The sequence below is a fragment of the Haemorhous mexicanus genome, chromosome 11 (genome assembly GCF_027477595.1).
Source record: "Haemorhous mexicanus isolate bHaeMex1 chromosome 11, bHaeMex1.pri, whole genome shotgun sequence".
NCBI classification, from domain to species: Eukaryota; Metazoa; Chordata; class Aves; order Passeriformes; family Fringillidae; genus Haemorhous; species Haemorhous mexicanus.
The window spans coordinates 14,537,823-14,826,180 of record NC_082351.1 but is presented as its reverse complement, the minus strand read 5'-3'; the positions used below and the strand labels follow the sequence as shown (position 1 = coordinate 14,826,180).

Below are 288,358 nucleotides of genomic sequence, written 5' to 3'. Positions count from 1 at the left end.
ATAAAAAGTAAAAAAAAAAGTTAAAAGGAAGCTCTGGAAGGGGGAACAACCTTTAAATTAATTTAATTTTCAATCTGGACAGATATCTTGAAGATCTCAGTAGTTGTTGCATCAAGCTGAGATCTTTCACCTTCCCAGGGCAAGTGTTACCTTGTCAGAATGAGATGTTTCTAGAATCTGAGTGCCTGCCAGTAATAGGGCTGTGGACCATGTCGGGCTTTTTTTTTCTTTTTTAAAGTCTCTTTTATTTCTAATATAATTATCTGCATTTCACAAATTATCTCTGAGGCTGCTGCTGTAGTTTTGTGTTACTGGGCTACACCCTGTGTATGCTATTTTGGCTGCTACTCGCCAAGGTATAAGTCTGCTCTCTTTACCACAGAGGGATTTCTTGACAGTGAGGGTCAAGTAGAATTGAGTTGGGTCAAAACTCACCAGGTAGATGCCAGGTATTATTTAGAACATCATACCTGGTGTTTTGTTGGCATTTGGGCATGGTAGAGACATTGGCATTAGTCCTTGTATGTGCTAAGGACATATGGCTGCCCTGAGAATAAATGAGTATCTTAATGAGCAGAGTTTGTCTGCTCACCTAAACATAAGACTGAATGGATGTTCAGTGCATCTGGCTTTGTACAAGGCTGAGGCTACAACTGCTCTCTCATTAGGCTTCAGCTCTTTGGATATACCCTTGGCTACTGTGAGCTTTCTCTTCTCCAGAATTATTTTGGTGATGTGAGAAGGGGTGAGCAAGAGGACTTGACCTGTGCTTTTGTGACACTCTTTTCCAAAACATCATCTCTTTTTTAGATCCCAGATTGCTTTTCAATGCACAACCTTTATTCAGACTTCAATCTACCACTTCTTGTTGACTGTTTCCCCCTGTTTTTCTAGCCTCAAAATTTTAGATTATTTTAAGTACAAGTGTCTGTTAGAAATGCACATTACTCTTTTTCATTTATTAGTTCCTATGAGGTCTTGCTGTTAACTGCAAGCCAAAAAATTTAGCCTTGGACAAGCAAAAAGAGCTTTGTAAGGAGTAGCTGGGGTAGCTGGTGGGGACCACTGTAGTCACAATACTCCCAAACAAAGTTGACTTCTGCTCTCTGAGATAAACCACAATATAACTTTCTATGTTAGGCCAAATTTGTAAGCTAGAACAAATTTTTTTATTAGTTCAAAGGTTTGTCTGCTATTGGCTTTTTCTGAATTGTTGTAGTGAAAAAATGTAATGGGGAAAATAAGCTGATAATTATAGGCTGAATACATTCTCTCAAAATCTGAGAATTAATAAATCCAGGAAAAAAGAGTAGAGCAAAATAAGATTTGCAATATCTTATAATAACCCACTGGCTTGGTGATGTGAATGGGATACTGCAAAGGAAGATATTTAACAGTGAGCTCTTACATGCTTGATAGGGCATTGGCACCAGTCATGCTCTGTCTTGTGTGCTGCTGCTTGTGGGCCAGCAGTGTTTCCTAAATGAAAACCTACATATGTTAGAAAAGGTCACAAATGTCCTGGATTTTGCTAAGTTCTCTGGTTTGAAAGAAAAACCGTGGAAAAATTCATGACATCTGAAATGGTGCAATTTTTAAAGGATGCTCCACTAGCTCCCTGATGAACAGCCAAAGTGAAGTCCCTCCTGGTGCTGGCAGGTGAAAGTGAGCAGGATGAACCCTGATTAATGTAAATGAGCTTTGAGCCACCTTGTTCTCATGCTCTGTGTCATCCTGAGGCTTTTGGATTGTGGACTAGAGGGGCTACCATGGCTCTCCTGAGCTCAGAGCATGTGGATGGGACTGTGCTGTCACACAGGCTGCAGTGGGCCCCTCTGTGTTTGAAAGCAGGTTTTCCTCCCCATCAATACCAGCACAGACTCATGAGCTGGCACTATTAGCATGTGTGTTTTCCCCTCACACAGTGCAAGAATAATTATCCTCTCTCAGCAGTGTGACTGTTTCTGTTCCCTCTGATTTATGGAGGCAAAGAACTCATTTGAGAGGATGAGTCAGAAGTAATGGAACTCCAGGGGGCTGTATTTCATGGCTTCTTCTCTCTTTATTTTTGCCCTGTACTGCACCTCATGGTTACCAGTTCTTTGGCATTTCAGGGAACATTCAATAAAGCTGAGGAATGAGCTCAGGTCTTGGTTGATGTTTAGAAACCAATCTGATTCTGTAAATCAAGAATGTAACAAAGTGATAATCTTTCAAGCTTTGTAATATTATAATGAATATATTATGATTCATAGCTGGCTATTCCCAAATACTTGGCACCTATAAAATGCAGGATGGGTGTAAAAGCTGCTCTGCAGGGAATTCCACATGCAGCTGCTGCTGGAGGGGGTTTGGTGCTGGAGAGTTGCAGGGGCTGGTGCTGGGTTTAGCTGCAGAACATGAATTAAAGAGAATTGCTAGGTATAACTGAAGATCCTGGAGAGACAGAGTACAGGGAAAGCTTTAGGGAAGTGCTTGTGCTTCTGCAGAGGAAACCAAAGTCATGTGTGTCAGTTTGTGTGCGGGTATGACGCTGGTGCTTGAGTCACGCAGAGAGATCCCAGGCAATCAGGGATTGATGGCATGGCCTGGGTAAAGGTGGGATACAGAGCCTTCACTTGCTGAACTGATGTAAGCAGTAGATGGGCAGCAGATGTATTGTGCATGTTATTGGTAAAGGTCTGTGGGCTTGACCTCTGCATGATGTTTTGAGAAGGTTTTTGAGTCCCACAGTGGTTGAGGCAGCATGAAAGATCTGCTGTGGTCTGAGCTGCTGGCTGACCAGCTGGCAGCAAAAATGAAGTTTTTGTCACCCACTTGAAATAATTCCAGTCCTGTTGTGGTGGTGAGTGAGGCACTGGAGTTCACAGGGACCTCAATCTCACAGACAGGATTTGAGCTGAGGAGCCAAATAATCCTCCCCTACCCTTCTAGAAAGGCGTGGCAATTAGTTATTCTGGGATCCTTGGGTAGTGCAATTCAAATTGGGATATCTGCTTTTTTTGCTGGTTTGATTTCTCCTTCTTGTGCATGTATTTTTTTTTTTAAGTTGAAAATTTTTCCTGCAGAAGTGCTCTGGTGACAGCAAAGAGTGAGATGGCTCATGAGGTGCTCTATCCCCCTGTGATTTTGCTTGATGCCTTTGCCATTGGCTGAAAAAGCTGCCAAATTCAGTTGCTGGCTTCTCCCAACTTGGGACTGACTGATAAACTTCTGTACAAGCTGCAGTGACTGATGACTCTGCTTTTGCATTTCCATTTCTATTTACAGTTTAATTTATCTCTCTCTCTGCCAAGTGCTTCTTGAGAACACTTCAGTGGCTTTTTCCTTCAAGTGTAGCAAAACCAAACAAAAGAGCCTGATGTTTCTTTGCTGGACTGAATAAGTCACTGTTATGATTGATAATGGTGAAACTGGTTTATAATTTATATAAACAGTGATGTACATCATTAAAAACAAAGCAGGCAAACTCCAAGTCTGCTGTGGATCTGATTGCTTTGAACAGCAGATGATCTCTGGGGAGCTCAGAGTGGGAGTTCTAGTTCCTAGTGCTCTTTGAAGCATTGTAAGAAGTAATCAGGAAAACTGAGGTGATGGATCAACAATTCATTGGTTTATATATGCCTCTGATGGGTGGAATTGTCTGTTGCAAATGGGCTTTGCTAGCTTTTAGGCAGCAATCCCTTGGTTGTTCCCCTCTGCCTATTTCTGCTAAACAGAAAGCACTGTCTCAGAATTAATCCCATTAGTTAATTACAGTCTTCTTTTCTCTGTAGCTTCTTTAGTCTGCATATCCAAACTGTGAATGGTGGCATGGGTGGCATAGTATTTGGTTTTTTCCTGTGCTGTGGTCAACTCAGATTTGGGGTGTGAATTCTTTTGGGGATTAAACTGAAAACAGAACTGTTGTGGACTCTTCAGCATTTTTCTCAGGTGCGCATACTTGTGCTGTTTGTCTGCAAGAAGAGTTTTAGGAAAGATTTGAAAATGCAATGAAAATCTGGTTACAGCTAAACCTAAGGAACATGCAAGCCAGGACTTGAGGAAAGTTTTCAGGTGAAGATGCCAGCCTCTCTAGGATACATTTTGCAAACTGGATTTTCCTGGAAATGTCCTTAAGGTTTGTCATGCCCACGTGCTCTGTCTCTGATGAGCATCTGAGCAATGTAATGCATCCAGGTGCTCACTGTGGCAAAGCCATTCTTACAGGTGAAGGTGGTGCCTGATGCTTTTCCCTCAGGGCAATGAAAACCTTGATCTGTCTGTCCACTTACCTGATGGCCTTTCAATCTGACCTTTAAAACCGTGCAGTGTCCTGCCATGTACACCTTTCATGGATAAAAAAAGTTGTTTCTCTGTTGCAGGTAAAGCTGGTGGTGACTTACCTGTAGTCATGCTAAGTGCTGGGGAGAGATTGAAACCCAAATTCTCTGACCTTTGGGCTATCCTTCATCTCTGAGCTGAATTGCTCCACGGACAGTTTTGTAAATGCATTCCTCCCCCACAGACAAAAATACATTCCCATTTCTCTCTGTCACTTTGCAGCTGGTGTAGTCAAGGCACCAGGATCATAGAATATCTCAAATTGGAAGGGACCCATAAGGATCATCAAGTCCAACTCCCTGCTCCTCACATCCAACAATCACTGTATTAATCAGAGCTTATTTTGTACTTTGCTGCTTTGAACACAAATATCTCCAAATGGCTTCAAGATGGCATGGTTGAGTAGTCATGTGAAACAACTCCAGCCCTCCAAAAAATCCAAAACACAGGTGGCTGCTAAAAATGATGTTGCCTGGAAAAGTCTTGTGCTTGATTTACTAAAAACAGTTACTGCTATCAGACATCTCTGTGGCTTATGTCAAGGGATTTTGAAGGTGAGTAGTAGATTGCAAGTAAGAGATTATTTTCTTATTGCAGGAAAGTAAGGTTGGTCCCAAGCTACTGGTAGATCATCTTGGTTAGCAAGAGGAGTAGAGGAGGAACAGCAGAAGATATGGAAACCGTGTTTGCTGTATCACAGCCTGGAAGGCAGTGTTGTAATTCAAATGGCTGAGTGTAAGATACCAGATTGCTTTAAATGTGCTGCAATCCTGCGGCGTCAAGAGTTTGATGTGTCCCCAGGGGTTTAGCAATGAACAGTCCCACCTCTGTGCCAGACTTTGGAATCACAAGGTATGCAGAAACTTCTCCTCCACAAATCCACAGGGACAGGCTGGGTCCTTCAAGTAAATGGATTGCTTTCAGCGTTCAGGGAAAGGCTCGTGCTGTGTTTGATGGCACTGCTGGATAGAAGTGTTCTCACTGCCGTTGGCGCTGCCTCGTTAATGCCGCATCGCTCCCCTGCCACAGGGATTTGAGGATGATTTAAGTGCCTTTGCATTGTCTATTTGGAGAAGGGGTGAGAATTGCAAGGGAAGCTCTGTCAGATGTATGGAACCCGTGGAAAACAGGCTGGAATGGTGTGGTAGGAGGATGCTGGAGGGGGGAATGGGTATTGAGGGACTGGTAGTGTGGCCAGGGCTAATCAGCTGCCAGGGCTGCAGGCAGGACAGGCAGCTTCCTTGCCTGTGAGATGTGCTGTTCTGGGAGATGCTGCTGGACCATGGAGACATTCCAGTGCAAGGCTTCAGCTTTTGTTGATACTGACTGGAATCTGTCTTGTCCAAATTTGTGTGTCTGCACTGACAGCAAAGAGCTGGGGTCTTTCCACTGTCACAGTGGGGACAAGGAGCTGGAGAGCTCTGGCCTCCTTGCCCCAGGTAGGGATGAAAGAAAAGGGTAAAGGGGCCTCTGTCTATGCTTTGGGGGCAAAGCCTGTGGGAGCAGTCTCCTGTCAGTGAGGAACACTGAATCCTGCTGCTTTCTTAGCAATGGAGGGCACACTTATGCTTTTCCAGGAGCACAATACCATATGGGAGAAATTTTCTCCCTGACAAAGCCTCTTCTGAAATTAGAATGCCTTGTCACTAATGAGTGCATCAAAGAATGTCAGGGGGCACATGAAAGCAGCACAGCATTTTTGAACCCCTGCATTACTATGTAGGGTAAAAGGTCTTTTAAGCTTAATTTAATGTCCTTTTGCTGATAAAGATACAGGCTATGGATGCAAATACTCTTTCATCTGATGATACCTGGAGGTGAATGAGTTCTAGATTTTACCTGGAGGATATTTTAATATCCTCCAGGTAAAACACATTCATTTACTATGTGTTTTAATTTGTTATGCTAAGTAATTGAAAATATTTTGCAAGGTTTATTGTGGTGCAACCACACAATGGTTACATCTCCTTCTTCCCTTCTTGCCATTTTACATCACCCTTTCCTCATTATTTTACATGCAAAATGAATTTAAACAGTTGAGTGGGCAGCTGCTAAACCGGGGAGGCTCCAAATGATCTTCTTCCAGGGAAAAATCTGAAAGAAACACTTGGGGCTTTTTTTGTCCCAGAATTTTAGGTGGAAAAAGACTTGAAGATACAGTTACTATAGCTGTGGCTATATATAATCCTTGTGGCTTAGAGCCTTATATTGATATTTTTTATCAGGAATGCTGGAATTATTTTTTCCCCCTTCCCTCTGTCTTGAAAACAGAATTTTCATTGGTGGGAGGAATAGGTTTAGGGCTGTTCATTCCAGTGCAAACTGAAACTGGGAGCCTTCACAGCATGTTAGGAGTTGAAGTGCCAAGGCAGGAGGTGCAGTCCCCTCTGGGAAGAGAGTACTCGTGGAGGGCACAGAGCTGGATTTGTGTGTCCCTTGTGATTCTCTCCTGCCAGCTCCAAGCCAGGCACAGGGAGGACCTGACCCTGCTCATGCCCCATCTCCAGCAAGCATCCAACCCACTGAGTGGTAGAGGTGCTCTATTATTTTGATGAGCAATTGCCTTTTGACCTGGGAAAGCGTTCTGCAGACGAATCAGAGCCCATCAGCTTGATGTGAATCAGCAGCTCTGGCAGAGATCACTGAGTGTTACTTTGCAGCCGTGCTTTGCCGTGCGAGGTCGTGGATGGTGATTTTAATGAGTAGCCCTGAATGAGAGGAGCATTTCTTGCAGTTGACAGGAACCCCCAGGGCTGAGCTCACTAGCCACCCAATCCCAAACCCTGGCTCAGCCTGTCCCCCACCATCCTTGGATGGGCAATATTTCCCTGAGGCTGCTCATGGTCTCCGAGGAGCCACTTGTCCATCCTTTCCTCTCATTTTCCTGCTGATCATACCTTTCATGGTGGTGTCTGTGTTTGTCCCCTGACACCCTGTCTCAAGCAGGATTGCTTTGGGTTTAGTTACTCAGCAGAGCTGGTGTTTCCTTAGAAGGATTCCCAATGGTTTGCTTCCAGCCTGGTATCTCTTTCCTTTTTATTATTCAAACTGAAATAAATAAATACATGAAAAATGTGTTACTTTAATTGCTATCAGAATATATTTGTTTTTCCCTTAGGAACAGAAATAAGCAACCAAAATGTCATCTATAATTTTTTTCCATGCATTTCACTGAGACCCAGAATAGTCCTGTAGACCACTCCCCGTTCAAGCTCGGTCCAACTTTTTCCAATAGCATCTAATGGGATTTCTGCCCCTTTTCCCTCCCTGAGGGCAGTGACTACCCTTCTCTTTATACTCCAAACCAGCAGCTATTCTGGGCTAGATCATGGGGATAGATATTATAGACCAGCACTGTACATGGGCTATTGAGTGTTGTTTCATAGATAGAGTGGTGGGAAACTCATGTTTCCTCTGTCTTGTCCTCTATCCCCTTCACTAATTATTTATCAGCACTATCACAGCCGTGTCTGGAGGCCTCTGATCAGGTTTCCACTTTGCTAAGCATGGCTCAGAGAATTCCTTTGGGATGATAAATCAGGCATATGAGGAAGAAGAGGGCAGCTGTGGCTGAAGGGTCAGAAAGATGAGGTACACGATGCCAGAGTAAGGAGCTGCTAAACACAGCATGTTTCTGGTGGCATCAGCTTCTTTTTTGTCATGTTTGTGATAAAGATCTTTTGCTAAATGGATCACTGAAGAGAGAGCCACAGAGTTTAATCTGATGATGCATTCTGATTACCTAGACTTGCACTTGTAGGGCTTTATTTGCTGACAAGTGTGTTCATGGCAGTGTGCACAACCTCTGTGGTTGTGGGTGCTTATATCTCTGTGCACCTGTACTGCAGCAGGATGGCTGTCCTGCTGTTATCTGGATGTTTGGAAGGATTGGTGCAGAGGGAAAAGGAAGACACCTCGCTTGAATTAATATCTTAATATCTACAACACCTAATTTTATTTTTGCATTTTCAATTAAGTGTCGTTTCGTTGTATTGCTGTAACTCCCTCTGCTGGTTAATTTCACAGTTTAGCCATCTGTTTTGCCTGATTTTACATATAGATGTAGCAGGATTATGTATTGGAGACTGCCTTGGATAGAAAAGGTGAGGAGTTTGTACCCTGTTGGGGTGATGTATTTGCTGCCTGTTTTTGCTGTGCAGGTTTGCCTCTCTCTGCAGCTGAGTAAACCCATTCCTCTGATCACTTGTCCTCTGACTCACAGCTACTGAGTGAGTCTGTAGCAATTCAAATCCCCATCAGAAGGTTTGAGTCTTTGCTGCCCTGCTGGACTGCAGCTGATGGATCTGTGGCCAGAGATGCTGGCTGGGGCCATGCCTAGGAACGTGTTGTTCCCTCCTCCGCAAGCACCACTGTAAAAGGAGATGCCAGGTACAATGGGAACACTGTGCCATGGAGATTCCCAGGAGTTCTCTGACACAGCTAGCAGTTATTAATGCCATGCTGAAGCTGAGACTGGCAGCTGTGCTGGGCAGAAATATCTCACCTGGAAGAGACAAAGGTGACTGGGAATTTTGGTCTCTGCACTGCTGGGCTGCAGCTGAGTGTCCTGTGTGGGAGCATCACCTGCCTTTGTGGGCATGGCTGCTCTCTGCTCAGACAGACAGCTCTACCTCCTGGCTCCCTGCTTCACTTGCCCATAGGGAAACACTTTGTCTTTTTTTTGACAACTGCTCATTTCCCTGTCTGTAAGGCATTTTAACACACTGGCCTGTCTGTGCTGCATTGACACAAAACTACAGAAAAATTGCCTTTGCCAATGCCATACAAGAAACACAAAAGAATTGCTTAATGAATATCATCTCAACTGCAGAATAAGTGTTATGTTCTTGCAAAGATGTCAGTTATTTTCATATTTTTATATATAAATGTACGTGTCTTTTAAGGAATTTTGGGACACAAATAATGAAGTGTTCCCCTTTTGCCAGCATAACAGAAGAGACAGATACTATCTCTTTGTTCTCTGGATATTATTCCTTGCTGCTTTGTATTGACTTTAATTAAATTCTGGACATCTAATACTTAGAGTTGATGAATTATATTTAAAACTACCTGCTAGCTAGAAGTATAGTTGAGAGAGTGATGAAATGCTCAGGAGCCATTGGGCAGAGTCCTTTTCTCCCTATCTGGCTCCTAGGAGTTCACCTTGATTTAGTGCAGAAGTGCCAAAGGTGCCACAAATCTGTGGCCAGGAAGTTGAGATGTGGGTGGTTTGGATCAGATTTAAGGCTGGACCCACATACATACTGGTGTATTTCTCCTGTTTAAAAATTGAATTTGAGGTTGGCTCCTCTTTGCTTCTGGTTTTCTCTGTGCTAATGTAACAGGCGAACTTGTGTGTATGCCAAGTCAATATGAGACTGGGGGGAAAAAAACTTCAGCCTTTCAACACTGGCTGAGTTACCCCAGGTTTGCTTTACTTTGAGAAAAGGATGGGATTGGGTGTTTCCTTGTGTAACTAATGGGTGTACTGAGCTGAACTCTGCATTTCCTTACACATGTCCAACATGTCAAGAAGTCTAACTTGGGATGTGTGTTCTGTGGGCTAGAGCAGAGTGTGGGGATCCCCTGCCACCCCCAGTCCAGGAAGCAGTGTGGTCATGTCCAGGCATGCAGAAAGCATCCTCTCAGGGAACAGCTGGGCTTAATTTCCTTTTTTCTGTTCAGCTTTGGGTTGTTGAAGAGGCCTAAGTAAGGCAACTTGGGGAGGTGGAGATGAGCTGATGCAGGAAGGAGAGGTAGCTCAAGAAGGGAAGCCAAGAAGTGGAGATGAGGAACAAAGAGCTGGGGAAAGGGAGGCAGTAACTGTCTCACCTGGTCAGGGCTGAGCTGAAATCCTCCTCAAAAGTTCCATTCCCTTGTGTGTCACATAAGGGGGGAGTTACAGAGAAGAGGTTGGGCAAGGCAGTTTCCTTTTCACGTTTGTAAGAACATCAAATCCGCTGAGCAAAGCTGGATCTGTAAAGTTGCAAAACCAGCCTGAATGGATGAGTGTGATCCATTACTTCTCGCAGGGCTGAGGTGCTGTAAGGGTACCATAGGGGACAGCAGGGGTCAATCTTGCTGGAAGGGTTAATCCTCCCTGGAGCTGCTGCAGGCAGAGTGAAGTTCCCTTGGAGACCTGGGAGACCAGCACTAAGCTGAGCTGGAGGAGATAAAGTGCTGTAGTAGTGGCAAAGCTGTGGTGCCTCAGCACCCTGCCTGAGGGGATTATGACTGCAGAGAGCCTCTGTGGAAATCAGGAGCTTGGGCAGTGCAGGTGGGTGCCAAAGGTGCTGCAGACCCAGCTGGAGTACTCGTGTCCCTTGTGCTCAAGCACTTGTTGGGTGCCACAAGGAGGAAGATTCATCGTGACCTGACTGTGGTGCTGGGAGGAGATCAGTGGGCTCCTCACCTAGCTTGCTGGACATGCATCCCATGTTCCCAGCTGTGCCGGTTGCCTGTGCTTTATCTGGTGGGGAATTTCTGGCTCTGGAAAAACTAGTGATGGAGGAGCTGCATCTCCTTGGTAAAGAGCAGATAAATGCACCAATACTGTGCTTGGAAGCTTTCCCAGAGAGTTTTGACACATGTTAAAAGCTGGTGTTTGAGAACTGGACCTGAGGGATCTGCTTGCATTGCACTTGCTGTGATTTGTTGTGGCTAGGAAAAAAATCAAAACTGCAGAACTAGGGAATGTATTACAGTAATTAACTGTGGCCTGAAGAAAGTGAGGGACATCCTGGACACAGAGGAAATTAAATGGAAAGTGGTATTGACCTTATGTGGGATGGAATTGCAAAGAGTTCTGTTTGCTGGGTGGAAATTAATTATTGGATTTTGTCTAAAGCAGAGCTTATGTAAGAGGCATGTCTGTCTTCCAAACTTTGCCACCTAACTCTTTGCTTCTCTGCTCATTAAAGAGGTACATGTGACAGTTCAAGCCATCTCAGTGGGGCTGGGTTGCTGAGGCTGCTGCTGATGTTCTCATTCAGGGATGTTTCAGTGTTAGACAAAAATTTTAGTTGACTGGGGGTGAATCAAATCTGTCTGCCTGTCTCTCAAAATGCAAACCCCTGCAAGCCATCCACATGCTGGTGGTGGGATGTTGCCTTGAACAGGGATGACTTGGCAGAATGAGGGTGAAGATGATGTTGAGCTATCTCCCAATTCTTCCAGGGTTGTGGGATTGCCTCTGCCCTTGCCTGGCAGCCAAGGAAAGCAGCTGCCTTGGCCAGTACTGCCCACGCTTTGGCTTTCCTGAGCTGGCAACCTGGGCATGTCCAGGATGGGGCATCCCAGTGGCAGGCATGAGGATTTTGTTGACAGCAGCTGACACTGCATTGGTGACTACTCATCTGCAAGAGAGATTCAGAAGTAAAGGATTTGGGCTGTTACAGCAGGGATATTATTACTTCTATATTTTTGTGTGTATCCCACAGAAGACCAGACTGTAGACCAAGACTGGTAGGTGCTTGTCAGACACAGAAACAGTGTTTAATTCATTGATTGTTTTGCCAGAACCTTGACAGTTGTGCTTTTTCCTTTTTCATTTTCCCACATGCAGAGAGCAGCTCCAATATTTTTCTCTTTATGTTGACCTTTGTTTGAAATAAAAGCAAAAGAAAATTGTAGAAAGCCCCAGTGAGAAAGCCAGGAATCAGTCTTCTTTCATGTACTGCATGGCTTCTATCTCATAGAAAGGCCATGTGTCTCATTCAAGCATTTTCATCAAAATTCATTTTCTAGGAGAAATGATTGTTCAAAGGAAGCAAAACATTACTGAAAATACTTGCTATTTCAGTTTTCAGATTTTGCTGGAAGACATTTTTGTTGCTCATTCCTGTTTTTAGGAAATCTGTGGAAAATGTCAAACATTCCAGACTTTGATTTTTATAGTAGAATATGCCCATCCTTTTTCTAGTTGTTCCTTATCAGTGTCTAGAGAAACTCACTTTTTATATGAACAGGCAAAAATAATAATATAGATGGGTTTTTTTAAATAGGCAATTCTGCTGAAAAGCAAAGCAAAATCAGAGGAAGGAAGCAAAGCCCTGCCTCTGTTCAATGTCCAGCAGTGCAAGTCCTACCTGTGAGATTGTTCTGTCCCTGAAAGAAGACAGAAGAAAACTAGAGCTGCCCTGAAGCACTGCAAGAACATATTTAGGTGGAAATAATAATGATGCAATTATTTTTCCCATAAAAACAGCATTTAATTGAAGATTTAGTCCTTGCAAAAAGAAAAACAATAATGATTTATAAAACCAATTAAAATATCTGAATTGCAAAATTACTTTGGGGATTAGTGGTGGGAGATTCCTTTACTGCTGCTGTTATTATGGAAGCTTACTATGTTTTATTTTTAATGAAGAGAATGTTCAAAATGTATCATCAACAAAGACCACATTCTCCTAAAACAGTGTTTTTCATTGGATCTGCAGAGTTTTGTTGCTGAGGTTGAGGGATAGGGTAGCAGTATGTGCAAGATGCTGCTGAATCCTTGATCTCCTTGTGCTCTTTAGATTTTTAATTTTGTGTGTCCATAAAATTTATGGAAATAGGCTTTTATATCTAGCTGTACTCAAAGAGAGTATTGGGATGTCTTGCCAGTGTGTTTCAATCTCTTTTACCCTTTACTGGAGCAACCCAGCTGCAGACTTTCCTTTTTGTGGCTGAAGGAGTGGAACAGGGGTAGGGTAACCTTCCACTTGTTTGGGGACTGTTATGCTTAGAGTCCTTCAATTTATTTCCAGATACAGTTCAATGGGCAGCTGAGACATGACCTGCTCAATGCACCTGCTCAGTGACTGTGGTTCCTTTTTGTTGGTTACCCCTGTTCAGCCTCTCCTGGTCTTTTCATGGGGAGAAGCTAAGCAGTGGGAATAGGATGTCAGTGCTAGACAAAGGGTTATCTTCTGCATGATTCCCAAGGGATCAGAGGACAGAGGCAGGTCACTTGTTTAACCTTGCACAGGGTAGAGCAAAGATTGAACAGATCTCAGATCAGCTGTTGCAACCAATGTCCACAATGTCCACACCAAGAGCTAAATCCTACTCTGTGCCTGATTTATCAGTGTGTTCTGAATAGAGCCTGGTGATGGATGTGAAGGGGACCTCCCATGGAAGCACAGTTGCAGTTCCAGCTCAGTTCTCCTCAAAGGGCTCTGGGGTCTGACCACTTGGGATGGCGTGCCAGGGAGGCAGAGCCTTGCAAGCATCGCCTCAGGCTCGGCACAATTAACAGCAAAGTGTGACCCTCTCGAACAGATCTGCAGGGACTGGAGGAGAGGCTTGTCACAGATTTTGACAGTCCTTTAATGGAAGGTCACACATTTCTTAATGCCCACATGTGCTCGCTGAGCTGGTGAGCCCCTGCCCTGCTATGCCCTGGACCACTGCTGCCCTGCTGAGTGCCAGGGGCACACCTGCAGAGGTGAGAGGGACCTCAGACAGATAGCTGGTGTCTGGCATCACCTGGGGTGCCATCCTTGAGCTGCCAGCCTGTGGTGTTTGGGAGAGGGCTGACAGAATTCCCCTGTGCTGCTGCTAAGTTTGACTGCGTTGTTTTGGTTGTTTCAAGTGAGTGATGGATGAATTTCTCATGAGGATTTTGAAGGGTCTGAAAAATGTTATCCAATGACTTCCATTTGTCATGTTATATTTTTGACATAGGAAGGGAAGATGAAGAACATGAGGTGCCTTCCTTTAAATTTGTGAGACTTCTGCCTGATATGGTTGATATTGGGTATTTTTGATAGAAATAGAATAAAGACCTGGAAGCACTGACCCAGGAAAGGGGTGTTGTATAGATTACATCAGGGAGGGAGATGTTGCAGCTGGTACTGCTGATATCCCACAATGGGAAGGTAGGAAGACTTACATGGAATGACAGGCTAGGGTGATCCCTTGGTGCAGGCACTCTGAAGCTGAAACAAGTTATGAGCTTTCCTCAAGTCAGAGCATGTGTGCAGATGCTCTTTCCCCCCTTTGTTAAATCAAGAGAGTGACTTAACGTGAGCACTTATAAGCTATTTCAGTCTAATGTGATGTCAGCCTCACAGTTCTTGATTGAAAGCATTGGGAGGTAAAGGGTCCTTAAGAAAAATTTTTTTTTCATCTGACTGTGTGCAGTGCTACTGAGAGAGGCAAACAGAATAAAAGCATAATAGAGCTGAAAGTCTTTTCTGTTCCCTGTTGTGTAGAAATGGTTTAATTCTCTCAGAAAATTCTTTTCACAAGTGTATCAGAGACTATAGAAAGAATGTGTGCATTTTGTTTCTCTTCTACTAACTGGCATGTACTTTCCTATGGCACAGTATCATAAGACTGGCAAGTTCTAACATGTCCAGTAAGTCACAGATTTTTGAAATAGTGAGATTTTATATAAGCAGTGAAACAGAACTGTGCTACACTTCTTAGGTTGCCTGATGGTTATTTGCATTGAAGGCAGTGCCAGTGAATATTTGATTGAAATTTGAGGGGGGAAAAGGTCAGCAGCGGCTCAAAAAGGGAAAATATGATTCAATGCCAGACTGAGTCTCCTTTTTATTTCTTTCATTGCCTTCTGTAGTCTATGGGGAGTCTAGTTCAGTTTGCATGAAGCTACTCTTTCTGTTTGCTGTTCACATCTCTCGGTTTCTGGCTGGTTTACGTTGGTCATTTTATGACTCTTGGATTTTTTTCCTAATGTAGTGTATGGTCACATTTGGTGAGTTTTATGGCTGCTTTTGTCTGTTAGTGGAGCTTCTGAAATCAAGGCACTAAGACTGAATAATGAACCTCATGAATCACCTTGGCACTGTGTATGTACTGTGCTGAGGCTGCTGTGTTCAGGAGGAGGGTGTGGGACCGGCCAGCCCTGCCAGGAACACAGGATGGTGACACCAGGCACCCTGTGGCCATTGATGCAGCAGTGGCAGGGCAAATGTGCCCACCTCTTCTGTGCTCTGTGGAGACAAGGTTTACCTGGCCAGGAATGGGAGAGGGCTGAGCACTGTCCACCTCCATTGACCATTGGCTACATCCCTGCATCTGGTTCAGCTCCTGGCTGACCCATATGAGTGACTGCTTCTGTACCCAGGGCATTTCAAAGCTCGAGATTTTGATTTCCAATCTAATTATGTCAAAAGCTATTCCCTGCTTTTCTCTATTTCTTTAAGAAATTTATCTTATCTCTTCTCAATATCCGTGTCTGAAATCTGCTGCTACCCTGTTCCCATGCACAAACACACAGAATGGAGCAAAGATAAGTGAGGTGGGAGCAAACTCTTTCTTATTAGGACTGCAGTTTGAAGTAATGAAAGTAATAAACAGAGTCTGGGAGGTGCTGCCACGTGTCCTGGTGGCTGCATGAAAAGAAAATGAGAGAGTGTTGTGATGCCTTGGAAAAGATTTTAAGTCCTTGTTAAAAGTTTCCAGAGCAATTGAATTAACATCAGGCTTAATCAAAGTGTTTTATGACTCTGTGCTGTCTTTCCTTCCCATCTTCAACAAAGACCTGAGATCTGTCACCAAGCCTGTGCCACAGCTGTAACCCTTTCACGTTTCAGCGGGGTCATGGGGAATGATGTGTAGATCCACAGAATTGTTCCTACTTTCCATTGCTGATAGAAACAAAGATCTCAGTTGCACCCCAAAAATTTCAGCTAGCCAAACTGGTTCTTGGGACAGGGAGAATGCTTGGTATAGACAGTGTGCAAAATGTAGCACTGCAACATTTTGTGTGACAGTCAGAGAGCAAAATGACCGGGTGCAAAATTGAAGTTTGGGGGTGTGTCAGGAGACTGCTTGGGGTGACAAGGAGGTTTTGGATGTGGCTGAACTCAGCCCTTCCATCACTAGCCTGGGAAACAGCTGAAGTGCTTCACATGAAATCTCACCCTTCCTCCAACACTGTATCTATGCACAGATATATATGTGCCAGTGTATGTGTAGCCTGAGACAAACACCTGACATGGAGAATGGCATCCCAATCTGCTCAAATTTGGTGGACATTTAAGCAGCAAAATACAGAGTCTTATAATGGAAGATAGAATGCTCTCAGCTCAACTTAGAGTCCAGTAAATTGAGGAAAATGCCTCTTGAGCCTCATTGAATGGATCATATATTGAACATATCATGGATTGAGCTGTGCTGAAAGGATCCCTGAGGGCACTGTTTCCAGGAGATGAGCATTCCCAGTTGGTCCCCTCAGAGGCTGAGCAGAGAGAAGTGTAATTGTATGGACATGTGTGTAAGTGCCCATGGCTGGATTTTACCTGGTGTAAATCAGCTTAGTTCAGGAGCCTTGGGGTGGCTTTGGTGTTTACCTTGGCTCAGGCCAAAGCTCTTGTTAATGGAATGAACATGGAGCCAGACTCCTGCCCTTTCAGTCCTTCTGACTGACATCACTCCCTGGGCTGCCAGTTCAAAGCTCATGGCTGGAGTGTTAAAAACTCAAAACACAGGATCATAAATGAAGGAAATGAAAGAAAAAGTGTTTCTCCTTTCATTTACCAGTGGTTTTGAAATTTTCCTCTGCAGTTGGATCGTGTTTTCAAGATTTTTCTGTCATCTTCTTTGCAAAACTAAACACTATCTCTGTGTGTGCACAAAATTTGGACCAAAGAGAAAATGTAAATGTAGTGTGACTTGGGATAAAATTAGACTGACAGTGCTGGGTTCTTGTTCCTCCATACTGGGCTAAGTCATCATTATTTGGATTAGCTGGAGTCCAGAAAAGGCTTAGCTCTTGTTTTGAGCAGAGCCAGCAGTCACATCCTGCTTTCTTAATTGCTATTTGAGATGAACCATGATAATTCTCATTATGAAGCCAATTTTAATTAAGCAAACAAAACCTTTCTGCTCTTTTTTCTGGCAAGCTTTTGATGACTTCTTCTGAATTGTGACAGTCAGGTTCTGATGTGTTCTTCAAATGCAGCCAGGTTCAGAAGCTGCAATAAAGCAGAGAATCATGTGCATGGCTTTGAGCAGCAGCTTTGCATGGCCCAGAGTCTGTCCATGCTGGTCAGTGGATCCCAAGTAGGATTTTAGCCATCAGAGTTTCCTAAGTGCTCATGGATCTGTAAGGTGATGTGTAGTTGAATGCAATAATTCAGGGGACCAAGTGGGCTTAAACCAGCAGTGAGATGCTTTATTCTGGGTGCTGCTGCTTCCCCTTGAGACTGCAACTTCAATTGTGTTGGAGGGAGAGCCATAAACCCCCAATTATTGTTATATTTTCTCTAATAGAGAACAGGCTGTGGCCAGAGTTGAAGGTAAGGCAGGCAGATATGTTTGGCTTTTTGAGCAGGATGTGTAGCTGGGAAAAAAGGCAGAGTACCATGCAGGTATCAAGGCATGTAGGGTGTATGGGCTGAGGAAGTCACTGAGGAGCTGGTAAATCACAGTCCCAGCAAGGGAAAAATCCCTTTCTGCCAAAGGGTAAGGGGATGGCTTAACCTAGGGGGATAGACAAGGACAGCAGGTAATTTATTTCTCCCCATCTCCTGGTACATAAATGATGTATGACAGATAATCTGTTACCTGACTCTATAATACCAAGGTGGAACACAGGCAAGATGTGCCTTGTTTCATGTTTTGCCTTGTCTTGTGGCAGGACAAGAGGACATGGGCTCAAGCTGTGTCAGGGGAGATCCAGGTTGGACATTAGGGGGAATTTCTTAACAGAAAGAGTTGTCAAAGCATTGGAACGAGTTTGCCAGAGAGGTGGTGGAGTCACCATGCCTGGAAGGGCATAAGGAAGGACTGGATGTGGCACTTGGTGTCATGGTCTAATTAACAAGGTGGTGTCTGGTCAAAGGCTGGACTTGATGATCTCTGAGGTCTCCCCTAACCTAATTGGTTCTGTGATTTTCACCAAATAAAAAGTGTTCTGTGATTCTTATCACAGAACTAGCAAGAGAGTTAAAGGGGTGCTTACTTGGGGCTTCCTTGTAAGGGTGAACAGCAAGAGGAGTCTCAGAATTTTAAAACCTTTAGGGCCTGGGTTGTGCCAGTGTTTTGCAGGAGAGCAGAGAGGATTGTGGTTTCATGAGTACAGCCCAGGGAACAAGGCTCGGTGGGTACAGCAGGGGTAGATAAAATTCCTATAGATTCCCCTGTATGGCCTCACTGCACCTGTGGGGGGAGGAAGATAAACAAGCATTTACAAAATGCTATTTCTCCTTGCAGCAAAAACCAAAGCAGTACTTTATTATTCACTTTAAGATTGTGGGACTATTTGATAATTTGCAACCAATTATAAAACTCCTGTGCTTGAGTCCTCCATCCTTTGAGTTGCCTGATGATATTCAGCCATGTGTAGTCTCTTTCTGAACCACTTTTTACAGTCCTTTATAATATTAGTTGGCTAACTTCCTATGCTGGTGGCACTAATAGCCATGTTAATATTAATACTTTTTTACTAATAATATTGGTAATATATCTGGGGCTGTTTAGTTGTGATCCTACTGTCCTAGTGAAATGAAATAGATTAAGTACCATTCCCCAATGAGAGTGTAATTCATAAAAGCAGAGTGGACAGTATGTTGTGCCTGTCTGATGTGTTTTAGAGAACATCTCTGATGATTATACTTTGGAAATTGGAATAACATGTCCCTGGGACATATAAAGTGACTGTCTATTAGGAACATGTAGAGGATGTGTCAGGTTTTCAAGAAACGTACTAGAAAGAGAAATTAAGTTTGAAAACGACAGTGCACTGAGGAAGGCAGGCATCTCCTTTTGCTTCCAATGTGGATGAGAGGGGATCCTGTTTAGCCATGCATGCAATTTTAAAGCTGCATGTACAGGCTCACATCAAAATAGCATTTTCAAGAGGCTGGCAGAATTTGTCTGAAACGGTGGTACCTCATTAGCAGATGGTGATCCTATCAGAGAAAAAAAAATAAATGGTGTCTTTTGCTTCACTGGAGAAGATGCTGCCTTAACCCCTTGCTCCCCGAGCAGGAACGGAAGAGTCTCTAGGCAGGAATGATGAAGGGTTTGAGCAGAGCCCTCCTGAAGGACACCCAGGGTTCAGACCAAGCTGGGACACACAGCAGCACTGTCAGTCCTATTTGGTTTATTCATGGGCCACATTGCAGGAAGGAGATGTGTTTGGAGCCCACACAGCCTCAGTGCAGCTTGGGGAGCAAGCTGCAAGTCATGTCTGGTAGCACCCGTGAAGTGCTGCTTTGAAACAGTAGCTGGGGAGCTGTGAGGGGTTCCCAGGAAGGAGGGATTCTGGAGTCACTGGTGGAGGAGGATAGGAAGTGTGTTGGAGGCAGCATGTAGAATCATGGAGAGAAGGAGTAGGCTGCAGTTTTATACTCTGAATCTTACAGTGAAGAAACTACTGCTGAGACTGGCAAGCTGCTTAGAATTTTAATTTTTCTTGCTATATGTTTAGTGTAGCTATCAGTGCAGTGGGAAGGCGTAGGAGGGAGATGGAAGAGGAAAAGGAGGACAACTGAGGTGAAGGTCAGGGTCCTGGAGCTGGTCTTTGATTACTCATGTGTCCATTCAGACCCAGGTGGTACAAATTTAATACTAATAAACCTTCTAGTAATTTATTTTTAATTTTTTTAAGAAAGCAAAAGCAATGAATGAATCTTTAAGGGTTGTGTCTCTAATTTGCAATGCTGAAGGGCTTGAGGGTAAACGTTCAGGATAATGAAAAGTTCTCTCAGCTCTACTTGGGCTATAGAGGGATCTTTTAGCCAATCTTCTCACCAGCAGCCAGCAAGTGGGGAGGGAGGAGTTGTGGAAAGAGCCTTTCTATCAAAGTAGATTGTATTAATGATTTCCTGTGTGGTACCTTCCTGAGAGGAGATTCTGTTCACATCTTCATTCTTCCTCATCTTAAAGGGTTTCATTAGCATCTAATTGCTGCTTATTTTCCTCATTCAGAGCATCCAGGTGCTGAACAATGTTCCTAATCAAGTGTGGAATAACCATTTGCCAAGAAAGTTCCTGCTCCTTCAGCAAGGTGCTTCTGAAAAGGTTTGGCCTTTGTCTGTTCCTGTCTAGGAGAAGAACAAGGGACAAGAGTCTGGAACCTGACTGAGGATTCTACCAGCCTTGTCTCCATGATCACAGCTCACAGTAGCATACCAGTGAAAGCCTCATCTGAACTGGAACTAATTTCATGGTATGATGCCAGTTTTGGCCTTGCTGAGCACTTCTTGGGACAAGTAGGTCACTCAATCAGGAGGTTGAGGGGTGTGAGACATTACTGGAACACCTAAATTCTTTGCTCTGTAGAACTGGAAGACTGGCTGGGGAAATGCAGAGGTTTGAGCCTGGCTGGCTGGGGTGGTAATGAAAACAGAAGTTATGTAGGATCCCCTTGGCCTCATGCATCTTGTTTCAGTCACAAAGGGTCAACTGTGAGAGAGATTCTGGAACTGGGATATCCAGGGAATAGTTCTAGTGATGTCAGGTGTCTCCAGGTGTCTTAGGTTCAGACTTTATCTTTTCAGCAGTGACCAGGAGATCAGAGTGATGAACTGTTCTCCTGCTGGGAATGCACAAGGCTTGAGGACTTGGGTGTGTTTGTCCACACCATAACTGGTGAGGCTGGGGGAGCTCAAAGGGGTTAGTAAGGCAGAGAAAACTCGTCTTTGTGGAAGGGGCAAATGTTGTCCCCTGCCTGATTGAGACTGACTGTAGGAAACACTAAGAACATTTTTTCCCCTCCACTTTACAGAATTAATCCATTGGAAACAGTCTGGATTTAAGATAGCATGCCTGGAATCAGAATAAAGACCTTGTTTTTCTGGACTATTAGGATATTTACTAGCTTTTGGCCAAAACCTCTGCTGATATGACTTAATCAAATTTAGTGAAGCTTGGATCAAGGTCTCCAATGACATATTTTTCATCCAGTTCATTAAGCAGCAAGCAGTTGGATCAGATAGGACACAAAACACTTGCTGAGAATGTAATATACTTTGTTAGTCATCTGGGTTTGCAAAAGAGCAGGGAGAGAATTGTACCCACACCATCAAAGTCCTGTCAGCCCATGGAGGGTGTCTCCAGCCCCTGTGTGAGCAGTGCTGTGGGAGGGCTGGGATGATGTGCAGCTTTCAGCTGAACTGAAATGTCATAAGAGGAAAAACTTCTGATGGAGCAAGCACTAAAGGAAAAAAAGATGAAAAGAGATGAGAAAGCATATTCACCCCCACAGAAATCCTATTGATGCCATGTTGCTCCCAGGCATTGCTGGTGGGAAAGACGGAGCAGCTTTGAGGGCTTCTGTGGAACAGCAGCCACAGCAATGAGCAGTCAATATGGAAACCACAAGGAAATGTTCATGGTGCTTTTGAAAATGAAGTTTTATTTATTTTATTTTATTTTTGCTAATGCAGTTCCCAGGAAGTCCCAGCTTTCTTTGGGAGGGGCTGTCAGTGAATTTAGCATGAACTAAACATGTACTTGGGGCTTGCAGTGTTCTGTAGTAAGTGTGCAGGAAAGGGGAGATATCCCACGTGCCTGTCCAAGTGGTGTGCCAGTCTCTCCAAGCCCTTCAACAGGAGCATCTCTGACTGTGACTGTGGGAGGAGAGGGAACAGGATGGGTGCAGGAGAAAGACAGCAGCTCTGCAGAAATGTGGAACACAGGATGTGGATATACGCCCACAGTGTTTGATATGGAAGAGCAAGGATTGCTGCCTGTGTGTGACATTGTGTGGGAGAGATTAAAGGCACCCTAGGCAAGCAAAAAATGGGTGTGAAGCAGGAGAAGAAAGGGGGATTAAGTTGGAAGGGGTATGGGAGGAAGGAGGAGTCTTCCTCTGGGTGAAACACAGGTAGTGTAAGATGACAAGACTTGGATGGTGTGGATAGTAGGTGCATTGTAGAAGAGGTACAAGGGCTGAAGGATCTGCAGCATGGACCTGGAGTCATTCCTAAACCTCAAGCTTCTCCTGGAGATTCCTGTCCTTCCAGCTCTTGGAAGCAAGGGGTATGAGGCTTACCAGAATAGAGGTCAGCCCCAAGGTTTGGAGTGGTGCAGGATGCTTCAGAGCCAGGGTGAATTGTAGGGCTTTCTTACTTTTCAGGAACTGGTTGTTTGAGGCTTTCTGCTTTTGGGTGGGTTTCTGGGTTCCCCAAGTGCCACTTGTTATCAGCTCCCTGGAAAGCCTCCTGCCACAATAAAGGAATCTCTAGTCTCTTCATAGCTCAAGTGCCCTGAAGTTTCAGACTAAGTCTTCATGGTGCCAAGTGCTACATTAAAATGTAATAAGGGATGTTTTTTGTCCTGAGGAGTCTTTTTCTGCTGTGCCTGGAAAAGACAAAACAGTGTATGTTATGAACCAGCCCCCAAAAAGAGGGATTGTTGGGCTGCTTGGTTCATCCTCTCATGGATATCAACATCAGCGCCTTTGGTACAAGGGAAGACCTTGGAAATGAACCTGGTGGGGTTTAGAGCTGGCTGGAGTGCTGTACTGCAGGTGTTTAAGTGCAAAGGTATGGAGAAGACCATCTGCTGAGTGTCTAAGGCTGATGCTTCAGTTATATTTGCATGTAGGATGCCTGCATTGTTTACTTATGTTTAAAATCCAATCATAAATTGTACTTTCAGTGGATGTTACACATTTCCTGCTCCAGGAGCAGACTTTCAAAGCCCATAAGAAATATTCAGTTACAATTATGTCTGATTTAAAGGGAAAAGATCTGTAGCTTTGTAGCCTTAATAATTTGCTCAAACAGCTGTAGATTAATGAAAGTGTTGCTCAAGGCATGTTTCCAGAAATAGCGTGTAGCATGGCCTGCTCCAGTCACATTGGGTTAGGAAATGTGTTTTTGTTTTAATGCTTGAAGTGCACACAGGAGGTGAACTACTAGAGCTCTCTGGACTCATGGTTTAGCTGGTCAGGTGATGTTTGGAAGAGCTTGAAAACTGTTTCTTTATGGAGCTGCAGAGGTCTTTAGAATCACCTCGTAAATGGTTTTGCCTATCCTAGAGGGAAGGTCAGCCTCCAGTGAGTGACCACCAACAGCTTTGCAGTCAGAGCACTGAGAGCCTGATGTGACTTTCCTGTCCCAGCAGACAAAGCAGATAAATCTGTCATTTGAAACACTGAGGTGAAACTACAAAGCATTCCAGCGTGTGGTGTTGGATGCTATTGAGCTTCACAGATTGAGTCAGCAGGAAAATTATGTTCTCCAGAAAAATGCTCTTTTAACTGTATGGCTTTTTCTCTTAATTTGATTGAGAACAGAATGCCTAGGGACAAGTGGCTATTTGATAAGAAAACTGCAGTCATCAAGTGGAAGCAGTTCTTATTCCCACACAGAGCCACAGAGACCTTGCTCATTAATATCCAGCGTGCTTTCCACAGAGAGAGGTGCAGTCCCTTAAGGTCCAGTCAGGGGCAAGTGTGAAAGCAGAGTTAGATGAGTCTTCTCATGGAGTGTAGTTTGAGGTTATGTAATGCCCTGTTGATTGTTGAAGATAGTTGGAGTACCTGTTTTGGTATGCTTTCACATTATCTGTTGGGATTGTTCCTGGCTCTGAAGAGAAGCCTCCAGTTATTGGGAGGAGCTGAGCTTTGCCAGGAGGGCAGAGGCCCCGCTGGCCCTTGCTCCGATTGTGTGTTATGGACTCTAATGTGTCCTGTAAGGTCCAGGAGTGTCCCACAGGGTACAAGAATAGAGTTAAATGTTATTTGCTCCCTTGTGAAGATCTGATGGCTTGCTGACTTGTGCTCTGCAGTGGGACAGGAAAACTCTTCCTGCAGTTATTGCTGCTCAGGATTCCTGTGGTGGAGAGCTGAAGATCCCTCCCTCCTGAGGCTAAGAGGACACCACACTGCTCCCACTTCAGTGAACACACATCCACTGTTCTGTGTAAGAAGCAATAAACCTGCTAATCTGTTCAAATGCTGCTGCCCTGTAATAACACACACTTTTCTTCTGAGACACTCACTTTATTGGGATTTTTCCATTGATGTCTGGCCTGATTTATCTGTTTCAAACATGACTGCAAATAAAAGCAGCACTCATTGAGCTGATCCAATTTGACCTGACAGGGACAAAATGATTGGAGCTGGATCGTAATTCTCTTCCAAAAGAGAATGACAGTGGTAGATCAGGGAGATATGGATTGGGTGGTATTTTACACAAAAGTGGTCCACTTCTTTTTTGTATTGCTTTCATGAACCTGAATGCCAAGTTTTCTGCTTGTGGGTGGAAGATATTTTTTTGGAGGAGGGAGGCAAATCTCTTTAATTTGGGCGGGGGGGGGGGTGGTGGTGGAATTGGTTCTGCTTGAAAATTTTTGTGGAGCCTGAAAAATGTTGCTAGGCTGGATGTCTGAGTGGGGAACATGCAGGGAGACTGCACTCAGTACTCTTCAGCAAAGCAAAAAAACTTTAGGCTTGCTCATAATCAGTTTTTTGAATTTGATGTTAAGAAAAATGCTGTGTAAAAATCACACCAGGTGTGTGAAATCCTGAAATGATGATATAACCACTGTATGACCTGCAAGGATAGAGAGGTAATTTTGGAGTGCTTCTAGACCTTTCTGACTGTGTAAAATAGGAGAGGATGTTGAATGTCCTTCCCTTACTTAAGGCAGTGGTAATTTCCCTGTGCCACGGACAGGAAACAGTGACAAAGAATTACTGCTAGGAAAACATCCTTTCAAAGAAGTTGACCTGAGGAACAGCAGCAGCCTCTGAAGCAGCTTAGTGTGAATTTGGAAGCACTGGGGTTTGCCAAGTGAGTACTGGCTGTTCCTCCACTGGTGAGGGCAAGGGAGGAGTTATTACTGCACTAAGATACAGCACCAGACACTGATTTAATGACTGGAGTATTGCCTGTGGGGGGAGCAGGAGCTGGGATGAGGAAATGTCCCTATTTCCTCTTTTTTTTTTTTTTGGTTGTTTTGCAAATAACTCACTTAGGATGCTCTTGGCTGGATTGGCAGTTTCCCCCTCCACAGAGGGGGCAAAGTAGCTTTAAATACAAAACAAAGCTTTGTGTGGCAGCTTTGTGTGGTTGTTTTTCAAGGGCATTGACAAATTTGGAGACGAGTATAAATTTTCACTATCACACAGTACTAAAAGATTAATTCTCTTTGCAGAAGTAATGCCACAGAGACTTACTGTCTTTGCCATGCACAGGTCTCCAGGGAGAGGAGAGAGGTGAGGATGGCAAAGAGCTTGTGGACTTTGATAACATTGCACAGCTCTGGGTTTGCTGGTCTCTTAATGAGATTTAATTGCGGGCTGCTTGCTTGCCACTAGATGACAGCCTTACTCTGTGCACCAGGGCCTTGGTTATCATTAGCAGGGGGCAGAGAAATGACCCTCTTGCAGGACATGTCCTGCTTGTCTTGCTTCCAAATGCCTTCTTGCAAGGCAGGGAGCTGGGCACATAGATAATGGTGCAGATTAGCTTGCTTAATGGAGAAGATGGTACTTGAACCTTGGACACACTTCAAATGTGAGGACAAATCAAAAAGCAAAATCAGGAATCTGCATGTCTTCAAAGAATGAAGACTTTTCATATTATCCCAGAAAAGTCACTCTGCTCTGTTTGCATTCCTTGACTGCTTTTCCCCTGTGTTTTTCTTGTCTTTGGTTTCAGTCTGTCTTGTTGCAGATGCAAGAATCCAATTGCATGGGGCTATTTTTGGGGCAGAGCATCCTACTACCTTCCTTCTGCAGGCTTTTGGGATCTGCATGATGTGTATGTGCTGGGAAGGAAAAATGCAAATTGCCCAGTTAACGTGACATTGTGTGGCATAGTATATAAAATGATAGAGATCAGCAGGGCAGATTTAATGGCTTGAAAGCTTTCACACTGCCACTGTAATAGTATAAAATCTGAATATATGTGTTTTATGTCAGGGCTGACTTTGAGGGTCTGAATGGAATGCAAGCTGGAGGAGGTAACATGTGAAAGTAGTCAGGGAGATTTTAGTGTTGGATATACATGACCTATTACAGCCTTTCTCAAGCAGCCTTTTCAAGAAAGACCCTTGCAGAGGTTTTGAGTCCTTGGTCAACTGTTCGTTTATATTTGTAGCATGCCCTGCCTCAATGTGTTTGCTTTCATGTGATCCTGGGAGCCTTGAGCCCACCTTGCTTGGAGGAAGTAGCACTCCTACCCAAACATGGCTTTTCAGCTTTGCAGGACTGAAGACATCGTCTTGGGCTGCTCCTCTGACTCTGCCCCAGCAGAGCAGGGTTGTACTCTAGGCTGTCCTTTGTCTGTGTTGACTGTCCTGGAGCCTTTGGGCAGGGATGCTAAAGGGAACACAGGTACATGCCAAGGTGTTTCAGCGTCCAGATTGTGTTGCTGTCAGGATGATGTTAAAGAAGTTGAATTGTGAGATCATTATTGACCAGGATCTTCTCAAAGTTTGAACTACCGAGCTTATATCTTAAATTGAATTCTCTTTACCTCCTTCTCCTGCCATTATTTTTTTCTCCATTATGCAATTCAGTGTGGAAGGAGATCAGGGATGGATTCACTGGAGCACTGGAAGGGAGGTGGTTGGGCAGCCACTGGGTCAGCTCATGGGACAGGATCCTGGAGGTAACAAGCCCAAGCCCACTACTGTGCCTCACTGCAGACTGCTCCAGGCAGGATATGCAAGGAGGAGATGCAGGATAACACAGTTCCTTTGTATAGTACATTAGATGTGCACACAAAAGATGTGATCTCATGGTTTGTACAGCTGCTGGATAACCCCTGTGAAACAGCTAATTCCTGGGTATAAGCATATTACCATCTCTCTTTTGATTAGGGTGCTAATACATTAATTAGGGTGCTAAAATTAATATTTTACTACTTTCCAAATATCAACTGAAGGAGTCATGTCCTTTACTAGTGCTTAGTTAACTGGTTTATATGGGCAAACATATAAATAAAATGAGGGGGAAAAATGGTAATGTATGGAGTGGAACTCATTAATTACTATTTATTAGTCATTAGGGAGTGAACAAAATGTTAATTGAAGTATGTGAGCTTGACTAGCCATGAACGTTTTCAGATGACTGTAAGAGAATCACTGCTTTTCAAAACACTGTAAGAGCATTTTGAATTCTATTAAATGTATTTTTCACCCCTGCTCTTTGCTGAAGGTTTTCAAGCTGTGCTATTGCATGATGATATCTGATTGTAATTTTCAGCAGAACTTTTTGCTCTAGAAAATTGTTGGAGACTCATCCTTATGTTTGAAGAATTGCTTTGGTTTGTATTTCTTTTCACTAGCTAGTACATGCCTGTTTGCATGAAAGAAAAAAGGAAACTCTGGTCAGCTGAGTCTTGCGGTCTTTCTGGGCCTCATTCTGCTTTCACTGCCAGCTTTCCATATTTGCAAACATAGCTTATATTTGCTGACAGAGCTGAGGTTGGATTCTGTCCCCAGGTATCTCTGTGTGTGGTCACCTTCATGTGTGTGCACACGCTTGTGTGCAAAAGTCTCCCTCCCTTATGAACCATGGATGAAAAGGCCACATTTTGTTGCTTTTTTACAGTGTGTTACCCATCCTTGTTCTGTTTGAGACAGTTGCACAGAAACACTGAATGCTGCTCTGCTTTGTTCTTTGCTTTTTCCTCTTCTGTGTATTTTTTTCTCTTTCCTTGCCTGTGAGGGTGACTTTTCAGGCCCAGCTATGTGGCAGTGGCTCTCGGGGTGCCCTCCCCACGTGCAGGAACACACAGGGAGGCGCCGCCGGCCTCAATGCCCAACTGCTCTGATGCTTCCTGACAGCTGCGCCTGCATCCAGGAGGCGAGGTCTGAGCAGGAGCCTGTCTCGGTCCTGTGCTTTTATTTCTGGCTCTGTTGTGAAAAATAAAGCTTTCCAGCAGATTAAATATCCTTCTGGGAAACGGGAACAGAAAGCGCCATCTCCCAGCTGCGTGTCTGGTTGTAGTGGCCAAGCCTCGGGTGAGCCTTTGCCCCACAGCAGCTCTCAGCTCAAGGCAGTCGCATGTGGGTGCCTTTACCAAAGCTTGAGTGTTGTGAGAAAAGGTGAGCAGAGGCTTTTCAGCTATTTGTGCTGGTCATGCAGCAACTTCAGACTGTCTCCTTGCTCCCTTTGAGCTGAAGGCTTGTGGCTACTTGTCCAGGTTTTGCACAGTGGTCCTGGCTTTTAAGGACCTGGATTTGTAGCTGAGCATGGAGACACTCAGTGCTGTTGCTGGGGAACCCAAAGGTGGCACTTCCTGCAGAGCAACAGAGGCAGATCCTGGGGACTTGCTTTCACTTTCCTAATGGAGGCATAAGAAATTGGATGAAAAACCTGTCTCTGTCAAAGGAGAAAAGCCCCAAATGCATGAGCTCTTCTGTTTTACATCCTGCTTTAGCCCCTAACAGATATTTTGATGGACAGGCCCATACTCCTCCCTGTGAAGGGTATGGGTGTTGCATAGACTATAGCTTGGACACTGAGTGGACTGTTTTTCAGTGTTTTGGAAAACTGGTAGCATGAGTGATCCTTTCGAGGACTAGGACACCTGGACACATTATCAACATTTCATGTCATTGTGTTCCACTCATGCTCCTCCCCTTCAGCAGAGACACAGGAGAATGCAGCTACAGGTGGTGCAGGTTGCACCATGTCCAGTGATGCTCCAAGCCCCACTGGCTGCACAGCACCCACAGTGATAAACAAGAGTGCTACCAGAATTTCTGAGTAAGGACAGCCCTTCTTGGAAGAATGTCTCCATCAGCACGGAAGGTTGCAGCTGGACTTTGGTTGTTCCTTCTGTTTGTTTTCATATTAGCATGTTAATTATCCTAAAAAGGAGATCTGTATGTTCTTCTAAAAATAACAAATCCTTACATGTTTTTGTGCCTGAATAATCTCAATTTGGTGACCCACAAACCATAGGCAGAAGCATAAAAGAAATAATTTTGTTTTTCTCTTAGGAAGCAGATGGCTCAGTTCAACTTCTGTGATGTTCCCTAAATGAAATTGTGTTGTAGATGTTCAGCAGGAAATGAATTTTAGGAGTTTGGGAGAACTCTGGAAGGGTGAAGGGACCAAAACCCAAATTGTGTGTCTCAACAAGGAACAGGAGAGAAGATGTGGGAGGAGAAAGGGAAGAAATAATTATAGTGCAGAACTTATTCCAAGCTTTTCCTTCTGTTTTTTCCTCTGCAAAGAAATAGCAACATTCACATATTTATTCAGTGGTTACATTTAATAGCAACCTTTTTTCAGTCTGTAGTTCTTGCCCTGAAGCTGTTAATTGAACAATTCCTTCAAGCTGTTTGCAATTCATGTTGTGGCAACTCACTGTGTACATCAGCTGGCGATGCTGCACTTTTCCCATATGTGATCACAGCAGCGTGAATTTGGAGCAGTGTATTTGCACATATTGTTTGCAGATGGATGGCTGGATGGCTGGAAATGTGTAGCCTGCAAATATTTGAGTGTCTGAGTATAAAATTTGCTTTTGCCTCAGTGTTCGCACCTGTAAAGCTCAAGCATCAGAGCTGGTACTGTGGGAAAAAACCAAGTTTGAAGAAAGGACAGAGAGGAAGATGGTTCAGATCAGGCCCTGGGAAAATCAGTGCTGAGAGCATTACTGTACTTGAGGACCAGATGGGAAGGGTGAGGATTTTTTTGAGGAAATAAGAGTGTGCAGGAAGAGGAGAATGAACTTCAGACTGATCAGCAGTTGCTGAGGGCTGATCTGGCAGAAAGAAGTGGCTGAGCCTGTGGAGTAGTTAGAGGATCTGGATGTGATGGGGAGGTGTGGAGTTCCTGCACTCCTCTGGCTGGCCAGGAAATCACTCCCTGCTCACACAAAAGGTGTCTTTGCTCCTGTCTGTGGTGTCTGAGAAGTGCATGAGATCAGTAAAACCATGGGAAGTTGTGGCAACCCTTAACTGTGGTGACTGCATTGCTTTCAGTCATGTGCATCATATTTTAGCAGAGTACAAAACTGCATTCTGGAGCAGATGAGTGGTGTGGGAGCAGCTTGGTTTTATCCGCTCCAGTAGCACAGAGCTGGAAAGCAGAAGATGGAAGGAAAAGGCTGGAAAGGCCTCAAGGACTGATAACATTTTAAAATTTATAAAGTGATTGAGTTGAATTTCTGGCACTGATATCCACTCATTGTTGATGATTTCTATCCTATTTATAAGGATACTTTCAAACTAACTGGGACATTTGTGCAACTGTGTGGTGAAAGCAGAGACTTTCACTGGTTTCTTGAGCATCCTTGTGTAGGTCTTCTCCCATGCCTCATTTTTCCCATGATGGATACAAATGTTGATTCTACTTTTAGGATGTGTTTTGGCATCATCTACCATAAATCTACATGGCACTTGTAAAAATAGTAAAAATGGTCCTGTCTCTGTGAGCCTCTAGAGGGAGGAGAGTACATGGACTAGGAAATGTCAATGCAGGAGCATTTTTGGTCAAAGAAAAAGATACAAGGAATAGAAGAACAAAAAGCTGAAGAGCAAAAGTAAATAAGAATACAGTTTCATTTCCCCCTCTCTAAACAAATCACTCTGTGTATGTACATGTATGTATATATATATATATATATATATATATATATATATATATATATATATATGTTTATATACCTTTATATGTATATTTATTCCCAGGGAAAAAAAGGTACAATTAATATAACAAAGTCTAACTCATTAACACAATGGTGCAAAGGTTTGTGAAGCTGTGGCAGTAATTGCTTTGACTCTTGCACTGGAGCTTTAGGATAGCTGGATTATATTGTTTTTTGCCTCTATCATTGTCTCCTTGTTCCTGTGCATCACCTAACACAAAACATCATCCCTGCAGGCTTTGGAAACTGTGGCAAATTGTCATCTCACCATTACTGGCTTTTCCTTTAACAGGCAGTTTGTATTTCCATAGCCTGCAGCTGCCATCACAGACTTCACAAAGAAAGGAAGGAGTATTTTGTCTATTTGTTTCTCAAATTCTAGATTATTTTATAGCCTTTTCTCCAAGAGGGGCTGCATTTGCCTCCACGACAGAAGAAAGAGCTTGCTAAGAGCTTTGTCACTGTGCTTACATTGCTGCAGGCTGGTGTCAGTGTTGTGCTTTATGAATTTTCCCCTTTCTCTCTCCCACTAAGGAGTGTCCTTTCAACTCACTTGGTTGTGCAGCCTCTGGAGTAGCCCAGCAGCAGCACGGCATTCAGCTCCTCTTGTCTGTTCCTCAAAGTCCATATTTTTAAAAGTAGCAAAAGAAAAATATTATTATCATCCCCTTTTTGCAAGGAGGAGGTGAGTTAAGGAAAGGAGTTGAATGTGACAACAGTTTCCATGATGTAGAGATGTCATGCTCTTGAGAAACTGAGGTGATGTGTCCTCTGAGCCCGTGACACGCTGTGTAGCTGCCTGGCTGCTCAGTGATGGTGTTGGATTTTGACAGTGAAGTAAGCAGCCCCAGTGGTGAGCCCCAGGTTCCATCTCTCTGTCCCTTCTGTGGGTGTCCCATCCTCCTCACAGAGCAGCAAAAGATGGCTTTGCTCCAATAGCCAGGGTGTCCTTTGAAGATAGGTCAAGTATGTGAGCTCTAATCTGTTGGTATTTTTAGCTCTGCCAGGAGGATTTGGACATTTCAGTTTACTATTACTGATTTTTGTGTGTGTGTGACATTCAACCTACAGCTGTGGAACATCTCTGGTTGCTGACCTCTCTGAACAGCCCTGCAGTGCCTCGTGGTGGAGCTGTCTTTGCATGGATGATTGGGTTTAAGATTTGGCAGCTAGGGAGGAAAAGTGGAGGGGAAACCTGATCCTGATGAGCAGTGAAGCATTAGCTAGGGAGATTGTACTCTGTAAATTTGCATTTCCTTTCCTAGATAGTTACAGGAAAAACAGAGAGAGACTGACAAAGCACAAGCATCAACAAGAAAACCAATAGTCTTAAGCTAGTTTTGAACTTCAAAGAAACATCCAGCTAGTTTAAAGCAAAATTGCAGGCCTTGTTATCCAAGCTCATTGGTGCCATGGGGCTGGTGTCTTGGAGCTGTGGGGGAGTAGATTGGCTTTTTTACTCTTTATATTAAAGCCAAAGCCAGCATGGTTCTGATGTTTTCTTTTTTAAAACTTGACGTTTGGTAATGTTGCATGAAGTAGAAAGAAAGTTATTTGATTTCCCTTTCCCCCTCCACCCCAATAACCAGCCTTAGCTGTTTTGTATGCTGTCAGTTCAGGAAAAGTCATGCTGAGACTTTAAATGGAGCAAATAGGATGAGAGAATCATTAGAAAGGGAAAAAAGTAAGAAATGCTGTAGCTGTTGGTGTTTGGTTTTAGAGTTGTACAGATGTGGTGAGTATCGGATGGGAAACACTGCAGGAACTGGAGGTGGCAGCTGTAGTGATGCAGTGTGAGCTCCAGTCTCAACAAGGTGGGACAGAGCTGTTCAGTGCAGGAGCAAGGGCTTTTCTACTCTGAAAATCTGAGGGAGACAACCACAGTCTAAAGACCACTTACTGGCACTTCTCTATCTCCCTGTGCTTCCTGAACTGGTGAAGGGGGTGCTGAGATCTCAAACCAGTCTTGACAGCTCTGTTATTATCCAGGAGAAAAGTAGCTCCTGAGTAGCAAGGATCCAAGCTCAGAGTGGTTCAAGGCTCAAATCCACATCCTCTGATCAGGCAAGGAGCTGGCAAAGCTCACTCAGACTGACATGTCTAGAAACTGGGGGCCTAGAAGCAGTGCTGGGACATCAGTTTAATGCTTGATATAGGAGACATCATGACTAGCAATGCTTTGCAGTCTTACCCACAGCCTTCATGCTGCTGGTCCTTGACCAAACCAATAGTGCTCACGGGGGTACAGTGTGGTTGGCAGTATGTGAGAACCCACCAACCCAAGTAAGTCAAATTTTTGTTTATTAGATCATCAGTCACTGAAATGAACACAGCTTCTCCCAGACACTCTTTACAATGCGTGGCCATTAAAAAGTTCTGAGAGGTATTCAGAGCTTCTTTACTTAGTGTATCTTGGAGGTCATACCTGAAATACCATCATTTTGTGTTTTCATACTTAGGAAACTTTTTTAATTTAGAAGGACATAGGCAGCAGAGATATCAGTTCATTCTTATAACAGCTTGTTAACTTGGTTTAAGTCATTATCACTTCATATGGCAGAGCACATTTTGGCAGCTGAAAGGCCCAACCTATTGGATACAGCACTTCCCACTCCTTGCCTGCATTGATTGCCCTTTGGACACGGTCACTGGGAACGGGGAGTAGGGTGCTAATGCCATGTGAAATGTCAGGCACACATGTGCTCAATTAGTTTATACAAGCAAAGGGCACCTTTGCTTAGAGGCTACACTGACTGCAAAATCCATAATGATGTAACAGCGAGGCTGTGGCATAACCTGCCCTGGGAAAAAAGTTCAGGGCTGCTGCTTCAGCTGGCATTTTCTCTACAGAGGAGGTTTCTAAGAGTGTCTGGACTTCCAGCCTCTTTTGGTAATGACTGCATCACCATGGAGCACTTGACCCTACATGCAATTTCTGGGACGTGTGACACAGAGACAGAAAACTGAAAGGTGAAGAACTGTTTCTGAACATTTTGGCTGGACATGCTCTGTTTTCAGCCTGAAAGTGGGCAAATGTCATCTAGCACAAATTGAAGGGCAGTGGTTGAAGTTACCACATTTATTACAGTGAAGTTTTAATAAAGTTCTTGGATTAGTTAGCTGGCTTTTTATGTTAGTGTTTTAATTTGTGAAATACACCTGTGACTGCTTTTCCCTTTTAGTAATTGGACACTCCTAATTCTTTTGTAGCTCCTTCTTCCAGCACAAGTGATACTCCATCTTCTCCAGAAAAACCAGCATGCATGGTTTGAGCTAAAATAGCCAGAGAAGGGTTTATGACAAAAAAAAGAGCAATCCTGTATTGCTCCACTGGAGGGAAGTGTTTTCCTCAGTCAGAAGTATCAGTGTAATTTTTGTCCTTAAATCTAGTTCTATTTTTTTTTCCTTCAAGAGCATATGATGAGAAACAGCAGCAAAAAAGCAAGCAATACCCTTGTCTGTAGACTATTTCAGCAAATCCTGTGCCCCTGCTTTCAGTTCAAAATAGGTGCTGCAGTCTTCTAAGACCACCTCTGCTTTAGATATTTAAGCTTCCAGGGGAGGGAAAAAAAAAAAAAGTCAAAATAACAGCTTTTGGGATCTGTTGCTTTTCAGAGATGACTGAATTACTGTCATTATCTCTTTTGATGTAGACCTTTGACATTTGACTGTCTGACATTTTCTTCCAAAAACAGTGAAAGCAATCATAAGGGAGAGTTTTGGTTCATATTTGTGATGTCTATCTGCCTACCAGTGAAGTCCTGTTACCAAATGTTTAGCTGATACTAATATTTCTATTATTTAAAAGCTTAAATTAGAAGGGGGGGGGTGGTGGGGGAAAGGAAAAAAGTAGCCCATGAAAGTTTGTATCTGCTAGGTGACAAATGACAGTGTGGCTCAACAGTCATGATGCTGCTGGCTGATTTTGGCTGAACCCTCTCAGAAATGAAACCACAAAAGTTCTCTCAGGTGAGTGGGACTTGGTGAATTCTGCTCCACCTTCCCTATGTAGGCAGGACTGTGCTCTGATCAAAATTAACATCACCTAACACCATAAAAACATTTCCAGGAGGCTTCAGTGCCAGCACAGCTGTGTGCAGTAGTAAAACATAAAATTTTCCACCAGGAGGTGTTTGATTTCTGAGGGGTAGTGGAGGATCAAGCTGGGTCCTGGCTCTGATAGTGCATCCTGCAGTATCAGGAGCCAAGAAGACACTAGTGGTCACTGTTACATTAAATAAGCAGCAACTGTATGAAATATAATAAAAAGATGGGTCTGTTAGAGGCCTTTCTTGGTTGGTATTTGAGAGATTTTGGTTTATTCTTTATCAAAAGTTCCCTCAGACCCTGGAAAAATCACCAAGAGAAGCATCAGCCCCATCTGAGATTTTGTACCCAGAGTTGGCTCCTGGCTGGGGCTGCATCTCTGGGGACCTGCAGCCCACATGAAAGAAAGACGTGTGAACTTGTAGGTCTGAAACCAGATCTTAGCATCTGTGCTTCATTACCTTTTTTTGACAAAAGGATGGCAGCTAAGAACATTCCCTTGGGAATCCTGTGAGGATAAATTAAAGATGGAGTAGAGAAAGGTGCTGCTGCAGAGAATAAAGAATTAATAGGAGAGAACTAGAAGAATGCCAGAAAACCAGTTTTATAGTTAAGGTAGAAGTTAAAAATATGGTCACATATTAATGCAGACATTTGCTTGTAGATTATTTCTTCACTGTGAGCAGACAGATCAGCCTGCTTTTACTCAAACAGCAGAATTATCTCCTCCAGTCACTGCACGTGAGTGACTAAGTGGTAATTTCTGATTCTGAGGGAGGAAAGTGACTGTAGGAAAGTGCTGGAGACACTTTTAGCCTTGGGTAAGCAGCAGCAGTGTGCAGGGCTGGTGTGGTGAGTGGGGCTGGGAGCACTGGCTGCCCAAACAGGTCTGAACTCTCATCTCTTCTTGTGTTCAAGCTCCTGCAACCATTTCTTCCTCATGCCTTCCCTTTCATCACTTTAAAATCCTAATCAAAAGCAGGAAGGACATAAATGCAGCCAATCTATTTAAATAGCCCTCCCTTCCCACCTAGGCCATGCACAGCTCCTTAAATTTAATGGTGCCCTTTGCACAGAGGACACTCTGAAGGATCCTGGTAGTTTTCTGCTCTTGGCACTGCCTGCTAAAGGACTGTCACTCTCTCCTGTGCTGTGGCATGAAGTTATGCCTCAGTCTTATGTCTAAAATGAGACTGAAGGTGCTGCTTTTTGGTGGATGGTTGGTGGTTTGAGTAGTTGAAGTGACACGAAGTTATTCCTATTGTTAAAAGTATTAAGCTTGGGCAAATTTTTTGTAATTCTTATGAAGTGCAAGTGCTCTTTTGGTTTCTTTTGTCTATTTCTGTGTAAGGGCAATAGTTTAGATAAATTGTGACTTTTTACAGAGGGCAAGCAGTTAAAAAGTCTGTCTGAGATGCCTGTCAGGGTAAGAGGCTTTTCCTATAAACAGTGTCTGACTAAAAGGCACTGTGCCTGCCTCAGGTGCTGAAAGAGGTTGCAGCTTGGTCTGACTTTTTCTGGTCATCCTGACTATGTGCCACATGGGACAGAGAGTGCAGAAACTGTTCACTGCATTTAATGTGTGCTTTATGCCCATGTGTATGCCTGCTATTGGTGCTGGAAGTTCTTGGAGAAGGTTGTCCTAAAGATTTTGGCAACTGGGGAGCTCTGAGTAGTGAAAAGTCCTGGGCAAGCTTCTCTGTGGGAGACTTGATTGTCTTTGTGTTGGCTACCACAGAGTATTGCAATGTGAGAACCATGCTTGTTCAGGCAGTGGGCATGAGGCTATTTGTCCTTTCTGAACAGTGATGTTTTTGATGTAGGGCTGATCAAATATATACTCCAGAGGAAATCTTGCTTTTGTTGTCATTTTCCAGGTGCAGCAAGGATAAAATTCTGCTCTGTGCTCAGTTCTGTGAGCCTGAGTGAACCTCCCACATGATTTCAACACCCTGATGGTCCCAGATCTTTGAATACTGGGAGTGAACTCCAGGAGTGATCTAAGTGTGCCTGAGCAGCACTTCAGCTCCCAGAAGGTTCACAGATGTTCCTTGTGCCCTGGGAACAAGACATTTTGTGTGCTCTGCTCTTCACAAGGGGATAATTTTTCTCACATTTGTCTCACGAAGTGGGAAGGCTTTCATCTTTCCAGCAGTGATTCAAATAAAGCTTGAGTCACTGTCAGAGAAGTCTTTACTATCTGATAGCTCCTCTGTAATCTGGGAAGAATAATTTGGTGAGTGTTGGTTTAGTCCCTACTGGGACAGATGTCTGCGTCACGAAAAATCGATTTGCCATTTGAATAGAGAGGTTAAATGGACTGTGAAGACTGCTCTCCTGTCAGTTCTAGAGGCAATGATGTCTTGTGATTTCAGCATGTCAAATATAAGGCACCTTGATAGGACGGGGAAAAGACTGCATTGCCAGGGCACAGTCTGCAGCTACTTTGTGGCTAAAATGCTTTTTTCTTGGCTTAGAATAACCACAACCTGCCAAGAATACATGGGTACATTTGTGTGAATGTAAATGAGCCTGTGTGCAGGCATATACACATGAAAGGTTGCAATGTGCATATGAGGAGAAGAGAAAGAAGAATGAGTCAGATCCAAATGTTGACAGATGACAAGAAAATTCCCATTTAGCTGAAACATCCGGAGAACCTCTGGGAAACAGACAGCTTGACTCTCAGCCTCGAAATATTCATTGGTGACCTGGTATAATATCATAATGCAGACCTGTCTCCATCTTTATCCCACTTTTTTACATGCTTTTATTTGCCTGCCTCATTTTCATGCCCACATCACAGTTCAAATCATTTTAGCAAGATGGCTGTGCTTAATCTGACTCCCTGTGCCATGTGTCTCTTGTTGATTACAGACCCTCCTAAGATGCCATTATGAGTGACTCTTTGCATGCCCTACTGTCAGCAGCTTTTCCTTTCCTTAAGCCTTTTCAATGTCTTTGCTCAGGAGATTATAAGCCTTTCAATAAATACAGGACGATTACTGAATTAGTGTAAATTTTGCTCTGGATTGCCAGTCAGATCTTGGAAAGCAACAGCAACTGAAGGTACCTGTGGATCTTCGCTAATATCTGATTGAAGCCAGAAAAGTCATGCAAATATTTCTTTTCCCATGCAAATTGCCAGGAACTGATATTAAGGAAAGCTTGATCTTGTTTGAGGTCTGCTCTCATGCTCCAGGTACTTGGGAACAGGTAAAGTGACATGGCACCTCTATGTGCTTCCTGCTTTCTGTGCAAGCCAGGCTGGGGTGTGATGGGAAGACACAGAGCAGGAGAGAGCAGGCTGGCAGGTGACAGGCAAATATTTCAAGCAAATATATATTAAGGTCTGCTCATTTCTGTATCTCTTGTCAGGAGCTCAGATCTTGTAAAGATCTTGTAAATGCCTGCAGTGGCAGAAATCAGGATCAACAGAGATGTACACAGTTAAAAAAAGACCTGGTGGAAATGACCCCTTTGAACACCCTGTGGTGTGTGGTGTGACACTGCTGTCTTCCGGCAGCAACCAAAGAAGAGCAGATGAGACGTATGAGTGGTCATTTATCCTACTCATTCTAGATCATGCTGAACAAAGCTCTGATTTCTACCTGCCTCGGTTTCTTGTTTCAGCATAGCGACGTGAGAGGACACATTCCAAACAGCTCCCTGTCTGACTTGCACTCTAGCAGGAATGACAGGATGATCTGAAAGACTGTACTCACATTTTAAAATAAGTCCTATTCTGGGATGCTTGAGCAGCTCATGGAGGTGCTGTGTTTAGCTCCAAAGCCTGCTCTTGGTCTGTGTCTCACTTCTTCTTGCAGGTTGCTATTAGAGGACATCCCATTAATTGCTTGCTGAGGTCTAATATGACATGTTTTGGATGACTTTTAGAATGTTGATGTGGGTTAGGCAGCAAGTCCTGTGGAGTCTTCCTGCAGCCTGGGTTCCTTGACGAGTTGGCAGCTTTTGAGAAATCTCCCAAGCACTGGGAGAGAGAAGCAGCAAGAAGGAAACAACAAAGCAAGTGCTCAGTATATCTGAGTAGCTGCTCTCAGTTTGTACTTGGCAGAGTACTCGCAGGTAACAGTGATGGCACAGGATTTGTGGGTTGGGAATGACCTTTTCTCCCTGCAGGAAATAAAAAATGTGATTGCTTCCCTCTGCCACACACTGTTTTGAAAGCGAGTCTGGTTTAATTCAAGTCAACCTTTGGAAAACCAGTCTTGGTTTCAGGTTGCAGAGGGGAGATGTTTATGGACTCACACTGGCTCTGTGCATCCTGAGATGGTTGTTAAGGGTCAGGCTGTGGCAAGCATGGCCCAGCTTGACCCTGGGGCTGTGTGCATGGGCTGGGGGCTGTCTCTGTGAATACAGGAGCCCATCCTGGAGGGCTGTTAAGGGGCCCAGAGACTCATTATCTCTGCAGACCAAAATTCCAGTGGTGCCTTGAGGGACACACAATCTCATCTGTTCTGGTTCAAGCATTCTGTGTAAAAGGCAGGCAGCAGCAGATTGGGTTAAATCCTAGAGGAGATGCCAAAGATTAATAATCCAGGAACTACCTAGATGCATGAAACTCTTGGAGGCTGGAGATGGAGGTATCAGTGTGTGCTCTTTCCTGCCAGTGGTCCTGATATGGACAAGTCTTAAGGACTTTTTGACTATTACCATGAAGTCAGTAGCTTTCTGCTTGGAGCCCATATACAGAGAAATATTGCTTGGGGAATGACAGTGACTTTTATGCCTTAGGTACTGATCTGATAAAAACAACTAGTGCAACAAGAAGTGCACTATTCCGGTAGCTATTAGCTTTTTGGGAAAGAGAATATCTGGATTTTTTAATTTTTTTTTTTAGCGAGGGAATCCTTAGTTTTTAGAAAGTCATTGAGTTTAATAATGCTTTTTGAAAATTAAATGGAAAACGTGTATTTCAAAAAAATATTCCACATCTACCCCATTAATTTGGCAGAAAATTTTGAAAGCCTTGGGGACTATTAGTGATTTCAGTCCACATCAGAGGAAGCACAAATTTCTGAAGCTTTCATTTTAGTGGGTAATGAGGAAAAGAGGACATAGGTGAAGCTATATCTGAGTGTTCCCACTTTCAGCAAATTTCTTACTTCTACCTAGCCAAGTGTTGGCATCATATCACTCCACTCTGGTAGGTTTTGATGGTGGTAAATCATGTATTCCCACCAATTATGAATTTGAATTAATTTTTCCCCCTTCTTCCTTTGCTGGCTGGCTTTTGGGATAATCGTGGGAAGTCAGGCCAGACAGTAGGACAGCTGAGTGGATGGGGGGTGTAAGCGTGGTGCTTTCTGCAACAGGGACTAATGATGTGTTCCAGATCCCACAGGAGACACTAACTGCCATTTTGGAAATGGCAATTATCAGACATTTGACAAAAAAAATCCTTTAGCTGTGTTATATGTGTAAATGTGATTGCAGTTGTCCAGGCATGCTCTGAGCATTGTAATGATTTTTTTAATGTAGCAAAAAGTTTCTATGATTTAATTCCAAGCGATTTTTTTATTTACTATTCTTTGTCTTATACCATTTTGTTTCTCTGTTAAATTATCCATCTGCCTGTTCATCTGCCATTAATATGCACCTTGGTTGCATATTAATGGCAGATGAACAGGTCTGACAAATGGGTGTCCAAAGCTGCAGAGAACAGCTGAGATGAACAGATCAGCATTTGCCTGCACATCTGCAGTGGCTGCAGCCCTAACTATATTCCAATATTCTCTTGTTTTTAGATAAAGATATATGGGGGAGATAAAAACTCTGTCCTTATGCAAACTGATTTAGGGGACTGTGTCCCCTGAAGTCCCTACCTGCTACAGCAATGAGAGGGGTTGAATATTCCACATGGTTGTGGGAGGTGGTTGGTGCTTCTCTGCAGAATCCCTCAGAAGGATTTTACCCTGGTGCCATAGGTTGGCTCCCATATCTACAAGAGGCTGGTTCAGGGTCAGTCACTAGCAATCAAGTGTCTTCTCATTTGCTTTGTGTTTTTCATTCTGGCAGAGGAGACTCCTTACAAGCCATGTATACCCTACCTGGTTCCTCCTTCCTGCATCAGCCCCAGGCCCTTTGCTCTTGGCTTCCTTAGACCATCTCCAGACTTCCTCCAAGTCTGGGTTAACTTTATTGATTCAAGTTTCTCCAGTAGTTAAAGGGAAAAGCAGCATACCTTTGCAGGGCAAAGAGCAACCCTGCTGAGGTGCAGTAAGAGAGGAGGTTTGAGGAAACTCCTATTGCCAGCTCTTTTTCAAGATGCTCTAATGAAACAGTGTAGCTTAGGGGTACCGGAGAAGCAAAGCTCAGTAGCATCAAAGTTGGTCTGAGCACAGAGCAGGAATGAGATTGAATGTGTGGCTCAGCCATAGTGATTTATTTTTGCAATTATTGTTTAAGGTCAATATTGCAACAAAATAAACTGCAGCATAACTAAGCTAGACATGGAGGAACCTGGGAGGTAGAATTTATAGTCTAGCTCTGCACTGCTACGCTTTGAGGAGATTTTAAAGAGAGCTGTGTGTGCTTAGCACCTGGGAAAAAATCAAAAGCCATCTGTTAAGTGTTTATGGGACTAGATTTTTCCTTCTGTCCAAGCAACTCAAAGTTGGACTAAGGACCTGGAAAAATGGACCCTGTTCAGAAGCTAACCACAAATCAACTCAAGGACAACACTGTTTCACTAACATGCTGTTTTTTTGTGTGTCTGTTATCTTTGTTTAAAAGAGCCCCAGTAATTAGCTGGGTTTGGGGACCTGATTTGGCATCTGTCACTGACTTTATTTTGTGTCATTTTGTTATTTTAGTTCAGTGGTAAGTGCAATAAGTTCATAGTTCTGGGCCCTGTGCTCCCTGCTTGGCCTTTGAGTTTTGGAGAACTTCACTTAACAGACTGAGGTTTTGGTAGTTGTTGCTTGCAGGCAACAAAGCAAAAATCATAGAACATGGACTAGGAGAATTGCAAATAATACATTACAGTGTTGAAGGGAATAGGACAACATTGATTTTTGTTTTCTTATTGCCAACAGACTGATTACAGTAGTTTTGCTTCTATCCTCTGGTGGCATTTGTCTCCTGGGCATAACAGCAACACAGTGCTTACTATCTGTGGCTGTTGTATGTGGCCTTTGTCAGGGGAACAGCAACTCCTGCCTTGCAAATTGCAAAGAGGCAGAGCCCAGCACTGGGATGCTCAAGGGGCATTGTGCCTCTTTAACTCATGAGCCATTGCATTCTGGCACAGCAAATCTGTTTGTTCACATGTCTGTAGGTTGCTCTCTGAGTTCTTTGTCTACCTGTAAGTTCTCAGTGTAATTTATTCCGAAGTGTTCCCATTTCAGTGTGTGGTTTGCAAAGTCAGCGCACAGCGAACGTGTTTCAATCTTTGCAGGCAATTAAAGAGGTGAAAGTAGGTTGAGTTCATGGAAGGACAGGAGGAGCAGCCGACTGCCTGACTTGAAAGGCTGCTTATTTTTTCAATGCTGCTGATTTCTGGATAATGACTGATGCTTATACTTCAAGGTGAGATGGAACAGGAGAAAAGAGATTATTAGCTGTATGAGGAGGTCAGTATGCTGCTGCATGGAATTTGAAGCCAAGGCATTCAGGTTCAGCTGTCTGAAATGAAAGATCTGGAAAACAAAGGAGAAAATCTGAGCTGAACTGGCAGCAAAATTTACACGTAGCCTAATGAATGCTTTTGCACTGTGAGAGTTGAATTCTCTTTTTTTCCTTTAAAACGTGAAGGTAATTGCTTTTACAGTTCTTTGTGCTGTCCAACAAGCTGAAATGCTTTAAAGACAGTGTTGAAGAAACATGTAAGTGTCACCAGGCAGAAATTGAAGGAGATTTAAGAGCAAACAGTATGTGAACTAGTATGCCTATTGCTCTGCTAGTATGCTACTAGCAGAGCAATAGGCAGTTAAGGCTGTTTCTTCTCCAGGGCTGCTGGACCTCAGCTGCCTGCTTGGGAAATGCCTTTGGGGATGAAAGATCTGAGTACTACAAGATCCAGATTTTACATCCATAATGAGTAAGGATTAAATGAAAGACTTCTAATGTTTTATTCTGTTTTGTGTTTACTGAGCAAGATTTCATTTATAAAGGTGCGGTTTTATAAACGTTCCCTGGTGAGATTTGTTTGGTATGGTCATGGCAGGCACTCTCTCCAGCCAGGACAGGGTGCTCATTACAGTTTGAAGGGAGCTTTTCTCCATATACTCTTTGATGTTTATTTCTGAGTAATGGCTAGGATGTCTTTTATTAACTAGATTATGATGATGATGTCTGTCTTAGTATGCATTTTTTAGAGTGGAACAGAGCTGCTGTAAGCACAAAATGAAATTTTCCAGTTAAACTTGGAAGTTGCCTCTTGTTCATGGCTGCATAATCTTTTAGACACATCAGGGGTGGTTTGGTGAAAGCAAATGAGTGGCTGTGGACAATCCCCCTTGTCCATAGTGAGCAGGCCAAGAAGGAAGTTGCTTAAAATAGCAGCTGGGGAGGTTAGGAGAGAGATTTTGGGTGAGGAAAACCACCAAACTTTACCATTAGAGGTAGCTGGTTTCCTTTACCCCTGTGGCAACCAAGGTAGTTTGTGTCCAGCAGGGGAGGCAAAGGACAGATCCTTGTTTATGTGCTCCTGATTGAAGTAGTGTTCCCACATCCAATTTAGCAGATTCACTCCTAAAAGTGCCCTACATGGCCTGAGGTTAGGAGGGGGAGTAGAATAATTGTGCCAGAGTTTTTAGCAACAATTATTCTGTGATTCAGCATGCACAGGGCTAAGCAACCATCCCTGCCAACTTCTGAGGGGTCCCTTTTCACCTAGAGACTGCAAAGGGCTAATTAAAATTGTGCCCTCCAAGACTTGGGTTTAATGAACTGTCTAATGACAGGGAGGGATAAACAAATTTAAAAATCCTCACGACTTCAATAGGAGGACAATTGAATCAATTTTCCAATAGTTTTAAGATGCATGCAGGTTGCAGTAGGAAGAATTAGGATCCCATTCTTCTGGGCTGATGTGTGGAGGTGCCTTTGAGCGTTTCCCCTGGCTGTTCCTGCCTTAAATGGAAGAACAGTGTTCTGGGATGAGGCTGGGCTTTGTCCCACTGCTTTAGACTCTCTGACAGCAATTATAGTAATGATACATTCAAAACACCATCAGCAGCACTGGGAGCCCAAGTGTTCTCATTTCCATCCTGCTTTCACAGTTACCTGTGCACAATTTAGATGGTCCAACCCCAGGTCTGGGAGTCTGTTTTACTGAGGTTTTGCCTTGCCTTCCCTTGCATTCTTTCAGCAGTAAGAATGAAAGAAAATACTTTGGCCCAAAAGTACCCTTGTTCTGCTCCTGTTCTTAGTGTCAAAAATGAAGATGACCCCCAATCTTTCTGGAGTCAGAAGAAAGTGAAGTGGTGCTTCTGGGGATTGTTGGTTTTGATTGAGATGCCCAGATTTTCCCTTGGCAGGCAAAGTTCCCTGTGACTGCTCTCTTTTCCTGCCCTTTCATTCTTTCCCTGTGCAATAACTAAACACACCCGGGTGTGAATTCCCCTTCTGCCACCATCTTTCAACAATCTTGCTGAGCCTGGGGCAAACTTGCATTGCATCTGGTTTTACATGGAAACTAGGGCAGTTTCAAGGAGCAATGCAGTATTGCCTGTGTTCAGGTTTGCCTGGGACACCCCATCCTCCTACCCTGACTGTAGTAAGAAACTGGCTTTTTTCAGCAAAGACTTTGTTCTGTGAAACATGAAGGGTCATCTACTTAGACAATATAGAATGATCAAGGACAAGGTCAAACTGTTTTATGGGAGATGAGGCTCTGGCCTCATGCCTTCTGGAAAGAGGGAAATATGGAGCAGCACCATACAGACCAAAGGATCGGCGGGCATGGTGCCACCCTCTTTGTACTAAGTCTGGGCTACTTTCCCCCCCAAAGAACTTCCTTTGCACTATAAATTGCATTCTGTCTGTGTGCTATGGTAGCTTGGAAGGCTGCAAGTTAAACTTTAATGAGTTTCTGTCCAAGAGGAATTGTGAAAATAAATGCAATTCTGCCTCCTTGCTTTCTTCCCCACACTCTGGCACTCTCCACCCTCCTCACGTCAGAGCAATCACATAATCATATGGTGTTGAATAAACAAAAGGGCCTAATGTTCTGAATGTGGTGTAAATGGAGCAGTAATGGCAAATGACACAGTTTTTAATTTCTTTGATAAACAAATGTGCTCAGGGAGTTGGTTTAGCTCACCAAAGGGACATGGTGGCACTCTTGTTCCTTTCTGCAGTGGTAGTAGTGTGGATGCTAAGGAGCAAAGCAATGGGATTGGAAGGGTTTAGCTGGCTGTGCAGCTCATGTACCAGCCAGATTTTTGTGCTACCATTGCTCTCTGGCTTCCTTGGGATTGTGTTTGCCATGGGCTTCTTTCCAGCTGTGCAAAGTGTCTCTCAGCTGCCTTTTATTTCCAGGATGCTTCTTTAATGTTCATTGCCAGAAGGATAAAGAGGAGCCTGGGAAGCAGCAGCTGTCATGTGAGAGCTGTAGCAGATCAGATAGAAGAGTATTTATTTCATAATTCTCTCTGCAACTTTTTCACAATTTCACGGTCCCGGATAGGGTAGCGGGGAAGCTGAAGTGTACCTGTCAGTCACAGCATTAGCTGAAGGGCAATCAGGAGCAGCACAGGAGGTGAAAAAGAAGATAAAGCAACCAGTGGGGTTTTTTATGCCTTCCATACTCCCTTATTCCTGCCATTTTTCCAGACAACATGGTCAATGGCTGGCCAAGGAATGAACGAGGCTTGACAGAATTCCCACTGCAGCCCATCTCTCTGGGCAAGTTTTTGCAGCTTGGAGATGGTGTCTGTTCTCAGCAGCTGTTTTTACCCTGTTGTAGAGAAAATATAACTAATTAATTATTCTTTATTTATTACTTCTCGCAACCAGCCCTGTAATATTCAAACTCTTGTTTGGGAAAGCTGACCCTGGAGGTTATGGAAACTCCTGGGATTTGGGGTCCTAGGGAAGCTAAGTGCACTCGGTTGTTGTAGGTTTTTATGTTGCCACCTCTAGGTTCCTGTAAGCTCACAGTGTGAAATGGGGGCTTAGAGGTAGAAACCTGCTGATTATTATAATTGGATCAAGTGTGGAGGAGCTTTAGATCTGGGTTAGGCACCTTCTTAATTTTGCTCATAACTTTTCACCTTGAAAAGTAACTAATGAAGCAGCTTTCCTTCTCCTGCTCTGTTGGTTTGTGCACACTTAAAATTCTTCAGCAGGCAAAGGAGCCTCGGAGGCTAAATCTAATTTTTTTTTTTTTTTTTTTTTTTTGTGACAAGCAAGTGGGACTGGGTAATGGCTAAATCTTTGTATGTTGAATGAACAATAAAGAAATAGAGAATTTGTTTAACTACATAAAGTTAAGAACCCTGTAGTGCCCTACTGTAAAATGGCTCTGAATTGCACCGGTGGCTCCATGCATTGTATAGCTGTGGGGAACCCATACATTATGCTGTCAGGATGAGTGATACTCTGTTTTGGTAGGAACAACAGGAGTCATTCATTACTTCAAGAGCTCCTTTCAGGCTGACAGGGTGGTAGCCTGCACTCTCAATAGCATATTTTAAAACCGAAAGCACCCTCCTTGTGTGCTCAAAAAAGGCTGGACGCTTAAAGAGATTCTTCCTGCTGAAGTGGTGCTCTAAGTGTCCATGGGATGAGCACCTCAGTGGCTCTCCTGCAAATTGCTGCAGGAGATGGAGGCAAAATGGATGGCTTGAAGGGCTATTGCTGTGTTTGCAACCTCACCTCAAATCCTGATTTAAGGGCAATATTTGCAGAAGGGATTTACGAACCTATGTGGCACAGGGACCAAAGTTATTTACAGCTTTTGGCATGTTTCATCCTCTGGCTAGAAATGAAAATGTACTCGAGGATCTTGCCAGTAATTATAGAAGAGGAAACTACTTCTGAGCATGTGGGTTGGTTAGCAGATGCTTTGTGAAAAATGCTGTGTTGCAGGAATTGGGTCTTTGGCCCATTGAACTGAGGATCCAGAAATCAGTGGTGGCTTTGAGGGTTCTCCTGCCCTGCAGACCTGCAAGCAGGACAGAACTTTCTGTGCAAGTATGGGGTGCTGCTCCAAGTTATGGAACTGTTTCACAGGCAGTGATGTGGTGTGCTCAAAAGTGAGAAACCCTCTCATCTTTAGCCAGAGCCAATCAGCCCCTTGTGTGTAAGAACAGCAGAGTAATAATTCAGGAATTAGAACCTATCAATGTTCTGGAGATGCAGTTACTGAAATCCCTCAGTAGCTTTTCCTGGCTCAGGTAATGATATTGTGGATGCAGAAATGCTTTAAATCCATCTTTGCATGTTCACCCTTGCCTGGAACAACAATCCTTTTGGGTTATGTGGTCCTGAATTAGAGGCATGTGGTGTGCCACAGTGTCCTTCCTCTGCCCTTGCTGATGTTGAGACTGACTTGTGTCTCCCAGATATTTTCTGTTTATCGTTACCTTTAAAACTGAAAAATATTTTGTATTACATTTCTTGGGTCTGTTTAGCCACGCAAAATTGAGTTGCTTGTGACTCTTCTTCCACTTTTCATTGTCTAGTACAAAATTATTTTTTGTCTATATTTGTTGTCCCTAATGCCTCAAAATATGAGTTAAGATGTTAAATTATTTTTTCTTTATAAATTAGAGTCCTTGATATGAGTTATGATTCCTTAGCCTTTAAGCCATAGCGAGTTTCTTTTCAGAGCCTTTTTGTTGGTAATTGTGAAGTTTACAAGTGTGGCTTTGTCAAAAATGAAAACTGAGATTCCCACATTCGCCTTCAGGAATTGCAGATTTAAAAGAAATTCTAAATGTTGAGACTCACAGTAAAGTCATAAGGCTTGTCTGCTCTGGGAATACCCTCAGATTTTTAATTTGACAGGTTAAATGCCAACAGTCTTCTGAGTGGTGCATTTCATCCAACAGGAATTAATTTTAAGAGGCTTCTGGTGAATTTTTTCCCAAAATTGAGCACTCAGACTTGCAGAATATAAGTTCTCACATGGGAATAGTGTGTCCAGTCAGCAACAGAGAGAAACAAATCCAAGCTGGGAAGCAACCTATGAATTCACTCAGAGTTGGTCTGCACACTCTGAACATTAGAAGTTGTTCCTTGCAATAATTTTTACTTCTGGGGGCGATTGTTGTTCCATCTTAGTCAGTGACAGAATCCCTTTGGGCATCACTGGAGCACAGATGTCAAACCTTGTCTGCTGCCTCTGGATTTCTTATGTGAGGGTGTTGAGGCTCTGCAGTCAGGAGCTGCTTTCCTTGGCACTGAACAGAGATCAGAATCAGACCCATTGTCAGAGGCTTTGTAAAATTTGTTTGGTTTTTTTCCTCCGACATAACTAGTTTCAACCACAAAATGTCAATGAGGAGGACCTAAATACAGAGGCTCTGTTGATAGCTTCCCCTCTGCTTGTTTATTTTCAGTTGGCTGATATTAGTTGGTTTATCAACATCTGCTGCCTTCAGCACGTGTGCCATCACATTTGTCACGCTGTCATGGGCTACCAGAGGTGGCAATGGCTGTGCTAAGGACAGGCCAGCAGCCCTGGTCTGTTTGAACTGAGCATTCAGTGTGTGATCAAACTGTTGTGGTTTAAGCAAGGAGCTCGCCATCACTGGGAGATTTGTGTGCTTTTGGGATCTGTCCCATCCACCAAGCAGTTTCTGTGCTGCAGAACGTGGCCTGCAGTGGCCCTGATCTCATGTCTGGGCCTTTGGAATGGGAGCTTTATTTTGGATAAGTCAATTTTGTTAGTTCTTGGCTTGAGAAGCTTTTATGAAACTCTCATTCTTAATCCTCAGAGCAGTCCTTTCTGTTCCATGAAAGCTGGTATAGAGAAAAGAAATCTCATTGTGTTGTGTTCCTGAACATTAACCCCACTGTGCATCAGCCTGTTGGGTCATTCCTAAGGACATGGAAGCATAAAATTGCCCCTCAGGCTTCTTTTTGCTTTTCCTAATTTCGATGAGAAATCTCTTTGCAGGTGGGCACAGATGGAGGCCTTTCCTAGGTTTTGGATGCAGTGAAAGAAAAGCTCATTTACTGCAGTGAGACACCCAGGAAGAGTTAAGTGAGATGCTAATGACACACTGTGAACTGTGCTACAAATATGCCTGTGTGTGTATCAGAACTGGGGGTGGGGTGGGGGGGTGGGTGTCAGTGCTACTGCCCTCCAGATTTTTGTGGGTGTGGAATATAATGGAATGGAAGTATTTTTCTTTCTTCAATCTTGTTGAAATTCAAAGTGACCAGAAACCTGAACTGTATGGGAGAGCTGGGATCTGGAGATTTGCAAGTGCAGTCTCCTCACTTTCTCCAAAGAAACTCTGAATCAAAAAGCCAATTTTCTCCCATCCCTAGTACTTATAAAAGAGAAAAATTATCAGTGATAATTACCTCTTTTTATCATCAGAGTAGGAGACATTGTATAGGAGAGAAAACCCAGGCTGATAGGTCATGGATGATAGGATGGAATTGCTCTAAAAATTGTCATGAGTTGGGGTAGGATTTTGGTGTTTTTCCCATGTCAATTTCATGGTGTGGCTTAAATTCAGCTGAAGAGCAGAGGAAGAAATTAGAAAACTGGTATTGAAATGTGGAGGAGATAAAGACACAAAGAAAATTTCTCTAAAGCATAATGTAGCACGTGTGCTACAATCTAAAGTTTCTTGCATGTACTACCTGAACAAGAGAGACTTCTGAACTGGAGCTGAATCTGACAGAAAATGTGTGCAAGCCTGAGAAACCTGTGCAGGCCAGCCCCTGTTAGAGCTGCACACCTGGCCAGGCTTGGGTGTCAGCACAAGTGCCCAGATTAATTACAAAGAGGGAGAAAATGACCCATAGAGAGCCAATTTTTTCTTTCTGATGGGACACATTTAACACTTATAGCAAGCTATTACAATCAGAATCACGTTCTATTATCATCTGCTGCTTCAAATTGCATGCAAATCTCCTCAAAGCCTACCTCTTCCCAGTGGGATGGAAAGAGAGCTTTTCCCCCTATTTTGCTAATGCTGCCATCTCAGTGTCTCACTCCATGACATTTAACATCTTTGCCAAATTTAATTTGTGCAAAATCAGCTGCTTAGTCGTGCTGAGGGCAGTCCTGCTGATTTTAGCAGTATGTGGACACCATGGTGATTGACACTGGAAGAGGCAACCCCAGGGCTGCTGTGAGAGACTTGCCAGTCCTGCATTACTCTGCTGCACTGGCCCTGTGGAGCAGCCCTTGCTGTGTGGCCAGAAAGGCTAAATTTGCTCTCAGCAGATAAGAATATTTAACTGGTCAACTGAGGAGGCTGCAGCTGTATTTTTATGGCCTGGAAAGCTACAAGGTTTTGGTATCTGGTGAAGGGTGGGTGGTTGGCTAGGTGTAATTGGTTTTGTCATATTTGCTGCTGCTGAAGAATGCAAAGAGCAGGTCTGAGTGGGAGGGGGAGGAACCTGTGGCTTACCTGAAGTTTCGTACTCAGTTTGCAATACTGATTTTTGTGGATGATTCAGTCACCTGCTCGCCCAAACTGACCAAAAAGCTGGCAGTCAAAACACTCCCTGCTCTCTTGTCCTCTACCAGCATGCCCAGCCTGGCTGTTGACCATGTCTGTTATTCATGGTTGGAAAAATCAGGGCATGGACACTCTGTCAGACGAGGACAGAGCTGAAGTGCAACTCATTTTCAGGACTTCCTATTTACATCTGTATGTGGGCTACTGAGGCACACAGGTTTTGGCTGAACAATTAGGAGAATGTATCCTATCTCCTAATTACCATTGTCACTGTCTAATCTGATTCCCCCAATAGTTGTTCTATAATTGCATTTTTCCTTGATAAAGCTTAGAAAATGGTAGGAGTTGGGGGGTTTTATCTCTTAGTTTTTAAGTATGTCCTTGCAGTATCATTTGAAATAATCTTGAGATTTAGACAAAATTTTTGTAATAATTAAAGATATGTCTGGGATTTTAAAATATCTGGTCCTGCAAATACAGACACATAAAAACTGTTTCAGGTGCACACAATTTTGTACCAATTTGCAGATGTTTTGAGGCTTAATCCTGGTGATCAGGGAAGCACAGCTTGTAGCCAAGTATTTAAACTAAGAAAGAAACCTGCAGCATTTATTGCACAAAGGCCCTCAAACAAGTTTTGCCTGTGCAAAACCCCTTGACACATTCTAAGCCTCAAAGATCAGACTAGCTTGTAAGGCCAAAGTTCTGGTCAGTCTCTGTATTCACTATCCCTCAAATATACCATGAATACTTTGTCCTGAAGGTCATGAGTGTAGTGATTCATTGAATTGTCTAAGGGATTGCCCCTGTGAGTTGTGCTGCCTTTTAAGGATTGAGAACTGGGAGAACAGTGTCTTGCTTTCCATCATGGTGTATGACTGTTTTCTAAAAAAAAAGGGGAAAAGAAGAAGTTTATTTTTTCTTGTGAGGAAGTCTTTGATATTTATGAGATACAGAGAGACTGTTTCAGTTGATTACCTGGGGATCACAAAGTCTATAGGCATAAAAAGCCTTTATCTGGTGGGTGTGACCCAATACATTCAGGTAATATTCTGTTTGATTCCAAGGGTATTAAAGGGAATCCAAGTCTAATGGATGCTCTTGATAAGCTTAGGGTGTCATATATGCTTGTGTGAAAGAAGGAAAGATCACTTGGTATCAAGGAATCAGGACTAACTAACTCTTCATATAGGGAAATCTCTCATCTGGCCATTTGTCTTGAGTGCATAAGAGAGGTGGAGATTGAGAGAGATTTTCTGATTTAGATTTTAGATGGGTTATATTAGCCAGTATCTTAGCCTGCAGCAGATGTACAAGAAAAGTCCTTTTTTTATCCCTAATGATGGCTGAGCTTCAAACTTTGTTTTACCAAAGGCAGAAAAGCTTCTGGATTCTTAGGTACACCTCAAAGTATTATCTGAGTCTGTTTGGTTTGCTTATCAACACAGATTTGCCATGGCTGAGTTACAGGTTATAAATAAATATTCCTACTATGGTAAAATACTGGCTATGGGAAAGCTCTTGAATCTAGCAGAGAGATGCATAGCAGGAATTAATGGCTGAAAGATGGAGCCAGATGAATCTACAGCAGTGGAATGATGAATGTTTTAAGGAGCAATTTTAGATAATCATTGAGATTAAGGAGGTAAAGAATAGAGGAGAGTTAACATTTCTCGATACCTTCCGATTATGATTGAATGCCTTTCTGGAAGATATTTTTCAGGAAATTATGCACTGCTGGGCTCAGTATAAAGAAAACTGGGCTAAAGATAATGGTCTGTGTTAGAAGAGATGTCACTGGTTATCAAATGGTGTCTCCTGGCTTCAGATGTTATAAATTGAAGCAGTTGATGACTTGGTAAGTGGTGCATTTTCTTTACAGTTTCCAGGACATCTGTATGGACTGAAAGTACAGAGATAACACTGAAGAGTGAGTAATTTTTATCACATTAAAGAACCCCATCAATCTGAGCCTGGACTAAACATTTATGCTGATGTCTCACTTCAAATATAAATTATATCATAAATTATGACTACTTTTTTAATTTGAGGACATTTTTTGAGATCACTTATTTTAGAGACTTAATTTTGCAATTAAAAAATATATATTGTAATGGTTTGTTGCTTTCCTAGGAAATCCTAGGAAATCCTCTAATAGGAAAATCCTATATAGGGAGAAGGTGTCACAAAAGGGAGATCTTATATGGTAAAAAAAAAAATAAAATCAACTCACCTGTCACAACATGTAGTATGTGTCCCTGGGGATGTTTCAGTGGAAAGCTGCAGTGAAAGGAGAAACAAGAAAGTATTGGCTGTTTCACTACTACCTGAATTTTATACTTGCACAGAAACAATGTTGGTTTTTTATCCTCTGCCATCGCTATTTAGAGAAGGGCTTTTTTTTCACCATTGCAGTGGAGGAGAGCTGCAAATATTCCTTCCTTGTGCCAAGGACCCCCACTGTAACATCACCAGTGGAGGTGAACCCTTTTGTAGACTGGTGGAGAGTCTCTTGCCACTTCTGCTCCAAGGATGCCACTTTCAAACTGTTTCATATGCAATTTTAAAGTGGACCACTTAAGTGTCTCTCTTCTGAGACCCATTGCATTGAACTCCTGTATGTTTTTCACTGAGATGCTTCCTTGAGGAGATTGCCTGTCAAACTATCAAACCTCTGCAGAGCTACTGGCTTTGCTTGCTGTAACAATCCCTTCTGCCAATTCTTAGGATGTGTGTGAATCTGAACACTGTCAGGAAGGACAGTGATTCACATTAGTGCAAAATGCTTCTGACAGAGCAGCAGGTGTTGCTCCATGCAATCTTCCCCATGGAAGCCAAAGAGAACTTGGTGCCTGAAGAAAGTGAGGAGAGATTTGCTGGTGGATTCCTATCCCAGACATCTATGCAAACCCAGCTCTCTCACAACATTGCAGGGTAGATGTTAATTGAGGGTGAATACACGAATATGGGCTGGGGAAGAGTGACTGGAACTGAAGGCAGAGATGGAGAGAACTAGTTTCCATCTTAATTTGTTCAGTTTTCATCTTTTTTTCGCATGGTGCAATGTGTGGTTGCTGCATAAGAAGGAATGATGGGCTTAGGTGGACTGTTTGATCTGACCTGCCATGTATTAACTTGCTGCATCCACATAATCATTTCTGTTGATGACTTGGTGGCACAGTAGCACTGAAACTCCTCATCCTTTAGGAGCAAATAATCAGTTTTCTGTTCCCAATGTTGGTGGTGTTGCCTGGCTGTCACACTTTACCTTGTTGCTGCTAGTTAAGCCTGTATATTAGTGGGTTTTGTCTTATGAGACTTGGCACTGAGATACTGCAGTGATGGAAATAGTACAAGTCCTTTAGGCAGGTATAGCAGTCCACCTGGAAAATGATTACTCAACAGCATGAGAAATTTTCTGTCTGAGAAAAGAAATGTTGAGAAATTTGGAGTTCCGAAGCCAGCACATCCCTTGTGGGTGTGCAGGCACAGGGGCCAATATCTTGCTGTGTCCCTTCTCTGTGTTGTGCTTTACTCTGAAGTAGGAGCCATGTGATCAAGAGCCACCTTCCCACCAATTTATGCACAGAGCAGTGCAGCAGCCTCTGAGTTGAGGTATTTATACCGTGGGATCCTTGTGCTTATAAATAACTGCAGCACTGCAAGCATTGCCTGCTTGACTGTAACCACACTATTTATATAAATCTGACAATGTAACTACAGCTGTGGAAGACGATTTAAATACAGCTGGTGAAGTAAGTACACCCTTAGGAAGATATAACTAACTACACAGATAATAGTAGCAGGTAACTATACCCACAGGAAAGCATAAGCATGCAAATAACAGCCACAATGTAGGTGTAATTTAAAAGTCAGAGGGTCTCAATATTGATGTAATAGCAGTTGGGTAACTTTACTCAGAGGAGAGGAAAATAACTGTGTGAATATCAGCTGCAGTCCATGCAGTGATGGGAGAGGGGAGCTTGGAGAGTTACAGCTGTGATATCTAACTCCCAGTGTCAGGAGGTCATCTGCCTGGGGCCAGAGCAGGTTTCAAACTGGAGCTGTAAGTGTGGGCAATTAGCTGTGGAGGGGGTCTGTTCCTGGGAAGTAGAACACTGGGAGGGGGGTGTTCTGTTCTAGCCAAGGATGATGATGAATGGAGGAGTGCAGTGGATTTAGCTTCTGCTCACTTCCCCAGGAATTCAATTCAATGTATTTCAGAACATGATTTTAAGCTGAAAGCAGATGTTCTGAAAGAGAAAAGGTTTCCAAACACATGAAATAGTGATGGGCCCATACAGCTGCAGAGCAGCAGCGTCATGTTGTGTATGCTGTGTACAGGATTGGTAAAGGAACTTGTGCTGGAAACAGGGGAAAGGAGAATAGAGAGGTTCTAAAGCAGCAATTCATGCAGAGACAAACAGCAAACACAAAGAGAAACTGTTAAAATAAAGTCTCACTTTGATATATTCTTTTTTTGCAGCTTGATCTAACTGAGCTTCTAAATAAAGATCATTTTTCTGTTTGTCTGTCTTAAAAAAAACGAAAATAAAAATAATTGCCAATTATTCTCTGTTTGTATACAGCTATTCAGCAACAAACTTGACTGAAGACACAGCAGAAGCAATCCTCTTTCCCACTGCCTGCCATGTTAGATTGAGACTGTGGTCTCTGAGCTTTGTTTAGATAGAAATTGGATTGAGTAAAATAAAATGATTGCTGTCTCCTCTAGATCTTCACATGGGCTTTATATATTTCTTAAGATATATATTTGACAGTAGAAGTTAGATGCCTCAGTTTTAAAATAGAATAAATTTAAGGCTTCCACACAGTACTGATCAGTTAAGTTATTGTGTTAAGTCAACAAACTGGGTGTTGGAGCGGGTTTGAGTTAATTTTTTCATTAGTTTTGTGGAAGATGTTGATTGTCAGAACTTGGAATTAAATACTTGGGGGGCTGTGTTGAGGGTGAGCACTGGAACACCACCAAGGCAAGGGCATGGTGTCTCTAGGTTTGGCAAATCACCTGGTAGATTTCCGAGAAGTTTCTCTGATCACTTCTGATTTCTAGAAACAGGGAGCAAAATACATTATTTGATCTCTCTTTGGAAATGTGGTATAAATATGTAGTGATTAGCTTGGTTTTCCTTTGTCCTTGGTGCAATGACAGCTGTCTGAATGCTATGACAGCCCTGTAGGAATTGGTACTTGGAACAGACAGGTGGTTGTCAAAGGGAGCATTGTGTCTTAGGAATGACTCACTGGAAATCTGAGTTACCTTCATTTCAGAGGTAAGCTGAAGTGTCTGACTGCTTTGCCTTAATGTGCCAAGGATATCCTTCACTCTGCAAGCAAGATGATCAGTAAACCCTTGGGCTCAGTATTAAATTCCTACAGGGTGCAGGTATACAGGCACAAAGTGCCAAGTCCAAATGAGATAAGAGATAAGATTTTTCTGCCTGCAGCTTCCCACTTATGGGACTAAGGACGTGTACTATGCCCTGCAGAAAACTTCTCAGAGAGGCTGTATCATTAGCAATGCATATTCCCTTCTTTAAAGCTCAACCTGGGAGCCTTTCCTGATTTGAAGCATCCGGAAAGTGATGGGGCAGCGATGCTGGTGGGTTGGGTATGGGCAGCAAGAAGTCCTACAGACAGAAGGATAGGTCAACAAGAAGGGGAGGGGGAGGGAAGTGATGCTGAGGATGGGGAGATGTCAGCTGATTATTCACCAGTTTCCTTCAGGCCAGCTTCAGGACTCACATGCTGTTCTGCTGCATTCAGAAATCACCATGGTGAGTGCTCTGTGTAATCTGCCAGACGATTTAACAACACCAGTGAATAGATTTGGCAGATGGTATCAGACATGAGCAGCAACATCAGATAGGCCCCCCATAATCACTACTTATGTTGGTTGAAACCAAGATTTCTGGAGTGGCATGAAGTGCTTGTATTGGTTGCAAGTTCTACTTGGGTCTAGTCCTAATCAGAGTCCTAAACAGGTCAGTAGCTGCAGAAATGAGGAGGCCTTGAGGACAAGTCTATTGCAAGAACTAACAGAGGACAGGTAAGGGGTCCTCTTAGTCATTGATAAGAGCATCTTATTCTTAAAATAGTTTGGGTTAGAAGGGACATTAAAGAGCATGCAGTTCCAGCCTCTCTACCATAGGCAGGGATGCCATTCACTAGGCTGGGTTGCTCGAATCCCCTCCAGCCTGGCCTTGAACCCTGTCCAGGGGTGGGGTATTTTAGCCTTGGCCACAGAGCAGTGAAGTGCTTTACTCTTGCTGGGATCCTACCAAATTTTATTTTCCCTTTGAATCCCAAGGAGGTAACACAGGAGTTTTTTAGCTTCCAGAGGAGCTGCCACTGCAGATGTGGTGTGTTTGGTTTATTGTAGTTTTTTTGGATCCAACTGACAAGATCTGTCACAATTTGTTGTCTTTATTGCACTTCTTCATAGCAGTTAAGGAATTCAATATGCTTTTATTTAGCTAATGACCAGAAATTGTGCATTATAAGGTTTCAATCCCAAAATTCCATCATATGATACTTTTTTAATGCAGAAGTCAGCTGCTTTGTGTCAGTCTAACTTTCAAAGAAGTGCAATAAAATTTAATGGTAATGGGGATACAGTTGTTTTTCATTAAATGCATTTGTCTTTTCCTTTAGAATTTCAGCATTGCAAATTTTATTTGACTCTGACTTCTGTTTCATAACCATTCTTGCTTAAGGCCATTACAAAAAATTGCATCTCAACCCATACATGCTTTATGGTGGTAGTGGGCCAAATTTTACCAGTGGAGGTGGTTCACAGTGAGCTTGCAGAATTCCTTTCCACAGACTGCTATAGATCAGGGGGTTTGTACAGACCTTCACAGACCTTTCCTTTTAGCTTGGAGAAGTGCCTGGTGGAGCGGTGCTGGTCAAGTTGAGGCTGAGAAGAGCACAGACAAGAACATAGTTTAAAACTTGGAGATTTCTTGCAGGAGTCATATACACCTGCTCTCTCCCTGGTCTTCACTTGATATCCTCTTGTGTCCACTGCTGAAGGCAGCAAAGTTTAGTTAATCTCGGTGTTGGACATTTGCTGATTTATTCAACAGAGGATGAAGCTGTTGTTTGAATGTCAAGTCTTTATTAGGTCATTGTTGTTCCTAGTAGGAAATGTGAAAAAGGCAGAATTTGTGTCAGTCAACAGCAGTTTTCGTCAGCATCTTACATAGAAAACCCTACACTAAGCCCATCAGAGAAAAAAGCAGATGTATTTTTCCCTGTATGATCTATTTTCATCCAGTATTGTCTTTCCCTTCTGTTACAAAGTTTTATTCCTGTTGTTTTCCAGCTGGCCCTAATACCACACTGCCTAGCATAGCAACCTCTTTTTAACTGAGGCTTTTTTAGCTTTAATAACCCTGCATTTCTTTACCTGGAAATGCTGTTGTCACTATATAAAATTGCTCAAAAATTATCCTGTGATCCAGAGGTTGTCTTTTGTGAAGGCTGAGGATATACTGAATTGCTAAGGATATATCTGTACAAGGATGGCAAATCTGCATGAAAAATTGGCAATGTTGTAACACATAAATTTAACTGAATACCATAATCACAGTTTCAAGAGATTTGTATCTGAATTACTGCCTTTTCAGTCTAGGTTACCAGCTTGTTCACAGGAAAAGGTCCTCACAATAATGTGGCTGTTGAGTATTTTTTATGAAGTGTCATGGTAGTCTCCATTTGTTCCTGTAGGGACAAATCTAAATGTGGTAACTGGACATACTGGACAGAGGCAAAGGACTGAGAGCAAGTGGAATTTTGGTGCTGAAGATCAGCCTTGGCTATGGCAGGTGAGGCATCAAGGTCTTGTCTTGCTGCTACCACTGCCACATGTGCCACAATATAACATTTATCTCTCCACATTGCCAGCCCAGCAGAGCTCCTTCATGCTGAAGTGTAGTTCAGTGTTAAAGAAGAGCAGTCAAGGGAGGGTGGCTCTTTGTGTAACTTAGCATGCTCTGGATGAAAAGAAAATATGCTCTGCTCTTTGACTTTGCTGAGCTTCCCCGGCCCTTCTCACTGCTTAGGAAGAGCAAAGCTTCACAAAGGATAAGAGGTGGGATTTAACTCAGTGGTTGATCTCCTTTTTCAGTACTTCTGTGGCTTTTCAAATTCTTTGTCAGACAAGAGACAGAATGGTATCTTGAAAGCCAGGAGAGGTGTCCTGCCTGGGCCCCTCTGCAGCAGGACCTCACTGGTATGAAGATGGCCATTGTCACTTGTCACCTCAGCCCTTGAGTGTCAAAGACTTGTCCTTCCCTTGCTGGTGCTCAGTGTTTGTGTACTGAGCTGTGACCCTAAAGCCAAGGTGGGTTCTGCTGCTAGCAAGTTTTACAGTATTTCTGAGCTGCTTGGGAAGACAGTTCTTCAACCCAGTTTTCCTTCTAATCTTCATTTCTGCATGAAGATACAAAGTGTTTTCAAGGATTCCCTTGAGGACCAATTTAGAGCTCAGTTTTGATTGAATTAGTTGGATGTATGTAAATAGAATCACGCATTTAACAGAAACCCAGATGAAAGACACTTTCAGGAGGGCTTGGGGCAGATGCTGTCAGTTTAGCCTGCAGTAAGCACCTCAGAGCAAATCCTGTGCTTCTCCCTTTTATCGTGATTTTTTCCTTTCTCCTTCACATCTCAGCCACTGGTGAATGCTGTTGCTCCAAGATGCATATTTGTTTTGGGCACTTGTGTCTCAAGTCTACCTTGGGTCTGTGCCTGGCCCCTTTTACGTAGTTGTGGGCCACAGAAAAAATACTTTTGTGCTGTTCCAGAAGCTCTTGTGTTTGAAAAACTGGAGTCATAAATATGAATGGCACAATTTGCTGGCATGAGCAAGGAGGGGGGTAAAGATTAAGGAAAACTGCTTTAATTAGGTGTGTCTGTGTTGGGGGACAGGCACCACATGTGTCAGCAGTGAGAGAGGAGATGTGAGATGCTTCATTACCTCCCTGCTGTGAGCAGGGATAAGGAATAGCCACCTGCAAAGCCAACAGCAGGAGCAGGAGGTGCAGTGAAGGGAACAGGGCTGTGAGTACATCTGGGGGCTTGAATGGCTGCAATCCTGCATGTCCATCCCACAAACTGGGAGTGCAGGGGCTGGCAGCCAATTTACACCTTGGCAAAGTAAGCCTGGACCACAAGGCTCTGCTCCAGATGTGTCTCCTGTGAGTGCTGAGGAAGGGAGACTTCCAAAGGCTCACCCTTATTCCTCATGACAAGACCCTGAATTGCAATCTTCTTGGCTGGTAGTTTTTCTTCATCTGGGTGCCTTGTGAGGTCATAACATGACTGTATCACTGTTTTTGCACCACAAAACACCAGTTCATGCTCCTGTGGGAAGCCCTGATCTCTGCAAGTACCTGCTGGGCTGTGGTTGGGAGGCACTGCTTGCTGCTGATGGGGCAGGGTTGGATCAACCTGCCAAACTGAGAACACAGAGTCATGAGCTGCGGGGCAGGGGGCAGAACCTTTGCCTTCCTAGGTGCTTTGGAAGTGACCAGCATGCTTCCTTTCCACACTAAGCTGGGGCTTTAGTTTGTGTTTCCTTGGGTTTGCAAAGCTCAGTACTAGAATCTGGAAAATGTTGGGCTTTACATGGCAGAGAGGACTGCACACTTTAAGATGTATGTAATCAGCTGTGGGACCAATTCTTTCCTTTCAACCATCTCATAGCACAGAGACATCCTCAGCAACAGCAAGGCTTTTTGAGCCTTGGATGCAGAATAATCTCTTCAGTGCTGCCCTCACTTGCAGCCATGCTGTTTAGTCAGGGCCTAATCCAGTTTAGATGAGGCTGTACTGTTCTGTGACATGTCTGGCATGTGGTGCTGTGCAGCCAGATACCCTGCATCACTGTGAAAAGCACAGTAAATAAGGCAGTGCCCATCTCCTCCCTCCCAGCCCTGAGCCTGCGTGTCTCCCTGCCTGAATGTGGGCTCTCGAGAGTTACTTAGCCAAAGGCTAAATCATATTATGTCATACACATTAAACAGAGCAAGTCTCAGCAGACACCTGAGCAGATGCCAAACGTCAAATTTGATGGAAAATGCTTAATTACTTCTCCCAAGCCTACTTGTTTTTTCCTCCTCCCATGTTTTCTGCAAATTCCTCTTTTGCAGTGTGAAATGTCTTCCCTGATTCAGCCCTTGGTTCAGCTCTCCAGAATGGAGATTCTTGTTCCTACGAGAAGCTGGGAAACTCAGATGAGAGAGCTTGGAAGAATGTGATCATTTCAACATAGTCCTTGCAGCCTTTGTTCTCAGTTTCATGGTCGCCTTCCTTCTATAGAATTGTTTTGGGGGCTTGACGTTTTATTTCTGCTTTCTGTCCCTCATGTCTACTGTGGATATTTGCACCTTCTCTCTTTGACTGTATTTTTACCACTTTATTCTATGAGAGTGAGTTGCAGAGAGCACAGTGGTGATGTGATGACACTTGAGAGTAGATGTGCTTGGGAGTGAGTCTGTGCTTCTAAGTGAAATTACAGGTCAAACTGAGATGATGGGAGTCTAAAATGTGCAAAAACTTCTCAGAGGAACTGTGTATGATGTGTGTGAAATTCAGGTTCAGTAGAACACTGTAGTAAAGCTGGCCAGGGTACAAGCTTAAAACTCTCTTCCAAAGGCTAAGGTGCGTGCATTGTCCATAATGCTATTCTGGGAGGACATCTTTTGTCTCCTTGCTATATTTTGCTGTTGGTCTAGTGATGAATTCAGATGAGTTTTGTCCCTAGGTGGGACAAACGTAGGTTTATGAAATCACTGTTACTTTTAAAGGATAAAAATCCCACCTTACAAAGATACAGCAGTTGGGTGTGTAACCATTCAGGAGAACAGCAGTGAGGATTTGAATACAGAGTCTAGATTTGAATATAGAGTCTTAGGCTGCTGCTATTTCCAGGGTTTTAGCTCTTGGAGAGCTTTATATGTAGAGGTTGAGAGCTGTACCATGAGCAGAAGCTTTACATATCCCAAAGGGTGAAAGGCAGGGGAAGGAGAGCTGCAGAAACCAAGAGGGTTTTTGGGAGCTGAGACAGTCATGGGGACACTGAAGGTAGCTGACACAGTCCTGCTCCTACAAGTGGGGCAGCTGCTGTGCCTGCAATGCTGCCTCAGTGCTGTGCAACCACTGCCTGGGGCCTGCACCAGTGAGAGCAGTGACCTTCCTGCAACATGGGCAATGTGGTTTCTCCTCTTGCAGACAAGAAGATGATGAGCTCAGAGGTCTCTGAAGAAATAAGTTTTTCTCTCTAAGAAACTTCCCTGTTTCTAGGTCTTTTCCAGCTTTTACTGTTTCTTGTACCATCCCAGCACTGAGCAGTGCAGTTGCTGCAGAGCACAGCCCAGGATGTACACAGAGCCTGTTGAGAGTACAGCAGTGAGATGTGTCGTGTTTTTTCATACTTGACATCTTTTCTGTGATAAATGAATTTCCTGGTTTTGCATTTTCCTGCTTTCCAGATCTGCCTGTATGCCTTCCCCTAACCCCCTTCCATTTGGTGAGTCTCCCCTGTCCCACTGGGGCAATCCAGCAGCAGCAGAGCTCTTCCTCATGCAGTATCTCCCAGCACACAGGGAGCCAAGGTTTGGGAGCAGGGGCAGGGATAGTGGTGTGTGCATTTACTGTTGTAGTATTTTCACAGAGGTGGGAAACTAGACAGCATCTACAAGACCTGAGAGCTGCATGGCAGGGCTCAAGCAGCTTCTAGCATGACATTATCACAAAAAAGTGAATTGTGAAAAGAAGAGATTGATGTGAACTTACACTTGTTCCCTTTGGAGGGTAGTTTCCTTAATGCCTCCCATGCTCTGTCCTGCACCTAAGCAGCCGTTGCCATCTTCAAGCAGTCCTTGTCCATGCTGGTGTCTGGACTCATATTGGGTCTTAAATTCCCTCTCCCATCAAGCTCTGGTGTTTGGAACATCTTCAGTTTCATCCAGAAGCAAACCCAGAGCAATTCACTTTGATGTGTGAAGTCTGAATTAATGAAACGACTGAATTAATGTTTTGTGCCTCCTGGGGAAGAGAGCAAGGGGAATGTGTTGGCCTATATTTCATCAGAGGGAAAAACTTGTTTAGTTGTATGCACAGAACCAAGATATCTTAGACTGTATGGTCTCTGTGTTGATCAAGTGCAGGTTCTCCAGACCTGTTCCATTTCCCATTCAGCCATTTCTTGCAGACTCTTTGTAGAGCTGTGGGCCAAAACAAGGGCAAAGTGAAACTTTATTTTATTTCTTTTCTTGAAAATTGAAATTGAACTTGGAAGAAGAAACCTCTTTCTGGCTGTTTGTGGCAAGACCTTGTTGGAGACCAGAAACCCCCTCACTTCTGAGGAGGAAGTTCAATTTAATAATAGTTGTGAAGCACTTGGATGCTGCAGTGATTTACTGCTATAGAGGAAGTATGACCCTGGGACCCTGGATTTAGAGCAGCCTTTGATTGGGGTGAGGTGAATTGGACTCTGAGTGGCCCCTGGATCTGCAGATTCATTGGTGTGTGGAAGGACTGTTGCCTTTTGGTCATCACCATTAAACCACTGAATGGAAAGAAGATGAGACTCTGGGTTAAAAATAGTACATATCCTATAATTAAAACCATGAACTTTCATATTTATGTACTCAGAGGCTGAATTAAAGTAATAAAACCCCTTAAATGTGCATTTCATAAGGCTTTCATCATGCAGTTTATAGTTTCAATATTCTTGCACCTGGTTCTGTTTCATGTGGTTTTTATGAGCAATCTGTCTGGAGTGGCCAGGGCAGGCAGTGGCAGTGTTTGCACACGGCCTTCTGAGCACAGGGAAGTGGGAGCTGGCAGCCTGGAGCTGCCTGGGGCCAGCCTGTCTGCCAGCAGATCAGGCTCCCTGTGCCCTGGCACGGTGGTGCCTTGCTAAATTATGCTCTGTGGTCTTAACACATAATGCCTGGTGTGTCCCAGGAGCTGCTCAGCATCTTGCAGGATGAGCTCCCAACTGCAAATGGGATCTTATGCCTTCCCCATGCAAAATTGCTCTAAGAGAGTGAGCATTTTTCTGCAGTAACATTGATTATTGCTATGAGCAAGCACCACAGAAAAATAATGTGGTGTTGTAGATCCTGCTCATTGTTCTGGCAGGGGATTTAAAAAAAAAAATCTTCTCACAAGATGCTGTTGAGAATTGATCCTGAATCAAAGACAAAGGAACAGGGCATAACTGAGAAGCAGATAGCAGCAAGTTTTGTCAACTGCAAAATTTCCTGGGTTCTGCTTGGTCCTTTTTATTAGCTTAATTTATCTGGGTAGAAACCCACTGAGATTACAATCTCAGTTTCCAGGATGGTTTGTCCTAGTCTCCTGGCTTTGAAAAATGGTCTCCAAACCATCTCAGGGGTGGCACTCTGGCTGTTCTTTTTTGCTACTTGCAATCTGTCCTGTTGCTATAGGAAGCTGTAAATGGTTTGTTTGTTTGCTTCTTTTCCTACACAACTCCTGTAAATCTTTCCTCCCTTTCTCAGGGTGTGAGTTATGACTCCTAGGAGGTTAGTGAAAATCAGCCTGAAAGCGACGGGAAGTATCAATTTGCTGTAAGTCGTTTATTTATAAAGGCTGGGAGAAAGACTCGTGGAAATCACAGCTCTGGGCCTCTTGAGAGTGTCCCCCTTGCTTGTGGTGTGGATTGCATTGCTGTCCCTTCGCATGGGATGGCTGTGTCACTGCAAAGGGAGGAGCAGGGGGTACATTGCCACCCCGTGTGCAGACCCCTTCCCTCCAGATCCACTGTGGAAAAAAGGCTTGGCAAAGCTTTGACATCAGTGCTGGCACTGCTGCTTCCCCTGTGCATAAAAATAAGCCTCCTGCAGAGCTCAGCTTAGTGGCAATCCTAAATAGTGAAATATTTTCCAATAGTGCACAGCACTGGCAAACCTGCCTGTGGGTAATGTCTTGTTAGGTATGTAACATGCAGGGTGGACCTGCAAGGTAGGACTTTGCTGGACAAGGAGTTTAAAGGGAGATATTTGCCATTTCAAAAAATTTATTTAGGTTTTGCAGTGAGAAAGCCTGTAGAAGAGCAGGAGCCTGGGTCTGACCATGCTGATGTCAGTCTGGATTTAGCTGTCTTAAGGGGAATGAGGTTAGTCTAGACTGACACTGGCATAAAAGGAGAGGGCAGACTTAGACTTATGATATCTAAAAAAGTCTTAGGTCCTGATTCATCAAAGGACTTAAGTATAGCTGAATTCTTCCTAAAGCCCATATGTTAGCATTTTGCTGACAGGGGACGTTTATTTTTATTCAGAAATATCAGAAAGGACGAAGAGGGACACTTTAGAAATGGTTTCCTTCTGACTAGAAGTATAATTGGCTCTAAATTTGGGGATAAGCAGGAGAAAACATGTTTTAGGCTGAGATTTTCTTGTTTGTTAAGTAATGTATTTTACTGTGGAAAGCAGCTTCTAATGCAAATATTGTGTCAGTTGCAATGACAACTGTGGTATAGTTATTTTTGATAATGAAGGAACATTTTATTATTTTGAACCAAGAAAGCTATAGAGTGGTCATCCTGTAGGATTTTTTTTACTGGCTATTACTTATTTCTCTATGATGTTGTAATTGTGACATAATCACAATCTTGAGGTGATACAAGCACTTGACTGCCCTTTATGCATCAAAATACCCCAGAGATGTAATTATCTCATGGCTGCTACATTTTCTGACAAGTCTGATAGCTTAAATATTGCAGACCCTGAACACTGATATGCACAGAAAACATTAAATATTCATTTGCTGATACATGTATTTATAAAAATCCCATTTCTCCATTGAGAGTGAGGTGGTTTTCAGGTCACCCAATTCAGTAACTGTGAGCATATTTGAGGACTCAGGAATTCTTGCTCATTTGAAGTTCTGTAGTTTTCTTTATTTTTTTTTTCAAGATAAATGCAGTAACTACTTTGCTAGGAAAAGGAATACATTTCTTCTACAGTTTGTTTTGCTAATAGTCCCTGTGTACTGCATGTGCAACTGTGCTGGCCTTGTTGCAGTACATCCATGGAAATATGCAGTGCTCTGTGCCAGGCTGCAGCTCTTTCCACCCTTTTCAATGCACAGACTGACCTTCCACCCTCCTCGTGGTTCACAGTGGGGAGGGACACAGCCTTGGTCTGGCTGCAGGAGGGGAGTGAAACTTCCATTTCATCTCTTCTGTCTCCCTGATCATGGTGAACTGAACTTCATTTTTTCAAATTGTTATAAAGTGCTTGACTTTTCTGCAGGATGAGCAAATCCATCTCCTCCCAGGAGATGGGAGGACAGGACAGGAAGTGTCCTTCCTGTGTTTTGAAGCAGTGGATACCTCCACAGTCAATTGGCCAAAGCTGCCCCCTTGTTGAACCTGGATTTGGCCAGTCAACTGCCTGGGAGGCCTCAAAGTTTGAAAGAAAAAATGACCAGGGCTAGTAGCAAATGTTTGATACCTCAGCTTTTTAAAAGCAAAATAATTTGTTCCTTGCTGTGTCAGCAGAGCTGTCCAATCCACCTTTTGGGGAGTAGTACTTATTTGTGGCTGTGTAGCCCCTGTTTGTGTGACCTGTGGTGTCCAAACTGTACATGCATGAATGCTGTGCATGCCCTGGGGTCACTTTGGAATCTATATCTGTGTTGCATTGGCTGCTGGAAATGCCAGGTTTGCTCCTTTCAAGCTGCTTAGGAAGAAGGTGGGGATCTCTCCAATGAGTTTTGAGCAGTGCATTAGTGTCACCTCTGATAGCAGTAAATGACCTAGGAAATCAGGCGGTTGTGCTCACCAATGATTACAGTGCAGAAAGGGGTATCTGTGCCTCAGGGGCTGTTCTGCTGGTGTGCCCCACTGAAGTGATGGATAAATCCAGGGGCTGCATCTCCCTCAGTGACCAGTTAAGTGTTCCCCTTGTAATTGCCTGAAACACGACTGTGGTAAGTTGGATGAGCTGGGCAGTTGTGCTGCGCTTTGTGTTTATCCAAAAGTCACAAGCAGTGAGGGGTCCTCTGCTTGAGTCCAATGTGAGGCAAAGGAGCAGGATCCAACATGTGTGGGCTTTTTTTAAGGAAAAAGAAAAAAGCACAATGAACCCCAGGTGGTCAACCCAAATGGTTTGCTGCCTTTTCTCCTGCACTGCCTAATAATCCATTACAGGAAAAATAGATTACCTGCTGATGAACACACAGGGGTGGTACATGAAGGGAAGATGCTCTCTGGATTCAAGTAGCCAAACTGCTTCTAGCTGGAGCTGTGGCTTCTGCAACAGGTAGGTGCAGGAGCAACCTTTGTAGAAGTGAGGAGCCTCCTGTGCTATTCTTATGGAAGAAAAAAAATAACAAACTCCATTTCCAGATGTGCCATGGCTTCAGGCTGGTGTACTCCTGATGTGGTAACAGAGAACTGTGTGGGTTTGCAGGACCAATCTTGGAGATGTTTTTGGAATTTGTTGTTCTGTTTCAATCCTTCTGCAGAGCCTAGCCATCATCCTGCCCTTATGTTATGTTAAAAAAAAAACAAACAAAACCAACAAACCCAAAATGCCTTTGTTGTGTGGTTTTGATCTGTTCAGCTCTGAGGAAACCTTTCTGGTATCACCCACCTCAGGTATATAGCTACTTAGCTGTGGTTTGAAGGAGAGTATCACATTTATGCTTTATGTACTTGAAAGGAAGTTAAATAAATAGCTCCTTTACTCCTTTTAGTTTGTGTTGGACTCTTCACCCCTAAGAAATTGTGAAGCCAAGTGGAATAAGAAAAAGGCTGCATAGCAAGCAGTTTGCCCATGAAATGCATTTGTTTTTAATTGCCTCATTAAGTCAGGTTATGATGGATTATATGACCTTATCCAATGCAGCCTGACATAATGGGATGCTGTCAGAAGTTCTGGAATAACAGAGTGATATTCACTTGACTGGGGTTTTCTTGCTTGTGTTTTTAGCTGCGTTGATCGCTCGCAGTGGTTATAACACATCAAGAATGTCTTGGCATGAGTAAAGGCAAGGTCATTAATGCTTTTTGTCATGATTACTTGATAAGCTTGTTGTTCCACCAGGAATTAATGCCTTGCTGGTAGCACAGGAAGGAGGCATGGGGCTGTCATGCTGTGCTGCAATGGGGCGGATGTTGGGCTGACTGATTCCTCATGGTGCCTCCCAGGGCTCTGTCCATCAGCTGTGATCAGGGGTTGCAGCCAGGGACAGCACTGCCATTCCCAGCAACCCACAGAGCAATTTTCAGCTGAGGTATTTTAAATTATTTGGCTGGTGTTTAATAAACATGGCTTGAGGAGGCCCCTCTGTGTTGCACATCTGTTTTGGAGAGGGGCATAGCAAATTGGAGGTGTTGTGTCCAAGGCAAAAAAAGCCAAAGGAGGAGCTGGCTTTGCTCCCTCCATGAGGGAACAGGAGCCCTCTCGTTTCCTGGCATGTGTTGGTGGCTTGTGTAACAGAGATACAAGAACATCCTTCTCTTCCCATGATAGATGAGGTTTGTACGTTTCAAATTGTTTACATAAGACTTTTAGCCACCAAAAAAGTAGAAGAAACAACTCCCACTCTCAGGTAAATCATTATGCTGCATTTGTTTTCTGAGCCCTCTAATAATAATATAAAAAAGCCATTTTGAATGCTATTCCTTTTGCATTTTCAATTTCTCCCTTGGAATCTCTCATCTGTTAAATTAGTTTTTGGATTCACCCCAAACTTATGAATATTTCTTTGTCCCTCTTCACTTATCTGTCTCTACTCCCCATTCTCTTCCAGAATAATTTCCAGTGGATGAATTTTTTGGAAACAGTATTTCCATGTGTAGGTCTTACTCACCCAGCACATCTTTCTTTAAATAATACTGGTGGTTTTTACATCCTGGATGGTTCTATCTAATTGTCAGGAGCTGGACTGTTGACTTGGATGAAGTCCCACTGTGTGTAAGTGGTCTTAAAAGCATTGATCAGGATGGCAGGTTTTGACAGCTGAGTCAGCCAAAAACCTTGAAATACACCATTTGGGATTGTTGGTTGGTGATAATGAGTCTCAACTGCCACAGACTTCTACTCTTTTCATCCAAAATGTAGAGCTTTCTCCTTCATTAGGACAAGGGCATTTTCAGATTCCCTTGAAACAGATGAAGCACCTCCTGTTTCCTGCAGTGGTCATTGCTATGGGTGGTTCTGATGGAAATAACTGAGATCTAGGTTTTATTTTTTTTTTTGGAGACACTGCATTCATTTGCTTATTTACATTAAAACTCACTGAAAACCTGATTTCCATAATCGTTCTTGAGGTTTGTGGGACAAAAAGGAATTCTAAATCAGAATACATCTAAACTTAAAAGTTTTCCCAGGAAGTTGAGATTTTAGTGTATTCCTTTTCAAAACACTGAAATATATTTCCAGGGGAGTAGATTGCTGTCTGGCATTTCTGTGGGAACTGAACTTGGCATTATTCTTGTCAGCTTCATTTGAGTTCCGTAGGGGGAGGTGGTAGGAGGGTGAGAGAACTCACATCAAGTCAAATTTGCAGCCTCTGCAGCTCCATGGATCCCTGTGCTTCCAGCTAGGAATGAACTTGCAAGAGTCAGACAGGGCTGAGCAGGCTGCTTGGCCATTGTGGTCTGTGTTTGTAGCACCTGAAGAGAAAACACAACTGCATGCCCTTCTTGTTTGGCCTCCAGCCATTTGATCCAGACACCTTGCACAGCCTGATATTCATCCATGCCTCCTCTTGTTTCCCTGTTGAACTTTTCCTGACAGACCCTTACACTAGTTGGTTTCTGAACATTATCTTAGTTGTGGCTCCTGGGGACATGAAAACCTTGGAGAAACACAGCCGAGCCAGCCAGTAGCAAGGCTACCCTGCACGTTCATGAAAATGGAGCTGCTTCTATCAAAGTTCTCTTAAAGGCTGTCAGTCCTTTGGAAAAGCACTCATTTAATCAGAAATCTCTTATTTCTGTTCCTTCTCTCTCTACTCATCCATTTTCTCATTCTCATTCCCAAGCTTGTGTTTGTATTTTCCTTTACTTACAGCCTGAAGTTCTGGTATCAAGTGCTAGTTTTGGGCTGCCAGCCCCTTGCAAGCAGCAAGATTAGCAGGTTTTGGAAAAATGCAAGCAGCTTCTCTGAGGCAACAGAGGAAGCCACAGAGCTGAAGGCTAGTCCTGATAGAATCCAGGGAGTTTTTACTGTCATGAAGTTCTTGTTCATGTTTGTTTGGAGCTGCTGTGCAGTGATTATTTTTCAATAAGAGCTTCAACTTCACCTGAGTGTATCTTAGTGATTACAGAACTGAACCTAAATGTCTGGGGGTAATATGCTAAACTTCACTGCTGCTGGTGACAGGCTTTAGTAATACCTGCTTCCACAAGCCTGTGGCTTTAGACATCTGCCTCATTTGGGCTTCCTGCAAATTACACCCCCAAGGAGCTCAGGGGACTGAAATAATCTGTACTGACAGAATGTGGTATGGAAATGTCCTTCCTTAACTATTTTGCTGCATTACTTCAGTGTGGAAACAAAGGAAGATTGATGGCAGAGAGCAAGTGGAAATCGCACTGATGTTTAGGCTTGATCTGGGTTAGGCACTGGAGAAAGAAATAAATGGAAGAGGGAACTTGGGTCCAGAAGTGTCATTCCTTTTGTTTATTAACTGTCTAAGGTGCTGTTGAGAGAACTCAGCATCTTGTGCCAGAAGCACCACTGTGAATAGCTTTGCTTGGCAGTGCCATCTTTTCAGAGCATTTTGTTTCAATTCCCTCAGAACCTCGGTGGGAGAGCAGAGTCTCTGAACAGCTGTAATGAGCCCATGACTTCATTTCCAAATGGTGTCTCCTGAGGACATTAAGAAGGTGCTGAGATTTTGGAGGAGCAGTGAGCTGGCAGCTTCTCACTGGCTATGGCAGCTTCAAGGGTCAGCAGATCCTGCAGTTAACAGGGAGCAATGAGCCAGCCAGGATGCTCTGGCACTTGAGCTGAGATCCAGGGTGGAAGCTAAGGGAAGGGAATGAAGGCAGTGAGAAACTTGGGAATGGCTTTGTTCTTGCAGCTCTCCTCAAGGCTGACCCCTGGCCATAGGAGCACTTCATTTGAAAGTGAGAATGATGTTGTTTTTCCTCCTAAATAAGCTCAGATCCTTGTATTATAGCCCTGTGTCATCTGAGTGCTTGAATGTACTTGAGTTTTCAGAGCAACTCGATGGTGCATGTGCTCGTATCCCTGTTTTTAGCTGGGTGCTTGAGGCCAAAGTCCTGCCGATTTCAAGGGGTTGGCTTGGCACCATGTGGGTGTGGCCCATCATCTTGTACAGTCCTGAAGCAATGCCATTCACCTCTCCTAGTGGTAAATCATGGATCCCCTACCAAGAAAAGGAAGGGTGTTTTGGGGCCAGTTGGCAGTTCTGAGGTCTCTCCATGATCTGGCCAGATGTCCTTACAGCCTTAGCTATCTTCTGTTTGCAGCAGGCTGCCTGTGCCTCCTTTTTTTGATTGCAGCAAGACAGCCAGAGCTATTTCAACTGCAATGATTGCAAGTAGGCTTTGGAAAGCTGATTATTCACAGTCATACCTGACTCTGCTTTCTGATCTGGAAAATAATAGCAACATTTGTCAGTGTGAATCCTTGTGAGGCACTGAGCTCAGAGCCCCTCAGTGAGGTGTGGTGGTGTCTGTTTGCCTGCAGAACAGGAGGAAGTAAGAGAGCAAACTGTGCCCACCTCATCCCACTGAAACATCTTGCACTGTCAGTACATCTTTGGTCTGCTGCAGAGTAAATATCTTCCTAGTTCTTCTGAGCAGCTGAATCCCCCACCTCCATTGGAACTCCCCCCTGAACAGAGGCCATATTTCACCAGGGTTTGGGCTGAGTCCCACATCTCATAATCAAACTCCTTGTCAGTTAATGCCTCTTTCTGCATGACACCCTCGGGCTGATTTCAGACTGGCACGGCAGTTTCCAGTTTCATTCCACCAATGTTTCTCCAGCCATCCTGTCTTAAAAGCCATGTGTGTAACTTGTCTCTGCTTGCTCCTTTTCAGTTATCTCTCTCAGTATTGTTTTTTTCTTTCTAGTCCTTTGCTTATGAGCCTCAGGGTTTCATGTAAAAGCAGAAGTTTGGACCAATGTGTGTTTTTCTGCCCCTGTGAGATCATCCTCCACTTAGAAACCATGGTTCCAGGGTCAGTCACTTTAGATTCAGATACTACTGAGCCACCTGTGATACTTTATTCCCCTGAAAAACTCCACTTTTCTCTCATCTTACTTTCTATGTCAGCTGTCTGCCAGCCTGCATTTGGCACAGGATCAGAGTTGTCACCTTTCCAGATTTCTTTGCTAAACTAAACTAAAACTTCAGAGCAGCTATAACATGGGAGTGCTGAGAAACAGCACCTGAAAGCACCAATTGTGCAGCATCCAAACTTCCACAAAACAGAGTTTTGCTATAACAGTTCTATGTTGGTCTCTCCACTTTCCCTTCCAGTAGAAAAGTGTCTACTACATGTTCCTGGGCTTGGCTGCAGCCTATGTTTGGGTGTCTGTGAGTGCCAGGGATTACATGTCAGTCACCAAATGTCACCAAATCTGTCACCCCACTTTTCCAGGGCTGTGGCTTACACCCGAGCTAGTGAGGCTCACTATTTAATCAGTGCTATTATGATCACACAGCAACCTTTGGAAGCCAGAAGGGCAATGCAGGTGAAGGAATATCTTGTGAGAGAAATTAAGGTAATTGCAGAAAAGGACCTGGAAAAGAAAATGTGTGAGTCAGATAAACTCATATTTTACTCAGGCATTTTTAATAATTTCCCATGATTAATGGCCACAGTCTGTTCCTTGTTCCCAGTATTGTTGTTACAGTGAAAATACCATGGCCACTGTCAAGCACTCAAATTTATTTATGTGGTTGGTGTAGGTTTTGTTGTCCCTACAGCAATTACAACTCTTTATTATTTCACAGGTATTTTTGGACAGCTAGTGTTTTCTGGCCCTTGGAAAAATAAACAAAAAAAGCCAAATATGCACCTGATGCTTTTACAGTGGTGAAGATTTTAAAAACCATCTGAGCCCTTTTTTTTGACAGTTTTAATTCTGAGACCACATTCCCTTGAAATAAGCATTAGCTTAGTATGAGTGGTTGGAAGTGGCTGGGTAAATCCTTAATTGCTCTGCCAGGCCTGAGCTCTTTCATTTCTTGAAGATTTTTAAATCCCCAACTTTAATTTCTGTAGCTGCAGTTAAGCTGGTAAGATGTTGCACACAGGTGGCAAAACTCCAACACTATCCTCTTTCTCTTTTGCCTTGATTTATTGTCATGTTTTTTATTTTGTAATAAAGCCAAAAGCCCAAAATAATTCACTTGAGATGCAGCAGTTGCAAGACACTAAGCTGTTGTCTTCTCAAAAGCTTCTCGTGGTCTTTGAAACAGCTGGAAAATAGTGAGGGGAAGGGAATGAAATGGCAGGATATCAGCAGAAACTTGCAGAGGGGGTCAGTGCCACTGATTGGTGTTAAAGCAGGTGAAGACTTCATGACATAAAGCCTACCAGCAGTGCTGCATGGTGTGATTAATAACTGCAGCATACTGGGCTGTCTCCAGCCTCACAGAAACTCAGAGTTATGCAGCAAGTGAAACAGAATGCGGTAGGGAAGGATCAGGTAGGGGCTCACCTGTGAAATTGTAGTTGAGGCAGGATGCATTTCCTTGTTTGGAGGTGTTTGTTAAGGGTGGAACAAGGATGTGGAGTGTCTGTGGTGTCTCTGTGCTGCAGCAGACCCCTGTGCTCCTGTGATTTCCTGGAACCATGTTGCAGCAGGTGGGGATGGCTTTGAGAACCTAGTGCCAAGCACCAGCTCTGGAGAGCAATGCCTTCAGTTTTGCCTGAGGGCTGCCTACCAAAGCAGGCCACAGGCTGGGTCTACTTAAATCTCTCAGATCTGTCAGCTGTGGCTTGGGTGGCCTGGCATAGGCAAACAGGGCTGTGTTTTTGCATCCCTTGCTCCTTGGGGTCTTCCTGCTGAAAACCTCTCTCCCTTTAGTGCTTGTGGCAGATGCACCATATGTATGCTTTATAAAAATTCCAGGCAATAGTATTGGCTTCCTCCTGTTTGAAATCACTTGGCATGTCCCAGTGCTGAGAAATAGTGATCAGTGCTGCTGGTTAGGGAGTAGGCTCTTCCCTCTTCCACAGGGCACAGAATGGCTCTGCAGTCAGGGTGGGATTAAACAGGAACAGGAGAAGAGGAGGATGGCCCAGGATGAAGGGCAGCAGGAGGCTGTTCTCAGTCATGTTGGCAAAAGGCAGCTGCTGTGTGCTGCTGACTCACATAATGACCCTTGTGCTAATGCTGTTCCCTATCATTTAACACAAAAATAAAACTGCTAAATTGAGACCGATCTGAAACATGTATGGTTTGCTTTGGAAGACATTTAATAGCAGCTATACTTTAACTGTAGGACACTGATTGGAAAAGGAGGGACAAGCAAATAGTTTACATTAGCTTAGCAATATTATTGTTATTGTTGAACCTTCCTAATTTCTACCCAAATCGTGGCTCAAATCAAACAGCTTCAGATAATTTGTGAGAAGCAATAGGTGAAACTAAGTGGGGGTAGGACATGAAAAGAGTGTGTGATTACCTGAATGGAAACCAAAGTGTTCCCAGTACCCACAGTAGTTAGTGGGATGCTTTGAAGGTTTTTTCACCTCTTAAATCCTTAGTGCTTTGAGGCAGCGATTTTGGCCTTCAAATGACTACAGCAACTTGCTGCCCTGACAGTGAAATAAATTTTGAAAGCAGTGTGAGTGCAATCTACAGGATTAACAGCCAGGCCATAAAGCAGAAATCTTTACAAAACAGAGAGATCTTGTGATTACTTAATAATGAAAAAGACCTGGGTGGCTCATGGTGGCTTCTTGCCTTTTACAGTGGCAGGTGGGAAATACAGAATGGGCTGAGTGCAGTCTCCCTGCAGTCACAGGGGACATGCAGGTTGTATCTCTGGTCCCTGAGAGCCCATCTCAACAAAATCTTTTGCATTGCTCCATGCTGTCTAGCTTTCCTGCTGCTCACTGTATTGCTGCAGCTATGTAAAATATTAATGAGATGAGAAGGATTTTGCCCTCAGATGACCCTTTATAGCATTGCTTGCTGGACTGAGAGTCTGGGCTACAGTACAGTCCCAATCCATGTGTTTTGTTTTTATAGAAGTGGTAGTGGTGACTCAGTATGGATGACAACTAGAATTGGTTATGTCAGCTCTAACTAATGACACTGAAGACCAATAAAGTGACTCTTAGATTGGTTTTGTGTTATTAGTCTCGTTATTAATTATGGAGACATGACAGCAGCATTAGTGCTAGTATTAACCATCAAAATAAAACAGAATTGTACTCATAAATCTCACTGATTAGGAGTACATGAAGGATTACAGCCATTCTCCAAAGGAAAAGAGAGGAAAAGGAGGGAGTCTGGACTAGGAGTGAGATGGAGGTGGAAGAAAATTTAAGGAGGGATAGCAATATGCTGAAGATTGTTCAAAGAAGGAGCCTGAGCAAAGGGGACTAGGGCTAAAGTCTGCCGGTGCCTGGATGGACAATGTTGGATTTTCCTGCATGTTAGCAGGAAATATGGACCCCATTGCCCTTGAGCCTGGCTACCTGTCTAGTGCTTCCCACTTCCCTTTGGGACTCTGCTGCAGGCTTGACATCCAATCTGGAATCCACTGCAAAGGGTTTGTCCACTGTGGAAGGCTGGGCCCATCTCCCAGGAAGCTTGTGGGAGCCTTAATGCCTGGGAAGAGCAGGCAGATCTCAAATGGTGTAGACCAATGCAAACTGGGACAAGCTCTTGCCAGGAGCAGGCTCTGATTTGGATGCTGCCTGTGGACAGGAGGAAAGGAAAGCAGGAACATCCCTGCAGCCCTGGAGGGGAGGCAGGGAGATCCCTGCTCAGCAGAAGAGCTGCCTTTGCTCCTGCATAGTGAGCCAAGTCTGACAGTGGTAAAGTGCTGAGAGGAGGCAGTGCAAATTGCCTCCTGCCCTGGAGAAAGGTGGGAGGAGGAGAATTATGCCTCAGAGTGATGCATGGGAACAGCACAATTTCCTGGGGTGGTGCAATTTGCACAGTGCTGCTTTTCTGGAGACATAACTCATTAAAATATGGGCTTTAATGAGCTGAGAAGCATCCCCCAGATCTTGGACTTGGGGGTCTGCTCTGTGGCACTGCTGATGTGGCCGTGTCTGGGTGCTGAGAGTTCAGGCCTCCAAGGGTTACCCAAGGCAGGCAGTGGCTGTGGCTGGTGACCATGCTCTGCCCTGTGCTGGCCTTTGCAGGCTGTGGGCTGCATCTTGCTCAGTGGTGAGAGTGATGGCCCTATTTATAATGCCTTAAATGAAGTGCATGATAATTTAATTTGTACATCCATTAATACTATGTACTGCAGGGTTTGTACTTAATTATATCACTCTAAATAGAGTTTTAGGTACATTACCAGGCTCTCAGTCCTGCTGCCAGGCATGGCCATGTCCAATCCCTGCACATGGTTGCTTGGAGAAGGTCTGTTCCATTCCCCTAACCCCACTAGCCTGGTTGGGGAAGGTTCTACCAGGCTGGCAGTCACTGCCCAAAAATCATCATTCCTCTCTGAAATGGCCAGGAGGCAATCATGATATTTCTTTGGCATCAGTGGGGGAGATAGGATGGTATTGAATCTCTCTGCAGAGCAGAGACAAAGGTGAAATTTTGGGCCAGGAGCTACCTCGATTCCCAAAATTTTCCAAGGTAAGCTCTTCTTCAGCCAAATAACTTTGTAGGTTGGCTGAGGATTGACCTGACTATAGGGAACTGATAAGCTACTTCTGTTATTGTTTCTTTTGGGTAAAAATGGGTTAATAAACATCTGTCTTAGGTCATGCCTCCTGGTCTGGTTTAACTCTGAGAAGCCAGCAGTAAAGGTGTGTGTTTGTCACAGAATCATATAATGGTTTGGGTTGGAAGGGACATGAAAGATCCTCTAGTTCTGACCCACCCTGGTAGAGGCAAGGATGCCACCTGCTCTATTAGGTTGTTTAGGGCCTCACTCATCCTGTCACCATGTGACTCCCAGGCAGTCATTCCCAAGCACACTGGGTTGTTTTCCACTTAGCCTCCTGACTCTCAAAACTGCCATTTACAAACAAAATGAGTCTTTCAAAGGGAATGCTCTTCTTACTGCTCATCTGTGCCTTAGTTTGCAGTGCTAGGATGAGAGCAATGAAAGCAACTCTGAACTCTCTGTCTCTGGAGATTGCCATGGACAGGAGATCATGTCAGAGTTTCCCACACAGGGCTCTTGCCTTCTTCTCAGTTGGTTGGTGGTGTCTGAGAGCAGCTGCGGCCCTGGATGGGCACTATAGGCTGCATGTTATTGTCCATTAAAGTCTTCCCAAAAATACCATAGGGTTGTGTAGAAACATTTAAAGACTCTAAATTATTTGAAAACTTTAGAGAATCTAAGCTTTTGAAACAGGAAGAGAAGCTATTTTCAGGGATGCAGTCATTGGTTCTGCTAAAAATGTCTTGACTAGCTACTTCACCTTGCATTTCCTCAATGTCTGCAGGAAACTGGAAAAATTACTTGTCTTTGTCCAAAGATGCTGGTAGAGAAAGTAAGTGCTCAAAGGTGAACAATTCTGTGAGCACAGGAAAGTCAAGGTTTTTTCCTACAAGCTTGCAGTTATTTAGCATTCTCATAGATGCAGATATTATTTGCTGTCTGCGTTAGCTATTTCTAGTCCTTGAAAAGAAGCCAGAATTCTTTAAGAGTCACTGCTTTTTCTGAGCTGATGCTGGCTCTTTTGCCTGAGGAGTATTTGAAATCTGCCAGAATGCATGTATTGTCAAAACCAGAAATTGAAAGCCCTGTACAGGATCTGCTGCCCCTGTGAGTTATGTGCTTTCCCAACTCATCAGGGAGAAATGCCTGCTCTTGTTGTCTGCAAGAGCTGTGGATGGACAGAGGCAAAAGAAATCCCTCTCCCTCCTCCCCCTTCTCCCATCACCACCCAAAACTCTCTCTTTGGGTGGAAAGGAGCTTTTGAAACACACACACACATACACACAAGCGCTTTCTCGGTGACCTGCCTGCTTCTAGCTGTCCCTCCTTCCTTGGGAGCTGGAGCTGCTGAGACACCAGAGTTGGGGAGATCCCGTCCCCTCTCTGCAGCCTTGAGACCAAATGAATAAAGTGAACAAGGTTTTGAAGATCCTTAAGAAGTCATCGAGGAGAAGGAAGAGATGGAGAGAGGAGCTGAGGGTGGAGGAGGAAGGGGAGAGCCAGGAGCTCTGTGACCCAGGTGGTTTGTGCCACCTGCACCTGTGTACTGCTGGTAAGGAAACAGGAACATTCCTGCTCACCTTGGGACAATGTGCCAATTTGAGATCCATTGCTTGTGTGTGACAGGAGAGCTTCCTACAGCCAGACACTGCTGTTCTGCTCTTTGTGAAATATATTGGTGGGAGAAGTGGTAATGGCAGGGAACTGAAACTCCTGGGTTTCCTTTTATAAATATTCCCTTTCTCGTGTGGGTGGCATTTTGCACATTTGTGAAGGGGAGAGAGAAGGGAATATGTTCTTTCTGGAAGAATGGTGTTCCTGGAAACGTAGGGAGAATGTGTAGCTCATTCAGAATTTTGTTTGATATATGTGGTTGCATTTTGAGATATTTAAGGCAGAATGTTTATGCTGTATATTTATGCAACTGGAAGGCAATGGGAAATGGATGAATTTAGGTTGCTGTTTTTCTGAGGGATGTTTTTGTCCACCAAAGTTGGTCTGGACCCAGGTCCATTATATCCACCCTTGCCTTCCAAGCAAACAATGCTGTGGCTGTAATATCATTGGAAATGATCCTGTGTTTAGTCTGTCTGTAAAACAACAAAACAAAAGATGCCGAGAACATGAAAAAGGGGAATGCAGAGCGTTCACTGGCATGTCCCCAGCACATTTGAACTTTCTGCTGGGGGCTGTGACTCAGCGGAAGAAAATGAGTAGGTTTGTGCACTTGACCATCAGGCATTGCCAATGTCCAAGGGATATGAAGCCCTTATGAAACCACAATTAGTATGAAGCCACACTCAGGTTCAATGTAGGTCAATGCTCTTGCTGCTGTCACAGTTGGTGGGTTGTCTGCAATAGTATTGTTGTAACTTTTGTATGTTTTACAGACTCACTCTTCTTCTTTCTCCTGCACCTAATTCTGTTGAGCTGCTTTTGTGACCCTGTCCTGGAGCATCTGATGGCCCTGTTCTTGCAGGACCTTGGGTGGCTTCATTTACAGCTGGAGACCTGGGGCACTGAGATGTTACTGGACTTGCCCAGGGTTACACAGACTGGGGCAGGGGTGGGCACTGGCCTCTGAGCTGGAGACCTGAGAAAGTGTCATGGTGAGCAACCCTGCTGACTGTCCTGCTCTTGGCTTCAGCTTCCAGTTGCCTAGATTTCACCTCTCTTACTTCCTTAGGTAGTTCAAGAGTCTGATTGTTTCTGCCACCATTTTTTCCAGTGAATATAGTCAAACAATTCTGCTTAAAATTTTTATGTTTCCTACCTCATTTTTAGTAAGAAACTGCTCAACAGATAAGAAAGGCAATTAAAACCTGAACGTATTCAGGTATCAAAACATGAGAAGGCAGCAGAAAACATTAGCCAGTTTTGACAGTTTGACAGTCAGTTTCTATTGGTAACCCTGTGTGTATTTTACTTCATCTTTTTAATAGGAAGTAGTCACTGAGAATGTTCACCCCCAGCCCTGAGCTTCTCGTGCTGGGAATGTGGTCCCATCAAGGCTAAGTTTTATGTTCAGTCCACTTCCTTCTTGCCATCTCACCTAGTGAGCTCCAAGGTGTTGACCTGACAGATGGAATGCTTTGGTTCTTTTTTATTTATTTGGTATCTCTTTTGATAAAAAGAATGACACAGATCTTTTGAACCTGTAGTTAATGCCAATCTGTGTGGGTAATAGCAGTTAGATAGCCTGAGTCCGTCTCAGCTGGGTGTACACTGTGGACTTCTCCCTCTGAGCCATGGATTCAGACTGCTTAGCAGGGAAAGGAGAAGAACTGGAGCTTCTTGACCCAAAACATCACAAACTCGTGTGATGAATTCTCTGGAGAGTCTGTTCCTCTTTGTTGATTGTAAGGAAAGTAAAACTGAAGGCTAAGATTTCACCTGTGGGCTGACTTTTATATGGCTTGTAGGGGTTTTGGGACATGAATGTGTGACTGTCTAAGAACCTTTTGGCTTTATTGCCTGGATATGCTTTAGGTGAAGGGTCCCCTCTTTCACAGTCTCTGCTACTCTGCAACAATTTGTAAGCCTGAGGCTTTTAAAAAGCTCAAGTGATGGCTTTTTTTTTTTTTTTTTTCCCTAAATGCACGATGGGTAGTGGGTTAATGCACTTCTGCCATCCAGGCAACAGTGATTGAGATAGATTGACAGAAGAAAAGAGAAAAGCATCAGTTAAGGCAAATGGGGAGAAAAATGCTGCATTCCTACAGTTGGGTTCTGTGCTGGCAGTTATTCCAGCCAGTTATATCTCCACAATAAAATGTAAATGAATGCAATAATTTCTTTTGGAGCCTGGAGGCCTAGTGGTATGAAAAGATAAGCGAGCATTTCCCATTGTTTATTTGGTGGTGGTGGCTCTTCTGTGTCTGCTACTGGCTCTCTGATACCTTGGCAGCATCTAAATGTTGCCTTTATTATTAAAAACACATATATGGGAGTCTAATATCTGAAACGGATTAGAGTGGTGTTTACAGAAGCATCAGCCAGCCCCCACTCCCTGCAGGCTCTCAGCATTTGTTCCTTCTGCAGGAGCAGTGCACAGGAGTGGGAATGCCAGCAGCTGGCTGAGGACTGGGAAAAGCAGAGGCACAAGGCAGGGAGTGATGGGTCTGTAATGTGTGTGGCTGTCACTGGCCAGAGGGACGAGCAGGAGGGACTGGGAGTCTTCAGTGTGCTGCTTCTCTGGAGGTTGAGGAGGGGGAACAGAGGGAGGGTGGAGAACAATAGGACATGACAGTGGCATTGGGATAATCTCTGATCCTATTTAGGCATATTTAATTGGCCTGTCAGTTTTTCACATCTCATGCATTTTCATAAGGATTTTTCTTTGCCTCTTGTTTTATCTTCTCGTAGCTCCTTGGATTTCCCTGCGGACAGTCTCTCTGGATTTCTTTGTTTTGTGTCCCCCCCTTTCCCATTGCAAAGCAGCACTGAGTTGCCTGGCTTTGTGGTGTCTAAGCAGAAAGACAGATTCAGCAAAGGTGCTGTTTGGGAAAGCCTTGTGTTATTCTCAAGAGAGAAATTTGGTAAGGGAGGGGTGACTGTCAGGGACCTGTATGCCATCTATCACAGCTCTTTTTGCACTGTTCTAAGGCTCTGAATATAAACCTACATCCCAGTCATGTGTAATGTTAAAGGGAACTAATTTTTTTCCCCCTCTGAAAGCTAAGCTACATTTATTCTTATGATTTTTCACCCAGTATTGGCTACCTTAAAAATACAGACCTGCCGAACTTCTGGGTTATATAAATTATTTCAAAGGGGGATGTTGCTCAGCCTTTCAGATCATCTCTGTTAGACTCCTACCCTTTCATTCCTAAGTGATGCCAGACCTAGTTGCTTCATCCTCCCACAAGAAATCCCCCAGGCTCATGATTAAAACCAAGCCATTCTTGTAAAGTCAGTGGCTGAGCTTGCCAGAATTGCTGGTGTGTTTCTTGTGGCTTTGAAGTTCACAAGTACTGGGGCTTGGAGGGACGTGAGGACCTAAAGAGGGGCAGCCCTGGTAGGGGAAAGAAGATCAGACGCTGCAGTGCTCTCTGATGGGCTGCTCTCAGAGCTGGTCTTGTCATACCTGATCCCAGGGGTGAAGACAAACATCTTCAGAGAGGTGCCTTTCAGAGTGGTTCCCCTTCAGAGGGGTCTGAACCAACAAGAGAGTCCGAAACTGCATGGCCAGGCTGTCTGAAGGGTTTGTGTGCTTTAGGAAAACAAGGGGCAAAACTCATGAAAAGGGTATCCCAGACCTTCAGCAAGGGAGGAGATGGGAAGAGGAGGTGGTGGTGGAGTCCAGGAATGGGTATCTCATACTTTGGAAGAGACCCTGTACCTAATGTCTACAGAAGTGCAGCTGCCATAAAATCCTGTGTCCCATCAGCCGGGTGGTTTTCACAAGGCTTTTATGAATTTTGTGATGACAGCTTGGTTGTGGCAATTTATTGTCCTGCAGGCTTGTCTTCTCTGTTTATATCTTGTGGGTCTTATTGTACAGCAGTAAATCATTGCAAAGCTGATAGTTTAGTTTCCAGCCATAAATTCAAATGCTGGAAAAAGAGATTTGTGTATTCCTATGCCTCTGTTCTTCAAATGTGGCTGTTCATAGAGCTCTATGTGCCCCTAGATGTGAGAATGATATTTGGTAAAAGCAGTGGTAACTTAAATAGTGTGAGAAACTTCTAAATAGATTTTTATATAGGATTGCAAGAGGTGAAGTGATTTGGACAAGACTCTACACCAGGGAAGGCAGAGAAACAGGAAAGGGAAAGAGATCCTTTTGGCAGAGCATTGGCACAAGGCTGGGTCTGTGTGCTGCACTATTTGGTCAAAATTGTGGTCTGGGGATGGTGCTGGAGCACTGGAAGCAGCAGTCAAACAGCTGAGGTTAAACCTCTGAAGGTCCTGGCACAGCACTGAAAGCTGGCACCGTGTTCTGCTAGTGAGGGCAGCATTGTTGCTGGTAGAATGGAGAAAACCTGGAGTGGGAATTAATGTGTGGCTCTGAAGAAGTCAGGGTTAATAGCATCGAGGCTGGGATATTTGTAGATAAGGGCAAAGGATCCCGAGGAAGCCACAGGCTGAAGACCCTAATAATCCTCCCTCCTCCAGTGCCCTGCAGTGGTGAGTGAACTGTAAATGAAGCAGTTATTAGCAGCTCTGCTCATATCTCAAGATGTAAACTGGTCTGTTGAGCAAGAAAGAGTTGCCCTTTTTTAACCTTTCAAAGTGATTTCCCTTGTGGGGACCAGCAGAAGGAGAAAGCTGTGCTTCCTGACTGGAGTCAGGTGCCCTTTCAAAGCCCCAGCAGCTCTGATCTCCCTCTTTGCTAAGGGCCTTGGTGAGCTGCATTATTTATGGCTCCTCCTGGGCACCCCACTTGCACGTCCTGCAGTGCCCATGGAAAGGGAATTGCTGGCATTCTCTGGAGATTCAGAGGTGATTAAAAGCTCACAAATGGTTATGGTCTCTCTTAACTTCCAGCAAAGACAATTGTACAGGGAAAGCTTTTGATCAAATGGATTCAGTCCATTGTAGCCAAACATAAATTTTGCTGAGAAAATATTCTGTTTCAACGTTTTCAGCAATTAAACCCTTCTACATTTGGACTGTTTGGTGCTGGAAATTAATTAGTTGATAATATTCTCTTTAGAATGAAGACAAATGTTTTTATGTCTTTGCTGAAGGCTAATATTTGCAAAAAGAAAAAAGTATAGGAGTTCCTTAAATCTCTTTAATCTTGTTCTGATAAATATACTTTCTTACTGTTAAGTCTTCTTTGAATTTCTGTGTGCCTCTTTCTCACATTTCCTATAATGGCAAGCACTACAGAGGGGGTAAATGAGAGCTGCAGGTTTCAGCTTTCAGAAGACTGGAGTGATCAGGTTCAATCCAGTCCTTCCATCTTGGGATCAACTGTAATAAACACCAAGGAAATGAGTGAAAATGTTTGATGAGACAGACCTTTTTCTTCTTCAAGAACAAGTACATGAATGCTTAAATGATTAGAAGTGGCATCCACACCTTGCTTGCTTATAAAGTAGTTGCAGAAGCTGTGCAGTTCAGTCCTTTTTGCAGCCAGATCTTGAATTTGTCTGTGGTTGAGACAAGCACAGGTGAGCCTGGAGGCCAACAGGTGGAATTTCTAGGGAAGCAGAAACACATACTGAATTAGCTTCTCAAAATACTCTGCAGCACTTGCTTTGGCAGGTTTTCTGCAGGTGAAAAAAAAAAACAAACAGGCAAATCCAGGCAGCAAAAGAGTTTTAGAAAAATCCAGGCACCATCTTCCCTCTGATTCATCTGAAATCCCACCTGTAGCATGCATCAACATTGACTTTGGAGCCAAGTGTTTTCTCTTCATTCACCTGACAATGGGACCAACCCATTAATAAGGAAATGCAAATAGAGAGTGAGAGTTTCAGTCTCCCTGACTATAAAATGCAGGTTTGACATTGCTTTTAGACATCAACATAAAATGTAAGGCATAGACTGAATCACAGCCTTTGTGAAGGGCTGAATTTGGCATTGCTGATTAGTGAAATCAATTTGGCAATTCTGGGATGAGGGAAATGTAGGCTATTGGAGTAGGAAAATACTTCAGAAATGGGGATAATAGATTAAGTCTGAAGACAGTAGACGTGGGAGATGGAGTTCCTAAAGTCTCCCTTGGATGACAAAAATAAATATCTCACTTAGTAGGAAGTATGAAATTGCTGCTAAGTGCATTTCACAATATCAGCTGCTGGCCAGATTCAATCCATTATTAATTATGCCATCATGGTAATAATTGTTACAATTTAGACACTTCCCAAACAAATCTCCAGTTATTAACAGTGCAGTCAGTTCTTGGAAAAGTGAGCATTGGGTCACCTGTGTGTCTGGGTGCAGCTCTGGGTCTGATAACCACAGGGGCTGGTAAATCTACACCTACCATCAAATGGGGTGAGAAATTCAAGCCTGGTGTGAACAGAAAAATGCTTAAATGAGGAAAAATTAATGATGAATTTTCAGATGGATAAATGGATTTACTCAGGACTGGGCTCAGTTACCTACTCTGCTGTTGGCTTCCAGTCTAGTGGCTAGGTCACTGATGGGCAAATTTTCTGCCAGAGTAAATGGGAACAGCTGTTTTGCAGATGAAATAATAATGCCAGTTATGTGTGGCAGTGGATTTGGTAATGAGATTTGATGGTGGACAAGGATAATTCAGCTTGATGTCCTGTGAAAACACAGGCCAAATCCTTCAGCCACGTATCCCTGGCAACTTGGACAAGACCAAGGCAAACCTGGTGGATTTACTGGTAGGCAGGCATCTGGTTTTGATTTAAGGAAACCAGAATACAGATAATATGCTATTGCCTTCATTAATTTGTTCTTGTGACTAAAATACTTTTATTGGTATTATTTTGGAAAAGGAATCTGTAAATAATAGTTTAAAATAGAGAGAATTGTATTTCTCTTGGCCCATTCTTTACCTCTTCTGCTTAAACCCTATTCAGTGTGATATGGGAATATCTGTACACTGTAGGTGAAATGAACCCTCAGATGAGGTTTCTATAAAACCAAACATAGTATTGGTGCAGTGTGTTTAATGAGAATAATAAAATTCAATTTCATGAGTCCTTAAGACCTCTTGAACAATCTGCTATTGATTATTGTTTAACTTGAAGCTTCCAATATTTTGCTTAAAAAACAAAGTTTTTTTTTTTTACTGGGTGGTAAATATTAGTAACAGCAAGTCTGCCAGCAGAAACATACAATTTTAAAAGGTACATGTACATCCTAGCATGAGCAGTACTGATTCTGCACAGTTATTTACATTTTCCCTGTATAAAATGTCTAAAATGAGGCTGTTTTATTTTCAAAGCTATTCTGCAGGTTGAAGTGACTGCAGCTTTCCTACAATCCTTTCTGGGGCTGATGGTGCTCTGTAAGTGACAGATTTGTGTGTTATCTTTAACTGTGTTCACAGTAAAGGACTGCAGCTGGCACTTAAACTGGGGCACAAGAACCTGCTTAAAAGGGAGATGCCTTTTGGCTTTCAGCTTTCTAACTCGTCTGGGCTGTTCCTGGCTAATTGCTTCATTAGTGCAGCAACAATGTAAAATAGAGTGAGAAGACTGTTGGGAGTACATCCATGAAGGCAGAGCATGACCCCTGTCTAGGCAGGCATCTGCAGCCAGCATTTGCAGGAGCCTTTCATTCTCCCAAGTCAATTGGCAGTCGGAGCGAGCGGCAGCAGAGCACACGCAGATAAGACTATTTTAATTTCTTGCTTCAGGAGACTCAGCTGCCTCCTTGGAAAGACTGATGTCTTGTCCATGGATTCACAGACTGAGCAAACATACTGTGTCATTTAATTATTAAAGGATAGCTTCAGCTAGCAAAATAAACTGTGGTCTTAGGCTGAATCCTGGCAAAAGTGTTTCACCTGCAGGACCACTCCTCTTAGTGTGGGCAATAGGCAGTACCACTTTGGTCACTACTCTTTGGGATAATACAGCCCTGCTAGCACCATTTCCAAATATCAGCTGATAAAATAGTCATAGTAGGAAGAGATATCTACAAGTAATGCTGATATGCCTTAAGCTGCAATCTCAAGAAAGGAATATAGAGGTGAATGCTTAAAGTAGTCATCTTCTTAGCTCTGGGACATAATTCAAATGCCCTTCACCCATTTGAATTGCAGACAAGTGCCCGAAAAATCAAATGTGTTCAGCCTTCCTGCTCTTATGGAGTGTGACTTATGGAGAAGAAAAATGGGAAGACATTGTCAGCCTGTATGGTGGTTACACACCGCTGCATTCCTGGTCTCAGCAAATGCAATGGTGAGAACCTGGAATTTCTCCAAAGAGCCTCTTGCTGGTTTCTTGTAGCTGGTGCTACAGAGGGTTGAGGGTCTGGGAGAAGTTCTAATTCAAGGGAAATAATTGCATGTAGCTGTAAACTAAACATGGCATTTCTCATGAAGTGTCCTTTTGGTGAGTTTGTAAGAAATTGCACAGGATGTTAAGAGTATGTGTCAGAAAAGGTGCCCCTGGATGCAGAAAATAAGAACTTTCAAAGTATCAAGGGTGAGGGTTAATGACTGAAGCATGCTTGCCTTTTTTGCTGAACACAGTTTGTGGCAGACTGTCACCTGCATAAGTTATTGTCAGGGTAATTAAACGTTATAGTGGCACATGACACATCCCCAAACCCGCATTTTACTCAGTTGGAGGCTGTGGCATTGCACAGGGAAAGCTGTAGCCATGCTAATTAGGAGCAGGCAAGGTACTTGTAAAGCATAATTTAGACCATTTCCTTTTGGGAATTGTCTACTAATGAGCGTGGTTCCAATGAAATTATTCATTGTTCACACTGTCACAGGATCATTTATTAAGGGTAATCAGTTAAAGCAGCACAGGTGTCAATGTGGGTAGAACATCTTCCAAATGTCTGTTATTGACAACATCAATATATGAGGAAAAAGCACTTCAGCTTGGCTTTGCTGAGCTGCCAGTTTGACCCCCCAGCCCAAACTAACAGCACTTGTTAGCAGCATATTTGATTTAAGACACTTCAAGAGGCAACAAGCTTGGAGCCTGGGGGAGGGGAGAGCCCCTTCTAGATACTCTGGTGCTGCTCTGCTTTCCACAGTGGATATGGGTGTTTCTGTGGGAATTCATATGCCAGGGAGGGGGGCTTCATTGCCAACAGATAGCAGCCAATGAGTCTGTGGGACACCTGAATTTTATAGATCAGCTCATCCTGCCTTTGGTTCGAGGCTAACTGTATTGGATTTGTTGTTTCAGCATTGATCCTACTTGCTTGTCTAAGGCAGACTTTTTGTCTCCAAATGCTTTAATGCCACAGTTGGTCAATGTTATTTTCTTCTGTGGCTCTCAAAGAGCTTTCAGGCTTTTGGTGGGGGGAGATCTGTTGTCTGTTAATTGCAATAGATTATCATAATATTCACTATGGCATGAACGTTTTTGAGGGATACCTTCAGATTGTTGTTGGCCCATCCATTTGACATATTTTTGCAGGACAGTAATCCCACATAATCTATATGCCATATATACTTATACACTATTTACTGAGAAAAACTATTTGTGGTGAACTTTGTTTATTTTGCTTTCTTTCTGAATGGAAGGTGTACACTGGTTAGCCAATTTAATGTGGTCTGATCTATAGAGATGATAAAAAACAGTTAGTCCAGTATCTGGAAATACCTGGTTTTACTTTTTGCAGACAATGTGCAACTACAGAAAGAAAAGAAGAAAAGGCTGCCTTTCCATATAAATCTGCATTTTTCTCCCCAGAGCCTGTTTTATGGGTCTGCCCACTGACTGTACTGATAGTCATTGAAGCACATAAAAAGTAATGTGGGAACATCCTTTAAACTAGTGAAGAGAAGATGAAAATAATCAGAACAAATTCACAAAGGCAGTATTATCAGTATTTGTAACATTAATACATTCAGCCATAACTGCACCTGTTAGTAAGGAAATACTGCCTTCTAAAATGCATTTTAGTACAGTGTGTAATTTTCAGGATATGTATTAGACATGCAGGATTTTGCTTTATTATTCCCAAGGAAGAAAACAAACTATATGGCAACTTCAAGGGAAAAATGAACTAATTTAACGTGAGCTCTACTTGGAATAGTTTCTGCTCCTTTAATTTTGTTCTGATACATATTTTTAAATGTTTACTTGAATAGAAGGCTGTTTCTTTTCCTTGCCACTTCTCCACCAGCTGGTTATAGAAAAAGTGTATTCATTGTCAGACAGATAAACGTAGCAGTGCATACATATATTCTGAATAATGTATATTCATTAATCACACTGTGCTTTGCTTTATTTTTTCTGAAACTTTGTGTATATTTTCATTATCCTCTTGCATTATTTGCAATGGATTCTATGGCTTGGCAGAGCCACCTCAAATACTAGACATGATAAATGGTAATAGATTTCCCATTATACAAATGCCTTTTTATCCTCTTAGTGTAATTGCTGCACTTCTCACTACTTCTGCTGTGCACCCTTGATGACCAGTGTCCCCACAGTCATTTCCTGAGCTGAAATGAGGATTAGATTTATATATGGGAGAGCAGAAAACACATTTGTTTCAGTATCGAAGAGAAGCAGCTGTGTTTTGTTTTCAACTGGAATTTCCTCTAAGGTAAAACCAATTGTCTTGGGACATTCAGGCAATTCCCCTTGGCTAAAGAAGTTCTCTGAGACTCTTGGAGGAGGGTAAATTGGATCTTAATATTCAGGTTTAAGTCAGAATATGTTTAAATTCTAGTGATGAACCTAGAGAGAGAATGAAATGGCATGGTTCCTCTAGTCTTATTTGTAGACTGGTACTTGAGCATCATGGAAGCAAGGAAGCTGTGGTGCAAAATGGTATTTTGATCAGAGAAAGAGTGTAAGACCCTCTGCTACAGCTCCAGTGAAATTAATTGGAGATGCCTGTGCTCAGTAGAGGGGAGAGAAGAAAAAGGAGCCTGAACAGAGCATGCAACTCTGCGTGGGGAGCTGGGAGTCAGCTCTCAGGCTGTCTCAGAAATTGAACATTTGGGGTCTAATCAGCCCCTAAGTGCTCAGGCTTTAAATACATAATTTACATCTAAATTTATCTGCAGTTAATACACATGTACACACTTGTCAGTGCTTTCAACTCTATATAATTTTAAAGAAAATAAGATGGAGGCAAGAAGAAAATCTATTGTGTTGTTTCATCAAGATTGACCTCGAAAGTACTGAGAGTTTATTGAGTTTTGAGGGTCTGTAATGGGAATTCTGAATTTGGAATTCAGTGTTAGCTCTCTGGGATTGTCATTTGTGTGTGCTGCTGACACTTCTACACATTCAGAGCAGCTCTCCATAGCCCCTTCCCTGCTGCAAAGCTTTCTGGGTAAGTCTGGATTGTTTTCCTTTGGTTCCAAACTTATACCTCTGAGTCTGAATTTGCAAAACTGTTCATGTGTCCTTCTAGCCTGAAAAGTGGGAAGGTAACCCTGGTGACTAAGTGCAAAAACAGTGGCAAAGCATTGCTGAGATCAGGCACTGGAGGTGAATTATTCTGTGTCATGTCTCTAAGGAGACTCCAGGAAAGCCACAGAGTGTTGTTTCCACAGACCAATGGCTGCAGGCAGCGAATTGCAATCTTGGAAGTCATCTGTGAGATCAGCAGGAATGTTGGCTAGAGATAAACTCCCAGATGTCCATCTATTGAGGGCAGCCTTTACCCCTCAGGTATTGATTTAGTAATGAAGCTTGCTTGTACAGATCCAGAGTTTCCCTATGGGTTCCTGGAAGGCACCTCTGAGCTCCCCTGGGAGCATGGTAAGAAACAGTTGAGAGCCACTATTGCTGTAGTCCGAGTTCCCATAGAGAGAGGGAGGAATATTTTGCTTATTCAGCTGCTGGGAGAGGCTCAGCTCAGCAGAAAAGGTCAACTAAAGTGCTACTCCCAGTGTGATTTGGTCTAAATTTAGATGAAAGGGAGTAGTAACATATTGGTTGGGCAGAGTCCTCAGCAGGTGTTGTTCTCCCAGAAGAGTGTGGGGATGAGCAGGGTTAGGCAAGGAAGGGAGTGAGACTTGTGTGCCATCATGGACCCTCTCTAAACTCCTTCCACAAAAAAAATTGTCTGAAGTTTGGTTGGGAAATTGATGTTTAACATGTAGTTTGTGGGATGGTGGCTTTCCTCTTAGGTCTGCATGATATTGTCAGTGGTTTCTACAGACACAAAAGCTCTTTTGCAGGCAAGTTTCGTTAGCAGGACTTGCCCTGCTGGAGCTGTTACCAGAACAGTCCCATTGTACTTGTGCTGGGTTTCTGGTAAACTGCTCCCATAAAATTGAGGGCTTTTATCTCCTTTGCTCTGGTAATCTCTGGATTAGTTTTCTGGTGAAGTGCAAGCGTGCACTCGCGTGTGCTAAGGAATAATCTTACTTTGCAAATTAATATGTTAATGTAGTGCCAGATTCCCAGCCTTTAACAGTGGGAGACCGGTGATAGGTTTAAAACATCAATGTGTGATTTTACTCATCTGCACGAGATAACAAAACAGCCCTGCTCTGAAAGTGCCGAAAAGGGTCTGTGCCCCCTCTAGCTCAGTCCCTGCCGCTCTCCCCCCCAAACCCCCTTCCCTCTCACTCCCTGTGCCACCGCCTAAAGCCCGGCTCTGTTTCCCAGTCCTCACACGTTAATTTGGAGCCGGCAGCCCCTCGCAGAGCCAGGCAGAGGTGCGGAGGGAGCCGCGGCACAGAGCCATGTGAGCGCAGCGCTGGAGGCTGCAGAAGATGTTCGCTGTCTCGCTCAAGTGCCGGCTCGGGGTGGTGAGACGGAGGAGCAAAGGTATGGTCAGGGCAGAGCAGCTCGCTGCTGCCTGAGAGGGACTCGGAGGGCACTCGCTTGAGCATTTGCTTTTCCTTAGCTGGGCAAGAGGAAAAAAGCTACTTGGTCTGTGATTGATTTTCACCCTCTGTGCACTGGCAGGCGGGAGTAGGATTATTTTAATTTCTTGCATGTCCTATATTTTTCAGATGCGGGATTTTTCTTTTTCCGTTGACTCTCTGAATTTTTTCTCTGTTCATCTACCATGGTTATTACTGCAATAAAGTAGATTTAGGTGTGCCTCAGAGTCTCACAAGGTTTCCCTCCTCCCTTGTGGGAGCTGTTACTTTGCAGGGAGAAGCACTTGAGTGTTGGACTCCACCAGACTGTTAGGAAGTTATGGTGCCTGTCCCTCTCTACATTCCTTCCAGAAGGGGAGTGGGTTGAAAGGATGAGAAACCTGGCAGGATAATGGGGAGAAAATCAACTTTGAAAAGGTTTGAGGAAGAGTAATATTTTATTTCAAAGCAAGTAAATCTGAGACAGGACAGTTTCTGTACTCACCATCCTGCGGTGTTGCATGCGATGAGAAGTGAAGAAGTTTTGTGGTGCTGGGCTGTGATCCCCAGGTCCCTCGTCCCCAGTTGAGCTGTGTGGGTGTTTGGAGGTCTCTGCTCTCCTGGCTCACGGGTGTGCTGTGGCTGGGGCTCGCTCCCAATGCTGTTGCCTTTGATTTCTGGCAGGTTTGCATTTTAATGGAGCCTGAAGCAGATCTCACTCCTTGGAGCTTGACTCCCCTGTGCAAGCCCTTCCAGCCAGCGGCACTCCTGCAGCAGATCAAAGCCCTTTGCTCTTAAGGAAGATGACCTGCATTTTTATGGGGACCTCTAAAGCAAAACAGCTTTTAGGGGCTCAGTGTAACTTGGATGCTGTCGATTCCAAATGAGTGCATAAACTCAGCTCTTAGTCTCACTTAAGGGGAGAGACACATGCTGATGCAAGGGTTTCTGTGCTGACACACAGAAGCTCTGTCAGGACCAGCAGGTAGAAAACTTTGGTAGCAAGGAGAAAGGCCTGAACAATGCACAAGTTTCTGATGTGGATTGGACCTTAAGTCTGGGGTGCAATTCCTAAGTGTGACTTGCCTAGTAAGTAAAAAAGTATTTACTCAGATCAAGGTTGCAATTCTACGGGATGGATGTGAATAGGGAGCAGGAGCCTGAGGGCTGCTTCATTGACATGGGTTACTGGTGTGCTAAGAGAGCACGTGGATTGTGATTGCCCCACTGTGCTCCTTCCTCCTGTGTGTGCACAGGCTGTGAGCTGCTCTCCTGCACTCTTTGCTGCACACAAGGGCACGTTCACCCCCGGGTTACAGTACTGCTGTGGCAGCCTTGGAACTGAACTTATTTCAGATGTATAAATTTATATTTGGCATCACTTGCCTCTGACAGTTTATCCTCATACTTCTTTGTTTCTTTGCCTCCATAGTTTGGAGGCTTCATGGGCTTCTCTGCACTGGAAGGAGTTTCATGTTTGCAATAAAACATGTTGGCACATGCAGGATTTCCACCTTCTAGAGGAATGTCTGGAAGTGCTTGAATCAAACACAGCCCTGGGTCCCTTTTTAATTGGCAGATGCCAGGAGAAGGTCTGGTGCCTTATTAGTTTTTACAGTTCCTTTTCCCTGGCATGCTTTTTTGCTACATATCCTTAAGGAACTGGCAGTAGTGTTGGAACATGATGGGTTTTTCTTCTACAATTTTCCAGGAAAGTTAGGAACACAGGGCAGAATAAGTGCATTTGTGTTTGCAAATCACTGAATATACAGCCTGAGATTGTAATGAAGGTTAAAAAAAGAGTTATCCCTGTACTACCTGATAAAGTTTTAGTGGCTTTAGTTGAAATATTTAGAATTGACTTAGATCACCTGCTTTTCTTAGTGACAGATTTAAATGAGAGACTTGCTAATCCAATGCTAAATTGTACTGCTTTGATCAAGGATTAAATTGAGCTGGAAGTGGCTTTTGGGACTTGAGCTTTGAAATGAACAACCAGAGAGAGATGTTGTTACTCGTCTTCAGCATTTTGGGACAGATGATGTTTAAGGAACATACCCAAAAGAATGATCAAAAATAAATATTGCCTGGGCACTTTGGTATCAGAATGAGCCCATCATAGCTGGGCAGCAACCAAGGACAGGAGCTGCTATGATTTATATTAGTGAGTAATGAAACTCTGCTCCATTTCACAGTTCCCATGTTGCATCCTCGGAGGTGGTCAGGCCATTTTTTGGCACTAAAAATTCCCACCTTTTGAGGTGAGACAGGAAGAAATGGCAAAGGGGATGTGTGAAAGAGAGTGGCAGACACCCCAGCTCAGGTATCTGTCTGTCCTCTGGTCCAGGCATTTATGTGACCAAGTGTCCCAAAACTGTGCTCTGTCTGGCTCTGCAGGATGCTTGCTGAGGGGATGTTCCCCTGCTAAAGCTGATTTTAATTAATTATAAGGTTGGTGTTCAAATCTCAGCTATGGTGGCTGCTGTTAGCTTTGTGTAGTTTTAGCTTTAAACATCCTCATAGAAATAAGGATTGGTCTCCTTGTACTAATTGCTACTCTCTGCTTCAAAACAGACCCCTTCCCCCAACTTTCTGCCTTCTCTGTATTTTCTTTTCCATCCCTCAAACTTTGCCTGCTCCTTTCCAGCTAATCCCCTCACTTCGGGGAGAAATTCTTGCTGTCAGTCCCCTTGGATTCTGCTTTCCTTCTCTTGCTGAGCCCTTGAGCTTTTCCTGGCATGAGGAACATTCACAGTTAATCCACCAGGCATTCATCGGGTTGGCTGGGGCTGGCAGCACTTCCCTGCCCACAGCTCTCAGCTGTCTTTGGCCAACATCAGCTCATACAGCTACAGGGCTCCTCAGTCCTCTTCAAGGACTCTTGATCCTCTGCAGAAGGTGCTACTGAAGACCTCAAGGAACATACACTCACCTGTCCAATGCAATAATTAAGCTTTCCTCACTATTAGTGTGTTTTTCAATTGGAAAAGCGAAATGATTTCTGTCTGGTCATGCTTGTCATTCAGCTGAGCTCAGAAGGGACTGTTTGGGGAGGGTTGATTGGTGGTTGCCTGCCCTGCTAGCCCCCAGTTGCTGCAGCAAATCAACTGTATTTTATAAATAAGTAAACAGAAGCAGTGAAGAGCCTAAATAATTAACCAGATACATGTGTTGGAGTGAAAAGTAGCAAATGAGGCAATTCAAATGTGTCCTCACTACTTCCCCTGCTTTCCAAAGCCTGCAGCCCAAGGGGAGGGGGAATGCTCTGTGAGAGCTGGTGAGACCAGCAGCTGCCTGAACAAACAGCAGCACACACCAAAGGGTCTGGACCCCACTGCCATGGCAGAAGAAAAGCTTGGTTACTTGGTTTGAGACATTCAAGCTTAAAACATGTTTATTTTTGTCCAGTCTAGTTTCTCCTATTGTGGGGTGTGAATGATGTAATGAAAGCAATTTTGCTGTTCCTTTGTCAAAAACTGTCATCTGCAACATGCCAGGCATCACATCCTGTAAAAGAAAATACATGTTCTGCTTTCCATTTACATACCTCAGTGTTTTCCAGCCTTTTTAAGCTTCCCTGAGTCATGTTTACTATGTTCTTTTTTGGACTAGATGCCTTCTCTTGCATTTTGTTCTTCCTCTCTTGTGTTTCTCTGGGAACTGAGAAAATAAATAAGCAAAGAAAAAACACCCTGAAACAATAGGAATAAAATAGAAGGATATGTTCAGAAAAACTGTCATATAGAGTGAAATTTTTAATGTAAAAAAATGTTTTAGAACAGCAGCTTTTACTGTGAGACCCAGATTTTCAATGATAACACATTTATGCATGTAGGCATTCTTGTCCCTTAGTTGGAAGTTACTGCATCCTGTTTGGTGTAGGAAGATGTTTGGTTTTATTTCAGTGTTTTTATTGAGAACAGTGTCATGGGAATCAATCCTAAGAGCTGGGAACATGCTCTTGTGCCACTTCACCTTGTTTGCTGTACAGCAGTATCACGTTGTAAAGCATCTTGGCTGTGTTTCATAGCAGGGAGTGTTGCTGCAATTGTGTTTCTGTCACAAAAGGATTTGCTCACCTGCAGGAGGACAAGAAAAGTTTTGGGTCTCTAGGGAAAAAAAGAAAAAAAAAAGTGCAAACTGGTAAGCTGCTTCCATCCTGTGGTGTGGTGCCAAGTCCAGAGCACCACACAGCAACATGAAAGACTGAAAAGTCCAGTGGAGCTTCTACTCCTGGAGGAGAGAAACCATTGTTATTCCTGTACTTATCCTCCAGGCCCAGAGGAGCCAGTAAAACAAAGCAGGTGTGCAATCAACACACAGAGAAACCAGGCTCATCCCCAGAATGAAGCTGTGGTGCAGAGGCTGAGCCCATGGTGAGGCCAAGTGCAGTGTTTTGGCCCTTGCTTGGCCACCTTTTCCTTAGGATGATTACTGCCTGCTAGGATTTATCCTCACCTGCCTGTTTCAAAGCAGAAGGCATCTTGGAGGTGCTGCTGTGAATATTTATGGGGCTGTTCCTGCTGCAGCCATGAAAACCAGGCAGTGGTGAACACAAGGAACTCTCCCTCACCCAAACCACTGAGCTGGCAGAGGCTGGGATTCCTTTCCTGTCAGCGTGGCTACGCTTCAGCCCTTTCCCTGTCTCATCAGTAACTCATGATTGGGCATGTTTTATTTATATCCCCAAATGAAGCCCATTTTTCAGCCTGATGCTCTAGCATCCCAGGTGACTGTCACCAGCTCTGAGCACTGTGTGGTTCTGTCAGCTCTAGCTCATCCCTCATCCTCCTCCAGGCTCCAGGAGGCAAGAGGATATTGATCTCTTGGGGGGGTAATTGAATGAAAAAAGCCCCTAGCAGCCCAGAGGCAGACGATAAATCCTTGCAGGGAAGCCAGTGTGTAAAACAGTGTGTCTGAGGGGGCATTAAACCTTCCTGCTGGAAAGGTACAGCATGTATTGGAATCCTGTGTGCAAATCCTGCCCAGATCCCACCTGTTGGAACAGGAATGAAAGACAGCCCTGCCTTGCTGTGGATATATCACACAAGAGCAGTTGCACTGACCCTTTGCTGTGCTGCATGGGGAGACCCAGGCTCTTTCTGGAGTGGTTTGGAAAATCTGGGCCTTGATTTTGACCCTGCAAAAATCATAAGGGGTGAAATCCTTGTGCTCCTTGTATGTATCCGTGCATTCTGTTTTGCATATAAAACTGTGGGGAGCTTTTGGGGGTGTTATTAAAGCTTAACACAGAGGCTAGGGACTCTATCCCATACCTTCCCTTTATATTACTGTGATTAACAATTTGTTGTGCAGGTGGTTTTCTGGGCATTTGTTTTCTCTGTGACCACTAGTGCAGCTGTCTCCCTTGAGGAAAGTCCAGGATGGCAAGAACAGGTGCCTATTATTGATCAAGGCTTGTTTTTGTGGATGGATTTGCTCACTGGCTACAGGACATCACCCATCACCCTCTGTCTCATGTATCCCCTGGCACAAGGATGTGTCACAGGGATAAGGGGCAGCCCCTGAGGCTGGGAAGTGCTGCTGATCTGCATCTCTGGCTTGCAAGCTCAGACAGGCATTTTTGGAGAACAAAGAACGAGTTCCTTAACCCAGATGACATTTAATCTGCTTTGTCTTAGAGAGGAAAACCAGGCCTTGAATTTGGAAAGCTGTAGAAGGTCCACGAGGTCACCACTGGCCTATCTACAGTGTGTGAGTGAAGGAAATGCAAATGCACTTGCTACTGTGATTTGATAGTTGCCATTTAACTGTTTTATAAACAAAACCCAGTTGTAAACAAAACTGAAGTTGTAAGATGTAGTGAGTTCAGAGTCAATAGAAACAAGATTTAAAAATATTATTTCAGAATTGCCATCTTGCTGCTTATAAGGTGTGTCTGAAATTTCTTTTTTTTTGCATTGTGTATGTGTTACCAGAGAGGGTTTGGATGTTAAAACCATGGATGATCTAAAGGAAATTGTTTTCCCTGTTTGTCACTGAGCTATTTTCCTCTTGACTCCATTCCTTACATGCAGCTGTGGGACATTTTTGTCACAGTCTTCTAAGTCAGTGAATAACACGAAGCAGCTGGGCAGGCAGCATTTAAAAGAGGTGAGGAAATGCCTTGGTTTCCTATTCCCCTGCACCTGTGCAACTTTTTATCCACAGTATTTCTTCCCTGTACAGGCATCTGACTTCACATACTCACAGGGGTGTGCCAAATCCCAATTCCTCATTTGTTTTGGAGCTGACAGGGAATCTGCAATGGCTCTGTCTGGAGGCCAATCTGCTCCTGTGCCTCAGGGCCATGTCAAGGAGATTGTATTAGCTTCTCTGTTCTCTGTGTGGCAGTAAGTACTTTCCTTTTAATTGTAAAAATCCACCTAAATTTGACAGAATTGAAAGTCTATAATCACCCCATGGGCACCCTCAGTAAATTCTGTGTAATGCTTTCCCTCCTCTTCAAAGTCTTAAAATTCAAGCTCCTACCAGGCTGATCTGTGCCTCCAGTGTGACACCAGGAACAAGCCAAAATTATAATCCTGCATCAGTAAAAATGAATCTTTTTCTTTAACCTCTTTCTTCTATAATCACCTACAAAAATTTATTCTTTAAAAGTGCTAGAAAGGCAGGAACTGATGTTACTGTTATGGGATATTTGATATACTTCCTGGCAGATCTAAGCTTTTGTCCTGGTTTAGGGCAAATTTGGGAAGAAACTTCCAAAAGAATTCCTCTAGAAAGGAGATTCAAGGAGCTCCTCCCCCAGCTGGTTTGGGAAAGAATTTCCTTGCAGAAAAGTAGATAAAACTACTTATTTGACAAGCAAAATAAAAAAGCAAGCATAAAAAAAAGAATAATATTAAACAGTAAAACCTGTCAGTGTTCTGAAGAGATAGCAAATTCAGAAAGTCCTTTTTGTGGGGTGTAGCTCGGCTCTCTGTCTCTTATCAGTCTCTTATCAGTCCCTCCTGCTCTGGAAATGCATCCCAGGCCCTGCTGAGCCACAGATGTGAGCCCCCAACCTTCTCCTGGGTTTTCAGTCCAGAGCAGGTTTGAACAGTTCCAAGAAAAAGAAAAGCGACTGTCCAGGGAACTTCTCTGCCTCATCTAGCTAAAAACTAACTAAAAAAGCAAAGGAGAGCTCTGTCCTGCTGTCTGTGCTGCAGACAACAGTCTGAGAAACACACAGAGAGAAAGCTGAAGCTCTTTTCTCTATGTTTTTGAAGACAGCTGCCTCAGGCATTCCACCGATTCTCCTTCTGCCCCCTTCACTCTCAGATCTGGTTTTAAAGGTGCAAAACTTATTTCTGGGCTAAACAGATGAGTGGGGATACAATTCAGCACCATAAAGTCACCCCAGGACAGCTTTCTATCCTGTCTCAATGTCAATACCTGGTAAGGAAGTAGGTTTTTGTTTCATACTTTGAAGGAATTACTTTGAATGGTAATGGACAAAATGAAATTAATTTATTACCAAGCAAAATATTCTAACAATGCATTCCAGAAAAGTAAGAGGACAAATATAATGTGATGTGTGAAGTTTCAGCATTCTAGCTCTGGTGGAGTCCTGAGATGATGACAAGGCCACATATTGGCAAGGTAAAAGGTCTGTATTTTAATTTTGTATATTTAATCTGTCCAAAGAAGATGTTTCTATGAGTTAGAGATACAACCAGAAACTAAACAACACTGACTTTTGCTGTAGGCTGAAATTAAAGTAATTTTTCAATTACTTTCAACAAATCTGGTGGCCACCAGCTGTTCTCCTAATGCAACTGTTAGCTAATAACAAGAAGTGCTTCCCCAGCTTTCTATTCCCTCCTGGATACGCTGTGCTGGCTCATTTAGCTCAGTTAAAAGGAGTGATCTGTCTCATTGCAGAATGTCTTGGAAGGGGGTCTGGACAGGATTCCTCTCTTCACTTTTTGCTCTGTTGCATGAGCTACTTACACCTCACTGTACTAAGGGCAAAGAAAACAGCACTGTGTGCCTCCTCCTAGGGTATAAGACCTTGGGGAAAAAAAAAAATCCATCACTTTCTTTTTATATGGGTCTATAAAAGCTTTTCTCTAAATGTGCTGTGTTGTGCATTTGAGGCTCACTGGGTCTGACATGCTGGAGTTAGGGTTGTGTCCTTGCCCAGGCTGGCAGCCTAGTGCTGAACTCTTCTCCTCTTCTTGGTTTCACTCAGCTCCTGAGGGTTATTGTAACCTAGTTTTTTTGTGAGCGATTTCCTTTCCTCTGTGTTCCAATTGCTCTTTTTGCTTTACAGAGTACACCCAGATTAATCATACAAAGCCAGGGAAATCAACAGCAGTGTGTCATTCAGGGCTTGATAACTGACTGTGGGGAGGGCACAAGGGAAGTGATGTGCTCTTTACAAAATTGCCACATGATATATCAATCCTCAAGACTTATGTCTGTGTTTCCTTTTCTACAATATATTTCAGAAAACACAAACCAAAAGGAAACTAAGTGCCTTTTAAAATAAATGGTCTGTCTTTGCAACCTATAGGCCCCTTCTCATCTGAGTTCATTGGAGTGTAGCAGAACAGTCATGAGACAATGTTTTCTGCTCATACACACTCTTTTTTCCACTGAGAAAACAGGCCTGAACAGAAAATGAATGCTTTGGGCATTTGTCCAGAATCCTGCAGTGGGTTGTTCAAGCTGTTGCTGTGTCTGTGCTGCTTGGAGAGATCAGCATGCATTGCACTGGGGCCAAATGCCAATTAGAGAATAAAAGTGATTACAAACCAACAGTTGCTGAGGTATTTTTGTGTGAACATAATTTTCATCAAGGTACCTGAGATGAAATATGAAGTTAGCAGAAGCTTAATGCTGTCTATGAGAAGATGAAGCCTTTTCTCAGCTGGCATGTAACCAAGAAGTATCAGCCTTTTTCACTTCAAGGCTTTGCACATTACTCTTGGGGTTTCCACCCCTCCTCTCTCTGCTTGCTTATATTTTGTTTTGCTTAAAATACATTTGCATATCTTTTTTAAAAGTTTTGGGAAATTATGAATTTAACTGATACCTCTGGCAGTGAGGAGGGCAGAGTCTTTCCACCTAATTCCTTCCCAGCTCTATCACAACCATACAAGTGGTCTAAGAAATGAAGGTAATTAAGAATTTTTTAATCAAAATGGAGAGTCAGAACTCAGAGATGCATGAGATCTGCAGAGTTTTGATGTACCTGCCATTAGAAACTCCTTTGAGAGTCCAGGATGAGCTTTGTAACCACAGTCCAGGTAAAAAGAAAGAGACATTTTCATGAGAAATAGATAATGACTGGTTGGTCTGGATATTCATGTGAGCAGAGAGATCCCAGCTCAGACCCCTCATGTGCCTGATTTAGATCTGCAGTCGGAATTGGCATCTTAGGTTATTTTATGTTATCAACTATGGCATGTACAGCTTCTGCATCATCATAGAAACAACAAACGAAGTTCTGGTTTTGCAAGACAAAAAAATACTTCCCCACTTGGATTTGCTGCCAGTGCAACAAGAAAAGCACAGATATATGAATTCAATAACACAGGTCTCTCTTCCTGAAATAATTCTTCCTCTGCATTGACGTGAGGGCTCCAGGGGTAAGCATTGTTATTTTCCAATATCTGTTCAGTAATCCTGCTGGAAAATAAAATAATGCCCAGTTAGTTTACCAGCTGCTCTTGCCATATATTAACAATACCTGTGGTCTTACATCCCAGAAGTATTGGTAAGGTCTTTGACAAAATCATCCTTGATTGGTAAAGCAGGAAGAAATAACTCCTTTTTGTTTCTATGATATGTAGCTGAATGGTCATAAAGAGGAGACTTTTTCAGAAAGCAAGGAATTTAAGTAGTAATAATATGCTGTCTGCGTTGCACCTTTAAGCAAGTGTTGCTTCCCTGAGCAGTACATTTCTTATGCATTTTCTTTCTTTGACTCTATTGTTTTCTGATGAACTCCCTTCCTGCCCTGGAAAGAGCTATTGCTTACAGTTTTGTCTTCAAGCAATAAGCATAATAGTAGATAATTAAAATGACTCAAGAAATTCAAGCACTAGAGCACCCACATTTATACATTCCTTTCTGGGAAGAAAAGAGGAAGAAATATAGGGAGGGGATAAAACAGACTGATTTGAACAACAAAAAGCAATTCTAGCATCCCTCACAGGGAAATTAAAATGATTGTGGTGTTTCTGATATATTTTTATTGAAAAACGAGCAAGAACTGAGCTCTTGTTGAGCAAATTCAGGCTTTGTCTGTCTGGCTAAGGGTGCTATCATTTGGCACAGTGGAGCAGGCTGATTTCAGGTTGCCAGCAGCACAGGAGCTATGCTGATGGTTAAAGCCTCTCTTGCAGGTGCACCCTGATTTTGGGAACCTCAGCAGTTGAAGTAAACCTCACACAAGCCCTGATCCTTCAGCATATCCATGTTACTTGGATAATTACTTGGATATTGGTTAATACAAATAAATTAACTGCATGTTGGGCTCATGCTTCCTGTCCATGGGGACACACTCAATGAGAAAACAAGAGCTGGGACCTGTTCCTGCTCCTAGGCATCAGGTGAAGCTCAACACAAGGACAGAAGGATGTCATCAGCCTTTAAATGCCATCAAAGCTGAAGGTCTCCAGGGATAGCCTTGTGTCACAGAAGGAAGCTTGTCCTACTCATACATGGGTCAAATCCTGGATATCCTCTGTGTTCATTCCTTGGGGGGACCCATTTCAGGCCTCTGCTGTCTCCCCACCACTGCCAAGGGAATGGGATTTAGAGCTGTAGTGCCTGGAGGGAGCAGTGGGTGTTGTGCTGTGACCAGTGGCACAACCTTCATTGCTCACTTCACCCATGGTCTTTTTCTCCACCCGCCATGGTTGGGGTTTCCAGCACTGGCTTGCCAGAACTGTCACACCCAGAGTATTTTCCCCAAAACCCTTTATCTGCTACTTTTAATGCAGCTTGGGGTTACATGATATTTTCTTTTTCCAACAGTTGCACCGCTTTTTTTTTTCTCCTGCACATAAGCATCAAATGCTGTTTGCTGAATATTTCACTTGTTCTTATTTGGGCTGAAGGTTTCTGTTACCACTGGCCCTTAGGGGACCAATTTAGCTGCACTGAACCAGTTTTGGTGTTCAATTCCTTCTTTTCAAAGAGCTGCATTTACACATCAGTTGAACCCTTCATATGCTGGCATCTTCCACACTTCCAGCTCAATGAATGTTTAAAAATGATATTTCTATCCCCACACACAGCTATGCCTCTGTCTTCAAAATGCTGGGGGGACATGAAAGTCCTGCTGAGAAGTGGGGGAGATTTTGATGTAAATGATGTCCCACAAGGGACACAACCTCATTCCAGCTGAGTGAGGTTTTATGCACAGAAATGCAAAATATTCAGACCATGTATCATTAAAGTGTTGCAGCAAAGCCTCCCCAAGCCAGTGAGTGCCTCAGTAAATTTGGAATTGCTGACCAAGTCTCAGTTCTCTGCCCCCACCTCTGCTGTAAGATCAGCCTTTATAATTGCAAACGTGTCCTGCAGCATCCTGATGTTTGTGGGGCTCTTGTCTCTGGAAATCTTGACCTTGCTGGTCTTGTGGGCATACCTTGATGGGCAAGTCTACAAAATTCACTCTGTTCTCTTCCAGTCCTAATAAGACATGCAGATAGAGGAAATGATTCCATAGTCTATAGTATTTTTCAGATAAAATACACAGGATTAAAGTTATTTTGGTCAATAGGTTTATATTTGGATATTGGAAATGTGTGCATATTGTTTTAGATTATGACTTTCCTTAATTTAATCAGAGTTGTGATGTTGATATCATGGTGGAGGAGAGAAGGCTTTGTGTTTTATTACAGGGAGTTTTCAGAAGCATCATTCTGACATCAGCACATGGGTCTTTTCTTGAGGTTGGGTGCTCTGCAATCACACAGAAGCTGTACAAAAGCCCACCACACTGTCTTATTTGAATTGTCCTCCCACTCTTAGCTGCCTAGGAATCAGCCTATTCAGATTTTACAGGACAAAGATATTAGAACCAGAACAAGCTCCTGTAGAGGATCCCTGAAGGTGGTGTATGTGTGTGTGCTGCACTGAGTGTGTGAATACCCCTAAATTCTATTTATTCCTTCTGGACCATTAAGCAGGATCCTTATTTCTTGTCAGATTGTAGCATCTGAGTTATTGCAGAACCCTGCCTATTGCCTGCCTATCAGTTTAGCTTCTCAAAGCCCTTTTGGAAGCCATGATGCTGTTTAAGCAGAATATATAATTATTTGGAGTTTGTTTTGCTGTAGCTGTTGGCACAATGGAATCCATATGGTCTTCCACCCTACTTGGCACAACCCTTTCTCACTGTTGGATGGAGAAAGTCTGATGCAAGGGACTGTGATGCAAATGTTGGTACTTAAGATCTCCATCACAAGCTGCAGTAACAGAGACATGTGCTGGGTCCGGTGTGATGGGCTGGGAAGGAAAGTGATTTAATGCTGGTACTGTCTAAATTGTGTTTTACTAGTTGTGTCCTAGTATTAGTAGTAAATGATAGCCCTGTAGTCTACACAGGGATATTCTGTGTGCAGGGCAATACACAATTTCAATGATTGTATGGTCTGTCCTCAGTATGGCTGACGAGACAGAGCATCCAAGAGAGGCATGTCTGTGTATTTCTCTTCCTGTCTGTGTTATCCCTGACAGCTCCTGGGTGCTGCTGCTTAGTTCTGCACTGTCAGACTCTGCTATTTAGGAATGGCATTATGTTTGCTTTTCCAATTCAAAATGCATATCCCCCCTTTCCTTAAAGCTACAGAGAGAGTGGGGTTGCATGTGCAGAAGGCCTCTGCAATGACCACCCAAAGCCAGGGATGCTCTTCTCCCTCAGGACTCCCCCCTATAAAACATGCTCCAAACTGGCTCCTTTGGTGGCAAAGGTGTCAAGATGATCCCCAGCAGAATCCCAAGGGGGTATTGGGATACATTTCTTTATTTATTGTGGCATATCCTCTCAGCTTTGGTAGTGAAGTTATTAAAATGAGGCTTGTCAGCACACTGAAGAGGGTTGGGGGCCTTTGCATCTTCCATGCGGTTTGATCCTGTGCGGCTCGTTAACACTCAGTTGCTTTTGTGATTAATTATTTATCTTCTCCCTTGGTACTGGGGTATAATAGCACAACCCCCCTTTCTGCTGAGATTCACAGTTCTTTGCTTTTCCCTTCAAGCCTCTCACACCACCCCGAAGCTCAGAGCAAGGCTGTCCAGGTTGCAGCACTTAAAGAGCCCGGCAGCTGCAGAGCTGCTGCTCGTCCTGTGGCTCTGCTGGGAAAGGACTGGGGCTCAGCCCATGGGTGGCCATCAGTCCCAGCTCCTGCACTGCCCAAGTCAGTGGGGAGCAATGGGACAGCTGCCCCTGAGTGCTCTGTCCCTCCAAGAACGGCCTCTCACTCCAGCAGGTACTTGTGTGAGGGGAGACATCAGACAGGGATGGCATCAACTCTGTGTGCAGCCAGACACAAGAATTGCAAATTGGAGGTGAACTTGTCAGCAGGGAGACTTTATTTGGGGAGTCAGCCTCAGCAGCCTTCTTCCCTTTCTCTTTTGCATGCCTTTTGAACAGCTTTCAGTTCAAGTTTGTGTAATCACTCAAGCATTGCTTCTTCAGCCTTTTGTTTTTGGGGGTGTTGCTCGTTGCCTTGATTTGCTGTCTCTGGCCATTTGTGCAAAGAAGTTTGTCAGGTCTCTGCACGTGGCAGGGGCTTGTGCCCATTATGGGGCAGGTGTGGGGTGACCCTGAGTGTGCTGGTCTGTGATCACACACTGGGTGAGTGTGTGGACAGGCATAGGGTGAATTTGGGCTCAGTGGGTGCTGTGGTTGTTACTGGGATTGTGTTTCAAAATGGGTGAGCTGAGAGCTTGCAACGCCTGAACCTGCTCTCTAGGGCATCAAGGCCATGGATCATGTGCAACTGGTGGCCAGTGCAGGGCTACCAGGAACTCCCAGTGCTGGAAAGCACCTTCCTCCTTCCCCAGCTGTCCTTGGCTGTGCTTCCTGTGTGAAGCTGCTGGATAAGGCAAAGCCTGGGGTCTGAATAATTACCAGGGAATTAGCTATGTTTTCTTTATGCCACAGTCTCTCCCCTTCCTCTGATGTTTGCATCCTTTTCCTTTCATCTCGTGCCTCTGTGGCAAGTGCCTTGCACAGCCATGGGATGCGTGGGAGGCTCAGCCGAGGGGCAGGCAGGCACATCCCGGTGCAGCAGGGGCTGGATCCTGTCCCCACCCTGCAGATGTGCCAGATGGAACTCAGAGGGTGTGAGTGAGTCTGTCCTTTGCCCTGCTGCAAACTTCCTGTCTGCTGCTAGATCAGCCACTCTTCCCTCAGAGCCATAAAACAGCGAAGTGCCAGCTCCCCTCCCCACCAAAGGTGTTGGAAAAGCCTAGGAAACTGATGAAGCATTAGCCTTGGTTTCTTTATGTTTTATTAGGGCCCATAAATTAAATGGAAACTCACAATAATGTGGAAGAGAGCCAGGGAGAGCAATTATTTGTCAGAAAGACAACATGACTAATGACTTTGCTACGTGTTAATTGAAAGCATTGGAAATTTTAGCAATGTAACACCTGAAGGCAGCTGGTACATGAGTGTGTAGAGCAGACTACAACAGGCTGCATCACTCACTCCTGTTTAGGGAGATCAGTAGTAACCAAAAGTAGTGGATCAAAGAGCATCTTTAAGACTTGGAGCCAGATGATGGAGCCACAAAGCCCCAGACCTCTGATATCCCCCCATCTCTGTTTTAAAAGATGAGGCTCCTGTTTGCAGACCAGTTTACTGTCTCTAAGTGTCTGTGCTGCAGTTTCCCCATGGGTTATAATTCTGGAGTTTGTCATCCCTTACAGGTCCTTTGGGAGTATTTCACTTGACCTCCCAAGTCTGTACTTTGCTGTAGATCTGTGCAAATCCCTCCTGGGGCTGCCTGTGCAGAACTGTGGGTGCTCCTGTCCCCTGCCCACATGCCCCCATCACAGCACTTTCCCACGCAGATCCAAGACCTCAGACCCCTCCCAGGTGCTGTGTCAGGGTGAGAGCTCCTGCAGCAGGGGATCCCTGTGGGCCCTGGCTCCCCCCACAGCATGATGAGGACTCTCACTGTTGTGTTCTGCAGTGTCACTGAGTCCCTCCCTGTCCCTGGGGGCACATCCAGGTTCCAGGAAAGACATTTCCAGTGGGAGAATCCTTGTGTGTGCCTCCCCCTCCAGTGTCCATTAATAGCACATTAATAGCCTGCTGGGTCTGAGATTCTGAGGTAACACAAGCTGGAAAGAATCCAGAGCAGAGGCTGGACTGGCTGCCCTGGCAGTTGGGTCATAGTAAAATTAAAAGTCAAGCCCAAAATGTGCATTTCTTTTTCAAACTTAAGCAGCTCTTGAAATTACATTGGGTCACACTGTAAGAGTGGGGGCACCAGGTATAGTTTTTTTCACAAAAAATCAGTATTTAAGATCCCAGTATCATAACTATTGAGCCATACTGATAATGTTATTTATTAATAATTACCATTTCAGGGCCTGGGTCTTAATATATAGGCTTCAATTTATTCCACTAATTAGTCTACTTAGTGTTCATGGAACAATTCATGTTACAGGGAAACTAATATACATAATAACCTGTGGGATTCAGGCAGTCTATAGGAATATGTTTACTTTCTCAGTTTGCAAGAAATTAGCAAAATAGAAGGTAGTTCTGTAGTAAAAGAGTAGGTGAAGTAAAGAAAGTTAAAATGCATATGATATACAACATCTTGGTAAAGTCTCACAAAATTAAATAACTGAAATGATTTTATTTATATTATGTTGTTTTTTTTAATGTGCTTGATTATATTCTGCAGTGCCCTGAGCACCTTAACTTCATAAATAAAACAATTATTTGGAATCTTCATTATATGAAAATTAATGCTTAAATTCTCAGAGACATAAATATTCCAGCAGTTTTTCTAAGGGTAGTGATAAGAGTTCATGAACACATTAATTTTTCCACTCTTAAATATTTCAGGTCAATGAAGTACAAGAGGAGATGTTAACAAAACCTGTGCTCTTTTCATAAGAGACTGGAGTGTTTGGAGGGCAGCTGCTCTTCTGCAGCACTTTAATAGCATCTCCAGATACTGCAATAGCAATAAAGCATGACAGGATTGTATAATAACTTGATTTATCACATTTTTAGTAGCATGAAGAGTGTATGTTACTGCAGCCATCTAACCCATGCCTCCTTTCAGAGCCTTGGGCATTTTGGGACAGTTACTGCAGAGGGCCACCAGTTATTGTTTTGGTCCCTGAACTCGCCAGAACTCCTTTGGGGGTGGTGCATGGAGTGTTTCCCTTCTTGGAAAGAACTGGGAGCAGGACATGCACGTGTTCCTGTCCCACCTGCCTGCCAGGAGGAGCTTTAGGAAGGGAACAAAGCCAGTTTGATGCAAGGACATTTTAAGTGTGCTCAGCCCAATTTCCCTCCCGAGCCCTTACCTGCATCATTTATGTGTTTTCCCCCCAGCTCTGTGACCTGGGGGATGGGGAAGGCAGAAAACCCTGGGCTGGGAGTGCCTTTGTGCTGAGTTTATAGAGGGCACCGTCGGTGCCCTCTCCAGCCCGGGGTCAGTTCTCCTGAGATCTCGAGTGGCTCTATTTTGTGCATGGAAGGAGCCACACATTACCACAATGTATCCCCCAGGAGGGGAACTGCTCCAAAGTCCTCAGTGGCCAAGGATTCATCACAGGATAACGCTGCAGGCAGTCTCTGAGTGGACAGCCCCTTGCTGTTTAGCACAGTGTAGGGAAGCGGTGGGGTCTCTTCCCCCTTGTGTACATTTGCACATCTAATGATCACTTGGGTAGCAGACATGTAAAACTGGGTTGGATGGAAAGATTTCCAAAAGGATGCTACTTGACCCCTGCCTCCCACACATTCCAGACCTTCTCAGTAGCCAGGAGGCGTCCCAGAAGAAGATAATTAGGCTGGTGCTATTTCAACTTCCTCTGATCCCTGAGAAAGAGTTAATTACAGTCTTTTCCCTCTTGCTCAAAGGTGGCTGGGTATTATTATCAGAGCTGTAATTATTCATGCTAATTGCTTATTTGGAGAGGGAGAGAGCATGAGAGAGAGAAACCCCAGACTCCCCCTCAGTGATTAGCAGAGCAGACCAGGTGCACTTTGCGCAGGCTGGTCCGAGGTGGTGCTGGGGCTGGAAGGAGGCTGGGGATGCTGGAGTGGTTGTGAGTGAGCTGTGGAACAGCCCTGGTCCTGCTCATGCTGCCACCTCCTCCGGGACTGAGGAAAAAGAGCATGCACTTCTTGCAGACCTTCCTCTGGTGGAGGGCACTCCGAGGTAATTGTACTGCTAACTGGACTCTTCATTTGTTTTGTGGCTTAAGTAACCTTTCATCATTTGTTTTGGTTTTTTTTAAATCTCAGGGTGGGTTGTGAGATGCATGTCTGAGATCTGTGATTAAGCTCGTCTGCAGATCTTGCAGCTGATATTTCAATAACTGAACACAACTTCCACGATCCCCTGACTGCCTCTGCATTCCTGGGTTTCAGATGGGATGGGGAAAAAGAGATGGCATGTGTGTCCCCTTCCCCACTTATGGGCTTTTAATTACAAGGCTGATTGCCTTTGGAGGCTTATTCCTGTAACCAGATCTGGGGCTTGCCTGTTAAAAGCAGTGGGTTTAAGCTTTTTTTGTTGATGACTAAGGGTATCAGAAGTGTGATGGTCTTGCTTAGATGCTTGCTTTGAAGGCAGCAGTACAGTAAAATTTAGCATGCTGCAGAATCTGGGACTTTGTGGGAAAACAGAGTGGGAAGCTGTCTCCTTGGGCACACCTGGAGCAGTTTGGAGTGTGCTGTGAGCATGATAGCAAGCTGGCTTCTTCTGAAGCAACCAAATGGTTGGTGAGGTGGGTGCTTGTTGGGAGAACTTGAGTCATCCCTGGGAAGTAATTATTTTATTTGGCTTTATTTTTTCCTGGAACAGCAGGACTTTGTGTTCTGCTTGACTAGGGTTGCAGACTGCTCCTGGTATCTAATCTCTGCATGAGTCAGTGCAGTGGTGAGCAGTCTGCTGTGGCAGTGGGCTGTTTTCTGTTGCTCTTTCTGTTTTCTTTTAAGTCTTTGATTCCTGCTGTTCTTAAAGCTGAGGAAAACAACCTTAAGAATTGCACTTATAGGTGACGTAACCTATGCAGGTTTTAACAAAATAAATGGAAGTAGTTGCCCCTGCCAAATACCTTAGGATGTTCCTCTACCCTTCTATAAAGGTGTCTGTGGTGTCCTCCTTATGGACAGCAGCCATGTGCTGTGCTGAAAGCCAAACCCACTGCTCTGCTTTCTAGAGATCTAAAATTATGATCCATATGTTTTAACATCCTAACTGACCATAATTCTGATTTAATGTACCGAAAAAGCCTTTCATGTGGATGTTTTACTACTTACCTAAATTTGCAGACTTTCCATGCTCCCATCCTCTTCCTGATAGAAGAATTGGCTGGGGACAGAGCACTGCTGCAGCAGGGACTGCAGTCATCCCCGTTCTCTGGGGTGGGAGGCAGGGACAGGGATAGGGAGACATTTCCATGTGAGTATCAGAGGCTTGGATAACTTGGTTCTAACAGGTATTGTGTTGCTGAGCCTCAGCTGAAGGTTTACTTGTAGTTTTCTAAGCCTTTTGCATGTTGCTTTTTGAGAAAACTGTTAATCTTCAGGAAGCCACAATATCCAAATATGGAGCAGTGATATACAATAGAAATTGCATTTAGTAACTCATTTCATCCAAATCTGGACCCCCTAAAGACAGCAACATTTTACTTTGAAAATCTGTGGGAATTAAGAGTCTTTTTACTTTGTGTGGTGTCTGGCCATAGTGCAGTGATAAATTTTAAAAAATTTTTTCTTCTTCCCATATTTTCTATAATTGCAACTTCATCCTTTGCTTTTTTGTTCCCAAGTTCTGTGTACGACCACGTTATCCAGCTAATTACTACAAACTTTCTGTTATCCAGCTAATTACAACTTACCCTTTCCTATGGACCTTAGATTTCCCAAACACTTCCTAAATAACACTGTTGTAGAAGATCAATGTAGCTTTGTATGCTTTCATAGCAAACCCCTTGTGCCCTACCAGCAGTGCTTGCTGCCTCTGTGTCTGTGGTTTATCCTTTGTGGTGGAGTTGCAGGGCTGTGAGTGAGCTGACTTTCTGGCACCTGTGTCACTCAGTAGTTCAACTCCCTGTACAAATTTCCTGGGCAGGTCAGAAATCTTCATGCTTTTAGAGCTGATCTTTGCGTTACAGGGGTTAAAGTGTGGTGTGCTGATGCTGTCCAGGAGAGTGATGCTCCAGAGGAATGTGCTCTGGAGAATACCAAAGCTCTTGGGAGACTGTGATCTCCCTAATGAGGGAAACACATCCCTTTGTGGAGCACCTACACATGACCACAGTGTGTGGGGGGCTCTCATTGAGGTCCCTGACTGTGGGCCTCTGCAGGAATAGGATTTGCTTTGGCAATCTCTACAGTTCTTATCTTTCTCAAGTCATAAAGGGATTCCTTGATGGATTTTTGTGTCCCCTGCTCCTACTTGGATATCAGAGTTAGAGTATGTAGGTAAGGGGAATCCTTAAATATTACTGGAATTTTCCATTAGACTCTTGTTAGTAGGGAAACAAAAATCCTGTAAGATGCTGTGATCATGATGTCTCTGCTGACTTGTGTTAATGCTGGCTCTGGACTGACTGGGGTTAAGCTGTTGCACTGCTGTGGTTTTCATTCCTGTCCCCCAGGAAGGGAAATGACACTGCTACCAAGAGCAACTTGTCTGCTCAGTGCTCGGTGTCGGGAGCTGATGCTGGTGTGTGTGTGTGTGTTCAGTGGCTGCAGGGTGACCAACAGGAATCCTGGGAATGTTAACCACTCTTTTATTATTGTTGTTAATAATAATAAATTAAAAATTAGAGCCTTAATGATGTGGAACTAGATGAGCTTGTGTGTCATAGGAGCAAAGATGTAGGATGTCCAACATGGGGGGGTCCCAACTGGAGACAGCGCTGTTGCCCTTGACCTGCTGACATCCAGATTTCTGGGATGCAAGTAAGGAGGCTTGGAGCAAGGCAGCTGCAAGTACAGGGCTGGGTGAGAAGCTTGGGGCTGCAGTCTTGTAGCAGTTTGGTGCTTGCTAAATGCCTGCCTTTCATCTGCTGTTGACCTGTGCTGGACTTGAAGCTAGTCAGGAGCAATCCAGACAAGCCTTTTGGACAGCAGGCGTGTCTAAGCAGGCTTGGTGTGCTTTGATCTGTAAGACTCTCCTGTAAGCACCAACCAGCCTTTCAACTGGTTGCTGTGGAAGAGAAGATTTGATGGAATGAGATGGCACAGTTGGGTTTACTGGATTTCTTACACTCCTGTGGTTGAAATCAGAAAATGTAGATGAAAGGCTTTGGGAGTGAGGGGACAGGGGAAGCTGACCCCCCAGTCCACATCAACCATTGCAGTAGTTTGGGCAGTGTTATAATTTTCCTTTTTTTTTTTTTCCTGAAAAAATCCATTAATTAAAAGGTTATATCGATCAGCATTCATTGAGTTTGACAGATCTGATATTCAGTGCTAATTCATGGAGCAGCTCTACTCAGTGTGTGTGTGCATCTTTAGGGGCTGGGGCAGCCAGCAAGTCATCATCTGTCACTCTGAGTTCTTGCTCCATCTATGCCTGGTATATCTGGTGGGGGGCAATGCTGGGGGGAGCCCTTACACAGCTGGGTATGATTAGTGAACACCACAGAAAAAAACAACCAAGCAAACTAAACATCTGTGTGTCAGCTATCAGAACACAGGAGCTGACAAAAGGTATTTGGGCAATGACCAAAATGCTCTTCTCAGAGAATACCCACACTTCTCTGTGGCCACCCCTAGCAGGACTCTGGGCCAAGCCCCAACAGTGTGAGACTGTGCAGCCTTAGAGTGGTTTTTCTACAAGTTAGCCTTGGGAAGCATCCTAGCTGGAAATAATTTTCTGCTCCAAAGTGTAATTCCTGTAGCAGGTGAGTTCCTTGGGGTTGGGCTTTTTTCTGAAACAGCATTGTGAAGGGCAAGTGCTGATAGTTTGATGTTTTTCTTTTTTCCCTTGAGATATTGCTATTTCCTTTCTTTTCCCTCATAGCACTCATGAGGGCATCACTCATTATCCTCATCCCCGACAGAACTTTCAAACCCTTGCTCAAATCCTTCCTTGTCATTTGGTCTGACATGCAGTGGTGACATAACGTGACAGGGACATATGTAACAAGCTTCTGTGGAGAGACATATGTGGGAATATATATATGTGTATAAATATTTTGGTAGCACTTAAATGTATTACCAGTTTCTCCCACATTCCTTTGCTGGTGCAGTGACTGATGGTGGGGATTTTGTGTGTTATCCCCAAGCTCCCAGGCAGACACATTGTAGCTTTCTGCTATATTCCACTTTCGTGCTCAACCAGAGCTAAGGTCTTTTGTAAAGTACCACTGTTCATTTTCCAACGTATCCCAAGTAAATATTCTCAATAGTATTATCTTGACAATAAATAACCTGTGCTGCTCCTGCTTTGTGCTGTGTTGTTCTCTTCCCCTCTCTGGCACTGTGCAGTTCCCACTCCACTGTTTCCTACTGAAGTCTGTAAAGCTTTGCTGCTGTGGCTGCATGAGGACCTTTTGTATGTCTATAACCCCAAAATGAATGGTTGCTGACCTCACAGGGATCTGATTGAGTTGTTCTGGGTGCATAACTCAGTGAGTTATGATTACAGTGTGTAATCTTATTCCTTACATTATCAATCCCATAGTGGAAAAAGCTCGTGTGAGCTGTCTTAACCCATTCCCCATCACCTTCTAGTTGGCTGCTCTGTGCCTTCAAAAACTCCTGGCTTAAGGGGCTGACATATATTATTTTTTTCTTTTCTTTACTCTTTGTGAGACTTTATTCAAGTTAGCACACGAATTTTGTGTCTTGCTGAGTTTACATGAGGGGAGCAGCAAAGGCAAATGTCAAAAGAGGATCTCATTTCTGTCAAAATGCTGTGAAAGGAGAAGATAAAGGGTATCCTGTGCTTCTGATGCACTTGACTGTATTATCAGCAAGTTACTATGATGGCCAAGTCAGGCCCTCCTGGCTTCAATACCTGACTTGTGAATCCTGAAAAGCCTGGTGTAACTGGATTGAAATCTGTTCTGAAGCCTAATTCCTCCTGACATCCGGTGGTTTTGTTTGGTTTTGGAGTGGTGTTTGTTTTTGTTGTTTGGGCTTTTTTAATACTGTATTTTTAAACTGTCTAGCAGTTATTTACTATGGTAGGTTGGCTTATACAGGCAACAAAGCAAGAAAAAAAATCAACTGTGCATTGCAGCAGCACCTTCTTTCTTACAGGAAGAAAAGGGACCCTGTATATACGTGCATGTAAGAATAAAATTATTAACCTGCATCCCCTTCTGTCCCTATTGTCTTCCTGCAGCTCTCTGTTAGCCATTTTAAAAGGTGTGAGTCCAAGTGCAGGGACATGCTGCTCTCTCGTGGAGCTCCGCGCATTGCAGGCGAGGCTGGGGCACAGCACTGCTCTTCCTTGCAGCCTTAGGCTCAGCCCTGCTGTAGCAGCCTCTGAAACGACTGGTGCTTCTTTTTGGAAGGGAAAAGGAGATTTTACAGGTGATGAGATGAATGGCTTTCCTGCCTTCATTTTACAGCCAGCCCTGCCTTGGGATGGAACATGCAGGAATGCATTGTGGAGCTGGCTTGGCTTTGGGGGGCGGTAAGGAAGGATGAGGACATGATGGTAGGGACAGATTTCTCCAGCCTTTTTTTGAGATTAGTCGAGCTGAAGACCCTGTATACATACCCAGAATTTTAGAGGCTTGCTTGCATGTCCAGCATGCTCCTACAAGCAGCCCTGTCTGTGCCTGCAGTGCTGCAGCCTGAGGCAGAGTGCTGGGCACTGCCAAACACGGGGCTAAATCCCTCTGGCAAAGCAAACCTGAGGTCTGGGATGTTCCCACAGAGGAGCAGGAATTGCCCTGCATGCCTCCTGCTCTGTTGAGGAATCTGCTAAATCCTACTGTAACCCAGCAGCTTCTGTCTCTTGGAAAATTCGATAAATAAATGATAAATTTAACGTGTGTGCCCGAAAGATGTGATTTTCTGGAGAAGAGCCCTCTCCCCCGCTGATGTTGGGGCCGGGGGGGGAGGTTGGCAGCCTGGCTGTAATCGCAAGAGGGCAGAGCTGGCTCACGGCTCGAGAGCTCCTCCAGCTCATGGCCCCAGCAGCGACAGCGGGGCTGGCCTTGCCCTTGGCACCGGTGGCAGCCGGAGCAGCCTGGGCTGTCGGCACAAATGTGACTCCAGCCCTCTGAATGTGCCCTTCAGCACCGGTTTTACTTGGGGGATATATAGATGAGACAGGAATATCTCTTGTGACTCCTCTCCAGTTGCTTTGGAAGGTCAGCAGTACCTGTGCTGCACTTGTGGGTGGTCTCTCTATGATGCTAATAAAAGCTTCATATTAATATTGATCTTAGAATTGAAACCATAAATTGATTGCTAATTAGCAGCTGCACGGTGGCTCGAGCAGTGCTGGTAATAATGCATGGAGGCAGCTTCAGTAGCATTGCCAGCTCTGAACTCTGCAAATAGCATAAATGAAGATCACAGGTCCTGTTTGCAGTTAAAACAGTAGAGCTGCCATTGCTAATGAACACATTTTCTATGCAGACATTTAGCAGACCAATAATACTGGCACATTTTGAGCCTGTCTTTTGTGACATTGCCTGGAAGGAGCTGGAATGATCATGGTGGGAGACTGCCTCCTGGGCACCTGTTGGTGGCTGCTTTTTGCTCTTTCAGGTAATGCAGAAATGCGGAGTTTAAGGCTTTTAAAGAAATTCTAGATTTAGAGTGATGGGAGGAGAAAATCTTGGAGCATCTCTTTCAGTTCCAGTGGAAAATAATGACTTGGATAAGTTCAGCCACTCCCTTTGGGATCCTGCCTAGAGACTGAAGTGTAACACAGTGCAGGTACTTTTTGGAAGTCCTTCTTGCTGAGATTGAGCCTCTTGTCTCCCTCTGAGCTGCTCTGGCTCCCTGTTGGGTATCCTGGGATGGGAGAGACTTTTGTTCTGCCTTCATCTGATCAAGAGCAGATCTAAAACATGAGTGCCCACATAGAAGACACCGAGGTCCCTGATCCTAGGCTGGAGACAAAGCTTGTGCTGAATATCTGGGCTGCAAACACAGCCTGGATGCTGAAGCAAGCTCATCAGAGCCACGAAGTAATTTGAAACCGAAAATTTGAAATAGCCCCAGACTCTGTCATGACTCTGAGCATGAAGAAAACCCACAGGTCATCCTTCCCCACCTGCACTGCCATCACTCTCAGCCCACAACTACAGCTGTCTCTCCTGTGGATTGGCATCCAGGCTCCCAAGTGCTTCTTAAGAAGGGTCTGTGGAGGTAAGAGATGCCTGTGGAGATCCAAGCTGTCTGCTCCCCTCAGCCTCAAGATGAGGGGATTTGTACACTGTCCCCAGGACAAAGGAAAGAGTGCTGCTCACTTCAGCTGCTTTTCACCCTGACCCTGTGGTCAGCCAGAGTCCCAGGGTTGTGCAGCACTGTGGTGGGAGGTAGTCCCTGCTTCCCACACTGAGATTCCAATTAGATCAAAGTTCTAAAAGGCAGCTGAAGCACAGCAGAAACATCTTTTCCTTGGAAGATTAGTGGCTGAGTCATGCTGCCTTTGCCCTTCTGTAGCTTGGGAGCTTCTCTTCCTCAAGGGATTTTTCAGTTTTCTTTAAACTTGGAGGATTTTTGGGACTGAGTGGCAGAGAAACAACTGGCAGGGCTGGATTGCTTTACTTTAGCTTTCCTCCCACTTTCCTCCCAGCTGCAAGGTGCAATCCAAAACCATTTCCTTGTCAACAGCTTTTCCTCTTGGCTGTTTTAGTCTCCATGCCAAGGAAACACAGGTTTCTCAGTTCCTCATTTCAGCACTAACTTAGGCTGGCACTGGTTGTTTCCTGCTATCAGGCTTAGTGGGGTGGGACATTTTCCTTCATTTTTTCCCCTTTCTTCTTTCCTTTTTAAATTTTTTTTTAATTCTTCCTAACTGGACAATCTTTGAATATGGGAACTGTTTGGAAGTAGTTTTATCCTTCTGAAATGTAGCTGAATTGTAGTTTACTTACTGTGCAGGTACTTGCTGCACTGGGGAGAGATTTTGCTTTGTGCTGTGCTTGATGTTCTGGATAAGGAGTTATCAGGAGGAAATCTTTAATGGGTGTTATTTAGGCTGGTTTGTGTCAAAATAGAAATCCATGGCACAACTCTACTGAACAGTTTGAAGTGTGGTAATCAATACAAGTGCGACCTGTGCAATTTTTAGGTAAGACTCCACACAATCTTCACTCAAGTTTTCTGAGTTTCATTGAGGCCATGAAGTCCAGCAGTAAAGTTATGATGAATGGACAACTCTACATTCTCTGGAATGTCTCCTGGGGTATGGGAATAGGATGGCATTTTTGGCCCTGTTCTCCAATTCTTTCCTGGAAAGAAAAATTGGAGTTGTAAAACTGAAGGCAGAGCCATGCCATCACCCAAGCCATGCTGTCAATCTCTTCTGTGACTGGGGAGCAGCTCCCATGTGCAGCTTTGTCAGGGTTCAGAGTCAGCTCTGCCATCCATCACTCTGTGAATCTGCACTAAGCAGGTGCAATACTGGTGTCTGGATTACAGATTCTTCTCTAATGAGGTGATGGTAGGTGGTGCATGCCATTAACCTTCCAGGCTGTTCTAATTACTCAGTTTCTGATCAGACACAGCTTGTATTAATATGTGATGGCTGAACTCAGTAGAGTGTTGCTGGAGCACCTTAGGCTCTACAGACTCCAGAGCAGCCTCCTCTTTTGCTTCCCTCATTCCCCTGCTCCATGCACAAGGAAAGTAAGCCTAAAGCTCAGGCTTGGAAGCAGGGGTGGGGGGGGAATAGGGGCAGAAAACTAAAACTATAATCAAAGAAAAAGCACACTGCAAAAACCTCTCCATTTTTGTGTGTATTTGTTTCCACTTAGTAATTTTCTATATTTTTCTTCTTTTCTTCTTTGCCTCTTAATTTTTGCCTCATCAGTCTTGGAAGTTGCTTCCAATGGGACTTTCCAAATTTGCATCCCCATCATTCGCTTACATTGCTCAAACACTTCTTTGAACCTCTTTTGTCCCTACCTGAGCCCAGCATTTTCACAGTGAAATAAAAAGCTTCTTTCAGTGGTGGATTGTGTTCGCTCTCCAGCTTGCTGCCTGGGTGACTGAACTCCTTGGGCATGCAGTCCATAGAGAGGTGGTGTCTGGGGGCAGGCAAAGAGTGCTTGGGGTGGGCTGTACTATTGGGGGTGGGAGGATGTGTCCCCACAGCTCCTGGAGCAGACCCAAATCCTGGGGCCAAGGGTGGTGGGGTGCACCTGTCTGAACAAGCAAAAGCTCCCCTCTAGAGCAGGTGGGTGTCTATGGTGATGTAGGAGGGACCAGTGGTGGGGCTGGCAGCTGTGGCCTCCAAACTGGAGCAGCATGAGAAGGATCCCAAAACCTGGGTACTGGGCTGGCTCTTCAGGGTGCTGTGCAGAAACAAAGAGAAGTGGCCCTGACTTCTCCCATTGATCCAAATGTCACTGCAAAGCCTGAGGAGAGATTTCCCAAGTACCACAGATGAGTTGACAGGAAAAGAAGGAAAAGGACTTTCCAAAGTGAAACAGGCACAGTGGGAGACATTGAATTACCAAGAGAGCTGGTGGTAAACATTGTCCTCATCTTTATGGGAATGCATGGGGAACGTAAACGTTGGTACGTTTGACTTAACATGACTGAAGAGCCTCATCTAAGAAGCAGAGAAATGAATCTGATGTTACTTAGATCTGAACTTGTCCCTAGGCAATGACATTTGCCTCAGTGAAGACTCATCTTGTTCTGTATGTTCATTATAACTGAATTCTGTTTAAGGATGCTCATTGTATAGCATCTCATAAAATAAAATCAATTATGCTTCAGCCATCTTATCTCTGCTAAATGTAAAATGGGAATTGATTGTGCCTCTGAGAAGAAAACTCCTTGTAACAATTCTCATCTGTGTCTAAATGTGTTCCTGGTAGGCCAAAACCATTTAGAAACAGCTGCAGCAAGGGTTGGACGCTGGGGCTGGATGGGGGCTGGTGCTGCCTTGTCCTGTCCTCAGAGAAATTATAGGAAGAGCTCTATGCTGCCTTAATACAGCAACCTTTCTGCAAATGCATTTGAACAACAGTCTGGAGGCCAGGACAAAATGTAATACCTGATCAAATCATGCTCTTTGGGTGTCAGATTAGTTGCAGGTGCAATGGCAGAGCAGTCTTGTTTAACACATTTTTGTCTTCTGTCCCAGTGGATCCAAATGGATGAAAAAGATCAGGAGTGCTGGGCCACAGCATGTGGGAGGAAAGCCTGAGTCATGGGTGGTTATTAAATGACAGCAGAATTGAAATGCCACAAAAGCCTCAACCATGCACCCTTGTAGGCTGCTAATTGTTGATGATCTGCAAAGTCCTGGCTGAACTTCTAAGAGTGTTCCATTTCCCTAAAGGAAAAGAGAATAAAACAGCCTTTTTTCTGTAGCCTCTCAGCTGAGCTATGAGAACATGTATGACAGAAAAGGCATGGCCTCCCTTGTGCTGCTGGTTGAGATGGGATGGCATCACTGCCCTGGGCCCCAAGAAGCTTCTCCCGTACCTCTCCTGTGGCACCAAGCAGAGCCCACCTGAGTTCCCTGAAGTTCTCTTGGAATGCTGATGATGGTGGTGGTGTCCTGTGCCTCTGCAGGTGAAAGGACTAGGTGCAAAGGGCAGCTGCCCCCTTTTATTCTGGGGGAAATGAGTCCCAGAGAGTGATGCTGGGGAGGGTGGGAGTGTGGGGCAAAGGACTGCTGGATGCAGAACTGCTCCTGATAGTGCTGAGAGCTCTTTTCCTTTCCCAAAAGGTGAGAGTGCCCTTCTAGTATATAAAGCTCCAGGTTTTATTTCCTGAGTGAGAACCATCTTCCATTCATCATCCATTCACCATGTCTCTTGCTTGCACTTGGGTTGGTTTCTAGGCTGTCCTGGAAACTTCCTGCTCAGAGCTGAGGAACATCAGGTTTGACTGGAATTAGGTATTTTCACCAGGTAACAACTGTCGCTTGAGGATTTAGTTGGAAAAAATTCAAACCTGGTGTCGTGAGTCTAGTGGGACTCACAGCTCTGTGAATCACTCCCTGGCCTGGCACTGGTGGCCTCAGGGACCCGATGGAGAAGAGCCAAGTTGTGGAGGTGGCATGTGGAGCACTGCAGCATGCTGTCACCAGGTTGCCCTGACAAAAATAGCTGTGCATGCCTCAGGTTGAGGCTCTGTGTGATGAGAACGTACGAATTAGGAGCTTACTGCTCACTTTGAAGTCAGCAGAAGAAGGACCAAATTGATCCCCCCTGCTGACAGACCCAAGAGATTACTACTCTTCTTTTGTCCCTAAACCCAGTGCTGACTAATTCTGAAAAAAGACATATTTGGGGAGATGTTGGAAATATTAGCAGGTCATTGGTTAAACCTATGTAAAACTCTCCAGGGCTTAGTTAGAGGTCAGAGCCTTGTCCCCAGATGTAAGACCTGCTTATTGCATGGCAGAGCTCAGACACAAATACCTGCCCCCTTCCTCCCCAGCTCCTTGGGATTTGCAGCACTGCTGGCTCCTTCCTTGCTTCCTTACTGGCTTGGTCATCTCTGAGAAAACACAATACTTCCTTAAATTTAACTTCACAAAGTCTGTGGATCTTGTCTCTTCTCCCCCCTTCCTCACTTTCAAAAACCATCTTAAAAACTGCACAGCGATTTAAATGGCAGCTTGATGGGAATCCATGGCAAATGACTCTGCAATTAGTAAATCTCTGCTATTGTGACAGCTCTACTATTAAACTGCCATAAATGCCAGGCTATTAATCTGCTGTCTGCTCAATCCCCATGCTTCCCCTTCCTTGCCTGTCCTTTTCACCATTTAATTTTTTTTTTTTTAAAGTTTTAACTGCCTTCCAGCAAGTGTTTTCTGGGAGGGGGGTGTGAGGTGGCAGTGGGAGGAAGGTTTTGTGGCACTGTCCTTTAGGAGCTCTTCACCTGTAAGAAAGGTGAGAGAAAACACTGAATGGTCACCTCTCAATTGCTTTGAAACTTTTGCTAGTTCAAAACTGAAGTGAAACTCCTAATTTGCAGAAGTCCAAGGAAGGTGAAAGGATAGGGAGAGAAGCTGTGACAGAAGCTGGGCAGCAATATTGCCTGGGGAAAAGCCATAGCTGTCCTAATGGCACACTGAACTTTGCAGCTGCCATTTTCTCCATCCCGTGACACAGATGAGCATCACATTTCTGAGCCCATAAATCTCCTCTGTCACCCCAGGGCCTGGGGACAGGGGACAGGCAATGTGCTGGGGCAGAAGCCTGCAGGGCTGCAAACATCAGTGACAGCAGAGCCTCAGATTTCACCCCAGGCAAGGTTTCCATAGTAGTGGTATGTTGTGTGAGGGCATCACACTCTTGTGCACTCATCCCTCTGGAAAAGCAGAGGCTGCCAATCCAGGGACAGAGGGAGAAATAATATGCTGAGGAGTGGCTGCTGCAGTGTGGGACGGGAGTAGCAGGAAGGTTTTGCATTTATTCTGAGCATTGAGATCAGACTGTTGAGGTGACACTTCTGTCCTGGGGTTTCTGCTAGGCATGGCAGCTGTGTCCTCTGCAGTGATGTGAGGATGAGCTCATTGCAGGGAGATGTCTGTGGGCTGGTGAGAAAACACCCAGGAAGGTCCCCACCAGCCTTAAATCTGTGACCTCATGGCACAGAGCTGCTGTTCAGTGTGCTCCTGGTCTCAGTGCAGAGGTTTGCCCACCTTGCAGCTCCCCATGTACCATGGTGGCCCACGGAAGAAGAGCTGATGAAGGTGCTGTCCACTGCTGCCTGGTAGCTTCACAGAAAATCTGGATGTGTACTTGGAAAATGTGCATGTATAGCTGTCCTGTTCTTCTCCAAATGAAATGACACTGCCCAGTAACCAACCAGTATATTTGCACCTGCTGTTTTGAGAAGAGTGTATCTTGCAGTACTGTCTGGACTAGCTCTTTCTGAAAGCTAGAAAATTTGGGATTCTATGGCCTTTCAACAGCTGGAATATAAAGAAAGCACCTACCCAGGGATGGGCCTTGGAAGAGGTAACAGAAAAGTGACCCATCAACACAAAATCTGAGACTTAAAAACTGTTAGGGGGATGAAACAAAGGGAAAAACTCCTCTGATGGGGAATTGCATCTTACTTTTTCAGGCTTTTTCCTCGGCCTCAATGGCTTAAACACAGCTGTGATGGCGTACATCAGCTGCACCATGTAAACACCTAAATTTTTTTTGTGTCCTGTTGCTATAGAAACTTTCCCAAAGCCTGGGTACCAGCACAGCCACTTTGCTGTTTTGGGAACACTGGATGCCTCTGGGCTGGGGGCATCCAGTCCAGAAGATCTCCTGTGGATTTAGGCCCATTCTGGAAAGGACTTTTTTGGGCTGCTGAGATATTAAAGAAAGTGAAGATCTGCATCCACTTAGTGCCAGCTTTATTCCCTGGTGACAGGAGATGGGTTTCCACTGAGCATGCTGCCCTCTGTTAACTGCCGGTATTTGGGAGATTCTTAAATCCAGTATTATATCCCTAATTATGCAGAAATCCTTCAATCTGGTGTGTTTCATCTGGAATTATGCTCGACTGTCAAATCCTGCCAAATACCTTCTTAGAGCGAGGGAGGCTGGTGCACTTGGGTCGCTCTCTGCAGAGAGGAGAATCCCGGCCACGAGGCCACAGCTCCCAGCCCTGCGCAGGATCAGCAGGTGTGGATGCTGCTGGAGTGGCTCTGCCAATGTCCCTTTTCACAGGGGACAGCAGGTACACCCACCTTCCCTCACCCATGTGGTCCCAGGGTAAACATTTACGTTGTTGAAAGCTTCCCAAGTAAGGGGAGTGTTTTTATTTGTGGAGTTCCTTCATGGCAGTGCTTCCAGAGAGGTTCCTTCTAACCCAAGTGATTCCATGAAGAAGGGAAAGGAGAGAATGGTTTGGAGAGAGGATTGATGTGGGAGCTGCAGTAATGGCCTGTGAAGAACATTTGTACCTTCTTCCTTCAATACCCTTTTCCTCTGGCTAAATCACTGTACACCAGGAGTGAGTCATTCTGAGGATAACTACAGCTGCATGATGCTTTGTATATTTAATAATGTATTTAATGTAGCTGCAATTCAGATCACAAATACCCTTTGTAATGGTGCGACTACTGCCTAAAAAACATCCTGATGGGCTTGAGGCAATGATATTTCTAAAGGAATCCAGTTTTTAATTACTTTGGAGCACCACATAAAATGTAAGTAATTGTTAGTCAGCCATACCTGGGCACCATCTATATGCAATGGTTTCCAAGAGTGTGTGGTTACTGCAGGGGTGCACCTGAAATCTTGCAAGGAAGCCTTAATGTCCCCATTGTGACCTGCCCCTCAGGTATTGCTTGCTATTTCAGAGCCTCTGTAGGCTTCACTGCTCTCTGATTGTTTTGATCAAGACCTGTTTGATCCTGTTTCTGTCCCCTGACAAATGTGCATCAATTCTCAGCTATAAAGAAAGCAATCTCATAATTTTCACTCAAATCTCCACATCCTACTAAGCCTTGTGCTGCTTCTCAGAAATGAATTAATAGTTGAGTAAATGGGGTTTACAGCACAATATATTTTGGAGAATAAATATTCTTAAGCGATCACTGTGTAAATAATTGGACAGAATATTTCTATTACCAAAAGCTTTTTCTAGGAAGCTCTTCTGTAATGCTAGTTCAGTTCTGCAGTAGGTCTGTAGCTGTATGTCAGGGATGTCAGCTAATGTGGTGGGTGATTACAAAACTAGGTCTTCACAGTGCTTCTTACAGGTTTCAGAAAATAATTTTCTCTGTGCTTTTTTGTCTTCCTTTGAAAGAAGAAGAAGACACTCAAAGCATCTTTTTGCTAAATATGTAGCTTTAAAACTTGGTTTTCTTGGTCGTAATTTATCCAGTGTTGATTCTGGCTTAGATTCTGTGTGTTCATCTTTGTGGAGCAATAAGGTTTTCAGTATTGTTCCCAGTGGTTCTTGCACAGAAATGTACTCTTGGAGTAGGAGGTGTAGCTCTAGAGAGTCAGCTTCTGCAGGATTTTTGTGCCTTTGAGTACCAGAAACAACACCCAGGAAAGCAATAATGAACAAATCTCTAACTTTTAATGCCTTGTTGCACAAGTAGCTACCACTTTTCAGCATGTGAACAGCTGCTGGGGTAGCAGAGAGTGTGCACTTGCTGCCTCTTCTCATGAGTAATCTAAAGGTACAAATCATAAAGCATCTTTCCCATAAACTGGGTCACTGGGTTAAGAGAGTTTTGAAAATATCCCCTTCTAACCCATGCCTCTAGTATCTTAGCATTCATCTAGATTTTAATATGGTCATATGCTCATGATATGTGTGTCTGTCATCTGCTTGCTCTGAGGATTTTCTCCCTTAGTTGAGGAAATACTTTGCAAGATCGAGATCACTGCTGAATGCAGGATGATGCTGTGACTGGCAACAATTCATCTTCATTTGAACACTAAATATTCCAATTCACCAGCTAATGAAAGGCTTGAATTAGGATAGCAAGATCGTGACTGTTCCAGGAAGGGTTTGAAAAGGCAATATTGAGCTGTACTTCACACAAATTCAGTTTTTAAAAACTAGCTGAGCTTTTGAAATTTCTGAGTTGGTACCCATTCCCTAGACTCTTGTGTCTTCTCCTTCCATGGGTTTGACTGAGACACTCTTGTATGGGTAGTGTTTGCACTGCTTCCTTCCTGGGTTTGAGTGTGTTCTTTTTGATTGTGATTCAGCAGAAAATTCTAGGTTTTAGGGAGAGGAGGAATAGGGGAAGTAGTTACTGAGCTGTATTTGCTGTTCTATCAAAAGAGATTAATCTGCTCTCTAGTTTACAGATTGCTAAAGTTAGGAAATTGATTCAAGGGACTCGAGATGACCTGTTGTCTAGGCAAAAATGTCCTTCTTCTTGGCCATTCTAGGGGAAGCCCTGGAGATGCTGTTAGACAGCTCATCCAGGTGGGGCTGGATCCCTTCTCCGGTGTCTTCCTGAGCAGCACTGCTGCGACATTAAGTCATCAGCTTCACTTGTTGATTCAAACACTAAATGCTTCCTCCTTCTCCCCTTACCTTCTGGGCCCAAGTGCTCTGTTGGTTTTGTGATCTCCTGTCTGGGCAGGGTGGGCTGGCACACTGTTACTCATAATGGTGTGGCCTTCCCTGGTCTGATCATGGGAATAGGAAAAGTTGCTTTGCTAACAGGTGTTAGTTACCCTTTGGGACTGGTGATCAGGATCCTGCATGGAGGTGCCAGATTCTGGTTTTCTGAGCAGCAGGAGTGCAGATTTCAGGTCAAGAAGGACTTGGTCTTCCTTGCCCTGCAGCAGCAAGAGCTGAATGGCCACGACCTCATTTTGTTCATTTAAGATGTCTTTGAATGTACCTTTTCTCCCTCTCCCCTCTTTCTGAGAAATAGGCTTCACTCTGACTTTGCTATTAGGGATCCTCCTCTCCTTTAAGTACATCTCTCCCAGAGAGTTCACAGGATCAAGCCAACCCCTTCTTCTCATGTAGTACAAATCCCATCTAGACCAGGTAGTCAAGATTCCCAACTAGCTTTATGGGCAGTCTGTGAGAGCAATAGGTCATAGCTGTCACTGTGGTTAGCAGAATTAATTTCTCTCTTTTTAAATGGAGAGAAATGGCAGTTGTTCTCCCAACTGGCTCCTTTAAATCTTCTCCCAGCCTAGATCTTAGCAGCCAGGTCCCAGCCACCCTGAGGTTTGTGGGATCATGCTCTGACTTTTGTGGGATAATGACTTTTCTCCCTGTGTCCAAATGACACTGACTATCAGTTACAAAAGGAACATGGTAAATTCATCTGTTCGTTGCTCTCTCTCCAGCAAGATTTATTTCCAACAGGGATTTTTACAGCCCAATGCTGTGTCTTTCGTGATGGGGATGTGTGGTGGAGGAAATTTATTGTTCCCTTCCTAATAGATAGCTGTAATTTCATTTCAGAACAAGCACTTTATGTGCAAGAAAGAGATTCCATTATGCCACCACACACCATTGGGAGCATCTGTGGCAGTGGGGTATTTGGATTAAACAGAGTAAAGGCTGCACATCTGCTGCCCTCCACCCCTATTCACAGAACAAAGTGTTAATCCTAAAGAAAAGAGAGCAATTAGCTTGTAAACCCTTCCTGAACCCACTGGAAGATTAGCCATTTTCAATTAAAGCTTTTCAGCTGGAAAGATAATGGGCTAAAATTTCCAGCTTTAAAAAAATACTATTATTGACCATGTGGCTTTATTTCTGCTAATTTGCGTTCTTTATAATTAGCTACCCTGGGATAATTAGTAGCGCCTCACACCATACCCCGATCCCCAGTCTCTCCCCTTACAGCACAAACGGGAAGCTGACTTGGTGGTTGGTCTCTTGGCCCGCTGCAGCTGTCACGGATCCGCCGGTGCTGTCCGGACCCTCGCTGGGGATGAGCCTAAGCAGTGTTTTATAGGTGACTGGAACGCACCAGTGGAAGGATAAACCTTTACAGGCTGCTGGGAGCGTGCTGGAACTGCTCCCGGGGAACCGGGTGGGAGCGGGGAGGCTGCTCCCATCCTGCAAACCTGCGCTAACAAGCAATTTGCAGTCCCTCAGGGAGCTCCGCATGTTCTGAAGCCAAAATACTTCGTAAATCCCCGGTCTCAGCTCTTGGGGGTTACCCGGAGCTGTGTGTGGCTCTGCCTTGCCCCAGCTTGGGAGGTAAAACTTGACAAGCTGGAGCGGCAGCCGGGAACACCGCGCCCGGCACTCGCGGCTGCCCCAGCCCGCTCCGAGGGCGGCTGCGAGCTCCAGCGCCCCGGAGCGCCGCATCCCCCGGGAGGGCTGCGAGAGCCGGGAGCCCTCCTGAGCCAGCGGGGCAGCCTGACCTGGCTCCACCCCGCGCTGGGAAGCTGCTGCCTGTGGCCTGGCAGTGCCTTTGGGGTCATGGCTATCTGCTTTCTGTGATCGTTACCCCCGCTCTCCTGCTGCCACCGCTGAGTGTGGCATTGCTGCTGCCCGCCGTGGGCACTGCTGCTGCCCGCCGTGGGGACAGGTGGGGCTGCAGCCGACACCGGCCCGCGGCCTCGTCCAGCGCTGTGTGCCCGCTCAGCTGGGCACTCCTGCTGCGCTGCCCTGTGGCCCATGCTACCACGAGGTAATGTCGCCTGCTTTGGTGGCTTTGGTCCCTACATGTGACTCTGAAGCACAGCCGTGTGGTTCTGGTAGTGGCTGTGCTAAGGCTGAGCAAAAGCCGAGGAGGAAGGCTGACCTTTCATGGAACTGCCTGGCCACGCAGCCTGAGATGCCTCACATGAGGCACCTCCTCAGCCAAGGACTTCTGAATGAGGTGAGCTCACTGAGATATCTGAATGCAAAACCATCCAGAGCTCTGACTCCTGGGTGCAACGTGGGCTGTGCTTTTTCTGAGTCACCAAAATTATTGGTATTGCTTCTAGTTCTTGGCTGTCTCCCATATAGACCTTGGCCAGGTCTCCCCTAGCTTTGCCTTGTCTCTTCTAGAAGAGTTGCACAGCATAGATGCTGCATAGTAGCATGCTAGAGCATATATAAAAGCCATTGAAGCTTTTTTTTGGTGGAGGAATACGTCTTGGTTCTCTTGGGATTTCACTGGCCTTATCATGCTGCTGATATTAATATTGTCTTTTGCAGTCAGCGCTTTTCCTGCTATTTCTTTGTTGAAACACATATGAAAATGTGCCTTGGAAAATATTTCATATCTGAGCTAGTTAATACAGCACCTTGGAGAGAAGGTGTCTGATGCAACAGAGTACAAATGAAGGCTCATTAAGCAGGAATTCAGTGATTCTACTGAATGCCCCAGCAATTAAATTTCATCTTGTTTCATATGCAGGTCAGGAGAGTTAGGAAAGAGAATAGAGGCAGCAGAGCAATATGGCTCTGTACTATGCAAATTAGTGTTAACATGGCATTTCATTTATTGTTAATGCATTGTTACACTGCTACTCATTGAAAAGAAACTGTGTGACAACGGGTAAGACTGATGACCCACTTGCTTATTTTTCCATCTGCATTGGCAGCATTGCCTCTGCAGAGACCAGTGCCAAGATGATCCTTTAGGGGAAGATGCAGAGGTTTTTCTTTCCACAGACAGGAGTGGAGTTGGATGCTAAGACCTGTCCTACAGGTTGCAGCATTGCCTCTTTCTCGGTCTTTTTCTCATGTCTGTGGCAATGTCACATTCCTGCTACTGGAATGGTCCTCAGTTTGGGCTCAAGCACTGCATCCGTTTGGATCAAGAGGAGGAAGTCCCTACTACTGCAAAGACCTGAGTTCTTGTGGCATGTAACATGGTAAGGGGTTTAGGGATGCTGATGTGCTTTGCAGCCCCATCCACATGCTCACACCTCTGCTCCCTGCCATCCTTGGGGCTGATTGATCTCTAAGGTGTCCTAGTTGTGTACAGCTGCAGTTCCTGTTTCCCATTTTCTCTCTATATCCAAACATCTGTAGCAGAGTATGTTTTCTCTCATCTGTACTTTGATTGTGTTGGAGCTTGTTTCACCTAAATTGCTCACCCATAGTGTGGAAGGAAGGTAGATGCAGGCCAGCTGCTAAAAGACCCATCACTCTTTTCATTCTTGGTCTCATGATTAAAATATAAAGAAGAAACAGCATTTTTGCTGAAGGAGAGATCACCAACAGGCCCTTTCAGGGCAGCCACTGGTGCAGATATTGAAGTGCCAAGTGCAGCTGCCATGCACTTGCTGTGGATTGGAGTGATGAAATGACTTTAAAACTGGAAATCATTGAAAAGTCTAGATGCTTACTTTTTAGATGCTTGCTTTGCTTCTTTGCTTACTTGCCCTCCACTGTGGTTCTGGTTTTCTGGTGTGGTTTTTTTTTTTTTTTTTTTTTTTTTTTTTTTGTTTTTGTTTTTGTTTTTGTTTTTTTTGTTTATTGCTGTCATTCCAGTGCATGGATCACTAAAAGCTGGGAAGTAGGCATTTTGTTTCCTGCAGTAGTATGGTGCTGCTCTTGCTTTCTGTGTCTGCATGGTTCCTCCAATCACACACGTGCTTGAGGATTTTACCAGTGTCATAAGCCTGTGGGATACCAGCCAGATATATTGCCATGAAAGATTTGAGGGGGGTAAAAAGTAAAACCAATTAGGAGAATCTCTAAAGGGGGGGGGGGGTGGTGTGTTTATTTTGCCAAGAAAAAGTACTTGTTCTGTACATAAAGCCACAGAAGTAGAGATAAATGGGAGAAATATGCTATGTCTACTTGAAAGTGTTGAACCTGCTTTCAGATGTTGTGCATGCAGCTTCCAGAGCTCTGCTCCTTTTGGACCAGGTCATAAACTCCAACCTTGCCCTGGCATGGCTGGTGGTTGTTGTTGTATCTTTAACCTCCTGCTGCATTTCTTATTGCTGTGTCTTGTCAAGCTCATCTCCATTTGGCTTAAAAAATCATGGTAAAGCCAAGATTCAGTTTTGTTGGGATGACCTTTGCTAACAAGGTCCCTGAATGAGCTCTTTTGTGTCATTAGAGCTGGCTGGGGAATAAAGGACCTTGTACTTTCCTGCAGCCTATTTGTCATCCACTGTTTCTGTTATCAGCACTGGGGTCTCCAACCCCAGTGTGTCCTACTCTGATTACCCAGAAAAATGTGCAGGAACCATTTTATTGTGCTCTGATGGTGGAGGGAATGGATGGGGGTCTTGGAAGTCCTTTGCTCTGTAAAGGAGGTACTCTGTCTCAGTGCTCTGCCTGTGTGCGTGCAGCATGGCTTCTAATTGCTTACTGGATGGGTCAATCTATCTTTCAGTGTTCATTACCAGTAATAAATTAATGTTTAGGTATGGCTGGTGGAATTTGCACTTGAGGAAAAGAACAATCAAGGACTTCTTCCTCTGGCTCCATTATTAAGCTGTTTAAATACCCTTAAAGATTTTTTTTCTTTTTAAGTCTCTTCGCTATTTGCCATAAAAATATATTGATGAAACAGTACATTGCATTTTGGGGTTGTATGTAAAAATCAGTGAATCTGCTTAGACCAGAGATGAGGCCTGAGGCTGATATGCAGTTGTCTGGGGTTTCTAAATAAGCACAACTATGTAAAACTGGAGCAGATGAAATGGAGCAAATGTGCAGCCAGTGGGTAGCTGCGTAATCAGCTGTGAAGTCTCTTCCACCCAGAGAGTGATGGGTCTGCCTTTTGTCCCTCCTCCTCCCTGTCTGTTGCAACCAAAAAATCATTCAAAGAAGGGTATAGGCTCTCCAAACTTCTTGATTTTGTGCAGAAATGCTTAGAATTCCCAGTAAAAACTGTCTTTCCCAGTAAGACAACTGGAAGCACTGGGTCTGCTGTGCCAGAAACAAGCCTTGAGAGGGTGGATGAGCAGGAAGATGAGTCCCCAGTCCCAGGGGTTCCTGATGTGCAGGCGTGTATTATTAATTGGAAGAAGTAGGATGAGAAGAAGGAGATGGCAATGGAAAATCTTAATTTAACATCTGAACTAAAAAAAAGTAGAAAGCATCTGTGTCAGTCTCTTCTGAACCTTCCCTAACCCAAAGCAATTTCTCTTGCTATTAATATCATTTTATATGCGGTTGGAACGTCGGTGTTCCTCTGCGCTAAGTGCATGTGGTTGGGGGTTTTTCCTCATCGTCTCCTTGTGGCTCACTGTTCATTATGTTCATTCAGCTGTCTTCAGAGAGTCTCCTGAGACTTCCTAATGTGGAGTGATGTAAGCTTCTCTCTGTGTTCTCCACAGCTCAGAGCATGTTCAGTGCTAAATGGTTCATATCAGGATGTTGTGGGAGCGTTCCACAGTCCTGTGACTTCTGACAAGGATCCTTTTGGATGTGGTTAAATAAGTAATTGTTACAAATACCCATCAAACACTGGACTAAATAATGGATATTCTGAATAGCCTGTGATCTTCCCTCTGCTGTCCTCCCTGTCTTGTTTGGATAAAAGTATATTCTGTAAATGTTGTCCCAACCAATTTAGGCCATGTAAGGTTTGAAGCATCATTCCCACCGAGGTCCTGGGAGGATCTGTAAGACAGCTCTGGGGAAATATGTATGAGATTCATGAGCAGGACAGGATGTGGTGGGTACAAGAAATGCACTAGTACATGTCTGTGCATGCAAGGGTAGATACTCCTTGCTTACAACAAATGAACTTTACTCAAAGGGCAGCCTGTTCCTGAGAAAAGTAAATGCCCATTTCTGCAGAGTGGTGCTTGTTCACTGGCATCACCACTTCAGTATGGATGAGAACCAGGAGCCTGCATGGATGGATGTTTCCAATAGGGACCACCCAGAAGCTCTCTAGCCATGGACTGTCCTCCGCCTGTGATGTCTTTTTCCTTGAGCATTTTATACTGAAGTGGAGGTACAAGAAAGCATTTCCTAAACCCTCTTTCATCTTGGAATGGTAATAAGAGATCAGAATATGCCAAAAAAACCCCAGAACTGAATTTTTTTGTTTTCTTTTTTTTTCCTGTGAAAAGACTTTTTCAACATCCCACCTCCACAAAATTACCTTATTTTAAAAACTATACATTCGTAGGTGAGGCTTCTATGTAGTTGATGTTGCTAGAGCATTTATGGAAAGCTGCTAATTCTGAGCACACAAACCTAGAGTTTATGTCAGGAAGGTACAGGACAATGCACAGAATGTTCCTGAAACATCAAAACTCTACATATTGTTCCTTGAGTTTGTCACCATAGCTTAGGTTGATGCCTCACTCTCTTTTATGACATTTTGATGCCATACCATATGCTTTTGGTCTGCCTTGTTTTGTTGGGGTGTGTGGTGTATCCTTTCCCTTCCCCATTAGAAACTCCAGTTGTTCACTTCAACTGGTTTTAATATAGTGCCACCTGAAACACAAAGAAAGTGTTGTGTTTATGGATTTTGGCCAGAAACCACAGAGTAAACATCTTTGTCCTCTCCAGGCTCCTGGTGCTCTGGTGTCTTGCCAAGCAGCTCAACAAATGCCACCAGCAATTCTGGGCTTGAAATGCTCAAATGCCTCTTCCTTCTCCACCACCATCAGAGGAATGGGGCAGCTCCAGCCAGTTCTCATCCACAAAAACAAGCAGCTTCAACTGTGTATTAGTGCTGTGTTCTCACACACTTTTTTCATGCAGCAGATAACCTGGGAAGAATTTTATGGTGGTGTAAACACACAATTATTTAAAATTTTTCTTTAAAACACCATTTTGGAGACATCCATTTCATGGCATCCAAAGCAATTGGCTGTTCTCAAATTTGCAGCTTCTTGTATTTGTGGTGCAACTGGTAATGTTTTTTCCTTTAAGATGAAATTTCTCTGCAGCAAAAGCATTAATAGCTATGTGAAAAGATTTCTAATTATAATTTTTGCCTCAATTACTAATTAAGTCTATTGTCAGACTGAATAACTTCTTTTAAACAAATTATGGACCAAAATATCTCTTTTGTAAGTAGTTTTTTTATTTCTTAGTGATTTTATTGCTTTTGTAGAAGTTATCCTCTCATGAAACAGCTGAATTTGAACCACAATAGAGATGCTGCTGCATTTCAATCTGAACAAGAGCTCTGGCATTAGGCTGAAACCCAGTTAGCCTCCTCCACACAGAGCTAGGGCCCCTAGGTCTGTAAAAATTTCCTGCTGGCTCATTCAGATGTGTTTAGCTCCTCTTGATTTATCCCGATTTCTTTCCTAAGAAAACAAGACTTAACCTTGCTGCCTTTCCATGAGCTTCCTTCTAAACCTGTGACCTCTTGGCTGCTTTCAGACAAATCTAGTAGCAGTCTCAACCATGACTGGACCCTCACACAAAAATGTAGATGCCTTTTGTGCCTTAGTCCATGCTCGTCTTGATCTCTCTTCACTGTTTGTGGGTATAATCTTGCTGTTATAGATGACAGTAGTTCTCAAAGGAATAGGGTGGCTATGGAGAATGCTGCCATGAGCTAGTTAACACAGTTTGTATCTCACAGTATGGCTGAGAAGGGGACCTGCACCGTGCTGGAGGCAGGATCTGACACTGTGCATGCCCTAACAGCCCCATGGCCAGGGCATTGGCATACCCTGCATGCTCTGGATCTTCAACACAAATCAGCCAACTTTTCCATTTTAATAGTAAAGGAAGGAGACACTGGTTTGCTGCAACCATTTCTTCCTAGGCCAGTGCCCTTTCCCCACCCACAATGCCAGCATTTTCGAGGGAAGGCATGAAGCACCTTGTCCTGGAGGGCCAAACTCCCTGTGACCAGCTGGGTCCCAGCACTGCCTTCAAAGCCTCCTCTCGCCAAGATCTCAACACAGGACTTGCATGCCTTCTGCCCGTGCTGATTCCCCTGCCCTTCCTAAGGAAGGGTTAAACCGAGTTCTCAGCAAACGCTGTAGGGAGGACACAAGGCTGCAGCCTCAAATTCCCTTACGAGCACCGTATGTGTGTGTGTTTGGGAGGCACTGTAATGCTTTGACAGCAGCTTGACATTGCCTTGAAAGGTGCTGGAGGCTCTGCAAGCACTTGCCAAGAGGGGGTGGGGGAAAGTGTGTCAGGCAACACTGCAGTCGCAGCCTCTTCTTGTGCTCAGCCCCGCTGCTGCTGCTGCAACTGCAACTGCAACTCGGGGGCTGCTGCGCGGCTCCGCTGCCGGCCAAGTTCTGGCGCTGAGCGCGGCGCGGGGGCAGCGCTGCCTCCGCCGCAGCACCGCCTGCCCGCCCCCCTCCCGTCTATGCCTTTTTTTATTCCCCCACCCCCCGCCTGAAATGCCCATGAAAGCCTCCGAGGGGCTCGGGCAGGAAGGGGCCAGCGCATCTCCATGGGATGATGCCCGCTCTCCGCCGGCGGGGCGCGGGGTGGAATTCCGCCGGGAATGAAGTGCCCGCTCGACATTTGCTGCATCTGCCGGAGCGTCAGGGTTCAGTGGCTGCCTCCCCTTCAACCAGCTGTTCCGGTTAATCACTGCGCTTCCAACTTTTGCTTGGCAATGCCTGATGGACAGTGGAGCCGAGAGAACTAGCACCGGATTTTTTGGACCTCGTTAAAAAAACCCCATACCCTTCATTTTCCCATTTCTGCACAGGACTGGCGAGCCGCACGTTAAACAGCCGTGTAAAGATATTTCTTCCTAAAGGATTGCCACATTTCTGAGTCCTCGCAAACTGGAGAGCACGATTGGTGCCCGATCTCGCTGCCGGGCAGTGCGGGAGCCGCGTGTGCGCTGCAGCCGCGCTCGGCGGTGGGAGGCAGCCCGGGCTGCCCGGGAAGGGATTCCAGCGCAGGCAGGGAGAGAAAACGGAGCGGCTCTTACAATTAGTTGAATGATTTGATAGATAGCAGCAGACATGCTTTGTGGACTGAAAAAGGATTTGCAGTCAGACTTTGGTGAGTGAGCCTCGTCTGTATTTTTTTTTTTTCTGTCCTTGTCCGGTAGTTTACTTTTGTTTAATATGATTTTCTTTAAGCATCTTTAATATCATGAACAGTTTCGTGTGCTACTTTCAAAGTGGTTTTAGAAATCCAAACCGTTGCATGCAAACTTAATTGCTGTGATTTGTGAAATATTTCTTGGCTTCTCTGTAAAGAATTTCTCCCTGTGACCACTGGAGAGTACCCTTCAGGCTGCCTTCTCCTTCTCCACCTGGAAGACTGGCAGTCACAGGCACTGTTCTTATGGTACCTCAGATATTGTGGAGCCTTTACAGCTGTTTTGGCTTTTTAAAAACAAAATCTAAATGTAGCTCCTTATTTTCCAGGCGCAGTGTGTGAACGGTCTGGGCATTCAGCAATTGTGATTAGGGGGATGGGAAAGAAGAGGGGAGAAGGGACTCTGCTGAATGTGGTGGGATCACTGCCATTGCCTCCCCTCCTGTATAATCCACTATTACCTTGTCTAATAAATATTTCAGATCCTGCTAGAAATCTGCCATTTCAATGCGCTGCTACCCCCTTTTTTATATATGAATTCACTGTTACTGTGGAGTATAAAAAAATTATTTTATTTCTACAAAAAGAGTACATAGATGAGTGTAGAAGGGCACCTTTACAAAGGGCAGGCATCAAATTCCGGCCACATTCTTTCCAGAATGAACAGGCTCTTAAATTTCTAACTGAGTGCAATATTCAGGTACTTTGTTGCATGCTGTAGTTCTGCTTGTTGCAGCTGTATGTGCTGCATGGAGCTTGTCTTCCTCTCTGATGCAAGCATTTCTCTTTTGAAAGCAAAGATGTTGGAGTTGGAAGTACAGAGGTAATTTATGGTTTCTGAATCATTTTGTACTGCCTGGAGTGATGTAGTTGAGACTCACTTTGTCCTCTCCTTGGCATCAAGAAGCCCTAAAGCATGAAACCTAACTTTAGAAAATTGTTTTCCCTCCCTAAATCTGAGGGTAAGATAAACCAGGTGGAAAGCATCTTAGCCTGGCTGTGTTGCCTAATCCCACGGATAGTGACTGGAGGCAATGTCCACCTACTGTACCAGCACAGCAAGAAGCATTTTGGGAGCTTAATTTGAAGCTGCCAGAGACACGTTGATGAATCCTGATAGGCTCAGGGAGTCTGGGCGTGTGACTTGGCAGGAATGTACTTGTTCCATGGAAAGATCAAAAACAACTTGGCAGAATCTTACACTGCTCTTGGGGTTGAGCCAGGATCTGGGCCCTGGTTTGGAGGTGGCTGACACTGAGTGTGCTCAAGGGGTCTCCTTGGTGCCACCAGCCACAGAGGGGGTCATTTGTGAAGCCTTTCCAACATGACACCAGAGACATCTGGTGCTTCAAGATGGCTGTGTTGTTGCAAATGGTGATGTTGTCTGGATGCTGGGTGATCAAATGAGAAATTTTCCTGATGTCAGCCCCAAACATTTCTCGAGAATCTCGGGCCAATGTTGTGTCATGTACCAGGGAATGGTGCAGTCACTGGGTGGGTAAGGAAGCCTTTTTCCCTGGTGTCATACCCTCACAGCTTATGCTTGTTGTGCTCCTGAGGACCAAGATCATGGCTTTCATGGGAATGCTTTCTGGAAATCTAGAATGGAAGCAATGAAGGGAATTGCAATCTTACCACTCATTTTAGCATTTTAAGTGGAATAGACAAAACCAAATGGATTGTTTCAAAGAAGCACCCAAATATTTCAGAAGTGGTTTTTGGGCCCACCACCATTAGGGTATTGGTGATTTCTTTTCTTTCTGTCAGTTGCTTTCAGACATTTTTTGATGGGACATTTTAATCATAGAGAGATTTTGTGTGTCCTTCAGAATGGAAGGGTCAGAAAACACAAAGTAGCAGTGATGTTTTATGGGAGGTGGTGTTTATTTTCTATTTAGAGTGAATGGTTTTGCTGCTAGCAGGGTGATTGTGTTTCCACAAGAGCCTTTGTAATCCTGATGTTGGAGGACTTCCCTGAAATCCTTTATGGCCTTTCTGAAGTCCGGGAACATCCTCTATGTTTTGCTCCAGCAAACTTCACATTCAGTTAGTCCTTACTGCAGGATCACTGCAGAAATGTGCAGAGCAACAGAACCCACTGAATCTCCTTCGAGCTGCTCCACGTGACCCACTGAAGATCCCATCCCAAACCAGCCCAGGTCAAATATTAATTGAGGACAGCACAGACACTTCAGAAGACCATTTGTCTTTCAGATGTATCCATTTGAGTGACTTAATTATTTTTGATTTTTAAAAATACAATTTGTATAGAAGGCAAAGGAAGAATAAAGATAGTAAATGAGCGAGGATGCTCAGTGCTTTCCTGTTTGGGTTTGTTGTTTGGTTTTAGGTGTGGGGTTTTTTTTGTTGCCATTAGAAGCCATGATTTTAGTGTGAGATGGACTCTGCAGACTAAGGAGTGCAGAATTTCCTGTCCTTTTTCCAGATGGGCAAACTGCATCCTTTATTGCAGGGTGGGAATAGCCAGAAAAAGAGACCTGTTAATAGGTCTCTGCCCCTTCCTGCTCTTGGTTTTCAAGGGATCAGCTCCCCTGTTCTCTCACTGCTTGCCAAATAAGCAGGGGAAAGAATAGAAAAAAATATGCCTGAAAGGGATAGAAAAACTAATGTGAGGAGCTAGAATAAGACAGGAGGAAATCTTCATAGATAAATCTCCTAGGAAGAAAGATTTTATCTTTGTTATTGAAGAATTCATCACAATAGTGCTATTTAATATAAGTCCTGCTCATCAGGCTGCTTACGTCACTTGTCAGCTTTGCCTCAGTTGCAGCCAAATGAAAGATTAAGAGAAAAACTAACTGGGGTGTGTGTACCAAGACAAACATCTCTGGGTCTGAATCATTGATCTTAATTTCCTTGAGCCAAAACTGGGCAGAGAGAGTTTGTGCTATTCCTCTGCCTTGAGATAGTATCAACCATACCTGTGATATCACCCATCCACATTGCATTTGAATATATCCAATCTGGGAACACCGCATCAGCTCAAATTAATTCAGTACTCTGAAATATTAAGGAAAAGCTTTGCTTACTTGTAATTTCAGTGCCTTTGTATTCCATCCTAACACAGATGACAGATTACTCCTTTCCCTCCATGCATCACGTCCAAATATCTGAAGACAGTAATAATACTTTTTTTCCTCCTCCCTCTCTTCTTTTTAGCATGAACAACTGATCTCTCCCCCCAGCCCCAGAAGTTGTGGTCTTGCAGATTTCTGACCAGCTTGCACAGATTCAACCTGAATGAACTCCAGCTGGGCCACATCGTTGTTGAGTTGTGGTACCCAAGCCTGGGGACTGTATTCAAGCCAAGGCCTTTATCAGTGCTGAGTAAAAGAAAAGAATGATTTCACAGATTTTGTAGACTACTCCCTCCTTGCTTGTAGCAGGGTGTTAGCTCTTCTTGCATATGACATGGCACTGTGGGTTTACATTTTATTTGCAGCCCACAGTATCTGAAGAGTCCTTGCTGTCACTTTGATAGTTTTTCCCCATCTTTCATTCATTAGATTGTTCCTGCCTGGGTATGGTAACTTACATGCCCCTCTACCAAATTGTACATCTGTCCTTTCATATATGAGTCATTCTGGGTTCAAAATTTACTTCCCAGCCTGCTTCCAGTCCCTCATGCCTTGTGGCTGTCAGTAAACTTAATAAGATCTCTGCAACCATACAGGTCATTTAGAGAAAACTTGGAACCATACCAGGCTGGTGGAGGGTCCTCACAGAACTTCATTTAATACATCTTTCCCTCCTGATTGTGAACAACTGATGAATTTTCTCAGTGTGTGGTTTTCCAATCAGTTTTGCATACACTTCATAATCATCTGTATCCTGCTTCCCAAACATACTTACAAAAATAGCATGTGAAACAGTGTCAGAAGCGTTTCTAAAATTGAGATATAGCAACTTGCATTTTCTGTCTATCCAGAAATTTTACTCTCATATGGAAAGCAATTGAGTGGGCATGACTTATTTGTGGTAGATCCAGGTTTGCAGTTAGTCCTCCTCATTTGGTGTTAACAGCTCACACACAGCTAGTCAGCTCCAGGAACTGAAAGAGAGGGTGATGGATTTGTCATTCTCTCGCCCCCACTCTGGTAGCATGTTGTTTTGGTTTGGTTTTTTTAAACTGAACATTGCATTTTATTCTGCAGCCTTGGGATGTCTTACCCCTTCTCCTTAGGCTCTTATGGATACCTCCTGATGGCTTTAGGACTTTAGTGATCAGGTCTCTAAAGTTTTGTTGACTAACCTTTTAAGTATAAATGAGCTGATCTGTGCTGTCAGAATGAATTCTTGCTCTTTTCTAGATATTACCCATTCTACTGAAATTGCTCTTTTATAGAAGAAAACAGATGAAAGTAATATCCTACAGCTTTTCATGGCCTATAGAAACAATTTTTTAAATTCAGTTTTTCTCCTCCAGTATGGAGGTTACTGAGTTTTTCTCTCAGATGCTTGTGGTCAAGCATAACTTATTACTACAGATTTGTTAAGAGAGGGATGTTTTCAGTGCAAAGGCCAGGGAGATTTGATACAAATGCTGGTCCACAGTGTCACTTGAACAACTGCTACAGAGATTTTCTCTCCAGTGTTAAATGTTGGAGCCCAGTTTCCAGCCCAGGCATTAACCTCCCTGCTACCCTCCTTAAGCAAATTTCATTGCCACTGGAAGAGGTTCACTCTGGCTTAGAGTGACCCTTAGAAGGGGACTGAGTTTCATGTGGTGTGCTAAGTCTTGCTTTTGGCTTTTTATCTAGGATCATTGTTCTTTATAATGTTTGTTCTGTTTTATTAATCCATGGAAGCCAAGGGTAACTGCACTGCCAAAGTGCTTGCATATGTTAGGGCATGTAGGATTGGATTTCTTTTGGAAATGGACTGTTAAAATTGATTGTGTGCGGATGTCAATGTTTACTGCTTGTGATATTATCCACCTAACTCAAGGATGGAAATCATGGAATTTTACCCAGAAGGTTAGAAAAAGATATTGGGCAACTTGGAGGGAAGAGCACCTCTGCTTTTGTGTGTAGGCATGTGTAGGTGTTGCAAATAAAAGAAACAATTAAATCTAACAAGGAATAATAATCAGAAAGATGTGCTAATGCAGAGCTGGAGAGGAAAAAGTAGAGCAAAAAAAATATTTAGCAATGTTCATCAATTGACAATGAAATGCTACCAGGCATAAGAACATTTAAGGCTCTTTTCAGCTGTCGGTTCAGCTACTCCATAAATTTTAGCATGTGAGTAATCCCATCAGGGTAGGCATGGTCTTAAGCCTTGATAGGATGGGGCCCCCAGGTCATTGTATGCCTGTCTATTCAAGGTGGCAGAATGTGGTTTCAAGACAAACGTGCTTGTGTGGGCGTTAGGAAATTCTGGGTCTGTGACAGTCTGACTGCTAGTCTGCTTCTGATTTTTTTTCCTTATAATATTATTATTATTATTATTCTGTTCATAACAACAAAAAAAATTACAAACTGAGCTTGATGTTCTTAGCTGCTAAGTTTATTAATCTGGATTTAAAAATCAGTCTAGTAACTTGAAATGTGCAAAATCACACAGGATGAAGAATTTCTCTCCCTCCATTCCTAACAATTGCCACCCCCAACTTTTTTATTTCAATGGAAGTTTTTTTTTTCTTTGACCGTGTGTTTTTGTTCAAGGATCTGATAATTACATGCTTGGAGATGATGGCTTTTCAAAAGCATCTTTCCCAGCAATTTTCAGCTGGAGATGTGGATAAAAATATCTCCCCATTTTTTATCAGAAATGTTTTCAGTAATGTGCAATTATGAGCTCTGCCTTCATTCAATTCATCCTGGAAGAATTTGCTTCACAGGGAAATTCGTTTCCTAGCTGCTGTAGATGCCAGCATAGTTGGCAGCTGCAGGTTTTGTGGGGAGGAGGGAAAAGAAAGGCCCAGAAATTAAAATTGCTGTGAAGTAAATTGATCTCAACACCTGGAAACCATGAAAAGATGGAATCTCATACTTTTTTGTTAAATCATTGTTGAACTGCTTTGCATGTCAGTCCCAAAACGGCCCTGTAAATGATTTAGTGTAGCTGAGAGATGAAGAGATGATCCACTTCATCACTCCTCAAACTGATCTGTTCCTTACTGTGCAGGTTCATGTTAGCAAAGTGGAAGGCATTGTGATTTTCTTCCCAGCAGTACTCCAACTTCCAGTCTTAATATATAATGAACACTTGTGTGGTTTATCATAACAAAGCTTTGAGGTAGGAGCTGGCTCAGGTCAGGGGAGAACAGCATTGGTGAGAAGATCTGGGGAGCAGTTTCAAAAGCATAAACATGCTTTTGTCCTGGGAGGCAAGAACTTGTGCTGGAAAGAGTATGATCTGGCTCCCTGCTGCCAGGTGTGTGGATGAAAACAGGATGTGTTGCATTCTTCTGCATCATTGCATCTTCCTCTTTCCCAAAGTAGGGATGTAGGTCCCTGATCTGGTGTGTGCTTCTGTTTTGGAGGTCATGCGCCAAGTTGTTTGCAGAGATTGAGTGGACTAACTCATTTGACACTCCAAATAATTCTTCCCTGCCAAGTTCTATCCCTCCTCAGAGCCCTCTCAGTACGTGGGGAGCCCAGAGGTCCAGCACTCTCAGCCCCTGCCCTATGGGAGCTCTTACCTGAGGCTGAGGGTGCAATGGCACAGCTCCAGACATCTGCTTTTCCAGCCAAATAGCTGACTTGAGTCATGGATCTGCTCCTCAGTCTTTGAGCAATCACATGCATGACCATACAGATGATGAGGGTCTGAGTCAGACCTCCAGCAGTCCCCACTGTTGTGCAACCAGCCCACATGGTGGAGATGTTGCAGCAATAAATCTGCTTCTCCATCAGATTTCAGTGAAGATCTCCTCCTTTGCCCTTTTGGGCGTGATGGCTGATCCATACAGGGTCCTTACTGCAGTGAATCCTTCACCCTGAAATGTGAGGGAAGTGGCCTGCTCCTGCCCAGTGATTTATAGAAGATAATTTCTTTATGGAATGTGGTGCCATTTGGGTAGGATTAAACTCTTGGCATCAGATGTGTTTTGCTAAGGGTTTTTTTTCAATGATGTAATGCATTTCCCATACAACCCACTGTGTAAAGAGATCCTATTCCTTCCTGCCATGAGACGCTGTGCTCTGCTGCTCCTGCCCCCAGAATGCCTCCAATCTGCAGCCCAGCAGCCCCCAGGATAAGGGGGGATCTTGGGGCACCATCTCTGCAGGTTCAGCCTCAGCTGATGCCTCTGCAGCAGTGAAGCCATGCAGGGGAATCAGGGGGATGTGAGTCTGAGGTAGGAATGGACTACATGGGGTCCTGGGATAGAGCCACAGAGGTATGCCTGGAATCAGTGGGAAGATGCTTAAGAATGTGAAGATCTGGATGAGACAGCCCAGATGACTTGTAAACCTTATACCTGTGGAGTTAAAATCAGAGTGAAGTTAGAAGAGCTCAGAGACAGAGGGTGCTCATTGCTTCATTCACTCATTGCTTCCTATTTCCCTGCAGACCCAGGTGTCACTCTGTGGTCCATTGCTCCCTTGCCTGTCTGTGCTGTGCAGCATGTGGATCTTCTCCTGGCCATTCCCTGCTCTTTGCTACTGTAGCCAGGCCATGGGAGGTGACTGCTGCCATCAGGGTGGTGGCAAATACCAGGCTGGCTGCAGAGACTGTCAAGAGAGAGGTGCTGTGATTTGTGAGGCTGGACAAGAGGCTTGAGACAACAAAGAAAATTCTGTTATCAATAATAATAATTTCAAAAAATAATCAAAGAAACTCCTCTTCCCCCTTGTATTTCAATTTATCCCAAATCTTTTCACTCAAGCAAGCTTGGCAGAGAGGCTCCATCACTTAGAGGGGGGATAAGCATTCACCTTACAGGAACTGCAAAACAAAATGTTTGGAAACTGTGGTGGAGGCGGGCAAGCAGAGCTCCACTGGCTTTTTTTCCTTTGTAAAGGACCCTTTATAATGCAGCAGCTGACTCCAGCAGCGTCATGAGCTATAATAGGCAATTAGCTCCTAGCAGATTTATGTGACAGTGTGTTTTATAAGCAAACAGTCATGTGTGTTTAGTCATTAAATGGACCTGCTGTATCTGACATTCACTGAGACAATCTCTTCCCCCTCGCCTCCCTGAGCACACACTCAGCTCTCCTGCAGCAGTGTGGACACACAGACATCCATACTCGAGTGAAACTGGTGGAAATGTATCATCAGCAGCTGCCTTTGGTTCTGGCATGCAGTGGTAAGAGGTAAACTTTTGGCAATATTTGCTTTTGGAGAATCCAGACTCCATCTGGAGGTTAGAGAGGTGGGAATGGGAGATACCTCGTGGAGGGATGTCCCCCCACAATCCTGAGGACCCCTGGTGAGGTGAGGGGCTGGATGGGTACTTGCACAGCACCCTGCCAAGGACTGGCATCCAAGTGGTTGCAGTGCTCCCCAGACTTCTCCAGACTTGGAAAGTAGTCAGGTTTAGCATTCATAGTTAATTTTAGATATACCTTCTCATGCAGCTCTTCCACACATCCATTACAGACTCTGAAGAACCTGCTGGTTTTAATTTTTATTAGCACAAGTGCCTTGTTGAATCAAAATTAAGTGGGTATTTGGAAGCATAATGTGAAGCATTACATTTAATGGTCTGTGTTCCTGCCTGGAGAAAGGCTGTCACATGCATCTTCTCTCCTCCCAAGACTCTGCAGTCTTTAGCTACACCTGAATTTTCCTGAATTCATTGCTACTTCCTATTTTCTGTAAGCTTTAAGACTCCCAGCTGCAGCCATTCAGGTGTGTGTTGCACCTTTTCAGGTGTAGCCTCATTCTGCTGCACACCTGCCTGGCCTTGGGTTGTGGTGTGTGGGGAGAGGGCAGGTTTGGGGTGCAGCTGGAGCTGTGCTGCTGGAGCTGCTCAGCCCAGCCCTGGGAGAGCTCCTGTGCCTCTCCCCTTCTTATCCAGGTTTCCCTCCCTTGTTCAAAGGGAAGCAGGTGTCTGCCTGGGGCAATGCAAAACTGACTTTTCCTCAGTCCTAGGAATGAGTCTGCCAGTCCCTCTGGCGTTTGTGATGGTGGGGAGAGCTGGGACTCTCACCAAATTGCAAGTGTTGTTTTAACCAGTGTCCCCATTTCCCAACCTGAAGCTCCTTGTGGCCACGCCTTGTTCCTGCCTAATCCCTTGATTGCTATGGTTTTAGGTTTCAAAAAGGCCAAGGGAAAATTAACCCACAGAACTATGGTGCATGAATTCTTCACAGAGCAGGATTTCCATGTGAAAATCTCAAGGTTGTCTTGGCTTACAGGTACTCACAAGAAACATCTTTGTGAGCTTTTCAGAGGGTCACAGAGCACAGCTTGCAGCATTTTGTTCTGAATTTCACCAGGAGTTTCCATGTCTTTTGTGAAGTCTCATGCTGGCTGAAGCTGAGACTGGGTTCTCCACCTGTTTTGTTTCACCTGTGTGATATAAAGCAATTGGAACCCAGCACAGCAGTTTGCATTAAGGCAGCCATGGAAAACAGCTGGAATACATTAATAACTCTGCTGGAGCAGGGTCTCATCCATCTTTCATAGTGAACAGAGGTTTGCTTTCACTGAAGTGGTGCTGTGCTGATCTTTGACATCAGCCTGCTGGGAGGCTGGGAGGCTGGCAGAGTCTGAAGCCAAGTCAAGGCTTAATGGGAAGCAAGAAGTGGGCAAACACAAGAGCTGAGCTTGTTGGAAGCAAGATTTAATGGGCAATTCAGGCAAATTTTTAACAGCTGGTTTGATGAGATCAGGCTGTACCAGTTCCAACGTCAAATAACTTGGAGCTTTGGAACTTTCATATTTCATCTTGTTGTCCTGCTAAATCTGATATTCCCTGACTCTTCAATTTCTCTCCTCCCTTCTTCCTTTCATTTTAAGTGAGGCTCTTGCTTACTCTTTCTTTAGTCATTTGGCTGTAAGCTTATTCCATCTCTCACACAGCTCCTGTGAATCCTCCTGACACAGTCTAGGATAAATCAGCCTGGGCTCATACATGGGCCATTGCATAAGAGATGGTTTGTGTGTCAGAGTCTAAAATCTACATATGTTTAGATCAGTCCTGAAGTGGGAACATCTGTATGTATTAATATATAATGGCTTTTACCACATGAATGAATAATCCAACTCCCACGATTTGGTATTTACTCTTTTTGAAACATTGCTACTTAGCTGAACACTGAGGGAGAATCACATTTATGGGAATTAAGTCTTAGTAAGGTTTAGCAGAGCTTCGTGGATAAGCTGGAAACAAGTCTAAATGGGGTGCCAGAAATCTTTCTTTTAAAATAGTTAATGCTGTCTGGAATTTCTTCCTTATTTTTGACTCCCACTGGCTTTTAAGCACTTTGCATCAAAATGCAGTGCAAATCTGGGATAAAGCACCTGATTTGCCACCTACTGCAATAAATGTCTTCCTCTGTGATGTCACCTTCCTGCAGCACCAGCTGTCTGTGCAGTGCTAAAATAGGTTCCTAAACCTTGGGGGCTGCGCTGTGAGCTGGGGGCTTCAGCTGGGGCATCACCCTGTTGCTGGCAAACCTGGCTGTGAGATGCCTTAGTGCACTGGCCCATGGGATGATGCAAAAAGCTATTGCAGATAAGTTTTACCTAAATCTGTTTGCTCACTTCACACCTTGATCCCTGGCTCATGCTTTTATTAAATATTACTGCACTGAAATGCACATCTTCTGTTGCCTGATTTGCCAGTGGTTTTTTTGTTTGTTTGTTTGTTTTGTTTTGTTTTGTTCTGCTGCTTTTGTTTTCCTGCGGTTTGCAAGGGTTTTCTTACTGCTGTTGGCACTGAGATTGATGCATACCACACATGGACCTGTATCAATCTCAGCCACCTCTTGAACTGGCACTGTAAATCTCCCAGATTTGATCCTTCATTTAATTTTCTGTGCCTCTCCTCTGAGTCAGAGCAGACCTGTAATTGGGAGCAGAGAGAGGTTGCTAACCTGGATATGTGGTAGGGTGACCTTCTTTGAAAAAGCCCTCCTGGGCTCCCCTTGCCCACCCCTTGTTATATCTTGCTGGTACAAGTGTTGCTTATGTCAAACTGATGCGATCAGCAGGGAAGCAAGATGTGATTTGCTTTTCCAGAAGCAAAAAGAAGGGGCTTTTCCCAACTCATCTAAGGAGCTGTGTTTTCTAAAAGGTTTCCTTAAGCTTGCTTTACCTCTCTTCAGTTGGTCTCCACATGGACAGCTGTAAGTTTAGAGGTGCTAAAATTTTGCCTGTGCTCTTTGGGGCACATAATTTACTTTTGTAACAAGGACTCTCTTTAAAGTGCTATAGAAGTAAAACAAAAACAGGCATTAAAACTGTAGCTAAGTCCCTTTTTGTAAAGGATTACGAGGCTGAATGTTGGCACAATGTCTTTTTGCCACCTCATCTTCCCTGTCTGATGAAGAATCCAGTGGTTTTTCCTTTGCTTTGTCTACTGCCTGTCACAAGAGATTTGCTCTTGACAATTTGCCTGCTGAACTGGGAAAAGTTATCTGTCTGTAGCAAAGCCCAGAATTAAAAACTGTTGTTTCAAGCCCCTAATTTACAAACTCCAGGATATCCAGGGATAGTTTTCATTACTCCCGCTTCTATTTCAGAACTCATGTTCTGTTTTTTTACTTCCTATCCAGGTATATATGGGGAAGTGGGTAATCCAGTTTTCCTCTGTTTGAAATTAAACATCTTTTCGCCATAAAAAATGTAGCTCAGGGAACCCTGTCAGTCATTGCTTTTTGTCCCTGCTGCAGTAATATTGATGTATTCTTTTGCTTCATTTGAGGTGGGATCTTCAGCTTTGAGCTGGTCAAAACTGCAGAAAATATTTATTATGGGCAAAAATTACCCTGTCACTGAACTGTGATATTTCTTTTCAGCCAATTTAATCCCAAATGGCACCTTCACCTGTTTTGTTTTGGGTTTTTTTGTAAGACTGGGTTGTGACGGAGCCATTCAACATCTAGTCTCACTCCCTGCATAATACAATTCAAAGAGCTTAGTTCCTGTGAACCATCCTCTGAATTGCCTAAGGGCTGCCAAATGAGTCTGAGAAAGATGTCCATCCATCATGCCAAGACATTCTGTAACACAATGTCCAGGTGGTTCATTCTTTGCATTCAGTGAAACGAGAGGCCATGCACATGTTCCAACATCTAGGATGCATCTATAGCTTCCCTTCTCGAATTCTGGCTCTGTAGCTCTGCTCTGAAGGGTTCTGTGCTCTCCTGCCAGGCTCACACACCAGACCAGATTGCCTTCTCCCTTCTCCTCAGTACAGCCCTACCTTGTACTTCTTAAACTCCTCTGCTCCCTGGAAAGTTAACAGCCTCTTGATTTAAGAGTTCTTTTGTAAGATCTTGGAGGATGAAAGACAACAAGTACCGTTTTTAAAGCAATCATAATAGGGATCAAAGGAGAGTTTGTAAAAAGCAAAACAGGTGCAAGAATTTGCTATCACTAACACTGCAGCAAATTGATCCTCCACTTCAGAAGATGGAAGTCCTGACTTCTCCCTGTTCTGTCATCCCCAAGCTTTTGCTTTGTGCTTCATGCTCCCACCCAGGCTGTGCATGAGAGTGCCCAGCTCTTGGCACTGCCAATGGCCCTCGAGTCTTGTCTCCCTGTCTCCTCCCTGGACCTCTGTGAGTCCAACCCCGGCATTAGATAAGACAGTAAAAACCCCAACAAGACACCAAGATAAATGTATTTTAATATGGACATGGATAATGTTTTTGGCTTCAGCTATTGATATATCAAAAAATAAAAGTTTTTGCCTGCTAGGGTGTAGCTTTTGATAAGGTGCCTTAGTTGGAAGGCAGCTTGGAGCCAAACCCTGTGCAGTGAAAACATTCATGATGGTTTTCATTAAAGCAAACCTTGTTTTTTACTAACTCCAGGGTTTTTAAAGGAGTAAGTAATTGTGGCCTCTAGACTTAGGTGGCACCAGTGATTTGAGTGCTAAAGTCTAATAAACTGACAGTACTTAATTTCATTTGATTGAAAACCCACAGTAGAGCTGTCTTTTATTATTTGATTTTACTCCACAGTCACTTAGCATGGCATTTGAAAAAAGGTAAGTCCTCAGGGTTTGGATTCAGCAGGCTGCATTTCTTATCCACCTCCATATTTAAGAAAGAGTTTGGAAGCTTACATGGAGTTAACAGGGAGAATTGCTTCCCTTGCCAGCTAGGATTTGCTGCTGCCTGCTGCTTAGATTAATAAATCCAGTTGTATCTAGTGAGGCATTCTTCCTTGGAAATGATGTTAGAATTTATTGGTAATTTCTCACCATATTACAATTGCTAACTTGGATAATTTCTATGAAAGATCAATCTGAAAATGTATCTTATTCCCCATGAATTTTTACTCTTGAAAGTTAGTTTCTTCAGATAACACAATCAATATATCAGCAATATTTCATCTTTCTAGTTTAGTGCTGGACTGTCCCCAGTACACTCTACCCTGCTTAACAAGAGAAATTGCCAGATTGACTAGAAAATGTAACTTTAATAACATCATTTCAGGCACTAGAACCATTGAGAAATAATAATCTCATGGAGTTGGTTTTTGCACTATTCTTGTCTCTCATGCACAGAATTAGTGTGGATGCTCTGTGTGAGTCTGTGGGTGCCAGCGACCTGCAAGGGGGTGAGGCACTGCAGGGCTTCCTCTGGCACTGGGTCATCCACAAATATAAACTGATGCAGCTGAATGAAAATGCCTGGGAGGATGAGAAGGATTGCTGGAAGGGAAGTCTCTCTCCATTTTTCTCTTTCTATTTTTTAACACTAGAAATGCAAATCTTGCTGGGGACTGCTAAAGAAAAGTGAACAGCAGAGGGCTCAGTGAGTGAAGGGGGATCTTCTTGGTGTTGATGCTGTTAGAGGATTGTTAGGAAGAGATGGATAAAAGTGAAGATTCTTGGGTTTTGTTTGGGAAAAGCTATTTGTGCTGAAGATCCAGCCTGTGGAATCCCTCAAGCAGCTCTTAATAAGCCTAACTTAATGCACTAAATCATATCCTCACTGGAATCAGGAAAGAGTCATCCCTGATACTCTTAAATGAAAGAAACAAAATCACAGGCTACTTCAAGCTCCTCTGTGAACAGAAGAGCAAAGGAAAGCTTCATTTCCAGCTGTTCTGCATCCACTATCCCCTGGTCTCTTCCCTACCATGCAGAGGAAAATGAGTGGTGGAGTTGGGCTAGACCTGGTTTGCAAAACAGCTCTTTGCTTTTCTGAGAGCAATAACTTAAGTCTTCTCTACTCAAAACACATGTTTTATTGAAAGTTACAAGATTATAAACCTCCTTCAGGCTGCACTCTCTCTCCCCCCTCCAGGTTGATGGATTATGGCCACTGGCTTCTAGAGGTGCAGAGGACGGTAGACGAACAGCATGAGAATTTAACTTTCATACAAAGCCAGGAGAGACCAAAAAAGGAGCTGGTCTTAATAATTTTTTTTTTTTTAATGAGTACTTTTTCTTCCATCTCGCAGTACTCAGTTCAGTTTGAGTGGCAATTAAGAACTGCTTCCAGGTCCTCTATCACAGAGTCCCTTGGATGGGCTGATTAGATAAAGTGACTCTGTGTTGTATTCCAAAGCAATAATGAGAAAAAACAATGCACTGTAGCAAGGTATAGAAAGACATGAGTGTAATGACAGGTTGATTGTAGATTCTTAAATTGTGGGTTTTTTTTTCCTTTTTTCCTTTTTTTTTTCCCTTGAAATGTGTTTAATGAAAACAATGAAGAGCACCAGATGTTGGCACTGCAAGCTGAGTCCAGCATTCATTCTTATCAGATGGGACTTGGAACAGTCCTTGAGAGGTGTTTAATATCCTGTGAAAGTTGATGTGAGTTAAACCTTACCAAAGCCTGACTTTTCTGCAAAGTCAACTTAAATGGGCTTTACGCACACAAAACTTGTTTACTAAAAGCAGAAACTCTTTCCACATCTTCATGCAAAGCAGGAATCTTCCATCAGTGTTGTCTGCTACAGTCTTGCAGGGGGTAAGAAATATGCTTTTATATCCCTTGGAAGCCAACCTGCTTGGTAACAGAGACATATTCTGGCTCATATCTTGGTCCCATAAAGGCCACTGCTGTGCAAATAATTATCTACAGCATTTCAGTTGAAAATGATTGCTTGAAATAAATTATTCCTTTAAAAGTAATCTTGGTTTCTATTAAAAAAAAAAAAAAAAAAAAAGAAGAACAAAGCATGGAATTTCTCTTAAACAATAGGCTATTGTATTTTCCTAGGACTGATTTCTGTGAATACAGCAGCAGGTGTTATGAAATTGTACATGCCTGAGAAGGGTTGGTAGGTGAATGAATACAGAAGAAAAGGAGAGATGTGGAGGGTGTGGGGAGACAAATTTCATGCTGTGTCTATTGAGGAGAAAGAATTAAAAAGTACAACTTCCTTTTGGAATATCTTGGAAGTTTGGACAAGTTCTTCCTGGCTCAGAAGCCAGGAGCAGCAACTACACAAGTGGATGGAAGAGCTGCCACAACAGCCTCTGGTGGCACAAGAAGCTGCAGTTGGTGGAGCACATTCCCAGGCCAGGGTTGGAGCACAGTGTCATTGCAGTAGGGCTGGCACAGGGACTGGCAGCAGGTTGAGAACAATTTTTTTCCCCCGAATTATCTGGGAAAATGGGATAAAGCTCAACTGTTGTTTTGGGGGCAAGAGCCTTATTTCTAGCAAGGGTGTTTCTTGTACAGCATAGCTGTTTTCCTGGGCTGTTCACTCAGAAATTTGTGATGAAAGAAGTTAAAAGGAAACTTCCCCAACTTCTAATTTGTGTCTGGGTGTCTCCTGAGCATGAGCTGGGAGGGGATTTGTTGCCAGTAAAGGGATGAATAAGAGGCTTTTCTTCACAAAAGCAACCTCTGCAATTTTTACCAGATTTGTTGATACATGTATTTATGAAATTAGGGAGGAGCTGCTCCCTAAATAACTTGGTCTGTTCCAGCCTGAGCTCACTGGTTAAGGGGAATTTTTTTTTAATCTTCCTGGCACAAAGGAAGGGAAAAGCGTTTCAAAACACTGCTCGACTTTGGATTAGTTCTGTGGAGTCACATGGAAGGTGCCCTGGGCTGAGGGAAGGGCTAGGGCTGTGGTGGGCACTGGGTTTTTCACTGGCATTCTTCAAGCCCGCCTCACCTTCTGAAGAATAAAAAGTGAGGAAACCTTGGGCCCTTTCAGGGTTGGGTTGGGATTTTTGTTTGTGGTGGGGTTTTTTTGGTTGTTGTTTGGTTTTTTTTTTTTTTTTTTATGCAGCAAGCTAAAATCAGTATGATGAAAAAGAAATTGTGGTGCAGAATCCTAAAGTGACTTTTTTTTCTTGTTTTAAGCACAGGAATGTGGACTATCTTGTCTAAGGATTTAGTGCATTTGTTGCTGTATGCTTGGATTAGTTTTATGCAGGGCAGGATTATGCTTTAGCTCAACTTTTCCAGTATTCCAGGGAAAGCAGTCTAGAGATCACTGATAGATGTGTTTCATCTGTTTCTTGGGGTTCTATTTATTTTCTTTAAGTTTAATGATACAGTGCCAAAGCACTGTATTTCTAGAGATGGGAAAAGACCTGAGCAGCTGGACTGGTTATAGTGAACTGAACTCACGTGCAGATTTTCCAAGGGCCTGAGGAGCTGTGGATTTAGATGGGCAGAAGAAAATTCAAGCTATCTGCTGAGGAAGGCTTGGGGAAGGTGGGATCCTTCATGCAAACAGCTCCTTGTCTGAAGCAAACACGTGGGAGGAGCTCTTGCTCTGCAGTGAACTTTGTGATTAAGTAGTTTCAGGAAATCATGCAGTCTGTAACAGTATTCAATGGGCTTTTTGTTTTCCTGTCCTGGGCTCTCTGGATCTGCCAGTCTCCCATGTTGAAGGCTAAGTGCTTTGAAGATGGGAGGCCAATACTGTGCTGCTCTTGTGCAGAGCTGACAGTGACACCGCTGTCCCCATCCTGCTGTGGTGGTGCTGAAATAACCCAAACTGCCCTGGGGAGTTGTGCTGGAGGGACAGCTGGGTACAGCCTTGCAATCCAGCCCAAATCCATCGCTGGTGCATGAGGTGCCTCTGGCTGTGCTGCCATGTGGGGTGCCAGCCTGGGGAGAGTGGGGAGGATTGTGTTACTGTCCTCCTCTGATGATGGTCTAGCCTCTGGCCAGGCTGTTGTGGGGGCTGTGCCATGTGTGAGCTAAAAACAAATTTCAGATTCAGAATGGGTGAACATGGATATACCACTTTCCCCTTCCCCTCCTTCTGGTAATATATCAACTTTTTAAAGGTGGTGAGATGCCTAAAGATGCAGCTAGATGATTATAGTCTGGTTTTGAAGTACATGTCTGCATCTTCAGGCACTCAGAGATCTTTGAAATCCCAGGCACTGGAGGTTTGCTCCCAGAGCCGCAGTTTGAATCATCACTGGTTGCCTGACCCACACTCGTGTACCCTCGGCTGCTCTTTGCCTGACTATAGATAAATGCCTCCCTTGACTTACAGAATTTACTCTCCTCAAAATGGATCAAATTGCAATTTGGATTTCTGCTTCCAGCCCCATGCTTTTATTCTTGCAAAAAAATACCGGCTTGCCGTAGCGTGAACAGCTTTTGGTTCTTAATGCTGGTTTGGTATTCATTTCCCTAAACAAGGAATGCAATTACCCTGTAGCAAAATAACTGTCTCCAACTGTCTTTTTTCCATTAAACAAATGGGAGGTTTTACCTCTTGGTCTTCCCATAAGATTAATGCACTTTCTCTGCAGGAACTGTCCTGAAGTGATCCAGGAATCTGAACAACTTGCATACAGCAGTCTAATTGTCACAGAATCTGATTTTGCCAACGCTCATTTTCATTATGAAGTGATTTCTGCTAATAACAGAGACTAATAGCTCTTCTAAATGAATAAAACCCCAAACTTTCCTTTTTCCCCCCACTGGCAGGGATAATGAACTCCTAAATCTGTGCTCTTTCCAAGGAAGCTTTTTTTCCCCCCATTTTTAGAGTTTGGCTTGGCAGCTAACTGATGTCAGGAGATCTTGGTGCCTCTGCTTGCAGGGGTAGTGGAGTCTGCCATGACTGTCCTTTATTCCTGCCCCCCAGCTAAAGCATGGAGATTTTTCCTGCTCCTTTTGTCTGTCCAGTTTGTTTCTGAAGGAATGAGATGGGGATTCTCTCTTATTTACTGTCACTGTACCTGGTACACAGTACACTGATGTGTATCACTATTCTTCACTTCTTCTGCAGGAGAGGAGAGTTCAAAGCTCTGTGGGAAGGTGTGGGGACTCAGACGTTCTTCTCTCTCTGGTGTTATGTAAATAGTAAGGCATGTAAATAGTAAAAACTATTGTCAAATACTTACAGGAACTTTGTATGTTGCCACAGATTCCCATCAATATAGGGATCAATATATGGAAAGTGTTGCAATCTCAGTTTTATTGAGGGTCTTATGCACTTGGTGAGCTTTTCTGAAAGGCCTAGAGCCAGCATTACCATCACTGCTTGAAAACCATCAATTACACAATCTTTTTTTGGAACATTTCTGGCCCTCTTGCTGTGAGAGAAAAAGCTTGATAAATACAACTCTGATAGCTCCAGCATGGATTGCTTGCAAAAAGAAGCTGCATGGGATTTATAAAGAGAGTTACTTTCTCAATTTTAAGGAGAAGAGAGGTTCATGGATTTTCAGCGCTTGGGTTGGGACTGCAAATTTGTCTGACTGAGCAATCAAGGCTGGTTAGCAGCCTCACCCCCAAACCAGTGCTGTGGTAGGCAGAAGAAATTACTGAGAGCACAAAAAGGAGTTCCTTTATTAAAAAAAAAAAGTCACTCCTTGCACAAACAAACAAAAAAGTTCATAAAAAGTGACTCCATTATTACCAGCTTGAGTGGCAGAGCAGGAAATCTGCAAATGAACAAAGAGCCGTGCACAGGTGGGGATGCTCTGCAAGCAAATGCCAGTTCCCATTTCAGCAGGCCACGTGTGGCAGCCTCCTTTCCTGTTCAAAGGTTTTAGCTAGATAATGAGGGGAAAAACCCAAACATTTTTCACATAATCCCCTGAGTTTGGAAGGGAGGAGCAATAGGAGAAGGGTAGCTGTGGTGCTGATTATTTGCTGGCTGATGTGGCTGTCAGGAGCAGTGGCACAGGGCGGCGTTGCTCGTTGCCGGCAGGGCCTGTGGCTCAGGTCGCTGCTCTTGGCCACTTGGCTGCTGCTGGAAGCTGCTGTTAATGCACAGACAACCTGGTTTCTTGCTCAAAGGGAAGCCAAGGCACGTTTGCCAACAGCTATTGGGGTAGGGAGGGCAACCAGTAGCAAATTGGGGTTTCCTATCAACACTGGTCAGGGTTGTGATGGGGAAATGAAGCGCAGAAGGGTGCTGGTGCCTCTCTGGTCTGGGGCGGTGTGTTTATGGGAAACAGATGGTTCTCTGCTTCAGTTTGCCAGCAGATTATGGAGCTGGCTTTGAACCATCTTGTGTGGTTTCCCAGGAATGCAGGGATCCCACTCACAGCAGAACCTTACTGCCTTGAGCACATTACCTGGGGGCAGAGCTGGCAGCAGTGCTCTCCTGTGGAGGGCAGCTGCATGCTGGGGTGGTCCTCACCCTCCGCAGTGGCCTGTGGCACCAAAGGCACGCTGATGCTCCAGTGCCAGCAAAACGTTCCAGCCCTGGGTGGCCCAGGGTATATTGCAGGTGCCTTTTGCTTGATTACCTCCGGTGTTGAAAAATGAACCTTGTGCTGGGTTTCCTGAGCTTTAGGATTCCTCTTCCAATGTGCTGCTGCATTTGGGAAAGAAAGAAAGGGTGGCTGTAGCTGTTGGGAATGTTGGCAGGGAGCAGTTGGATTTGTCCTGCTGCTCCCCTGGGAATTGCCACCTTCCTTAATACACCCAAACCATCCCTGTTATCTGATTCTGCAGTTCTGCTAGGGATGAGGTGACAGAGAGAGGGGAAACCAGAATATTAGGAAAAACCTCCTGGTGAGAGAGGCTAAGATTTTACACCATCTTTTTTCTGTTTATGGGGAAAGTGGGCTGCCAGCAAACTGAACATTGGGATTGAGCCCACTCTACACAGAACCTTGTCTTGAATGAGGCTGCATTAAAATTTTTGTTCATTTTGTATGGAGTGGGACAAAAACTTCTTTGTACCTTATTTGAGGGCTGTGGACAGGAATAAATGGATAAGGTTTTCAGTAACCTGTATTTATACTATCATGTACAGCTTCTAAACCTTCACAGCTACTGAAAAATTCAAGAATGTGGTCACTGAGAATGGGAGTTATTTGGTACTATATGATTACTGGAAATTATTGATTGGAAAAGTGCCAGCTTTTTATGAAATGCCATAAAAATAGACATTTTAGATGGTGGAAATGAGATCTGCAAAAGCATGCTGCCTTCTCTGCAGATAAACTCTGTGATAACTCTGTAGCAGTCTTCCCATAGGACAATACACAGATATTTATATGCCTTAAATTTCAACTTTTGCTGGACAGTGTATTTACAGTGTATAATGCTATTCTCTTTTCACTCTGACTTTTTTTTCCTTTTAATCATTTAAAAGAGGGTGCTCTCTATATTATACAGAGGCTGGAAGGGCAGCTGGAAAAGGTGACTGAAATAATGGGATCTATAAGAATAGGCAATTTCACTCAAGTATAGTGATTTAGTGCCCTGTTAGTGTCCTGATGTATGACTGCATTTCCAAACACCGTAAGTTTTTTCACAAGCATAATGACAGGCTTGAAACTTGTGATACGAATGCCCCAGCTTTCTCTATCCTCAGCTGTTCCACATAATTACAGGAGTAAGGGAATTCTGTTCTCTCCTAGCAGATTAGCTCCAAGAAGAATAAATCAGATAAAGTTACTGCCTTCCTGTTTCCCTCTCTACAAGGTGAGAGTCCACATGGTGCAGTGCAAAGCTGGAGCTGGTGATGTTTTTTCTTGCCTGCAGTCTGTGATACAGAAGGGATTCTAATTTTGGTGTCACCAGGACAACTTCTTAAAGTGCTCTGGTTCGGTTGCTTCTGGATTCTGGTACTAATTTCAGCTTCTGTGTTTGCTCTGCTCACAGATGATGGCCCTTACTCAAAGGGGAGCAAGGACTCTGGTGGGATGGACGCAGCCCTGGTCTCCAGGAGGCAAAGCATCCCAGGTAAAGGAGAGGATCAGCTCCTGCTCCAAAGCATTGGGGTATCCATTACCATTTACCTGGAAACCCCTAAAATGGGTAAAACCCCTCAAAACACTAATTTTGGTGCACCTATCAGCAAGGCTTTTGCTGGAAGACAGAAATGGATGGTGGTTACTGGTCTCAGTGAGTGATGTGTTACTGGTACAATCCCTGTCTTGTGTGGGCCTGTTGACAGTAGTTACAGGGAGCTGGGGAAGGACTCATTCCTGCACTGGACTGACACTCACAAAGAAGAAAACAGCAGCAAAGGAGAGAGGGAAGAAATGCTGCCATAGCTGAGCTCATCAAGCAGAGAAGGAGACTGGCAGTGTCTGGCAACCTTCAGATTTCCCACATCTGACTAAGTTTGTTTTGATATTTAGTCAGTCACAGCAAATTTTTGTGTGAGATGAACCTTCCCAAGCAGAAACACCCCGGGGGCTGAAGAGGAAGTGAAGAAGCGGTAATTCATTTGCCTCTGCTGGCACTGGGCTTCATGTGCCAGCAGCTCTCCAGCAGGTCTGGATGGGCTGCCTTGGACAACTCATCTCCTTCCTAGGAAAGCCAGGGACTTGGTTTTGACTTCTGGCTGCTAATGACCAAGTCACAGGGTTGGTTTAATGTGTTCTAGGTAATGGGAAGGAAGCGGGGCCCTTCTGCTATTGCTTCATCATTCAGGACTTGTTCCACAGGATATTCTCCATCACTCCACTGCAACACATCACCATAGTGCAGCCCTGATGGGGAGAGACTCACAAGAGCCAATGCATCCAACAACCCCAGTTCAAGGCATCTCAACGGGGAGGGAAAAATTCAGGTGTGCTCTTCCTGCCCTGGGATGCAAAGTCCAGTCATATATGCCAGTAGAAGAAATCCAAATCTGGTCATATATGGTGCTTAAAGACTATGTCTTGAAGGACCAGATCCTCCTTAACCAACTCACTTTTACAGTGTGTGGGTATGTGACAGTGGCAGTAGATTTATAGAAACATGGGTCAAAATTCCTTATGGCTGACCTTGATTGGTTGATCTCAGGGATCTGCCTTTTTTTGGAGCAGTAATTTCTCCTTGAACCCATAACAATGGGTAATTGCACTCTGGGAGTTCTTGTTTTAAACACTTATCAAGGATCAAAATTAAACCTCGTTGAAAAGCTAATAATCTCCCCTTGTGGCACCATCTGTGTTGATCAGTCATGTCTGTAGTTGAGAGGAAATTTGCAGGATGGTGCCGGATGTTGTTCTTTCCAGCACGGTGGCAAGCCCCCCAAGGTTCTGGCAGCCCCTGGGCTCCTGGGTTGGTGAATTGAAAATTAACTTACTGCAGCTGGCAAGGGATCAAAACTGAGTTTAAAGAGCAGAAGTATTATGGACCTGACATTTTTATGAGGAGCTGCCAGTGCCACATTAAATGGGTGCCCAGCAGTGCCTAAACGCCTGCCAGACTGGAGTTGGATTGCAAAGAGGTTCCCTACTCATGTTAATCAAGTGCACAGATTATTCTTGGAAGTGCTTTACAAAACAGGTAGTGCATGGCAGGGCTCTAAGTGAGCTGCAATTTCTGGTGTCCTGGTGGCTTTGAGCAGGAGCAAAGTGCTGGTGATGAGGCACCACAGTGCCAATAGACCCCGTGTTTTGGATGGGTGCAGGAGACCCTGCACCAGCATGGATCTTCTGTGTCAATATGCTATTTAAGGGGCCCTGCCTTGCTCTGGAAGCCAGTGTGCAAGAGATTTCAAATGTTCCCTCTCCAAACAGAGCATCTTATTTAAGACTGATAAGGTTTACTGCACCTGGGCCATTTGCAACATGGGGTTTTTGTGGGGCTGCTGTTTGTTGTGTGCTGCCAGTGCCCATCATCACCTTCTCCTCACAACCTTGGAGAAGGGCACCCTGTGTGAGGGTAACTACTTTCCTCCTGTAAAATGGAAGATTTCAGCACACTGAGATAATGGAGCTGGATGGATAATGCTATAGACAAATTGTGTAAAAGCTTCTGAGAGGAGACTCCGACAAGGTGTGGTTGTTGTCCTATTTGCCCCAAGGCTAGTCCCCCTTTGAGCAGAGTCTGAGGTCTGTTGTGTGCAGTATTGCAGAGCTGCCTTTTGCCAAGTCTTTGGAGCTCTTGGTCTTGACTCTCCTGCTCACTTACTGCCCTTTCCATGCCAAATCCAAAAGCTGGAATAATTTAGAAACTCTGTTTTTGTAAAACCCAGATACGATCTGTGATGAGATCAAAACTAATAGAGGATTGGGTTTATATGTAGGTGTTGGACTGACAGGAGTGTTGTCTTGGACAAGAAGAGGTAAAATGTGCACTGCCTGCAGCACCCAGAGAAGCAGTACTGGTGCAGCAGGTGTGGGTGGGCATCCCCTGGACCTGGACCTGTGTCTGGTGGCAGGCAGTGCACGTGGAACAGGTCATGGTGTCAAAGTGACTCGTGTCTTCAATTCCAGCTGCAGATGAGGTGGTAGGAGGGAGTTTGACTTGGACTAGTGCAGATGGGTGAGCAAATTGCTGTGAATGAGTGAAGGTCATTCCACGCCCTCCACCCCGCAATGATGGCAGGATCTCACCCCTCTCCACATTGTGTTGTGTATCTCCCAACTATATTGATGTCTCATAATAGTTTTTTTAATCACAGTGTTTTAAGATCCACCCTGTTCAGTCCATCCAGGCAGATACTGCAGGTCCACATCTCCTGGACCTGGCTACAGGAGCGTCCTCCTCCTGTGTAACTGTGACCACTTGAGAGCTCTGTTAATGCCCTCCTCACTCTATATCAAACATAGTTCCTTAGGTGGTCTCCCTGGACCATTGCTGAGCTCCCATCACCCTGGGTTTGAATTTTTCTACTGTCCCCAGTACCTTGAAACACAAGGTTTTTCTCTCTCATAAGCCCATATTGCTCTGCCTTGTCTTCCTTGGTCCTGCCTGCCAGACCTGCATGCAAACATTGCTGTGGGTCTGCCGGGACACACTTCTGTTTTACAACTTAATTTCAAATGAACAGAGGCTTTTTCTTCATGCTGGGTGTTCAAATCTACTTTCCCACTACCTGTAGGAAAAGGGTGTCCTTGGGATTGAGGGAATGTGCCTTCCACTGAGTTGTTTGTCTTTATTCCCAATCTTTCAGAGGAGTTCAGAGGGGTCACAATCGTGGAGCTGATTAAGAAAGAAGGAAGCACCCTCGGTTTAACCATTTCAGGTGGCACAGACAAAGATGGAAAGCCAAGAGTCTCCAATCTGAGGCCAGGGGGACTGGCTGCAAGGTGAGAAATGGAAAGGGGATGCAGAGAGCACAGCAGGAATTGAGAGGAATAGTTGCATGTTCCAGCTACTGAATGAATAGAGTTATAATTAAAGTAGTTGGCACCCAAGACCCTTTTTTCAAGTTCCCCAGAATGCAAAGTTGTTGCTTCAGGAAGTAGAACATGTTCTATTTTGAGTTATTTCCTATGCTCTGTGCAATTATGCTCTGAAATTTTTTGTAGGGATATTTGTGGTTCTGTGAAATTAGGCAGCCTTGTCAGGAGAGCTGCATGGTACAATACATCTTGATCAAGCTAAGTGGTTTAATATTGTATCTGTTCTGAATAGTGAGTGTATAAGTAACATTATTGGCTCAGAAAATAAATGGGCAAAGAAAGGCTCCAAGAAGCAGGAAAAAGGAAAGAGTAATTGAACAATTTTGCAGAAAATAGGCAAAAGGAAAGATGTTTTCTCTTTCCCTGCTGGATTTTTTTCAGACATTTCTTGGTGTGCTTTTCTTTGACTGATTGCTCTACATGAATGGGAGCTGAGCAACAGCAGAGAGGTTGTGAATACATACACTGCAATTGTTGCTGTATGTACAGATCTGAACACTTGCCACCGGGAAAGATAGATGGCTTCAATTCTAGCACTTCCCTCTGATAGCAGACACGTGCAATCAGACAGCAGAGATCAGTCCAGCATTGCTGGCTTGTTCAGAAAGTCCTACAGTTACCAGCCAGCTGGAGACTTTGTGCTACCACTGCTTTTTATTTCATTTCTTTGCAGGAGTGACCAGCTGAACGTGGGGGATTACATCAAGTCGGTGAATGGCATTAACCTGACCAAGCTGCGGCACGATGAGATCATCAGCCTGCTGAAGAACGTGGGCGAGAGGGTGGTGCTGGAAGTCGAGTACGAGCTCCCTCCAGCTGGTGGGTGCCTCTCAGGCAATGCTGCTCTCTCTTCTTGGCTGCTTTTTGATCTGGGGTGCAGATGGACTTGCTTGTGCAGAGGTGCTGTGACCAAGGCAGTGTCCAGAGGCGTTTTGCCTTCATCTGCTCATGCGGGCGGTGGAGGCTGCCGAGCTCTGTGCAGTCGGAGCAGAGCACTTTTTCCAGCACAGTGGGTGCCTGCTCATGCACACTGGCAGGGGATGGCTGATTAGGTCTGTCTTGCCTTGGAGTGACTTGACAGCACAGGCCAATCTGCCTCCTGATGCTGCTTCAGCTTCTCATTTTCCCTTTTGGAGTGTGGCTGCAAGAGGTTGAATTCAGTCTTAAACAAGTATTACCAGATGCCCTTTTCTGAACTGTGGCTGTTAGTCCTCAGGATTCTTTGAAGTGTTGTGTGTTTTTAGAAGGGAAATGAAGCAATCTGCTTTCCTGCTAAGGGGCCCTGGCAGAAGATGGCGAGCCCAAATAACAGGGCTTATGTCCTGTCATGGGAGACTATATGCTCTTGCCCCCATTTGTTTTGATGATTGATGTTTCTGGTTAAAACAAATTCCTTGATACAGTTTCTCATCACAGCCTTTCCATTGTGAATACAATCTCCCAGTTATTCCTCATTCATTTACGCAGATCAATCAGACAATGATTGGGCAGAAGAAATAGAACAACTAAAAATAAAATGAAAGGAAAAACAAAACTAATAAAATCTAACATTTTGCCCCAGATAGGAAGATGTTTTACACTTCAGAGCTTTGCTGTAGCTGCTGCCTTTAGATGAAAAGTATTGAATATAGAAATGACAGTGTAAAGCCCAAAAGAATAAAATCTAATCTGGAGTAGATGGATCCGTATGCATCATTCCCCTCTCTTCTGCTGTAAATGTGAGTTTTTGCATTTACGCCTCTGGTAAAGCTCGCTGTGGCTTAAGTCTTCCACGTTCTCATGCTTCCTAGTGATGACCACTCTTAACCTTTCTCCATGGTATTCCTTATTCTCTGTGGTATTCCTCATGAGGAATCTGATAAACTGAACTTGCCAGCCAAGGAGTGGTGCCAGCTCAATCAATAGCAGCAATGAGAGATGTCCTCAGCTTTAAATGAGCAGGAAGAGCACACTGAGATAGTGACTTCTCTCCTGTGAGATTATTGGGGCTGTTTATGAATGGTCCAAACAAAATACAGGGAATTGTCAATTATTGCCTGATTCCAATTCATAGTGGGCTTTTATCTGCTGTGAGGGTTTGTTATGGCTGTGTATGCTCACCATCCCCCCACCTCTGTCTTTCCCTGGGCAAAGAGCAGAAATACAGCGCAATTCAATAACTTGTGCTTGTGGGTTTGACTTTTTCTCCCCACTCTGTAATTTCCTGCTTTGAAAGGGATCTTGCAAATCCAAATCTAGTTTTCAGGCTACTGTGTCCTATCATCTCTTTCTTAAATAAACCAAACCCTATGTTAACACTGGCTTAGGTTTCCCATCTCCCACTGATCTTATGAGAGGCTGTTGTAGCACTTCAAACTTCAATGCTTAGGACAGAAATTGGATGGCTTCTGAACTCATTTGCAGATACTTTATACCCTTTTCTTGGTATTTCAGTATCATCCCTTGGCTGGGAGCCTTCCTGTGCTCTGAGCACTCCTTTCTGGAGTATTTCTACACTATGTCTCTGTTAGCTGTCTGTGCACAGCAGTAGGAGCAAAGTGGGGACAGTGTTTGGAGGTTTATTTGGCCTCACTGTAGCTGGTCCCCAGGGCCATCTGCCTGCAGGCAGTACCGTGCCTCCATTGCAAGTCTTTTGGGTTAGTTTAGGGGCGGGGCTAAGCCTAATTTGGCTGCAGGTTGCAAGCCCTCGGGTGCTTGGTAGAAAGGATGGGTGTGATCAGTGAGGAGATTTGAACCTCCCCTCCTGAGCCAAGGAAAGTGGCAGTGTGGATGTGCCTAGGGCACCCCTTCGTCTCTAAGTCAAGTTCTTGGTCTTTTTTCCAGATTATCCTTGTGGCAATTCATGGCACTTGGTTTGAAAACTAGGAATTTTCAGAGTGGACCAGGCTGAAATGTCACGTGCAGTTCTGGGTAGAGAAGACTGGGAAATTGTCCCATATTCACTGCAGTAGTGCAATACATCATTAACTAGTAGGGGACATCAAGAGATGGAAACCATTTCTTTCTTTGTCTCTTTACTTTGTACATTTTGTATTTTGTACAAATAGTACTGTGTATTTAACATAAAAATACTGAATTGCCCCAAGGATCAGTTTAAAGGATTCGCTTAATCTTTTTTAAAATCCAAAATATGAGAGGTAAGGGAAAGAAACCAACTTTATGCATTGAGGATTTGGGATTTTCATTTTCTTTAAGGTCAGCTGGTGACTTGATTCCTTATGCTGCTACTGTTTTTTTTAATAAGTTTCTATCTGTGGCAGAAGCTTTTGAGAAAAGCTGAATGCATTAAAGCCAGTTGATAAACGAGATGGTTTTACTTGAATGTCAGGGTATTAACCAAGACAAATTTGAGGGGAGATGCACAACACTGAGCTGGTGAAATCATCTTAAAACCTGATGTTGGCTCTGATAAAGGTTCACGTGTCCAGGTTGGGCTCTTTTTGCTTCCAAGCAGGGAAAATAAAATATGGGTTTTGAGCTGGACTTTAATTTCAGTGTTGTTAGGATGAGTTTTTATACTGTTTTGCACTGTGGTTGGAAAGGTTTATCTGGGGTAACTGGGTCTTTCTCTCTTCCTTTTAGTGCCAGAAAGCAGTGCTGGCATTATTCCCAAGACCATTGAAGTGTCCCTCTACAAGGAAGGCAACAGCTTTGGCTTTGTGCTGAGAGGTTAGTAGCTTCTCGAGTGAAAAGCAGAAGCAGAGGTGGAAAGTGGGAAAAGTAAGAAGGTGAATAACAAAAACTCAGCAAAGTAGTCAAAGCATGTCCTGGAGAGGATCCCCTGTGCCTCTAAGGACTGCTGGCTGTCTAATCTAGGGCAGTGGTGTTGCTGGCAGGCTGTGGCAGCTGTAGTGTGATAAATGTCTCTTTGTCAGTGCTCTCACTCAGACTTTCAAACCTCCGGTGACTTACGGCTTTCCTGCTTTGATTGCAGGGGGAGCCCATGAAGACTGGCACAAGTCCAGGCCGCTGGTGCTCACCTACGTGAGGCCAGGCGGCCCTGCAGACAGGTACTGCTCGTGCCACACCTCCTCATCTGCCTTCACAGGACAGACAGCAGCTGTCCCCTGAATGTGTGCCCTTCCTGTCCTGCTGCTGGTGCCTCCCCGAGGCTTCTCATGCTGGTGGTGTGCAGTGCCTGTGCTGTGAGGGGCGGGGGGCACGGCGCTCCCAGGCTGGCCCAGAGCAGATGTTGGAGTTAAAGGCAGAAACTGCTCCTGCAGAGGCAGCCCCTGCATTGGCCCTGTGCAGCTGAATTGCTGATGCTGTGTTGGAAAGCAGGAGCCAGTCTATCTACTCTTGTGCTCATAATTTAATATGATGGGCTTGGTACTATAAATAACCCAGACTACAGTCCAAGGAGTGTTCTTCCATCCTCAGGATGAGAGTAATTGACTTCTTAATATGTGTGTGTATGTGTATACACACACACACACACACACACATGTGTGCATGCACAAATGAAATATGTTTCTATATTTACATATAGATAATATATATACACAGCAAATATATAGATATATAAATATAGATATTTATATAAAGCTATATAGATTATTTATCTAAATATCAATTAATATGTATACATGAAGAAGAGAATTGCCTTTGGCTTCTTACAGGGAAGGGTCCTTGAAAATTGGGGACAGGCTGCTGAGTGTGGATGGGATTCCTCTGCACAGCATGACCCATGCTGATGCCCTCAACATCCTGCGGCAGTGCAGCCAGGAGGCACTTTTCCAGATCGAGTATGATGTGACCATCATGGGTAAGCACAAGATGGTTGTGATGGGATTTTTTTTCTCTGACTGCCTGGGAAGAATATGAGACTAGAGACAGTAATGGGGATACTCAGTTTCAGTGGAAAAATTGCTGAGCAATGTGCTGCCAGCATGGATGTAGGGGGTAAAGTTCAAAGCTGGCTTCCTTAAATGCATTTGAAATGCCCTTATGCAGTGATGTGTCTTGATAGGAATGATGAGTGGCTTTAGAGGAGAGGGCAAAAGGGGATTTTCTAATGTAGGCAGGGAGGGCACAGGGGAAGTCAGAGCTAAAGGGGGCTGGAGTGCTCTGCCAGCGCTGCAAATAGCACTGTTAAATGTGAGCAAGGAGTGAGCTGCATGCAGGCAGGCTTGATGTGGCCTTGGTTCTGATTTTTGACCCCGCTTAATTCTGGAGCTTCCTTTTCTTAGAAACGTTATTTCAGATCTTCTGAAATAAATGAGGAGTGATCAAATGCTTGACCCCAAATGAGACAGAATTTACTGGAGGACAGAGGATGAGTATTTCTAAAGAGCATTTTACACAGTTTGAGGGTTTGGTGGGTTGGTGGTTGGGTTTTTTTTTTTTTCCCTTCTTTTGTTTTGGTTTTTTAATTTGATTTTAAGTTTCAAGCCCTGGGAAAGGGTTTATTATTAGCTACTGTAAAGTCATTTTGAGCTGGCTTTGTGACACACAGCTGTTACTGCAGGGAGCGTTGTTAATGAGTTTAGGGTTACCACAGAATTTGAAGCTGTGTTGGTTCTGGAAGCTTGTTGAGCTGTGTAGTAGGTTGTGATGTTTCATATCCATCTCCAGAGGGGTTTCTGCCTCCTGGAGCCATGAGCTTAAAACCCAACTTGGAGCAAAAATGGCCACGAAGGTGATTTGGTGTCTAGGTATTTCTTCTTGGCTAGCTCTCACCTAAAACTGTGAGGGTTGAGTGAACTTGGAGGGACAGCAGGGTTTTATGCAGTGGCTCTCCATCTTGTGTTGCTAATCTGTGGATCAAAACTAGAAATTTACCAAAACTGTAAAAGCTTCCCCTTTCTTAGATAATTTTTGCCTAGAGAGTGCTATCTGCAACCCTGTAAAGGAATATTATTTCCCTGCTTTCTTTTAAGGCAAGGTGATACAGGTGTTGTTGCTTACAATAATCTCTGCAGACAGTTTTGCAAGGCAGCAGCGAATAATTGCAGTGGGAGATGAGTACATTGTCCCCAGTTCACAACTATTACAGCCTCTGGAAGAGGATGAGGGAAGGGAAGAGCTGGTGCTGAACATGGTCTGGTGATCTTTTCAGCCTGAAGGAAGGACTCTTAATTCCCATTTTGAAAACCTGGTGAAGGGGCTGGGGATACCACAATGGAAGTGGTGCTTGTCCTGTTCATCCTCAGGAAAACAGAGGTTTTTATATGGTGCTCACTCTCTGCTGCAGCTGTATGTGCTGGGGTGGTGTGGGCTGACCCTTGAGGAGGGAAAGTTGTTTTTCTGCATCTGTCCTTGGTGAGAGCCCAGGGTTGCTGCGGGGGAGTGTTGAATCATGGCATTCCCCAGCTGTCTCTGTGGTTTTCCAGCCAAAATTGTGCACTGGGGATGATGTGCATGGGGCCAGCCCTGCTTTTGGTGTGAGGGATGTGGCAGCTGCCTGCCATTGCCATGAGCATCCCCTGCCTGTAGGGATTTCACCAGGGAGGCCAGGGAGGTATAGGATGGGACCATGGCAGGCTTTTTGTCAGGTTGGCTAAGATTTCTCAAGGCCACTGAAGGAATTAAAATAATCTGCTATTTCCATTTTAAATGAGTGCCAACTGCCCATGGACCCTCCAGGGGCACTGGGAAAATCTCTGCCCTTTGCTGATGCCAGATGAACTTAGCAATGAGCAGATGCTTTCCCATGGCTGCACTTTTATCTTATGGGCCTTTTGTAAAACAGGGGAGAATGAAAAAAAAAATCACCTCAAGTAAACTGACCAGCCAGAAAATGGTATTTGAGTAGTTACTTTGTAAATCATCTGTGTGTGCCGTGTACCAAGGATCTGGGCTGCGAGCCTTTAGGGTTGACATGAAAGAGGGCAGGGTGCTGCCAGAGATGATGGATGAGCAAAGCAGTTTACTGTGTCCTTTTCCTTCTCTCCCTTTCCCTGGCTGCCCCTCCACCCATTCAGTTTTAGGCTGAAGTTTTTTAAGCCTGTGGAGGTCTCCTGCTGACAGAGTGGAGGGCTGGTAGTGTCCCATAAGTGAGTGACTTGTCGGTGTCTGCCGAGCAGTGGCAGGGGCTAGAGCCTGAAGAGGGGCCCAGGAAGTCAAATGCCTCCATGAACCTATAAAGCTGCAGGGGACAAGAGCTGGTGGGCTGTGCAGGAAGGGCTAGCTCCCCAGTTTGGTTCTTCTAGGAGTTTTTGGTTTATTTTGTTTGCATTTGCAAGGGATGTCCCTTTCCTTCCCCCTTCCCCTTTCCTCTTTTCCCTTTCCTCTCTCCTATTTCCTCTTCCCCCTTTCCCTTCTTCTCATTTTCCCTTTTCTTTTCCATTTCCCTTCTCATTTTCTATTCCCTCCTATCTCCCAAAGTGCATTACAGCAGGAAAAATTCATCCCTACCATTACACTTGGTTTATTCCTGAAGCCATTGCACTTTCCAGGCTGGTTACAAGAGCCATTCCTCCTCAGAGAGGTGAGCAAAGCCATGTGAGGCTCAGAAACCTAGTGCAAGAATGAACCCCCCCCCCCCCCAACAGTACTTCCTTAAAAAGAAGCTTCTGAGAGAAAGATCTTCTAGAAAACACCTGCCAGCCCCTTGTTTTGAGTGGTGGGGTGATCGCCTTTCCCATATCTTCAGCACTGGGTTGAGTGAGAACCTGGAGCAGGCTCTGTTCCCCTTGTATCCATCACAATATTGCTGGGTACCCCGCAGGTGTATGGGTGTGAGCAGGTGTTGCACAGCCTTTTTTGCCCTCCTGGGAGGCTGTAGCTGTGTATGACGGTGCAGAAACACCTGCTGGTGCCAGTGCAACAATGCCAATTGGCTCCTTACAGTAAAGTTATTGCATGGCCTGCTCTGTCCCTTCCGTGTTTCCTTTAAAATTAGCTGGAGTGTAATAGCTCCATGTTAATCATGCCTCACAAATATTGCTGGATTGCTGACTCCTGACCTTTGATTTGAGGCAAATCTTCTCCTAGAATAATTACTAGAGGCTTGGCTGGTATTTCCTCGATAAATGCCTCTGTAAAATGGATTTGGAGCAATTCTTGTTTCTGATGGAAATGAGAATTAAAAGGAACAGTGAGGTGGCCCATGCTGTGTGTGGCAGGAGGAGTGACCATGGGCTGGCGACGGGACTGTGGTTTCCTGCAGTCTCACTAATAACCCTGGTCCTGAGGTCCTGAGGCTCTTTCTTCTCACCAGCATGCTTGAGACCTCCTTGGGAGGCACCTGGCAAAGCTGAGCAGCTTGGGCACTGGGTAAACGGGAGAGGAGGAGGTGTTTTCCTGGCAAAGAAAGATCCAGTGGTCCAGCAGGATCTTTTTATTTTCCTTATCTTCTTCCCTTCAGGTGGAGGGATATAAATCCATGTCCTTCTTCAGAGAATATGTGCTGGACATACACAGGCTGCAAAACTGACATACACCTGGTGTTTGCTGTTGGAAGAGATCCTCAGTCTCTTGGTGCTTCCTTTGCTAATAAACGCTTAAGTGCACCTTCTGCAGATTTAGCTGGGTGCTTTGTGTATCTTTTGATTAAACTGGGACTGTGCTTTTTACCTGGCTTGCTGATCTCCCCAGTGGTCCTTTTCATCAGAGAATAAACAGTGTTTTATGTGAAGCCTGCATAACCTTTAACGTGGCTCATTCCTCCTGCTTCCTCCCTTGTGAAAAAGGACACTGTAAGTAGACCAGAGCCTGAGCATCCCTTGACTGATCCCCAAGGGGAATTTCCAAGGTAAATTTCTATCTCCAGAGACTCAGTATCTTCAACAAATCTCAGAAAGACCTTGCTGCAGCTTAGCTTCCCAGATCTGCATTAAAGTTCCCCTTTACCAGAGAGCAAAAATGAGCCATGCATCAGGTTTGGAGCCAAGTACCATCAGCATTTTTAGTGGAGCGTATCTTTAGAAGGGAAAAGCCTTACTATGAATTATTAAAGGTTGAGGAGGCATCAGGTGCTCAGAGGGCTCTGCTGGCCTTTCCTTTGAAGTGATGGCTGAGTCTTCATGAGTGCTTTCGTGAGGGCTGTCACCTATGCATGGGGGTGCTGGTTATTGGATGTTGGATGGTGATAATGCATTTGAGAATCCCACCTCTTTGTGATGGCTTCAGGTAATCTGAAAGCAAATGTGTGTAACAGAGCTGGAGGGAATTTCTGCCTGATCAGCCAGAAACACAGGCTTTCTTTGCCCTCCCCCTTCCTCAGAAGAGATGGATAGGTTTGGTGCAGGCTTATGCTAACAGGTGCAATTTCGTAGGAGTTTCATAGTCTCACTTACAGCATCTATTAAGCTTACTGAAGAGATGCATCTTTTAAAAATGAGTTGCCTCTGCATTGTCTGATGGGGGTGGAGGCTGTTGTGAGCAGGGGGTTGTCAGTGCTCTGTCTGCTCCCACTGTCACACTAGAGGAGCTAGTCACACTAGAGGAGCTCAAACAAGCAGTTGAGGTGGTATTTTGAAGCTGGTGCTGAAGCACAGAGGAGTTGCCTGGCTTGTCATCTGCCACGAAACTTCTGAGTGCTTCAGATAGTGGGATCCTGTATCCTTGTGCCTTTTCATTTTGCTTTGTTTGGGAAAGAGCCAATAACAATGATGTCCTTATGTTCTTCCTTTTTTGTGCTTGTAATACCATTGATGTGACTGTTGCATAGCCTTTGAACAATCTATTCCTCAATATTGCTATTTAATCCAAAGTAAAGAGAGAGTTCTTTCCATGAGTGAATTGTTGTCATACTCTTTGTTATCATTAAGATTTTGTGCAGAGACAATTTTTCTTCCTGAGTGTTCTTCTTTATTAACTCACCATGTGACATGGACCATAGATATCCAAGCTAAAGATATGCTACTTCACGTGGCAAGTCAGCACTGTTGTCCAACCCCTGCATTTAGAGATGGAAAAGGCTGTATGAGGAGTGTCTTGAGGTTCTCTCTTGTTTTTCAGATACTGTAGCAAATGCTTCTGGTCCTTTACTAGTTGAAATAGCAAAGACTCCAGGGTCCACGCTGGGAATCACGCTGACCACAGCCATGCACCGGAACAAGCAGGTCATTGTCATCGACAAGATCAAGCCAGCCAGCGTGGTGGACAGGTACAGATCTGAACAGGCTGCTCCTACATCTGCTTTTCCTTTCTCTGCTGCTTTTTTGTCTCCTTGTTAGTTATAAGCCATTCTTCTCAGTCTTGCCTCGAAATCTTCAAGTGTACATGTTCTTAGTACTGTTTGTGCTAAAAATATCTGATGCACCAGCAGTGGGCACTCCTCACCAGGAATGCAGGTAACTCAGTGCATGTGAAAGCTGAGCTTTAAAAACCTCAGGTGTGACTGTGCTGGAGCTGTGAAAGGGCTGAAGCCTGTTAAGGAAGCTTCTGTCTGGAGCCTTTTCCTGCCGGATGAGGCAGGAAACGCTCTGCGTGGGGTTGCACAGACAGGGTGCTGTGCAGCACTAGCTGTGTTCAGCTCTGTTGCTGAGCTGAACTCCTGGCTCCCAGGATGTAACTATACTGCTGGGTGAGCCCTTAGCCATCCAGACTGGCTATGAGGGGCACTCTTACAAACATGAAAGATTTTTTGTGAAGCCAACAACCACTGACACAAACAGGAATGTGTTGGTTTTGCACAGCCTGGTTTTTGGTAGTGGAAGGTGCCACAGAGGTGGCTTCTGTGAGAAGCTGCTGGAAGATTCCACCCTGTCTGGCAAAGCCAATCAGATGGCTCTGAAGATGGACGTGCTGCTGGCCAAGGCTGGGCTGGGTAGAGATGGTGGTAGTGCTTGTGTGATAACATACTTCAGAGGAAAACCAAAAGGAAGTTTTGCATACAGTGTTAATTCCAGCTAGAGAAGAGGAGAAGGTGAAAACATGTGAGAGAAACAACATGGGGACACCATGGGTAGTGGAGAAGGAGAGGCAGGAGGTGCTCCAGGTATCAGAGCTAAGATTCCTCTGCAGGCTGTGATGAGACCATGGTGAAGCAGATGTGCCCCTGCAGCCTGTGGGGATCCATGGGGGTTGCAGAGATCCACCCACAGCCCCTGGGGATCCATGGGGATGCAGAGATCCATGGGGAATGCAGAGATCCACCCACAGCCCCTGGGGATCCATGGGGATGCAGAGATCCATGGGGAACGCAGAGATCCACCCACAGCCCCTGGGGATCCATGGGGATGCAGAGATCCATGGGGAATGCAGAGATCCACCCACAACCTGTGGGGGAGCTGCCCATGCTGGAGCAGGTGGGTGCCTGGAGGAGGCTGTGATCCAGTGGCAGACCCAGTGCAGAGAGAGGGCCCTGCTGCCAGGCTGGAGCAGCCTGTCCTTGGAGGACTGCACCCGTGGGAAGACAGAGCCATGCTGCAGCAGTTCTGGGAGGACTGTCTGCCTGTGGGGGGAATTCACATCGCAGCAGGTGTGGTAGGACTGCTGCTGGTGAGATTGGAACCATGTTGGAGAAGTTCACTGGGAACTGTCTCTGTGGGAGGGACCCCACATTCTCACAGGGGAAAAACTCCTCTCCCTGTGCAGTGGAAGAAAACTTCAGGTGATGAACTGACCAAAACCTTCACCTCCTGTCTTCCTCTGCTGTCAGTGGGAAGGAGGGAGAGATTACGGGAGGAAAAGGCTTTTTAAGGGCTTCCACTTCTCATTATTCTCTGATTTTGTTAGTAATAAAATCCCATCATGCCTTGAAGTTGAGCCTGTTTTGCCCTTGGAATGTTTTTTCCCAGTCCTTAACTCATGAACCCTTTGTTTAATTTTTTTTCTCTCCTCTGCTCAACTGTGGAAGGGGAGGGTGAGTGAGTGGCTGTTGTGGGTGCCTGGCATTGGGCCAGTGTCAAACCATGACAACCATCCTACCTGGGTAGTGCTTGAACCAAATTGGAATTTGAAAAAAAATTATATATAAAAAGAAATGAACAAGAATTTGAACACTAATTTGCAGTTGAATTTTGTGTGTGTTCTCCTTACTGAAAGGCTGTGGATTTTGGCCATGTGTGTAATTACCTCTCCTGCTGTTCCCTTTGCAGATGTGGTGCATTGCACGTTGGTGACCACATTCTCTCCATTGATGGCACAAGCACAGAGCACTGCTCCTTATTAGAGGCAACTCAGCTTTTAGCTGCCACTTCTGAAAATGTCAAACTGGAGATACTACCTGTTCACCAAAGCAGGCTGCCTTTGAAGCCTCCAGAAACAGGTGTGTCTTCTGTGCCTACACTGCTGGTCACCCTCAAAACTCACTTTAGGTCCCTATAAGGGGTTCTTGCTTTTGAATGCTGGCAACAGATTCCAAAGAGAGACATCTGTAGAGGGAAAAAAATTGATGAAATGTATGTGATTAGATGACGTTCTTCAAGGATGTGAATAGGAAAAGATACAACATTTGAACATCTGTGCTTGAATAGGGAAATTGGAGATGGGAATCCCAGAGTTTTGCAGTGCTGAGTACTGTGCGAGCCACTTCCTTAGTGCCTCAGATAAGAGACTTTGATCAAGAGGGAGGAAAGCAGCCTTGCTACTGGCAAATACATTTCCAAGCTCAGTTTTAATTTGCTGATTCCTCGTGAGGCTTTGTAAAGGATGTGTTCAGTAGCTGGACAGGGTCCTGATGAACTTCCAGAGCTGGAATGCAAGTGTTCATCTTTCAGACCAGCCTGCTTTAAAGGCAGCTGTGTCTGGGCAGCCAGGGGTAGAGTGAACGCATCCGTAGCTGCTGGTTTCCACCACCCATACAAAAGAAATACCAGGGAAGTAAATTCTGGCTCCAGTAAGATCAAGCCCAAAATGCCTGTAAAATGTCATTAGGAATTCACCCTGGTGAGCATTCTTGTTGCCCACTGTTAGTTACTCTCTCCACATGAGAAGCTGTCTCAGGCTCTCCTATAAATTTCATTGGGACCATGACCTCAGTATTAGTGTATTTATTGCAGCTCTTGCTTGCAGCTTTCTTACACTCTGTACTGGCAGTCTTGTAATTCAGGTGTTTTGAGTGTGACTGTTCAGTACCAGTCTCTTTTTCCACCATTTTCAATCACTTGTCTCTCAGGGACATGCATTTTAATAATATTGATGCACAGTAGCCCGGGGCATATCTGCTCTTTCCACTCTCTTCTAGGGAGGTTTGGGGAAAGGAAGAAAATATCTTATGGCCTTCCTTAAACTGATACAGTGAAACCTAAAACCATCTCCATGTCTAGAAATAAATTCCTTAAACGTCCAGTCCAAATTGTGCAGAATTGAAGCAGTTTAACAAAGTGAATGGATGGCTTGACCTTTGTGCCCAAGAAAACATGGAAAACTGTAATCCTTTTTCACAGGCTTTAAAATGAAGTATTCTCCTCCTTCCATTAGAGCCCTGCCCTTAATCTTCTTGAGAATATGTGCATTGAGCAGCTGCTCAGGAGAAGGAGGCTCTGTGGAAGGACAGCTTGGTGTGATCAGAGCCTGTTTACCCAAACCTCCATACACAGATCAGTTTGCTGTGGCAGAAATACAGAACACAAACTTAGGACAGCAGTTGCAACACATGAGCATGAAAACTCAGGGATGTAACTTTGGATTAAACTCTTTAACAAGTGAGGGATCCTAGAGAAGGATGCTGTGCCAACTCCACAGGCTGCTTTTCTGAGTTTAGCAAACAGGAAGAGTGAGGAAACATGGACCCTGCAAGAACAAACTCTTGTGGCTGGCAAGAGAGTTGGGCCCAGGGAAAGAAACTGAGGAGAGGATATGATGCAAATCCATCCCTGTTCAGCACTTGCATTACTGAGTCCTTTCAGCCTGTGAATGCATGGTGTTCATCATTCTATTTTTTAAAAGTGGTTTCTTGTGTAATCAGCATCTAGTTGGAGGAGATGGAGAGAGATCTGGTGCTGGATCAGTTGCCATGCAGAAATATGGCCTAATGCTGAAGCATGGGATTTGTCAAACTGAGTTGGCTTTCTCTGTGGTTCTGGGGGCACTTGGAGAGTTTGTGGGAGGATTATGCCCTGCTCACAGGATCAATGGGGGCAGATGGTGCCCAGGAGCAGTGCTGGGACGGATGGGTTTCCCCAGGCAGGGATGATGTGTGAAAGATTGGGGAAGGCTGTTGTAAGGGTTTTTTCACAGAATTGTCCAAAATGCCTCCTCTCCCCGAATTTGCTGACAGCTGAGTTTCAAAGGCACATTTTTTCTGTTGTCAATGTAAGCTAAGAATTAATAGACAAATGGGAGAGTTTCAGTTATTATAAGTGGATTAAATGATTTTGTATATATGCCCATAAGCTCTGTCCCCTATGTTCAAAGTGTTTAATTTTATCAAGAACTTTTCTTTTTGTCTAGCTATAGCTAATTTGATTGTTGTTTTTAAAAGCTGCCTGGCTCAAAATTTACTTTTGAAAATACACAAAATAGAAACCCCAGAGCTGGAAGTGTATTTTTAAAAGCTTGATAGACTAAGTGTTAAACTCACTAAATGTTTAGCAAAGATTAAATATAATCACTATATTGTCTGAGAAATCTGACCTAAATGATTTAATGCCTGCGATACACACACAGAAAATGGATTTCTTCTGTTCAAGGCACTAACAGATGACCTTTAGAGGAGATCTCTGGGTGGGCTCAGTAAACAAAATAAGTCCCTCTCCCAGGTTTGCACCCTAAGAAGGTTCTGGTAGTGCCAGTGATGGTGGCATTTCTGCCTGGTCAGACGACTCAGAGGCAGGAGGAGATGTCATCCTGGGAAGGTGGTGGCATATCAGTGCAAGTGGCTGTGAGATGAAGAACCCTGGGATAATGTGTGGCTGCGGTGATGCTCTGCTGTGGGATGCTCTCCATGCTTAGCTGAAAAAAACCGCTTGAAATCTTGCTTGTTAGCCAGAAGTTCCTCTTGGAGGAAAACAGATTCAGGCAGCATGGTGTAGAGATTTGGAAAAGAACACCTGGTGTTGAACAAGGAAAACCAAACTGACCCTGTGCTGCCCAGGGGAAAAAGGAGCATCAGTGACAACAGATAAAGGACCTGTACCTGGGCACTGTTTGAGGCACTTCAGAAGAGACTTGTGGCTTTGTGACTTGGTGTTGCAAAGCTTCAGTTCCTGGACAGGGGTTTCCAGATGATGGATGTCACGCTGCAACAGACTCTGCCCGCGTATGCTGTGGTTAGGGTTGAAGTTAAAGCAGTGCTGTGCCCTTGAACAGGCTCTGCCATGTTGGTGCTATGCTTTTCTTTACTGTTTGCCACAGCATTGGCATATTTCCTCTGCTGGTGGCCTCCTTAATTTAAGCAGTGGTGTACAAACCCCCTTTTGTTGTGGTGAGCTGGAGGTGTCTCCCTGCTTCTCCTGCCTTTCATCCATGTGTGCATTCTTGTGCAAGAGTAGCCACTAAACAAGTGAATGCTGAAGCCGAGCAAAGTGCTCACAGCACGTGGGGAAGGCATTGAGCCTTGTCACGGGGAGGGCAGCTCTGGAGCAAGGTGGGAAACAGCACAAGGAGGCTTCCCTGGTGCTGTCAGAGAGTGTTGATGGCCTCTGCAGGAAACTCCTGGCTGGATGGAGCTTCTGCATGTCACACAACAGACTGCAAATGGTAATGACATGTGTGCACTGCCAGCACGGCTGAGTCAGGCTGGTGGCACTGGATGCAGAGTTTTATTGTGGGAAAGGGGTGGATTTCTGCCACTTTGCATCAAGTGTCATGAGGTTACATGGGGTTGCATTTTTGCTGCTGATGCTTGACACACTGTGGTTGGGTCCTGACTTGTTCAGAGGCAGTATAAAGCTCTTTTCTACAATCTCCTGGCTTATGGTTCTTACCTTTTCTTTCTCTCATTTCTCCTTCCTGCCTGTGGCAATTTCTGCTCCCCTGGATGCCATCAGTCAAGGTCCAGAAGAGTGACCACCATCACTGTTGGGACCCCTGTGTCAACTACTGTCACACCCACCACCCTGGACACTGCAAGACACCCACTTGGACCCAGACATCTGGACAGGATTACTGCAAATGTAACCTCAGTGCATGGCATTTGCCCTCATCCTGCCCGTGTTCGTTCTTGTTGTGACCCTCCATTTCCTTAACATTCAGATCCATAGTGTGGCTTGTCACTTGTTTTCTCCTCAGTCATCTAGTTCTGCTTCCACAGCCCAGTGCTGAGGTACAAAATCAGTATCTGCAGCCCAGCACACACAGATCTGGTATCTGAGACAAGAGCAGTGTGCTGGGCAGACCCATGCACCCATCCTGTAACCCCACATTCCCATGCCTGGTTTCTAACAGCAAAAATGAGTTTCTGTGGGACAGGGAAGGGCGTCTCTGGTGTTGTGTAGGAATGTGATACAGCTCATCCAGCTCAGCCCTAGTGCCAAACTGCTTGTTAACAGCAGGATTATGGCAACTTCAAAATCTCTAGATGCACTTCTTGTCAGGAGTGGGCTCTGTGCTGCCCCAGGTTTCTTGTCTTGTGGCAGTAAGATAGGGAAGAGGACACACTGCACTGTGCCCAGACTGTTGGAAGCAAACATTCCTTGAGTCTTGAGCCCTGGAAAGGAGGAGCTGCTTCAAACCTGTGAGGTGTTTGGTGACACTGTTAGTGAGTGAACTGCTGCTGCAGCCCGCTGTGCACATCCCTAATGCACTCTGTGTGTCCCCAGCTCTGGTGGCTGCCAACTTCTCGTCTCCCACCATGAACGCGCAGGGATTCCCGTGCCAGAACTCCAACACGCTACCTCGCAGCTCCCACCCCATGAGCCCCCGCACCACCCTGCTGAGGAGGAGGCAGAAGAAGAAGGAGCACAAGAGCTCACGTAAGAGCAGTCCTGGGCCAGGCTGGGTTGGAGGGAGTGTGCACACTTGCCTTGCCATCCTTGTTGTCTGTGGTTAGCCGGGGTAGAGCCGCTCATCTCAGCACTGTCAGTGCCTCCCTCATCCTCAGTCACTGTCCCCAACACCACCAGACCAAGGTCTGGACCCAGGCTGTTATGTTGACAATGGCTGCCCTGACCTTCTGTCTCTCTCATCCTCTCAGTGTCGCTGGCCTCCAGCACGGTGGGTCCTGGCGGGCAGATAGTCCACACGGAGACGACAGAGGTGGTCCTCAGGGGAGACCCTCTGAATGGCTTTGGACTTCAGCTCCAGGGAGGCATCTTTGCTACGGAAACTCTGTCTTCCCCACCTCTCGTCCGTTTTATTGAGCCTGACAGCCCGGCAGAGAGGTTAGAGACCTTGCCCTTGGATGCTGATGGTGCTGCTACTGAACATTTCATGGTTTGGTTTGTTTTCTCTCCTCAGAGGCTCATTTAGATATTTACTATCATCCTTGTAATATCTCCCATTCTTCACTGGGCATGGTTTACTGTCACTGCCATTTCTGCACTCGTCGGCTGACCGCGGCCTCCCTCGCACCCCAGGTGAACGTCTTGGCACCAGGCTGCTGCTGGTCTGGGAGGAGGAGGAAGGGAGTGTGTGTCTGTGTGAGAGTGCCATTCCCATTCCCTTTCTTTCTTTCTTTCTTTTTTTTTTTTTTAAATTCCTCTTTGAAAGATAAATCTTTTGTATAGGTGCAAAAAGGGGAAAGGTCTAAATAAGTGGCCCCTGCAAAATGTTTTCTGACTGATTTCATTGTAGCAGAGCCCAGCTGTATAAACTGGCCATAAAGACAAGGCTTTGAGCCACAGAGACAGGGCTCTAGTTGAGGAGTGGGTAGGTGCTGCAGTTAATCCCTCCTGCTTTTGGCTGTGTAATGCTGGGAAAAGTGCAGAAGGGAGGAGCAGCATTAACTGCTCTCTGTCACCCTGAGGACACTGGGAGCAGTGACTCCTCCAGTGGTGGAGCCTCAGCCCTAGAGTTCAGCTGCTCTCAGTCCTGGTTCCAATGCTAGATTCAGAGTTCTGCTGGCTGGATTGAGTCTGCTTGACTGTCTGTGCACTACAGTCTAGGTGTCTTCCAGTAAGGCTTTTGTAACTAAACAGGTCAAGTCCTAGCATGGCTTGATCTCTTGAGGGGTTTAAAGGAGAGCTGATTTTTTTAGTCTGGAACTTAATGTCCCTGTGCTCATTTCTCTTCCCACCATTGATTACCAGTGTTGTCTGTCCTCCCTAAGGGTGCCATAGGTGCAGCAATGTGGCAGTACTCAGTGCCTGCTGCAGAACCTTTCTTGGAGAAGTCTCTGATGGCCCCATCAGCATATGCTGAAGGTTTGGTGCCTCCAAGCCAGCCCAGAAAAACAGCACATGGGGGAGTTGTAGACTCATATGGCAGGGAAAGTGTCTGCAAAATAAAATGCAAGTGCTGTGCAGACTGGTCTCTGTGTTGTAGCTTCTCTGGTCAGCCAATGCAGAGGCAAGGTGGAACAGGAGTACCTGGTGCTTGTGACTGTGGGAGGACAATGACAAGGGGCTGGCACAGGAAAAAGAGCTGTCTTGATGCATGTTAAGAGAGATTTTAAAAGCCTGCTATGCCTTTTGTTTGTTTGATTGTTTCCAAACAGGGTTTAAAAATTAAGGTGATGGCATTACGTTTTTTTTAATCTTCTATTGTGGGTGAACTTGGTTCATGTTGCGAAGCACCAAACTCCTTTTATAAATCAGGCAGCAACAAAGCCTGCTGTCCCAGGGGATGAGGGAGATGTGCTGAAATCTGACTGGCTTTGCTTTATCCTCTTGCCAAGCCTGGAGGAAAAGTAGCGAGTGGTGGTGCAGCCTTGCCTGGCTCTGATGTGTCACACGCGCTGCTCGCCCTGCGCTGCCCGCCCGGCAGCATTCACGCTCTTCTGGCTGCTGCTTCCTGGAGACTGGGAGCAATCCTCTCTGCATTTGCAGCCTGGATTTGATTTGGGGATTAAATCTCTACTGTGCATTTCATTCTTTCCTAAATCATACTGCTCTTCCTAGCTGGCAGGAAAATGCTCTCTTTCCTCCCCATCTTGGAAGTGATAAGTTCACTGGGTTTGCAGTGAAGTGAAAAAGGCAGTTTTATGTTTTTATTTAATTTTTTGTTTCTTGCTGTTTCACAGAGCTCTTTGCTCCATCATTCAAGATACATTTTTCCCTGCTCTTCAGAGGTTCTGCTGTATCTGCTGCCCAAGACATTAGAGCCCTTTTCATCCCCTATACCAGGCTGGGTTCCCAGCTGAGGCTGGGCTGTGCTCTTTCTTGTGCTGTAGTTTTTGCTCTTTGCCAAAAAGGTGAGCTCTGGGGATGTAGGGATCAGGATCCCTAGGACCCTGGATCGGACCTGGATGTTCACACACTCTGCAAAATCTGTGGATCTGAATGTGCTGTTGTACAAGCACGTGATCCTCACTGGCTTTGTCCATCTGGATTGTTGTGGAGGAGCTGCCTCTGGGGTGCCCAGCAGGTGTGAGTACTACCAGGGAGGTGCATGACATCATCCTCTTTTCAGGGATGTTGGGCTGCCTCACATTTATTGTCTGCTTTGTGCTAGCTTGTGCCAAGAGATTTGGTGCAAAAAATTCACACCTGTCTGACTTGTGATTTGTTTAACTGCAAATAGCCTCTAATAGACCTCCCTCCCCACCTGTTGTTTTGTTTCCAGGGTGCATGATTAAGCCTTTGGGTTCTGAATGAGACAGTGATTCAGCCCCTGTTATCGGCAGGGAGGGTAGAAGGGGAAGAAGCCTGACATCCCCTCTTGGCTGCCTTGAAGCACACAGCTTTTGTGTCCTTCCTCCCCCAGCTGTCATTGGCAGCAGAGGGAGAGTATCTGACTTCTCCATCCTGGTATCCAAAATCAATGCTTCCTGCTGAGCTACATGTTTTGTAGCTCTGCTCAGACACAGTTGTTTGATCATTGTGTTTCTGCCTTTTGGGTATGAGTAATTTGCAAAAGCGAAGTTTAGCAGCTGGCTGAAGCTGTCAGCAGAGCTTTGATCCATTAGGGGCTGAGACTCACCCACCAAAGTGCAGCCACAGATGTGCACACACACACAGATGTGCAAGTCTGACCTGTGCAAGCTGGCTCAGGGGCATGGAAGGGCACAAGGGATGAGTTTCTGCATCCATCAGTGTGGCCATGATCAGAACTGCTGCCCCCACTGCTGCGTGACCATGCAGATGTAGATGATGCTGAGTGAGCTCTTCAGTGTAGATCTGCCCAAGGCTTGAATATGTGCTGCTCTGTATCAAACAAGACATCTCTGCTGCTCTGTTGCTGTCTTTAAGCCCAAGGAATGAGTCATGGCAAAATGCAAATCTGCTCTACCCCAGGGAGATATTCCCATCATGGACTCCAGCACATCCATAGCACTGTCTTTCATTCCAGAAGATGCCTGTACTCCTTTCTTTCTGATTTTAAGACACTTCTGCTCCCACAGTCTGAAAGCACTTTTTAGGTGCTGATGTTAGACTGAGCATCTCTGAGACAAATGCCTTCTCTTTGGAAAAGCTGTCTGAAGGTTCTTGTAGGATCCCATGGCAGAGCAAAGGAGAGCTCTGCAAGACCCTTGGCTCCCCAGGCTCCACTCTCAATGCAAGGTCTCATAACAACTGGAGATGGATGTCTCTGGAATGATTCTGAAGGGTTAACAAGAGATGTCAGGCCTCTTTGTACTTGGCAGAGGAAGCCAGAAGATTGTGGCATCACATCACAAACTTTTACAAACCTGTAAGACCAGGGCTTAAACAACTGTGATTAGCTGAGGCTAATAATAAAAGAAATAAAATATCTCTAACCTAGAAGAGCTGTTGGCTGTAAAAGACTCAGGCAAATGCACCTTGAGTGAAAAATCATGAGAAGTGGCTGTTTTGGGAGAAGGCAGCTCTGGTGGGAGAGCTGGCAAACGTTTGCTTTGGTGCAGAGTAGAAGTATCCTGTAAGCTTCCAGCCCTTGTGGCTAAAATGGATTGTGTCCCTGTGTGACCTTGAGATGACAGTGATGTCTGAGTGACGCAGCTGTTGATCCCTTCTTTGCAAAAGGTGCACTGCCACCATAGCAAGAGACCTCTTGGTGACAGAGGAGTCATCTCTGTTGTACTTGGTGCTATCTTTGTATTTATAAGCTGATATTTCTACATGGCTGCATAGCCACAAGTTCAGTAGAGGACTGTAATTAAACTTGATGTGGTTTATTCACAAGGGTGGGTTCATTTATACATCATGGAGTTATCTGTCCTAATCCAAGAATCCTTGAACAAACAGCTCTGAATTTGCATCTCGTAAAGTAGCCAGCATTTTTCCATGGGCGCCATGAACTCAGGCAGAAGTGTGAATATACCTTCCGACCAGTAAAATAACCTCCCTGGGCTCTCTCCAAACTTGTTCATATCTCAGCTTTTGATGGGCCACTGGCACAAGCTGTTGTGCTTGCTCATTTTTCTTGAATTCAGATGTGTGTACTTTTTCTTGATACCTCGGCCTTTCATACACATCCTGTTGTTTGGACGTGAATTAAATAGCCAAGTGTCTGTCGCCTTTGATGCCTTTGTATGCCTGGAAGCTGTGGTACTGTGTTTTCTTACAACTGAATTGGGTGTGAGTGATGAAGAGTGACTGGAAGGTTTAGTAAAAAACAAGCTGTCTTCTGTGAGGTATCTGTGAAAGAAAGGGGAAAACAAAGATGTGTTTGATCATTAAACAGGAAGGGAATAAAGATTCTCTGGAGAAGGCTTAAAACAGGATAACTAATATCTTCTGGAGAATCTTTGTGGTAAAATAACTCTACATTTTGAGGGGAACCTTAGACTTGATGCCATAACCCTTAACCTCTTTTGGAGACCACTTTGTAGCTTATGTTAGTGATGAGTGAAGGATGGTTTCCCAAGGTCTGATCTAGTGGACAGCCAGGTGGTTAGTGGAAAGTCTAAAAAGATGTAGTTAAAGTGAACAACTGCTAGAGGAGAAGGGAGATGAGCGATTTCCCATGGTTTCAGGGAGCACTGCAGTCTTGTTTTTGTAGAGCCATGGGCCAGCCCTGGTGGGAGCTGACTGAGATAATGTGGGGGATAACTTGGAGGATCATCTTGCTGGTGTTGCAGTATCTGTAAAAAAAAGGGAGTGTGGGTGGATACTGAATGTAGGAATGTGTGAAAAACACCTTGCTTATAAATGCAGGGGTTCCCAAGAGATAAACTGTGCTGTAGCAGTACATTTCCAACATAGCCATGCCATCGTGCTCTCTTTCCAAAGTAAAAATCCTGCTGATCTCTGTTCCTGGAGAAAGTGGGTCTAAAGCAAGAGCCCCAAAGGGTCAGTTGTGGGTATATTGTCAGGCCATCACACTGGAATAATATTGGCCTTTCAAGGCAGTTAAAAAGTATCACTGTGCATTTGGCTTCCAGAAATGCAATTAGAAGGGATAATTGATTATCTAATCTGCTGAGACATTTCGGTGAGTTTATTGGATTGTAGCTTCAGTATTTGCCATGAACTAAGCAGAGGAATCTGTGCAATTTTCAATGCCATTAGTTTGTGTTCCAGAGGGTGCAGGTGCATGAGAAGAGCTGTTTGTGGTTAGACAGGGAAGGAAGTCACATTCCCTTGTGTTTATCATTCTCATCTCTCTGCCATGGTGTTGATTTTTAGAAAGGAGAGGGTTAGTTTTTATCCCCCTTGGTTGTTGCAAAAAATGTGACCAGAAATGATTATCTAGGAGCAAAGTATGTTTGAACTTTAGAAACCAACAAAGGTTTGCCTCCTTGTACCCTTCCAGGGACCCTGTGATGGGCACAGCAAAATGAGTTATTTTCTCTTTGGGTCCACCTCTGCAGAATATGTCAGTACTTTGTGTGTCTTCTGACAGATTTGCCTGGCTTAAGTAACTCATGGCTGGCTGTGGGGTTGTTTTCTTCCTCCTTCCCTCTTTTTCCTTGTCTCCTTGTTCCCGTTCCCTCTTTTCCCACTGTGAACTGCAGGTGTGGACTGCTGCAGGTAGGAGACCGAGTCCTTTCCATCAACGGCATCGCGACGGAGGACGGCACCATGGAGGAGGCCAACCAGCTGCTGCGCGACGCGGCGCTCACCAACAAAGTGGTGCTCGAGATCGAGTTCGACGTCGCAGGTACGTTCCCTGAGGAGCTGCTGCTCCTCCCTGCCCGTGGGACTCTGCCAGTGCCTTTGCTAACCCACAGGAGGGAGCGTATTCACCAGGCTCGGAGGGAGGAGTGAGAGACCCTGTGAGGATCTTCTCCATTTCTTGTTGTTCTCTAACATGCACTGAGGTGGAAGGTTCTTCTGATCCTTTCATAAATGTTCTCTGCTCACTGCTTGGCTGAGATAAGCCTAAGGAGTAGATGAAGAGGACACACTTTAAATATTTGCTCATTAATAGGAATAACATTCATATTCATTTATCGCCTTGAAGTCAGGAGGAAGCCAAAGATACAGGCTAGGGGTAAAGTGCAGTTTTGTATTAAAAAAGATTTTTTTTTTCCATTTACATTGACAGAGCTGCTTCAGTTTCGAAATACAGTGTGATGTGAGCACTTGATGTTCAGAGCATGTATTTTTAATGAGAATCCAAATTTCAACCTGAAGTCCACAGGGCCTCAGATAACCTTATTTGAACCAATAAAGCAGTGCTTTATGGGCTTGTTTTCTTGGTTCCAAAGAAATCATCCATGCAACTGAAAACTCTCTTTTTTCTCCTTATTTTCTTTTTTGTTTGTTTTTTGCTTTATAGAGTCTGTCATACCCAGCAGCGGTACTTTCCACGTTAAATTGCCCAAGAAAAGAGGTGTAGAGCTTGGAATTACAATCAGCTGTAAGTATTGCTCAGACTTGCAGCAGCCGTTGCAAGAGCCTCTGCTTTCCACACAGGCATTTTAGAGGACTCAACAGAGAAATAAGATCATGTGGGGTTTCTGTGGCACTCCAGAGCTCGTGATTTATCCCAGAATGAATCAGATGTGTGGTTCCTGCCTCCATGAGCTGGCAGCTGCAGAGAAAAGCAGCTGCATGAGGGGCTGGGACAAAGGATGTGTCTTAACTGATCACTTGATCTGTGGTGCAGAATTATGTTATGTTATATGTAATATTATTTTTATTTCCTTGATCACGCTTGTATTATGTTCTTTTTAAAAAGAATTGCCTGGGTCTGATGGGACCCTTGCAAAAAGAGGTGGAGGGAGGAGAACAAGTAAGAGGTGAACCCCACAGCTTGAAGGGTGGAGAGGGGAAACTGCCAAGAGGAGGAGAGGAGGAGCATGAAGAGGATGGTTGGTTTTAGAGACAGGGGAAGGCACTTTAAATTCCAGGGTTTGCCAGGAATTGTTTCATTTACAAGCTCAAGCCATGCAGAAGGAGAGCCATGTGCCAGGACTTGGTGTACACTGAGAGAAGAGAACATGAAACTTTTTCCTTCTTTTCTCTCTTCTCTGCTCACCCTTAATTAATTATCTCTGTTTCCCTTCTGAGCATAGTTTTTAATTTAAAGATCTTCTGGCCTCTTTGGAGAGGGTGCTCTAGGGGGATGATATAGGGAGATCCATCCCAAATTTCTGGCTAACCTGGGGTCTTGTTATGCCTTTTGTCAGTGAATTTTTCCTGTATGGCAAACACATGCAGGTCTCAGATCACTCATCCCTCTCTCACTTCTGGCCAAGGTGAGTTGAATCATCTGAGGTTTGCCATGCCCAGAGACTGCCATCATCTCTTATCTGAGGCAGAGCAGCTTGTGAGGCTGCACTAATGGGATCTCTTGTCTGAGCCCTCAGGAGCACGGACCCAGCTGTGTCTGGGGAATGGAGTCGCAAGGGACACTTGAAAACTAGGTTTCATTAAAAGAGAAGCTATGGTAATTACCTCTTGACATTTACAGCATCAGTTAGAGAGTTAATTGGAGGTTTTCTGGTCTAAGTGGGATGATTCTCAGGAGTGACTGGAACATTGACAGGATGATGCCTTTGCACCTAGTGATATTTCTTGTCCCTCTTCTCAGCTTCCCCTATTTGTGCCTCAAGGACAATCCTGAGAAACAACAGCACAGTATTTAACATTTGGCTTGGTAGCAGTTGATGTCTGAAGACATCAAAGTGCTTTCTGAAAGCAGCAGGCTGTCTATAATGGCATTTCACTGGTGGGGAGCAGTGCATGGTGCAGACTGTGCTGGGTTCCAACCCACTGCCCAGCCACTGCCTTGGCATTCCAGCCTCAGGGAGCAGCCCAGGATAATGGATCTGGTAGCAAAAGCTGGCTTGAGCAAGGCCCTATTAAATTTCAAAGTTTAGTTTATGTCTGGGGTTAAAGAGTAAAATGAACTTGGGAGCTGCTGGCAAGAACAGAAGTTTTTATTTGTGAAGTCTTATTTGAATGGGATCTGCTTCAGATGTGCATTTGCACTTCAAACATATTTTTATGTTGGAAAGGTTTTCATTTCAAATCTGTTAAAAGAAGGGATTTCACACACTTTTTTGAAATCACTGCTAATAGAAAGGAACTGACCCCTGGGTTTTAAATAGATGCCCATTATTCAACTACAAAGCAGCTTTTTAACACTATAATTGATTTGATCTTTTTGATTGCTGAACGTGTTTAAGTAATGCACATGCATAAACCTAAAATATATTGCAGTTGTTTCCTGAGTCAAAGCCCAAATTATACTTAAAAATGGAGAAAAAGACAGGCACCCAGAAAATGTGGTGGCAAGGATGAAATTCAAGCTTAATCCTAATTTTGTTTTCAAATATTAGTCTATATAAACCTATGTCCACATGATCCTTAGCAAGTTAGATCATAATTTTTTCACTTTGCCTCTGACCAGGCAGATAAATATACCAGTTTCAAACATTAAAACCAAAGCAAGCAGCCTTATGTTAAGTACTTCCTGCAGAGACATGATGTGCATGCAGGAGTGTGATGCAAGCAGCAAAAGAAAAGAGGTAAAAATAACCCTTCTCTGTTTTGCTCAGTTCCTTTCCTCTCAGTTCTGCTGACTTGAGTGTTTGTGTAGATCTAGAAGCAGCATTTACATCTTTCCTTCTGATGTGGAAAAGTATATAACTGCTGTTTTAAAGGGCTTGGTTTACTGGCCTCTTGCATTGGATTCCTGTTGCCTACTCTGTAAAACTGAAGAAGCTTGAGTAGATGACAAGGTGAAGGGGTCAGAAGAAGATCCACTGCACTGTCATGGCCACAGAATTGGGTTTATTCATGAACTTTATAGTCTAGCTACACTACAGGTGCAAGATGAGCTGCTTTCACTGAGTTTTACCTCTTGGCTTCAGCTGGCTTCTCTGTAGTTAATTCCTCTGCCTAGGAAGGTTTGCCTCTGCCTTCTTAAATGGGCAGAAGGTGTTACGACCTCATCAGAGGAGCACCACAGGAATAAATGTGATCGAGTCCTTTCTGTGCTGTGGCTTTCAGAGCTAATTGGGAGATGGACTAGGTAAAGGTGGGGGGAGAGCAGGATTCTTGATGGATGTGTTGGAAGAATTCATGTAATGGAACTGGCTGTAGGAGGAGCCATAAATCTGCTGGAAATGCTCATAAAAGGGCTGAAAACCCAGGAGATTTGTGTACGAGGAAGGCAGATGCTGCTGGTTCTGGGATGAACATGCAGAGAGGGGCTGTACTTGTTCTTGGTGGGGGGCAGATATTTGCTGAGGGCATTTAATCTTTCAGAGATCTCAAGGTTTTCCAGAAAGAGAAGGCTTGGGCTGGATGAGTCTCCAGCTGTGGTCTGAGAGCATGGATGTGTTTCTTCCCCCTGCTCAAACACAGTGTGGCAAAGGGACACAGCAAATCAAAATGCTTGGTGGAAATACATGCATTTAGCACTTGTTTTCTTTCAGTTCCTCAAAGGATGAGTACAAAATCCAAGGGGTGAGCCTCTCACTGACAGTGCTTTGAATTCCTGAGGGATCTCTGTGCCCTCAAGCCTCATTTCAGTCTCCTCAATATGCTAAATGACATACACTGAAGCTGCCACATGTGTGCTGCTCCAAGCACTTTGTCCTGTGGTGAAGGGACACAAAGCCAACTAAACTCTCATTTTCTCTGAGAAAATAGCAGTACCTCAGCCTCTGTCCCAGAGACAAGGGCGTTTGCTTTTAGAGCAGCTACTCTGGCTGAGGAGCAGAGCATGCTCCTTTCTGCTCCATGAGCCCTGTAGGTTACCTGTTTGCAGCAACTCTGGGGCTCAGAATGGTGAGGATGCAAATCCTGGTAAAGTGAGAGTTTTGACACAGGGATGTGAAGATTTGACCCTTGTTAGCCTGAACAACTTCTCTCCATTAGCAGAACTCATGCCTCAAATGCTCTGATCTTGCTGGCTGCATCCAGTTCTAATGATGCAGTTGCACCTTTGAAGGTTTTCTGTAAATCTCTTCTAAATTAACATCTCCAGCAGTGAGAAGCTAATAGTCACATATTCTCATATGTTCAGTACCTCACCTCTTAAAATAAGGTATAGATTTGTTATTCCCCTCTGCAAAATGATAGTTGATTACACAAAATCTTTTGTATTCAGAGTTTGGGATTTTTTCCTGTCTCACGCTCGCCAAGGGCTGGTTGGGACATTCACTGTAGGGTAGAGGTGTGTTGGTGTTGCTGTTTAAAGAGATACTGAAATTGCCATTAATTTTAGATATGCATTAATGCTTTATATAGCTTGTTTATCAAATTACCTTTATATATCTTAACAAATCAATTCCTGTGCCCTTGGTGTGAAGCACTGCAGATAAGGAGGAGGCAGTATATCTGCTTGCAGGTGATAAAACTGGAATTTGGGTAGATAGATAACTTTGATTAAGTCGCTTAAGCAGTGTAATCACTGTCCTAGTGAGAAGATGGATCTCTGAGCCAAGCAAATCCAGTTTTGCTGGCTCTGTATCAGCCTGGGCCCTGCCACCAGCCCAGGCGAGCGTGTCTGCAGGCAGGGCAGGCTCAGCAGCCACCTGTCCTGCCCCCTCTCTCACACTACAGCTGATTCACTCCAGTGCTTTTATCCTGGTGGGATATCCTGATCTGGTTTTGCTACCTGGAGATTGTGAAAGGAGAAGGATCTGTGATGAGGCAGATATCCTGCTGGAGGCACTGATAATTTATGCACCTGCTGCTAAACTTAATGAATGATAGAGGAAGAAGTTGGGTACTAAGGATTTGATTTTCACTGCTGCTCTTTGTAATCAATTCTGATTCACTTTTTCCCTCTTCTCATTCCGTAGCAATCCTGAGATTATTTGGTTTCTGATTTTGTTCTTTCCAATTTTAAAAATGCTTCTGATTTAAATGCATTCTTATGGCATTATTACAATTTCTTTAATTACACATTGGCATTGTTGCTTTGGCTTGGTCAATAATGGAGGGCATTTTTAACGGGTTGATGCCTGTGAAAAATGTGCTGGTGCTCCTTGGAGGGGAATAATTTACCAGTACAAGTCATTATGCATTCTATTAAAAACACAGACTGGACATGTGTTCCTGGCCTCGCCATCCATCACAGTGTAAACACTTAGTTAGCCACAATCCCAGCAGAGAGACTGAAGGCAATTTATAAAAAGTAAATAACAGTATTGATCAATTCACCTTTTTATCACTGCCCTGTCACTACTGCCAAGCAGTGTTTTCATTTTGGGTTTCTTCCCCACCACATGCTTCTACCTTTACCAGCTGTTGATTTATGGAGCCTTCTCTGGGCCACTGGAGCAGATTTAAACTATCTTTTGTACTGGTAAATCTCCCAAAAATACAAATGGATCTGAAAAAGAGTCTGTTTCCACCTGCAGTGGCTTGCCCTGGCAGATGGAGGCCACAGCCAGGATGTCTGCTGAGAGTGAGCATGGGTTTCTGCACGCCAGCTCCTGCCTCCATCTCTTCGCTTGGCTTCCTTTGCTGCCATCTCCATTTCACACACAGAGAGCAAAACCCAGAGGCAAGGCTGGGTGTCCAAACTGTGTCTTCCTGCAGCAGAGTTCCCAAGACAATGTCCTTTGAAGAGATATTCCCACATTAACAGCAGAAATGAATGGATAAGGAGGCTTTATTCATCTCTGCAAATGTCTTAATGCCAAAGACCACAGCCCTAATAATGATATACTTTAGGTTGGTGCTGTTTTAATTGCAGGCAAACTGGAAATTGACTATTCAAAATCTCACCAGGGATTCATGTATCTAAAGGCTCTGACCTCTGCTGAGCCACCCCTTCAGTAAAATTGCAGCTCTCTCACTGTCAGACATGCAGCTGTTGCACAGTAAAACATTGTCACCCTGTGTGAATGGCTCAGCATGGTTAAAAATGTGGGGCTCAGGGGTGCTCAGGGCAACCTGATCCCAGCAGACAGGCAGGAAGCCCATCTGGATACTCTACTGGGGTGCCAGGAAGGGCCTTGGGATGCCAAAGGTTAATTAATGGAGTCAGTAACCACAGGTTTTTAGAATGAACAACAAGCCTCTGTTCTGTGCTGTTAGATTTCATTATCTTAACCTTGTATCTTACACCTCTTGAGAGAACATGGTTATTCATTATGTCTCTCTAACTTACCCTTCAGATTTGATGGTTTTATAAAGCCTTTGCATTTTACATTAAGAAATTATGGAATGTGATGGTCCCCCATCCCTGGAAGTGTTCAAGGACAGGTTGGGTGGGGCTTTAAGCAACCTGGTCTAGTGGAAGGTGTCCCTGTTCCATGAGTGGAACTAGATGATTTAAGGTCTCTTCCAATCCAAGTGTTTCTATAATGACTCTGTGATGAATATTTAGAATGTTTTACCTTTACAAGTGCTGCCATTTATTAAAGTTTGAGTTCTCTGTTGGTAGGGACAGTTGTATGCAGTTGTATGTGGCTCTTCCATTTAACTCAGGTCTCAAGAGAATCTGTTCTGAGAGCAAAACTTCTAAAAAATGCCTGCAAACAAAACCCAGAATGATTTTTCCTTAAAACTTGCTTTGTTCTCTAATGGATAAAGCACTTGGTTTGTTACCCTTGCTTCTGTGCTGTGTTCAGTGCTGACACCAACTGTGGAGCTTCAGAAGGACAAAGTCTCATTCTCTGCTCAGGGACTGACTGTGTGCAGGATCCCCACACGTGTCACAGGACTTGCAGGGCAGATGCTGAGATAAACATAAATTCTGCAGAGCTTGAGGCATGTTGTTGTCTGTGCTTTCTTGCTTGCTGTTTTTTTTCTCCCCTCCCTCTTTGCTCTCTTGGTGTTCATGGTCTCTGGACATGTTGTTCAGCTGTGGCTTGGTCAGGCTAGAGATGGCCATCCCAGCCCACCACCAGGACAGGTTAGGATCCACCCTAACCCCTTTCTGTCACACTGCCTCTGCTGTGAAACTAGTAAACAAACCCTGCAGTGAAAAGTATTTTTGCTAACCTGGATTGTTTTGACAGAACCAGGCTAGGGAGTGATTAAACATGCAGCAATGCCACCTGACCCAGGGCTTAGGGTGTGCTCACAGGGTCTGCCCTCACTGCTGCTTGGACACCACTCTGTACACCTCTGTCAGCAGCAAATACGTGTCCTATACTGAAAAGGAGAGCAACAGCAATAATTATCAGAGTGATACCCTCAATCCCTGTGCTGTTAGTCCATGGTGTGTGGCCTTCTCAGTCAGCATGGGGATGGATTTCTGCATTGTTTTTGCCTGAACCCCACCCTTATTCCCACTGCTCAGCTTTGCCCAGTGTCTCTTGTCCTGACTGCAGTCTTGTCCATGCTGTGGACAGGCTGAATATAGGCACAAGCCCTCTGGGAATCTCCACAACATATCTTCCTCCCTTAGATCTGCAGACAGAAGCACAACATGAGTGTCCAGTCCAAAACTGTCTGGTACCAGGCTCCAGTAAAACATGGGGAAAAGAATTCCTCCAGGCTCTGTACCATTCAGCAGTCACATTGCTGTGACTATTATAAAATCAGTCACAGTCTGCTTTTTGCTGTCTGACCTCACTGTGGTTCTCAGCTCTGCCATGACTGAGATTGGCTGTCTTTTTTCTCTCTTTAGTACAGAAGGTTTGGTTATTTCTGGGAGAGGATATCCTTAAAGGTGTTGGGTTAGACATGTGTTTTTAAATCTCATAAATGAATATAAACAACAGAAAAATCTAGAGCAGAGAGGCAAGTAAACACTTACTATGTCTGACTTTCTGGGTGCTCTTTAACATCCACTGCTGTTCAGGCAGGTGGATCTCTGTGTGTTTGGTGCCACGTGCCTCACAGATATTTTAATCTCTGCCCTGCACCTGATATGTTCAAAGGCTGTGAGTTTCTTTCTTCCCACACAGTTTTTGTGAGAAGCTGAGAGGCTCTGTCAACTTTAAATGAGGCAATGCAATTCCCATAGCAAGGCAGGAGGGAAGGATGCAGGGTGGAATGGATGCTCTTTCTTGGTGTATGTTTGGTGTGTGCATGACAAAGAGGTCAGGAGGAGTTTGAGTCATAAATCTCTCTTGGGTATCTCAGGGGAGCAGCAGGTCTTGCAGGCAAGTCTGAAAATGTAAATGCTCTCAGAGATCCGTATTCACATCTTGTGGGCTGAAAAAGTTGTCAGGGTCAGCCAGGAGATGAGAGATGGAAACCACCCACCCCTTCCAGCTCCAGCACAAACCACCCCTGATTCATCTGGCTGTAGGATTAAGTGCCCTAGAGAGCTGAACCAGCTGAAAAACAGCTTTTTCACTGGGTTATTTTCCACATGGAAAATTTCACAGCCCACTTTACTTGAAGAACACAGAAATGCTTGTATGGAGCACGGGGCAGAGCTGGGATTTCTCCAGGCAGCAGTGCAATTCGGACTGCAGCCATGGCCTTTGACTCCTTTCTCTTGTGTGTGAGGGTTGGTCAGGGGTGTTCAGCAGTTCTGGGATTGGCAGTGCCACCTCTTCCTGTTGGACACCCCTTGCTGCTGGACACCACACGTCCTCTCCTTCAGGAGTCCAGAGGAAATTACCTAGGCAAAGGGCAACCAATAAACTTGGCAGGGATTTATGTTTGGGTTTTTGTTTTCTCTTTCTTTCTGGAGAGGCTTCCAGAGTTCAACTATGAAGCATCATTTTGTGATGGGAATATAAATCCCCTTTTCTTATGGCTGCTTCTCCCCATTAACTATCCACCATCCCTGTCCCAGACAGCAAAGTCACCACCAGGCTTTGTCCTATGTGTCTCTTTTGCAGCTGCAAGCAGAAAGCTTGGGGATCCTTTGATCATCTCTGACATCAAGAAGGGGAGTGTAGCACACAGGTGAGTGCAGGATTTTCCATCTGTCAAACCCACTGCAAAATGGATTTCCGTGAGTGTCTACCAGAGAAGGTGAACATAGCCCAAGCAGTAGCACTTGGGTCTGGATATTTCCAGAATCCAAGGAGATCTCAGCACTAGAGGTTTTTCTTGGACCACAGTAGGGTTTGCAATAAATCTTGTCTGTATTGAAGTGAATAGAGTTGAGCTAATGGAGAAGATGACCAGGGCACTGGTTTAGATGTCTGCTGAGTCTCTAGGAGATGGATGGTTAGCATTTAAGAACATGTGGTAAAGGCTTCATATATCCCAGGAGGTGCTATGGCTCATCAGGTAGTTTGCCATGTCTCAGTTCCTGCTTTGGTGAACAGAGTGAGTGAATTGTGGGCACTGGTGGAGAACTGTGCAAATAACTCAGGATTTATTGACTTCCCCTCTGATACAAACACCTCATAGCAAGGCATTCAGAGGAATTTAGTGTGTCTGTATTGCTTGTTCTTAAGAGTGCTCACACAGGATTTTCCATAAGGGGTAGAATATCTGTCAGTTAAACATCAGGCATTTTTAGGGTTATAGGTTACCCAGGATATTTATCCAACCTTCCTGGCTGATTCTGTCTGGATACATGCTCTACACAAATTTCCTCTCTTTAAAATTACAGGTGTCCCAGGCTCAGCTCATGGTCGTTTTCCAGAAAAGATCAAGGACAGTAAAAAGTTAATATTGTAATTTCCACTGCAGAACTGAATGTGTTTTGGGATCGGAAAGGCAAATACAAATGTACTCTTAGTTTTCTTTTCCTCTCCATGTAGAACTGGCACCTTGGAGCCGGGAGACAAGCTGCTAGCCATTGATAACATCCGACTCGACAATTGCTCAATGGAGGATGCTGTGCAGATTTTAAGGCAGTGTGAAGACCTGGTCAAATTGAAGATTAGGAAGGATGAAGATAACTCTGGTACAAAAATCCTGATGCAAACTGGTGCCTGTCCACTGTAATGACATTTCCCAATAGGTAGTGCAAAGTAACAAAGATAAGGGCTGCTGCTATCCAGTCACCACTTTCCAATTGATTATAGTCTATTTTTGTTATTCTGCCCTTAAGTGATGTCTGGAAGGTAAAAATCCTATTTGGTATGAGTGTCACTGAAGACTTCTGGCTTTTGCTTCTAGAGGCTACAAGTCTTTCCTATGACTACTTTTATTTGGGAAATGACAAGAATTCAGCATTCCTGTTTTCTCTTTCAGACGAGCAGGAGACAACTGGTGCTATTATCTACACGGTGGAGCTGAAGCGATACGGGGGCCCTTTGGGAATAACCATCTCTGGGACAGAGGAGCCTTTTGATCCTATTGTCATTTCAGGCTTGACTAAACGAGGCCTGGCAGAGAGGTGAGGTGGGGACAGAGCAATTGAATTGATTTGAGAAGGGGTCTTGAGCCATGCCAAGTTTCCTCTGCTGTCATGAACTCTTCTTTGGTGTCTTAGTCTGCTAAGGAGGAAGGGTGCTCTGAAGGTACCAAGTGACATGAAGCAGTGGTGGGGGCTGTGCTGCTGGGGCAATGAGAGAGACACTTCAAGAAAAGTCAGACTCAGTGAGTCAGGTGAATTCTGCAGCCAGGAATACATATTTATTTGCCCCTCTTCCACAGGGGTGCTTCCTGGTCTGGAATTTGCCATGCACACCTTTTGTCAGGAGAGTGCCCAGCCTGCTTACAAAACCACCATAGACTCTGTCCAGGTCTCCTCTGTTGTTAACTGGCTTATGACCATTGCAGTGGTGTGTCCTGCTGAAACCAGGGACCTCAGGTGTATTCTGACCTGTCCTGGCTTGTTGCTCACTGTGTTACATGTGAGGTATCTCAGTGCAGGTTGATGTGCCCAAGCATCAGGCATTTATAGTGAATAAATGTAGGAACAGATTTACCTTCAGTCACCAGGGAAGTTACTGTGTACCTGGGTCTGAATATATGTGGATGTGTGGGATTTAAAAGATCAGGACATTCCTGAGAGTATAAGTGGAGCTGAGTCATGCACTCTATCTTAATTAATCTTTCTATACGGGAGCTGTGACTTGTAAATAGATCATTTCAGCAGCCCTGACTCATGCTTCTCTGAGGGTCTCTTACTTTGTGCTGCTGACAGGCAGAACAGCAACAAAAAACCCCCTGAACAAACTGGTGAAAAGTGCAAGACCTTGGGGATGTTTGACAGCAGATCTGGCCTTTTGTTTTTTTGTGTTTCAAGACCACGCTCCCTCTTAGCTGGACTGTGAAACAGCTCCATGTCTTTACTGCATTGGGTCCCCAGAGCTCTCAGCACACTGCTGTGCATTTCCATTGCTTCCCTTTGGTGCAGAATGCAGAAGGTCTGTGTCTCCTGGGAATGAAGGGGATGGACTTAGTCATTAGGGATTCTTCTTGCTGGGGATTTTATATCACTGCCTGCCACAGTAGGGTTTGATCTTCTTCCCTATAAAATGGTAGTCACAGAGTATCCAAGGCTTTCCTATGTAGCACTTCTGTATTGTACCTGCAACCCAGCATGGGAGAGGTTAAGAACAGCCAGCTCAAATGCTGTCAGGTGTCAGGAGACAGAATTGTACCTTTGTTGATCTCAGTTCCCTTTGCAATTCCACGGCTGTTCCTCTTTTGAACTCGGACGCACGTCGGTGACTGCTGTGCCCAGAAATGCAGCGCAGGCGAGTGCTGCAGTACCACTGAATTCTGATCAGGAGAGAGCAGCCAGTGAGGAATGAAAAGCCTTGTGAGGAGAGTGATGGAGCTGTTCAGCATGCTCACTGTGGCTGAGTAGCAGATAACAGCATGGGGACAGGGCAGCACAGGGATGTCTCTGGGTAACCTTGGCTCCCTGTGGGGAGGGTGAGGAGCACTGGGATGAAGGCTGCTTGCAGGAAAGGTGCATTTTTTTCTCCTGTGAGTGAGAGAAGGGGATGACTTGACCTTGTCAAGGGAAGAGGGGTGCTCCTAGTGCTATCCTAAATTGTCCCTTTCCTGACATCTCTACCTTTATCTGTGCCACAGATGTCCTTAGCCAGGCTCTGATTGAAGGATGGGGACTTAAATCCCAATCCATGCTCGTGCTGGAGCACAGGACATGGTTCAACAGCACTGACACTGGGGCCTGATCCCAGTGTCTGATAACAGGAATCCACAGGCCATTCTTGTAGAGGCACAAGTGAAAGTCTGCACTGCATTTTGGGCTGCTGGCAGTGGGGTAGGCAGGGTGTCCTCTGGGATCTATCACATATCTGTTTGTGGGTGACCGGCTGCCTAAGTCAAAAAGGCTTCAGACTCAGATGATTTAGGTTTTATCTTGACCTTGAACTTTTTTTTCCCCTCATGTTTGATCTTACAGAAACCTACAAAAGCAGCTCAGGCTGTTAGAGTGGTGTGGAGCTGTGGCTCTCTCCCATGTTACTGTCTGTGTCCCCTCCTTGAGTGCCTGCATATAGCTTAAGCCTGTGCCACAAGACTTGTGTTTTCCTTCTTCTTGACCAAGGGAGTGTGCTGAACACTGGATTCTGGTTGAGGTGTAATGGTTCTCTAAGAGCAATTTTTGGCTATTGTTGACATTTTAAAGTGCCAAACCAGCCTCCTTTAGTGCCAGCTATTCAAGTAGATGGGGTGGCTGTAGGAGAGTTTGGTCTAGGAGTATTGAGCACCAAGCCATGTTGGCAGGTAGGAAAAATGATGGTGACCCTACCCATGTGCCACGTTAATCCCTACAACATGGATACAGCCACATCTTCCCCATACTTGCTGAGAAGTTCTAGCAGCCCCTTTTACACCTTTCTGCTTACCTCTTATTTAATTTTGTTCTTGCATGTCCCCTCTGAGCAAGAAGGGACATGCAGCCCATGGCTCTTTGGGTGTTTGAGGTCAATTAAAGACTGCTGGTAGTAATTGAGAAGCACTAGCTGGAAACTGCTTTCTCTGTCAGTTCTGCTCAGCTTCTGTCTGCCTGGCCTCCCAGGGGGGCCTGAGATGACTGGACTTTGGTTTGCTTTCTCCCCTTTGAAGAAAAATACCTGGCTGAACATGACCTTTCTCTTTAATTGTTTCTGTATTTTTCCCTGCTGAGAGACTTTCACAGCTACTGCAGAGCCATCATGTTGTTCAGGGCTGGTGGCTGGGCTGGTGTCTTGGATGGATGGGTCCCCATGCTGGGTTCAGGGATACAGCAGGAAACCCTTGAATGCTGAAGCACTGCAGTGAGAAAAGGATCTTCTGTAAACTGCCAGCAGTTTAGCTTGATTTTTTTGACTACAGTAGATGAAACTTTAAGACAAATCCTCTGGTCCCAGTTTCATCTGTAATTTGTTTGAACACAGAAATGTTTGTTTCCCTGACAGCTTTTCCAGGCTGATTTGGTGGGACAAGACGGACATCTAGTGGCTGGTGGGACCATCATGGCACTGCTGAGTACCTCAGCAGCAGCAGAAGCCTGAGCAGTCCTGCCTGCTGCTTGGCTGCATTTCCTGCTTTGATGTACTTATAGTGGAAGTTTCACAGCAGTGTGTCTACAGAATTTTGATGTTTTGGGAAAAGCCAAGTAGCTGTTTTGCCTGCCTTGAGATATGAAATTCCAGTTCTGCAGGAACTGTCTGCAGTCCAGTTTGGAGATGCAGCCTAAGGGAGACAAGTTGCCAAAAAGCCAGGAAGGACAAAAAGATATTGCAGTCCAGATTTGCATCTCCTCCTGACTCCATCACTGAGGTTCCTGATAGCAGAACCTCCTGCAGTACTGGAGGAGGAGGTGGTTGCTGCTCTTGTGTGCTGGCATTTGGGAGCTGGAGAGTGAGTTTGGGAAGCTCAGTCCAGCCAGTGGCAAGTGTGAGCTCCAGTCTTGGCCGTGGCCACATTCTGCCCTGCCTGCTCCTCCCAGAGCTTCACTGGGAAGAGGTAAAGTGGGCCTTTGTCTGTGAGCAGACAGAGGGGAAGGATGGAGAAGGGGGGGAATTGCCATGACTTGTTAGTTTCCTCACCTGTTGCTGAAGCCTGAGGATTTGTCTAGGTGAGAGCAATAGCCAGTGCTGGAACATGGCTTAGCAATAAAACACAACCTCTTCCTGAGCTGCTAGAGAAAGTCACAGGGGTGTAGCTGAGAAGAGTGAACTTTAAGCATATCATGAGCTGCAGCTGGTTCAGCTCATGCTTGCACACCCATGGGCAATTTTGTTGAGCTGTTTTGGTTTGGGTTTTTTCCAATAGGTTTCTAGGTTTGTCTCATAATTTCTTTCCATCAGGGTGATCATGTCCTTCAGTTCCATGTTTGATGACTGTGTTGAACTCCACAAACTAAAAATGCTTGTGCTTTTAACCCAGTTGCATTGAAGTGTTTTGTCTCTAAGCTGGTCTGCATTTCCAGTTCCTGAGGGGCTTGGGATTTGAGGAGGTCGTGTGTTCCCATGTGTATTTGTGTGTCTGTGCCCATGGAAGCTGGGGAAGAACCAGATTCCTGGTGCGTGGTGAAGAGGAAGTCACAGCTATAGAGCGTACCAAGATATTTTAAAGTGCTGATAGTTAATTTCTTCCAGCAAGAGCTGAGTGTCCTGAACTCCAGAGCTATTGCTTCTCTGGAGTTCCTGACAGCACCTTGTCCCTCCAGAACCGGAGCCATCCACGTCGGGGACCGGATCTTAGCGATCAACAACGTGAGCCTGAAGGGCAAACCGCTGAGCGAGGCCATTCACCTGCTGCAGATGGCAGGAGAGACTGTCACCCTCAGGATCAAGAAGCAGACAGAGAGTGAGTTGAGGAGCTGGGGTGGGGAGGGAGAAGGCTCAGCCCAGCAGGGACCCTGGGCCATGGAGCAGGCACTGCTGGGGGGTGTCTGTCTTGTTGTGGAGGGTGAGAGGAGGCAGTGGGGTCATGGGCATGGCTGGGCACAGTGGGAAAACAGGAAATTCAGATTCGCAGATGAAAGAAAGGCAACCCAGAGCCTCTCTGTGGTGATGGGAAGAGATTAAACTGCTGGTTTATTGGCAATAGTAATTTTTAGTTCAGATTGACACCTTGTACTGTTGTTGCCATTCCCTGTCTGTGTTGGTATTTCCCACAGAAGTGAAGCAGAAGTTATTTTCAGAAGTACAAGAATGTGGGATTTTTAAAAAAATATAACCCTGCTAAATGAGCAAGGAGACTGAGTTGGCAGAATCCATGAATTCCTCCCTCCACCCCTCCCCCCCCCACCAGTCTTTAATTCAACTTTTTGAAAACAATTGGCAATAAATGTGTTACACCTCTTTTCCTGGCTTGGGGTTCTAAGATCATCTTTCAAAGCCTCTAACTTCATTTTAGGGATCCCCTTCTGGTTTCCCTGCCAAGCTCCCTGTGGCTTTGAAGGTGTTGTTGACAGAGTATAAAAAAATAATCAGAAGCATACTTAGTACTGGCGGGTCACTATTTTTGGGGACAGAAGGGTGATTAGCAAAAAAAGAGGGATCATGCAAACTTTTCTCCCTGATTGCATGACCACAGGCAAACAGAGGCTTTTTGATTAAATTCAGAAAGTACCAGGTGCCTGGCTTCATTCCAGTCCCTCCCATCCCCAGGATTTTCCTTTTTTTTGGTGTCATGCTTCTGCAGTCTGTAGATTTGGCTGGACTTACCCAGCCAATGGCCCACAGTGCTGTGGGAATTAGAAAAAATCAAGAGATAAACCTTTCTAAGCAAAATCAGCCCTTGGGATGCCTGTCCTGCATCTGAAAAATTGGCATCACTCTTAAGCGTAGAACCTCTATAGAACTCAAAACAGTTTGCAGATATGTGGCAATGCACCTGGTTTACAAATGGATGAAGACTGGGCAGGGAGTAGAGATGTGGCAAATAGAGATAGAGTTGGGGAGTTGATTCCTCCTCAAGAAGCTCCAGTCTCTTCCCCTGTAGCCAAATATCTTGGTCTTTGGTCTGAAATGCTCTTTTCTCCCCCTGCTGACACTTAGCATTGTCACAGGCACTTGGTGAAATAATTGACATGCAAGTGCCTGTTGGAAACTCGTTAATCATTCTGAGAATGAAGCAGGTGTAATTGAAATTTCAAGGTAATCTTCAGTTAATCATGATGAGCAATCTTCTGAAGGCTTGGAAAATAGGGACTTTCAGGACACCAGGCTTTGTTTGGTAAAATAATCTGTCCTCATTGACAAATGCAGACTTTCAGAGGGCTTTTTATCCCTCAGGTCAGAGATCCAGGGTGTGGATGGCTAACAAGATAGCTAATCAACAAGGACTTAAAAATATTCAGTACAAAGAAGTGCTTGTGCTGAGAAACCATTCTTTGCATAGCTTTTGCCTGAAAGGAAATTTGATATAATGATAATAAGGGTCTGTTAGCACTAAAATAATGAAAGGAAGGTCTGAACTTCATCATTCGCATTCAGCTCCCATTTTCCAATCACTGATCAGGGGAAATTCTGCCTCAAAATACCACACCCAGGAATTCCACTGTTATCACAGGCCTGGAAGACTCTGGAGAGGTGGTGATTAGCTTTGAGTTCTTCTGAGGTTGTACAGGTGTGAAGGAGGGCTGTAACTTCAGCAGTGGTGGTTGTCATTGGAGTCTAATTGAAACATCTGTTTGTAGCCAAGTTTGCAGCCAGCACCTGCCCTGGTGCTGCTCTCAGTATAAAGGAGGCCCCCTGAGCCCAGAGAGGCTACAGGGTATTGCTTGCAGGAGCCAACACTTCTCTGGGCAAGGCTGTTTGGAGGAAGCTTCCAAATGCACAGGAAGATGTGTTTGTGAATTGAGATTAGGCCCCAACTCTCTCATATGTGGTAATCCTCAAATCCCCATGGCTGCTCCTTGTATTCCATGTGCTAAAACTCAGAAAGGCATTTTTTCTTGATTCAGCTTGAGATAAGAGTAATGCATTAAATCCTTTCAGCTTCATTGCACATGCCTTTCTCAGCTACTTTTGAAGAGCTAAAGAGGTATTTTAAAGACTTACAGTACCTGGACTTGCTCCCATGTCAGCATAAGCTTTTCCCTGAGGCTTGCTCTTCATGCCCGCTAAAGCAGGATGTTCTGGTTGCAGAATCCTACCCCAAGAAGTCGGGGAGCATAAACGAAGTGAGTGACCCAGAAGATGAGCTGACAGACTCCCAGAAAACTAGCAAGCTGTCTGAGATATACTCCACCACAATTCCAAGTGTGGACAATACTGTGGAGTCCTGGGACGGCTCTGCCATTGATGCTGGGTATGGAAGCCAAGGTAAGCCAGGGTTGTGTTTTCTTAGGGGTCTCTGCTCTGTCTGGGTCTTGTCTCTGAACATGAGCCAAAGCCTGTTGCCTGACCACATTTGTATGGCCTATTGCTTCCAGAAAGGAACAAAATGTATTTCAGAATGCCCTCAAGTGGTGCTTTGAGTTGGTGTATCTGTTTAGGCTTTTATTGGCACATATTTTCTGGCTTATATGACATCATACTGTTCTCATCATTTTCAAAACAATTACAGCACTTTATAATTCTCATAATCAGAGACAGTATTCACTGGCCATATGTTTTACAGAGTATTTGGTCCATAGCTTACTTTTATTTCTCCAGAGAGGCCTTGTAGGACATAATAATCCTCTTCAGGATGTTTTAAAATCCACTAGAATGTCTTGTGACTAGAAGCACTTGCTTAACAAAATAATTAAAGTAATACTACAAGAAAGTATCTCTCTCTGGTGAGTGATCAGATGAACACATGTCTTCAAGGTCAGGTTTATTCAGCTGTAGCTTCTAGCAGATGTGGAACTGGAATGGAGGATGCTCTAGTCATGGGAACATATTTTTACTTGGAGAAAAGCCCTGGAAAATAGTTATACCAGTTCAGATATAGTGATGTAAGCTAGCATTAGCCTGTGTTGAAACAAACCAAAATCCTGAATCAATTCACAACAGGAAACTGGTGGAAAGGCTCCTGTCCAGAGCAGAATGTCCCTCCCAGGGAGGGATGCTGCAGTGTCCTGCTGCAAAGTGTGAGTGTGCTGGGCTTACTGCGCTCTGGCCAAGTTCAAAGGACAGCACTGCCCAGGTGTCTCTTTCCCCATCCCTGTATCTTCCTTCAGCCTCTCTTCATCTGAAGTCTTAATTTGGGAGCCCAGTTGGGACTGGAGGCTTCATTAAGGAGGAATCCCCTGGCCTTCATAATGCTGCAATCCTTCTCCATCTAATTGAATGTTAACACAAGTTGGACACTGGGAAGTGATTGCTTTGCCGGTAAATTGAGAACAAGTAATTGAGCACAGTGCCCCAGGGAGCCAGGCTGGTGCCAAGCTGCCCAATATCCACACACTGCAACTTTGATTCAGGGGCTCTCTTGTCTTCTCTGGGAATTGAGTTTGGCTGCATGGTGGTGCAGTGGTGCTGGTTGGGAAGAGGGGTGCTGGAAGGTGGGGAGAAGGGCATGGATGGCTGCCCATGGGATGGCACAGAGGCAGGGTGCAGGGAAACCTGTGAATCAGAGAGCCTGGAGATTGGGTGTTACACCCCAAATGGAGAACTTTAGATCAGCCTTGTAGGCTTTTAGGTTTATCCACAGCAGTAGGAGATTGCTCAAGGAAGGATTTTGGCAGGGAAGTTGCTCTGGGCCTGGTGGGAACATGCCACCAGGTGGCTCTGAATCCCAGGGGTCCCACCCTTCTCTCTGGAAGGAGGAGGTGGATCTATAATGATTCCAGGTGACTGCTCTGGACACATGCCCCTGTGCCCAGCCCAGACCTGCTGCCCACCCTCTGCAGAGACCTGCATCCAGGGCCCTTGTCCTGCTCTGGCAGGCAGTGAGTGCTTCCCACTGCTGTAAGATGTTGGCAAGCAATTTTCCTGGGGCTTTCTGCAGAGAAGTCTAACCTTTAAAAACATACAGAGGAAACAATCAGTTAAATGAAATAACAGGCCTTGGCATTTCCAGAGAAAGTGTTGGCATTGTCTTTGGGTATTTCCAGTGCTCGTAGCTGTTTAGGACATCAAGTCTCCCTTAATTACTTGTTTCTCCATTACTTCTTCCTGTTTGCTTGGCACAGTGTGTGATGGGAGCATATGGTGCTTCTTGGAAAGGCTCTGAGAATTTCTCTGAAACGTTAAATGGGCAGTAGGAGGTGGGCAGGGGACTCAGGAGATTTATTTCTACTGCAGATGGCACTGACACTGATGAGGAATGGTCTGTTTTGGAAGTTTTCTGTTTAGGCATCTTCTCCTGAGACTTGAGGATCTTGTGACTTGGTAGTGATGGATTTTCATTTCTGGAGTAAGACACTGCAGTATGGAAAAGTCCATGGGGGCAGATGTAGTGAAACTTGTCTGATTTCATACTAACAGCCTGTATTGATCTTCTGTCAAATGTGATATAGATGAGCCTCCTCTGCTCTCAAGCCAGCAGAGTTTTTCATCCTATTCCTTGCTTTTTAACCACATGTCCCTGAAGCAGTTTCCTGTATCTGCACCAGCTGATCCCAAAGACTTGGGAATTCTGAGAGAACTGACTGGCAGCTCTTAGGATAAAAGCTGATTTTTCCTTACTACCACCACTGTGGGAAGCTTGTCAGGATCTTTCCTTTACCCTTTGAAGAACTTGTTGTATTTAGAAGTGACTGATTCAACTACATATATTCTGCTGGGTTCAGTGTGGAAACAGGAGCTATTAACCACAGCTGGCACTGACTGGAGGCAGGATCTGCATCTGTGTGAATGTGTACTCCCAGGTCTGTGGATCCCAGACCCACACCATAAAACTACTGAGAAGCAGGGGAGAAAAGGAGAAATGGGACAGCCCATGCCAACATCCTGAGAAGCTGCTTTGGTTAAAGCCAGAAGAGACTGGAAGACGTGCTTTTGGATGACTGAGATGGAAAGTGTACAGTCCATGTGATCTCACTTTTGGGACCTAGGGAAGGAGGCTCTCCTGGCTCTGCACGTTCTACTCCCTTTGGGGTTTCTGACCAGGGGTTGCCCTCTCTCTTCCTCCACTCCTTGCCTTCTCTAGGTACGTACATACCCCAGGCTGCTGGCATAGCCCTCCATCCACATGAGTGGAGACACAGCAGGCAGAAGAGCAGCACCCCTCCAGCAGACCCCAGGAAAAACTACCCCTACATGGATGGAAGCTTCAGTGAAGATGACTGGGACAAGCCCGGCAGGTACGGAGAGGTGGGAGGAGGCAGGGAGATGTTTGGGAGTATGGGTGTCAAGGCACAGGGACAAGGGGGACATGGGAATGTGGTGGAGTGGCCGGTAATGTCCCACTTGGCATCAGGCAGTCATGGGGAAAGATGCTGGTGGTGCACCAGCTGTGTTGGGCCACCTCCCCATTGCCAGGTTACCCTGAGTGTAGCTGTGCGACAGCTCTGCCATGGCCAGGTGACATTTTGTGTCTGGAGTTAGGGTAGTCTCAGCTGCATGGACCACAGGTTCCTACCATGTTTCTTATTCCTGCCAAGTAAAGGCTGCAGTATTTTTGTAGTTTAGATGTAATAAATAGACATGGTCAGGGCTGTCCCTCTATGTGTTGGCCAGGCTTTTTTGAATAAGGATGCAGCTTCACACCAGCTCAGTGCCACAAAGCAAAAGAGGCCAACCAAACTATTGGAGGGACTAGTGTGAGGTTGCATATCCATGTTAAAATCTACCAAAACTGTGGCTGGATTCTCTCTCCATCTCACTTTGGCCTTTCCAACACCTCAAACAAAGCTACACTAAGTGAACATGGTCAAATTAATCCCCCAGCTCAGTCAGCATGGGGAAAATGCTGTGACACCTCCTGAGAACAGGGAAGCAGCTGCAGCTGCCCTGTGCTTTGGGTGGAAATCCTGCTGGATCTGCCTTGGCCACAGGCTGCCCCTTACTGAGCCACACATAATGGAAAAGCCCCATTGCTTCAAAACTTCCCTCCCCTCAACATCCTCCAGAGTCCCCACACTTGTGTGTGTTGTGTTGTTACTGTCGGTTCTTTTTTCTCCTATTTTTTTTCCTTAACTTTTGTTTGTCCAAACAAAACCCTTAGAACATCTCATGGCCATTTCCACCTATTTAAAGATGATCAAGCTGGCAGGAAGGCTGGCAGCGCGGGAGACTTTGTTCTTGTTTTGCCTCTCAGCGAGAGCCAGCTCACAGAGGTCACTGCTCCCTCCCGGCGAGGCTGCTGGCAGCTGAAGTTGGCAAATCTGAGCCCTTGAAACCCCCGTGTCCCTAATGAGGACTCCAAGCCCTGATGTCAAAGTGCAAGTGAGATGGTTCATGCTGCTGAGCCCTCTTTATTAAAGAGAAAAACAAACCCTGACAGCCTTTAGCCTGGAAGAACCTGCTGACCCAGTGATGTGGGAGCCCATTCTGATTCATCTGTGTCCTGGATGTGTTTGTGTATTGCTGTTCTGAGAGGCAAGACTGGTAACTAGAAGGGACATTTGCCTCTTTGGGAACCTGGGAGCAGAGGAAGGAAATGAGTAAGGGGAAAAAATAAGAAAATTCCTTTTTGGGGGAAATTTTGGTTTGTTTTTATAAAGTCTTGCTGGGTGTTTATTTGACCTTTCTGCCTGGCATAAAGGCTCCTGTCCTTTAAAAGCTGATGAAAGATAGGGGGTGAATTTAAAATACAATAAGCCATGTCATGTACTGCTCTCTTCAGGAAGTCCATGATCCCACAAGGAGCAAAGGGGTGTGTGAGTGAGTTTCTGCCTGCTACAGACTCCCATTTAAACCAGTGGATCAAAGGGAAAGTGTGTGCTAAAGACTTTGCAGTCCTTAAATGTCTGGAAAAAGACAAGGGGTCATTATATGTTTAATGGAGGCCAAGCTCTCTGTGACATGTACTCAAGTAAAATGTTTTGACTTTGCTGAGTGGCTCTGGTGAATGAGTGTCCCTTCCTGTGTGTGGAGCTGAAGACCATTAAACCATGCAAGATACTAACACATGGTGCAGAGCTGCAGCATTGTCCATGCAGCTCCTTACAAGATATGTATAAGATGCATTAGGGCTGCTCCAATATCACTGTCCCCTTGGGGCTCTTCCCATGACTCATTAATGAGTTTATCATGATCTTGATTTAACACCACAGGGAGTATCCTTCAAGAGGCTCCTGTTGAACAGAGCACTGGTGGTCTGAGTTTTGCAGTCTGGTGTTCAGTAAGCAGTTTCCAGCATCACCTGCTTTTTTGTTCAGAGGATTTCACCATGTTTAATTGCTGTTTGATTTAGAGATAGGAGAATTGACCCTGGCTTGTGGTCAGAGATAAAAAGTGCTGCAACTGCCAAGGTGGGGAATTGCAGAACCCCCAGCACACAGTGGTCACCTTAACGTGTGTTTGTACCAGCTTGAGAGAGGTTCTCTCTAACCTTACTCTCTGTTGTAGACAGAACTGGTGGCAAACTTTACACAGCTGTAAGTGCCAAGACTGCCATACAGCAAAAATAAGAGAGACCTCCTGAAAGTAACAGCTCAGTTCCCTGGCCATCCCAAAGCAAATGAAACTCGGTTTGTATGGGTTGTACATGACACTGTTGATACTGCTGGCTGTAGTGTGTGTTTGCTTGTCCAGCCCAGGGCAGTCATTTTTATATACATCTTTGCATTATTTACTCTCATAGAGACCTAATGTATTTATCATTTTCTCACCATGTCTGTTACCCTCTGTGTTTTTCTCTCTCTTCTCAGGTGTTCTGTGTCTCAGATCTGAGCTCTATCCCATCAGCCTTTGTACTAACAGTCTCTGAGGCTCCTGGTTTACCCATAATGCATCCTTTTTTCTTTCACTTCTCTATTTCACCAAAAGGTCTTCCTAAACCTACAATCTTCCTACAGGCACTTTTTAATTTACCCTTTGAACTTTGACATTACTACACCAACTTAATGCTTCCTTTGAAGGACACTTGCCCCGTTAGTAAATGCATGGAGGTCTCGTATGTGGACTCTTGTTTGAAAAGTTCATATTGTTTGCTTTTGTATATGAAGATTCTTCAAGTCTGCTTTTACTGGTGAGACACTTGCTGTAGCCTTGCAGCTTTCACCCCGCTGCAGAAGAGTGCTGACAATATTTGGTTCCTACGTTACAACAGATACCCCAACCGCCAAAATGGCCTCGAGACCACTCATGAGGACAATTTTTGGCGTGTTTTTGGAGAAGCTTTGGAGGATTTGGAAACATGCGGCCAGTCTGAACTTTTGAGGGAGATTGAGGTAAATCACTTTCTGAATTTGTTGCTGACCTGACTGTTTTGCTCTTTCCATAAATGTTAGACCGTTTCCCAGATGTTACTTGCCCACAACATCCCTGAGCTGCCAGTGGTGTGAAGGGTTTGAGTTTAATTCCTGTCAGGCCTTGTGCTAATGGGTAACTCTGCCTCATTAGACATCTGCTTGTGTGTGCTCTTTCCCTGAGCCCATGTCTTGCCTGCCAGGAACTCCACGCCCTTTTCACAAACCGTTGCTGGCCAATAATCTTCACATGACTGTTGGCAAGCCTTCCCTATCCAGTGGTAAACCCTCTGCTTGGAAAGATATTGTCTGTCCAAAGCACTTGAAGGCCAAGCAAGAGGAGCCCCACAGACCCCCACTGGGACTGAAGCTTGGCTTGCTTCAAGTGCCGACAGACACACGTACCTTGCATTCAGCTGTCACTCTGCCGGAAACTGTTTCAGTGAAATAGGTAATTGGAAGCTTTTCAGCCAGCCTTCCCCATGGAAAAATCTGAGAAAGTAATTGCTTCCTGCAGAAATAAAGGTGTTTCCTCTCTTCACAAACCACTTTCTCTTTTCTTTATCCAAAATGCTTTGGAGGTCATGTTATTGTGTCCGGTTATAGGATGAGGAGCCTGGATTTCTAAGTCATGGGATGCAAATAAAGGGCCCCCTTGAGACTGTGAGCAGCAGGAAGCAAACCTGCCTGGCAGGATGGGGCCTGTGCTGCTCCCTTCCCTAGTTCAGCTCCCACAGCCTGAACGAAGGAGGAGGACCCCATAAGACCATCTCTCCCTGTGCCCTTCAGGTGCAGAGGACTGGGGAGAACTCTCTGGGTCATGCCCTCCATCACTCCCAGTGGGACTGGTTTTATGTACACTTGCATATTGCCGAGGCTTCAGAGAAAAAAAGGCAACTTCTGACTAATTGAAGGTCGAAGAGGAAAGTCCTGTTTGGGTTTATATTGTGACAAGGGACTTGCTAATTGTTCTTTCCTCCTTGATCCTTAGCAACTGTAAGTGGAGGAGGAAATCTCAATTAAATTTATTGTGCTGAAGCATGGAATGCTGTTTTTATTATCTTAACTGCTTAAGAAAATGCTGACTTAAAAAAATCCCACAACACACTCAAAATCCCAGATCCTCAGCTCTCTCAGACTGTAACTTTTTCCCTTGATCACTTATTTCCTGGATCTGAATGTATTTAGAAATGAGTTTAGGCAGCTGTTCTCAACCTTTCTGAACTGCAGTTTTGACTGCTTAAGACTAAGTGTCTCTCTAAAATGATACATAAATATTTCTTTTCTGGTGGTATCTAAATGCAAAAGACAGGATTTGTTGGACTCTCGTTTGTTTTCCAGGGATCCGTGGTGCAATTACTGTTTTATGCTGTTTGGAGCTTTGACAGTTACAGAAATGTTCTTAAACATATAAAGGAATCTTACTGAAAGCTGAGCACCTCTAGGGTTTCTGTGCATTAAGCAGGTTTCTAGAATATTTTGAAAGTTTTGAGGATAGAAGGGAAGTGCTCTAGTTTTAGCAGGAATCTGTTGGGTTCAACTCCCCTTTTATCAAATCCATAATACTGCTGATCCATTTCTCCCTCTCCATGTGCTCAGCCTTTGTGAAGTGTGCTGTGGGATCTGCAGAGCTCATTGGGGCCTTTGCTGTAATGCAGCTTTCTTAACCCCAACACTCAGCCTCCTGTGGTTTTATGACAGTCAAAGATTTGATTTGTTTGTATTTTTAAAAAAACATTGGCCCTTCATACTTTGCTTTTAAATAAGAAGAGGAGTCTTGCCAGGTGACCCATGATAGCCTAGAAACAGATTCACACACAGTCAGAATCCCATTCCAGGCTATGAGTATGGGAAGAAATAGGCTTTTTCCAGTAAAGTGTGTCTCTGCTTTTCTTTGAGGGCAGCCAAGACATGGGATAAATAATGCAGAGCAGCCACAGGTGGGAGAAGTCTGGAATTGCCCTTCTTACACTAAACCTAAAGCTTATGGAAAAACTTTAGGAAATTTTTTATGATGCTGCAAGGAGGATTTAAATGCTGTGAGGATGGAGAAGGAGCCCAGTGCTGTTGGGTCCTGGTTGGTTGGGGTATTTGCAGCCTGTGGGAGAGGGCAGTGGCATGGTATGCACAGACCTTTCTGTTCTCCCTGGCTCTGCAGTGCTGGGACAGCACAGCACAACACCCTGGGGGCTGAGGCTACCAGAGGGCAGTGACCAAATGTACCCTGGCTGGCTGTGCTGTTGTTTGTTAGTCTGCCTTTCAAGTATGTGGTAAGTCAGTGTCCTTCCACCTAACAGGTATTTGAGTTTTGCCCAAACTTGAGCTGATCAAGTCATGTGTGAAGACCTGAAAAGTGCAAAGATGAAAGGTTTTCTGTATTTTATCCAACCCTTTTTAGGATAACGTGGGTAGTGCTGCCATTTTCCTACTGCCACCATAATTTGCTTTATTTGCCTTTGTTTCACCTTGGAGCAAAGAACTGGAGGGTTTTGATTAGAGATTTAGTTGGATATTTCCCCTGTGCCCAGGAGCAATTGCTCTTTGACTCGCCACATTTAGTGTTGAAGAATTTTGCTGTCTGCTCCTTACCTTTTCTTTAATTTCTTCTACCTTTTGACATTTATTGGCACTGCAGACCCTTTGAACTTGAAATTTGAAGTTACGGGTTTCATTACACTGTTTAAATGGACTCTATGACCTGGAGCCAGCTGAGGTTCCACAGACTGGATTGTTGACTCCTTCGTTAGCTTTGATCAACATAATCTCATTAGTGAAAAGCATTGCCAAATGGAGTCCAGTCTACTTAGGGGCATCTTTTAATGGATGCTATCAAGGATGACCAGGCTTAAATACTACTTAATTTCATATTTTTAACTCAATTTTGCGCAGTGACAGCTCCTATTTACTGACAGATAAAATCCTAATTTTTGTGCTGAATTGCCCTCAGTGGAGTCCAAGGCATTGACTCCTCTGGGCCATTGCCAGTGCTGTGTGATGCTGGAGAGGAGCTGCAGCCTGCAGAGGTAGGCTGGAGAGCCAGGCTGACACCAGCTCCTCTGGGAGCTCCCTGAGAATGGTGTATTAGTCCTCTTGACTCAAGATGGTTCATGCACAAGATGAGGCCTGCCTGGCCCAGTTGGTGTAGAAGGGCTCATGGAAAATAATGCAGTGCTTCACAAATGCTTCCTTCTGAGATTAACTCCCTATTGGGGTGGGGGTGGAGAGCACAAAGGGGCTCAGCCATAGACCTGGAAGCAAGATCTCAAGGTCTGGGAATGGCTCTTATAGCCAACAGGAAGAGCTTCTTGGTACTTATTTTCTGATTAATGGGAGCAGCGGTGCTGCCGTGTTGTCTGTGGCGCTGTAGCGGCCGCGTGGTCCAGCTCTTCCTGCTGCTGACTCAGCAGAGTGACGCTGTGCCCTCGCCCTGCAGGCATCCATCATGACAGGGAGCGTGCACAACCTGGGCTTGGAGGGCAGCAAGCTGCTCCTGGACTCTGTCAACCCCTCGGGAATGAGCCCGCTGAGGAAAGCCAACTCCAGCTGCGCGGACGGACAGACTGAGGGCAGCAGCTCCCCTGCCAAGAAGAACGAGAGGAACCTGGACATGAAGAAGGAGATGCAAGAAATCATGTCCCCGACCCCCCTTGAGTTTCACAAGGTTTGTGTCGCCAAGGGTCAGTGTAACTGTGGCACTGCAGTACCTCAATGGATAAAGCTGTACTTTTGCAACCTTGTAAGAAATCTGCTTTGCTCAGAGGGACCCCCAGAAACTGGTCCTTGTTAAAGCTGGCCCTCACCAAGGTCTGCAGCAAAGGTTTCCAGAAGGTCAGATTAAGATGAAGGAGCCCCTTCAGAAGAGTAATGGGATTTAGCTGCCATCATTCAGCAAGGTTCAAACCTGGGCTTCGCTATTTCACTTTATCTATAAGATTTCCTGGTCCTTGTGTTTTGGCATTTGTTAATTGGTGCTACAGATAAAAGTGAGAGAGCTCAAAGTATGGCCCCCTGGAGACCCATCACCTCTTTTCCTGTGGTACACTCCATTTAGTAGGCCACTTCTCAAATAAAAAACTACTTCCCTCTACTTCCACTCCACTTCAGTGATGGGATACTGGTTTGATTTCAGCATCCAGCTGAATGTAGCCAGTTTAACCATTGTGCAAGGCAATGGTAATTAGGAAAAGTAATTAACTGTAGAAGCTGCTGATGTAGAATGCAAGCAGGGAAGGGAGCTGGAGAGGTTTCAAAAATTTGATTGCCTTTTTCTTTCCTAATGTGACTTCAGAATGAAACCTGCAGCTATGCTAGCTGGAAAAAACAACTTTTTCATGTTTGATCTGCTTTTGCCCTTCAGGGCATGGCAAATGTGTCTTTAAATAAAACTCCTTGGTACCTGAAGGAGGAGAGCTTTGTAATTAGGCATGTTATAGGGTGACTCTTCATTCTGCTGGAGCATCTGGTGTTGGCTGTGTTTGGAAATGAGGTTGAGGCCAGGTGGATGCTCCTGTGTGTCATCCTGAGCATTGTCCTTCCCCAGGACTGCAGATCCATGAGGCTCACCCAGCCTGGAGCACAGTCATGGTAGAGATTCACTCCCAGCTGATGGGAGGCAAGGGGAGATTTTGGAAGTGTTGGGGAATCAGTTGTCCCTGGTTCCCAGTGTTACCCCATGATAAAACACTTCCAGCAGTGCTCATCTCCTTTGGACAAGGCCAAAACGTGATGTGCCCAAGGGAAGGATGATGAGGTTGCCCATTGCTTGTCCTCAGAGTGTCAGCACTTACTGATATGAATTTTCTGAAAATTGCTTGTAAATAATTTGGAGAATTTTAGATGTTCCTGCTGAGTGATGTATTAAAAATGAGCTGTCTTCACATTTGATTCACTACATTAAAAATTCCCAGTAAACATGTTGATTTTTCATGTGCTGGTCTGGCACACCCAGAGGATACATGGCATAACCTGAGCCAGGGAAGGCGATGCTCTATTACAAACACTTGTTTGCTGCTCTTTGGGTGAAACATGAGTGCCTGTGTTTTCTCCCACATCCAAGAGGAAGGGACTGTCATGGGGTTGGTTTCATGCCAGTCACCAAAGCAATTCTCCTGTGTGATGCTGTCAGGTAAATAAGGCTCAGTCTGTGTTATCTGCCCACGCTAAGAAAAACCTGCCCAGGAGACCCAGAGCAGAACTGCTGTAGGTCTGCACACATTACACATGCTGCTCCCATCCTGGCACCTCTGTACATCACCTCCTTACTCTGCTGTATTGAAATCTGCTTCTTCTCTTTCTGCCTCTCCAGATGACGCTCCACAAAGACCTGGAGAGCGAAGACTTTGGGTTCAGTTTGTCGGATGGCCTGCTAGAAAAAGGTGTCTATGTAAATATGGTCCGTCCGGATGGGCCAGCAGATCAGTGTGGCCTCAAGCCATATGACAGAGTGCTTCAGGTAATAAATGCAAAATGCAGTTCTGGAGGCTGGGACGGAGTGAATGAGTGGCTGAGAGGAAGAGAGAAGTGAGACCCATCCATGGCAGCACTAACTTTAATGAAAGGTAATAGTTAGCCAACTAGGTTGGCTCTTAGCCACCAACACTCAATGGGACCTGTGTTTTATAATAAGAAATCAATAGGCAGTACCTTCAGGTGGTACCCCAGGTGGTACTCCTAGGTTACACTGGTCCAGGGCACAGCCTGCTTTGGCACTGGCCTTTTTGAGCTTGGACAGCTCAAAACAAGCAAAAAGCTGAGTTGCTTCCTTTCCTCACCCTCAATCCTACTCCTAGTTTTTGGATGAACCAGACTGTATTGACCAATATGTGTTCCTGTTAAGCCCCTTGTGGAATTAAGTGAAGTTCATGAAGTTCTGTGCATGCTTTTGACAACTAGAAAAGTTTTCTAGGAAACACATCCTTCAAGCAAGGTATTTTTTATGGATATTTTTCTTTGAAAAATGCTTCATCTGAAATAGCTGATGCAGAACAGAATAAAAACTCTGGTCAAAAGCACAGTCTGTAATAAATGAACCCTGGGCATATTGACTACCGGAGGGACAGAAAAAGCTTGGTGAGTTTTGGAGATTGGAGAGAAGCTCTGTGTGGATGAAAACCAACTATTTTAGCTTTGAGGTAACTCAAACAGCAACTGAAGGAAGTGCAACCTCTGTGGAAAAACTGCTACCATTTGGAAATGCAGATATTGTGACCATATTTGGAAACACTCAGATGTTTAGTTTTACTAATTTCTAGGTGGGGGTTCTTAGCAGTCGGATTAGAGCCAATTCTTTATGTACATCAGGTAACTGGAGGACTGGCAGCACTGTGGGGAACCTTGTTTAAGCTTGTTATGGTCTCTCGCCAGTTGGCTGCTATACAATTATTCCTTCTCAGCTTCAAATAAAAGATGGTGCAAGAATGAACAAGAAGCTAATTAGGCTCTGGGCTGCATTTCTGTTCAGTGTTGGATGTGCTGCTTTTTGTGAGTGCCAAGTGCTCTGGGAGGTGTGCCCAAAATCCCAAACAGAGAGGCATGGAGACTTTGGAGACCCTTTTTCCACACGCTATGCCGCACAGCTCACACCTACGGGCACACGAGGCGCTGCCATCACGTTGTCACGTGGAGTTGGGAATGAGGGATTGCAGACCTGCTGCAGGTGACTGACTCCTCTCAAGAAGTGCCGGGCTGCATTGCTGAGGATGCTGCACAGTGCTGCTGATTGTGGGCACGGTGATGTGCCCGAAGGCCAGCGAAACACCTCGTCCCTGCTGTCACAGACACTCTGCCTCTTGGCTGCACGGATTAACTGGAGCATGGCACTGCATTAGTGGCACTTCTGCACTGGAGCTGCCTGGCTGGCACAGAGCAGGGGCAGAGCAAGCTTGTGGTTTATCTCCTCTTGTTCACAAGTGGGCTAGAAATTGTCCCTCTGCTGTAAGGGGCAGTACGGGGGTCTCTGTGCAGACACTGGCTAGGGTGGGGGGACACTGCTGCTTTCACAGACCCAGCACTGTGGGCATGCATTAATTCTGGGAAGGGGCTTGGGATGGAAGGATTGTATGGAGCCAAATGCCCAGCCCTTACCCAAAGAAGGAAGCAACACCTGGCCCCAGGGGTTATGTTCACTCCAAAGGTGTATGGGAAATTGCTTTTCTCCTTCCCCGCTTCCCATCCCTGTGCTGTTTGCCAGCCTGCTCTGTCCCAGAGCTATCATGGCACCAAGCCCAAGTGTTCTGGTAGCTGTAGGTGAGAGAGCTGGAGTGGTTTCTCCAGATGACCCAGCCTAGAAATGTGCTTGAAGGTCTGTAAGAGCCAGAAGAAACTGCTTTCACTATTGAATCCTACAGAGAGAATTTGCAGCTGCCTCCTGACCCCACATGAAATGCATGCAGACTCTGTGAAATGAAGGATATAAATGGGGAGAGGGGAAGAAGAAATTGTTTGGTATAGTCTGGGTTTTCCTCTGGCTGAGCTGAAAATTGGTTGCCAGAAGCCTCAGGCCTTTATTTGTTTTCTATGTGCTGGATACTTGGCACCACAAATTTAAAGCCAGTAAAAGCCATTATGGCAAAAAAAAAAAATGGAAAATGGCAACTTTTTTTCTACAGACTTGAACAGGAGAAGTGGTTTTGAGCCCTGCAGTGTTTAATACTTGTAATACTGCCCCAGGCACTGAGGGTCAAAGGTTCATTTCTGGTCCAGACTCTTTCCCCCTTCCTCTACCGGTTACTGCATCGTTCCTCAGCTAAGCATGGATGCTCATTCTGAAGGGGTGCTTCTGCTCTTCTCCATTGTGAACCTGGAATCAGGGACCCCAAAGAGTTGTGTATTTTTTCCAGCTGGGGTTTAGCACTAATCTTGCATTTGCTGACTAACAAACATGATCTTTCTGTTGTTCCTTCCCATGGCATGTCCTAAATCCATCCTGGCAGGTAAACCGCATCCGAACGAGAGACTTTGACTGCTGTCTGGCCGTTCCCTTGATTTCGGAGGCTGGAGATAAGCTGGACCTGGTGATTAGCCGGAACCCCTTGGCACTGGCTGCCAATGCTCCCTCGGAGGGGAACAGAGAGCTCCTGGCACAGGTGCCCCACAGCGCCGAGGTCAAGGCGAGTGTCCAGACGCTCTGAGCAGCAGGAGCAGAGCAGATGATGCCTCTGCTGAGCTCTTGTGGTATTTGGGGTGTTATTCCTGATTTTTTGCACTGGTATTTGTAAATGCTCTGTGTACCATAACCTGCAAGTGGGGAGGTGGGTCTCCAGTGAGCCTGTAGACCGCCAAATATTGCTGGGAAGGTTAGAGTTGGGTGTGCGTCCGGGGCTGTGGCAGTGATGGCAGCGGGACAAACTGCCAACAGGAGGAAGGAGCATCCACAGCCATCCCCCATGGCAGGGCATCCCCCTGTGCTTCTGCCATCAACTGTGCAGGGTCCTGCCTCCAACATCCTCCTCACCCTGAAAGGCCTTGGCCATCCTGCAAACACACATGGTGCTATTATGTTCTTTGTTTGCTCAGTTAATCACATACAGCAAGACTGAAATGCCTTTCCTTTTATGTTGTGCCCAGCTCCACCCTTTCAACACTCCTGGCAAATCAATTCCTGCAGCCCCTTGCACTCCCAGTGCAGGGCTGTGGAGAGAGCCAGTTAAAAGACACTTCACAATGTGCTTGAGAGTGGCTAAATGCAATTCTTGTGCAGAAATTGGTATTTGCAGCTGTCTCCTGCCAGCCCTATCCACACTTCCCCCTAAGTCTGGCTCACCCCGTAGTGGGATTAGGCACCTTGTGTGGCTGATTCCCATGAGCGGTGTTGTTACCTGTGCTCAGTAGTGACTACAGAGTAGAGGCCATAGCCAAGGCTAAAGGCCTTGAGTACCTGCCTGAATCCCCCTTGTCTGTCTGAGCTTTACAGAGATGTCTTGCTTGCAAACCTGCCCCGCACTTGGAAGTAAATAGCAGAATAGCGAAATTCCCAGGGCTGCCCCTGATGCTTTGGATCAATGAAACCTCGCTGTCTCCCCTGGGGCAGAGGAATGACAAGCCCTTGGTTGGGTGGGGTTGTGTCCTGTGTCCCTGTGGGCTGGGTGGTGTGTGTCCCTTTGCCTGTGGCTGGCCTCTTGTAGCTCTGTGGCCGCTCCCCTCCTGCCTGAGAGCCCTGGCCCCGCGTGGCAGAGGGGCTGTGGCAGAGGGGCTGTGATGTTTGCATTGCCCGCCCTGGTTCCCACATTAGCACTTTATGATGATGTCCCTGTCTTGGTGGCAGCTGCAGCTTCATTGTCCCTGGGGAGGCCTGGGCCAGGGAATCCAAGAGCTCCCTCCGTCAGACACGACAACTCCAGAGCCCACTGCCCCCGTTCCCTGCCTGCCCTCCCAGTTCCTCCATCCCCGCTGCACGGCAGGGGTGTGTGGAGGTTGCTGGGTGGGGGCACAGCTCGTGTGTGTTGCTTTGCTGTGCCAGGACTTGTCCCCGCACCGTCTGTCCCCTCCAGCCCCTGTGACAGCACAAATGCATCCGGGTGTTCCTTCCAGGCACGGCCCCATCCAGCTCTTTGTCGTTGTAGCCATTTTCTCTTTGAGTATGCAATATCCCATACCATTGCTGCCACAGCTAGATAATGTGCCATAATTGATACTGTGGAGCATTGACAGTGCAGCCGAAAGTGTTTTTATATGCAATATTCTGAGCAGTGGAAGCTCACTGGGGCTTCTCATAGGTTTTTAATGAAGACTTTTATTAAAGGCTTTAAAAAAAAAAAATGGAGGAAGAAGAAAAACTTGGTCCTTGTATCCCTTCCTATGCATTTTGAATGATATGAAGATGAAATGCATTACTTAAATGTGTATTTTTATCCATATATTAGAGTGTATTCCTTGTAAAGTATTTTTATATGCTAATTTTCTTATGTATCTATGAAAGCACAATATTTAAAAGTACAGCATTTCAAAGAATATTTTAGTCCTGTTTTGGACCTATTTGTAAATCTCTGTATTTAAATGGGATTGGAATGACTTTGACTTTTTTTAAAATTAAATAAAAGCAAATGAAATGCATTTATTTTGGTTTGTGTTGCTTTCTGCTGGAGGATGATAGAGAGGCAATGCTTTGCTTCCAGCAACATTTTAACTTTCCAGGGGACACTGAAGATGCCTTGGAGGACAAGGGGGAGGCCATGCAGAGGGTTTTGCTGGGAGGCCACTGTTTGTAGGGCTACCAGTGCTGTCCCTTCCCACCCACCATAAGCAGCAGGACTTGGGTTGCTCCCTTCCCTGTGCCCATGGAGACAGTTTTGCTGTAGCTGTTAACAGCGAGAGCTGGAGATGCTCATGCATGTGTTTCCAGCACTGCTTGCAGCTTTTCCACACTGGGAATCTTGGCTAGAAGCTGGGCTGCTCCGTGACAAAACACTGACGCAGCAAAGCACGTGGCAGCCGTGACGTGGCAGCGTTTGCAAAGCTGTGGCTAACCCCTGGGGACGGGTTAGAAAACTCCTGGAGAATGATGCTGCTGGCAGGAGATATCCCAGCTGGTGCTCAGAACCCTGCAGCTCCAGCAGGATGTCTTGGGGATCTGCACCGTGGTAGCCAAATTACCCCACCTCTGAAACCAGACATCCCAAGAAATTACTGCCTTGAACCCAGAACACAGCTCTTGTGTCCATGCATCGAGGATTTGTTCCCTATGCTCCCAGTGTGGGCAGCACAGGCTGGAATGTTCCCTGGATGAGGCCGGAGGGAATCTCTGTCACCAGCACAGAGAGGCTGAGCTGAGTTTTACAACCTTTCATGGCCAAGTGGGTAATGCAGGAATTTTCAGAGACTGAGCAGGGTATAGGAATGCTCCTACATAGACTGGGGAATCACTGCCACATAAACACCCCTTATCTGCCATCTCTGGCTGCCCTCCTGGGGTGAACACTTCAGAACAGGATCCTGCACGAGGCCTTGCCAAACCTGGGGCCACCCAAGGCATGGGAGCTGCAGGAGGCTGAAGGAGCACCCATGGAACGAGAGCCTCGGGGCTCAGTGTGTGTCCAGGGGTTCCCTGTGTGTCCCAGGGAAAAGGTTGGAATGGAGCTGCTCCCTGGGATGTGCCTCAGTGGGCAGCACATCCCCTGCTGATGTCACTTCTCATCCCAAGGGACTTGGCTGATGGGAGCAGCTGCAGCCCTGGGCAGGTGATGGCCACCAGGGCAGGTAGTCAAAACCCTTGTGGCACTTTGTGACCTTTTATATTTCCTGTTTATTTATTTTATTTTAACCTGAGACACACTGCAGTTGCTGTCTGTGCTCTTTTGAGCCTGCTTAGCCCAGGCATTGCAGGCTGTGCTGGTGAGAGGAGAAAGCCCTGACAAAGTCCTCCATCACATCCAGCAAAATAACCAACCAAGGCAAAAAACCCCAACTAAAGACAGCTGTGGGACTGATCCTGGGCATGGGGTGCTGGAGGCTCAGCAGTGATACTCAGATGTTTTATTTTCTCAAGGAGGAGCCACCTACACATTGGTTTTTTCTTTCCCTACCTCAAATCAGGACTTCAGGAATGGACACTGGTTTAACCTCCATCTGTTTGACTGAAGAGCCAAAGGGCTCTAGAGGTCAGCAAGCTTGAAAAAAACAGTCCCATTCACCAGAAAAATAAATTCTGGGGTGGGCTTTTTCCTTTCTTTTTCTTCCTATTGGGCTTTTCTGACATATTTGAGCTCTCACAGTAGTGGTGCCATGTATGGGTTGGGCACTGGCTGGTGAGAAATGGCTTTCTTTGGCATCATTTGGTTTTTTAATTTTGTTTTTTATCTCTTTGATGTATTTTGTTGTTTTTTTTCCTCACCCCCTTTTTTTTTTGCCACTTATTAACTTGTATCCCATGAATTTTTGCACTTTTACCCTTCTGACTCTCCCCCCATCCCACTGAATGAGGGGGTGAGTGAGTGGCTGTGTGTGGGGCTGTGCTGCCAACCAGGGTGAAACCATGGCAAATGTGAAGTTAGAGAGTGATTACACATATTTTATATATATAGTATTTTATAAGGGCAAAAAACCCCCACAGCAACAACCCCAAAATAAGTAATAGGTTTAAAGGAAAAACTGAGCTACTCAAAGACCAAAAAAACCTGATTCAAGAGCATAGCTGGTTTATAAAGGAAAGTTTTATTTTCAGTTATAAGGTGATTACAAACTCATCTAAAAAAGCAAAGATGACTTAAAAATATCCATATACATTTTATTTATCTAAAAAGCAAAACAGAAACTGCAAAATACAAACATTTACCATATACACAAAGGCTAGGGGGTTTTAGGATTAAATTACACTCTAGGGGTTTTTTTTCAAATACAAATATTCCGTTGTGGAACACACAAAAAATGTTTTAAAATGTTTTAAAAATATTTTTAAGGTTTTTTTCTTTAAAAAAGTTCAGATGACATTTTCAAGGAGGCTATCATCGCCCTCGCCTCCTCGCTGCATGTGCTACTCATTATCACATTACTGTAGTCACAGTTGCTAGGAATTTAAATAATTAAAAAAACACCACTGTTTTCTAGCCAAACACATCGAACAAGATGGATCACCTCTTACAATGTGAAGTCCCTGGCAACATTATCAGGTAACAATCACAACATTACACTGGAGAAAAACAACATCCTATTGAACAACGAGCACTTCAGAACAGTACTGGGATGCTGCGGTGCTGAGAGACCAGCGCTGGCTTCCAGGACAGGAGCAGGTCATGAACTGACTCAACTTGCCCCTCAGGTTTTGTTTGTTTTATCAGCCTCTCAACATAAATTTGCCACTGTTTGGTTTTTTTTTTTAAATTTTTTTCTTTATATATTGCAAAAAAATTCAACTCTTTCTAACATCTCAGCTGCAGAAGCAGGTACATTTAGGAACAGTGTGTATCGTGCTCACTGTGCTACAGGGCTGAAGCCTTCCCCCACAAATGCACACACACACAGCACGTGCACAGCTCCTTAGCATCATTGAGTTTTACTTTTTTTTTTTTTTTTTAATTAGCTTTATTTTTCCCATTATTTCTTCTGATTTCTCAAGTCAGGTCACCTTTTCCCCATGCTGCAAATGTAGAAGTGAGCAGCACCATTCTGCTGTGCACTGCAGAGCCACAGGGAACAAGCCTCCCAAACTTGCCTCTTTAAAATTATCTTCAATTTACTTTACTCCTGAACTCATGGTAATTAAATTCTGACACTTCTACTGATTATTACAAATGAGGACACATCAGCAATACAAAAAGGCTGAGTCTGCCACTCAATTGCCCAACACTACCAGCAGGGTCAGGCTCTTTTCCAGGCACAAACCCTGTCACCAAGGTTTTCCATCTTTGATGGGCATGGGTGGGTGATTTGTTTTCTTAAAGTTTTCAGCCTGCAAAATTTTGAGCTTGTCCCGGTTTGATGGTGAAATGTTGTCTCAAGCTATTTCTGCTCTTTTTTTAGGACATGGGTAAATTGAAATCATCAATTCCCAATGACTACTGGAAAAAAACCACACAAAGAATGTGACTTTTTCTGTTTATTTTTGATAGAAACAAAAAAATTGAGATTTTTTTTTTTTTATTTTCCAGAGAAGCATTGTCCATGTACACATTTCTTTTGGGCTGGCAGAAAAGAGCCACAATCTGGTGGAGGGTGTGGGGCTGGTTATATTCAGGCAGTTTTCCAGTGGGTGCTGGTGCTGGTTATATTCAAGTCTCTCTTGAGCAATCTTTCCCACAGACTCAAATTGACTGCTAACACCATAAGAAATTTTTTGTGACTAAAATCTGGAGCTCAGGGCACCTCTTTTGCACAAGTTCAAGGGTTTCTTAAATGTCAAGTGTCACCAAATCAACTAAATACTTTGTTTCTTAAGCTTATCTTTGATTATAGGAAATAAAACAAGCTACCAGGGTCTGACAGTTCCTGACCTTTGCTCATGCAAATATACAAATACACAACTACACGTCAATCCTAACCACAAGGCTTTGGATGCTGATTTCGGAGAAAACAAGTCCAGGGCAGCTGCCTGAACCCACACCACACCCAGCCTCCCATGCCAGGAGCCATGTGGTGCCTACAAGGAGCCAGGAGAGCTTACAAATCAAACCTTAAGGCTTCTTTGGAGGGGCCATGGTCCAGGATTTTGTTATTACTTTCCCTCTTCCACCACCCCCATTTAGGAAAGACCATTTGGACACCCTGGCAGGTTGGCTCTTTGCAGGCAAGTGGTGTCTAAACCTCCTCAATCCTCATCCTGAACAGCTTGGCAAGATTTACACACACGATTTGCAGCCTAGGAATAGAAGCAATGTCCCCACTGTGTGCGTGCATATGAGGGTGGAAGATTTCATCTACTAGTCTACTTAAACACAGATTTATTTTTATTCTTTTTAATGAAAGTGAGCAACTTCCATTGACTATCCTTGGAAATGATGTCAGGGTCATCTTTCTTCCAAGTGTACTTGAGCTGCTTAACTAACTTGTCCACTGCATTCAATGCACAGCTTATTTAACATCTTATATACATTATGCATCCACGAGTGATCCTGCAGGGACCACAAGACATGGAAGCTAATAATCAGTTATTCAAAAGTGTTCAAATCCTTCTCCCACAGCTGGAAGTTTGCCAGTGATGCAACAAGTGGGAGCTTTGAACCCAAATGTGAAAGCACAACTTCAACAAAACAGAAAGTCTCCTTAGCAAATAAAAACAGACCAGGAGGAGACTTGGAAAAGATCTATTGAATGGAGATGTCCGTGTGTCTTCAGATCTACTGGAGTTATCTAACGCTGAGACAAAGAAGAGGAACCAGGAGCATCTGCAGTTGGGAAAGGAGGATGAGCACAGGGCTGGAAAGAGCTGCAGGAGGTGCTGTCCTGGCGGCGGCAATAAAAGCTCTGCTGATGTTGTTGGGGTCCTCTTGGTGTTACAGCAACTGTAAGGCTGCATTATTTTTGGTCCCCCTTCTTTTTCTCATTTTGTCCTCTCCTCAAGACCAGCAGTGAAAATCCTTTTTGCTGAGCTGTTTCAGCAGATCACACCTAACTCCCCTCCTCCCCCCAGCCCAGGAGCTGCGCTGCTCCTGCGGGGCGGCCACCAGCACTGCTCTAGATGGCAGACACAGCTGCCAGGCTTCTGTATTTTCATTTACAACACAAGAACAAATCCATTGTGGACCTACTATCTCATACTTGAAAGAGGACTTTTCTAAGTGTGTGGATCTGTTTGGACCAGATGAAAAGGAAAGTTATAGATGAGAAGGAAAAATAGAATAATAACAACAACAACAATAAAAAACCAGTTCTATTTATGAAATCATACTGTTTAAACACTGAGATACAGACTACTGGTAAAGTCCCTTAGAATAGATACTCATTCAGAGAGATCATCACTAGTGACAGGTGAACTGAAAAGGTTTGGAGAATTGAGAAAAATAAGAAATAGATCAGAAAAATCTCATAGGGAAATGTTCCCCTTTACATTTCTACTATATCTTGATTTCAGTTCAGCTGGAAATAAATACTGCTGAAACTCTGCTGTTGTCAAGCCCAGAAGACCCCATGAATACAAAGGTACATGAAACATGAAAAGGTGTGCGTGTTGTCTTGGTTTATGCTGGCTTAAATCTCAGGGATCTGGTTCTAAAGATCTCAAGCCAAAACTGCATTCTTTTCCCAGATCCAAACCAGTTCATCTATAACTAGTCATGATGCTTTAACACAGAGTTCCTCATTTACACAAAACAGGTAAAATACGTCATAAGAGTAACAAGTAAATATTGGAAAAAAATCAGTTGTCTTTGCAGTCAAAATAGGTAGAAAACACAAACTTTTTTTAAAAATTATGTTTTAATAAATTTGGCAGAGGATCATGTTGAAATGCAAATTAATCACCAAGAAAAGTTTAGAAATCTGATAAAATTGTTAGATAAAAACCCCAAACTGTAAAAATGCAAATGTGCTCACTGGAACTCAAACCCCAGATCAAACAAGAAGAATTAAGTACTTTTTTTTTTTTTTTTTTTTTTGTCGGGGAAGGGAGGAGGGGAGAGGGGAACTGTTTTCCAGAAGCAATGATTTCTTGGCTCTTGGTGAGTCCCAGCCCTCCCCTGCAGTGGTGCTGAAGAGCACAGCAGGGCCAGGGCAGCTGACACAGAGAATCTTCAGTGAGGTTGTTGCATATGTGCGAGACCTTTTCCCTTGGAACATGGAAGCGACTGATTTGAATGGCACAGTTTGTACTGAAAGGGGGCTGGGTTCTATTCTCTGGTAGTTGTATTTTGAAAGGTGTAGTATTATTCCTCTGGTTCTTCCCACTAAGGCACTCTCCTCGCCACGGGAGAAGCCTAAACACCCAGCTGACTTGCTGGAGACATCTTTGATGTAGCCAAACCATTTTTTTCCCCTAACTAAAGCTTGTCTCAGCTCTGTAGCACAAAAGTCACGTGCAAACTATATAATCTCAAACACAGTTGTATGACAATGTATATATATAAAAAAGAAATAAATCAAGCATCAGTGTTGCACTCACAAAAAACATTTAGACCCCCCCCTAACCTTCGACTTCCTCCTCACCCGTGTCTGTTTACTGCAGACACTGATTGTAACTCAAAAATGAGAGTCCAAGCTGAAGCCCACTAAGAGAGTGGTTTTGGTTACATTTCTTTGCCTTTGATTGTTAAAAAAATAAAATTGCTTCATGCATATTTCTTTATTTTGGGCACATTTGATGACACCCACTGGCTCTCTGAATTCCTCCTGTAACCTTGGGTGGTTTCTGCTACCAGCCCAGCAGGTGTCATTTAGATGTTTGCCATCTCCAGCAGTGCAAAAGTTTCCTTCAGAACTCTCATAATACAGCAATGAGAAAAAGAAAACACAATTCTACCATGGCTGGTTTTATTGCTGCGACTCAGCTCTCTGTTGTAAAAGTATCTACAAATTCATACTAGAAAGATTTGGAAGTTATAGATGCAGTGATGTTTTTCTTTAATAATTAATAATTATTTTGGTCCATCTCTTAGTTTTAAATCTCCCTGTTTCTGTTACAGGGAAATCAAGTTAAGAAATGTTTGTGCTGCTGTGGCCAGTTAGCACATGGGACAAGAAAAAATGAAATAAAGCTACTGTGTAGGAATGTTAAGAACTGTTTATGTTCCTGTTTAAATAAGTGACAACCTCTGCCTTGACAGACTAAGCTTACAACAGAATAAGCAGATACAAACTCTGCTTTTATCAAGTATTTCTTCTAAATACCTTTGGACAGACTACCTGTGGTATCATAAGAAAAAACCTCTCTCCCTCTAATACAATGCCCACATGACAAGGCTGAGTTTTGCCAGAGAACCCATTCCCTGCTCAAGTTAAAAAAAAGAAAAAAAAAAAAAAAGGCTTTTGTCCATGTTTTGGACAGTTTTCAGGGATCCAATTCCCCACAGAAACATTCACCTGCACTACATGAAGTGGAACCCCCATTCCTATACTCCTTGTAGGGGTTTCTCTTCACTTCCCAGTCTCACCTGGAATGGTACCCAATTCCTTCTGACCAACACAAAATATTTCAGTGTTATGTGTTCCCTTTGCTTTCATTTAAATTCCAAAGAGCCCTGTCTCTTCAGCAGATAAGAATCATAAATATGTTTGCCACCCTCCAGCCCCCTTAAAAATAAAATAAAATAGAATAAAATAAAGTAAAATGAAATAAAATCATGGGTTAATTCAATGATGAGCAAGGAGACTGGGGCCTCTAGGTCCACTACTGCTATTTAGTAACACAGGACAAGGGACTCAGTCCTTTTGTCTGTTCCTCCAACAGCAATGACCTCCCTCCCCCAAATAAATAAAAAAGCAAATCCTGGTTACTGAACTTGGAAAAGCATTTTTGAGATACACGGATGAAAAGCACCTGTTTGCTGTGTGATATTATTATCATCATTACTATTATTATTAACAACGTGTCTGTTATCAATACCAGTTACACCAGCTGAGTGGTTTTGTTCCTCCGGCCAGGGATGACCTGGTTTGTCTTCACCTCTGGACAGTCAGAGTCCAGAAGTGATTCCTTTATTTTCCTGCCCAAACCAAAGTCCAAATGAGGAAGCAAACACCTTAAGCACCCAGAGAGCAGGTGCTGCTTTTCCCCTCTTGGCTGCTCTGTGCTCATCCCTGCTGCCCTGGGGACAGGCTGCCCTCCCAGTTTGCAGAATTCAAGTTTACACCAGTGCCACCACACCAAAATATGGTTTGCTGGAAAACTGAGGAGCAGGTACCCAACCTCCCTGCTCACACACAAACAGCAGGCATTTCACTTATGTTAAAAAAAAAAATCTCAAAAATTTTAAAAACAACAACAGAGAAAGGCTGAACCATGCAAATCCTGCAAATGCCTTCCCCAAGTTCTCTTCAGTTGGTGTGACAGGGTGCCAGTGCTGTCCCTGGGAGGTACAGCCACATTACTGTTCACATCCAGCTTCTCTGCATCCCTTGCAAACTCTACACTCCAGTTGTTTGGCTATATCCTTGTCCAGGGACTGCACTAAACAAACTTGTACCCACTCCCTGAAGGGACCCTGACACCTGTCATTTACCACAGTTGAACCAGAGGGTGGAAATACTACACCTTTGAAAATTCTCTTGAAACAGCATTTTTAAAAAAAATGTATCTCTCAACAGAGCTCCTTTTGCGTGTTCTGTAGATTACCCTGCTCCCAACCATACCAGCACCTAAAATTGCTTTCTGAGACTTGAATGTATTGCTGGCAAGACAATCAATTCAAGTGGTAAGGTGTATAATATTTAGAGATAAAGATATATATATTTAAAAAAACCCAATAATAGTAAATTCTTGTAATATGTCTAGTCTGATATGAAAGCTCTCCTTCTACAGAGAGACGTCTGCTGTGATTACCTTACAAAATATTAAAAAAAAAAACACACACAAAAAATAACTTTCTCTGTGAGAAATAAAAATAAATCCTAGTGCAAATATAAAGCTCTGTAAACCTGGTCCTATGAGAATCTATGGTTAGTAAACGGCAGTTAAAGCAGGTTTATCCTCTCACAGAGAGAGCTCACATCATGGTTTCCACAATGATATGAGTTGGCTTGATCAATCCGCCATTCGAAGTTCCATTGGGGCAGAAGGGGGTGCCACTCTCTGTTTCCTTGGACCATCGATTCACTTCCTTGGGGGCAGCCACTGCCTTTATCCTCTGCAAGAGAGAAGGAGAGCACAGGTGAGAGGAGCAGAAAACCTCTGAGGAGAGCAGAGGGGAGAGGAGCAGAAGGCCTCTGTGTCTCCACATGCAGGACACTCCAGGACAGGGATGGTGGCTGTGGGAGATGTGTGTCCGTGGCTCTGTAAGGATGTGGGGATCTGTGGAGCCTTCAGCTCCTGCTCAGCTGCAGAGCCTGACTTGAGGCAGGGAAGTCAGACAGGAGCCTTATCCAGCTCCTGCACGTTGGGCTTTCAGTGCTGCAAATGGTGTGAGCCCTCCTCCCTCATTTAGAAACAGCTCTGCCTCTCAGCCCAGCTTTCTCTGCCAAGTGGCAACTTCTGTCCTACATCTCAGCTCACAAAGGAAGAACTGAATGGCATCTGACCAGTGTTTACTCTCTTTCCTTTCCTAACATGGTCTTTGAGCAGTGTTTTGGCTACTTTTAGACTTGTCTCTCATGGTGACAATGAAGGCAGGAAAATTAACACTTATGCCCTGGCCCCAGCTGAAAAAGGCCATTAACACTTGGACAAAAACAAATGCAAATGTTTGTGCTCTGGGATGTCTGGGTTTGGTATTTTTTTAAATTCTATTCTCTTTTTTTCTAACCCAAAGTGTCCCACTTTCTTCTCCAAAAATACCCTGAGCTGCATTTAAGATCATCTTGCTAGACAAATAGAAAACTAATATGAAAACTTTGAAGAGAACTGCTAAGTTTCATGCTTGCACAGCCTCTAAAAACTTTCCACTGCAAGAAAAAAAAATTACAGGAGCCCAGACTGAACGGCAAAGGGCAAGAGAGTTCCTGCAAATCCAAACCTGAGGGAATCTGCACTGTCGAGTCTAAATCAGACACAAAGCTTTCCACATACCAGGGCAATCTGGATCCAGTTTTCAGTTTGAAATAAAATAAGCACAAATTAAAAAAGCTAAAAAGTGAAGCCCTCTGTCAAGAGGGTTTGATTTTCATTTAGTCCCCCACAGTGAAGACCATGCCTGAGAGAAACAGAATCCACAGGTGTATCTGAATTTCCTTGAAATTCAATGAGTTTTCACACAACCAGGTTTGACCCAGGTCTCTCTCGCTTTTCCAGCAATTTTCAGGATGGTGCTTTTGTGTCCCTGGGGACTGGAGAAGAGAAACCTGAGAGTCAGATTTACCCCAGTCCTTGAATGTTTGTCTGCACGTGGAGGTAATGATTTGCCAAGCTGGAAGCTGCACAAGTGGGACATGAGTAAAATCACTTGGTGTTTATCTGAGGACAGAAGGCTTTGTGTTTGTTCTCTTTCTACTGTTTGCCCAGAGGACAGGTGATCTCTAACAGCCTTATTTGCCTTACCTGGGCAGGGTGGCAGTTTTCCAAGCACACAGTATAAAACACAACAAGTTAAAGCTCCCTTTCTCCTCTAGACAGACAGCTGGTTGTTCTTACCTCAATGAGTGACCCATCTGACCGAATGATGCGGATGACCATCACCATAGGGATGCAGATCATGGAGGAAAGGGCAAGAACCCAGCCCAGGCCAATTGCCCAGTCTGGGTATGTGTAGACCTTGTTGTAGGTCAGTGGTTTATACTTGGCCAAAGAAAAGATAAAGCACCCCTGTGGATGAGAAAGGAAAACAAAGTGAGGCTCAAAGAATGCTTAAAGCAGCAGGGCTCTGGTGCAACCACTGGCCCTGAGGAAGACATACAGTAAAAGGCAGAGCTGATGGATACCATATGGATTTTAAACCAATGGGGGAATTGTTCTTCCATTTCAATCATTGGAAGAGCATCTGCATCTGCTTACAGCATCTGCTGTGTGATGACAGAGTGCTATGAGATGGTGCTGAACAGCTGCAGTACACTGCCAATTCTTCAGGGCTCAACTATTTGCTGTACACTGCAAGATTACCAGGATGTTCTTCCCACCCAATGAAGTACTTCAAGCCAAGGTCTGCCTCAGTCTAAGACTGCTAGAGTCTTTTTATTACAATGGCCTAGCACTCTTATGTCTTTAAGTAGGGACTGCTCTTTGGAGAGTGAGTTTTCTCTTCATGAATGTAGAATTTTGCCAATTCTAAGAAAAATCCACTTAAATGTAGCCAACTGCAATTTGTACAGGCACAGTAGAGACTAGAGAGCTGTCATGTTAGAAGCTGACATCTGAGACCATGACGTCTTTGAGAGGTATGTTCAAGCCTTCAGCTTCTCTTTGCAAATTGGCCTCTGAATGCAACAGCCTTCCCTTGAAGAGAAGCAGTAAGAGGGGGCTTAGCACCGCCAAGTGCAAGACTTGAAAGAGCACAGGTCAGGACTCACCACACAGAGAACTGGTGTGATCACAATCCAGCTCCACTTCATCCAGGGACCAGGTCTGTATCCAATCATATCCTCAATGGCATCATAAATATTATCAGCGCCTGGAAGAATCGAGCAAATGAAAGCCCTGTAAATACTGTAGGATTAAAGCTGCTTTCCTAGGCTCCCCAAGGGGTATTTAAAGGGAAGGTGAGGATGTCAGATATATTCTTCAAATGCTTCCCACAGCTGTGAAGTCCAAGATGATTTTCTTGAAAAGCTCAAATGTTTGGGGATCTCTCATCCCACCCTCCCCTCATTATTTGGCAGCAGGAGTGCGATGCTGATCTCTCCTGCCCCTGCCACTCTCCCTCTCCTCTCTCCAGACTCTCTCTGAACTTCCCAGAGGGATCACCATGGGAAACACTTGACAGCAAACAGTGCACCTGCTTCTACAGAAATCTGACTTTGTTTGTTTTGCTTTTCTGAGGCAATGGAATTCATGGAGGATCAGAGAAATAACCAGTCCTAACCAGCACACATCTGATTATTCCCCAGCCATAGCTCAGGCAGCTAGAGAGGCCACTGTCAGACCGTGGTGCTTGGCATTGCCAAAAGTAATGGGGCAGAATATACTTCCAGCTTTCTTTTTGTACTTTCTGTTTGGTTGGCTTGTCCCTGCAGACATTGCAGCTCTGAAAGGAAATTCTCTGAGAGACAAACAGAAATTTTCACGGCTGGCCACTCTTTCAACTCTCACTTCTAAATGTAACACACTAAAATACTTAATTGTGCCCTTATTAATTAGCAATGGAAGAATACTCATTTTTTGTGGAAAAACACTGGAGTTTGGATTCATCCCAGATGCAAATTTGTCTCCAAGAGGTCAGGGCAAATTTATATTAATGGCATGTGTCTGTTGCTGGGAAGAAGACTCTGGGGCAGCTGATGATTAAATATTTGGCTAAAAAAATTGTCACTGACTCATCAAAAGTTATGAGATGAAAGGATTCTCACTTACCATAAACCCAGGCTACAGCAATACATTCAAAGAATGCAACCCACAAAAGGCATACACCACTAGCTGCATAGTAGTCAAAGAGTTGAAAAACATACATGCCACCCTGTAAAAGACAGACACAATGGGTTAAGATCCAACAGGAAAAAAAACCCAAGAATTCAGGCCCAGCTCCCAGTAACATCTACCAACATAACCCAATGACTCCTGTCCAACAAGAAGCAGCATCTAGCAAACAGGTAAGGTAAATATTTGGCATTACCTTCCCCAGGGAATATGCATGTTTACTACAGGAATAACTCCAAACAAGACAAATGATTGAATAAAATTAAGCCACTTAATATAATCTACCAAGACACTTAAATCTTTCCTTCTTACAAGTATTTCAGGATGGGCATTTAAAGAAACAAATGGTTGCCTCCTAACATTAACACCTTAAAAAGACTGAAAGTGAAGTCAGTTCATCAGGAGGGTCTTAATTTATTTATTGAGTGAAAGGGCTACTTTCATGAAAATAGTTCATTTTTTGTTTTATAACTCTGTTTATACTCTGCTGTTAGACTCTACTCTTACTACACTGCACTTTCCCTTGAAAAACTGTGGGGTTTGGGCATCTTTGTTACAGGTGCTATTTTACCTCCCACAGTCATGTTCTTTCAATTGTTTTTAAAATCTGACTTGGATTTTATTTTGAAGATAAATATCACAACAGTGCAGGCACTGGAACATATTCCTGTCTTGTTTACACTAGAATAAACCAAGTGGAATTTAATTAATCTGTGAATTAATTAAATTAATCTGAAATCTGTGTAAGATAAAAATCTCTTTCCCTGCATGCCACTGGATGGGTTCTCAAAGTGCCCTGCTGAAGGTTTCCTCTATGTCTCATCATTTAGAACCAGATGTTAGTACTCATACTCATGTTGACTGGTACCTGAGATCAGATTGAATTTGATGAGGTTTCATGTTTCTGTTCCTGTGACTGAAAAGGGAAGGGACATATAACTCCCACTCAAAATGCTTGCAGATCTACGGATGAAAGATGCTCTGTCCATCTAAAAAGCACTTCTCCTCTGAGTCACTAATTCTTTGCAATCTTAATCATAGCTAAAACTGGCCTGAAAAACGGCTAAAGATGAAGGCAATTGCAACAGTGGTGCTACTTACCTCAGTCACCATAGTTAGTCCCAGAAGATAGCTAAGGAAACACACTATAGCGATGAAGATTTCCCGTCGGTAACCCTTCCTTAGGAAGGATGGGTGCAGATCAACTAATGACGTGATCTGTCCTTCAACTTCAACAAACTACAGGGGGAAAACAACAGTGGAGAAATGACTTGAAGATTACCTGCCATGCAGTTCATCCAGGCTCCTGCTTGAACAAACCCACCCAGCAACACCCCAGCCCTGCGCTCTGCGCTGCTCTCCATAAAGAAATAGAAACTGTTCCTTTGTAACCCAGAGGTTGGAGCCTGGGGGGAGCTTTCAGGTTGGAACAAGCTTTCAGAATTTCTTTTCATTACCTAGAAGCCTTATGAGCTAAAAAGGGGCTCTGCAAATGCAAGCCACAAGGATGAAGGAGGTACTTATGTGCCTGATGACAGGAAGGCACTTATGTGGCTTTTATGCTGTCACTGTCCCAGATGAACACAGGATGTATGCTAGAGAAGAGGCAGGGGGAAAACGCTCAAAACAGTCCAAGCTAGGAGAGTACCTCCCAGACCTTTTCTGATGTGCCAGGAAACATCACAGATACTAGTTAACTTAATTCCACAACTTGATATAATTCTGCTCTTGGGTTTTTGAGTGAAAATCCAGCCAAGGCAAAGCATACTGTGATGTGAAACACCTCTTCTTGACTGAACATGTCCTTTGTGGAGCTGTGAGAGGAGTATTTCTGACTGAGGCTCTGGGTACTTCTGCAGCAATAATGGAGCTGTTCACACAGTCCACATTCAATGATCTGGCAAACTATTTGCACTTGTAAACCAAAAATGAAGCTCTGAATAAATGAGCTAAAACCCTTTACCTTGCTTCTTGACAACTGTATTTATACTTACTTGTCTTTGGAAAACTATACAACTGTGTAACTTGAGTTAAACAAATAAACCAAACTGGATTTGAATAAAAGTTGACAGTTAATTAAAAACCAGATCTTTCTGCACCTGGAAGAAAGCAACTACTGAACTTCCCCAAGTAAAACCATGGAAGGGATCTTTTGACTGATCTGTACTTTCAACCTGGCAAGGTACAAAAGCACCAAGCTCACTGAAGACATGATATGGATTGGAGGTATCCATCAAGGCTGCCTCTGTAGAAAAGACCGTCACTTTAAATAAATACATAATCTTAACTAATAATTTATCATGGGGAACCTAAGACAGAAGTTATTTCAGAAAAAGCTGATTTCCAACCTGGCACCTCATTGCTCTTACAGCACCCAGAAATGCCCTATAACAACCCTACCCTATTTCCTGAAGTTCTATTTTGGAAATACAGACTGTTCTGCAAACAGATTTTGTCCTCTACCAAATTTTATTGCCTCCTGTCTTGTTACTTTGACTTGTGTAAAACTGGTTTTCTTTTTAAATGCAACCCTTTACTTTGAGCTGATTTGATCTGAAACTGCTCTGGCATTCCAGAAACCTGCTTGACTGCACTCCAAAAAACCAGAGGGGTGGAGGAGAGAAATTAAGCGCTCCAATTAGTTTTAATCATTGTGCACAGTGAGGAGCTTTTTAAAATTACTAGACAGCTTCCAATTTGCATAAGCATAGGGTTGCTGAACCACAGCATTGGGTACTCTCACATTTACTTAGGAGCAATTGGGAGTTGCTCAGTAGAGTTCAAAGATTAAACCATAAAGAGCAATTTAGAGTAAATGAAATGAAAAAAATGTCAGAGATTAAGTACACAACAACTGGGTAAAAATTCCATTTACAGATCTCTCCTCATAAGAGAGAGCATTTAGGCTACAGAAACATTTCATCCTTATGAATATATATATATATATATATATATATATATATATATATATAATCTTAGTGACTTTACCTTTGAATGCAGAAAACTTTGGCAATTTTGAATGTGTAGTTACTGCATAATCCCTGGTCACCCATGTTTCCTTGTAAGTAGACTATCTAGAAATGATTTACAGGTTCCTTGGCAGTATTTACTCCAACATTCCTACAAGTAACCACTGGGAAAAATAACCTAACTTCCTGACTGAACTGTTTGATTTTTTTCATGCTCACTAATTAATAGCAGCGTGTGCTATAAAATTAGTACAGCTGGAATCTGAGATGCTTTCTGGCCTGTCTGGAGGTACTGAATGCATGCTGCTGACGTGAAAGTCAGCAGGATCCCACATTGCTGAGCACCTCCAAGCCCAAGGCCACCAAAAAAGGCTGCAGCTTTGTCCTCTCACTGTTCATGAAGCCACCCTGGATATACTGTACATGACATTATGTGCTTTTTTGTACCTCATGCTGACTTTGCTTTTATTTTTTGACACTTGGCAACCATCAAACCCCATACTCCTAGTGGTTATTAATTGCTAGTTTTTTAATGATGGTGTATACACCCTGCAGGTGTTCTCAATGGCACAAAGGACTCTGTGGAACAGACTACTCCAGTCCTTTATGCTTTCAAATGATTTAGCTTTTTTTCCAAAGCAAGAAAATACTGTGACCAAAATGGTGGTATTTTGTGGCCAGACTAGGAGTGAAATTTAAGTTAGGGAGTACTGTCCTAGTGGGACAGACCCCAGTAACTCTTGATGACAAAGATTTACTGAGCAAGACAATATTATGAATCAACAGTTGTGCATTCATCAAGTGCAGCCCCTACACTAAAAAGCAACCCAGCTCTCAAGCAGCATTAGAGGTTTTCTCTTGTTAATTCATGCCTGTAAAACCAGCTTCTCTCAGTGCTGACCCACTCAGTCACACATCCCTTATCCATTGTACTAACCTGGCTATCCAGTCCAAGCAACAGAAGCATAATAAAAAAAAGGATTGCCCAAAAGGTGGGCAGTGGCATCATGGACACAGCTTTTGGGTAGGCAATGAAGGCCAGGCCGGGACCTAGAGAAAGAGAAAACAGGGAGGGGGGAAGGGAAGGGAAGAAAAGTAGTAAGTACCAGCTCTTTGGCAAAGGCAGCCACCCTCAAATTCAGGGATGCCTGGTTCCGTTCAGATAAATCCAAACGCAGCTGGAAATACCAGAAATGGAAGAGTTTGGCTCTTTTATCTGAAATCGAAGCACGCATGACTACAGCAGAAACCACGGGCAAACCCCCAAGGCCAGTGCTAACAGATCTCCAGTTTTAACATCTGTCTCAAACATGCCAAAAATGGAGCTGCCCTACACCTGCCCTGCACGGACACAGGACAGTCTTGGGGCTGGGGGACACGGGGTGACCCAAGGGAATGGCAGAATCCCACTGCTAGCCCAATGGTCATGATGAAGATGATGATGATGAAACTCTTTTGCATGCAGGGAAGGGGACTGTGCTATAAACATTCCCTGGGATTTCCACTAATGCAACCACTGCCTCCCTCTGTATGCAACCTCCAAACCCTGCATGGCTTTTCTCAGCTGGGGTTTGCACTCCGAGGAGTTTGCTCCTTCTCTTCTGCAAACCCTCCCTGCTGCACTGAGTGATCAGGCTACTCCTAATTTTATCAACTGAAAATTGAGAAAACTGCTGTTAGGAACTGCTGGGGTGTAAAATCACTCTATGTAAAATTGCTTCCCCATGCTGTTACACCACCTGCCCCTATCCAGGCCAGCCTACATGGACCTGCCACGCTGACACTGAGCATGAGCATCATCAGCCCCAAGTGCAGGAGGGGCTGCAGGTGTAGGAGGACCAGCAGGGTTGGGGCTGAGTGCTTGGGGCTGAGTGCCCAGGTTCTCTGCTCTGGAACCCAAAGTGTGGAGTGCTCCTCCCTAGGTGGGGGCTGGCCTGCCCTGTGACCTGTGTCACCTCACTCATAGCCACACACGGAGCACAGGGGCAGTGCTCCTGTCCAGAGGCACCCTCACCTGGAGCCAGGTGCTATCAGCTGTCCTTTGTGAGAGCCTTTGTGGAGAGAACAAGAGCACTCCACCAGTGGGAGACAGGAATACTGGTAATTCTGCATTTATGGCAGGCCCTCAGAGGAGATGAAGAAATTTGGTGAGGCTGACAAAAAATTCTGAGGGCAGATTACAATTCAGAGTGAAACCAGGAATGCCTGGCTCATCCGCTTGTTTACTTCGAGGAGCCTTCAAAGCACCAGTTTTCAAGTGGATTCAAGTAATTTTCAATGGGAAAAGGACTTTTTTTAAGATGCTGAAGTGTGGGGCCAAAAAAATCTTATCTCTGATCTGTACAGAAAAATCTCTAACACTGCTCTTCCTACCTCCCACTTTTCCTTTCCAACAAGAAAGATGGAAAAAGAAGTAAGAGAAAGAGGTAAAATGAGATTACTGTTTTCAAACTAAAGAAAACTTTCAGTCACTGAAAATATCTGAACATAAATAAATACAAATTAGCCAACAATCAAACAACTAATTTTATTTTAATGAAACACAACTAAGATTTTATACGACAGATCATACCAAAAATTGGTGAATGTCTCAAATTTTGGGGAGCTTTGCTTTTTTTCCCCCTTAATTCAGTGGATTCAGTAGATCCTGTCTGAGGGAGAGCTGCTAACAGATGGCATTTGCAGCTGATCTGTGCAATTGATGAGACAGATGTAAAACTCTCCTCAAAATTCGCTGGAATTTGTATGCTTTGGCCAGTGAAACTGTTCTTGCACTGTGATACCAGCTAATACCAAGTGCCCTAAGCCCTGAGCTATATTTTGATTTTCCCTTGAAACTAAGTGTTGAAATACAAAAAGTCCATGTGAAAGAAAATGTTCCTGGCAAGCCCTCAACCGAAACATAAATAATCTAAAATTTGTATTTAATTTGAAACCCTGTTGTTTTGAAGAGTGTTTTGCAAAAGTGAAGCACTTGTGGCTGCTATTAAAAGCCAGTGAGCACTGCCATGATCCCAGCCCACGCACTGGCTGATTGCCATGGGGTGCTGTGGCATGGCTGGAGAGCTGCAGAGGCAGAGACCAGGAAGGCACCAGGAAACCAAAGGCACTGTTGTCAGACAAGCTTAATTTGAATTTGTTTGCAAATGGAATTTAAAAAAAAAAAAAAAAAAAAAGCAGCGCCAATCTTGTGCTGGTGTAACAGTGCTACAAATTGCATGGGTGGTAAAGTATTTTTTTCAGCCAAACAGAGGCCACACGGATTAGACAGGACTCACTATGGTATTGTTGAGCCCCCAACTGCTTTCCTCTCTATCTTTAAAAGAATTTCTGAAAAGAAAAAGAAGCTGCTCATTTAAAATCTGCTTTCACTCAGGAGTCAGAAGTCTGAGTTAACTGCTGAGTAAACCTGCTAAATCCAGAGAAGGCCAGCAGTGACCAGTGCTTTCAGCAGGAGCCAGCCCTGGCTGACAAGTGTGTCCCAGGCACATGGCACCAACACTGAATTTGGCACTGGGAAAAAAATGTGGCCATGAGATTCTGCTGTCAGCAAATTTGTTGATGTTCCCGTGGCTTTCAGGAGAGCAAACAAATGGTGTCATGGATAGGGCAGGAGGAATTTAACTGGCTGGGCAGAGATGGGGTCTCAGCCCTGCGGACAACACCTTCTGCCAAGTGCTGCAGCCAAGTGGCAGCACCTCTGCTGGCTTTTGCCTGACCCAGGGGAGCAGTTCTGACCTTGCATCAAGAGAAATCAAAAAAGGCAAGGCCAGAAAACAGAGGCTCAAGCACCTGCTGAATCCTCTTGTGCTAAGAAGAAGCAAGAAAACTTCTCCCCATGCAGGTCCTGGGACACTCATCCCAGGGGGACCAAGGGTCTTCAGCAGCTCTGCACTTATCTTTCTGAGAAAAGCAGCAAGAAAGCACATGGGAGGGACTTTGGATACTTTTGGATAATTTCAGTAGAGTTTACTGTCATGTAAAAATCACTTGGCCAATGACCAGCAGTGGCGGGCACCCACTGCATGGTGAGACAGCTGCAATCTCTGTCCACCAGTGACATGGATTTAAATACAGAAGTAGACAACAAAATATGGAAAAAAAATCAAAAGCCAAGTTCAGAAGCTAGTTTGTGCCCTTGCTGTCCTTATAATGAGCTATTAAACCCCTCCTTTAAAAAAAAAATGCTTTCTGAGGTGTTGGAAAAAGACTATTTAAACACTGAGTTAATTTGTGTTTAAAGATTACTTAACAATCCAGTGTTACTATAGAATTTTTAATTCTAGAAATGTCAGGTGACAGGAATGTAGCTGCCTCTATCAGAGATATAATAATAAAAATTAGAATAAATATTGACCAGATAAAACCTAATGTACAAATACTTAAAAATACTACTCTTGGAATTGATCCACCTACATATAAATAAAAAAAAATAGGGCTATTTATGGTTCATTCAATAGAATTATTCCCTTGCTTCCTGTTTCCAAACAAAGCAATCAACTTCCAATCCAAATAAGCATTATGGCCAAGATTGTTACTAATTGCACTTGCAAGAGCTATGCCAATTGCAGCCACCCAAGAATCCAGCGGTGCCATCAATGTCATTAGTTTTTCATTAGCCCTTGTCAAGTGAGACATTTTTCTTAAAGACTTAACTCCCAGAGCCATGTGATTAGAAGATATATTGACTTTTTCATTTTAACAGCATGTTTGCAGAAGAAAGCTTTCAAATTCTATGCAGGTGAATTGAAAGTGCTCAAAAAATTAGAAAGAAATATCAAAAGTGCACTCAGGTAACATTGTTATTACTAGAATCTGATTAACTTTAAGCCTCATGGCTGTCAAGGCCTGATTCATTATTTTTCCATGGTAATTCCCAACTAATCTGTTTTATGTGAAAACACATGGTTACACCTGCCCTCATGGACTAGAAATATACAGAGGAAAAATGTCATCTGTTTTGTTTGAGATACAGTCACAAGCTATGAGGATTGAGCTTCTACCTCTGCCTGTGCATAGGTGAATGTTCATGGGAAGGACACTTCTGAAATAAGGGAGGAACCTAAGTGTACATCAGATTTCAAAATGGACTTTGACAGTTCTGTCAACCTCACACTGAAGCTACAGAGAAGAAATGCGGGATTGCAACACCTAGAGTTCCTGTGGGTGAAATGGTCCACAAAGCCCTGGAGATGGAGTTCTCCAACTTCTCTTGCCTTTCAGTGAGATTTGGGAATGTGTGTGTGTGTGTCCCTTCAAAAGGCCAAGGTACTAATCCTACTCTAGCGCTGTGAGCAAGCAACACAAAGGTATAAAAATACATAAACATGGGCAATTTGCATTTGAATGAAAATAAAGGTAGTCTGAAAAGAAGGATGGAATAAATTCTTGAATCAATGACATTCTGGACTCTGGATACTTGGTTTAGTTATCTTAGCTCTAATCTCAGCTCAAATGGATTAGCACACTAGGAAATGTGTTTGCTGCCCTGTTAATCAAGACAGAGTAAACAGTACAACCCCAGCTAACCATCACTGCTCTAGATTAAAGCCCAAATCAACAACGTGCTTATTTTTTCTGGCAATTATGGGAAATCTTGTTCTGTTTTATCACTTAGATGTTAGCTGATTGGGTCTGCAGAACTTTGCTCACACGCTGGGCGGCAGTGCCCACCACCACTGCCACCAACACCATCGTACCTGACTCTGCCACATCAGCAATGTTCACCCCTTGCTCTTGTGCCATGAAGCCCAGGACGGAAAAAATTGCGAAGCCAGACACAAAACTGGTACCACTGTTCAGGCATCCCAGCAGCAAACAGTCCCTAAGTCACACATATGTCATGGAGCAAGTTAATTAAAAAAAAAATTAACCCATTGTCCCTACTTTATTTACATCATTTAGCTAAAACACTAAACCCCCTTGGATGGAAACTTGCCTATAGCAGTTGTATTTGTACTTGTTGTAGCTCCCCAGGGAAGTCATTGCTCCTAAGCAGATTGCATATGAGAAGAAGATTTGTGTCCCTGCATCTATCCAGACCTAAAGGGAAAGATAGAAATACTGTTATTACCAGCACTGTTGCATTGCAATAATCAACACAAACACACAGTTCAAACTAAGCAAAATCTACCAAATAATTGTTTCCATTGAGGGTGAGAGCTAAAGACCAGGGAGACAGGGAAAGAAAACAACACATTCCCAAGTTTGGCTTTCTCAAGGAAAAGAAAATTGTTAGCATCAGAACCCAGAAGAACATAATTTCTACAAGAGTTTCTGTTTCCCCTCCCCAGAGATGCTCAGTATTTCTAGTTTCTTAGTCATTCAGCTGATCCTTCCTGTTGGCGCAACAATAAACGTGTTTCAGTGCAATAGGAAATGCAGAAGTATTTATAACATTGCTCATTTCTCTTGTAACTCATTTCAGTTAGAGTCAGCCCACAGAGTCCTTAAACTGAGGATGTGAAAAGCTTGAGAAACAGGTCTGTGTATTTGGTGTGTTTATTTTTCTAGCTTTCTGGTTGTTCTTGTACCTGTTCAAATGCAAGATAAAAAGCCATGGGGGGTGGGGGGAAAACAAGCAAAATACAATGCACTTTATAAGATACATATCTCATCTTGGTCTCATGATTCTTTGTCCTGATTACATTTAAAAAACACATACAGAGTGAAATAACCATATACTATGAACTTCTTGGCTAGTAAATACATAGCAAGCTATCAAAACACATCCTCTGAATCCCATCTGTTCTCTTCTTCCTGCAAATTCAAGTCTGCTAACACCAGTGGAAACCACCAAGGAGTTTGAGTAAGTGAGAATATAGAGTGAGGACCATTACCTCCTCCCTCCCACCATCACTTCCCAGCACCTTGCTGAGAAGACTGAGGAGACTACGGTCTCCTCGGGGTGATGCTTTTGCTAGACTGTGGGTGGGAGCCAGCCAGAACACTTGAACCTCTCCTACATTATCTGCTGACACTCTGGTTAGGGCTAACAGTAGATCATAAAAATGACAGGATCCCATAAAAGAAGATTAAACCATAAAATATAATGTCTCCTGTGAAAAGGGTGTCTTGTAAAAAAGGACAAGACTAGACAAGGAACCGAATTTTCATGGTATTTCTTTCAATTACCCTTTTCCTACTTCAGTCCTTTAGCGACAATTGGAATTTTATTTTAACCTAATACTCATTAGAAAGAAACAGCAAAGACAGAAGCTATCTCCTATCACTATGACAAACATTTTTTTGTTTCAAAGATCCCTTGTTTGCTTTTCTTTTTTCATGGAGGAATATTGTACTTTTTCTCATTTCTCACATGAACACTGTTGGCTGAAACAATGCTGATCTGCTCGAGTCCCATACTCGCACTCTGTGAGTACAGACAGAATCTCTATCTATACACAAACAGTAAGCCTGGTTCCCACTAGCCAGGGCTAAGCAAGTAGCTCCTGTGCCTCAGAAAGCATTTTCTCCACCTTTGCACGGCTTTTCATTCTTCTATCATTTCATTCACTTCTCTCCCTATCTCCTCCTATTGAGCAGTGGGAGATAAGTGACACTGATACTCACAGTTGTCGCTTGTTGTTCCATCTGTGAAGCTCACGTGTCTCTCCTTTGAAACTAAAGACTATCCTCATTAAAAAAATGCATCTCCCTTACCTTACCAACAAGAAAGCTGAGATTGTATAACGGGACAGAGTCTACAGCCTCAGAGTCCTTTGACACAAAAAAAATACACACGCATACACACAAACATACACATGGAAAGACGCATTAACACATTTAACAGTGACCTTCTCAAGCAGAGCTCTGGAAAATATAACCCAGCATTAAAGTTCATGCTATATTTGGACCTCTAAAGACTGTGGAAAAAAACCTGATTGCCATTACATCAGCACCATCACCCTCCACCAGCCCCCTTTGCACAGGAAATCATCCCTCTCCCCACTCCTGGTTCTGTACCTGTGGGTCAGCTAACCGTGAGATATCAGGGTAAAGATAAAACTTGATGCCTTCTGCAGCTCCAGGCAGGGTCACACCACGGATGAGTAGAACAAGGAGCATGATGAATGGGAATGTGGCAGTGATGTACACTACCTGGAAATAAGAAAAGAAAGAAGGAATGTTTAGTCTGGGGCAGCCAAAGCTCCAGAACCAAGAGAGGTCTAACAATGGGAACTCAAAGCCCCCTCATACCTGAAAAGGGTCTGACCTGAGTTTCTGTGTCTACTTTTAGTTTAGTCTTTAACACCTTATTGCCTTAGGCCTGAAGGCAAGGCATGAATCCCTCCAGAGAGCCCAGGCAATGGTCATATCACTCAGACATGATTTTTTACAGTTCATGACTTTTGTTCAAATTCTGCCTTTGCGTTTGTCCTCCTCACATGGCAAGTGCACCTCTGCCAGGGAAGTGAAAAGGTTTACTCACTGAGGGCCCCTGAAACATCATTACCTCATTCTTTATTGGAACTTTAAAGCTTACAAATGGCAAATTGTTTCGCAAGTTCTGCTGCTATCTCTGACCTTGCTGTGCAGCCCCACTGCTGCTCCTACAGCCAACCTCCCCAGGAACTGTGCTCAGAGGTGGAGGTCACTTTGTCCGTGCTCCTGGGTCTCCCTTCCTATCTCCTTGAACACATCAAGCCCTTCAGGTTGGCATCAGCCTCAACAGTGGCAATTTCCAGTCCTGTAACTTCATTCTTGCCCTTGCTGCCTATTCAGCAACATCATTACTGGAAACTAAGGCTCTATTCATCCAGTTTGAAAATATGTCTTCATTATCTTTTAACCTCTATTCCCACTCTCTCTGAATAACAGCCTACTTCTTCTCTTCTTGTTATCTCCTCATTCATTTGATGAAAGAGCCCTTTGCTTTCATCTCCAGCACGAGGGTTAATTGAGCTTGCATTTGGACAGTTCTATCTTTAGACCCACACTTTTTGACCTCTAACATTTTGCTTTCTTTGCTCATCAGCGCTTTCTCTCATTTTTTATATAACTGCTGTGTTACAGTCACTACTGTCCAAGAAAGGGCATTTTTCTTGGAGTCAGATGATTCCCCCAGGTAATTACAGTTTGCTGCCAGGAGTTAAAATGCATTTTTGTTTTCCAGAATTTGCTTAACTACTACAAAGCTCCCAGGATGCTCCCTTTTTCTTCATAAGTGTGTCCTCCGAGAATAACGAGGAGAACTAAAAGCCTGCATTGCCATAATCATTCACAGAGCAGGGTTGATTTCATAGAATGAAAAGAAATTTTTTCATACATGCCTTTTTTAATTATCTCTTGAGTTTTCTGTATATTTTCCACAAATATCATGTATTGCACATTAGCCTAATTTCACCAAAACCAGGATAAAAGGAGGATTGCTGCACCTTCTTATTTTTTTAAAAATTCGCTAGGACTGTGAAAAAAACAGTTTTCTTACCAAAAAAAAAAAAAAAAAAAGATGCATTTGCAGGAACTGAATGAACAAAAAACCCACAGAGAGGCCTTTGCAGGAATTTTTAAGATCAAGCACATTATCTAAAGCTTAAGCACAACTAATATTTTTCATCATGATTTCACATTTATTTGTCCAAAGCTTTACTAAAAGATTTGAAAGCTACATCTTCCCCTCACTCCCACCCTGCTCTCCAAAGAGCTATTAACACACTGGAAAGCAGGGAAGTGCTATAAACAACCCTCTACTAAAGTAAACCAAGCTTTTCAAATAATTCAAGTCCTCCATTAGAGTTTACAGTTTACTTTTGTTTGACCCCAGAGTTAATGGAGCCAACCGGAGACTTCCCAATGGTTTCGTGGGTCTTTGGCTGCACACCAGCACGAGCTCTGACACTGCAGAGAGCAGAGAGGGAACTCCTACCAACCACCCTGCTTTAGAGGGAATTCCTAACAACCATTCCTGCTTTAGACATGAGACCATTCTGCAGGATTTGCAGAGAACACAGTTTTTTTAGACATCTGATTTTAACAGAGCTGTTTCCAACCTTTTATCTTCATGGGGAGTGGAAATAGTACCACAGGGAGCTTGGAATGCCTCCCTGTGCTATCAGAGCCTTTTCTGAGCAGATAGAAGGGTTATGAAAGGTGCTGCAAAAATGCTCAATCTCATCCTGCTGCTGCACGAGCTTTACTGCACCCAGCTTTACCATAAAACTTGCATAATCTCCTCACTAAGTCACATCAGTCAGAGGGAATAGAGAAACAGACATTTTTTGTCAATGCGTGCTTTACAGGTGTGGAAGCTGCTCTTTGGGGGAGAGGTGGAGGAAATCCAGGGCAAGGCACCAGCTTTTTAATGAGGCCCTTTGATAAAAATCACAGTAAGCAAGGCAGAAACTGCAGTAGAGCAAGTGGTTTAGTCAACAGTGGAACTCATGAGGTCTGGCTTCCTACAAAGTTTTGTCTCCTGGTTGATTCTGCAGTGTGCAGCAAGTTAAAACTGATAAATGACGCTCTCTCTGCAGCTGAGGCGCTTGGAATTTCTCCCCCTGACTTCTCTGGGGACTTACAAAAGATGAGTTCACACTGTGGTCTTTTTATTAGGAGGGGAACTAATGGGGTCACTTCCTCCCACCTAGTTGAGAAGAAATGTGGGAACTTACTACTTTGAGATCCCTCCTTCTCTACTAGACTTATCTGAACACTGCCTCAAACAACAATTTTGAAAGCTAAGAATTATACAAACACAGTGGCTTCAAAAACTTACGAAAATAGGTATAAAACCACTACTGAATGCAAGGGGGAATAGTATTATGCTGCACACCAAGGGACTGGCCAAGATGTGCAATGGAGCAGGATGCTCAGGAGTGATGCAACTGTTGTCCTTTACAAGAAAACATGATTTTGAAAAGCATGTGATGGGACCAAACCCACAAGCTATGCAGGATCTTTGTTAGTGACAATGCCCCTGAACGGGTACCTAAGTTTAGCCTTGTGTGTCTCCACAGAGCTATTCTGTAAGCAAGAAGCATTTCAAACATGCTGTGCCACCACAGCACCCCAACCACAGCTCTGTTAATCCATCCTGCTGCACTGGGATGAAGCTGACTGGAGTGAGAACACAGACACAGTGCAGAGCACCACCCACCACAAGCCTGAGGCCTTCTGCACTCATGACATCAGTGGGATGTTCATCCTCTGAGAGCCAAGTGGGGCTCAATCTGTGCTTCTATCTGCTTCCTGATGCCCTTCCAGTAGTGGCCACCTGACTCACAGGCATTTTGGACATCGATAATGACCTTCAAAAGTCAGTTAAATTCTCTTACTCAATGGAAAAATACAGTTTTTCCAGGAAATAGTGAGTATCTTCCAGAACAGCATTACTTAGTATTCTTAACATCTCTAACTGCAATAGTTTTAGAATGGGTAAAAGAGCACTTACCTTCCCAGTGGATTTGACTCCTTTCCAAATGCAGAAGAAACAAATCACCCAGACAAGGAGGAGACACAGTGCTAGATCCCACTTGATAATGCCAATATCTTCAATTCCCGAGGACAAGCTCAGCACATTGCGCCTGAATATTTGAAAGGAAACAAAAGAAGAGAGAGATGCAGGAGCTCAGTTGATGCAGACTCTGGCTGTGATGGCTAAGAAGACACGATGTGTGCAGGGCAGCTGATGCACAGACAGACCTCTGCTCTCAAAACACGTGCTCAGTGTTATGTGACCAAAGCTGTGCTTTGCAACCCTACATCTCCCCTATGTCTGTGGGATTCCTTAATTCAATATACTGCACAACAGTTAGAAAATTTAGGCTCTTTTTAGCAGCCTATGACCACCCCAATATGAGATAAAAGAGAATTTGCTTTCTTGAGGATCGAAGGGGCAGCTTGCCCCAGGGAAGCTGCCTGGCAGTAGTAGACCCCAAGTCTCCACCATGGACATTTGCAGCTGACCTGTGTCCACGTTTCTGCTCCTTTTAAGTTCATTAGCAAGGCTGCCAGGAGGAGGAAAGGGAAAAAGCAGGGCAGGGAAGTGTCAGGCCATGCAGCTTTGCAGGGTGAAGGCTGGAGCCATTATCTCCTCTCCCCTTGGGGCCCCCCAAACAAACACTGCCCACGTGCTGCTGCCTGCCTCAGCACCTCCAACACCGGGAGCTCATTTAGCTAACACCAGATTATTTGGTAAATTTTATTCCCTCACTTTGGTTAATAAATAAAAAGTAATTCCTGAGCTGTGTTTTAAGAGAACAACATCTGACCAATAAAAGAGTCTGATCCAGAGGGGAAATATTCGTTAAGGCTTCTCTCTTCTCAAAATTCCCATGGCTTACCATTAAATACTTAATTTGAACTATTTTTCAAATAATTTCATGCAACATACACTGTCCTCACACACTGCACAGGCCTTGTCATACTCAACACTTCATTTGTCAAACATGTAAAAGAGCAAACTGTTTCTTACTGTTCACTAAGCTAAAACTCTGCAAATGAACCCAGTAAACTCTGCAAGGTTTTTTTAGTCAAAGACAAGTTTTGACCTCAATTACCACAGAAATGCCTTGCCCCAGGACTACAGAAGTGAACCTGCTACCTAACAAATATTTTTATTAATTATTAGTTAAAATTTACTTTCAGACAGCTGTAAAAGTCAGGCACTTTCATTCACCAGAGTCAAGGAAAGCAGAGCCCAGAGCAGCCTGGGTCAGGCCCATGTGTGCAGTGTGCACAGCTTTGCATGAGGATCCAATACAAGACAGACCATGGGGGTTTGGCTTTCCCCTGAACTAATGAATTTTTTTATTTTCTTTTGCTATTACCATGGAAGTAATAGTGAATGAAGTCACTGATGGAAAATCTGCAATTAGTTTTTGGAAAAAGCCCTGGATTGACCAGTTTAATAGGACTCAAACCCATGCCCATCTGTTTCTGCATCTCTGCTTGCCAAACTCACTTGGATTACCTGTGTGACCGTGTTCTCACACCAAATGCTTTCTTCCCTCTGAACGTGTGTGTATTTTGTTATGGAAAAGGACTAATGGCACCAGACAGGGTAAGTCTGCCCTAATCAGCACAGCTATTCAATAGTTATGAGAACTCCCTCAGTAATGAATATTTGGCATAAAGTTGCAGTCTTGCTTCACCTGAGCCTAAAGAAACAAGGGAAAATCCTGCTGTGCATATACAAAAGAAGAAAATACATTTATAAGATGAAAAAGTCCAGCCACAACCTTCTATGCCTTTTCAAAAAATAAATGGCAATTTTCCAATCAAAGGGGCAGTTCATATTAAAAAGGCAATCTATAGAGTTGGCTCTCGGGAAACAGTGAATAATTAACTGCAAATGCCTCCTGGAACAGGGAGCTTTATTAATGCATTCAGCTAAGACTTCTTTGCTTTTTACTGCAGAACTAAACGCAAGTGGCCATCTCTCCTAGAGTTTGCCCCAGCAATTCTTTCAAGATTTTTTGGAAGATACCCCAGTGGGTGACTGAGAGCCAGATATCTTGCTTTTCTATGCTTTTTTTGCTTATCCCATCCCACAAAGACTGACTTCCTCAAGGAATATGCTCAGAATTACTAGGGGAGATTCAGCATTACAATTCTTTTATGACTTCTAGCCCTACATATTTTTGCAGAAGCACACAAGATGGATTTTTGGCCTTGTAAATTCAAGTTCAGGAAGGAGCACGAGCTGGGCTGTGCTGATAGCTCTTCAATTTTGTTACATAACCCCCATGGTACTGAGATTCAGCCAAGCCCACTCAGCTACCTTCACACCACTCACACACGGAGTTGTTAGTTATTCAGATTTATAGTCTGATGCTGTCATTAATTGTCACTCATATATAATCAATGGGACAACAGGCTGGGGCTGAGTTTGTTATAAACAGCAGTTCTTGACCCTTGAACACTAATATGTTCTAGTGTGTGCAATATGGAAATGTAACAGGAGCTGTAACTGGCTCTACAACATAAACAAAAATAAAATGAAGAGAGTTATGCAATCCTTGGGGGATATTCCAGCTCATTAATCAAGTGAATGCTGACAGGACCTTTCAAGCCAGGAAAGGTGAAGCACCCTTTCATGCTGGATGGGTAAGAATAATTAACACTGAAGAGGTTGTACAGAAGAATATTAAAATGAGAATATGAAACAATTTAAAAGACTCTCACATTTGCTCTGAAAGGCAGAGACAGCTGCTCTAGATTTTGTTTAGTTTTTTGTGTTGCTCCCTTTAGGCTTACATGCCATTAGCATGTGATGGTCTTTCTTGGGATTTGGACAAATAAAGTCTGCTGATTACCAAATATTTATAAACACTTGGCCAGCACCAGACAATCAGGGGTTTTGTTCAACCCTAATTACCCTATTACACTTATCCCTTAAGTATTAATATGTGTGTAAGCCTTCAGGTTTTGAACTTCAAAATGAAATCTTCAGAAATAAGACCTGAAGCATGTGATACCAAGAGGTAAGTCTCCTCATATAAAGCCTGATTTTCTTAACCCCCTTTTATTGCTGCTCAAGCAAGCATGTGATTTGCACCAAACATTAATTCAAATGAACTGAAATGTCAGGCTGCACTGCATATCCAGCCAGGCTGAGAAGTTCAACCTGAAGAGGTTAATGCATCCATGTGGTCAATTATACCTGGGCAGCACTAGTTGTACAAAGCAGTACTTTGATGAGGACACTACATAAATGTCCCACAATAAAAATGGTATTGGGTTTCAGAAACCAAATACTCACAAACCTCTGAATTAAATTGGAATTAATTGTGCCACAAAGCAGATGGATATCTTCAGTTAAAGACTAATTATTTACCTGTCCTTTCAATGTTGTAGCTGGTTGGCTGGAAGCCAGTATTGTCTATGGCAGCATGGTACCTGAAAGTTCTTCACACTATTTTTAATTTCAGAATTGTAAAGAACAGTAGCATGTCTGGGAAAAAAAAATGGGGATATTCAGTGCTTGCACCATGTGGAAGCTATGTTACTTTTATTGCAACTGTGCTGCATGATCTCTGCTCTTACTTTAAGACATCAATAGCTATTTATGCACAGACAGCAGCTATTTTTAATAGTCCTCTAAGTGTCATGACTCCTGGAGGCAGCTTGCTTGCTTAAGGGCAGTTTTGCCCATGATGAAACAGTGAATTATGGGCAGTGCGTCTGTCCTAGTAGGATTACAAAGCCAAACTCCTCCCTAGCAAGACTCCAGGGAAGAGTTCAGCCTACAGTGTCTAAAACTGTTGAGGACACAAGTTAAAGCGGCTGCAAAGCACAGGGAGAGCTCCTCCAGGAGCACTAATCACTGAGCAACCTTTGCTCCAACTCTGCTACAGACACAGTGAGGGCACGACTGAGGACAGCAAAGTGTGTGAGGATCAAGGATTTACTGTCCAGCCTCAGGCTCCTCCAGCCTGACTACATCTACAGGTGGATTTGGCTCAGCTTGCAGAGGAGTCTTCTGACTTGGTTTCCCTTAGAGGGAAGGTAACCAAAAGCTCCATCACTAACGTGCTCCCGTGGGGACATCATTCCCCTCAGCCCTGGCTGCCCTGCCACAGCACCCTCTGTCAAACACCTGCTGTGGTGTGACCCACTGAGAGCTCTGCTGTTCCCCAGTGTGCTGGAGCCCTCACTCTTTTACAATCCCTCTCCCAGCTCCCAGCCCTTTCCCTTTCTGTTGTGGTGTCTCCAGTCTCCTGAAGTGAACATGCTGCCTGGGGAACCCAGGGAGACAATTTGGCCCACAAATCTGTGCAGTACAAGAGTAGGAGCTTCCAGAGCAGCAGGACAATTCCATGGCCACATCAGGAGCCACCAAGCTCACAGGTGCCCCAGGTACAAGAGGACTGTCAGCAAAATCACTGCACAAAAGCAATGATGAACACAGTGCTTTGGGAATCTGGGGGAGCAACTATTTCAGGAGAAGTATTGTGGACCTCTGCTTCCTTGGGAGGCCTTGACAAGACCGTGGAACACACAACCAAACCAGCCACTCATCTGGATTCAAGGCCTTCAGTCTGAAGTCATGGTGGGAGAGCTGCTTCCAAAGGAGTGAGAGCTGCTTGCCTTCTACTGCAACTTGCCTCTCAGTTTCCCCAAAATACCCAAAGGTACCACTTAACAATCATTTTCCATCCTCCTCCATATTTATCAGGGAGGAAGTTACCTGGGAAAGCAGCTGCCCCCCAACATGGAAAGGCAGAGCTCATGGTGAAAACGCTGCTCTCAGAGCCTGCACCCTGTCTCTCACACCAGCCACCGGAGCCTTTTGACAAACTACCAATCCCAGATTCAATCTGCCCCTTTATATTTTGGCTCTGGTGTTACAAATTTTAGCAGAGCTCCTAAGACTATTTGTTTTCTAAACCTAATGCATGCCAAACATCTTCAGCACGAACACGAGTCTTGCTGGGGCTTTGGCTGATGCTTATTTTTAAAAATAAAAAAGTAGGTACAAGTTGATCAGAGATGAAACTGCACTTTAAACATGCTAAAAAATCCAGGCTGGGCCAGAAACTGATTCTACCCAGAAGTGACTATCTGAGCAAGCAAGCAAAAAAATTATTAATAAACTATTTGAAGATACTTTGGATTTAAGTTTCCCCACAGGTGTCTTCCTCTGCTGTGATGTTTAGACACTTACATAAATACACAGAGGTTTGAGGTCATGCCTGTTCAGAGATCACGTTATGCAATATGATTTAAAACTTGAAAAATAACAGAGAAATGAGAATAAGAAGCTTATGACTGATGAAATTCAGGCATCTGGCAAAACAGTTTCCTCAGAGACTGCAGAAAAAAACCAAACAGAGATGACCTGAGAAACCTGGAATACAGGACAATGTTCACCACCCCTGTCAGATTTACTACTGAGGTCAAAACCTTACATTGTTGTCAGACTGAAGAGAGATGTGTTACAGCTACACAAAGTGTACTGCTAATGCTAACAGCTGGGGAAGAGACAACCACAAAGGTGATGATTTGTCACTGTTTCCACTGTAAATCCCTGCTATCAGGGCATCTGCAGTGACTTGTTTGTGTTCTCCTGCCACACTCAGAGAATCCAGCCAAGAAGGAAATAAGTTTTCTATCAGAAAAGAAGCTGTACTGGGCTTTTAAAGCTCCCTGTAGGGTCTAGGATAAATACACTTAAATACACTTACACATCTGTCACCTGCCTCCACCACTCCCAGACTTATCTCAAGATAGGTGAGGACCAGTAGCAAACACTGGTCAGAAAACTGACACCCAGAGCCATTTCTCTAACACTCCCCACTGGGCTTCCATAAAATCTCAGGACTGACCTCTGGCATGCTCCCTGAAGACACCATGAAGAGGGGGTACTTACTCCCAAAACTCTGTGACAGGAGAGGTGAAGTTAGTGGCATTCAGCGATATCCAGAGCGTTTTGTTCTTCCTGAGAGTGTCTTCCACACAGGTGGGCGTGTTCCACTTCTGGTGGCAGTGTGCCCATGGCAGCACGCTCTGGAACGACTGGAACAGGTAGTAGAGTCCCCAGGCCAGGATCACGATGTAGTACACATTCAGAAGGGACACAATCACTATGGAAGCATAACCAATTCCTGCCAAGAAGGGGACAGACAAGAAAAACGTGCAGATGTGACAGCTGCTGCACCTTGTGACCTCCTGGGGCTGGTGCCATTCCCACTGTGCTGTGGGCTTGTTTCCTGCCCTGCCCTACTGCTGATGGAAACTCAGCTCAACCACACGTAAGCACAGACCTGCCACCATCTCTGGCACTCAGGGCTGAGTTTCTGGCTAAGGTTTGCTGACACTGAGGGGAGGACTGCAGGAATCAGCCCAATTTAACACTAACCCAGCTACTTCAAGTTTTAGTAGAGGGAAGTCAAGGCATCAGGCTTTGCTTGTTTGCTGCATCATCTCACTTCTTAGGTTGCCTATGGGGGCAGCCTCACTCTTGGCACACTGTCCCCAAGCCAGCCTTCCTGGAAGCAGCTCAGCTGGACAGCACCTGCACCACTCAGTTATCAACTGGCTGGGCTCAGTCTGTAGGGGGGGGGAAAAGACATTTCTTGAATGAGTTAAGAAGGAATCAGTGTGAAAGCAGTGGTTTCTGCCTCAATTTCACTTGTGCAAAGGAAGCGTGGTATTTGTGGATCTTATGGTTATCTGGATCAATCTGTGCTTACACAGTTTGCCAATTATGAACCACAAGCAAAATAAAAATACTTCCTTTAAAAATTTAGAGCTGTCTCTTACAAGAACCTGTGAGGCCCCCTTTAACATCACTCTGATGGATATTCCGGCACTTGGGATTTTTATATATAAAATATACTGCCTCCTATTTTACAGTTTAAAACCTTGTTGCAGCAAGGAGTCTTTATCACCAGAGATTATTTTCATGTCAGATGGAAACAAGGACAGCAAGTGCTACTTATTCTGTACATCTGCATTTCTTTCAGCTAACCACATTAGCTACACTTTCTCTTTATGGATGCCTGGGAGATTGCTATTTAAACAAGGAACATTCCTTCTTCCTCCTCCTCCTCCTCCTCCTCCTCAAAAAAAAAAAAAAAGTTTTCACAAAAGTGGGAGGAGGAGGAAGAAAATTAAACTAAAGCAGCACAATTACATCACCCTCAGCAGCATTCTGAGTACTAGGTGGGAGGGTGAGCCTCAGAGAAAACCCCCACTTCTGCTTGGGGTGACATCAGGGGAGAGAGATGCCTGGAACAGCAACAGTGGCAGAGCTAGAGACACACCAGTGTGAAGTGCCCACTCTTTCCAAATGGGATTTGAACAGGGCCACACGTTTAGGGCAGTTATTTCAAATGATTCTGCCTGTGCTGTCCAGCTGTAAAGGGCAATCTACACACAGGACAGGCATCCTCAGTCATTTTTCTAACCTTTCATTTTTCCCTCTAGTTAACTTCCAGAGCAGCCTTCACACTGTTCCTGAGAGCACTGAGCAGGCAAAAGCCCTTTGATAATACCAGACCAACATTTGCCAGGACCTGCTCAGTTATGACCAAAGCCCTGTTCCTGAATCCCACCAATAAATGCTGTCCAGGTTTTGACTGCATCAGTAGCAGAATGAGAAACTTTCACTTGGAAGATGGATTTTGACTTCCAGACCAAAATAACATTTCAAAGATGGTTTCATTAATGCCATCTAGCCTTCCAAGACAACACTTTCTCTGATACCTGTAAACAAAATGTGCAATTGCCTTTAAAGGCATAATATGCAACTTCTTTCTTGGTTATTGGCAGTTTTGGCAGTTAACAAGTTGATAGCATCAAAATCAATACCTCACTTTGTCCTTCAGACTCTCTGACTTCTACCTTTCCAGGAACCAACATCATACCCTTAATTACTAGAGCAAATAGCTGAGTTAATGGACATGAGGGGAATGGTGCTGCTACATATGGTTTACAGAGGACTCTTTAAGCAGTAAAGCACAACAAGATGTACTAACCAGTGAAAATAGGGCAGATCTTTTCCCAGCATGTAATTCCACCTTCAGAGGTATACTGTCCTAGCACCACCTCCAGGAAAAACACGGGAAGACCTCCCCCAAACAGGAAAATGAAATAAGGTATAAGAAATGCACCTGTTGAGAAAATGCAATAGTACATAATGAGATTAAAGGAATGAACTTATGCATGATCATTAAAAAACCTGGCAACAGGCACATAAAAACAAAGAAAGGTATTTGATACTTTCATATCACTATGCAATAATCTTATTCTGGGGTATTTTTGCCCATTTTTTCTGCAAAAAGGATGAGTATAGGCTGGAAAGGGCATTTTCTTACCTCTTTAAAGTGAATATCTCCAATAACAATGGCAGATTGTTAGGCACACAATACTTTCATATGGCTCAAACTACTTTTATTCTGAAATTCCCCAATCTGAAATCCTAATGGTCTATTATTAATAGCATCCCTTCTAGTTAAAACTCAGTTGTAGCAGAAGTAAAAGAGCAGGATGGGTTCAATAGCACGACATTAAAAATTGCTGGATTTTTTTTTCCCTAATAAAGTTTTAATAAAAACTATTCAGTGATGAAACAATCTCTCCTGAAGACTGGTGCGGGAGGCAGAAAACACAGGTATGAACAGTCCTCTTAAAAACTGGATGAAGGCACTGAAAAGCAGGGAGCACGGGGCAGACAGAGTGATTCCTGAGCGTGGATGAGAACTCACCTCCGCCGTTTTTGTAGCAGAGATACGGGAACCGCCAGACGTTGCCCAAACCGATGAATCCCCCCGCCACGGACAGCAGGAAGTCGATCTTGCTCGCCCACTTCTCCCGCTGCGGTGGCTTCCCCTCAGCCTCATCCTCAGGCCGTGTCCCCGGGCTCTTGCCAGGGGAAGGTTTGAGGATGTCCTTGTGGAAATCTTTCAAGCACTGAAGCTTTTCCTTTGTTGCCATATTTCTGCTTTCTACACAGAAAAAGAACAAACAAACAAACAAACAAACAAAAAAAAGAGGGGTTTATTAAGCGGTCTTTTCCAGCTGAGCTCTTTAACACTGCAAGAACTGTTTAGCCAAACTCGTTCTATACAAAACAGTGTTGTTTATTAAGCTGAGATAGGAAAATACTTCTGATGACTTCACTGACCAGGAGAGGCAAAGTCCCCCTGACTGCGTGGTCACCTCTCTGCAGGCAGAGCAGTGCAGAGCACCGTGAAGCTCTGGCACTGCTCGCTGCTGACCTGCTGCCTGCAGGGAAGGGGTGCCCCAGCCACGCTCCCCGTGCTGGCTCCTGCACGTGGTGCTCCTGGGCAAGTGTCTAATGCTGCTTCCATGCCCAAAATAAAGTACAAATCACTGCATCTGGTTCCTTCCAAAACATTTATATGAAATACAGAATAGTAAATCTCACCTTTCCAGATAAAACCCATTCTTCTACTTCCCAATAATTTGAGCGATCCTGTATTATTTACTGCCTGCAATTTCCATTCCCTGAAGTACTATAAACCTTTCAGAAAACTATACATTCATAAAAACTGCAATGGAAAGTCATTTGTTCTAATCAGCCTGCAGGAACTGAAGAAACCTTTTCAGTTTATTCCATTTTCATAACTGCACTGTTTTCCCTTGACATCCATAAAGAGACAAAAATAAGCCTTTATATTCAATTATTGTGAAATGCACACCTATGCAATGGAACAGTTTGTTGAGAATGATGGCTCCTTAGTTAATTAAAAAATCAGTGGCTTGAGTTATATTAAATCATAGCTGGTTTAATAATTTAGATATATAATTTATTATCAAAATCACAGACATTCAAAAATAATAACAGAAAGAATTATTCTAACAAGTGCCTTTTTAACCAAGACTTTCTAATGAAAACAACTGAGGAGTAACTCGTAGCTTTTATGTTAACTGAGATGTCAGGCATATGTAGCCAATTAATTCCCCACATAACTCAAGTGACTTCAGCTGGCTCTGACCAGTTATTATTGCATAGTGTGTGGATACTGAAATTTCCACCAGAACCAGGCAAACAAACAAGTTTGTTCCAGATCACAACCACTCGCTGCTTATACATGTCATTATGAGTATAGTCCTAGAAAAATCATGCTGCAGATTATCCTGCTTGATAGCTGCCAGCCTCCCCCGTACCTGCACACTGGTTTTGATCTCTAACCTGACTGAGCTCGTGGCAGTGACCCGAGGATTGAGCTGACATTAACTCTGCAGGAAGTTTTTAATCTGAAGATGATTTTGAGATAGATATGCATCACTGTACCTGCAATGCTTTCCATTCACCACGGAAAGTTTCAGAGGGCTAACACTGCCACAAACCACAGCAGCTCCACACTCGCCACGCTGGTGGCCTTCCAAAGCAGGCACTGTGACAGCAGCTGCATATCAGGCCATGATCTAAGGAGGGACTTTAATCTCCACAACGTTAATCATTATGACTTTCTATTGGTTTTTAAACCAGGCCACTGGTGACACGAGCACTGCAATACCTCGTGATCAACAGCAGAGAGAGCTCACAGAAGGAGAAAGTGAATCACAGGGTGATGGACCATCACCACTGCACGGGGAGGAAGGCAGGACATATTCCACCAAAATAGCTCCTGTTGGTCACTGTTAGAGACATGGTATGAGATAAAGCAGTGACGGAATAAAATTGGTAAGGCCAGCTCTGTAACAGTCTGTAGGCACTTAGCTGCTTTTGGGCTTAATTCACAGCAGCTACCTTGAGTTGAGTATCATGAATTGAGATTAATGGAGGTGCCTCTAAAATGGGTTTCACAGCAGCCTTAACCTCCCCGAGAAACCTGCATCTCACACCAAACCCCAAACAGGCACCATCCTGCAGAAACTCCGGGAGCTCTCTCTTGAGGGAGAAAAAAAGTGGACATAACTGCTTTTCTCCAAAGAGGTGGCTGGTGTCCTGCTCTCTCTGCAACAGCTACCAGGTGTGGAGAAAGCTCATTTTTGCCTTCTTTTGCTGTTTGTGCTCCTTGAATCGCTATCTTTCATCTTACTGGAGCATGTCACAACCATCAGGCAACAGGCTATTCTGGGCTGAGGAATGGAGGGCATTTGGATCGTCTCATGGAAGGAAGCTGTTCTTCACAGGGGTTACTGAAACACTCATCAACAGAGGGGGAAAGCGTGCAAAAGAGAGAGGCTCACACCTAGTGTTTAGGGTATGCCCTTTTTTTGGTGAGCCAGTGGGACAGCCGTAAACCTGCTTAAGAGGGCACAGAGATATATAGATTTATAGATCCCTGCAGGATTAGGTTTGATATAGGAGCTTAACTGCTCCCCATGGAGACTGATACTGGAAATACCCTAAAACAGACCACTGGGAACACAGGCTCCCCTTATGTAAAAAAACCTAAGGAGACCTGCAGCATTAGCCACCTCGAAGATTAAAAACTCTTCAGGATTGCAATTTTTTGCAATCTACTTTTATCTTGTGACACAGAGGTCTTTATTTTTCTGCCAGCTCTAATCCTCTTGCCTGTGGATTTACTTTGACCCAGGTGTTAGTCAGTTGTACCCAGAGTTTGGAAGGCTGACCAGTTGATTGCATTCTGTAAACCCTGACTCTCCCTGGGACAAGGTGACCACCCTGTGGTTTGTCCCAATTAGCTGCGCACAAAATGTGAAGTGGTGCCTTTCCAGACCCCTTCTTTGTAACTGAATGGAACTGTGTTATAAAAAGGGATTTCTAATTTGTCTCAAGATTCCCCAAATTAACGGCTGTGCTTGAAAACCTAATTAGTAAGTGTAAATTATGCTCTAGCCTTAGCTGGAGTGTGGTGACAGATCGTGATCTCTCCCTTAGTCCATGCACTCACAAGGTCATGCTTCCTTTTGGGGTTGTTTAACCGTATGGGTGGCAGGAGAGGAGCCACCAAAACTTTGGTGCCAGTCACCAGCTCTCAATAGTGGGGCACACCACCTATCCAAGGCTTGCACAAAATTAGTAACAGCCCAGCTTTACTGTGTACAGACTTGCTAAAATCCCAATTGTGTCTGGAGGACCGCAGCTGTGGCTGGCAGGCACGTACTGTCCACCAGTACCACAGGAATTGTCACTAAGCGGCCACCTGGGACTGTGGTCCCAGCCCATGTCACGTTCAAGGGATGTTGGATTTATCCCCCTTTGCTGCCAACCATTGGTGTCCACCCAGCCATTCCCAATTACAGGAACTGTCTACAAAGGCTGCAAGGGTGGGGGGTACGGGCGATTCTCCCTGGTGAAGAAAAGCCAAGAAAAGTAAGTTTGTTTAGTGAAAGGCATTGTCTTTTTCCTTAATGGGGTTGGAGTTTCATTTCCTTTAGCTATGTCCCACTGGGTGAGGCTAAAATGGCTCTTAAGGGAAATAGTCTGACAGAGATGCTGAAACAATATGTTGTCACCGCCCAGGTCAGAACCAGAGAATAATAGGTTATTTTTACTGTATCACTTAGTGGGGATGGTATCAGAGATCTAAGTCCATCAGATTCCCCCAAGGAAATATATTGTGAAAAAATGCTCTTAGAACCACACAGTCCAAAAGGAGCGATCCAAGTCTGAGGCATATGTCTGCCTCCCAGAGACACACGTCTGCCTTCCAGGAGCCACATCTGACTGTGAGAGAACCCCCTCCAGGAAGCTTCAGATGGCCCCAGGAAGCTTTGGCTTCATCTGATGAACTCAATATGGATAAATAAAAAGCAGCAGTCAAGCCTGCTATTTATGGTGTGCCCCTAGGCTGAGCCCAGTCACACTGCAAGAGCCTGATCTGATAGGAAGGGGAGAAAAAATCCAAACTGGGCCAGGACCAGAACTGTTCTCACACACACTGGTACAAACCCTCATTAACTGAGGATGGAGTAATCAATTATCAAATCAATGCTGGTAAAATATGGAAAAACAGAACAAGGGATCAAGCATGGGCACTTTGTACTTCTCAAGTATCTGCTCACTGGTGTGGCCAGGAGGCCCTTCCACAGAAGAGCCACGTGTCTGTGCCTTGCACAAATTTCATCAGGTGAAATACCCTGCAATAACCCAGGCTCTCATGCTGCTCCCCAGACTGATCAGTCTTTGACGCACAGGTGAAAATACCCCCATAAGAAGAGTGCTTTCACAGCCAGCCTGGCTTGGGCCATCCCCTGGGCTACAGCTATCAGGAGCCAGCACCTCAGATAACCCATACCCTTTAAAAAAATACTGGCACTGAAATGTAATCCCTCATAACACAAAAACCATGAGGGGTAGAGGAAGGAGAAGGCTGCACAGAGGGGGCAGACGGTGAGTGATGCCCATGAGAGAAGGCCACCAGCACAGCCAGGACCTGCTGGTTGTCAAAAGAGACACAACTCCCAGTACTGCTGAACCACTGACTTTTTTTGCCAGACAACCCATGGATTACACATCTGAAAATACACTGTGCTCAGTTTTTGCTTTGGGATTACAGTAATGATCTGCTCCAAGCTTCTTACAGCCGAAGACAAGCGACCAATGCACAGCAACACCTTCCAGGAGGAGCCTCGAGGACAAGCACATCATGGATGCCACCTCATTTCATAGTCACTAAAAATCAAATCTTTCAAACAGTATTTTTTCCAAATGCCGATGGAAATGGGAAAATCAAAGTCTGCCTGAACACACAGATATGTGTTTGTAAATATTTACACATGCTAAAATGCATGTCCTGTCTTGCATCTGAACACCAGAAACCATAGCAAAGCAGATACTTATTTTTTTGGCCAATGCATATAAACTTTGATTAAAGATACAACATCCTGAATTGTTGACTAGAGTGGTAACTGAATGCTTTTCTAGCTTTTCTGTTGGAAAACTAAAAGCAAAGTACACATTTAGAGTGTCTTTCACCTTGATGGGAATGTTGCTTGAAGAATGACTGTATGGCTGTACCACTGATTTTATGGACTATTTTTGCAATATGATGTGTATCATCATTACTTCTGCTTTTAAGGACCCTTCTCTAGTAAGTTCAGCCTGTGCAGAATGTTTATCTTGAGCTTCTCAGTGCCCTCTCATCCATTTCTGCCTCAATGACTTTTGAAAGACAACAGTTTACCACATTATAATTAATTCTTCTAACCCTGTTTAAGCTCACTGATTCTTTAGACATTGCCATCTCTCTTATTTTTCTGTCATTTATTTTGTATTCTGAAAATTGAAATAAATTTTATTCCCTTAAAAACTGAGCTTTCCTAGAACTGCCAATCTATTTGTGGGTTGGCTCTTAAAAAAATTATTATTATTTTTCATTCACATTCATGAATATTTCAAAATTAGATGTCCTGATTGCTGGATCAGAGCTGGTCTTCAAATAGGCAGCTTCCACTTTCATTGAGAGCAATGGAAAACTGCTATTGATTTCAACAGTAGTAGGATCAGGTCCCAAATAAAACTGCATTTACTATGTTTGGCTCATTTCCTAGGATTACTTGGAACTTTGAAAGCTGTAATTCTTGATGTTGACAGCTCTCCCTCCCTCCCTCCCAGGGCAGTGTGGTTAAGCCAATCGATACATGATTAAAATAAACAGCCCCTTGATCAAACTCATGGCTTCAGTGCAAGTCTTTCTGATCTGGAGGAAAAAAAAGCCTTTATGTCTGCCAGCCCTCAAGGCCCACCAGTATCCAAGGAGCACCTGACTTCACTTATTGTCCCTAATTCATATCCAAGTTCATTCTGCTTCATTGAACAAGATACCTACAATTTCTGAAAAATAATACCACTCTCTACTGCACACACTGCCTCTCCCTCTTAAAAAGTGCCTCTAAAAACTCCCTGAACTACAGCTCACTGTTCTGTCTTTAATGGACTCCTCTTTTTCTGTATACTTTTCCCTGGGTTTGGGTTGTTATTTTAACCCTAGAATCCATTTGTCCTTTCTTCTTAGGTTTTGCTCCAACTTTCTCCATCTCCTTTCTCACGTCTTCATAATTTCCTTTTCTTTCACTGTGATGCTTTTTTTAGTCTTCTAAGACTGACTGGAAAATCTGCCACTGAAAATTTTCTAGGAGGAAAATGAACTTCTTTATAAAGCTGAAGCCTACTCTGAAAGAAAAGCCCTGGGCTTAATGCAATTTCTTTTTCATCAGTTGTGGTCTGGACAAAAGGTATCTTTTTTCCCTACATGTTTTTTTTCTTGCTGCTGTTTCCATTCATGTTCTTCAAATGCTTCAAATAGGCACCATGTCACAGCACCAAGCTGTTATAAAATCCTGCATCTTTGCTCAGATTTCAGCAGCAGAAAAGCTGCAGTCACATAATACTTGATGCTCATTTTGTTCTACTTATTTATGTCAAAGAACAAAGCAGTTACAACTAAACCCGGAACAGGAGGAAATGAAAAACTCCTTTTCCGTTGTGTGGGGTGGAAAGGAGGAAAATGAATACCCACAAATTCCAATGGATTTCAGAGGGAGCATGACCCTGACCCTAAACAGGGGCTGGGGCAAAGATGATGCTCCCCAGCCTCAGAGATGGAGCCTGATTCCCCAGGAGATGGACAGGGCAGTGCTAGCAGTCAGCAGGGAGGAGCATGGGATGCAGTGGAGGTCTGGCACACTGAGCCACGCTGGTCATGAGTCTGTCCTACTGAAATTCCCTGTGGGTTTCACAGTGTCTCCTGTACCCCAAGTGTCCTGCCTGGAGAGCCATGGTGCTCCTGCTCTGTCCCCTCCTCAGAGAAGCAAGTTCAGGGGATGCTCTGGCAAAGACAACCAAGGGGAAGGAGCAAGGGGTTGTCAGAGGCAGAGAGACTGAGAGGAAGCTGCTGGTAACTCTGTGCAGGAGAACAACCAGTTAAAACTTGGGTCTGCTCACGTGAAGGCAACTGCTGACCCAACTGAATGCCTCCGGGTGTGCCAGCTCACAGCCTCCTGACTGCCAACAGGCTGGAAAGAAGCACCAGCTTCCCACTGCCATCCATGCCTGCTCCACCAGCTCACCCACTGTCAAAGTGGAAAACCATTACTTCTCTGGGTGACACCACCTCTCTGTCCTTATGAGAGGGCCCTTAACAAAATGCATTCTGTCCATGTGGTGTAGCAAGCTGATGGCTTTCCAAGAAAGATGGGCATTGTTGAAGAAGACTCAACAATCTGTGCACATCCTCAACACTTCAGCCTCCTTGCACCCTGAACTTATACAACTTCTAACCAAGGGAGCAAGCATTGTTGTATTTTACTTCCAATTCTGAAGGTCTGCATCTGAATGGATTACAATTCTCTATCAAGCCCTGGTGTCAATTAAGTAATTTCAATTGCCAGAAATAAACCACACCAAAATCAATTGAGGGATGTCCTTCATCCTGCTATAAAAAAAGGCAAGCCCCCTAAAGCTCACAAAGCTTATGAACTCAAACAGTCAGTGGTATGCACTGTGCCTATTGAATTTTTTGCATGAGATTAATAGTGTATTGATCCTATGTGACACTTCTGCAAGGCACTTGCAACACATGATTATGTCAGACAGCAATTTCCATGCTACAATAATGGAGCACTGCCCCTGAGCAGGGAAGATAAACAATAAAGTAGTCATTTAGTGAGGCAAATGTGCAATAAAACATATGAATTCATTATATCAAAGTAGTTTTTTTCTTGGAGATGAAAAATTTCACCCTCACCTATTTTTTCTTTCACGCTACTTCTAAATTTACCCTTAAATTAACTGAGTTTACCAACGCTAATGTTCAGGGCTTTCTCACAATGGAGGAGTACTGTACTTTTTCATTATGTTTTCTAAGTAAAAACCAGATGGATGTGTAAGATTACACATTTTGGAGAAACAAGTAGAATCTTCTATACCCAGCAATGGTTTTGATCAGCTGTTGCCATACCTGCCTAGGCCACCCCCACACAAAGCCAGAGTTGTGTTTTTACTGTCTCTATCCATTCATCTTAAACAATAACTGAAGACAGATTTTTATCCCACCTGTACAAACATGTCATACAGCACCTTATTCCCAGAAATCTAGATCCCCACACCATCAGTGGAAGGGAACAATCCTTTCTTCTTCTTTGTTCCCGTGCCCCATCTGCCCAACACCTGATTTTTTTTTTTTTCTTTTCTAGAGTACATTAATGGAAGGAAGAGTTGTGCAACAGCACTGTGGGTGGAAAGCAGCCAGCCAACCTGCACCAGGAAAACAGCTATTACACGCACGCGATCCGCAGTGTTAGTGCCATTACAGGGCTATAAAATCTGAGCAGCTTACAAAGCCCTGAGGGCTGGGCCATGAGCACTAAAACTTAATGGTGGGAGTGAGCTACTTTTGATTTTAGCCTTGACTTCTCCTCCATGCTGGCAGTAAATATCAGCAAAAATACAGCTCGGTGACAGAAATGAGCTGTAATCTTTTAAGAAGTGGAGTATCAACCCTTTGCTGATGAACCAGGGCACGCAGGCGACTGGGGTGCTTTGCCAGGGCACCTCTTCTCACAGGCCTTCAGCCGCAGAAATTAACTAAGCACCTTAAGGTTTAATTTACTGTTGTTTTTTTCTTTCTTTCAAGCAAAAACAAGATTTAAAAAAAAGGGAACAACAACTTTAGGCGTATGAAGTTTCGCACAGGAAATGAAATTGAAACCACTGACACGGCAGCGCAGCAGCGCAGGCGGGTCTGCAGGAGACGTGCAAAAAGAAGAAGTGGCAAAGCTGATGAACAAGCTCAGGGAGAGCACAACTTTGCAAAACAGACTGGTGAAACATAGATTCTCACACACAAAAAAGTGAAGCTCTGCAGCCACTCTGATATTTATTTGCTCTCCTGCAGCTGGTGCCAGGTGCTGGTTTGCACGGCTGGACAATGGCATGTTTTGTTAAATCCCAGAACAGCCTTGGCTCTGTCTCCAGCTGCAGCCCCGTCCTCTCAATTTCCTTGGCTGCCCAGAGCCACTCACTGTGCTCCTGGAGGGCATTTGAGAAGGAATACCACTATGTGCTACAGGCCTTGCAATGGGCATTATTTGATCAAAATAAATAAATAAAGTTCTGAGTTGCAAATAGATCTTTTGGTACTAACCACTAAACCACTCTGCTTTTACATACCATGTGATTCAGACTGATTCCCAACCAGAGGTGTATTTTCAGTTTAGTTTTGCCATGGGTCTCTGACATTCGCTTTCACAGACCGACAGCCGTGCTCATTTTTATGTCAAGAGATATGAAAACCAAACAGTGCCAGAACAAATACTTCACTTTTCCAAGGAAACTAACACATAAACCACTTCTGCATACCATGGTCTGCAAAGTGCAGAGCACACACCAAGCAGGAACAAAACCCTGGGCTCACACTCTACTTGGACAAAAGCCTCACAGAATTCACTCTCGAATTGCAGCCTCCCAAGGGAATTGTATTAGAGCAAAGGCTGACTCCAATGCAAGACACAAGTACCTGCAGTCCCATCTTCATACCAGGGTCAATCTCACAGCCTACAGGTACTTGTTACTTGTTGTTTGTTGGCTTTTGCAGGTAAGCTTCCCCAAAGACAGCATGACAATATGTGAACAGCCTGAGTATTTTTCTCCATCTCTTCTTATCTCTTCAAACAAATGCTAGCTGATGGCTCCATTGCAGGTTGCTTTTATAGTCCTGGCCTGACTACTATAAACTGAACTTACTCCTGTTACCAGCTGAGGATTTTTCTTAGTGCAATTTCATCTTTGTGAACACATTAAATAAGATACCAATATGGCACATTAACTTTATTATCGAAAGCTGTCTTCATCATGACTACAATTAGTTTTCACTACTTGGTTTTCTTATGCAAAGCTTAATAATGGACAGGTGGGAAATCGTTTGCAGCTTAAACAATAGGCACCTGACAACCAGCTGAGACAGTAACAAAACCACTTCACATGCAAACTAATGGTGGAAAGTGAGAGACTTCCTTTGGTTGACTTGTCTGAATTTCTGGAGGTGACCTTTACAAGAGCTACAGGAACTTGTGATAGCTTTACAGAAGGAGAAATCACCTAGGTGATTCAAAGTCAGATGTACTCCTTGAAGTTCCACATTTGGATACTATCTGTCCATGAAATTTGACTTGTAACCTATTGCTTGTGTACTGTACAAAGAGCAGTGGAGAAGGGAACTTCAACCCTACTGAGCAACAGTATCTCCCATTACTATATTCCTCTACCAGGCACAAAACCCTTTTCACACTTGAAAGAGCAGTACCCTGCATCATTTAAGCAGGATCTGTATGAGGTGAGAGTATTTACGTGGTTACAGAAAAGGGAGGGCAGCAATGAAAGCAAGTCCATCCTGTTAAATCTTGATTTTAGAATCCTGCCTTGTATAAAAGGGGACAACAAAACCTTTTGGTTGCTCCTGTTTAGTCCTTCTTTAATCCACTATGGTAGTCCCATTTGTAAACTTGACTTTTGATAGAACCTGATGGGGGACTAGGTGTTTACATAAACAATACACTTGCTGATGAAGTAGAGAGATGGAGAGAAAGCATCTTATCTTGTCAGACTTGAAAGAGAAACTCTATGAAATATTCCTATTTCTTTTTCCCACCAAGGGAGTTTTTTCTTTGCCTTAGAATAGCTACATCAGTGTTCAAAATCCCCCAGGCCAATATGGTGAATCTGAGTGTGATCTTGCTTTCCCTCAGCACAACTAAAATAACATTGTTTTGACAAAGGGTATTTTTTTGGCTATCATATGGGCTGACCATGAAAATTTGCTGCCCAATGGAGCTGGCAGATGCCCCTGTGCACGTCCCAGCTTTCTGGCAGACAGCTGCAGGGCTGGGAGGGCCTTGAGCTGAGGAGCAGATGCTCTGTGCAGCATTAACTCCCTCACGTGGTTACGGCCGCATGAGGAAACCAGCACGTAACGGCCCAGCCAGGGCACTTGGTGGCTCACCAAATCCTAAATACCCCAAAGCTCTCTTCAAGGCTGCTAGAGAATGAGATTTGTCACTGAAAAGTGAAAAAAAAAGGGTGATATTTACTTCTAAATACTTCCTGATATAATTATGCTTTAAACTCTTCAATTGATAACTTCAGTTGGAACTTACTGAAGATTTGAAGAGAACTCAAGTGAAATCCTGCTACAAATCCCAAATAATTTCAGAGATACCCAAATTTTACCTACTAATCTCATCTGAGGTCACCATTTACATCTTGATATTGCTCCCATGTAAGTAAAACCTCTGTCACCTCACTGACCTTCAGGAGTTCTCTCCTGTTCTACGCAGGTATGAATGACAGGGAGTGAGGAGTTAATGACATGCACAGCACTACGGCTGAATCACTACAGGAAATGGGTATTAAAGAGAACCATATAGTAATTCAGGGTAGAAGGCATTTCTGGAGGTCACATTGCCCAGCCTCCTGCTCAAAAAAGGGCCAGTATCAAAATCAGACTGGCTTGCTGATGGCCTTATCTGGTCAAGCTCTGGCCAGGTGTGGAGACTGTACAATCCCTGTGCAACTCATCCCACTGCTTCACTCTGCTCAGGATGAACATTTACCCCACATAAACAATCTGAATGTCTCCACTGGACAAAGAAAGAAGATGAGGAGGAAAAGGGAGAGGAGGATTAATACAGAACGACAAGTTGATACCAAATGGAAGGCTCACTCTTCACTCTTCTGGTACTGCACACACAAAATACAAGCAGCTGGAAAGCAACAGGTACTGAGGGGGTCTGTGGTGAGTGACAATGGGTAAGCTCCAGGTTAAGTACAGAAAAAGCAACAGTCCCTAGTGGCAGCATATCAGACAATATCCATTTTATTGTCAGAGTAAAACATACTCCTTTAAGAAAACCAAACAAAAGGCCTTACTGAGTGCTTCAATGCATGCCAAGCAATTATTGCTTTCCACAATGTGTCCTGTGACTCACTGTGCCACAATGAACTGGCATATGGTGCTCATTCAGGGTATATAACTCACACATTAGCTCTGAAGAGCTAATAGTTACTTGGACTCTAGTTAATTTTGGGGTTTTTTAATTTCCCCATGGCAATGCAATAAATGTCATGCTTATTATTGTATTATTATTTTTTTAAAAAGTGTTTTTAGTGGCAGGCAAGTGTCGTTAATGCCTCAAATCTCTCGTATGCAATGAAAATCAATTCAGACCAACTCTGGCATGCAAAAGCACATAAATAATTGGTAAATACTACCTGTGGTCTTCTGGGTCCAGATTTGACTGATGCCAAGAGCAATCAACTCCTTTTTGGCTGCAAAGGATAGGAGGGCACTCAATACCTTACAGAAGGCACTCAGTATCTGGCAAAAATCAAGCTTTCTGTGTGCCAGCTCCCCATGAAAGAGCACACCATGAAACACGTGCAACAAAAAAGGTTCTCTTCTCTTGCAAGGGAAGGCAATCTCCTAGAGGGACACAGAGCCAGCTCTCTGTAGGGTGTCAGATACTACAGGGCTGGAAAGGGGGCACTTTCTCTTCTAAAAGGAAATATAAAAAGTAACAAAGCTTCTCTCTTTGAGTGAGTCTGCCCAGGAGCAGTAGACTAGAAATCCAATTTTTATCATTCAGAAAACATCAGAGATGCTTAAAAGCAGAGACTGAGTAGTGGCAGAAGAAACTGTGTGCAATTACATGAAAATTCTTCTCTTGTAATCAAGATGCCTCAAATGAGCCCAGGCTGCACCATGACTTGTGAGTAGAATCAAGAGAACATGGCTTCAAGAGTGCTAATGGAGCTTTCCACCATATCCAGCTGACTTCATGGGGGTAAGAATCCTGTAGAGGTAAGAGCTACTTAACACTTGTATACATTTGACAGAAGTACACTGAAGCCAGTGCTATTCATTAGCAAAAGTGGATCAGAAAGATGGAAGTGGCTAATTCAGGTTTTGTCCATGTAGGGACTCAGAGCTGCAGCAGAAGTGAACGGGGTTGAAGGCCAGAAGAGCTGATTCCTGAAAAAAGGGGCCTGACTTCTGACATAATTTGCACAATAAAGCAATAGCAATGCTACTGGAATCAACAAAACTATGCTGGAATAAATCAGTTGAGAATTATATCCTGACTTTGTATGTCTTTGAGCTAATTTCATAGGTATAAAACAACATTAACATGTCAAATGTGACTTGGAAGGCAAAACATAAACACTTCAGCCTAAAGCTCTACTGCTCCTGATCCCCAAGGACACAATTACTCCTTCAGTGGTTTCCTGTATAGACCAAATGCAATGATTACCAACACAAATATTTTTTCCCTGTGTTTTTGCTTTACAAAATGAATATTTGGACTGTGTCATCTCAGGTGTTTTCTTTAGCATTTAACACAACAGTGATGGAAGAATATGGGCATGACTTTACTATGAATGGCTGTGGGGCATAAGGACCTGCTCTGCCTATTTCCTCACCTTGAATCTCCTGAACTCTTTAGCTGAGTGGGAGATAGCTGAAATTGTGTCTGAACCAAGACTCCCAGCATTTGTCCTGCACTTTTTTGTCACTACTCTGTAGGTTCTTTGCTAATGGTCACAACATATTCCCCATCTCCTCACAAATATCTTCATTAAAATATTTGTTGCATCTCACTCAGCTACCTTCCCCTAGGAATGTGTTCAAGAAAAGGCAAAAGTACATAACTATTACATAGAACTCAGGCCTTTTTTAAATCAAAAGTCATATTCATCTATGCAAAAATATCAAAGTCTTCATTTCACCCAAGGAAATAAAACCAGCATTTAGGTAATAACCACCTTCTCCTCAATGCAAAGACCCTCCTGCCAGAGAAGGAAATGCCGCCCTTGACCAGATCCCAAATGTTCATTCTCTTATTGGCTAATTCATGACAGTGTTAGCTAGATTTTCATTACAGAGTGTTATTTGTAGCTGCTGTTTTAATGAAGCAGCTGTAATAAACAAGTGAGATTTATGTTCCTTTTAAAATTGCTTGAAATAATTAGCGTTGTTAAATTTAGACTCTGAAAAAATCTGAGCCTACGATTTTTCTATTTTTTAATAAATACAGAAGCTACAAAGCAATCTACCAGCACCAGTCAGGCCTGGGTCAGAATAGTATACATGCCATATAGCAGCCAAAATATGTTTCAGATGAGGAAATAACCTAACTTCTCCAAACAACCTTTTAAAAGTAAATGATGGTTGTGCTGAATGAAATGTTTTAACAACTGCAATTTGTGCTATTTTTCTCCAGCCCAAATGCAGACAGGAGCTTATTTTATTCCTATTCTGGTCTGTACAGGTACAAATAGGCACCCTGGATGTGGATCACACTGGTGAGATCAATGGAAAGCAGGATCAATACCAAGACCCAGACCCAAACCAGAACTTTGCAGCTCCTTCCTACCTTGATTTATGTGTATCTAAAAGCCCATACCCACGTCAGGCATTCAGATACCAAACTCAGAGCTTGTGGTTTGCCCTCATCTCTGCATCATTTACTTTTTCCACTCATTGCCCCTCAACCACAGCTTGCTGTATTGACAGTCCAGACACTTATTTAGAATAAGCAAACATGGTGCCCTCTCCAACCCAATTTGGCTGTTTCACAGCTGGTGCTGCACTTCAGAGCCTGATCCAACAAACCTGTTTTGTGACAGCACCGAACAAACATCCCCTAAAAAGCTTTCCACTCAGACTTGGGGGTTTTTGGGTTGGTTGGTCAGTTCTGTGACTCACCAGCCTTACAGTATTTTTCGTGGTGCAGGTGCCACCACCTCAGTGGTCCAGGTTTCCTCAGAGCAGTGGGAAAGACAAGATGAAATCCCAGGGGCCAGGACAGAACCTTAACAGTTCTACAAGAGAGGTCTAATGTCCAGCAGATGTTCAGCTGACTAAAGCCCCAGGAGAGGAGAGGAAAAGATGATCTGCTGTGGGGAAGACCACATCATGCCATGCATAGAAGGGGTACAGAAACAATATTCTTATTGTATAATGAGGAAAGGGACAAAATGAAGACAAGGAGAAGGCTATAGCTGCCAATTTTTATGAACTTTTTTAACTAGAGGAAGGAAAATCAGGGAAGATATACAAATAAGAATGATGAAGCTGGACTAACATGCAAAAGACATCTGTAATAGGTATCAAAATACAAAAATTTAAAGTACTTTACATATGGTAAAACAATAACAACTTCTATGTAAATTATAAAATCCCAGGGCATTAAAATAAATAATGGTATACTGTTTCAAAATCTTCCTGGATAAAATAAGTGGCATGCTATGGGATGGGAATTTAGTGTTAGGAAGTATAAAGCCCAACATCCCAGGAGAGCAGTAACATTGCCTGAGGAGCAGCTAGCAAAGCCATGAATCCAAGAATAACCTAAAGGTGATTGCAGGTAAGATTAGCCAAGTAATAGAGTTTCTCGGTGTGATGCTTCTGAGTGATGCAGAAGGGTCAAAGGCTAAGCTGCTTCTGGATGTGGACAAGGGAAGGGGTGACAGGAAATCTAAAGCATAATGCTATGTCAAAACAGCCACAGTGAACAAATTATGAGTTGTTCAAATCTCCACAGATTAGCAAGGAGATAGAGAAATTAAAGGAAATACAAATAAGGACAACAAAAGTGATCTAAGGAGAGAGTAAGAGAGCTAAAATTAATATGTTCTATAAAAGAGAAGACTCGGGCTGACATCCAGCTATAAATACCTTCCAGGTACTGTGTGTAGATGAAGGTAATTAATCTAGCTCAAAAGATAGTAAGACAAGAAGCAATTGCTTGAATTTAGGGATGGAAAAATTCAGGATATATAATAAGAAAAAGTTGTTTGAAGAGACACATTTGCTCAACAGGGCAGATTCCCAAGGTGAGAGCTAAGGCATACTTACTGTATGCAGTCCAGAACAGACTGTATAAAGATGGGGCTCTGGAAAATTTTGCCATCACAACTTTCTAAAGTCCAAAAAGATCACCACAGTCCAACTTACTTATCTTTCAGTCATGCTCTTTTATGGGTTGTCTTTAAGACTGCTTCTCTATTTGAAAAAACTCCAAAACAGCACTCAACCTTTACAACCAGGTAGTGACAATGTACACCAGAGCTCAGAGCTGGGGGTGAGCAGCACTCCAAGGTGCATGGCAAACCTCTCTGCCTCTCTTCTGCCTATGCAATGGTGTGGACAATGTGAGTCTACTGGGTGCTGGGCATGAGAGTGTCAGCAAGAACAAAAACACTGACCCAGACCTCAGATTATGCTGAGTCCCTCAACAATGAGGAAAGGCCAAGTGGGAACTACCTCTTGTGATACTCGTGGTCTTCCTCAGCCTTGTGTTAAGACATTCTGCACAGAAGCTTTCAATGTCACTGCATAAATTATGTACTTTGATTTATGATTAACTGAAAACCAATGCTAGCAATGTTTAACAACTCTCAGGAGCTCCAAATAGAAAATAAAGAAGAATATAAAATAAAATCCCCAAAACATTTGCAACAGACCTTACCATTTTCAATGACAAATGGGTACACACAAATGTGAGGAACATAAAACCCAAGTACCCTTAATACCCTCCCTTAAACAAATCCCATCCCAACTGCACTCACCAATCGGGACTTCTGTCCCCTCCTCAATGTAGATGGGCAGTGGTGATTCCTCCATAGGATGAGGCACTGATGGAAAGTAATGAATTGTGGTAGTATTTGTCGCAAAGTGACTAAAATAAGATGGTCCCTTTCTTATCATTACAACTACATATGGCTGGTTACTATCACAAAGAGTGAGCCCCTTCTCAAAGTGGTCACCTCCTGTCACAGAGACTGGCCCAAGCCACGGCCTGAGGGGTTAATCCTCACTGAGCACTCACTGCCACAGGAGTCAACTCTCCAAACAGGACCTGGGAGAGATCCCTGTCCTGGATGCTTCACTATCCTGCCATTTCACTCTAACCTCAATAGTCCCATCCCTGGAGTTTAACTCCCTCTTGGAAACTCCCACCATTGTAGAAGCCAAGGGAAGCCAATGCACAGACAGGCACAAACAGAGTTATCGAGTCAAAGTCATAATATTTCATGCACAGAACCAGAGGAGAGAGGCTCTGGTGCTCAAAGCTTGCCGTTAGCCATTGAAAAGCCACAGCATGTGATGGAAGGCTGCACTGCAAATGGCCTCTGGACCACTGACTTTTCCTTACTCATTTTAAAGTGTACGTATGGGACTTAGGAATTTTCTTTGGGATACTGCAATCTCCAAGCAAAACTCCCCAGATCTGCACTGCAGAGTTATTCTGCAATCTCCATACACCCTACAGTCACTGCTGTAGGGTTCATCTCTTTGGATTCTTTATTTGAGAGCTTCTTCCCTTAAGGGGGTTTTTGCTTCACCATTTCCCCTTTATAATCTATGGGAAGCATATGCTTCACAGGATTTTCAAGAGATTTGAAGTTCCCATTCTAGAATGAAATAAAAATGAGCTACAAATGTTGAAAATGTTCATACTCAGCCTTCTGGATTTTTTCTTCTCTGTTACCTTTTAAAAATGATGATGTACCTTCTCAAAGATACAAATGCTTAACCTAGTCTCAGCTAGGATTCCCAACAGCAGGAAAGGATTCTTTAATCCTTGGTGGGGTATCCTTCACTTAGTACTGGATTTCTTTGATTTGGGTTTTTTTTTTTTTTTTTTTTTTAAAGATTGTCTTATCCATAATACCAGCCAAAGAACACTTGTGGTTTAAATCTATTAAATAAAGCATCTAACAATGTTTCTGCTAGCAACACAACCAGAATAAAGAGTGTTTTCAACAGATGCTTGACTAGCAACAGGCATAGTAAGAACCCCTCAATGGTGTTTTGCAGGATGCAAAGGGCTGCCAGCTCCTGCCTGTCCATCAGCCCACCCCTTGCTCACGTGGAAGATGAAGGGAAGCACAGGGGAGAGGAAGAGCAGAACACCGTTGCCTACAGAACTACTGTACAAGCCACAGAAATCATGGTCTACCGGGACGCCTTGCGCAAGCCACTTTTATCTAGAAGCTGAACTAACATTCCAGCTCAACAATAGCAAAAAAACATTTGTTACCACACGGCATTTTGCTACATATTAACCAGCAAGTTGCTACGCAAGCATAATGGAGTGCTGCAATTCTGAGATACATGTTGTTAAAAAAAAAAAAAATTGATTTATGGGAAATCAGCCTGAGGTGAGTGCTCGTGGGCTTGCCATGCCACTGGACACAGTACATGCTCGGAAGTTATGCGAAGCGGGCCCTGCATTGGGAACAATGCAGTCGTTTTCCTTGCTAAGCTAATTTTGCATAAAGGCAATGAGAGTCTTCATCTGTGCAGCCCCGTAAAACATTTAATCAGATTTATTTACTAGAAAGAAATACCAGAGCAGAGCTTTCTATACTACTCAACAGATTTCAAAGCTGAGATCTGCAGGAAAAAAAAAAAACAAAAAAACAAGTCGCTAGATGGTGTGGAAAAAAACCTGTTGGGTTTTTATGATGTGCAGCTTTCTCAGGAATACTTTAACAGGCTCCCCCAGATTGAGAGCCAGGCTGGAGCCAAATGCTTCCACAAAACATTTGCAACAGTACCCACCAATGGCTGGTGGCATCTACTCTTGCTTTAATGGGCATCACCAGAGGTTGTAGAGAAGGCCTGAAATACCTACAGGCTATTTGAGGCCAGGTACACACACAGACACTCTCTCTTACCCATACACACACCTGCACACAACAAATGGCTCTATGGGCAGAACTTGGATTCTGTAGGATCCAAGGCACAAAAGCTGACTTTGTCACAGCATTTGGGGAGCAAGGACTCTGGGGTTCTAAATCAAGACCTCACTTATGTGTCTCCTCTGCTTTGGGCAAGCCATTTTTACATTATCCCTCCAGGATTTACACACCGACTTTATGAGCATGCTGCTTAAATGTCTGCAAAGTGCTTTGCAAGATTTTCTAAATTCTGTGGTGATACACACAGAAGAACTGCACAGACAGATTTAAGATATCAGTTGCTGAGCATTATTGCTGTATAACTACAGCCTATTTTTACATGCTCTATAGTTGGTTTCTACAAACAGATGGTAAGTGTTCAGTATTTTAATGTTTTAATGAGTTTTTTAAGCCTCTTTGTAATTTCATAAACAAGCATAAATAACACTTACATGAAGAAGAATCTCTGCTGAACGTATTTTCTTTTCCTGTTTGGGAAAAAAAAAAGAGAAAAAGAAAAGGGAAAAAATATTTTAAAGGAAAAAAAATGGGACCAGGAAATTAGTCAGACATGTTTCAATGCTATAATGCACTGCGTTTTCTGAATTTCATCAGAAAAAAAGCTCCTATCTGAAGAACACCAAGACACTGAACATAGTACTAAAGTCAAAACAGGAGATCATTTCTCCTGTGTTTCATCCTACACAGAACATCACAGGAGATATATTCCTCTAAACAGCAGGACAATTACACTGCAGCAGTGAAATAAAATACAAATGTCATGTGATCTGGATCAAAAAATGAAAAAATATAAGAACCTTTAACTACATTCCAGCTCAGCGATAACCCCATGGCTCAGTGTATGGGTTGTTCTCCTACCTATGGACCAGGGACTTACACCAGCACCATGAAGCAGGGCCCTGCTACTGCATTTTGGCACAGCAGGGTTGTTTTTCCATGCCAGCGCTCAAGCACTGACTGCATTCAAGCCCAGGTTGGGCAGCCACGGCAGCGAAGGCATCCTTCGAGGCTGTGACAATTCTGAGTGACAGAGAACCACAACAGGAAACCCAGCAACTGCTAAAATGGGGAACCTTCCCAACAAGCCTTAACAGCCACCTCCTGCAGCCATGGGACTGCCACCCTGCTGCCACCCACCCGAAGCTTTTGCCATCAAGCTGGCATTTGATTCACACTCCCCTTCCACCAGCCGAGCTGGTGGGCTCAGTGGATGCTCTTGGAACCAGGTTTAGGGCTGGCACTAAATGCTTTTTTGCTGGTGTAAATCTGGACACATTGGAAAAAAAGAGACTGACAGAAATAGAGGATGCTGTAGGACACCAGCCATGGTTTCAGAGTCATGGACTGGCAGCACAACAGCCCTTCCAACAGCAGTTTTTTGGGGAAAAATGAACAATGAAGTGAGGAATGTTGAATTAAATTCTACTGTATTAATACAGTAGAATATGTATCAATATTAGTTTGTATCAATATTAGCTACTATGTAAGCAATTTAAAGCTTACATGCCTTGGGATGTAAACAAAGGTCACACAAATCAATTAAATCCATGGTGGTACAACAGCTGAGGGTTCAATTAAAAAGGCATATATGGAAGAAATTCGAATATTCTAACAAATATTAATCACTGCATTTTCATCCTCATGCTTTTCTTCTAAGGGCCAAGAACCCAATCCTGCAAGCAGTCCCCCTAGAGTGCCATTAGAATAAATTTTAGTTCCGTGTATAGAGCTCTTACTGGAGCAGACACAGGATTACTTTTTAAAAAAATAACCCTGATCCATTCTGGTCATTAAGTCAGTGATGAAAAGAAGTCGAAGGCACTAATCCTACTGGGTAATCTATTCAAAGCTTCACTTCTTAAATGATCTACAATTTATTCATATGACCAATCAAATAAACATTACTTACAAAAGGCTGCAACTACCATGGCTTTCCCATTCATTTTTAAGTGTTGTAATATGGCTAAATTTAAAAGCAACTAATCAGCACAATCTTTTCAGAGTTGTTTGCCAGCATGATTTAAACCCCACGTAGGGCACCACTGCAGAGGCTCCCCTTACTGCTGGAAGTGGCAGCACTGCCATTGGGGCATTGTGCAACATTGCCCCACTGCCCACAGGAACAAAAATATGGGGCACTGGAAAATATAGAAGGGGCAAAATTAAAATAATAGGGGGGTGCTGCTAAGCCTTGATGTGCACTGATGAAAATCCTAGGAAAATCACCATCTGGAAAGTGCCCAAGAGTCTCTCTGGACACGTCCAGCCCATAGGACCTGGCTGGAAGCCACTAAGATACACTAAGAGTCTTGATTTAAAAAAACCCTCACCAAAATATTAGCAATGATTAGCTGTACAACAAGATCCTCTCCAAGGCTTTACAAACAGAACTCCACTCAGGACTCAGGAGGTTTCCCAAGCACTCTGCAGCAAGAGCAAGCCAACCTAAAGTGTCTTCCTAGTTTTCCAGGACAATGTGGCACCTCTTTTCTGCCAGCATTTCACACCAACTGAAGACTCCTGCCATTGCCCCAACATTTCACCTCTGACATGAAAGCTCCAGGCAACCCATACAAAAGCTCCACATTTGAAACTACCAATGAAGAGCTGTATGCCAAATTTTGTTTCTGGTTACAGAAAAAGAAAACAAAACAGACGTCGGTAGCATTTGAAAGATTCCAAATTTCTAACCTGGTTCCAGACCAAGATTCCTTAAGCAAACAAACCAAATACCCCAGGAATTTGATGCAGCCCCCCCGAGCATGCATCCACCCTCTCGGGGCCTACAGGTACCACGGTGCCACCTGCGACCTCCTGCTGTTTGCCAAGTCTGACAGAAACGAGCCCTCACAGCGCAGGTGGGAGAAGCAGGTTAATAAATGTCAGCAAGAAGCGGCCGCGGGTCGGGGTCCGGGCAGCCCCGGGCAGGGGAAAGGCGTCTGTCGCCCTCCAGTGGGAGCTGCGTTAGGCACCCAGGCACAGAGGTGCGAAGGGGAGGGGACAGAGGTGAAAGGCAAATAAAGAGAAAAAGGACAAAAAGAGAACATGCAAAGCAGATAAGAGACAGTTGAAGGGGAAACAGGAAGATGCTATCTCTGAAAGTGCCAAAAATGAAGTTTCCCATGTCAGTTTAACGAGGGCAGCACAGACATCCTCCTTCCACACTCGTGCTTCGGACTCGACTTGGTCTGGGCAAGGGACACTGTCACTGTCACGCTGCTGGCTGCCTCAGCTGCTCACACATTTTGCTTTAAAAAACCCCCAATAACCTTCAAGGAAACCTTTCCGTAACACTTGTGGCAAAGGCAGGCAATGCCAGAAAGCAGTCAGCTCGGCTGTCAACAACCATCAGAGTTCTCACCAAAGCCTCTCCCATCGAAATTCCACAGCAGCAGGTTTTAACGGGCTGATTTACTCTCAAACCTAAAGCCATAAAATCTAAACGGGTAGCAATTGTCACCTGAGCCCTGAATTACACGGCCGATGACATGTGTCCCTGTCAGGACTGCCTTACTGTTTTGCTAGTCCAAAACTCAAAACATTTTCACATGCAAGCAATAAAAAAAAATGCAGTTACCAAAATAGCACTATCAACGTAACCAGCTCCTCTCGGCACATTTTCTTAATGCCTTTCCCAATACGGTTAAAAAACATGGGAACTCATCAAAAACCTTCATCTTTACACCTTGGCACAAACTGTGCTGCAGTAAGTGTGGGGTTGTATTTCTTCATGTTTATCTGGATGCTCTCCCACTACTTTTCCCCTTCTTTTATTTTCATCCGTTCTTCCCTTTAAACATAGCTCTTATTAAACAGCAGAAATCATCTTCCACAATTTTTAAACACCAAGTTTTGCCACTCTTGGAGCTGCCTAAGGACAACACAGCTTGCCTTCAGTGTCATAAATAACACATACTCTGCACATTTCTTCGCCTGGGTGAAATAAATTCTCCCATGCTCTTATATGGAAACCTTGTGAGTCCTCCCACATACCTCCTGCTATAATACCAGGCAGCAATGGGCATTCATTATCTTAAAGCCAGCGGGTGAATTTTGGATCCAAGTTACCCCCAAACAAACCCAGAATTATCACCCTTTCGCACCACGCTGAGCTTGGTAACCTGCCCTGTGAAGTCCCTGTGTTTTATTTCTAAGCCCCATCACTACTTTGATTTCAGCACGTCAAGAACCCACAAAATAAAAGAAAAATGAAGGGAATAAAAAGGAAAATGAGGGAAATCACAAGAAAGCAGCAGCAGTGGTATTACCCACCAGGTAGGCCCATTAGCATCAGATGCAGCATTGCCTGTACCAGTCTCTTCACTCGAGGTTAGCGCACGGCAGACAGAGAAAGCACAGCGGGGAGGGGTGGGAGAAAAAATGGGCAAAAATAGCCGGGGAGAGAAGCGTGCGCCGTCGATGTGCTGGAGGGCCGCCAAAGGGGAATGGCTGAGAATGTTATCGCCAAAAAAAGTTAACGCAAGGTGTGGGGGGGGTGTGGGGTAAATAACCGCTGGGGAGAAAAAACACCGCCGAGGTAATGCGAGAGCTGGGGAGGAGGGGGCTTTAAGGAGAAGGATGAATTAATAAATAAATGGAAGGGGGGAAGGGAAAGCTCGCCCGGGGGCACCCCGAGTCGAGGCGGACAAAGGGAGGACGATGCCGCCGCCACCAGCCCGGCTCGGTTCGGCTCCGCTAGGCGCGGAGCGGCCGCCCCTTTGTTCGCCGCGGCAGCGAGGGGCGATCCGCGCCGCTCCGCGCCAGCCCCGCCGCCGCCACCGCCGCAGCGGCAGCGGCAGCCCCACCGCCCGCCCGCCGTCCCGCCCGGGAGGTGCCGGTACCTGTGTCCGCTGGCCGCGGTGCCTGCGCGCCGCTGCGCCCCTGCGGCGCGTCCGGCGGAGCGGTGCGGCGCGACTAGCAGCGCCGAGCAGGAGGAAACGGTAATTTATAAGCGCTTTCTTCCTGACCTCTCGTGTCTGTTGTCTAATGAGGGAGCTTTGAGCATCACCCATCCTGCTGAGTGGAAAAACACCGGCACGGCCTCTTCTTTGCTGGGGAGGGGGGAGCCTAAAGGAAGGGGTGTGGGGGAGGAGGGGCCATGCCGCAGACACGGCGGCGGAGCCCGGGCTGGCAGGCGGCCGCGGGCCGGCGGGGAGGGGCGGGCGGGTGCGGGGCAGCGGCCGGCGGGCAGCGGCCGCCGTCTCGGGGGGGCCGCCCCGGGCCGCCCGCCCTCCTCCGCGGCTGCCGCGGGCAGCGGGAGCGGCAGCGGGGCCGCCCCGAGGGACCCGGCCCGCGTCCCGCGGCTGCCGCGGCGGGCAGGGAGCGGAGCGAGGGCTCCCAGCCGCTGATCTCGTATGGTATTTTTCATTTTCGTGCATTTTTTTAGTCGTTATTTTTTATCTTTACACATGGAGTGCGCTTCTCACAGAAAAAGCATCCACGGCGCTGTCACCGCAGCTGCGTGGGCCCTGGCTCTGCTCCTCCGCTCCCGCTTTTCTCTCCGACCCTCCGGAGGACTGGACTCTGGAGCCGGTGCCGCTCTGCCAGGCTTCGGGGACAGGTTTGGTCTCGGAGCCGTCTATTGCTGGAGGAGGCAACGCGGGAGCGTGGTCTGGCAGGTGCCTGGGAGGCTGGGACATCCCTGCCCTGCCCTGCCGCCTCCCAAACGCGCGATCCCCGGCACCGGAAAGTCCCGGTCGCAGCGGGAGGACAAAGTACGGCCGGGGCGATCGGCGGGGAAAATGAGCAGGGCAACGTTTTGTTTTGCGTCGGGTTTCACAGAACCGAAAGCAGGTCCTCTTCCCCTGCAGGCGAACGGGTATATGACTCAAACATGTCCTTGCTCTCCTACCTGCATCCCCCTGGTTCTCTTAATAAAAGGATTCAGCAGCAGACAGTGTCGCGAGGCATTTTCATATAACCCCTGCTGAAGACTCAGTAAGATCCTCTGTACTGCAAAATACCATTTGCGTTGTGGGGGTACAGTTGTGGTGAAAAGGGGATTTTGGGGCATCTGTGTTTCACAGAAGTCCCACGGTGCTAACCTTGCACTGGGTACAGCAGGGAAGGACCAAAGGAGAGTGAATAGTCCCCACACCTTTGCTCTCTGGGTTTTCCCGAATACAAGATACCTTTCTGCACCACAAACTGGGACAGCTGTTACTGGGGCACCACCTCTGGAACCCATAACCTATGCATAGGCTGCTGGGGGGATCAAATTCCATCACAGCAGCCTCCAGGGAGGTCTCAGAAAAGGCTGATTTCCTTAGGTGGTTCTTGCAAAAGCTGCACCATTCTGCACACTTTTTGACGGCAATGTAGGATGCCAGAAAACCCTGTGCCACAGTCATACAGCCGATTTTCCCTTACTCCAGCCCATTCTGTGATTTTCCGTGTCCGAGCTGATTTGGAATGTGAGTAGGTTTTTAGCAGAAAACCAGATAGAGATAGGATATACACAGCTAATTGATGACATATCTGCACTGAACAGCCTCGTTTAAACTCGTAACGATGTAGTCCGTGCTGCCACCTACGTCTTCTGATTCAGGTTTCTTGTGTACTGCAACTTTGATTCGTAGGCATCCTTTGCAGGAGGCAGCTCACATTTTGTGAGGCTCCACGAGGGACCACTAACAGGCAGCTCTGGCTGCACTAGGGAATGAAGCAAAAGGTTTCTCACCGGCTCAGCCACTTGTTTGGTTGCAGTGAGGATGCCTAGATGCTGATTAGGAGCCAGCAGTCACATCAGTGAAATATAAGTAGTGGCTGGAGCCTTGTCTGTGTGAAGGATTCTGCCAGCACAGCTGTACCACTGACAGCAGTGGAATATTTTGCTCTAGTTCTCCAGAGGAATCAAAGTCTGTATTTTGTCTCTTGCTCTCTCTTCTTCTGTTGCTCCTCACTTCTTAAAAGTGAGCCACACAAAGCACATGGTTTCTCTATGCGTTTAAAAACAAAATATTTGGGGTAAAAAACCAACAGCCAAAGCTGTTTTGAAGGCAGAGGCATGTAAACAGTACCTGGAACCAATAATAACAATAACAATAACAATAATAATAATAATAATAATAATGGTCCTTTTGTGCCATAAATATGCACATTGCTATCTGCTATTTCATTATGAGACACACAACTTCTGAGAATGTGCCTGATGAATATTTGGGGGAGCTCTGCCTTCAGCTGCAGTGGCGCACAGCAGCACGAATGCTTCTGGCTTCTCCACTCTCTTATGTAACTGAAATCACAAGTTAGAGCCCAAATTACAAAGCATAAGCATGTGTATAATATTAAGCATACAAATGGTGCCTGAAATTACTATCCTTTTCATGTAGGTCTGTTTTTAATCTGTTAGAATTTTTGCTCCTGCAGCTTTATTGATTTCAATGTCCGCTGATGCAGTTCATAATGAAATCAAGCCTAACCCCACTGTGAAGACATTAACCCAAACTTAACTAAGGCCAAAATCACTCTGGCTACAGGTAGGTGGAGTTCAAATGACTTTTGTACCTTGAGTGTATCCTGTATCAAGATGCTGGAGCAAGCAGAGCACCATATCCCCGTGGGTGCTTTGGCAACCAGTCAGAGTGGCAAGTATCTGCACCCCAGCCCAAGGCACGGGTTTGCCATCACCTTCCTTTGATATCTCCCTCTTTCTCAGAGTCTATTTTTGTCATTACCATGCTGATCTACTTGCTGGAGTTTTAAGGTGTTGGATGCTGATACAGCGAGTGCCTCTTGTATCTGTTTAATCCGATAACGCAACTCTTTTTTAATCTCCACGTCTGGGTCAGAGGGTTTAAAAAAGACACTGGGCCAAATCCCCAGCTTGGCTACAATGCGTGGAAATGTACTGAGATGGCACAAAAGTCAGCAGAGATTCACTGTATTTGCACCCTTGTAGAGAGGTCTTGAGGGGCAGTGCCAGATTTCAGATGGATGAATACTAACCCAGGGGTATGGCAGAGCTGATCCAGGTTTCCATAAGGTGAGGTGGAGGGAGGGATATTACACCAGGACCTAAAATATGCTCATAAACAAATTTTCATTAATTCTAAATGGTAACTGAGTTAATATTTCTTCATTTTTCAGGAGAAACCTTGTTTTCATTGTTTGGCTGCTAGAGGGAACATGATGTTTCATGGACTCAGCACCGAGATTGGGCATGGACAAAGAGGAGATTTTGCAGGGATTGGGAAGATTTTAGAATAGACATTAAAATTAAAAAAAACAAAGTTCATCCAGGCATGAAGTCCAGCAGAAATGTAGGAGAGAAATGTACAGCACTGTCTATAAAGGACTGTGTAAGCAAAAATGGCAAAAAGATGGTCTGAATAAGTACATCACATTAATGATGTTCTATACATGAATATCCTACATAAAGTTATATGGGGTCAGTCTTTGGGGTTCCTCTGTATAGCAGAGGATCCTGAGCCTGAAAAAGGGAAGCAGATTTTGTAAGGGATTTGCATACCATGGAGTGACTCTGGATTGCAGATTTTAAGCATTACTAAATTGGGGAATAAATTGTTGCTATTGCTGTTACATACCAGGATATCTCACTAATCCATTCAATCCACTAAGTTGCTGTAGTTTTAGTCTGTGTTTATTTTAGATGAAATTATGGCCTGGACAGTTAAATTTTCTTAGTTTATCCATATAAATCATGTATAAATAAGGTATTGAACAGAAACCAAAACATGACCTGTGTTTTTGGTACACTCCCCATCATGTGAACCTGCCAGTGATAGAGCTCTGCACCTGGTTTACAAGACAAACAACAAAGGCAATGAAAAGCACAGATCTTCTTGAAAAGTAGCCAGTTGGCATTAAATTCTCTTGCTTTAATGCTCTGGCTGGCCTATTTTGCTTATATTTGAGACTGCCTAGCCATTATGGGATTGCCTGCACTGGTCCTTTCCTTACATCAAGCTAATTACAAATTAAGGCACTTAGCAGGGCTGAGAGGCTGGAGCTGGTCCTTTCTGAGTTTGGAAATTCCTGTTGCTTTACAGTGGCTGATTCCTAAAGTGAGGGGCAAACACACAGGAACCAAGCAGCCTGGAGCCAAAGTGGTCACACTGGCTTTTGAAAAAAGTGAGTGTCTCAAGTTAACTGACAGTCAGCTACCTGGAAATAAAAGCCTCTTATGTATCCAAAGGTTTTCACTGGGATTTTTCAAGATCTCCTGAGCAATTTAAAATCCTTGAAAGGAATGCACTATAGAATGAAAAATATAAGTATTATTAAAGAATGTCTCTGAACTGAAAGCCATCCACTTTCATTAAAATGAGCTAAAAAAGTAATAACAGGTAGTCTGTCTCCTGCTGGATGCTGTATGAACCGTATGGTTTGTATTTTGGAAGTCACTCTAAAACAATGTTTCTTTCTTCACTATTGCTGTTGGGAAGAACAGTAGAAGAACTATGTATAAATGAGATTAAAGTAATCTAATTAAAAAAATAAACAATGTGCTTTCATCTTCAATTCATACCCAGTCATTTGGGATCTAACTTAAAAAAAAAAAAAAGAAGATAAAAATTTAGAAATTCAGAAAGGATTTTGAAAGACAACTGTTTCCCTTTAAGATTAATGATAATCATACTTGTGTGTTCAAGGGAGAATAGATCCCGGGTTATGTAACAGGATAAAGAAACAGAATCCTTTTTCCTTAAATTAAAATAACCAGTTTGTGTGTGAATTTTAGTCAATCACTGAAAATTCAGGAAACTCATTTTCTTTCACAACTGCATTCCACATGCTAAAATTGACGTCTTCTAACTTTTAAACAGAATCACAATAATTAAAGACAAAAAAGATTTGTTTGTTGCATTTGACCACAGTTTGCCAATAGAGGAATGTTCCCTAGGGAAAATTCTGTGGCACTTGCCCTGTGCAGCAATCCAAATACATACTCCTCTTTTTATTTTATGTGGCATTAGCAAATCCAGTTATTGCACTTCCCAGTTGTTGTTTGTTTTGTTTTTTTTCTTTTTAATCTGATTACCTAGTACTAGATAAATGATAACTTATCTCTTTTAATCATTTTTTTTTTGCCTGAACTATTACATAACAGTTCTTATAAAATCTTACAATGCCTGCCTAAATTTGCCAAAAACAGGACAAGAACAACAGGTAATGGATTTTTTGATGTTGGCATTGTTCTTTGCTGGACTAATAATATAAAGTTTAATTAAAAAACCACCCAAGAAAAAAAATTCCTACTATAGAACCTCCATTTTCCACTTCTGTATTTTACAGAAGCACTCATACCAGAATTTCTGCATCAGAATTTGACACATAAAATTCCTCTATCACATGAGTTCAATTTTCCAAAAGAAGGCAAATGGTAGTATTAATAACCAAGATATAAGGCCTGAAAAGGCTAAGTCACTGAATGTACTTGCTAAAAAAAAAAAAAAAAAAGACATCTTGTTGGATCTAATTCTGGAGTCATTGTTTGACACAATGCAGAGCAGTTGGGATTTGCATAGAAAGGCTTTGCTGAGCTCAGGTGATGTTCACTGTGCGTGGGAGAAGCTCATGTGAGCTTTGCTGAGTGACTCTGAGCTTTGTCTGCAGACCAAAGTAAACTCTGCAGATGTTGGCCCATCCTTGCACATGTCCACACTCAACATTTCAGTCCTGAAAGCAAAGCTCCACCTCTGGGCAGTTTAAGTGATGTTCCCTCACTGGACCAAGTGCTCTGTTAGCACAACCCCAGTAGCACATGGTGAATATGCCTCTTTCCCTGCTAATAACACACCTGCCATGCTGCAGGTAAATATTCTGCTGCTGCACAGCCTGCAGAGATTTCCTGGGCCTCACGAGCACAACAGGCCTTGCCAAGTCCAGATGGTTACATGGGTACAGCAAAGGTGATATGGAATCTGGGAAGCTACATCTGGGAGATGTAAGTTTGGAGACAGGGAAGAAGTTGTGGCAGATCCACTCTGAAAGCAATAAAAGGTCAACAGAGTCTGAGGCTGCCCTGCAGAACCACTTCCATTTCCATTTGGAGCTGATTATTGAGCTGGGCAGGGTTGGCCTAACCACATCCCAGGTGACAGTAGACATCACAGTGGAAAATAGTCCAAAAATGTACTGTGGAGGCAGCTGAGCCTTCATGACTTGCACAATGGCTCCAGAAAAGCTGACAGATTAAACTCACCAAAGAAGGAGTGATCACTTGAGTGAATTCATACATGCTCATATTTTTTTCTATTTGCCTTTGGGTCCCTCTGCTCCCTCTCTCTCAAGGTGATGGTGAAACAGTTATGAGTGTATAATTTTCAGTTATACACTCCTTATATACTTTGTTTATTCTGACAAATTACACTGGAAGATATAAGCAAACACTGGGAGAAAATACTGTAAGAGACAAAACCATTCCCAAATGCATGCTTGTACGAGTTCAGACAGATGGAATTTCCAGCTAGGTGAATTAATGCACTGCAAACAGAGAAAGGGTTTCAAATGCCTGAGTGTCTAGAAAAAAGAAATTTAAAATGAACCCTGCAAGCTATCCAGCAACTGCTCATCCAGTATCATGATTTTAATTAACAGAACTGGAAAGCAAGCATATAATATAAACTTAAAAACACAGCGTTTTCCAGACTACCGGTCCAAATGCAAAACAAATTGGTTGCATCTGGTGGTAGGGAGGCAGAGCCGGGCGGGAGCGCCGCTCCAGCCCGGCCGAGTGACGCGGCGGCATCCGCAGCGCTGCCCGGCCCGGCCCGGCCCGGCCCGGCCCGGCCCGGCCCGCCGTGCCCTGGCACAGCCCGGCCACAAACACCCGAGCATTGCCCGCCTGCTCCAGGAGATGCCTGGGCTTCCACCTGGGCTGACAGCACGTCGCTCCGTGCAGCAGTGTCACCGCGGGGACGCCAGCGGCTCCCCGGCGTGGGTGACCTTGGTCCTCCCCCGGCAGTTCCCTTTTCTGGACCTCTGGCACGCTCCCAAGCGATCTTTCAGCCGGAATCTCCGTAGCCGAAAATAAATTCAGCAATATTCACTGCGGCATCCCTGTACTTCTCCTTTGGGATACCTGATGCTTATGTCCCAACCTGGGCAGAGACTGGTTTTGTAAGGTTTATCTGGGTGCAGTAACACTACCAACCCAGCAGTGCATCCTTGCAGAAAGTGATTTCTGTCTGTCTGTCCCAGCCAGAGCAATCCCACTTTGTTGTCTGTACATGAGAAGGTTGGGAAAGGGGAGAGGGTGGAATAGGTTCAGCATGAAGCACAAACTATCCAGACTTGGGCCTCTAAATCTCTTTGGCCAATGTTAGTTAGCTCTGATTTGTATCAAAGCCCAATATTATCACTTACTGATTATTAAATGTGCCACAAGTGGTTAGTATTTTGTAAAGAGTTATTCACAGGCTGCCTGTAGCACTGAGCAATTGTCTCTTACTCTCTGTGTCAGCCAAAATCCTCAAGTTTTCTCCTTTTTACTTCTGCAAGTTTGTCTGTTGGGCTCATGAAGTTCATGGAGAGAAGTATGAAGACCTGCCCCTCTACTCCCACATTTCCTTGAGAAGCACATCCCAGCAAACTGTGGAGCAGCCAAAGTGGGCTTGGGATGCCTTTGGCACTCACAAAGACACCCTTGACCCCTGTTGCCCCTTAGCAAGTGCGGCTGGAGGCCATTGGCACCATGGAGGAGCTGCATGGCCAGGCTGGGCTGTGGCAGTGACCCAGCATCATCCTGAGCAGCAGGGCCTGGGACTGCCTGGGGGCAGAGCTGAGGAAGTCATGGAGCACAGGCACACAGTGGAGGGTGTGCTGGACCCCAGGAGCTTTTCCATCCAGTGTCTCTGGAGGTCCTGTGAAACCATGTGGAAAGGGGTACGGCATCTATCAGGCACATCCCCTGGCCTGCTGAGCTCAGGACACAGGCACCATCTCCAGCCAGAGCAGAGGGCACTGCCACATGGCCACTCCACCTGGCCTCAACTCAGCTTTCCCCTCAAAATGAATTCATGCCACCCCAGAAGTCTTTGCATTTGCTGCCTGAATTTTGTGTCTCTACTGGGAGACTAAGCTCCCAGTTCTCCCAGTAAGATACAGGTTTAAATACAGGTCATGTTTCGGCTGTTCTCCACCAGCAAAACAGCTGTTTGCTCTAAACATGAAGATATTTTTGTAAGAGCAAAAGCATGAATTATTTCAAACTTGCCTCAGGATGAATTTTCAAGGGTACTGCGGAGACTGTTTCCACAACAAAACGGGAGCTCTTCCCCTACTGAATTGTTCATGTTACTTTCATGAATGCTAGAAAAGAGGCTGGCTTTTTTTAAATGTCAGCAGATACCTGGAACAGGAATTTGTTTCCGTAAATCCTTTGGAAACTATTGTTGTTGATGTTGTCTAATCTGACCAAAAGTTCAATTTGGCAATTTTTATCAAGCCTTGCTGTTAGGTATAGGCAATTAGCCTAACAAAATATCAGATAGGATCTCTGCTGTGTTTGCAATGCCTGTTGCTCTGATCCTTACCTGGTGGGAAATGGCTTTGGAGGAGCACAGACACATCTTTGTAGCTGTTTACATCACATTTCTGACAGAGCTCCACCCTGCTTTCCCCATTTGTACTTTGTTTTTCATGAATAAAGGTCATGGCATTGGCATCACAAAAAAATATTGTTGCAGTAGAAGGAATTCAGCCGTCCCCTCTGGGTAATAAACAATAATGTACTCCAAGGCTGGCAGGGCAGCAATCAGAGATGGAAGAGAAGGCCAAGACCCATTGAGCTCTCTGCAGACCTCCAGCATGCCACAAGTCAGCTGTGTCCCTGCCTGTGCTGTGCTGCTGCAGACTCTGCATAGCCTCTAATATTTTGCCCAATCTAGATTTAGGCACCCCCCAGCTGTTGGCCGTGGGTCTGTTGTGGGTACCTGCCTCCCAGCCAGTCACTCTACTGGAATTTGTTGTCTAATAGTCAAAGGGCACTTTGGCTGCAACAATGTCCTACATTAGCCCAACACTCCCTGTGTGTGCTGGGGCCTGGGGACATGGTTACCAGATGTGGTTGCCAACCACTGGTTGCCCCTGCTCTGGAGTGCTCTCCAAGGAGGTGCTGTGGCCAGGGCACGTTGTTGAGTCTGCTGCTTGTGTGGGACTCTGACCTGGCTGTAGCCCAGCTACAAAAAACATCATTTTAGCCATGTTGTATCTAGATCAGGGAATAAATGAACTACATCCCTTGATTCAGCTATAAAGTGAGATCTCTCCCATGTTTCTGTATTAACATCCACATTGACCTCTGTGTTTGTGCTCATGTCAAAATCACCACTCATCTTTTGGCTCAAAAGCCATTCTTCTAATCTTTTGTTACATGTGAGGCTCTCAAGCTGTCTGGTGTTTTTTCCTCCTTTCAGGCTGACAGTACTTTCCAGCAAGATGAAATTTTAAATAGCTTCAATATTCCAGGAGTAATTTCATCATTAGTGCCTGTAGAAACACTCCCCTAAACTCATGGTCCATGGTTTTAGGATTCTCTGGGCATGGAACAAAATCTCAATTGTTCTGAGAATATGAGGGAAATGAGGAGAAGTTGTTGCATCATTGCTACAGCCAAGGACACGCAACAGCCAACAAGCAAAAGCTCAACATCAAAAGCATTGGGAATACTTTTAGCACAAACACTACTCAAAGAATTCCCAACTCAGTAGAAAGCATACTGGAGAAAAATCTCCAGGTTAGGCAGACCTTGAACTTTCTTTCCCAGGATCACACCAGTTGGGCAGCAAATAAAATTCTACAGAAGTAGTTGGGGATTTTATTAGTAAACAGCCTAGAGGCGAATGCCTCATTTTTTTCTCAATTAGATATGTTTGAAACAGAGAATTTTATGAATAATAATTGTTACTTGTTTTTACTTGGTGCTTTAGCATAATCTCAGAAGTTATAATTTAGGGAGTACAGATCTTCCTTGTTGCAAAGCCCTCAAGATTCCTGTAGCAATAGTCAGGAAACAGATAAAATAGAAGCAATTAATAAAGTATTTAATCATTAAAATTTTTCCAACACCAGAAGATTTTGCAAATCACCCAGCAGGTTTTGTACATCCTCTGGCATTTGAAATTTTGTCAGTAATGAAAACTAAATGAATGTTGAATACAAATTTAAGGCGTAAAACAATGTCACATGGGTGTCACATGTTAGTGTGCACAAAAATAATATTTGAAGGGAGCTGCTCAAATAAAATCAAAATTGTTTATTTTTTTTTATAAAACAATCTCCTCTTGATTATTAACAGACTAAAAGCTGCCTCAAAGAGATTCTAAGGCCATCATGCTCCTATTTTCCCTTAGCATCAACTAAGTAGTGGTCGAATTGACATCCCTATTTAAGGTTTCCACATCTCTTAGTACTTTGCATTGTATTTCCTCTGTGAAGTTTCCTAACTTCTGCTAACCATGTAGGCCTGGGAGGCCTGCAGAGCACATCCACGCTCTATAGGAAGTGGTTTTGGTGTTGCTCTAGCAACCCCAAATCAGTACTGAGTAAGCAGAGGTGCTGCTCAGCAGAGAAATCACACAAATATCTGTACATCCTGACTGCTATTGAGAATGGAGGCAGCAGTTATGATGGCAAGCCTAATACCCTTCAAGGAAATTGCAATTCTCTCTTTTATTCCTACCCCATGTTTTAATCTGATATAACTTCTATTCCTGGTGCTGCTGGCTGCAGCACACTCTCCATGACTGGGGAGCCAATTCTTTCCTGTGCTCAAAGTGTCCCCAGACAGGAAGTCAGGGTGGGTAAGGAATCCTTTGTCACTCTGCACCAATGTAAAGGGAGAAGGTTCTCACCCACTGAAGAATCCAGATCCTCTTTTACTTTACACCAGATCTGACTGCATTTTGGAAGAAATAAATTAATCCTTTTCTGTTTTTTTCTAAATGTGAAGCTCCTTTAATTCACCCTTTAAAAGCATTTGGGGATCATCTGATGAAAAGTCCTAAAGAAACACAAGGCATCCCTGTTGCTTAGGTTGCAAAGCTAAAGCTCATGCTCTGAAAAGAAAAGTGTGCTTAGAAAAAAGAGCTTTTGAACACAAAAACAAACAATGGCAATGCATGCTGACAAACACTTCTTCTGCCTGCTGCCATTTACATATTTTTACATATCCATGGAGCACTGCTGAGGGCCTTGGTCACCTTGACCTGCCACTGACACTAGTCTGTTTAAGCTTTCTTCAAAATTAGTCCCTGCTGCCACTCAGGTATTTTTTGCTGTTTCTTTTGTTTGTTATTAATCTCTGAATTGTTTTCAGTCTGAAAGCATCTTTCTGGTCTCAGAACTGTACAGAATATATCAGGCAATCCTCTAGGGGCACTGAAAGAAAGTCTAAAACTCCCTCCCCCATGACTTTTACACAGTCAACCCCTTTCCTTTTGATTTTAGACCTTGTTTTAGGTCTACACAAGAAAGGCTTTGGCATCTTTAATCGGGTTTGGTTGTTTTTTTTTTTTTTTTCCTTTAGTTTTGATTTCTTCCAGTTTTCTGGATAGGTTTCACACAGCTTGCCACCACAGCTCTAGAGGACAATAAAAAAAAGTATGGGAACTCCTCCAAAGTACGTGTTTGCAAGGAGTGCTATGCCAGGAACATCATTACCAGAGTCCCAGTAAATAATCCAGAACCGATGCCATAACTTTTATGTGTACCAGGGGCACTGAAACCCATGCTGAAATACTTGGCAAGTCTGCCCTTAAACTAGGATATATTGTATTGATATTGGCTGTGATCAACCACAGCATTCCTTGGTTTTGAGGTAGTATTTCTGAAAGGGGAGGTTTTGTGATGCCAGTTCTTGTCATATGTTTTCCTGTCTCACCCTATCTCCAAGCCCAGCTAATCTGATGATATCCAACTGTCCTAATGAGCTGCATCTACTTCTAGGCTGAAGCGTTGACAGCTGCCTGTTCTATTGCCAACAAAAACTTCTGAGACAACTGCATCTCATTCCTGCAAGTACGCAAATCACTTCATTTCTAGCACAAATATGAGATATAATGATATTTCTTTTCGTTGATCCAGGTTGAAAAAGAGGCGTGTGAAAAATGCCATCCAGCACTCAATTATTTCCTCACGTGCAGTTTAATTCCTCAGCTGGAAACAAGGGCTGTGTGTGTTGGTTACAGAGAAATCAAGGGCTCATGTCCCTTACAGCAGAGGTACAGTCACATGGACTAAGGTCAGTGAGAAGGACGTGTTCCTCCAATTAATGTTGGCATGTGTTTATTTATATGTTTATACATTGGTAATTCTTCCATTTGCTGTTCTTGGAGTCAGAGCTCTTGGCAAAAGCTTCAGCTTGTTCTTATTCACATAGGATTTAATGCACTTAATTCTTCACCACCACCTTGACCATCTCAAGCTCGTGGGATCTGCCCTCTTCCCCAAGGCTGTTGGACCCACAGACTCATAAACCTTTCCTTCCCCTGGACTGCCTTTGCAAAGTACAGAAACTGGGTTATAGGTGAGGCCAGGCTCCCAACAATTCATTAAAAACTACTCACAACTTTTGGAGAGGAAGCTGTCTAAAACAGAGACTGAATTTGCAGGAGGAATTTTGTCTTGGGGGACTACAGCAAGAGCAGACAACAATCCCCAGACAAAGATGGAGAGGAGACACACAGAAACACTGATTTTGATCCAAATGCAGTCAGAACAAATAGAAGCAGCACCTCCAGTGTCAGCTGATCAGGGCAGCTCATCTCCAGGCAGAACTAGTACTTCTCTTTGTCAAAAGAAAACTCATGTCTACCCTCTGCCCCTCAAAAATTTTATGACTTGCCAGATTCCAGGAATCACAGAAAATACTACTGAGCCAGGGCCAAGGACCAGAAAATCTAGGGAAGCACATCTAGTCCTGGCAAACTCTTGTAGCAGCCTAGGTCACCACTGTGGCTCCTCCTGTGCCAGCCTTTCACACTGTTTTCCCAGCTGAAGATGGGACCCATTTCTCCAATTCAACTTTGCCTCAGTAAGTTACTCACACTCATACAAGCTCAAAAACTCGAGACTCTTGCCTAGGATAAGGCTGGAAGGAGGGAGAGTTTGTTATTGTTCAAAGGGGTTTATGTAGGTTTTTTTAATTAATTCTTGGGATATGCTCAGACACTGAGCTGGTGGAAACCATATAAGTAGCTAGATTAGAGCAACAGACATAACAGTGGTATTGGATACAGAAATAACAGCCATTGCCAGTTCCTTGGGAAGAGAGGACACATGAATAAACATCAATCATAACTTCTGAAACCACCAGGCTTGGAAAAGCCTCTTGATTTTAGGAAAAATCCACTGAAAGATGCCAGGGCTAGATCTGGCATCTGACTTTTTCTCAGGAGTATAATTGCCATTGAGGAAGAAAGGGATTTTTGAGGAGCCATAAATCCAGGAACCTTCTATGCCATTATCTTTTAGTTATAAGCTCTATGGACAAATACAAGACTTAGTTTGTTTGGTAGGGTTTATTTTTGTTTTTATTTTAAATATGTACTTTTCCCTAAGTTTTTTTTCTAAATGTTTTTCATTATGAAAAATTGCATGCTATCCCAGGATGATGTACAAACTGAATGCAAAGGCAAGCGAAATATCCAAATAGGTCTAACTCTAGGTATCTCCCAAGTACAAGATGGTCTCACCTCTACAGGACCTTCTCCACTCTTAGCAGATCCAGCACACCATCAAGAAGGCAGGGAAGAATTCAGGAGGAAATGATAACATTATAAGGACTGAATGTCAGTGCAACTATTCTATAAGTCCTATCCCAGCCTATGAGACCAGAAAGGTATTTTCAGTTTCTGGTGTTATTTATGAAGATGTTTCTGAAGGAATGCAGACTGTGCTGTTTTGGGGAGAGAGGAATTGGCTTCTTCAGAATTACTCAAAACTTATTAAATAAGAAGCTTTCTCTATTTCCTCACAGCTGGAGACCAATCATTGCGACACAGATAGAAAAGCTGGAGGCTGGAATAAGAGAAATTCTTTAATTTAACCCCAGTTCCTTACACACAGAGCTAGTGTGTGCAAAATACATCCAGGTTCTGTGAAGTGTGACATACTGAATATCTGCCTCAGCAATATTTGAAGCTTTACATTGAGCTGAGTGTTCAAATCCCAGAAGGTGGCATTGGGAGGCCAATCCCTTAGGACATCCTTGGTGTCAAATTCTTTAAGGATACTTGAGTAGACTAAATGCATCACAGGGAGGTGACATTTACCTTCTACAGAGCATGGAGAAGACCATATGTTATGAAACTCTCTTCAGCTTTGGTTTCCTCAGTAAAAGAAAAATATTAAAGAATAAATCCAAACATAACCACAATGAAGTT

General features: G+C 44.2%; 2 protein-coding genes across 13 annotated transcripts; one reads left to right on the top strand and one right to left on the bottom strand.

Moving 5' to 3' along the window:
* Nucleotides 1-77,764: 77,764 nt before the first annotated feature.
* Nucleotides 77,765-214,420, top strand: GRIP2 (glutamate receptor interacting protein 2). Of its 8 annotated transcripts, none has more exons than XM_059856571.1 (24): nt 77,765-77,930; nt 154,635-154,715; nt 157,870-158,005; nt 158,775-158,920; nt 161,684-161,770; nt 162,036-162,111; nt 162,721-162,866; nt 168,005-168,152; nt 170,089-170,258; nt 173,923-174,048; nt 174,694-174,846; nt 175,068-175,254; nt 180,909-181,054; nt 181,676-181,756; nt 190,110-190,176; nt 190,986-191,131; nt 191,422-191,566; nt 195,806-195,945; nt 198,234-198,410; nt 201,166-201,319; nt 204,232-204,352; nt 207,804-208,031; nt 209,676-209,822; nt 212,302-214,420. In XM_059856571.1, the coding sequence occupies exons 1-24, from the start codon at nt 77,780-77,782 to the stop codon at nt 212,497-212,499; spliced, it is 3,357 nt and encodes a 1,118-aa protein (XP_059712554.1). In that variant the 5' UTR covers nt 77,765-77,779; the 3' UTR covers nt 212,500-214,420. The 8 variants fall into 8 exon arrangements, with proteins under 8 accessions (XP_059712554.1, XP_059712553.1, XP_059712556.1 ...); XM_059856570.1 differs by having other exon boundaries at nt 173,923-174,087; XM_059856573.1 differs by having other exon boundaries at nt 173,923-174,087; nt 209,676-209,928; nt 212,302-212,438.
* A 2,078-nt stretch (nt 214,421-216,498) lies between these two features.
* Nucleotides 216,499-274,043, bottom strand: SLC6A6 (solute carrier family 6 member 6). 5 transcript variants are annotated; one of them, XM_059856564.1, is made up of 17 exons: nt 273,851-274,043; nt 269,441-269,476; nt 266,871-266,936; nt 262,512-262,568; nt 250,069-250,308; nt 249,340-249,474; nt 247,230-247,464; nt 241,308-241,440; nt 237,884-238,018; nt 235,857-235,960; nt 235,618-235,742; nt 230,856-230,968; nt 228,051-228,188; nt 226,887-226,989; nt 225,887-225,987; nt 225,015-225,185; nt 216,499-223,575 (listed from the first exon to the last, which is right to left on the bottom strand). In XM_059856564.1, the coding sequence occupies exons 3-17, from the start codon at nt 266,923-266,925 to the stop codon at nt 223,435-223,437; spliced, it is 1,986 nt and encodes a 661-aa protein (XP_059712547.1). In that variant the 5' UTR covers nt 266,926-266,936; nt 269,441-269,476; nt 273,851-274,043; the 3' UTR covers nt 216,499-223,434. The 5 variants fall into 5 exon arrangements, with proteins under 5 accessions (XP_059712547.1, XP_059712548.1, XP_059712551.1 ...); XM_059856565.1 differs by lacking the exon at nt 262,512-262,568; XM_059856568.1 differs by lacking the exon at nt 273,851-274,043 and having other exon boundaries at nt 216,499-223,573; nt 269,441-269,473.
* Nucleotides 274,044-288,358: the final 14,315 nt, after the last annotated feature.

What these genes read in the sequence shown, in the direction of transcription:
- GRIP2 (XM_059856570.1), top strand. Translation starts at nt 77,780, where the DNA reads ATGAATAAAGTGAACAAGGTTTTGAAGATCCTTAAGAAGTCATCGAGG. An exon ending in CCTGACAGCCCGGCAGAGAG is followed by an intron (nt 175,255 to 180,908) that starts GTTAGAGACCTT and finishes TGTGAACTGCAG; the next exon opens with GTGTGGACTGCTGCAGGTAG. An exon ending in GATCAAGAAGCAGACAGAGA is followed by an intron (nt 195,946 to 198,233) that starts GTGAGTTGAGGA and finishes TTCTGGTTGCAG; the next exon opens with AATCCTACCCCAAGAAGTCG.
- SLC6A6 (XM_059856568.1), bottom strand. Translation starts at nt 266,925, where the DNA reads ATGGAGGAATCACCACTGCCCATCTACATTGAGGAGGGGACAGAAGTC. An exon ending in GATCTGCCCTATTTTCACTG is followed by an intron (nt 247,465 to 249,339) that starts GTTAGTACATCT and finishes CCTTCTTGGCAG; the next exon opens with GAATTGGTTATGCTTCCATA. An exon ending in CACGGTTAGCTGACCCACAG is followed by an intron (nt 235,961 to 237,883) that starts GTACAGAACCAG and finishes CTTTCCCTTTAG; the next exon opens with GTCTGGATAGATGCAGGGAC.